General features: G+C 40.8%; 5 protein-coding genes and 1 non-coding gene across 10 annotated transcripts; 3 read left to right on the forward strand and 3 right to left on the reverse strand.

Annotated features, from left to right (window-relative positions):
- The first annotated feature begins 1,030 nt into the window (after nt 1-1,030).
- Nucleotides 1,031-28,512, forward strand: ACTL6A (actin like 6A). The gene is made up of 14 exons (XM_060099174.1): nt 1,031-1,220; nt 7,854-7,930; nt 8,094-8,268; nt 11,824-11,924; nt 13,756-13,853; nt 19,004-19,098; nt 19,387-19,493; nt 19,591-19,680; nt 20,851-20,912; nt 21,541-21,655; nt 21,806-21,886; nt 24,103-24,198; nt 26,681-26,767; nt 28,210-28,512. The coding sequence occupies exons 1-14, from the start codon at nt 1,196-1,198 to the stop codon at nt 28,288-28,290; spliced, it is 1,290 nt and encodes a 429-aa protein (XP_059955157.1). The 5' UTR covers nt 1,031-1,195; the 3' UTR covers nt 28,291-28,512.
- LOC132491034 (small nuclear ribonucleoprotein G-like) lies at nt 13,031-13,365 on the reverse strand. Its single transcript, XM_060099844.1, has one exon. The coding sequence runs from the start codon at nt 13,358-13,360 to the stop codon at nt 13,031-13,033; it is 330 nt and encodes a 109-aa protein (XP_059955827.1). The 5' UTR covers nt 13,361-13,365.
- Nucleotides 28,513-29,026: 514 nt separating the features above from the next.
- Nucleotides 29,027-52,744, reverse strand: MRPL47 (mitochondrial ribosomal protein L47). Of its 3 annotated transcripts, none has more exons than XM_060099175.1 (7): nt 52,620-52,744; nt 49,311-49,462; nt 48,698-48,758; nt 45,464-45,560; nt 33,479-33,609; nt 31,098-31,193; nt 29,027-29,239 (listed from the first exon to the last, which is right to left on the reverse strand). In XM_060099175.1, the coding sequence occupies exons 1-7, from the start codon at nt 52,742-52,744 to the stop codon at nt 29,116-29,118; spliced, it is 786 nt and encodes a 261-aa protein (XP_059955158.1). In that variant the 3' UTR covers nt 29,027-29,115. The 3 variants fall into 3 exon arrangements, with proteins under 3 accessions (XP_059955158.1, XP_059955159.1, XP_059955160.1); XM_060099176.1 differs by having other exon boundaries at nt 49,311-49,396; nt 52,620-52,739; XM_060099177.1 differs by lacking the exon at nt 49,311-49,462 and having other exon boundaries at nt 52,620-52,708.
- A 136-nt stretch (nt 52,745-52,880) lies between these two features.
- Nucleotides 52,881-68,940, forward strand: NDUFB5 (NADH:ubiquinone oxidoreductase subunit B5). Of its 2 annotated transcripts, XM_060100056.1 has the most exons (6): nt 52,886-53,038; nt 61,400-61,488; nt 62,781-62,847; nt 63,844-63,905; nt 64,970-65,076; nt 68,702-68,940. In XM_060100056.1, exons 1-6 carry the CDS (start codon nt 52,915-52,917, stop codon nt 68,820-68,822), a joined length of 570 nt encoding a protein of 189 aa, XP_059956039.1. In that variant the 5' UTR covers nt 52,886-52,914; the 3' UTR covers nt 68,823-68,940. The 2 variants fall into 2 exon arrangements, with proteins under 2 accessions (XP_059956041.1, XP_059956039.1); XM_060100058.1 differs by lacking the exon at nt 64,970-65,076 and having other exon boundaries at nt 52,881-53,038.
- Nucleotides 68,941-89,097: 20,157 nt separating this feature from the next.
- Nucleotides 89,098-212,562, forward strand: USP13 (ubiquitin specific peptidase 13). 2 transcript variants are annotated; one of them, XR_009532593.1, is made up of 22 exons: nt 89,098-89,301; nt 113,344-113,469; nt 119,889-119,949; nt 129,319-129,440; nt 134,755-134,897; nt 136,615-136,799; nt 146,414-146,508; nt 147,819-148,006; nt 154,646-154,717; nt 155,071-155,164; nt 164,038-164,163; nt 165,511-165,664; nt 167,865-168,039; nt 173,669-173,757; nt 176,146-176,268; nt 177,627-177,653; nt 181,017-181,160; nt 183,182-183,336; nt 184,871-185,024; nt 205,146-205,230; nt 207,624-207,786; nt 210,965-212,562. XR_009532593.1 is itself a non-coding variant. In XM_060099178.1 (21 exons), exons 1-21 carry the CDS (start codon nt 89,134-89,136, stop codon nt 207,715-207,717), a joined length of 2,580 nt encoding a protein of 859 aa, XP_059955161.1. In that variant the 5' UTR covers nt 89,098-89,133; the 3' UTR covers nt 207,718-212,562. The 2 variants fall into 2 exon arrangements, 1 of the variants encoding a protein (XP_059955161.1); XM_060099178.1 differs by having other exon boundaries at nt 207,624-212,562.
- On the reverse strand, nt 109,333-109,509 carry LOC132491492 (small nucleolar RNA SNORA81). The gene has a single exon (XR_009532705.1). It is a non-coding gene; the product is annotated as a small nucleolar RNA SNORA81 (small nucleolar RNA).
- Nucleotides 212,563-221,616: the final 9,054 nt, after the last annotated feature.

Below are 221,616 nucleotides of genomic sequence, written 5' to 3' on the forward strand. Positions count from 1 at the left end.
GTTAAGAACTACCTATATGTCTAGACTCTAGACAAACCAATTTAAGAATCGCTATCCAGGCGCATCCCGCGGGCAGCCAGACCCAACGCAGCCATAAATAAATAAATTTATTAAAAAAAAAAAAACCCAATGGCTCTCAACCCGCAAGGGTATACAACCGATCTAGGAGTTTTAGTTGCAGGGACATGATCATGATTTGGGCGTTTTTATAGATCAGGCTGCCTGCAGTGTGGCCAAGAGGCAAGCGACAAGCTGTTGCAGTAATCCAGGGGAGAGATAACGGTCATCTGGACTGGGCTGATAGACATAGGGGACTAAGAGCAGACCGTCCTGAGATGTATTTAGGACTAGGTGCTTGCTTGGATGAGGATTGATTACACTGCTTTATACCTGTCTCACAGGATAAAAGAAATTGATGACACTTAAAAAAATTTTTTTAAGTGCTACCTAAATTTAGCTGGGGTACTGAATCATCTCCTTCTTCTTTTAATTATTAATAACCTTTGTTAAAATTTCTGGGTCCTATTGCTTTGTACGATTCACTGGTGCCTCCTACCCCAAAGTGGAGCATAACATTTAATTTTTTCAACATAAGTTAGTTGAAAATACTTTTTCAGAAAAAAAAAAAAAAACCTTCATTCACTACAATCCAGAACCGTCGGAACTATTGCGTGGAGACACCTCAAATTCCAGATGTCTTCCAGAGGTTTACCTCGCTCTACCGGATTGCCACCGCGCCTCCGCGCCCAGCCGCACCCGCTAGGCCCGCCCCCGACTCTTGCCTTCGGCCTTCCTCCTCCCTCTCCTGCTCCCTCCGCCCCACTTTCCCGCCCACTAGGAAAGCCCCGCCCCCCCAGTTCCGCAACCCAACTCCTTCCCTCCTTCCGTCGCTTTCTCCTCTCCCCGCCCCCATGGCTGCCTTCGATTGGCTAAACTGGCTGTGCCGCGGCAGGGATGCAGCATAGCCTCATTCTGATTGACTGAAGGGTAGTCGGGCCTCTCGTGATTGGCTGATAAGGGGAGCCAGCAAGTGTGACTGCGCGCCGGGGTGTGTGGACGCCGCTTTGTTGCCTGAGGGGGGTAGCAGTGGAAGTTAAGGGAGTCGGGGACCAGCGCTTCTCCGGACCCGCAGTCGCGGCCGTTGCAGTCACTTCGCCGGGTGGCCTTTAGCGTAGGAGTCGCGTCGATAGCAGCCATGAGCGGCGGGGTGTACGGGGGAGGTGAGTGAGTGCGGCCGATGGAGAGAGCGCGCCTTTTTAGCGCGTGGGGTTTGTAACCGCCGCCCCCAGCCCTCCCCTCTCCTCCCCGGCGGCCCTTCCGGTCTCCCCATCTCGGGACCCCGGCCTCCCCGCCCCATCCCCGCCCCGCGCTCTGCCCGCCCCTGGAGCCCACCCGGCTCAGCGAGCGCCTCAGGCGCCCGGAGTCGCCGCCCCCTGTGGCCCCTGCCAGCTTCGGCCCGCGGAGGAGCCGGCTTTCGAGGGTGCGCGCCGCCCCGGGGTTGGGCGGGCAGCTCCTCTCGGGGGCCCGGCCCGGCGAGCCGCGGCTGGGGTGACCGGCCCCGGGGTCCCCTCTCTTACAGCCGGCTCTGTCGGCGTGTGTGCGCTCGCATGTTCTTAAACTTGGGAGGTCCTGGCAGTTCGCTGGCGTGGACGGAAGGTTTCCGCGGCGTCCCGGAGATGGCAGAGCGAGCACCGAGGAGTGGAACTGATTGAAGGAGTGGCGGTCACTCAGGACGCAGCCTCCTCTGCATCCGCGCCCCGCGCTCACTCTGCCTCACACCTTTCAGTGACTCTTGCCTATTTGTTGACTGTGGATGCTCCGGAGTTACCTGTGGGCGGGTCTGCTCCGGCTTAATTTAGGAACACATGGAATTGAAGGATGGTTACGGTTGTGTGGGCTGCGGTGTAGTGAACGATTACCACGGGCCTGGGGACTACACAGGCCGGGGTTAGAATATCAGGCTCACCATTTAGTAAGCTCATTGGCCTTGGGCAAGTTACTTAACTTTTCCCAACTTCAGGCTCCTCTTTTGTGGAATGATGGTTCCTACCCATTGGGGTGGTTGTGAAGGTAAGTGGGATAATGCTACACTTGCTGCTCAAAGTATGGTCCAAGGATGGGCAGCATCAGCATCACCTGCAAGCTCGTTAGAAATGCAGACTCTTAAGCCCCGCTCTAAATCTACTAAGTCAGAGCCTCCGTTTTTGCAAGATACCTAGATGAAGCACTGATGTGTATGATTCATGCTTTGTGTTGTGTTGGATGAGTTAGAGAAGAAAGAGGCAAACCCAAAGTGTTGCTTTCGTTATTGTTGCTTTCTGAAGCGGATGACATTTTATAGGTGGGAGAAGAAAATAAGGTTTTCAAAGTTTTTAGTAGTTTTGGAGTGAAGTTTGAGTCTCCACTCAGGTGACACGCTCGCTGACCCTCACCCTCTCCTTCTCCATATATGCTTTTGGTTTTGACTTCTCAAATGTGAGAGTCAGTAGTTTTCCAGTTTTACTTTGGAGAAAGCCTAGTGGATCTTCACGATTTACTTCTTCCCCATCAGAAGATGTAATCCTGACAGAAAGACTTGATCTATGTGCCTTTGCCTCATGGAGGCTGCTGACTCTTGCCTTTCAGGTTCACTGATCCAAGAACCTAAAGGCTGTCCACTGAGTATTTCCTTACAAGGCATTGTTTAATGTGACTAACGTAGAAATGGATACTAATAATGCCAACAGTAAACATTTATTGAGTGCATACTTTGTACCAAGAACTGTTCCAGAGGCTTTTCATGCATTGCGTTTAATACATGCATTAGGTCAGTTAATCCACAACAACCACTGGAGGTGGTACTACTTATCCCCATATTATTAAAGAAGAAAATGAGGTGTAGAAGAGGTTAACCAGCCCAGAGTTACATAACTTTCTATTAAGTGGGGAGCAGGAAAAGAAAAGGCATTTCAGTAAAACCCTTCCCCATAAAAAAAATTCAAAATAAAAAGATTTTGGTTGTTTCTCCATAAGCCATTTTTCAAGTGTGGAACCACAACATATTCATATATGGTTTAGGTATTCAGAATAAACATCCTGTTTCTCATTTGCTTATGTAGAGGAATATATCTTAAAGCCTATTTCACATATAAAGTATATAAAACTCATGAAAATAAGTGTATCATTTTGTGTTTCAGCTACTACTGTATGGCCAGTATTTATAGTGGGTCACATTTTCCAAAGGGTTTACTGTGAAAGGATTTCCAAATTCTGAGAATCAAGAGTCTTCTTCAAATTAAAATTCTACTATGTCCAGTTTACCACACTGATTAAGACAGGAAAATAACTGATTTGTTAGATTTTTCTTTTCACACAAAAAATTTTGAGTGCTTGCTGTGTGCAAAGTATAGCTTCTGCCTTCAAGAAGCTCGCAGTCTTGTAGGTGAGTCAGTCAAATAAATAGACACCATATTTAATTTATTTTTAGTTGTACATTCCACCCCAGACACACACACACACACACACACACACACACACACACACACACACACATTTAAAGAGCTGAAGTTGGAATATTATTGATGGTGTGGCAGAGCTTAATTGGCAGCATGTTTTTCTCCTAGTGGTGCGTGAACTAATGGTGCAACTAATAGTTTATAGTGTCTTATGGATGATAAATTCAGTGAAGTATGTTCAATAATGACAATATATAGAAGATACAAAGGTAGCACAGACAAAAAAGTTATTAACTCAATGTGGAAGAGTCAAGGGACTTTACAAAGGAGGTTATGAGAATGATGAAAGAAGAATAGAGAGGGACAGCATATGCAGAGTAGATGGTGTGTTTAGGAGACAACATAATCTTCAGTAATGGTAGTGTATGAGGTGGGAGGAGAGACTGCTGCCATATTATGCTAGGTCTTGAATATCACCTGGGTAGAATAATTTGAATTTTATCTTGGGATGATGGAAAACCACTGAATGATTCTCCCTTTTCTTTTCATTGAAGGATTTATGTACCAAGATGTTCAGTTACAGTTTTGAAAGATAACAGTGCAGCAGTTTGAAAGGTGGATTGAGACGGTAAAGATGGAAGCACAATACCTGTAGGGAGTTGTAATTCCTGGTTGAGATAAGAGCTTGACTCAAGGCAGTGGCAATGGTATTAAAGAAGAAGGGATTTGAGAAATATTTAGCAGAAATATTTGTCAGAACTTGATGAGGGGTATGAAATATGAAGGTGTTCAGGAAGATTTTTGCCTCTGATGACTGGAGCTACTAACTGTGATAAGCACAGCTGAGATTAAATTAGGCAGGATGGGGACAAGGAGACAGTGCTTCAGGTATGTTGAATTTGAGGTACCCATGGGACATCAGGTGGAAGCAATGTACAGTAAGAAGTTTGAGATCTGGATCTGGATGAAGGTGAGGGCTTGAGAGAGAGATTTGAGATTGGAAGTACCACTGTTTAGGTAGAAATTGAGGCTGTAAGAGTGGAGCAGTTTACCTAAGAAAGGGTAAGTTAGAGGAGGGGACTCCTGACATGGAGTCCTTGGCCTCCCTAAGGAGTCCATGGATATAACTAACTGAATTTTATTCTAATTAGTTTCTTTTATAGTCTATTTGAAAACATTCTAAGAAGACATTCATAAGTGTCCTAAGCTGTCTGTATTAGTTTGCTAGGGCTACCATAACAAAGTACCACAGACTGGGTGACTTAAACAACATAAATTAATTTTTTCACAGTTCTGGAGGCTAGAAGTCTGAGATCAGGTGTTGACAGGGTTTTCTTTGGAGGCCTTTCTGCTTGGCTTTCAATGGCTGTCTTCTCCCTGTGTCTTCACATGGTCTTCCCTCTGTACATATCTGTGTCCAAATTTCTTCTTCCTGTAAGGATATCAGTCATTGGATTAGGGCCCACCCTGATGATCTCATTTTAATTTAATCATCTCTTTAAAAACCTTATCTCCAAACACAGTCACATTCTAAGTTACTCCGGGTTAAGACTTCAACATGTGAATTTCAGCCTCGAACATTGTCAGAGGGGTCCATGGAACAGAAAAGGTTAAAAGCCCTGGTGCAAAGCAAAAGGCTGATCCTTGAGAACAGGAGTAGAAAATTTTGGTTAACCAAGCAATTAATTCATTTAGTTAGGATATTTCTTTACCCAACATTCTGGTTAATCAAAGTGTTAGAGTTTACCAATTCATGTCATTGGTATACAATACTTACTGTTTGTACCTGAGTTTACATGCTGTGGTGAAAACAAATGCAGTGTTCTGCTTTTAAGGACCTTTTCTTTCAGACAAAATAATTTGGATCAGAGATTGTATAGAGAAAAGTTGATTACTTTGGGAAATGTAACAAATACAGAAACTTCCTTTCAAACATAGGTGGCTCTTCATTTTATTTCAATAAAAATGAGATCACTATTCTGTAAGGACACCACCTCTCAACTGTGATAATTGTAGTGTAATAATTGATCTTTATTTTTTAAATTATTTTTTAAGTTTTTGAAATACTTTAAACATTAAAAAATAAAGTATATGTAAGTTTATATATGATATTTCTGTACTCATTACTGAGATTAAATAAATGTAATGTTTTGTCAAATTTGCCTCAGATATTTTACGAAATAAAATTGATATTGTTGAAATCAACAATATAGATAAAATCTATATTGTTGATATAGATTCCTCTTCTCTGCCTCCTTAGGGGTTACCAGTAACCTGAAGTTGGTGTGTAATATTCCCCAACCCTATGCATATTTTTATACTTTTATTAAGTGAGTGAATCCATAATGAATTAAGTAGTATCAAAATATCTATCAAAATATGTGCGCATAGTAACTAGCTTTTTAAACTAATTCTTTTGAGATTTATCCATGTTAATACATGTAGATGTAGGCCATTCATTTTTAACTGCTATGTAGTATTTCACTCTATGAATAAGCTGTAGTTTATTTTCCTACTGAGAGACCATTTAATCTTCCTACCTTTTCCTGTGGCACGCAGTGTGATGATAATAATAATAATGGCAGCTACCACTTATTGTGCTTATTATGTACCAGGTACTGTTCTAAGTGCTTCCATACTTCTAGCATCCTGAAAGATAGGGACTATTATGCACATTTTACATATGAGGAAAGTGAGGCAGAGAGGTTAGTAAATCACCTGAGGTCACATAGCCAGTGAACATTCTCTTACATGTCTCCTTGTGATATACGTGAGAGAGTTTCTCTAGAGAAGACATAAGTGTAATTTCTATGTATGCACATTTTCAACTTTAGTAGATATGACTAAATTGCCCATAGTGGTTGTATCAGTTTACAACTTTTTTTTTTCTGCGGCGCGTGAGCTTCTCTCTAGTTGTGGTGTGCGGCTTCCAGAGCGCGGGTTCCAGGGCTCTGTAGTTTGCGGCACGCAGGCTCTCCTCTAGTTGAAGCGCATGGGCTCAGTAGTTGTGACGCATGGGCTTAGTTGCCCCGCGGCATGTGGGGTCTTAGTTCCCTGATCAAGGGTTGAACCTGCATCCCCTGCATTGGAAGGTGGATTCTTTACCACTGGACCACCAGGGAAGTCCCAGTTTACAACTTTACTAGCAAATGTGTAAGAGCTCCTCTTTTTCTACATCTTTGACAATACTTGGTCTTATCAGCCTTACTAATTTTTGTCAATTTAATTGAGCTAAGTAGTATTTCTTTATTATTTTTAATGACTGAGTGAAAAAATCCTTCTTTGAAAAATCAGTGCCTAGAAAACCCAAGTGCTTTGTTTTAGGAGGCATGCTGTTTTGGGTGAAATATTTTTAAAGTGTAATTAGAGGCTTTTCTCTGAATTTGAATATGAAAAAAAATACTAGCTTTCTCTCTCAGTATTAAACTTTTATTATTAAACTTTATTAAACTTTTATTATTAAACTTTTATCTCCTACAAATCTGGAAATGTGCAAACTTTAATGATACCTTCATTTTAATGATTTTTACATGGCCTATATTATTATACCTTAAATTCTTATTCTTTAGGTTCCTTATTTTTCTTGGGGTTTTGCTAAGTTTCTTCCCTAATTGCATGAAATATCATGTTGATTAACATATGAAAAAAATGGTATACCTTAGTGCACTGGATAGCTTTCCTTTGCCCCTCCAGATCCACTTTCCACCCATTTCCACCCTCTCTGTGCCCTTAAAGACTGACCCTTGTAGACTGCATCAGTGGACTCTCTTGGCCTCTGGTTTGGCCAATGGTAGGGTAACTATACTTCCTGCTTTGTGCCTCTTGTCCTGGTACAATTATTAATAGGGGTTCCTATTATATTCAGTAGTGGCTCAGTTGGGTGAGAAATTATAAGATCACCCTAGCCAGTGGGGAGAGGGGTTGGCAAATGTTATTAGTCTGGTTCCTTTTCCTCAGGGTCAGCCAAGGCTGATTCCATCCCTTAACTAAAGATCACAGCTCCTGTCCGATGCCCTCCCAATACAAGTCTCTCTCTGGGTTCTGGTAACAGTTCCTTCCCTATGTTTCTTCAATTCTAAGTGTGGCAACAGATTTCTGTTATTACTAGTCCTAGGGTACCATACTGTCCTTTCTGGTTTTCCTATATTTTGCCTTTATATTTTTTGTATTTTTGTAAGTAGACCCTTTAATAGGTAAACTCTCCTTAAATTACCTAATTTTAGTGTACCACTTCTTTCCTGATTGAACCTCTACTGATATACTGTGTATGACGTTATATTTTAATTAAGTGAATCTTTAAGGTGTATTTAAAACTAGGTTCAAGCTAGTAATAATATGAATATAAGCACATTAAGTACTCTTTAATTTTCACATGATACTTGTAAGTCGTTAATGTTAATTATCTTTTCATCTTTTCAGATGAAGTTGGAGCCCTTGTTTTTGACATTGGATCCTATACTGTGAGAGCTGGGTATGCTGGTGAGGACTGTCCCAAGGTAAGTGGAATGGTAGAGCTAATTGGATACGCAAAAGCCATTCATGTAGAGTTAAATTCATGTGGAAATTCTGACTCAAATATGGTAAAAGACATTAGTTGGTGGCAATGACTTCTTGGTAAAAGCAGGTAAAATTTGTAAATAATGTTTTTGACTCTTACAGGTGGATTTCCCTACCGCTATTGGTATGGTGGTAGAAAGAGATGATGGAAGTACATTGATGGAAATAGATGGTGATAAAGGCAAACAAGGCGGTCCCACCTATTACATAGATACTAATGCCCTGCGTGTTCCGAGGGAGAATACAGAGGCCATTTCACCACTGAAAAATGGGATGGGTACGATGTTTTTTTCTGTGGATTTGATTCTAAATGTAGAGTATGCATAGTATATTTTAGATATAAACCAATGGCTTCTTAAAAGTTGAACATCAGCTATTTTTTTGTTGTTTTTATTCCATAAACTGATGTTACAGGCACTGAGAATACAAAGATGCATAAAACGTGTTTCTTTTCCTCAAGAAACTCATAGGTAGAGGAGATAGATGTGTGTATATGTGTGTGTGTGTATATATATACACACACACACATATATATAGGATAAGTGCTATAATATAACTATGTTTGATAAGCAGTGGGATTAGAGAGGGGAGGTATTTAACTCTATCATTGGGGGTCAGAGATGGTTTTCACAAAGGAGGTAACTTTTGTACTGAATCTTGACCACTGAATAAGAATTAGCCTGACTGACAAGGCTGGGTAAATTAGAGCAACCAGCATGTGTGAAGAGATGGTGTTGTGGAAGAAACTTCCATGTTTAGAAGTGTCATCAATTAAGTATGGCTGTAACAGTAGGTACATTACGGCCAATTGCAGGAAAGGTAGGCAGAGAGCAATCATAAAAGGGCTTGTAATGCCAGGAGTATATTAAGCTGGTAACTGAAAGGTAACTCCAGAGGAATTTAAACAGCATTTTATATATAAATGCTCATATATGCCAGCTGGAAAGATTAGTCTAACAGTCCTGTGTAGGCTGGATTGGAGGGAGATACTAGAGATAGGAAGATCAGTTAGGGAGGTGAGTCCAAATGAGAAATGAAGAGGGTTAAAATTTAATACTGATGGCCGAGATCCTGAGCTGGCTGTCAGAGATATCCAAGACAAATGGTACAAAGTGTTTAAAGAGTTGAGAAAGTTTCCTAGATTTTTGATTGGAGTCACTGAATGGGGGGTACCATGCATTGAGGTAGGAATAGCAGGGGAAGGAGCAAGTTTTATGGTCTTAAAAAGCAAGTGTAAGACCCAAGATCACTCTCAGGTCCAGTTATTCACTAGAAGGACTCACAGGACTCAGCATGTCAGTGTATTCACAGTTAAGTTTTATTGTGCTGAAAGAATACAAAGCAGAACTGACAGAGAAAAAAGGGGCATGTAGTGAAGTCCAGAGGAAACCAGTGCAAGCTTCCAAGAGCTTACAGTGAAGTCATAAAGGATGTGCTTAATCCCTCTAGTAACCAGGAACATGTGTGTGTGGTCTACTAGTAGAACTCATTAAAGACTCAGTACCCTACTTCACACTCACAGGATGGCTATATTATAAAGACAGACAATAGCAAGTGTGATGGGGATATAGAGAAACTGAAACCTCCATATCTATTTCTGGGAGAGAACAAAAAATGGTTCAGCAGCTTTGGAAAAGTTTGACAGTTTCTTAACAGGTTAAACATATATTCACCATATAATCCAAACAGTTCCACTTCTAGGTATCAACAAAAGAGAACTGAAAACATATGTCCACACAAATACATATATGCAAACGTTCATAGCAGCATTATCCATATTAGCTGAAAAGTGGAAATAGCCCAAGGTGCATCATTGGATGAATGGGTATACAAAATGTGGTATACCCATAAAATGAAGTACTATTTGGCAATAAAAAGAACAAAATACTGATATAAGCTAAAATATGGAAGAACCCCAAAAGCCTTATGCCAAATAGAGGAAATCAGATGCAAAACTCCACATAATGTATGGTTACTCTGATATGGAATGACCAGAGAAAGCTAATCTATACAGACAGAAAGTAAAGTAGTGGTTGCTTGGGGCTGTGGATGGAATGGGAAGTGACTGCAAAAGGGCATAAAGCTTCTTTTTGGGATGATGGAAATATTCTAAAATTAAATTGTAATAATATTCACACAACTTTGTAGATTTACAAAAGAAAATCATTTAATTGTACACTTAAAATGGATCCGTGTTATGGGAAATTATACCTCTATAGAGCTGTTAAAAAAAAAACTGGAAGAACATTTTTTGTTAGAAATATTTTATTTCTTATATTATCTTGATACTTGGAATAAATTAGTGTCTTTTGAATTCAGAAAAAAAAGAACTCGGTAACCGTGGTTTTTATTAGGGGCTGGTCATGTAGGTACTGTGTGCTTAACATGTTCCAAAACCCCAGACTCCCAGAAGGAAAGGTATTCCACATAAACCACACTGTATAAACAGTTTAGGCACAGTGAGCTATTCGTATTTGGGGAAAGTTTTTTTTTTTTGCGGTAGTGGGGCCTCTCAGTGTTGTGGCCTCTCCCGTTGCGGAGCACAGGCTCCGGACGCGCAGGCTCAGCAGCCATGGCTCACGGGCCCAGCCGCTCTGCGGCATGTGGGATCCTCCCGGACCGGGGCACGAACCTGTATCCCCTGCATCGGCAGGCGGACTCTCAACCACTGCGCCACCAGGGAAGCCCCTGGAGAAAGTTTTATATCAGTGTAGGGAACTGTTTACCAGACAAGTTCCTAGATGCCAGCCAAGGGTCAGCCTTGCAAGCAGGCCTTTCTCAGGTCTGCTAAGTTAGCTTTTTCTGCACAGCAAGTAGATGAGTTTATTAGTTCAAAGTGTTTGAATATAGGTGCTGATCTAATAAGCAGGTGAGAGAGATTTTAAGACATGGAGTTGATTTTTTTTTTTTACCAGAAAGAGTTTGGGATATGAGAAGAGGATTGAGGATAGGATTCCTTATGAAAATTTATTTCCATGTATTTAACCAATAGAGGTGCCTGTGAAGGAGAATGAGAAGGAACAGTTAGGGAAGTAGGAGAAATTCAGGAGAAGGCCAAGAGAAGAAAAAGTTCTAGAGTAAAGAAGTTGTGATTCTCATTGTTCTCAGCTGTGGCACTGAGCTTTACGCGAAGAAGGGGAAAGAGAAGTTAAAGCTACAGAGGAGGTCCATTGATCAAAAAACCCCCATCCCGAGAGGCCTATAGAAGTATGTTTACAAGGAATGACATTGATTTGTTGGACTGTGGCAGAAAAAGTTTGTAAACTGTTGAGTCAGTAGTGTTAGATAGTAATTTGGAGAGGTCAGATGAGATTACAAATGTGAAGTATCCACTGGATTTGCCTGTTAGAAGCTCATCAGCAACTTATGCGAGCAGTTTCAGTGGGATGTTTAGGTGGAAGGCAAATTGAAAACATACTATTCTCTAAATGTTTTTTAAGTCTTTACATCTTTTTTCATATAGATTGTACGCTTTTTAAATGTCAGCTGTAGATCATACAGTTCTTCTGTGTTTTCTCCTACCATTTGAATTGGGCCTCTAATAAGTACTTACTGAATAATATTTATTTGGTATTTTTCGTCTATTTGATACATTAATTACACCTGGGACAGGTCTAGGGGTTGTAACTGTTGGGGCTGGAGAAACCGTATCTAGAAGACAAAGATGATGTCTATATGAAGTGCTGTGTTACGAGGCAGAGCTGTAAAATAAGTAGGTTCTGTATATTACAGTATCAATATTAGTGCTAAACCATTAGACACAGTCTCTCAAAAGATGCTGTATTCACCTTCGATTAAGCATTATTTTCAAGGTATTAATCTTATATTTTAGTTGAAGATTGGGATAGTTTCCAGGCTATTTTGGATCATACCTACAAAATGCATGTCAAATCAGAAGCCAGCCTGCATCCTGTTCTCATGTCAGAAGCACCGGTGAGACAAACTTTTTCAAGTTTCTCTAGGTTGTTTATTTACTCATTTGAAGAGTGTTTCCTTTTTCTTTAAGAGACATAGAAATTCATATTTTGAATTTTGAAGATTAGGGAAAGTGAGATTCACTTATAAATACTCTTACAACTTTTATTTTTATTATTTCAATAATTAAAATACTCAAAGAACAATAATTAAAGCACCCTAGTGGGTTCTGGTGGTTATTTATCTGTTTTTTTCCGGGAATTTAACATTTGATTTCCTTGGGCTGCTTCCCATTTTGGTCAGTTGTCCCTTATCCCGCAAGGGCAGTGTATATCTGGTTTTATACTCAACCTTAAGAGTGACTAGATTCACTCTTTTTTTTTTTAATATAAATTTATTTATTTGGCTGCATTGGGTTTTCGTTGCTGCATGCGGGCTTTCTCTAGTTGCGGCGAGTGGGGGCTACTCTGTTGAGGTGTGCGGGCTTCTCATCGCAGTGGCTTCTCTTGTTGCGGAGCGCGGGCTCTAGGTTGCACGGGCTTCAGTAGTTGTGGCACACGGGCTCAGTAGTTGTGGCTCACGGGCTCTAGAATGCAGGCTCAGTAGTTGTGGTGCACGGGCTTAGTTGCTCTGCGGCATGTGGGATCTTCCCAGACCCAGTGTTCTAACCCGTGTTCCCTGCATTGGCAGGCGGGTTCTTAACCACTGTGCCACCAGCAAAGTTCCTAGATTCACTCTTAAGATTTAATAATACTTCATGTTTATAAGAATCCTGATATCCCTATACTTGAAAAGTCTAATTTCTAGAATTCATAGCAACAGACAATTTTACTTATTAAATAATAAGATTTATATTTAAAGTCAGTATTGAACTAGGGCTAGAAATTGCTAGACCAGAGTCTCTTGTGAAATACATTTGGTACAGAGTCAAAAGGGCCCAGAAGACTAGATAATGATTATAAATTATCAATATTTTGTTATTATTTTCTAAACTCTAGTTTCTTCTGAGTACCATCTACAAGTGGGAGAATTTGGTGGTTTAGAATGCATATTTAAGATTTTGATGACTAGATTCACTCTTCTTCTTTTTTTGACTATTACCAAAGTTTATTTAACAAAAAAGTTCAGTAAGAAAATGTACACGACCCAGTTTTCATCGTAGTAAAATGTGGAGAGGGGACATGTGGAAGCAGTTGATTTCTCTGTTGAAGACAACTGTTGTTCATAATTCGTTCCAAGGCTTCTAACATGATGGTACTATTTCCTCGTATTACCACCATTCCAGTATTGTTCTGTTGCCCACTAGTTGCTATCTCCACACATTCATCTATCACAAGATTCATAAAGAGATCAAATGCCCTTAATATTCCTTGGACAAGTCTGCCACCATTTAATTTCAATGATAACTTCTTGTCCATAAATTTCTTCAACTTGGGAGGGTGAGCTTTGCTCATGATGTCTACTCCATGAGCTCAAAGATGCCTCCAAACGTAATTCGAGTTGTCCCTCACGCTTAGATTCACTCTTAAGAGTTAAAAAAAAAGATTTAATAATACTTCGTTTATAAGAATCCAGATTTCCATATACTTTGAAATGTGTAATTTCTAGAATTCATAGCAGCAAACAATTTTACATATTAAATAATAAACTTTATATTTATTAAATTTATTACAAATACATAGAAATAAATGTTGTAAAGATATTATGAAGAAGATTTTCCATGGTATTTTACTCTATTATTAATGTTTTACATCTTTGTTAATGTAGTGCTGAAATGAATTTTGAGATAAATCAACACTTTAGTTTTTAAACAATAAATAATTTGTATCTCTTTTTCCCTCTTTTCAAGTGGAATACCAGAGCAAAGAGAGAGAAACTGACAGAGTTAATGTTTGAACACTACAACATCCCTGCATTCTTCCTTTGCAAAACTGCCGTTTTGACAGCGTATCCTTGAAAGAGTAATACCCAACTTCTCTTTAGGAGTAACTGTGGTGCTGCTAAAGGTGATGCCCTCAACAGGAAGACAGGAGCCACTTCTTGCTTGTTTGGAAGTTGAGGCATTTTTCTCCATTGCTTTTAGATATCTATCTTTTAGTATTCTTATTGGAACTGATGCATGTGAAAATGTGAGAGGGAGATAGGAAGGAAGCACTCAAATTCTTCTCATTCATTTAACAAGGTTTAACAAAAACAAAAGTTTTTGTTTTTAGCAGGGGAATGTGACGACAGGACAGTATTTAAGTCAGTTGACCTAGGTGAATTCAAAGATTGCCATTCCCTTCCTCTTCTCCAGTACCTTAGAAAAGTGGAAATTGGCTGTAAATTCATTTAAGATTTAATCACCAAATATTTTTTAAAAGCATATTAAGGGACAGACAAGGAAATATTATATCCTGATCTCAAAGAATAATATTCTTGTTGAAAACTAAATAACAGATTTAAATAGTACTTCAAAATAACATTGGCAAAAGTCATAAAGAAGTACATGATTAATTTGAATTTTTCAAATAACAATTGTAGTTCAGTCAAGTAATATTGTAGCTTGACAAGCCTTTGTAAAGAAAAGAGAATTTAGTTGCAGGATGTGGGGGAAAGAGACCTATATTTAGAGTTCAAGTTCCAGTGCTTATAAATTGATCTTGAATTAGGTACTTAAAATTTGAACTTCACTTTTTACTCATTTATCCGGTATACCTCCCTGGATTGCTGTAATATTCAAGCGAATTTTATATGTGTGAGAATCACTGTGGTGACTGTAATCTAACATTTGTCGTGGTGTGTCTTGGAGATGACTTTAGCACAAGTGTGGAAGTGGAAAGTGTAAGCGTTCTTCACAGTGACTTAGTTTAGAGTTGAAGGTTTATGTTCGGCTTCAGAACAAGTTGTAAAAATACGTTTAGATCAGACTGTAGAAGTCTTGCATGTTAGATTTTAAAAATGTGAACTTTAGACTCAAGAGAACCATTGCAGGTTTTGAGTAGAGGAAGGAGGGAGAGTATTAGCAGACCCATTGTGTGCATTATATCATTTAATTTTCATAATAATCCTGTCAGGAATCAGGGTCAAAGTAAGCAAACTGGTCCCAGTCCACAGCTTGAAAACAGCAGTTCTGAATTTGAACATAAGATCTGTTTGGCTGCTTCCTTACAAGGAGTGTGTAAACAGAATTGGTATTGTTTTAGTTTTTAACTTTTTATTATAGAAAATTTCTTACACAAAATAAGATAGAATATTATATTGAACCTCCATGTGCCCATCACCCAGGGTCAACAATTTTCAACACAGAGCTAAGTGGTATTAGCTATAACCACAGGCACTCCCCCTCCCACCATGGTTTTGAAGTAAATCCCAGACATTAAGCATGTATCTCTAAAAGATGTTACCATATGTCTCTTTTTTTAAAAAAGATATAACCACAATTTTTCTTTTTTAAAAAGCAGTTTAGGGGCCTCCCTGGTGGCGCAAGTGGTTGAGAGTCCGCCTGCCGATGCAGGGGATACGGGTTCGTGCCCCGGTCTGGGAGGATCCCATGTGCCGCGGAGCGGCTGGGCCCGTGAGCCATGGCCGCTGAGCCTGCGCGTCCGGAGCCTGCGCGTCCGGAGCCTGTGCTCCGCAACGGGGGAGGCCACAACAGTGAGAGGCCCGCATACCGCAAAAAAAAAAAAAAAAAAAAAAAAAAAAAGCAGTTTAATATATTTGAATCAGGACCCAAACAACAGGGATCATGCATTGTATTTTGTTCTATATGTCTGTTAGGTCTCTTATGGTCTGTAGATTGTACCCACCCTCCCCTTTATTTTCTCTTGTGATTTATTTGGTAAGGGAAGTAGATTGTCCTCTAGAATTCCTAACACTTCTGGCTTTTGCTGACTGCTGTTTTTTACTGTGTTCTTCTAGCCCAGAGGTTCTCGAACTTTTTATACCTAGAGCTTTTATTTATGCGGATCATATCTGGTAGTATTTGCCATATTAGAAATTAAGACAGAAACTTAAAAATTATATTTGCTTATTTTAAGTAAATTAATAAGCCCATTGTATGTTAATATAAATAAAATATTTTAATAAAAACTGTTTTCCAAAACCAAAAATATTAATGAGAAGAGAGGCTTTGTTTCACAATTTTTCAAATCTCGTTAACGTTGGACTTAATAGCAGAAGTTGGATTCTCTTATCATATTCAGTCTGTTGTGTATCACACATGACATAGCCTCTGGAAAAAAATTCTCTTGTACATTTATGAGAGAATGACAGTGAAAAGGGCAAATAACATCTGAGTATTATTCTAAAAATTGTTTTGACTTCTCAACCATGGCTTTGGGATTCCCTTACGCTTTTAAAAATTACTGAGGATGACGCAGAGCTTCTGTTTTTTGTAGGTTATAACTATCAATGTTACTGTTTGAGAATTTAAAACTAAGACTCCTTTTAACATTTTCTTATTAATTTAATTAAAAATAACAAAAATAGACATATTAACGTCAACAAAAATAACAGTTTTATGAAAAAGATAACTCTGTTTTCCAAAACAAAAATATTAGCGAGAAGAGTAGTATTGTTTTATCTGACTTAATTGATAGCTGGGCTCTCATATCTGCCAGCCTCAGGTTCTGTCCTCTTGACACCTCAATTTGCGAGGCAGGCTTCAGCCTTCTGCTGTCAGAGCTGCATACTGTTGGAGAATTCATTTATTTAAAAAGGTAGCAAAATCACAGAACTCATTGGTTCACCTCTGTTTTTCAAGAATGCATTGCCCTTCTGTTCTCTGCATTTTGTTGGTCCCCCTGCAGTCCTGCAGTTGAATAGTTCAGATGTCAACCAGAGATTTGGGTAGATTTTATACTCAGATTTTGGGTTTTATCCCTTCTGTGGTTCTCATTCTTCCAGAGTTTCTACCTTAAATGTCCAGCTTTTCTTCCAGCCCTGAACTCCTTTTTGTGTTCACTCAAGGTGGTAAAGTTGCGATTTTTCATCACTGCTTTCCTGAACCATAGCCATGGAGCTGGGAAGCACTTTTAGGCAAGGAAGCTGCAAACTTGCAGTTTTTACCCCCTCTGGGTTGCAGTTTCATGAGAATAAGTTTTGGCTGAGTTTTGACTACTTTTGAATACTTTCCAGTATCTTAAAATAATTTGTCCAGGTTTTATAATTGCCATCTTTAGGAGGGCTTACATACTTTTAGTCTGGTGTTACTGTATCACTTTGTACTAACAGAGATAAAATCAGTGTTTATGTATATAGATGACCAGAGATCAATGGAGTACCAGTAATAGCAAAGATAAATTACTAACCTATCTTTCTGGCCATTTATTCTCAGACCTCTTTCCTCTGATCGTTCCTGCCCATGCCTTAGTTCTTTGCCCTTTGCCCTTCATCTCTCTTGACATGTTCTTTCTGGTTTAACTATCTATTTCCTTGGCTTCAGGTACCAGTTATACACTGACAAATTCCACATCCATATCTGTATCCCAGATCTCTCTTGTGAGCTCCAGGCCCACGTCCAGCTGTCTACTAGAACTTTTTCTATTAGTTATCTGTTTAAGCACTTTATACTCAATATATCCAAAATTCTTCTCTCCCATCAAATTTATTCTTTCTCCTTTGTGTATTATCTTACTCGCAGTTGTTTAGACCAGAAATCTTTCTCATTAACCCTTCAAATTTTGTAGTTATCAAGACCTGTCTATTCTCCAGCCTCCCCCGGCCCCAATCCAAACCCTCAAATCCATTTATTTCTCTATCCACTGCCATTGCATTAGGTGCACCCCTTCCTCTTATCTTGCCCAGTCTTCACACTGCAGCTCTGATCATCTTTGTTAATTGCCAGTCTGCTGATTTAAGCCAGAATCATCTTCCACAGCCTTGCCTTTCTTCTCCTTTCAGGCCCCACTGAACTACGCTGCACTTCTCTGACCTCTTAACCATGCTCTCTTGCCTCCTGGCCTTCCCGCATGTTTCTCCTCTTCCCCATGTCCCCCTTCCCAGCTTACACTTGAATATCCCAGGGACCGGTTATATTCCTATATACTCTCCCATGGCATCTCAAACTGTTCTTTTTATAGCTTTATTGATCTCTGCTGCACTTATCAGGATATCCTTCAGGGCAGAGACGGTTTTGGTTCACCTCTTTGTGTCTTCTCTGTTTAAGGAGTGCTAGTGAGAGAATGACCTCCCTGCTGCCCTCCTTTATTGGGCACCAGACCTACCACTAGGCACATAATAGATGCTCAGTAAATATTTGAGGATCCAGTGAATGGCTCTACTCCTAAATGTCGGTTTATGATGTTCACGTGATGTAGGCCTTCTGCAGCACAGAGCTGTGGAAAATGGGGTAAGTGGAGTCTGCTGATATTCACTGGCTGTTGAATCTGCCTGGAATAGCTCTTCCTATTGAGTTGGGGGAGATGATGATAACCGCCACTCAGCTGCCAAACTGCTGAAATGGTTCTTCTTTAATCCTATCTGAGAATGGTTTTAGTTCTTATCTCAAATGTCACAGCCTCCCACTGTTCTTACCAAGTTTCTGTAGATTTTGTTAAATGCTTCTCAGTTTGTTGTAAGCCCTTTGATCTGTGCCAGGGACTTTGAATAATTGTGCTAATTTGGACCAGTTTAACAGATGTCTCTCTGGGATAAAGGTTTCTCTGACTTCCTCACACCACCATTCTGGAAGTCTTGCCTGTTGTCATTTGTTTTGAAACCAGAGTTATTATTTGACGCCAACTTTCATCCCTGTATTTATTTTATTTTATTTTATTTTATTTTTTTCTTTTTGCGGTATGCGGGCCTCTCACTGTTGTGGCCTCTCCCGTTGCGGAGCACAGGCTCCGGATGCGCAGGCCCAGCGGCCATGGCTCACGGGCCCAGCCACTCCGCGGCATATGGGATCCTCCCAGACCGGGGCATGAACCCGTATCCCCTGCATCGGCAGGCGGACTCTCAACCACTGCGCCACCAGGGAGGCCCCCTGTATTTATTTTAATGCATTTTAAGCCACAATGCACATGTTTTAAAAATGCCTTAATAAAACCTTCCCTTTACAATAAACATTATTTTAGGAACCTTGATACTTTCTTTTCCTTAATGCTTTAAACTAGATTTGCTAATGGTCGTTCTACTGGGCTTATCTTGGACAGTGGAGCCACTCATACCACTGCAATTCCAGTTCACGATGGCTATGTCCTTCAGCAAGGTAACTGTATTTAACCAGGGTGCACCGAGGACACAGATCATGAAATAAAGCAATGACTTGGACTATCAAAGTATATCAGTTTCCCAATCATGTCTTTAAGTGTTTTTTTTTTAAATCTTTAGTATATATTGTATATTTAAAACTGATGCATGGCTTCATTCATGCTTGGAGGGATAGTTCCGTTAATTCTGCTTGAAAACAATTAATCATGTATAAATACACAGAGGAAATTTGTCCCAGGGAGTTTGGATGGAATGCTTTCTTAGCCTTGTTTAATCTGTTTCATAGGCATTGTAAAATCCCCTCTTGCTGGAGACTTTATTACTATGCAGTGCAGAGAACTCTTCCAAGAAATGAATATAGAACTGATTCCTCCATATATGATTGCATCAAAAGTAAGTGATGAATGAATTTTATTTCTGGGATTTATCTCCACCTCCCCACCCCCATGTTGTGAACTCTGTTAACCTAGCACTTGCTCTTGGCACTCAGGAAGCTGTTCGTGAAGGATCTCCAGCAAACTGGAAAAGAAAAGAGAAGTTGCCACAGGTTACAAGGTCTTGGCACAATTACATGTGTAACGTAAGTAACCCTTATTCTCTTTACGAAAGCATTATAGGCTGTAAGTCTTTGACTAGAGTATGAGCACTTTATATTTTCAAACTTATATTTTTAATGATATTTTACAAACAAAATTAATAGCTTTTGGCGGAGTAGGGGGGTGCTTTTCATGCTTGTCAGATACCTCAACAAAATACTGTATATTCACTTGGATTACTGTGGTGAGACCTGAAAGGAGCTTTGAGATAAAAACAAGCATTATGCTATTCTGTACATTTTTTGACTAAGAAAATGGTTTTAGTGTATAGAGACCTGCTGGTGTGGCTCAGTTACGTTCTCTTTCCTCATATGAGTCAGCTATGTAAAAAAATGTGTTACTGTTCAAGCAAGGAGCCAACAAAAGGTTTTCTTTACTGAAAATCCATCTCTGAACATGACTTACTGACAGGGGAGAGGTTAGTAAAACAGCCTCTCGCACCACAATATACATTCATTTTTAACAGTAAAAGGATATGAAAGTCATCATTTACTATGGCAGGGATATGTCCTATTTGACAGTTTCTTACACCGAAGGATAAAGATTTTTTGTGGGTGTTTTGTACCAGGAAAAATTGTGAAGATGATTAATAATTGCACCTAGACCTTAAACAGGATTTTTCCTTAGCAGCTCAGAGATCCTATGTATTTCACTGCAAATTTTTTAACTGTTTTATACTATGTCAGTCATTAAAAATTCCATAAGATACAATATATATGCCTTTTATATATATTCAGCTAATGAAATCTTGCTTCTAAGCTTATTTTAAAGGGAAAAACAGTAAATCAACTATACGCCAATAAAAATTTTGAAGAAAAAAATTTTTTTAATGGGAAAACAGTGTTCTAAAACCAATTTTGTTATGCAGGACTGGGGTACAAGGGTTCCCACTTGTTTTTTATCTCATCATTTTTCCATAATGGTTGTAATTTAAATGTTATATAATTTAGCTTATGATGCGAGTATTTAGAATTGGGTTTCTTGATGCTCAGAGTCCTTACTGGGTAGATTTATACCCTTGAAATGAGTTAGCCATCCAGGAATGTGGTACAGTTTCATTAAGAAAAGTGTTTTTAAAATAATGTTACAGAAGTATAGACTGCAAAGGCAAATCTCAATAATCTTGTTTCTTATCCTTTTTTTAAAATCCATAGTGTGTTATCCAGGATTTTCAAGCCTCAGTACTTCAAGTATCAGATTCAACTTACGATGAACAGTATGTTTTCTTATTTTTTCTACAAGACTTAAAACTTAATAGCTTATTAAAACCTTCATACTAATCTTTTTAAAAAACTATATACTTAATATATAACTGAATCACTTTGCTGTACACCAGAAACTAACACAACACTGTAAATCAACTGTACTTCAATTAAAAAAAACTGTAGGGACTTCCCTGGTGGCACAGTGGTTAAGAATCCGCCTGCCAATGCAGAGGACACAGGTTTGAGCCCTGGTCCGGAAAGATCCCACATGCCGCGGAGCAACTAAGCCTGTGCGCCCTAGAGGCCGTGTTTTCCAACAAGAGAAGCCACTGCAATGAGAAGCCCGCGCACCGCAACGAAGACCCAATGCAGCCAAAAATTTAAAAAAAAAAAAAAAAAAATTTTTTTTTAACTGTGTACTTCATAAATGAGGAAAGAAATTGATTTGTTTAGTTTAAAAAATTGTAGAATATGCTTAACTGGTCTAAAGGTAAAAAGTTAAGAAATACTGAATAACATTTTAAAAGAAATAAGATATTATCACTCTGCTTTCTTATAAGTTGATGATTCCTTAGTAGTTTATAATTCTGAAAAGGATTGTTTTTGTCTTTTGTTTAATATTGTTTGATATGTTTTCAGAGTAGCCGCACAGATGCCAACTGTTCATTATGAATTCCCCAATGGCTACAATTGTGATTTTGGAGCAGAACGGTTAAAGATTCCTGAAGGATTATTTGACCCTTCCAATGTAAAGGTATAAAAGCTTATTTTTATAATTAGCCTGGTTTTTCCTTTAAAGATCTCTTGTAATTACAAAACCTAAATAAGACTGACTAAACTTTTTTGGATGTGCTTTATTGTTTGAAGGTCTTCTGTGTGACGACTCATTTCTATTTTGTTATAGGGGTTATCAGGAAATACAATGCTGGGCGTCAGTCATGTTGTCACTACAAGTGTTGGAATGTGCGATATTGATATCAGACCAGTAAGTGCCAGTCTCGTTTATGGCATAAAGGTATCTTTTAGGGCAATCTAGTGCTCCATTATTTATAATGGCCATCATTATTTAAGTTGGCAACTTTGGCCATTGACTTTGAAGTCCATTTTATAAAAATATGTTAAAAAAGTGAAGTTCTACTAGAAAAGGAAAAATGCAAAACTCTAGAGCTGTGTCCAGTGTGGTAGCTTTTGGCCACATGTGGCAGTTAAGTTAAAATAAACAAATTTAAATTTCAATTCTTCGGTTGCACTAGCCACATTGTAAATGTAGCTAGTCGCTGCTTTATGACAGTGCAGATAGATGTAGAACACTTCCATCATCACAGAAAGTTCTTTTGGACACTGCTGTTCCAGAGATTTCCTAAAACGTGACATACCAAGATATAGATTATTGGTGATTTTTAATGTACCTAGTACAGTTCTACTTTTTATTTTTCAGGAAGGTGTGGTTTAAGGTTTAAATTATGTAACTTTTACATGGAGTTTAGATATAAACTTCATATTTTTTTGTGCTTTGCCAAGCTGTTTGTTTCGTCAGTTTATTTCTTGCCAAGTTTTAAGGACTAACTCCATATTCCATACCATACTAATTATTAGATAGACTATATCTTATTTAAACATTAGATTTAATTTGTAGCCAACGTATTGCCTTGATTTTCTTTGAGTTAACTCATTTGCTTGGAGCATAGTGCTAATAGCTAAGGGTCTATAAAAAATCATGTTGTTCAAAAAAGACTTCCGGGTAGTTATGAAAAATGTTCTTTATTTCAACTAATTACCTGCCAGGGATGTGCTGCTTCTAGGATAATGGGGTTGTAAGTATGCAATTTTTTAGTATAAACTCAAGGGGAAGGCAGTTGATTTGAAGTACATTTACTGTAAGACATTGCTAACTTTGTTTTGTATTGAGTTTTCTCCTTTAAACTATTGTTGACTGCAGAGGAGATGCTTCTATATTCCATTTTCTCTTTCAAAAGTTAGATGATTTAGACATTTGGAATAAATTTTTAAAATATGAATTTATCGGGCCTCCCTGGTGGCGCAAGTGGTTGAGAGTCCGCCTGCCGATGCAGGGGATACGGGTTCGTGCCCCGGTCTGGGAGGATCCCATATGCCGCGGAGCGGCTGGGCCCGTGAGCCATGGCTGCTGAGCCTGCGCGTCCGGAGCCTGTGCTCCGCAACGGGGGAGGCCACAACAGTGAGAGGCCCGCATACCGCAAAAAAAAAAAAAAAAAAAAAAAAAAAAAAAAATATGAATTTATCCACTAAAAAAGCAGGCTGACATTTAACTTTCTGATGCATACATGCAGATTAGAGGTAAATATACTCCTTATTACTGTGAATTTATTTTTGGCGGGGGAGGCCTCAGCACGTGGATTTTGAAAAAGTTCATCTCTGCAAAAGAGAAAGGTAGCAGTCATTTTGGCCAGGACCACTGTCAGAGTATGCATTATCCACCATAATCATTAAACCTTGTCTAATTTTAAACATTGTAACTTCTAGATGTGCATTCTGAGATGATGTAATTATGAAATATACCTCTAATGAAATACTGGCAGCTGCCAGAAAATTATGATTGGATTGTAGAATAATTGCTTTAAGATAGTGATTCTTAAATTTTAATGCACAGTAGAATCATCTGGAGAGTTTTCTTTTTCTATAAATTTATTTATTTATTTATTTTTGGCCGTGTTGGGTCTTTGCTGCTGCGCGTGGGCTTTCTCTAGGTGCAGAGAGCAGGGGGTTACTCTTTGTTGCGGTGTGCAGGCTTCTCGTTGTGGAGCACAGGCTCTAGGCGTACGGGCTGCAGTAGTTGTGGCACACGGGTTTAGTTGCTCCGCAGCATGTGAAATCTTCCCAGACCAGGGCTCGAACCCGTGTCCCCTGCATTGGCAGGCGGATTCTTAACCCTGCATCACCAAGGAAGCCCTCATCTGGAGAGTTTTAAATAAACCAACAAAAACTTTTCCTGGACCCCATCCCCAGAGATTTTAATTGCCCCCAGGCATTGGTGTTTTAAAAGCTCCCTAATGAGTTGAATGTGCAGCCAGGATTGAGAACCACTAGATTAAACTACTAGGTCTATGTAGAAGTAAAAAATTCAAAAAGGGAAAATTGTACTGGAAGACATGGTTTTATTTGTAGTTGTGTTTAAAACTGTTGGAAACATTTGGAACTAATTTATTTTTGTTTTCATCCCAGGGTCTCTATGGCAGCGTTATAGTGGCAGGAGGAAACACGCTAATTCAGAGCTTTACTGACAGGTTGAATAGAGAACTCTCTCAAAAAACACCCCCGGTAAGTTTTGTGTGTTCTTTAGTGGTATTTTTCAGTCATATGTATCCTCACTGCTGGTGGAACTTTATATAGTTTGTTTTTCAGTAGGTTGATGGTATTTTGTGTCTGCCTGGTATGGTGTTAATACCCCTTATTAATCAAATTTTTCTAGATGACATCTATTAGTTACTCTTGTACTGTTTGAATCTCACTTTATTCATTGATTCCATACTTAAGTACCTATAGTCTGTTAGGCACTAAGGATAGAAAATATAGTCCCTTCCCACCAAGGGCTTAGTCAGTTAGGAGGAGTAGACATGCAGAAAATAAAAACTGTAATGTGCTAAGTGGTTCAGCATGTCATCAACCAGGCACTCTTAAGAACACTGAGGGGAAAGCACTTAATTCCCTAGGAGTGTCAAAGGAAAGCCTCATTAAGAAGCTGTTTGAATGAATAGGAGTTCAGCTGGTTGGCAGTTTATGAAAGGACATCTAGGTAGAGGGAATATCATGTGCAGAATATGAAGGGAAGATGGCATATTCCAATATTTTGAAGTAGTTGGCTTATAGTCTGTGTAGAAGTGGGGAGAGCTATATGGCTGGAAAGATGAGCACGATGGTATATTATGTCCTAGGGCTGCCGTAACAAAGTACCACAAACTGGATGGCTTAAAACAACAGAAATTTATTACCTCTCAGTTCTGGAAGCTAGAAGTCTGAAATCAACACGTCATTAGGGCCATGCTCTGAAACATACAGAAGAGAATTTTTCCTTCCCTCTTTCTAGCATCTCATGATTTGCCAGCAATCCTTGGCATTTCTTGGGTTGCAGTTATAGCACTTCAGTGTCTATCTCCATCGTCACGTGCCATTCTCCCCTTGTGGGTATGTCCTCTTAAATGAACTCTAGTTGTAATGGATTAAGGGTCCACCCTATATCTGCAGAGACTCTATTTCTGTATTAGGTCACATTCACAGGGACCAGGGATTATCAACATACCTCTTTGGAGGATACAGTTCAACCCACAGAGATAGGTGGTACCAGGTCATGTCACTTATTAATAGCAAACTTACAAGATAAAATTTGGCAGAGGACTGAAGAGCTTTTATGTTTTAAAAACATCCCTTGGTGCACTGTGGTAACTTTTAAAAGTATAGAAGAACCTGGTTTAGGGAGAAGGTAGTTTACGTGGTACATTAATAACAGAGTAGTAGTCATAGTCTTTAGATTTTTAAACTTCCATCAAGTAGTTTTTTGTAAGGTATTCTGCAATAAATATTACATTTTAAAAAACTTTATTAGAGATTACATAGGCCCTAACAGAATCTATAGAATCTATAGAATTTGTGTACTTGATAGCCTTTGGTTTCTCATATAAAGGACTGTTTTACATATGCCACATTTTTATATTTGTTATGTAAGTATTGATATAGGCACAAGATTGATACCTCCTTACATTCTTGGAGATATAGACTCATCTGGCATTTACCTTAATTATAGTACTAATCATTAGATTTCATAAAAGTCCCAGAATAATGAATATAGACTTGGGCTGTCCAAGGTCTGGTCAAGACCAGTTAGATACTATCCTTGTCTTTTAGGAGGCAATTAAAATTTAATGAAATCCATTGTAATAGGTATCAACCAGTTCCTCACCTACAAAACCCTGTATTCATCCCTCCTGCTCTCAGCACCCCTCCCTCCCATTCCACATACTCCACTCCTGCTACATACACAGTTATTTCACTGTGAAAAAGACACAAACTGTATGTTCATATATAGAATAATTGGTAAGTATCAACAATTTGAGAACTATCCCCAGAAGCAAATTCCTAGGTAGGGGGAAAATCTCTCCATACAGGAAGTGAGATAGGGATAGTGCTGAGCCATAAAACCATGTTTATTGAGAGAGTGTTCCAGCAGAACAGAAACACTAACTTGAAAGAAAGCAGTGTGAATAAACTTTCCTGAGATCTTATGTCTGTGTTTTGATTTGGATGGGGGCAGGGAGGAATAGGGGAGGGGTGAACTAAGACATGAGGGATGAACTAAGGAGGGATTTTGAAGGCCTAAAAAAGTAAGTTAGAAAGTTGAGGAGCACTACAGAAAGGGCAGCAGGTTGGGATAATAATTATACTTGGTGTTGGACAAAATGAAATAATATATGAAGCACTTAGCACAGTACCTGATTTATAGTGTTAAGTACTTATTTTGCTGTTTTAGGATTAAATTCTGAACGCCATGCTCTCTAGTATGCAGTTTTGTAAGGTTTATATAATTTATTTTCTTATTCAACTACACATTACAAGACATAATCAAAGTACTTTAAAATCCTATACAGTAGTCCAACCTATGCCTACTATTAATCTGGCTACTACAAAATAATCATGTGTAATTAGTGCTTGAACCAGAGCCACTAAAAAGTCATAACTTGAATTTCCTAAGTTGAGTCACTTGTTCTATTTGATCCTACTAATACTTATTCTTCCCTTTCTATTTTAGAGTATGCGGTTGAAACTGATTGCAAATAATACAACAGTGGAACGGAGGTTTAGTTCATGGATCGGTGGCTCCATTCTAGCTTCTTTGGTTAGTAGATAAACTACTTTGCAAAATAGTTGAAAATTCTTATTTAACTTAAATGTATCACTGAAAATACTAAATTTAGTAGAAAGACAAAATCCCCATGGATCACTTATCTTTGCATTTTTTAGCTATCAAATTAGTAGAGGACCTGATACCAGTTTTACATGTTCCAAAATGACAAAATGCCTCAATGCCTTATTAGTGGGTATTGTCAGCCTAATTACAGTTTCCCCTCTCACACAGAGACGGGCATCTGTTAATGTATCCTCGCCTCTTTTAACAATACTCCCATTGGCACTGGTCAGGACTTATCTGCAGCACATTTAAAATTAAATCATTCCGGGCTTCCCTGGTGGCACAGTGGTTGAGAGTCCACCTGCCGATGCAGGGGACACAGGTTCGTGCCCCAGTCTGGGAAGATCCCACATGCCGCAGAGCGGCTGGGCCCATGAGCCATGGCCGCTGAGCCTGCGCGTCCGGAGCCTGTGCTCCGCAACGGGAGAGGCCACAACAGTGAGAGGCCCGCGTACCACACAAAAAAAAAAAAAAAAAAAAAAATCATTCCTTCTTGGGTTCTGGTTGCTCCCTGGCCTGTTGGTGAGGTAGAGGAAGTCAGGAATTGGTTCTTGGGGCAAATGGTGAAGTCAATGGTGTTGGGGTTTGCATGCTGCTTGGACTGGTGTCTACTGTGGATCAGGAGGAAGTCGTTGTACTTACCTGCACCCTAAATTGGGAAGATTTCCCCTTCACCTCAGAGCAGCCAAATGTCACTAAGTACTTATGCTAAACATTTTAAAAAGCTATTAACTATTAAATTTTTGTAACTGTCCATTTATGTATTTCTGGTCTATGTTCTGTTTCTAGTCTTTCAATAGATCTTAGTTCAAAACTGGATACAATATATGAATCCACTTGAATAATCATAGGGAACGGATTTCTCCTGCTTACATGTCTTAGTAATGTAGTCCACGTTCCTTCCTCCTTTAGTCATTTTCCTCCTTTGACCTTCTGTTTATTTTGCATAGTGCGTGTGTACTGTCGTTTGTGTACTTGTAAAACTTTATCCTAGTTTGAGTTCTAAACGTTACCATTAATCAAATGCTAGAACATTTCATCACTGCTGTACTAGGATCAAGCCTTCCAACAATTTGTTGTTACCTTAATCAGTCCATCATAGCTAAACTCTTCATCTTCCTTTCCCAGCATTTTCTAAATCCTCATGACAGTATAGAAAGATTTAATATTCTATATAAACTTGGGCAAGACTAAGTAGCGTCTTTGCGTGTTCTGGAGGAGGGCAGAAAAAAGAAGGGTGTAATTTGAGTACTATTTGGGGAGGGGTTTAAGAGTTCTTCAAAAATTAGGAGTTGTGATAATGAAGATATTAAAAGAAAAAATTTTCTAATAGAAAGGTACATACGTAATTTTTTCTTTCCATTTCACAGGGCACCTTTCAGCAGATGTGGATTTCCAAACAAGAATATGAAGAAGGAGGGAAGCAGTGTGTAGAAAGGAAATGCCCTTGAGAAGAGTTCCCAAACGTCTACCTTCTTTGTCATCTTACGTTTCATAGCTTTAGTATACTCAGGAAAAGAACAACCATCTTTTGTAGAATGTTTATACATTTTTGCATATTTCAATTTCCACTTAAATTTTTTAAGGCTTTAACTGGCTCTGTAAATTAAAATAAGTTGGTGCTTTCCTTAAAATGCACTTATTCTTATTACAAGCATTTTATAATTTTGTATAAATGTCTATTTTCTCTAAATATTTTGCTTTCAGTAAAATGCTTTCCAACTCTGTTTATGGTAGAATTGCTTTTTATTGACTAGTAAAACTTACTGCCTATGTTTTTTACCTTAGGCTTTTAAAATTAAATAAAAACTACTAGCCACTCCAGAAATACTTTTTTTTTGGACTGCTGTGTTGTAACTTGCCACTTTAAGTACTAAATGTATTTATCATTATTTTGAATGGAAGTACTCACTGTTTATTAACAGTAGATTCCACAGCCCCTTTACATCTAGTAACAATCGTAGTAAAAAGGTTACCTGAATTCCAAACTTACCTTATTGCCTTTGCTATAGCAGTTGATATCACTTTCCCACTCTACGATACAGGCGATTAAAAGCCTGCTTAGATGTCAGAATTTATAAAATGGGAATTTAATCTGAACTTTATACCTGATTTTGACCACTTCCAGGTTTAGCATGCCATAATAACACTTAAAACAGTCGACAGTCATTTGACTAAAAACACAAGTTATTTATAAACCACTTAATATGTATTTACTTTTGTATACAGATTGTAATCCAAGAAAAACAAGATGGTAAATTAAGAGCTCAGATATCTTAGACAAGACTTGACTTCTGGGCTTCAGAAAGATGTGGAAACTTTTCCTGAAGAAACTTTGCTTTCTTGCTTGCTAAACTTCTCTTCCTTGCTTTGATGCGGGCTTGTTTCTCAGTTCTCAATCTAGGTAAATAAAAGCATAACAGCAATTTATACAAAACTATTTCCCTGTTACTCGGTACTGTCAATATATGTCCAAATCAGTCACTTAAAGGCCTCAATCATGCCCATCTCTGTATTAGGTGTGTAATGTATATTATTTAAACTTGAATAATCATTGTAAACCTACACAAGTCAAAGATAAACATGAAATCAAAGCATCTGTAACGCTACACCAATTCTCCTTCCTATTTCCTGACTGGAAAGGAAGAACAGACCTGTGAGCCTCTAACAGACTGGGCTTTCTCCTTTATTTTTAGAAATAATGTAGTTTTATTGAATACATTAGATATTTTAAAGAGATACATCCTGAGATGTTTAGGAATTCCCTAATTTCAAATAGCACTCAGTCCAACATCATTTCCCCACAACTGAGAATAAAGCCATGCTAAGAGATGACGCTTCGTGCTAGCTGGACTAGCCACTCTGGGTTTGCCTCTACCTATCAGCATCCCAGGGCATTAGGCCTTTGTGCCTCAGCTAAATTATGTTGACTTCTAAGGTCACTTTCGAATTATCAAAATTGCAAATGATAAATTCATGGATGCCTAGCCTCTACTAAAATTGAAATATAACAGTACAGTTAAGAGACAGGTACTGGGACTTCCCTGGTGGCACAGTGATTAAGAATCAGCCTGCCAATGCGGGGGACACGGGTTCGAACCCTGGTCCAGGAAGATCCCACATGCCGCGGAGCAACGAAGCCCATGTGCCACAACTACTGAGCCTGTGCTCTAGAGCCCACGAGCCACAACTACTGAAGCCCCCGCACCTAGAGCCCGTGCTCCGCAACGAGAAGCCACCGCAATAGGAAGCCTGTGCACCACAACGAAGAAGAGTAGGCCCTGCTTGCTGCAACTAGAGAAAGCCCGCGCAGCAATGAAGACCCAATGCAGCCATAAATAAATAAATTTATTTATTTATTTATTTAAAAAATTAAAAAAGAATTCTATATTCAGCAAAACTCATTCCAGAGTGAAGGTGAAATAAAGGCCTTTATATTTAAAAAAAAAAAAAAGGTACTGAATAACTACAATATGCCAGTGCTATGGGGGAGGTCACAGAAATTTGAGACAAGGGTTATATTTGGATAGAGAGAAAAATACATATACAAAATATATAAGCTACTTTATAAATTAAGTATAAAGTAAGACTAAACAAAGTTGAAATCAGATTACGCATTCTATTCATCAGTCTTCGCTCCAACTAAATTTTGGCCATTTAAAAAAATAAACCCATGTGAAAGAATAAAGTTTTGCTATTCTTAAGAATATCCAGAAGATTATGCTGCATACTCTGAAGGTAAGGCTAAAGGTAGTTTCAAAAACAATATATTTAAGGCCTGTAAAAGTGACACTGCATTCATAAATTCTCATACATTAAAGTCACATTATTTACAGCTTCACCTATTACGGTGAAGGGACAAAAGGATCAAATTGCACATTAGGTTTGGAGACAGCGAGGAGGAAAAGCCAGTGCAGTTAATTTCTTCAATTGCTTATTTCATTTCACCAAGCCCTGCAATAACATGAGCTCACATTCTATGCAGCTGAAGTATTTGGACCTTCCTTTTAACAATCCAAAAAGATTTAATCATCTACTTACACAGAACAGATTGATGAATAGAAAGACAAAACTTTTGAAAAGATATACATTAAAATGTTAACAGTAGCTATTTCTGGATGGTGAAACTACATAAGACTAATTTTTTTACCTGATTTTTCTAGTTTTTTGACAATGAACATGTATTAGTTATATAAAAGCTTAACACACGTCATCTGATGTAACGATACATTTTAGTACTAATGGTACTTGTGCTCACCTGACAAAACGTTCCACATAAGGCATTGCAAAGAATCGTTTTCTATTGTATCTTTTATTTAGGTACCAAGGTATAGGCCACTGCTTGAACTTGTGCCTGCCAAGAAAACAAAAGGTATCACTCTACAGAAAACATTTAATACATTTTCACTTTTTTACAGAGTTTTAGCCTTCTTTGAACTAAATATGTTTTCAATAAAATGAGATGTAATTGGCTTTTTAAAGATTTAAAAATTTTTATAGTTTAAATATGACACTTATGAATCCACTGCAAAATTGCAGATGTTAATATTTTGCAATGTTTGCTTCAGATCACTCTTTTAAATATATATATATATAAAAGTTTAAAGACACAGCTTAAGTTCTCTACTTTCACAATAACAATAGCTTCTAGCCATAAACTGGAGTGTATCATTACCAGATGTATTTTGTACTTTTACTACATATATATGTGTGTACTAATTTTATATATGTACACATACACATGTATACACACACATAATTTGAAACATTGATATTTACATGTATATGTTTTGTTTTTAAAATGTAAGTAAATTGCACCAACTGATATAGATATCTATTATCTATCTCAACATAACCTAAAAAAATCATAACGCTGAGTAGGAAAAAAGGAAATTGTGAATTCATACTGTAACATTTATTTGAAAATATTTCAATTAAAAAAGTAACAGGATTAATTTCAGGGCATATAACCAATCTTCTCTAAAAATCCATAATTAATCTATAATATCAGAAGCCTAAGTTCCAATCTCTTTGTAATTTTGGCATTTAGCATATAATTTGACAGGCAGTGCCACTGGAGCAATGCACCACACTGCTTTAAGCAGAATAGATAGAGGCACTGAATTCCCTCAGTTCATCAGGAATCCCCTCAGTTCGTCAGGATGATAGTCTACCACTATTTTTCAACAACCAAGGGAAAGACACATCCAAAAAGTATTCTCTGATATAACTGCCACATGATTTTTTGTCAGAAAAAAAAATTTAGATGTAATGTTTTGAAGAATCTCTGCATTTAAAAGGCTAATTTAAATATTTTAACATGCAACAGAAAATTAGGGAAAAGGCATTGGAATTATAATGTTTCATTTAATAAGCTACATTGGAAAGATGATGTAACTGCTTTTTTTTTTTTTCCTGGCCACGCAACATATGGGATCTTAGTTCCCAGACCAGGATTTGAACCGGAGCCCCCTGCATTGGAAGCGCTACATCTTAACCACTGAACCACCAGGCAAGTCCTGATATAACTGCTTTGTTCCCTACTTTGTTTAACTCCAGGAAAGTTAAAAAGCAAAAATTTTTAAACCTTAATGAGAATAGCACTCTTACGGATTCTAAAATTGACACACATTCTCTCCCGTATCCTCACCCCTTCCTAACTGGCCTCAATTGGATTAATCCCAATAAAGTTTAGTAGAAAATAAAATAGATCAAAGTTCTTAGGCAGGTGTTTTGGCAATTCCTCTCTTTTCTGTACTGGATTACACGGTTACAGACAACACAGCCACTCCCCTAAATGTGGCTCCAAGCAGCCCCATTACCGCAAACTCCATTAAAAGAATCTACCAAATGCATTAAGTGCTGTTTTGTAGTGTAATTTCAAGAGTACAGGGAAGGTCTCCAACCACCCAAAATGCCTTCCTCATCTTGCTGACTGATGACAAAAATTTTACTAAAGATGCTTCCTTTTGGTAGTTCAACCCAAATGCAAATAAACCCCTGGAAGAGAGAATATACTGGGTCTTCTCAATTACTTATACCTCAGTGTGAATGTTTACTATCACATCCTTTCCCAACGTCTGACAGGACTTTGGAACTGGACATAGGGGACAAGATGCCACAAAGGTGGAAAGATTTAATAAAAATAAACTGGTTTATTTTATTCAAAATTTGGTCTAGGGCCTATCCTAATGGCAATGGGAGCAAACTGAGACCGGTTCATGTGGCCTTATTCCTGGAGAACTTCTTTTTTAATAGTTCCAGGTTCTTAATGGGCAAAGAGGATAGGTGTGTCCTAAAATTAGCTTCATGGGATTTATAACCCTCTAAAATTACATGTGCATATGTAACTTTTTCCTGGGGGAAGGATCTATAACTTTCATCAAATTCTTAAAAGGTCATTTGATTCACATAAGATTAAGAACCACTATTATAAAGAACCTATAAATAACTGAATCATGGGAATGGGATGCCTGGCTACCAGATACAGCTACCTTCATTCATATCCTGAAGTTCAAAAGGGGTTTGGGGGCCTCTTTGCATATTACATACAGCTAATATATCTCATATTCTTAAAAGATGCTGGATGGGGAATGAGGCATGGGACTTCACTCTCATCTTAGAAGAGCCACTATGTACCAGATGATTCTTCCAAAGATATCTCTTCTCCAAGCACCAGGTCTAGCTTTTTCTTGACCAGTCTGAAGAAGTCTGAGGGCATCTTCCCTTTCCTGAACAACTTTATCTAATGCATCCATGGAATCTACTACCTGAGAAGAGAATAGAAAGATATAATTTCAACAATCACCACATGACAGAATTCCAAAGAAAGAAAACACATAATGACTATGCTACAGAAAACCTATGATGAATCTTTTTGTCAAAGAACCATTCTGTCAAATATTTCCTAAAAATCTTTCTGGCTGGGTATACATATACATAGGTGTCTGTAATATCACGTTTTGTAATTTTTTTAGTTTAGTTTCATTTAAATGAAAATCTATTCAGCTCAAATTTCCATATATTACTTTTGTTTGGAGTAGGATACACTTGCATAGATTCCTTTTGGAGACCCAATTTGACTCATCATTTTAAAACTCAATGAGCTATTAAGAAGTGATTAACAGCTGCTTTTCAAATATTAAAACCTATGTTTTGGCCTTAATTAATTAGTGTGTCCCTAACACTCAGATACAGAAATTTTGACCTACTTGGCAGCTGTTGCTATTATAGGGAATGGAATACCAACCTATCCTGATACTAATCTACAAAGATCCATCAAGACAGAAGAAGATACCATTAGAACTTCTATTTTTTATCTCTTTCTTTTAACATTTCTATTATGTTTGACATTGTACATAATAATATATTGGCTGAGCAATACATACTTATTCAAAAATAAATACTCATACATTGGGGATTGTAATGACAGGTGAGCTAAATTTTTTCATAATTCTAAATCCTGAGAGCCATTTTTAGGTAGTGATATATGTGTATTATCTTAAGCATCATAACAGATATGAAATACTGCATATACGTACTTGTTCCTTATAAGAAACCTAAAAAGGGGAGGGGTATTAGATTATAAAGATAATTCCCCAGGTAGCTGTGGAACCTAAGAGAGATGTGAAAGCCACATATTTAGATAAGCTACTTCATAACCTATATATGCAGCTCACACTCAGCACTTTTATGGCCTACTTGACTCAAAGCCACACTAAATCCTCACACTACATGAATTTCTACAAAATCCTTGAGAAATAAAAGATGGGTAAGAATGACAAATCCTATCTTGAAGACAGACAAACTTAGAAGAGTGAAGAGACTACACTGATGAGGGCCTAATACAAAGCTCTCTGACCCTTAGGAACTCAGTAAACCTGGCTGTTGACTGACTACATTAAAGAGTCTGCCCAAGGTCAGGGCTGAGGTTCCTAACTGAAATCTAATGTTAGCTCACAAAGATAGAAAATAAATGGCTACCAAGTCCACAGAGTTAACATCCAATTATTCATGTTCAAAGATAGAAAATAAATGGCTACCAAGTCCACAGAGTTAACATCCAATTATTCATGCTCATGCCAACAGATGAGAAAGAAAATCAAAAGTATCAATTAGATACACCCCATTCAAAAAAGCTAACTTCAAAGAGCTTTCTTTTCTAGTTTACAACTTTCCCAGAGCCAAAAGTGTCCTTACATAGTTCCGAAGCTTCAGCTTATATCTTAAATTGAGAATAATTCTTTTAAAACTTTTCTTGATAAATTTTCGTTAGTAGTATGTCACAAAGCACTGAGAAAACTGTATCTGAGGTTAAAAAATTATAATCACTTTCAGTTTAAAACTTTTACTATTTTAGATTCTACTAATTCAGAAAGTATAGTACATATATGATTTACTGGGCTGAAGTTCACCTCTGAAATATATTCTTTAAAGCAGGGAGAGGGGATAATCTATTATTGCAGTTTAAAAGTCTTATCAGAACAGCACCATTATAGCAAAAGCTTTTTCATCAAATAAACAATGTGCTACTTATAAACAGCCGATCCACCTAGAAGAGTCTCTAAAGCATAACTTTCCTTAAAAGAAGAGTTGCCAAATATACCTAAAAATAAAGTAACATTACTTTACAAATGTTTTGTAGCAATGAAAACATGTACCACCTAGATCTTAGTTTCTAAATATACCATTCTCCATTCAAAGGAATCAGGGTTCCTCTGTAAAACAGCTGATTCCAGGGTTGGGGCAGGAAAAGTACAAGATGAATCCAGAATATCTTGCTATTCCTCATCAAAGAATGATGAGGACATATAGGCAAGGAAAACACACTGGCCAAATCTAGAATGATGATATTAAAGGATTTTAACTCATTGAATAAAATTTGAATGCATGACTCAAGAAAGAAAAGGGAAAGGAAAGGAAGACATGGAGAAAAGGAAAAGCCCTTTCTTACAGAAGAAAGCTAACAAATAATGTAGAATGAACAATGAAATTAGAAAATCACCATTTAGCAAACATCACAGTAATAATCACTGACTGAGGCAAAAATCATCATCAATAGATGCTAAAACCAATGAGTCCAAGTTGGAGGGTTTAAAAGATATTTACATGATCTCAATGTAAAGAAAAATGTAGTTACTCTACAGTGGAGAAACCTGACACCAGGCTAACCAAATTACTAATGCTAACAAGTTCAGTAACAGAACAAATCAACATTGCATGCCTCTTCATATGATGCACTGTGAAGAATACAGCATCACTTCTATGATATTACTGCCAATCATCATGATTATCATGAGAAACATCACAAACCCAAATTGGCCCATCCTCTTCAACAGTGTCAATGTCATGAAACACAAAGAAAGACTGAGTAATCAGATCAAGGAGACTCAAGAGACAACACTGAAAACACACCAGCCAGGGTTTTTTTTTTGCTATAAAAGGACATGTTGGAATAACTAATGAAATTTCAGTAAGATCTGTAGATTATAGTATTGTATCAATGTTAATTTCCTGATTTTGAAAACTGTACAGTGGTTATATAAGGAAATATCCTTGGTTTTTTTGGCAATATACACTAAAGTAGTTACGGGTAAAGGGATAGCACATATATAACTTTCAAACAGCTGAGGAAAAATGTAGTTACGTGGAGAGGAGGCAAAGACGGATAAAGCAAATGTGGTAAAATACATAGGGAATTTGGGTGAAGGATGCCTCTTTGTATTTTTCTTGTAATTTTTCTGTCAGCCTAATGTTTTATCAAAATAAAGTTTTAAAACTCCAAAATATGATTAACTCAATGTTTATAAAAGCAGAATAACCTTCTCCATAATTAGGGTAAATAATTGAGATTTTATCCCACACCTTCTTTGACTCTCTGCAGGAATATCAGGTCCTAATGGTGGTGAGCAGTGTGGGGAAAGAAACCTGAAGCAGCTGAGGTAAGGTAGCAAGACTGAAGCCATTACAAAAAGCTGGGTTCCAATCTCACTGACTACTTACTATGAAACAGAAAAAAATCAATAAAGAGCTGACCCTGAAAGCACTCTATGAAAAAAAGAAACAATCTGATAAATCTAACTAAATAAAACATAAAACCTCTACATGGAAGAAATACCTTAAACATGTACAGCCATGAAAAAAATAATGGCAGATCTTCTGCACTTACTGATACGGAAAAATCTCCAAAATACACTAGTAGGTAGAAGACGCAAGTTTCAGAAGAGTATATACTGTATAACCATATTTGTGTAAATAAAAATAATCAGGCACATGCAGAGAAAAATTCTGATGAAATTCTGATGGATGAATAGGAAACACACAGGATTGATTACCTCTAGGAATGGAAATAAAGAACCCAAGTGATTTCTTTTTAATGATGAAGAAAATCTAACCTAAATAATAGTTGACCTTTTCACAGTAATGTGAACATACTTAATATTATTGAGCTACAGCAGGGGAATCAAGATGGCAGAGTAGGGGGAAGTAGAGCTCACCTCCCCCCCAAAAAACACATCAAAAATACATCTACATGTGGAACAATTCTCACAGAAAACTAACTGGAAACTGGCAGAAGATCTCCTACACAACCAATGCTGCACGAAAGATCTCCATGTAACCAGGTAGAACAGAAAAAAAGGGGCATCAGTTGAGGACCTGTGCCCCTGGGAAGGATCTGTAAGGAACAGAAGGTTCACATGGGCAGACCCTCACTCTAAGGAGGGAGTGGATCAACCCACAATCTGGGCACCCCCATCCCAGTCCTGGGGTCCTGCACGAGGAGACAAGCCCCCTTGCCTGGTGGGAAATCCGCTGAGACAGACAGAAGAGCTAGAGAAGCCTTGACTCTACTTGGGAGGAGTGCACGCATGCTGGCTTGCTAACAATTAGGTCTGAGAGAGCCTTGCACTGACAGCTGCTGTCTTGCTGTACTTCCCAATCTGAAACGGCTAATGCCCCGACCTCGCTCACTCCACACCATAGACTGGCAGGAGATCAGGGCAAAGATTCAGTCTACTGAGGCAGAGACAGACCAGGGTGCCTGGGATGTGATCTGGGCAGAGCCACAGAGACTATTATCAGTGCACACATGGGAGCAGTGTCTAGTCAGGCAGACAGTCAGAGGGCTCATTGGGCACTGGCCACAAGAATGCAAAGCAGCTAAGCACTGAATCTCAGGCAGACAGGCCCAGGGCAAGAGTACCCAGATAGGCCAGGCTTGGTGTCCCAGAGAGAGCACCCTGGTTCTGCCCTCTCTGTGCAGCTGAGCACTAGATCTGGGGAAGACAGGTCCTGGAGAAGTCTGTCACAGAGGCAGCCCAGATCTCAGGCTGTAGCACAGCCACCTCAATTCCTGCAGACACAATGCCCCAACCTCCACCCTACTCCACGCCACAGCCTTGCACTAGATCTGGAACAAACACAACACAGAAAGTGATAGGACCCTGGGATGCTTCCAAACAGAACCACACAGGTGGTGCACAGGTTTGCTGTGACCACAGGAGCCTCACTTGCTTCAGCAATCACCTCCTTTGGGCCAGGGCAACAGAGACTAATTGAACCTGACCCTCAGGCTTCTACTCCAACAACTGGGGAGCAGACCCCACCCCTGACTGGGCAGTGACAGCTACAGAGCCAAGAGGAAGCCCTGCCTCACATCCAGCCCAGACTCTAGACACCAGTCACAGCCCCTATCAAGGAAATAACGATGAGTACTCTTAAGAAGGACATGACTGGCATCCAAAACCAGCCCTCACACCAAAAATACTGGACACAGTCTACACAGGGACAATCCCACATAAAAACATCCCTTTAAGACCACAATAGATAACTGTTTTTCCTAAATTCAGAGACAGAGAAAGTTCAGTAAACCGAAAAAACAGAAGAACTGCTCCTAATTTAAAAAAACAAGAGAAATCCTCTGAAAGAACAAGTAATAAAATAGACCTCACCAGTCTACAGACCCTGAGTTCAAAATGGAAACAGTAAAAGCAGGGACTTCCCTGGTGGTGCAGTGGTTAAGAATCCACCTGCCAATGCAGGGGACACGGGTTCAATCCCCGGTCTGGGAAGATCCCACATGCCGTGGAGCAACTAAGCCCGTTGCTCACACACAACTTGTGCTCACCCACAACTCCTGAGCCTGCGCTCTAGAGCCCATGAGCCACAACTACTGAGCTCATGTGCCACAACTAATGAAGTCTGCACACCTACAGCCCATGCTCCACAAGAGAAGCCACTGTAATGAGAAGCCCATGGACTGTGATGAAGAGTAGCCCCTGCTCGCCCCAACTAGAGAAAGCCCATGAGCAGCAACAAAGACCCAACACAGCCAAAAATAAATAAATAAACACATAATTTTAAATAAATAAATAAATAAAAGCAGATAAAAATAATAAAAATAAAGATCACTATAACAAGGAACCAGAAGCTTTATAAAGATGAACCAATCAAAATTAGACAATTCAATTGCCAGTATGAAAACCAATCTAGAAGCAATGAATAGCACACTAAATGACACAGAAGGACAAATAAGTACTCTGGAAGACAGAATAATGGAAACTACCCAATCAAAATAGCAGACAGAAAGACAAATGAAAAAAATGAAAGCACCACAACAAAGAGTAGCCCCCACTCACTGCAACTAGAGAAAGCCCTCATGCAGCAACAAAGATCCAGTACAGCCAAAAATATTTTTTTAATTAAAAAATAAATAAATAAAAATAAATTTTAAAAAATGAAAGCAACAGATGAGATTTATGGGATACTATAAAGCACTCCAGCCTACACATAATAGGGATTCCAAAAGGAGAAGAGAGAGAGAGAGAGAGAGAGAGAGAGAAGGGGATCAAAAATGTATTTGAAGAAATTATGGCTGAAAACTTCCCAAACCCAAAGAAGGAAACAGATATCAAGGTACAGGAAGCATAGGGGGTCCCAAACAAGAGGAACCCAAACAGACTCACACCAAGACATATCATAATTAAAACAGCAAAAGGTAAAGATAAAGAGAAGATTCTAAAGGCAGCAAGAGAAAAACAAAAAGTCAGTTACAAGGGAACTCCCATAAAGCCAGAAGGGAGTAGCACAATATACTCAAGCCCTGAAAGGGGAAAATCCTGCAACCTAGGATACTCTACCCTGCAAGATTATCATTTAGAATAGAAAGAGAGAGAATATCTCAGACAAGCAAAAATTAAAAGAATTCAGCAATACTAAACTTACCCTAAAAGAAATATTGAAGGGTCTTCTCTAAATAGAAAAGAAGAAAGACTCTATAGGAAAGGGAAAATCACAGTAGGAGAGGCAAATATATAAAAGGACTGAAAATCATTTAAATAAGCCAGTACATAGATTAAAAAACAAAGAAATTTTGTAAAAGCAATGATAACTACAATTAACAGCAAAAGGATAAGCATGAAGATGTAAAACAGGACACCAAAATCACAACATGTTGGGGAGGGAAGAATAAAAATGTAGATCTTTTAGAATGTGTTTGAACTTGTATGATTATCAGATTAAAGCAACTAGATATAGTTATGGGTCAACATACCATACTTATGATATGGCAACCACATATCAAAAACCTACAATAGATTCACAAAAACAAAAAGAAAGGAACTCAAGGGAATTCCCTGGTGGTCCAGTGGTTAGGACTCTGTGCTTTCACTGCCAAGCGCACAGGTTCAATCCTTGGCTGGGGAGCTAAGAATCCTGCAAGCCATGCAGCATGGCAAACAAAAAAAAGGAACTCAAGCATACTACAAAAGAAAATAATCAAGCCACAAAAGGAAAAACAAAAAGAAGAAATTAACAAAGAAAAACTATAAAATAACCCCTGGAAAACAAAGATTAAAATGGAAAAAAGTACATACTAATAAATAATTACTTTAAATGTCAATGGACTAAATGCTCCAATCAAAAGACACAGATTGGCAGACTGGATTAAAAAACCAAGAACCTACAATATGCTGCCTGAGAGACTCACTTCACGGTGAAAGACATAGTCTGAAAATGAGGGGATCAAAAAAGATATTTCATGCAAATGGAAATGACAAGAAAGTGGGGTAGCAATACTCCTATCAGACAAAATAGACTTTAAAACAAAGGCCATAAAGAAAGACAAAGGACACTATATAATGATAAAAGGATCAATACAGAAGAGGATATTACACTCGTCAACATATATGCACCCAATATAGGAGCACCTAAATATATAAAATGAATACTAACAGATGTAAAGGGAGAAACGGACAATAATACAATAATTGCAGGAGACTTTAACACCCCACTGACATCAATGGACAGATCATCCAGATAGAAAATCAATAAGGTAACAGAGGTCCTAAATGACACAACAGACTAGTTGGACTTAATTGACATATGGGACACTACATTAAAAAAAAACAGAATACACATGCATTCAAGCATGCATGGAACATTCTCTAGGATAGACCACATACTAGGTCACAAAACAAGCCTCAACAAATTTAAGCAGATAGAAATTATCTCAAGCATCTTTTCTGACCATAATGGTATAAAACTAGAAATGCACCACAGTGAGAAAAATGGGAAAAGAACAAACACATGGAAACTAAAGAACATGCTACAAAAAAACCAATGGGTCAATAATGAAATCAAAGAAGGAATCAGAAAATACCTCAAGACAAAAGACAATAACCACCACTGGGATGCCACAAAAGCAGTTCTAAGAGGGAAGTTCATAGCAATACAGGCCTTCCTCCTGAAACAAGAAAAATCTCAAATAAACAACCTAAACTACCACCTAAAAGAATTAGAAAAAGAAGAACAAACAAAACCTAAAGTCTTCAGAAGGAAGGAAATAATAAAGATCAGAGAGGAAATAAAATAGAGATTAAGAAAAAACAATAGAAAAGATCAGTAAAACTAAGAGCTGGTTTTTTGAAAACATAAACAAAATTAACAAACCTTTAGCCAAGCTTACCCAGAAAAAAGGACCCAAATAAACAAAATAAGAAATGAAAGAGGAGAAATAACAACCAATATCACAGAAATACAAAAAATCATAAGAGAATACTATGAATAGTTGTATGTCAACAAATTGAAAAACCTAGAAGAAATGGACATGTTTCTAGAAACATACAGCCTACCAAAAGTGAGTTAAGAAGAAACAGATTATTTGAACAGATCATCACTAGAAGTGAAATAGAATATGTAATTTAAAAACTCCCTGCAAACAAGAGTCCAGGACCGACTGCTTCACTGGGGAATTCTATCAAACATACAAAGAACTTATACATTTATACCAAACCTTCTCAAACTATTCCAAAAGACTGAAGAGGTGGGAACACTCCCAAAGATATTCTATGAAGCCACCAGTAGCCTGATTGATACCAACACCAAAGACACTACAAAAAAAAAGAAAATTACAGGTCAACACCTTTGATAAATATAGACACAAAAAATTTCAATAAAATATCAGCAAACTAAATCCGGTAATACTTAAAAAGGATCATACACCATGATCACGTTGGATTCACTCCAGGGTCACAAGGATGGTTCAACATAGGCAAATCAATCAATGTGATACACCACATTAACAAAAGGAAAGACAAAAAGCACATGAGCAAGCATCTCAATAGATGCACAAAAAGCATTTGACAAAATGCAACATCCATTCATGTTAAAAGCTCTCACCAAAGTGGGTAGAGAGGGAACATATCTCAACATAATAAAAGCCCTTTATGACAAACCTACAGCCAACATAATACTAAAAGGTGAAAAGCTGAAAGCCTTCCTGCTAAATTCAGGAATAAAGATGCCCACTCTCACCACTTCTTTTCAATGTAGTACGTAGTATTGGATGTCCCAGCCTCAGCAATCAGAAAAGAAAAAGAAGTAAAAGGTATCCAAATTGGAAGGGAAGAAGTAACACTGTCACTATTTGCATATGACATGATACTCTATATAGAGAACTCTGAAGTCTCCACACAAGAATAAATGAATTCAGCAAGGTAACAGGATATAAAATTAATATACAGAAATCTGTTGCATTTTTTTACACTAACAATGAAATACCACAAAGAGAAAGTTAAAAAAAATTTTTTTAATTGTGTCAAAAAAAACAAAGCTTAGGAATAAACTTAACCAAGGTGAAAGACCTATACACTGAAAACTATAAAACACTGATAAAGGAAACTGAAGAGGATTCAAAGAAATGAAAAGATACCTTATGCCCTTGGATTGGAAGACATAATACTGTTAAAATAGCCATACTACCCAAAGCAATCTACAGATTTAACGCAACCCCTATCAAAATACTCATGATACTTTTCACAGAACTAGAACAAATAATCTTAAAATTTATATGGAACCACAAAAGACCCAGAATTACCAAAGCAATCCTGAGAAAAAGGAACAAAGCTGAAGGTACAACCCTTTCAAACTTCAGAACTATACTACAAAACTACAGTAATCCAAACACAGTGGCGTTGGCACAAAAACGGACATATAAATCAATGGAACAGAATAGAGTGTCCAAAAATAAACCCATGCACCTACAGTCAATTAATCTACGACTTCAGACTATACTACAAAACTACAGTTATCAAAACACTATGGTACTGGCACAAAAAGAGACAGATCCATGGAAGAGAACAGAGAGCCCAGAAATAAACCCACACACCTATGGTCAATTAATCTTAGATGAAGGAGGCAAGACTATACAATGGAGAAAAGAATCTCTTCAGCAAATGGTGTTGGGAAAGCTGGACAGCCACATGTAAATCAATAAATTAGAACACTCCCTTACGCCATATGAAAAAATAAACTCAAAATGGTTTAAAGGCCTAAATATAAGACATGATACCATAAAACTCCTAGAAGAGAACATAGGCAAAATGTTCTTAGACATAAATCATAGCAATATTTTCTTAGATCAGTCTCCCAAAGCAAAGGAAATAAAAACAAAAATAAACAAATGGGACATAATCAAAATGTAAACGCTTTTGCACAGCAAAGGAAACCATCAACAAAATGAAAAGACAACATATAGAACAGGAGAAAATATTTGTAAATGATGCGACTGACAAGAGGTTAATATCCAAAATACACAAACAGCTCATACAACTCAATATTGAAAAAACAAACAACCTAATCAAAAAATGGGCAGAAGACCTAAATAGACATTTCCCCAAAGACATACAGATGGCCAACAGCCACACAAAAAGATGCTCAACATCGTTAATTATTGAAGAAATGCATATCAAAACCAAATGAGATACCACCTCACACCGGTCAGAATGGCTATCATCAAAATGTCTACAAATAATAAATACTGGAGAAGGTGTGAAGAAAAGGGAACCCTTCTGCACTTTTGGTGGGAATGTAAATTGGTGCAGCCACTACAGAAAATTTTCCTTTAAAAACTAAAAATAGCGCTACCATATGATCCAGCAATCCCACTCCTTGGTATACTTCTGGAAAAAAGAAAAACTCGAATTTGGAAAGATACATGCACCCCAGTGTTCACAGCAGCACTATTTACAACAGCCGAGACATGGAAACAACTTAAGTGCCCATGAACAGACAAGTGGCTTAGGAAGATGTGACGTATATATACAAATACATATATATACACACACACATGTATATACATACATACATACACACACACACACAAGCACAATGGAATATTACTCAGACACAATAAAGAATGAAATACTACCATTTGCAGCAACATGGATGAACCTAGAGAATATTATACTTAGTGAAGTCAGACAGAGAAAGATCAATATCATGATATCGTTTATATGCTGAATCTAAAAAAAAAGATACAAATGAATCTATATACAAAACAGAAACAGACTCACAGACATAGAAAAAAAAACGTATGGTTACCAAAGAGAAGAGGGAGTGGGGGAAGGATAAATTAGGAATATGGAATTAACAGATAGAAACTACTATACATAAAATAGATAAGCAACAAGGATTTACTGCACAGCACAGGGAATTATGTTCAATATCTTGTAGTAACCCATATTGGAAAACAATCTGGAAAAAAATACATATATATAAAACTAAATCACTATGCTGTACACCTGAAACTAACACAATTTTATAAATTAACTATGCTTTAATTAAAAAACTGTACACTTAAAAATGGTTAAGATGATAAGTTTTGTTATGGGTTTTTTACATCAATTTTAAAAAAAAGCATTAAACAAATCTGACCTAGTTGGTGCAGAAGTAGCTAAACCAGAACTAGAAATGTAAAATAGTGCAGGTACTTTAGAAAACGGTTGGGCTGTTTCCTAAAATTTCAAACACAGATTTAGCAAACAACACAGCAGTTTTACTCCTAGGTATCTACCCAAGATAAATAAAAACATATGTCCACGCATATGCTGGGGGCTGTAGGTAGGAATGGGAGTGACAGCAGATGGGCATGAGATTTCTTTTTGGGGTGATGGAAATGTTCTAAATTAGACAGTAGTGATAGTTGCATAACTCTGTAAATTTCCTAAAAATCAAGCAGAAATAGAAAGAAAGAAATCTACTTGCCAAGAATTATAGGAACCATACACTCACGCCTTTTAGCTTTTATCCCACACTCAGCAGTCTCCAGCCTCCCACAAATCTCACCTTTTCTAACCGCTCCGGACTTGGCATTGGCAATCTCTGCCGCTTAGCCTCCTGTTCTAGAGTTAGAAGCATGTTTCTTTCTTTCAGGAGAACATACCTATATCAAAAAACAGAGCTTGTAATGCTATTCTGTGCTTATATTAATAAAATTGTGATTTTTTTGACATCAAAATTAATGATCTGTACTCAAAAGTCCTTTAGAATAATCCTTTATATAGAGCTATATCTATTCTTACTCATTTGTTCAATAAATTTTCCACGTGCCACATACTGCATTAAGTGCCAGAAGAGTTACAAAAAAGCATAAAACGTAGTCCCTACATTCCAAGTGGAGAGAGAAGATGGAAGATAAATAACACTTACTCAGTTCCTGTTATACACCAGGCAATGTGCTAAATAAGTACATTATATACATTTATTTCACTGAATTCTCACAACAATTCTGAAGTTGGAACTATCTACACATTCTAAATGAAGAAACTAAAGCTGAGACAAGTAAGGTTTGGGAGGCACATGGCTAATTCAAAATTCAAATCCTGAACTCCCTGGGTGGAAAACCCATTCTATTTTTAGCCCACTATGCTCCCTCCACAACTGAAATGTGGTGTGGTATACTCAGTGGTATAGACACCAACTACCAGGAGAATTAAGTGGGAGAGATGAGACATTCCTTCTGGCTAAGATGATCAACGAAAGCTTCATAGAGATGGGATATGTTAGGCTGGAAAGGAAACCAAAGCAAACACAATCAAATCACTGAAATCAAAACACTGAGGTGGTAAAGCTCAAGTGTGAGTGACTTTTGTGAATAAATAAGTTTGATTGAGAATCAGAGCTGGAAGAAAGGAAAGGAAATAAATGTGGAGGGCAAAGAAAATGAAACAAAGGAATTGGGGTACTTTTTGGTATGGAAGAAGACAATTTGGGGGGAAGGAATGGCAGAAGATAAATTACTTGGCTTTAGCCAGGATGAATATTAAAACTGCCTTAACTATCCCTTTATGAATAACCAACAGTAAACGTGCTTTAAAACAACGTATTTTTTTTTTTTTTTTTTTTTTTTTTTTTTTTTTTTTGCTGTACGCGGGCCTCTCACTGCTGTGGCCTCTCCCGTTGCGGAGCACAGGCTCCGGACACACAGGCCCCGCGGCCATGGCTCGCGGGCCCAGCCGCTCCGCGGCACGTGGGATCCTCCGGGATCGGGGCACGAACCCGCGTCCCCTGCATCGGCAGGCGGACTCCCAACCACTGCGCCACCAGGGAGGCCCTAAAACAACGTATTTTTTACCACGAATCTGTGCTGTTTTAAACATAACACTTCTGACACCAAATGAGGGGTTCTTCTGACAGTAACACGTTGTCTTTTCCAACTCCCTCACACTAACCACCTGAATTCCACAGATTCCACAGATTTAAGTGTTCAGTCCCACAAGAAAGACTGCCCCACACTTCAGATGCCAACAGCAATTTCCAGGCCTCCCACATACCTGACTGACCAGCTACAAACTGGGGGTTCCAACAACCCTGTCCATGGGTTTGATAATTTGATAGAATAGCTCACAGAATTCAGGAAAGCACTTTACTCTCTTACTGGTTTATTATAAAGGATACAACTCAGAAACAGCCAGATGGAAGAGATGCACAGGACAAGATATGGGGAAGGGGTGCAAAGTTTCCATGCCTTCTCAAGGCACACCACCCTCCCAGAACTTCCATGTACTTACCAACTTGGAAGCTCTCCAAACCTAGTTGTTTAGGGATTATTATGGAGGTGTCATTATGCAGGCACGATTGAGTAAATCACTGGCCACTGGTAACTGAACTCGATCTCTAGTCTCTCTCCCTCCCCAAAAGTGGGGGTGGTGGTGAGGCTGAATGCTCCAACCGCTAATCACACCTTGGCCTTTCTGGCAATCAGCCTCTGTCCTGAAGCTACACAACAATACCCCCCAGCCCCCACCGCCAAGAGCTGCCTGATTAGAAGACACTCATATCACTCAGGCAATTCCAAGGGATTTAGGAGCTGTGTGTTAAGCGATCAGAGACAAAGACAAAATATATATTTCTTATTGTATCACATAAATAAGCCTGTAATATTAGTGATTTTATAAGCATTTTACAGTTCTTTAATCTGCCATGAAAAATAACCCTTTAAATCAAGGGATAAAACGTTAAATGCCTACTACAGTGCCTGGACAAATAGTAATTATGAGTAAAGGGAGCATGGTGAAAGAACAAGATGGGTAAGAAGTGGTATGCACTGCTCCATTTAGACCAGCCAACTGTCACCATGTAAAAATGCAGGTTCAATGTTGCAACATCACAGGTCTGATTATTCAAGAGGAGCCAGAAATCCTTATTTTTGTGTGAAACTTCCCAATTTTTAAAACACAGTGCAGCCCAAACAAACATATCTCTGGGCTAAATATAGTCGATTAATGTGGGGGGGTGGGGGGGTAGGGGGGTCAAAAGATACAAATTCCCAGTTATAAAAGGAAAAAGTCATGGGGATGTTATGTACAGCAATGGTGACTATAGTCAATAATAGTGTACTGCATATTTGAAAGTACCTCAAAGAATGGATCTTGAAAATTCTCATCACAAGGAAAAAAACTTTTTGTAACTATGTATGGTGACAGATATTAACTGGACTTATTGTGATCATTTTACAATATATACAAATATTGAACCATTACATTGCACATCTGAAACTAATACAATGTTATGTCAATTATACTTCATTTATATATGTATATATACAATGCAAATCTGTCTTAAATCCTCTCAATTCTTTCTAATTTATCAGGAGAATCTGCCAGAAAAACCTACCCAAATTTCCAATTAAGTGCACCCTCCAATACTCTTCCTCAAAGCAAATTAGCTAAAGCTTCCAGACCATGCAAAAGGTAATAAAAAGGAAGAAGGCCTAAATGTGACCAACTCATCCCCATTTTCTTTTATTAGTTTTTTGAAATTCTTAGTATAAAAGTGGTAGTATGACTGGTAGCAGTTACAGTAAAATTTCTAAACTCCCAACTATTTAAGAACTCTGATACATCTGTCATAATGTAATTTAACCTCTGTAGTACTTATAAAAATTTTAATGATCTTATATATCACCAACAGTACTATAAATCACTTTACTTAATTTCTTACATCAGATAAAGTTTATACCTCATTATTATACTACAACTGCTTCAAACACTTAGATGTTAATGTACTCAGTATACTTACCAAAGTTTATGTAAATCTTCATTACTTTTGTTCCTTAATTGCTGACAGGTCCATGAAGCTCCTATTAAAATGATAAATTCATAGCATGAAATAATTTTCTAGCTACATGCCCTGTGGCAAATTACTTAACCTCTCTAAACCTGTTTCCTTATCTATAAAATGTGTAATAGCTTTATTATATTATAGTACAATATATAATTAGGATTTGTGATTAAATTAGATAACACATGAAAATATTAGTAATGTGACTGGCAATAGCATTCAAAAACTGTTAGTATAGAATGTACCTTCACAGTCTAATGTCAAAATACTTAATATCATTATAAATTATCAATTATCTCTAAAAAAATGAAATGTAAAACAAACCCCAAACCTCACTTTAGTTAATTTCAACCTACTCCTCTTCTAAACCTTTTGCCAACCTTCCAAGGAACAGTTAACTCTACTACAGTTAACTCTACTATTATACTGTCCTTCTAATCTTCTCTAATAGATATTCCCAAAGGAAATCAAAAAAGGAAACACTTAAGTAATTCCCAAACTGAATAAATAGTCCCAAAATGACAAGGGGTTCAATAAAATTATTTAATATAGGTCAACCCAAGTATCTCACCAGATTTCACTTTTTCTTCCCCCCAATTCTTTGGGTCATCAAAAAATTCTTCCAGTCCTCTCCTAGACAATGTGGTATGAAGTAATCTATACTGGTGAAAAGATGTGACATTTGGTGTATGCTTAGTCAACAGACTAAGAGAAAACCTGCAACTGAACATATATAAACAGGTGATTCAAGTTTCACAACATTTGGATTTTATAAGCAATAAACGGAATCATTTCCTCATCTACAGTGTCAAAAAACCAACTTGGGTTTTCTACCCAAGAAACGATAAACTCATAAAATGCTTTAGAAATTATTGTTAACATGCCATTATATATGTTGCTATCCTGCAACTTCAGAGCCAATATATTGACATAATTATATATATGTATTTTAAAGGTATTTTTAAAAATTTATTTATTTTTGATTGCATTGGGTCTTTGTTGCTGTGCACGGGCTTTCTCTAGTTGCGGTGAGCGGGGGCCACTCTTCGTTGCGGTGCACGGGCTTCCCATTGAGGTGGCCTCTCCTGTTGCAGAGCACGGGCTCCAGGTGCCCAGGCCTCAGGAGTTGTGGCTCGCGGGCTCTGGAGCGCAGGCCCAGCAGTTGTGGCACACGAACTTAGTTGCTCCACGGCATGTGGGATCTTCCCGGACCAAGGCTTGAACCCGTGTCCCCTGCCTTGGCAGGCGGATTCCCAACCACTGTGCCACCAGGGAAGCCCGACATAATTATATTTTAAGGTAACATTTTTAGGTCCTTCATATGCAGCTAGTGGGCATATAAGCAGATAAAAACATTCTGAACTTTAATTTTGCAACACATCAGAGACCCCAATGCTTCCTCCTTTAACCCAGTAATTCCACTGAATTTAGAAATTTCAAATTAAAGAAATTATCAGAGGGACTCCCCTGGTGGCACAGTGGTTAAGACTCCAAGCTCCCAATGCAGGGGGCCGGGGCCTGGGCCTGGGAACTAGATCCCACATGCATGCTGCAACTAAGAGTTCGCATGCCACAACCAAGGAGCCCACATGCTACAACTAAGGAGCCCTCGAGCCACAATTAAGGAGCCTGCCTGCCACAACTAAGACTTGATGCAACCAAATAAATAAAAAATAAATAAATTTTGTTTAAAAGACAAATTATCATAGATGGGAATTAATAAATCAAAGTGTCTATTGTGGTGATCATTTTGTAATGTATAAAAATATCGAATCACTATGTTGTACACCTGAAACTAATATAATATTGTAAGTCAATTATACTTTTAAAAAGTCTATTAAAGCATTATATATGATATCAAAAAGCTTATAATAATGTAAATGTGCAACTGGGGAATGGTTAAAAACATTATTGTGCATCTGTATGATAATCTACTATGCAGTAATCTAAAAGTCATGTTTATAAAGAATATTTAATGACCTGGGGAAATAACTTAAAATGCAATAATGAAGTGTATAACAAGTGTTGTATTCCTACCAAGAAAAATTTAACGTGAATCTAATCATGAGGAAACAATCAGACAAATCCAAATGAAGGAATATTCTAAAAAGGCTGACCTTATAAAAAATGTCAATATCATGAAAGAGAAAAAAGGAACCATTCTGGATTAAAGAAGACTAATGATACACGACAATTAACAGGATAAATGTTCATTGACTGGACTCTGAATTAAAAATTAAGAAAGAAAAAAAAAATTCCCCAGTGTGATCATTGTAGTATTGTGGTTAAGACAGTGTTCTTGTTTGTTCTTAGGAGATATATGCTGAAGTGTCATGATGTTTGCAATTCTGACATGCCTCAAATAGTTCAGAAAAATAAAGGCATGGATATAAGAAGTATAGAAAATGTGACAAAATGCTGAGGATTGGTTAACATAGGTGAAGAGTATACGGTTATTCTTTGTACTACTCTTACAACTTTCCTCTTGGCTTGAAATTTTTTAAAATAAAAAGTTGGAGAAACAAGGGTAGAACACAAAAATGCATATACGTAAATATTATCCTGATTTTATTTTAAAATTTCATGTACGTCTATATATTCAAAATTAAAAAGAATAGAAGAAAATCTGTTTATCTCTGAATGGTAAAACCATAGTTGATGTTTACTTTCTTCTTCAAAGCACTTTACTCTATTTTCCAAAGTGTCTGTAAATGAACAGATATTTATTCAACAGTAATGATAAAAATCCAAAAAATTTTTTTAAGGAAAAACGATGATGAGATGGAAGAGACGATTGATTCAAGTTTGTTACTTTTCCAGTTACAACCCCTGAACCTCTGCAAAAAAACAAAAAATCTGCTTATCTCTGAGGTTAATGTAAGTTTACTTTATCTGAGAGATGCCCAATAAATGTGCTGGATTCAAGAGCACATACATTACTTCCTTTAAAAAAAAAAAATGACAGGGCTTCCCTGGTGGCGCAGTGGTTGAGAATCTACCTGCTAATGCAGGGGACACGGGTTTGAGCTGGGAAGATCCCACATGCCGCGGAGCAACTAGGCCCGTGAGCCACAACTACTGAGCCTGCGCGTCTGGAGCCTGTGCTCAGCAACAAGAGAGGCCGCGATAGTGAGAGGCCCGCGCACCGCGATGAAGAGTGGCCCCCGCTTGCCACAACTAGAGAAAGCCCTCGCACAGAAACGAAGACCCAACACAGCCAAAAGTAAATAAATAATTTTTTTTAAAAATGACATACCCAACTACTTGTAAAATTTAACTCATTAAAAACAAACGCTAATAAAAGGGAGCAAACCGTACATCATAACGTCAAAAATGATCGATCTGTCCAGAAGATAAGCGGTCTTTCTAGAAATAATAACCAACACGTGTAGGATATTCTTTTATCACACCTGCAGGGCGGCTTTCCGTTCATTTGGCTACTTTCATTTATTCCCTCAACATTTACTGAACAATCTCTTTTTGACAGGCTCTGGGAGTACACCCTCCAACCCCTTTTTTAATCCATCCAAACCTGACACAGCCTTCAGTTCCACAGCCAAAAGCTCTTCAGTGAAGTTTTTCCCAACTCACCCAGCCGAACAGGATGCTTCCGTACCTCCAGGTTTAGTTCAACAAATACTGGTTTTCTAAAGACCCCACGAACTGCCTGGTCCACAGCAGGTGGCAACAAAATGTTTGAGGAAGATACGGAAATGTCGCAGGTGGGGGACTTCTCCAAGGTCACTCACTCCTCACGTAGGTGGGTTCGGGCCCAGCCATCCCAGGGGCCTTTCCATCCCTAAGCGTTTCTCAGCATCTCGGCAACCAAACAAGATCCAAAGTTGGAGAAGTGGACAGACCTACTCCTCACATCACTTACCTTGTGCTAGCAGGGGCCTGAGGACTTATTAACGACCTGGAAGCCTTCAGGGCCGCCGAGACTCTTCGGCAGAAAACAGCCAAACTGGCGGTAGCCATTTTTCCGCGTAAGTAAGCAAACCGCATTTCCGCCAATAATGATGTCACTTCCGGCGTCTCACGCCGACCGGATGACGAAAACAGGAATTGGCTTTGCCCTCACTCAACATGGCCACTTTCCGGCTTCGCTCTCGTTGAGAAATAGGCTCTCTCGGCTCCCGTTACGTTTGCCCGCTCTTCTCTTGCCCGTAGTAGCCATGGCAGCCATGAGTTTGTTACGGCGGGCTTCGGTCTCTGCAGTGGCCGCTCTGTCTGGCCGCCGCCTTGACACTAGACTTGTATTCGGGGGCTTCCTCACCCGTGACTTTCCGAAGACTGTCGGTGCGTACTGGCTTGGGGAGAAAGCGCTATCAAGAAACGCGGGAGGAGAGATGGAGGACTCTTCCCGGGTGACCTTGGTGGAATCCGGAGAGAGCTTGGAGAATTGAGGACTTGGGACTTGAGAGACGGAGCATGGGCTATGTGAGGAGGCTGGGGGTTTTCCTGGAGTAATCAGATCGATCGTGTTTAAGTAATTAATTAGAATTTGTGAGACGCTTTGTCATTCACCTATCCTGTTGGTGGTAATTTGCGGATGAAGCTGATGTTAGAAAGGCAAAGAGCTGAGACCCATGTCTCTCAGGCACCAAGATTCTTTGTATGTTCCACCTGCGCTACGTTTTAATCTCACAAGGTGGGAAGTCATGTTGCTGAGGAGCCCGCTGATGCTAAGTGGAGAGGCTCAGGGCTAACTTATCTGCTAGGCACAGTGTCTTCATGATACTTTTAGGTGTCCACGAAAATATTTTAATTTAAATTTCTTTTAAAATCAGAAGGAAAAGGGCTATAATGTTAATGCATATGTGATGCTGAATCCAGCCTGAATTGTATTCGTTTTATATCAATGGAATCATAAAATAATTATTTTTAATGTCTTCTTAGAGAGGAAGGGACCTATGAAGAAAAAGTTCCTAGGTCTTAGGAAAGTCAGTGCAGTCGTGGGAGGATGATTTGGAGCCTCTTGGAGACTGTGGGTTGAACTCTAGGGGAATGAATAATCATAATAGCAAAGCATCAAATGCTTTGTATTCAGTCTGCTTTATTCCCTTTTGGATTCTGCAAAGTGAGTACAGTGTTACCCCATTTTACAGATGAGGAAACTGTGACTCAATTATTACAAAAATAATGCACTACTGTATTAAGTTGAATAATAATAATAATGGGAGCTAACATTTATTGAGCACATATTATGTGCCGGGCACCATTCTAAGATATTAAAGGTATTCATTTAATCCTCTTGATCAAAAATATACTGTAAGCGATTTGTCCTATGCAATACAAGTAGATACAGAGGAAGTGAAATTTAAAGCCCAAAAGATTCTTCTCCAACTTAAAAGTATCTTTTTCTGTTTACTGCTCTTCTCCCAATTTAATTTGAATTATGTCACTTCACATGATGAGACATTATACACTGATGCCATGAGGGACTTGCTGGAAAAATGGAAAGGACCAGTGGCATTGAAGAAATTTCCGGCAGGAATTTGAACCTGTTACAAAACTACATGTGCTTACATTCTTTGATAAAGTTCCTTTGTAAGCCATTTCTGATTACAAATATCCTCTTCAAATACCCCCTCCCCCCATAGTACTTAATCATGCCTACCTGGAGATAAACTGAGGTAAAATTTCTCCCCTAGATCCCATTTATACACTATTCCCCATTCCTGGAGTTCTGGAAGGATCCTCGCAGGTAATCTACACCCTTTCCACTGGGAGCAGGAAAGGATATGATAGCTATAGTGAGGTTACTGTGTTTCAGCAGTGTACCTGCTTTCAAAGGTATTTCGCATGTGAAACAATCTATCACTGTGGAATGAAAGGTTGTAATCTGTTTTATATTATTGTTTATGTCTGCCTCTAGGAGAACGCAAGATCCAGCAGAGGAGAGAACCTTGACTGGTTTTGTTTTTTCTGGAGATAGACTGCATAGGTTTAAATCCTAGCTCCAGAGTTTAGTAACTCTGTGAGCTTGGGTCATCACATCTGGGAAGCTAAGTGGAAGGCACTTAATTGCTCCTAGACTGCATAGTTTTAAATCCTAGCTCCAGAGTTTAGTAACTCTGTGAGCTTGGGTCATCACATCTGGGAAGCTAAGTGGAAGGCACTTAATTGCTCCAAACCTGCATTTCTTCATCGTTAAAAAAGAGGATTTAGAAAGAAAAAAAAAGAGGATTTTATTACAAGTATGCTTATTTTCTGTTGACAGGGGAATAAAATAAAACTAATCTCTTTCCCACTGACAAGTATTTATAACCCTGAAATGTGTTTCTGCATAAGTTTGCATCTTTCTAGAAATGTCATTTTGAATGAACTTGTCTCTTACCGTAAGAACTGTTTTGTTTTGTTTTTAAAAAGAGGGTGATCATTTTAACTTACCTCAAAGGTAGTGGTAAAGAGTGAGTGGGAAAAATCTACAGCACTGGGCATTACCTTCTACAGGGCCCTGTGGTCTCACCTTTCTTAAACATCTAGTACTGTCATGTTATCATCAATCACTCTCAGTGAAAACCTTTCTCAGAAAATAAGCAGATAAAAGTATTCTGTTTAATTATTTACTAAACGTCAAACATCAAGGGATTCTAGAAATAAGCTTAAGTTCTCCCCTCAGCTGCAGAGAACTTTTATGTTGAAGGCTGATGTGCATATAATTATGGCTTTAAAGCCTGAGAAGAGTATTAAACAAAGTAGTGTGGACTTAATTCAGACATGGATGATGAGGCATGTTAACTGGATTCTAGGGATAGTTTTAACAGGTGCAATTGATGGAAAAATAAAGGATGTGTTTTCTGATATATCTGAATATGGGGCTCTTGGGGTAGGTAGGTGTTGAGAGAGAAGGTTAAAAAAGAGAAGTTAGGTCCTAATTAGGGGGGGGACTGAATACAAAGCCAAAGTATCTTAACGATTTTGTAGGCACCCGAGAGTATTTTAGCGCAAGAGCAGCATCAGGAGTATGTTTTAGGAAGATGGTTCTGAATATTAGATGGCTTATCAGGCATGATGATTACTTAAGCCACTGAGGTGAAAAGGTCTTGGAGAGAAATGGAAAGTTTGAATTTTAGAAACAAGAGGGCTTGACAACTGCTGAATGAGACACAGGAAGATGACTGAGATTTTTAGCCTGGGTAATTGAGTTGGTGGTGCCATTAACTGGGAATAGTCTGAGAATGAGGGAAAGAAAATGACCAATTTTGGGTGTTGTCTTGGAGACACAAAAAAATCTGATATTGGGCTTCCCTGGTGGCGCAGTGGTTGAGAGTCCGCCTGCTGATGCAGGGGACACGGGTTTGTGCCCCGGTCCGGGAAGATCCCACATGCTGCGGAGCGGCTGGGCCCGTGAGCCATGGCCGCTGAGCCTGCGCGTCCGGAGCCTGTGCTCCACAATGGGAGAGGCCACAACAGTGAGAGGCCCGCATACCACAAAAAAAAAAAAAAAAAATCTGATATTATCTGATCCTCACAAGTATCACAATTTTCCAAAGCATAACTTTCCTGAAGTTATTTGCATTAAAAAAAATTGGTTCATCCACCTCATTACAAATAGCTCAATTTCATTTCTTTTCATGGCTGAGTAATATTCCATTGTATATATGTGCCACATCTTCTTTATCCATTCATCCGATGATGGACACCTAGAGTCTGTCATACAGAGTGAAGTAAGTCAGAAAGAGAAAGACAAATACTGTATGCTGACACATATATATGGAATTTAAGAAAAAAAATGTCATGAAGAACATAGGGGTAAGACAGGAATAAAGACACAGACCTACTAGAGCATGGACTTGAGGATATGGGGAGGGGGAAGGGTAAGCTGTGACAAAGTGAAAGAGCGGCATGGACATATATACACTACCAAACGTAAGGTAGATAGCTAGTGGGAAGCAGCCGCATAGCACAGGGAGATCAGCTCGGTTCTTTGTGACCGCCTGGAGGGGTGGGATAGGGAGGGTGGGAGGGAGACGCAAAAGGGAGGGGATATGGGAACATATGTATATGTATAACTGATTAAATTTGTAAAATAAAAAAAAAATTGGTTAGTGAAACCTTAGTTCCACGTAATTACTGAGTACCTTATTTGAGACATTCCAGGCTGTAGAGAGTGGAGGAAAATGCCTATTTTTGTGGCGGAAGGATTGAGTTCCAGAAATCCTGGCAGTCACCTGGTTGTAAGCAATGTTCACTCTAATAATTTTAGATTGTAAGCAGATGGCCCTACTACAACAACAAATCATGAAGGCTCAGAATATTTGAAAAGAGTTTAGTGCTATGAAATATCCTTTAGAACAGTTAATTGTATAACAGTTACCTAACACATTTAATGGCATGAATAATTGTTGTTTAACAGTAGGGTAATTATATGTAAAGAAAGCAAGAAGTTCACATTACTAACTGTTTAATATTGCTAGAATGCAGCCAGCTCAAGCTTTCTTCCATAGTTTTTTTGTTTGTTACACTTTCCACATCTACTAATACTGTCATTTGTAATCAGTTGTCCCTAAAACCCCACATAGAGTTTAATCCTTACGTGTTTCTCTCTCTCTCTCTCTCTCTCTCTCTCTGTGTGTGTGTCTGTCTGTCCGTCTGATTGAAAGGGAAAGTTGGGAGTATACTGTCTCTTCTGAGAAGATTTATTTTCAGGGACTAAAGAAAGATCCCCTACCAGCATTAAATTTACTTAAGGGCTTCCCTGGTGGCGCAGTGGTTGAGAGTCCACCTGCCGATGCAGGGGACACGGGTTCGTGCCCTGGTCTGGGAAAATCCCATATGCCGCGGAGTGGCTGGACCCGTGAGCTGTGGCCGCTGAGCCTGCGCGTCCGGAGCCTGTGCTCCGCAGCGGGAGAGGCCACAGCAGTGAGAGGCCCGCATGACGGGAAAAAAAAAAAAATTAAGAAATGTAAATTCAACAATATTTATGGAGCTCCTACCATGTGGCAGACACTAAAGTGCACTGGAGATACACTACTGAATGATTCAGCTTAGTGCTTATTGTTCTAAAGGAAATAACCAAATGATATTAAGGAGAATAAGTGGGAGACCAGCTTTGGATAGAGTAGTCAGAGAAGACTTCTTTGAGGAGGTAACATTTGATCTTACCTCTGAAGGATGGGGTGAGGAGCTAGCCATTCAAAGAGCCGGAGGAAAAGCTTCCAAGCAAAGAGGAAGGTTAAGTGCAAAGGCCTGAAAGCAGGAAAGAGTTGTTGGTGTTGGAAGGAAACCATTGAGATTGATCAGTAGGAAAGGTAAGTCTTTTTATTCTAAGAGAGGCCATCTATTCAGATTCTTTGAGGGAAAGGACCTTAGAAATCTTCTAAGATTTCTGTAGTATGCTAATCCTTGTTACATTCCATTAGTGATACTCGAATAACCCCATAATGGGGACTGGGGAGGCAGTCCAATTTTATTTTCAACCACTAAAATTGTTAGAAACTTCTTCCTTGAATTAAGCCAAAAATTACTCTTTCGCACATCGATCCTAGTTCTTCCTTGCAGGTCAACACAGAATAGTGTAAGCCTCTGTCATTGGACAGCCTTCAGCTATTTAAAGACACTTCTCTGGTCTCTATCCTGACTTCTTTTTTGTAGGCCAGTCAGCTTCAGTTCTTTCAGTTTCAGTAGGTCAATTTCCAGGTTGTTTGCCATCCTGGTTGCTTAACTTAGGCCGTGCTCCAGATTGTCCCTCTAAAACAGTATACTCTGGGATGGACATACTTCCGCAGGTCTGGTGAGACATGGAGGTGGAGGGCTCCTGTTTTGACCCTGTATTTCTGGTACATCAGATTAAGATTGGATTACCTTTGGGATTTTTTTGGTAACCACATCCACATGACACCAATGACTTTTTCTTTTTTTTTCTTTTTTTTGGCCATGCCACACAGCTTGCGGGATCTCAATTCCCCGACCAGGGATTGAACCTGGGCCATGGCAGTGAAAGCCTGGAATCCTAACCACTAGGCCACCAGGGAACTCCCACCAGTGACTTTTCTTAAGTTTGTGAGCCACTAAACTTCTGGAGTGTTCAAGTAGGATTTTCCACTTACTATACTTAATCCTTTTAGATTCAGCCTTTTGTAAGTGTGTAGGAGGACTTTTGGGGAGATCCTATTTCATCACTGGTGTAGTAGCCACTCTTGTAGCAGTAAGTCTGTATCATCAGGAATACCATCTCCACCACACTCAGGCCATTCATAGAAATTGTGAGAGAGCCCTTTGGCAGGTTACTGCATTAAGTAATCAGCACCTTTTGGGTATAATCAATCAACCAATTACCCATTACAGATTTCTTCTAACTTGCTACTTCTCTCAGTTTATAATGTGCCTTCCTCATACCTCCCCGACTCCACCAGCCTGTCTAAAGAGGGGCTTTACTTCTGAGCCTTTTCTTTTCTGACACTACATCCTGTTTCTTTCGTTTGTTGTCCTTATAGACAGCAAAGACAACAAAGATTGTTGTCTTTTACAATATAGATTTGTAATTATATTAAATATTTTTTCCTCCCAGCAGAATCTAAATCCCTCTTATACTACAGACCTAGCATAAGACCTGTACATAGTAGGCACTTAAATATTTATTAAATTAATGAGTGGTTTGTACTGTTATCCAGCCCATTTTTTTCATCTAGTCCACAGAAATTTCTATTGTATCTTTCAAATGATTTGCAGAAATACATACTTACCTTGTCAAATTCTCTTGTTATTTTAGAAGCCTTAGTAGATGATTTATACTTAGTAAACTCGTGCCAGCTTCTAATTCTCTTGTGAATTAACCTTATAAATTCATTGCAGGCTGCTGCAGGTGGTATCAAAATTTAAGACAGTTCCTGCCTTCGAGACACTTATATTTCAGTGAGGGCAGTGAAAGCAAGTTTACACATCAGTAGAATATACAGCAGTTCAGAGGTAGGAGAGCTCTCATCTGGTTAGGAAGCATGTTGGTTTCTTGGAGGGTAAGATGTCACCTGGGCCTAAAGAATAGATCTCAGGAGAGGGGAGTTCATTCTTGCCATTTAAGCTTGAACAAAAGGATACAAATCTTTCTGACATCTATTATGATTAAAATTCCTTTAATGGGAAATTAGTTTTTTATTCAGCAATGACTCGTGGGAAATTCCCTTGAATGCGGTTACACAGCAGAAGCATAGTAACCCTCAGTTTCTCAGTAATGTTAGAGCCTTTCCTGCTTTTAGCAGAAAGGGCTTAGAGTGGCCACAGTGATCCTTCCAGACTTCCAAGAAAGGGAAATCGCGTAGAAAGCAGATCCAAGAGTGAGAGTTTTGCCTCAGTTTATCTTCAGCAAGGCTTGATTAAATACCGTCTGGGAGAGGATTTGAAGAGAAGGATATTTACAATAAGAAATGGCTTACGCATTTGCAGCAACACGGATGGACCTAGAGATTATCATACTAAGTGAAGTAAGTCATACAGAGAAACACAAATATTATATATCACTTATATGTGGAATCTAAAATATGATACAAATGAACTTATTTGCAAAAGAAAAACAGACTCATAGACATAGAAAACAAACTTATGGTTACCAAAAGGGAAAGCAAGGTGAGGGGGATAAATTAGGAGTTTGGGATTAGCAGATACAAACTCTATATATAAAATAAACAACAAGGTCCTACTGTATAGCAAAGGGACCTATATTCAGTATCTTATAATAAACTATGATGGAGAAGAATATGAAAAGGAATATATATATTTATAACTGAATCACTTTGCTGTACACCAGAAACAAACACAACATTGTAAATTATACCTCAACTAAAAAAAAAAAAGAAATGGCTTATAAAGGGATTTTATCAAGACATGTTAGAGTGTGTTCTTTTGAACAAGTTCAAATTCCTGCTAGAGAGATATTGAATGAATATCTTTCCATTTATTTTGCATCGAGTCCCTAATGTATATTGCCTCATCATATGAGGCAATTTAAATTAATTTCTTTTGCAGCATTAGCAAATATTTATTGCAGTGGTAAACAAAGGTACATAGCCCACCAAGAGTATCTGATCTCCCTGCCTGCTACTGAAACAAATTCAAATAATCATTTAGATATTTCTTCAATAAATATCAATATCTTGAATATTGATGAATAAAAATGATGAAAATATTGATGAATATGTTGAATAAAAATGAGGAGAGATATAGTTTAGAACAGTACATCAATCTCTGTTTAAAGATATCCTAGGGCCTCCCTGGTGGCGCAGTGGTTAAGAGTCCGCCTGCCGATGCAGGGGATACGGGTTCGTGCCCCGGTCTGGGAGGATCCCATATGCCGCGGAGCGGCTGGGCCCGTGAGCCATGGCCGCTGGGCCTGCGCATCCGGAGCCTGTGCTCCGCAACGGGAGAGGCCACAACAGTGAGAGGCCCGCATACCGCAAAAAGAAAAAAAAAAAAAAAAAAAAAAAAGATATCCTAGTCTTCCCTGCCTTTAGTACTCAAATAAAGAAGCATGTATTTTTTTATCTTAATCATATATATGTATATATGTATATATATATTTTGGCAGAGAAGGGATGCTTTATCTTAATTCATATTAAACATTTATGCATGTACGTTTTCTTATAGTCTGACTTTTATCTCAAAATATAACAGTATATCCATATAAACCTTGTATATAACAGGGTTATTTAATATTTCCAGCTCCTGTGCGACACAGTGGAGACCATGGGAAAAGACTGTTTATCATCAAGCCTTCTGGATTCTATGACAGACGTTTTTTGAAATTAATGGTGAGTTAAAACTTGTTGAACTAAACTCTTTACATATAAATAGGAAATTTTTTTCCTATTTAGAAAACATCTTTCATTTTATAAAAGATTTTTTTTGTAAATTCATATTCCTTTTCTCAAAAAAATGTTGAGATTGAGTAGTAAGGTCTGGTTTGTTACTGAATTTATTTTTTTATTTTTATTTTTGCGGTACGCGGGCCTCTCACTGTTGTGGCCTCTCCCGTTGCGGAGCACAGGCTCTGGACACGCAGGCTCAGCGGCCATGGCTCACGGGCCCAGCCGCTCCGCGGTATGTGGGATCCTCCCGGACCAGGGCATGAACCCACATGTGAGATCCTTCCGGACCGGGGCATGAACCCGCGTCCCCTGCATCGGCAGGCGGACTCTCAACCACTGAGCCACCAGGGAAGCCCCCTGAATTTATTTTTAAATTAGTGAACCTTTCCTTCTTGAAAAAAAGAATTCATGCATATTGGAGGTAAAAATTGAAACATTCCTTTCTTCTCAAGATTATGGTGTTTTGAAATCATCTGTGTTCCCTGACCAAAAGAAAAATCTATAAATTATAAAACTGAAAATGGATTCATTTGGGAATAATTATTTATATTACTAATATATTCTTTAAATTAACAAAGAACTCATTGAAGGACTTCTTTAAATATGTAACTCCATTATTTTGGGATATGATTTTTTTTTTCTTTGTTGTTTAGGAACTTTGATTTCATAGAGTAAAGCAGGGCATTGACTGCATGTTTGTATCTCAAGACTCTGTAAAGAAGAGTAGAGACTTAGAAGGTGGAAGACTGGACTCTGCCACTGTTCCTAAAGCTGTGACCCACTGGCTGCCCTCTAGACCTTCCCTTGCCTGTCCATTGTGCTTAATGCCCTTCTCCATCCCCATGGTTGAGCTCCTACTTTTCTTGTGATGACCAACTCAAACTCCAGAAATCGCCCTCATCTTCTTACACTTTTATTCTTAATATAAAAATTTCTTTTATGACATTGCTTTAACCAAAAATGAAAAATCACTTAAATATATATTGCATTATACTTGTACAATTAGTCTTTGCTTTCTTCTTTCATTTTTGACACTAAATATAGGCATCTAAAAGCTAGAGCAAAAGAAAATTACAGAAATAAATAATTTTATACAGCATCTCCAATTTGGCAAGTATATTTTATAAGAAATATAAGGAAATCATGTAATGAGGACAGTTTGAGTGTGAGGAAAGGAGTTAGGAAATGGTTATATGAAAACTTTTTTTTTTTTTTTTTTTTTTTAATCTTAACAGAGATTCTACATTTTGTTGACTGGGATTCCAGTAGCAATTGGCATAACTCTGGTGAATGTATTCATTGGTAAGTATCTCCCCCACCGACTAAATTAGTAAATTTTTAAAACCTGTGTACATTAATATAAAAAAGAAATTATGGATATTATAAGGGAAAGTTCTTCAAATAATAAAATAAACATAAGCATGAGAATTTATTTTAAAATAACCAAATCTTAATCTGCAATAGCACACAGTGGTTCTTTTTTTTTTTTTTTTTTTTTTTTTTGCTGTACGCGGGCCTCTCACTGCTGTGGCCTCTCCCGTTGCGGAGCACAGGCTCCGGACACACAGGCTCCGCGGCCATGGCTCGCGGGCCCAGCCGCTCCGCGGCATGTGGGATCTTCCGGGATCGGGGCACGAACCCGTGTCCCCTGCATCGGCAGGCGGACTCTCAACACAGTGGTTCTTTTTTTAACTTTTTGTTTTCTCCAAAAACCTTTAAGGTCACTGACTCTATAGGCCACATAAAAGGCTTGTCTTCTTCCTCTTTCTCATTTCCCAAAACCAGCTTTGAGAAGTCTGAATAAGGAAAATAGAAAGAGATAGAGGTGGAAAAGAGGCTGAGGGATGGAAGACATTTTTATCCATCCTGGAACATATAAAGTTATAATCTTCCAAAAAAGAATGGATTTGTGAATGATAGTAACTATTAGGTCTCCTGGGAAATTCTGCTCACAGTACTTCTAACATCTTGAATCCTAAATATTTTGTCTAGGACATTTAAGGAAAACCAGAGGAATAGTATGTCTTTTATTATATCTTGTTACACTATATAAAAACAAAATGAGAACCCTCATATAATGCCTATATACAATGCATTACACATAGAAGACATCTAAAAAATATCTAATGAATGATTTTCCACCAGCTTGAAGTGAATTTAAAATATTAGATATCTTCATTGCTACAAAACGAAAGGTTCTTTAAAACCACAAGAGGTTGGTTTCTTACTTAAATAGTGAAGAATTAACATTATAAACTCCTGATACTAAAGTTGAATATCACTGTTTTCTCTTATTAGGTGAAGCTGAGTTAGCAGAAATTCCAGAAGGCTATACCCCAGAACACTGGGAATATTTCAAGGTTGGTATAGGTCACTGAAAGTTATTTTCAGTTAGGTGTCTTGTCAATGTACTGGTTAATATCTTAATTTAGCAATTGTGGTATAGTTTTGTATTCAATTTTTTATGACAAGTAAATGATACATTTTGTGCTCACTTTTTATAAGTAAGTTTTGGTAATTTTCTGCATTGTTTTATTACCTTAAGCTTTATGGTTTCTTAAAGACTGACTCTGCACTGTGTTCTCAACCTAGAGAGTAACAGTCAATTTATCCTACGTTCTATGCCATAGGGAAAACTGTACTGATACTAATGCTAGCTGTCATTTATTGAACACCCACTGTGTAGCAGGCACTATGATAAGTGTTTTGAAAATATTATCTCATTCCATGTAAATGGTACTATTATTATTTCTGCTTTAGAGATGAGGAAGCTGAGGCTTAAAAGAGGTTAAGTGCTCTGTCTAAGGGCTAGGGTCAGTATTTGAACCCAGGCAGTCCTGACTCCAGAGCCTGTACTGTTAATTAGTCAAAAATTTTACCATACTGTCATGGCTACTAAAACCCAAAGTTAATTCTGTTACTTGTCTTTACAAGTGTTGTAGTGTGATGGCCTTGATTACAGTATATCTTATCATGTTTTATTATCTGAATGAATTATATTTTAGAAAAGAAATACTTCATTAATAAATCTTAAGGTAAGCCATATAATTAGTTTATCTTGGCTGACTAGTGGAAAGAGCGCCATTTTGAGATCACCAGACCCCGGGTTTGGCTCCAAAATCTGTCATACACTAAGATACTCGTAGTGTAATAGGAAAGAGCACAGGTTTTAGAGTCAGACAGACCTGGCCTGAGTGCAGATGCTGCAACCTAGTAACTGTACAACCTTGTGAAATTTGCTCATCTATAAATGAGGACAAAGGTAGTATCTACCGAACAAATTAAAATCACTTAAAAAATATATAAAGTGGTTGATACATAAAAGTGTTATTGATTTACCTGAGATGGTCATTTTAGGAGAATAATAAACTGGAAAAGCAAAGTACTTTTCAGACACTAATTTTAAACACATTTTCTCTTGTAGCATCCTATATCAAGATGGATTGCCCGAACTTTCTTTGATAGTCCTGAAAAGAATTATGAAAGAACAATGGCTATCCTTCAAATTGAAGCTGAAAAAGCTGAATTACGGTAAAAAAAAAGGGCGGGGGCAGGGGTTGGAGTGCAGGGAAGAAAATCCTTTCCTACAGTTGCAAACCACAGGAAGAAATTTAATAAAATTATTTCAACAGTGTAGGATGCTCTGTGTAAAAGGGTGAAGATGGAGAGAGAATTAGCCTGTTTAGAGAGGAGATTATGAGTTGGAGACTAGAAGGCTATTAGGAGATAATATCTGTCAGATTAGAAAGAATTCTTTTTAGAAATGTCCTGACTCTTTTAAGTGCAAGGTAGCCCTCTCCTTCCCCTCCCCCACCCAATTTCCTTTCTTCTTACACCCAGTGTCATCCTTAGAGGTGACTACTATTTAATGATCTCTTATATTTTATGCATTAAAAATATATTTTTTATATATCATTTACAAAATATATTAACACAAATGGAATCCTGTTATCAGCACTGTTCTGTGCCTTGTCTTCCTTTCATGTAAATATACAGTCATTCCTTGGTAACTGAGGAGGATTGGTTCCAGGACCTCCAGTAGATACCAGTCTGAGGATGCTCAAGTCCCTATATAAAATGGCATAGAACAGTTGGCCCTCTGAAGATAGATAGGGCCAACTGTATCTTGATCTTTCAGTAATAGCATATACTCTATTCTTTTTAATGGCTGAACTGGATGGATGTGCCTTAATTTCTTTAACCGGTGGGAGACCTATTGTTGGTACTTAGGCTCTTTCCAAGTTTTTTGATAATTATACATTGTGCTGTGGTGAATATCCTCATATATTTTTGCATATTTATTCAGTGTATCTGGAATATAAATTCCTAGCAGTGGCACTGATAAACCAAATGTTATGCTTTAAATTTTAGAAAGCTTTTGTCAAACACTTCTTTAAAAAGTTGTACCAGTGGTCTTTTCTGTCACCAATATAGGATAATTCTGTTTCTCCATACCTTTGCCAGTAAAGGAATTTATCAAACCTAAACATTTTTGCTGATAAGACAGTTGAAAAATGTTATCTCATCATTTCAATTTTGTATTTTTTGACAAAGTTGAGTATTTTTTGTTTACCTATTAGTTGTTTATATTTCTTTTTCATAAATTGCCCGTTTTCTATTAATTTGTGCATTGATTAAAATAGCCCCTTTTGCTTTTGTTGCAGATATGTTTTCCTAGCTTGTCATTTGTCTTCTGACAGTGTAGAATTTTTTTGCAACTTAGTGTTTTTATGTTTCAGATAAAAAAAATACAGTAGTAGCTAATATGTTTTTGAACACTTACTGTGTACTGATGCTTTAATTGCTTTTAATATATTTACTCATTTAATGATTGTCAAGCTTGTCAGTCTTTTTCTTTAGCTTCTGGAATTTTGTGTCATATATAGGTCTCTGATAATAATAAAATAAGTAAATACACAAGTCCAAAATTATTTTTTAATGTTCACTCATATTTTCTTTTTCTACTTTTAAATATGATCTTTTCTGAGATTTATTTTGGTGTTTAGAGTAAGGTTTACATACAATCAAAGGTACCCATTAAGATCAGTGGGTTTTGACAAAATATGTAACTGTAACCACCATCAAGGTCATTTTGATCACCTAGTTAGTCTCTTTCCTGTCCCTTCGGTCAATCCCCATCCCTTACTCTTGACCCCAGGCTACCATTGATCTGCTTTCCGTTCATTCTGCTTTAATTTTTTAGTTTACAAAAATTGCTATGATATTGAAAACTATTTAAATGATTAAATGATTAAATGAACGTATGATTGGCTTGTTTTGTAGATATGTAATTACATGTATGTGTAGTTACCATATAGAACTGTCATTAAGTATTTAAGAGCATGGAATAGCATTATGCCTCATACTTAGTTAGCTTTGGACATTTTTGAACTTCAGACATATACCTTTGATAAAACATCAGATTCCAGAATTTCTTAGACATATAACAATCCCAAACATTTTCAAAACAAAGCAAAGTAAAAATAAAAACAAAAACAGGGGACTTCTCTGGTGGTCCAGTGGGTCGGACTCCGTGCTACCAATGCAGGGGGCCTGGGTTCGGTCCCTGGTCGGGGAACTAGATCCCGCACACATGCCGCAACTGAGAGTCCGCATGCCGCAACTAAAAAGATCTCACACGCAGCAATGAAGATCCTGTGTGCTGCAACTAAGACCTGGAGCAGCCAAAATAAATAAATAAATAAATATTTTTTAAAAACTAAAACAGGACCCTGACTTTTACTCCTAAAAGAAAGATGCAAGTGTGAGAATGAAATGGGGAGTACCTACAGATTTTTTAAAATATATGTTTAGGTATTTGGAAAACTGAAGCTTAAAGGAAAGGTATAAAATAGAAAGGGACTGTCTTATGTAATTGATTCCCCCAGAGATAATTTATTTTTGGTGCTCCAGGATTTTTAATACTCTGTACATGTGTACATATACAGAGCAGAAATGATTTTCTCTGCTTTTTAATGAAATGGGAAGATGCCACACAGACTCTGTTTATACCTTGCTTTTTCAACCTAATGATATATCTGTCCTCTCCTTCCATGTTATTATATATAGATTTCCCTCATTCTTTTTAACAGGTGCATAGATTGTCCATTATATGGGTGAACAATAATTTATTTAACCAGTCCCCTGTGATGAATATTTTAATTACTTGCATTTTGGATAATTACATTATAAAGAGTAGAAAAGAAAAAGGATGATATTTAATCCTAAAAAAAAAGATAAATGTATTCTCTTATATACACTATCACAAAGGTATATTATCTGTCATGGATAGGGTTGGTAAACTGGTTAAGGTTAATAAAGTGAGTAATTTAACTGTGACAGATTTCCAGTTATAAAAAGTTAGTATGTAGTCTATAAAAATGGAAAGTAAAAGGCTTGATGGAAAAGGGATTATTCCAGGAATGTGTGGTAGTTTTGTGCAAAGGCTTGGCTGTGGAAGAAGGAAAGTATCTTTCTAGAACAGAGATTATTCCATTTGTGAAGAAGGATGAGGACAAACAAGTAGATCTTAGAGTCGGAGAATGTTTTCTTAATCCTGGTTTTTCTTTTTTCTTTTCTTTACAAATATTGATTGTCCAATGTTGACCAGGCTCAGTGTGATGCTGGTGGCTGGTATTAAGATACCACCTCTGCTCTCAAGAGGTTTTCTGTCCTTAATGGTGATGGGCAGCCAGTATAGACAGGGGATGTGAGCTCCTCCAGGAAGACTTGTTCCCTTTTAATTTCTAGCACTTGGCACAGTATGTGGTCATAATAGTAGGCGTTCTGTAAATGACTCTCCTAACATTTAAAAGGCAAGAAGACAGGAAATGCATTATCACTATTCAAGTGAAAGTGATCTGTCCAGACAGAGAACAGGGACAGGAGGAGAGAATTGATTATCAATTCAAGTGACGCTTGGGTGATTAAAAACAATATTCATTGGCTAACTACATAAGCAAGATAATAAAAGGCAAAATAAGTCCCAAATTTTGCTTATAGGTACATATCAGATATATGCATACACATGGATCTGTGGAGGGACATTATATTTTACATAAAAGCAAGACTCTCAAGTTGTTCTTTATGGAGATAATTCATTAACTGTATAATTGGAAACGCTGTAGTCATAACATCACCATTCTGTTTGTTACAGGTTAAAGGAGCTGGAAGTACGAAGTTTAATGCGTGCAAGAGGCGATGGTCCCTGGTATCAGTATCTGACCATTGATAAGACACTTATTGATCATTCTCCAAAAGCAACTCCTGACAACTAATATTTTATTTCTCTAAATACAAAGTATATTCTCTTTAAGCAAAACTAAATTACTAGATATATTCTGTATTTTTTCTGTGTGATGAATAAAAGATCCTATTCATTGCTCCATTTCTCAACATTGGTTCAGATTAAGGCTTTTTTGTGTGTGATTTCATTTTTTTCATTTTTTTTCCAGCTTTATTGAGGTGTCATTCACAAAGTTGTAAGATATTTAAAGTGTACATCATGATGATTTGATACACGTATGTATTGTGAAAGTCAGATTAAAGCTTTTGGTTTGGGGCTTTCAGCTTCCTCTTTTAAGAATGTTTAAGTATAATTTAAAAAAACTCAAAGAAATAGGAATTTGTGAACTCTAAAGGTGTAGCTTTGAAAGATTAATGTTTTATTTGTCTGATAAATGGAAGTTAGAGAAGTCTATGTTAAATATCAGGAAATATGTAGTTTATATACATGTGAGTATTGTAGATATGTGGATTATTCAAGGGCAACTCAGAATTTTAAATTATATAAATAATGAACCAATTATATAAAACATTAACACCTTAATAAACAATTTTTCAGTGAACAGATCTCAAAGTTTAATGTTTTCATGTTTTTTAACCATAAATCATTCTTTTAAAATGTATATACACACACGTTAATTTTTCTTAGATGCAATATCTCAGATTCCTTAGAGTCCTTTTCTGTAAACACTGGAGAAGTTCCACAAGGTAAAATGATTACTGTAAAGATTATGAAATGAGTAAAAGTTAAAATAATGACTGTCATCTATTAAGCATTTACTGTCTGCTGAGCACCGTGCTGAATAACTGCATTTATTCACATTATTTTCAAAACGACCTTATGAGGTCATTTTCTGCATTTTACGGATGAGAAATTGAGGCTAAGAAATTTTAAACACATGCTCAATATTTACAAAAATAAACAGTTATGCTTCAACTTCCAAAATAACCTTTTAGCTTCAAAATTTCATTATTCTCAGCGAATACCTTTTGAATGCCCTTGTGCCTTAAGGGCTCTAAACGCCCTTTACAATCCAGCCAACATCCTTTGGGGTGATGGCATTTTCTTATCTCCCCAGAAGAGGACTGCCTCGCCCAGCTGCTTCCAGATTTTGTTTTGAGGATTCCCTATGCAATTACCACCTCATAATGTTGCCAAAGTATTTGAGAGAAGGACATGCTGTCCCTGAACCCCTGCTTGCACGAACCATTTGGTTTTGTAGGAGAAGGGGAAGGAGAATGGAAGCAGATAGGTCTTGTCAGTGGTCATTGAAAATGATGCTACACCTATGTTCATTTACATTCAATATTGTTAGACTTCACACGTTATTTTTCAACACCAGTAGGTTTTACTTTATTTTCTCCTTTCTATTATTATATACAAAAACTTAACATAGAAAATGTGGAAAGTGTGGGACTTCCCTGTTGATGCAGTGGTTAAGAATATGCCTGCCAATGTAGGGGACACGGGTTCGAGCCCTGGTCCGGGAAGATCCCACATGCCACGGAGCAACTAAGCCCATGCACCACAACTACTGAGCCTGTGCTCTAGACACCATGAGCCACAACTAGTGAGCCCGCGTGCCACAACTACTGAAGCCTGCACGCATAGAGCCTGTGCTCCACAACAAGAGAAGCCACCGCAATGAGAAGCCCATGCACCGCAATGAAGAGTAGCCCCACTCGCCACAACTAGAGAAAGTCCACGCACAGCAACGAAGACCCGACACAGCCAAAAATAAATTTATAAAAATATATATATATGGAAAGTGTTACAAATACTGGAAACCCCACCAGCCATAAAGAAATCTGAGAAATTTCCTTTCTTTTTTTTTTTTTTTAGCATAGCTGGGATCATATATATATATAATGGAGAGGTTTTAAAAAAAAAGTTTGAAAGTGTTTCTTGGAGGGAAACGTTAATAAAACTACTGGGCACTAGGATGCATACCGGAGGTAAAGTGGTCATCACAGGACATGTTTCCCCCAGAGCAGACTCCTCAGCACAGATGATAGGCATTAAATCAGATTACATGTGCTGGGGAAGAACAGGGCACTGTAGCAACCTGTGGCATCCCGAGCTAGACTAAGGGTACATGGAATGATTGGAAGCTCATTCCATAGCATCTGGAACATAGCAAGCACTGAGTAAAGATCTATTGAGTTAATGATTCATGGATTTAACATGAATTTTGAGTCATCTTTAAATTATCTTTTTTCTTTTTCTGTAATTCTATAGGACCCTGCATGGTGTTCTATAAGGACATGGGATTGAACTGAGCAGACTTCAGACTAAATTCTGAGCTTGCCAAACACTATGACAATAATGACTACTATGTATTTGGTATCTGCTGCATGTGCCAGACATTACACATTAGGAACTTTATATTTAATCTTCCCTCTATCTCATATTGAGAAAACTCCTTCACTGCTTTAAGCCCTATCTCTAAAATGGGGATTATGCTCTTCATCCCACAGTACTATTGTGAGGATCACCGGGATGATGCATGTAAAGTGCCTGCTACACTGGTTAAGTAACAGGTGATAAAGTTCTCTCTGTCAACTAAAGATTGAGATGGTGCACTCCTTTTTCAAGAAAATTGCTAAATATCCTATACTATCTCTGCTTCAGGCCTGTTAACTTTAAAGAGTAATGGAATTATAGATAGACTACAGCCAATGGGCAATGTTTTTAAAACTAATTCCAGATCATGGAAAAGTCAAAGGTACCCAATTCTGCAATGTAAATTAACCATACTATTCTCATTAAAAACAAATACACTCTGCTGGAGATCACAAGGAGTTAGCAGAGATTGTTAGGGCTCAATATCTTTCCTTATGTAATTATTTCCAAATTGCAGTCCTTCTCGATTTCAACTGTCTATTTTTACTTCCACATATGATATATACTTAATATTTTCTTTAACTTGACCTTTTTAAACTTAAATTTTTAAAAAATGTTATATTATGACTATAAATAGAAAACAAGTCCTTTGCCATAATTAAAAGGCAATCACAGGTATAACTATGGATTATATTCTACCTAGATTTTTACCAAATGGAGACTTTCCTTTATGAAATCAAATGGAGAATTGAAAAGGCAATAACTTAGTCATGGTGTGATGCAGTATATCTTCCAGGTACATACCCACATTTTGGACATTTTTTGTATATTGCATTACATGGCAATACCATTGACATTGGAAAATATGAAAATAAATATCCTCTAAGGTATCAATTATAATTAACCTTAATAATTCACATTTTTGTTTTTCAAATCACTTATCATGACATTTAATTAGTTATCTAAAAGCATAGTAATTCAGCATTGCACATCAGAATTAACCACAGAGAGTTTGTTTTTGGAAGACATCTGAACAAAACCTACCTAGAGCCATGATCTCTTCTATTTTTAACCTACTAATCACATATCTAAGGAATTATCTTAAAGAAATAATGCACAAAAATGAAAAAGCCATATATACATTAAACTCTTAACCACAACATCATATACAATAATGAAAAAACATAAGCAATATGTACTTAATAGGCAAGTGGTTTGTTAATTACTAGTATATCACTTGATGGAATATTGTGTAGCCATTAAAAATAATTATGAAAACTATGTAGCAATGAGGGGAAATACCTATGTTACTTAAGACAGAGGTAGAGAAACTATTAGAGAAACCCCAAATATATCACAAATTAGATGGAAGTTTCTTTAACTTTGTAAAAGTCTCAGCTGGTATGGCAGCTCTCCTCCATGAATTCTCAGGATCCCAGTCTCTTTCTATCTTGTTGCTCTGCCATTCTCCGCATGCTGCTTCCATTGCATGGTTCAAGATGACTAACGTAGCTTCTGCTATCATGACTAAATCCCAGCCAATGGGAAGAGGGAAATAGAAGAGGGAAGCATGTTCTATCCATCTAAAACATGGAACTAGAAATCACATTCACTTCTGTTCCCATACCACTGGACACGACTTAGTCATAAGACCATACCCAGCCTCAAGAAATATGTCCAGCTAAAAAATTTTGGAGAAAGGATACTAAGGAAAAACTAGCAGTTTCTGCCAATCTTCTCTAGTGTTAAGTGAAACTAGCAGGATACAAAGTAACTGTACACTAAACATTAATTGTACAGTGGAGAAGTGAGACTTTGACCTGGTGATCAAAGCTAACATCACACACACACACACACACACACACACACACACACAATAATTTAACATTGGGACTTCCCTCGTGGCGCAGTGGTTAAGAATCTACCTGCCAATGCAGGGGACACAGGTTCAAGCCCTGGTCTAGGAAGATCCCACATGCTGTGGAGCAACTAAGCCTGCAAGCCACAACTACTGAGCCCGTGTGCCACAACTACTGAAGCCTGTGTACCTAGAACCCGTGCTCCACAACAAGAGAGGCCACCACAATGGAAAGCTCGTGCACCACAACGAAGAGTAGCCCCCACTCGCAGCAACTAGAGAAAGCCTGCACACAGCAACGAAGACCCAACGCAGCTAAAAAAAAAAAAAAAAAAAAAAATTTAACATTACATATGAGGGGACACATGGATATACCCTGAGAAGAACACAGCCTGTCCAGTATGCCAAACTCAGTCTAATTCAATCCAATCTCAAGGAAACATCAGATACACACACACAAGATGTAAACATTCCATTTTTTTAAAGGCTGGACTGTTTATTAAAGATGTGAATGTCATGAAAGACAAAGAAAGGCTGGGAAAATCTTCCATATAAAAAGAGGATAAACGACATGCAACTAAATGCAATACCTTCCACTGTACTGGAAGGGGGGGTATGTTATAAAGGGGAGGGTATGTTATAAAGGACCTTGTTAGATCAACTGACCAAGTTAGAGTACGGAAGGTGGATTAGATAAAAGTATTATTTCAGAGTGCATGTAAGAAGTTGATAACACTCTGCAGTTATAAAGAGAATATCCCTATTTTTAGGAAGTGGACACCTTTAGGGGTAGAAGATAGAAATATTTAGGGGTAAAGGTCGTGTATGTGATATGACACCTCTGGCTTACTCTCAAATCGTTCAGAAAAAATATCATTTCTATGTATGTGTGTGTGTATACATATACACATATATTCACATATGTATGTGTGTATGAATAGATATGCACACATATGTATGAGTCTATATGTATCTCTCTACATATACAGTAATTAGGTTCAGATATGTGTGTATATATACATCTATATACACGTGTGTGTGTGTGTGTGTGTGTGTGTGTTATGGGCGGAATTGTGCCCCCCACAAAAAATTCATATGTTGAAATTCCAACCCCCAGCATCTCAAACTCTGACTTTATTTGGATAATTGGTACTTTATTTGGAAATAGGATCTTTAAAGAGGTAATTAAGTTAAAATGAGATCATTAGATGGGCCCTAATTCAGTATGACTGGTCTTTTAACAGGAGATTAGAACAAAGGTATTTATAGAAGGAAGATCATGTGAAGACACAGGGGGAAAGATAGCCATCTACAAGCCAAGGAAAGAGGCCTCAGAAGAAACCAAACCTGCTGACACCTCGATTTTGGACTTCTGGACTCCGGAGTTGTGAGAAACTAAATTTTTGTTGTTTCAGTCACCCAGTCTACGTACTTCTATCTTCCTCCTTCTCCTCCTCCTTTTCCTTTAATTGTCCTTTACCTTCTTCTTCTCTAGTTAGTTTCATAGGACAAATTTTTGGAGAACTATTCATGTACTTAAACTGTTCTTACAAACTGCTTATATTTAATGGGGCTGTCAAAGTGACATTGGAAATAATACAACACAATTTAGATGAATGACGCCGTAAATATATGTCAGAAGTTTCATTAGAACATTTGACTTTCTTGTATACTTTGGAGCTTTCTCTTCATGTGGTCTCTTGTCGTGTCATCATTTCAAGAGAGTTTAGGAGATACATGAGGTTTGTTAAAAAAATTATTGTAGTGAAGTATAGTTGATTTACAATGTTGTGTTAATTTCTGCTGGACAGCAAAGTGATTCAAAGTTGTACATTCTTTTTCATATTCTTTTCCATTATGGTTTATCACAGGATACAGAATACAGTTCCCTGTGCTATACAGTAGGACCTCGTTGTTTATCCTCTTCATATATAATAGTTTGCATCTGCTAATCCCAAGCTCCCAATCCAACCCTCCCCCACTTCCACGCCCCCTTGGCAACCACAAGTCTGTTCTCTATGTCTGTGAGTCTGTTTCATAAATAAGTTCATTTGTGTCATATTTTAGAGTCCACATATAACTGAGGAGATATCTGAGTTTTTTTAAAAATAGAGGAGGCAATGAGAATGAGAAGAAAGTGAGGGAAAGTGCAATTTTTACAAGATTTTTTTCTTCCTACATAGAAAGGTTTTTTTTGTTTAAATCTTCCTACCATTTTACAAATGAAGAGACCAAAGTGTGGAGCAGTTAATTAATTCTCTCAGGTTATGTAACTAGGGATAGAGCTGGATAGCTATAGCTAAGAGTAACATTGGCCTTTTCTCTCCCAAATCAATGTCCTGTCAATTTTCACTTTACAAGTTCCCTCATGGAACATGATTTCCACTGCTTCTCCCTGACTTGGTCGTTGCTTGCTGCATGCATTTTTGCAATATCCCCAGCGGGTTCTTTTTGCCGGCAGCCATCTGCCTGCAGCCTATGCTACACTGGGCCACCAGCCTTATCTCCTTCAAAGGTCACCTTCACGTTCGTCACTTTCCTGCTCAACAGCCTTCAGTGACTCTCCACTGCCTGTAAGGAGGAAGCCCAAAGTCCTTGCCCCACTTCAAACTGCCTGCAGTGTCACATTCTTTTCAGTGATAAACTTTCTGGACACTTGATCCTTGCAAAACCAGTCTATTCTTTACATGTATTTTGTGCGCTCCCCCAGTATGCTAGTTGTTAATCTGTGTCATGCAGTTGATGGCTAATCATGTGTATGTTGTGGAATACTGCATCTTAGGTGGGCAAAAAGAAAATGTGTGGACTCACACATTTACCAAATATATTTTGGGCGTCTATAATATGTCAGGCGTGAGATGATGGGAGGTAGGAGTTAAGAAGACAACAGGTGGTTTGTGGACGAAAGTATAGTTCCTCGTTAAAAGAGAAGCAGAAAAGTAATTCAAGCTGTATCAGTTTCCTATGGCTGCTGTAACAAATCAACACAAACTTGGTGGCTTAAAATGGCAGAAATTTATTCTTTCATAGTTCTGGAAGCCAAGTCTGAAATCAATATCACTGAGCTGAAATCAAGGTGTGGGCAGGGCTGTTCTTCTGGAGGCTCCAGGAGAGAATCCATTCTTGCTTCTTCCAGTTTCTTGTGGCTGCCAGCATCCTTTGGCTTGTGATCACATCACTCCAACCTCTGCCTGTGTGGTCACATTGCCATTGCCTTTTCTGTGTGTGTCAAATCTCGTTCTGCCTCTCTTTTATAAGGACATTTGTGATTACATTTGGAGTCCACCCAGATAATCTAGGATAATTCTCAAGATACTTAATTTAATCACATATGCCAGACACAGATCTTTTTTTGCCACATGAGAGAATATTCACAGGTTCCAGGAATTAGGAGGTGAATATCTTTGGGGGGCCATTATTCAGCCTACTACTCAAGTCATGAGATCATAAAAGCTTTTAAGAGATTTTCACATAAGAGTGTTAAAAATAAAGCATACTTAATTACTTAGTACTAAATAATAAGAATTTTAAAAAATTGGTCTGTATTCTAATTTTCTAATGTAGTTGTATCATTTAGAAATTGTATTCAGCTACTTGTAACAGAGCATTTCCCACTACCTCTTTCAAAAACTGTGACTTAAACAGATACAAATTTATTTTTCTTTTATGAAGACCATTCAGAAGTAGAGAGCCCAGGGCTGACTAGTATGCAGCTCTAAGAAACATCAGGGACCCAGTAACTTCCCATCTTTATTCTCTACCAAACCTGGATTCCATCCTCACTTAAGGTCCAAGATGGCTGCTGGAGCTCCAGGCATTACATCCAGATCAGAATGACATCAGAAGGGCATAACACTTTCTCCTTACATCTTAATTTCTAAAATGTACTAGATGCACCTAGATGCAAAGTTGGAAAATTTAGTTTTTTACTTGAGAACATTACCCAATTTCATTTTCTTTTTTTTTAAATTTTTATTGGAGTATAGTTGATTTACAATGTTGTGTTAGTTTCAGGTGTACAGTAAAGTGAATCAGTTATACATATATGTATATCCACTCTTTTTTATTTTATTTTAAAAATTTTATTTATTTTTATTTACTTTATTTTATTTTATTGTCATTTTTTTGGCCACACAGTGCAGCTTGTGGTATCTTATTTCCCCAACCAGGGATCAAATCCCAGCCCTCAGCAATGAAAGCATGGAGTCCTAACCACTGGACCACCAGGGAATTCCCAATCCACTCTTTTTTAGATTCTTTTCCCATGTAAGTCATTACAAAGTATTGAGTAGAGTTCTCTGTGCTATATAGTAGGTCTCCCAATTTCTTTCTCTAAGAGAGAAGGAGGGATGGATATTGAAAATCAAAAACATTTTTTTTTGAGCAACTTCTATATGTAAAAGCACAGCTTAGATCAGGGAATGCAAAGATGTATTATGATGGTCTCTGCCCTCAAGTCACCTGAAATCTAGTCAGGGAGACAGAGTGGATAAATAAAAGATTTTCTAAAATACACTTATTATCTAATGAGTGACATAAGCAGTAAGTGTATGTGGTAGACTTTCTGAAAAATGTGGGGCAAATAGGATTTAGAAACATCAAATGAATGAGGGAGAATATTCTAACTGGGGTTCATCATGAACAAAAGTATAAAAGCACGAGTGTTCATGAAGTGATCAATGAATACTGAGAGAGCAATTTGGTTAGCTATGTGCATGGAGGAAAGCAGTTCCCTACAGTAACGTGCAGTCACTCACCGAAGAGGAAGGAAGGTATCAGGTTTGTGGATAATCATAGAAATAATAAGAATAGTTAACATGTTCCAGGAACTCTGTTAAATGCTTTACAAACATTTCACATCCTTGTAACAATTCTGCAAGATCAGTACAGTATTTATTTATTGAATTTTGTTCTGATCAGCATCCCTTATTTGCAGAATGATCCTTTCCAATCACAGGCATCGGCATATTCAGAGGCCCAACCAAGCAGGCTTTCTCCTAGAAATCTAGACCTTGAGTAGAGACGCATATGGATGGAATGAAATTGTTTCATTAACTGGTGGCAGCATTTGGAAAGAAGGTGCGTGAGTGGCTGCTACTGTGACCTTGGAGCTTTAGTTTCTGATAGTTCAGCCTAATTGTCAGTACCCGGAGTCAACCAGTACTTTTCCAAAACACCCCTCTTATCCCTTTATGTTGGTCAGAACTAGTTTCTATTGCTTATGACAGAAGAACTCCAACTTTTTCACTCTTAGAGAATGTGTTGCAAGCAATAAATGCTGGGGATACGAGGTGGGTATTTGGAATTGCTTTTCAGTTCAGAATTGGGTAGAAGGCAGTTAGATTTCCATTCAGATTTCAAGACAGAATATAGCAGGTTGTAGTACCCAGTGGTGAAATAGATCAATCAGGTGAACACTTGTATTGTGTGGGACTGTGTGTCCAGAGCCATAACGTTCTGGGAAAGGTGGCTGTCCTAGCCCTTGGGCAGTGGAAAATGTCACGGCTCTGTTTTAAAAGATGGATAATTGGATAATTTGTTGCAAGGAAAGGACATATTCAAAATTTTAAAGTCTTCAAGGAATAGGATGAATCTCAAAATATTTATGTGACTGTGATAAAATAATTACTTCCTGCTTGCAGCTGTAGAATGAGATCCCTGAAAATCAGATTCTACTGCTGAAAATGCTGTCTTCCTTACTTTAATGTCCAAGTACTGGCACAAGTGAGGAAAGAGTAAGGATTCCCATAATTGAAATAGAACAATCTAGGGGTATATAGGGGACTGGGAGTCCTAAATTCTGAAACCCTTCTGAACTCTTCCCCACACTCTTTCCTTCTTTCTTTTTCCCTTTCTTCTAAAAAAGCCATACTCCCTTTCAGGAGCAAGTTAGCATTTTTATCGTTGTCCAATGCTTTTGCATTTTCTACTGATAACCATTTTCCCTGATAACCCAACATGGTCTCCAAGAGTAAACTGTAGAATCAGAGTGGAAGAGTTCAGTAGTTATATTCCAGGATGTCACAGGTATCAACAAATTCTACAAAAATGGGGCAAATATCTGTGGGAATGGCTTTTGAGGATGTTTGACCAAGGAGGGCAAAACATGAATTTGAATCAGGCCAAATAGATCGATATGGATTTGCTCAGCAGACATTCTGTATAGAATGTATTAGCGTGGACACGGACCTAATGCAAACTTTGGTTGCCCAGCCCAAACCTGCACCAAATGCTGGCTCATGCTAAATGGTGACAAAGGGCTGGAAATTCCTTGGCATAGCATAGAGGAAGGGACTCAAGAGATAGAAATGCTGAATTGGATCTATCAAATGTCTCCAACAGGGCCCAGAATCTATTTTTTTATTTTATAAACTTATTTATTTTATTTTATTTATTTTTGGCTGCATTGGGTCTTCGTTGCTGTGCGTGGGCTGTCTCTAGTTGCGGCGAGTGGGGGCTACTCTTTGTTGTGGCGCGAGGGCTTCTCATTGCGGTGGCTTCTCTTTTTGTGGAGCATGGGCTCTAGGCACGCAGGCTTCAGTAGTTGTGGCACACAGACTCAGTAGTTGTGGCTCACGGACTCTAGAGTACAGGCTCAGGAGTTGTGGCACACGAGCTTAGTTGCTCCGCGGCATGTGGGATCTTCCCAGCCTAGGGCTCGAACCCGTGTCCCTTGCAATTAGTAATTTACTAATTTTCCAACCGGCTCTGAATGCCGCTCACAGGAGTTGCCCATGAAGTGGGCTTTCTGATCCCTGCGGGGCTGGAGGAGTCTGGGGTGGATTCCTCAGGTGGTAGTAATTCACTACCAGGAGTAAAGCCAGCATGGTTTTGATATGAAGCAGCAGTTCAAACGTGATTAACAGATCTTAGGGAATGGCTAATCCACAGACAACTCTGGCTACATTTTACCATGGGGTTCCCAGGAGTGTAAGCAGTGGATCTTCCACTAAGATATCATATCCCACCCTCCCCAACTGCACGTTTAGAGACCTCAATCAAGACACCTTGCTAGATAGTCAGGAGGAGTTAGTTGGCACTCCCAGAGCTCCTTGATTGGAGTGGAGGCTGGCTTCCTTAGGAAAGATGCTATAGTATTATCAAATATGCACATTCTGAACCTTCCTCCTGGCCTTCCCTGAAGCTGCTTCCCTAGTAACAGTGCCCTGGTGAATGGGAAATATCCAAACTTTTCAGACTATTGGAAGTTGGTTATGACTGAAACTATAACTTGCTGGAATGCCGTTCCCATCTGCTGGAGTGGAGGCTTATGGGAGCAGATGATATATGGAGTTCTGACTTACTTCACCTCACGGTAGGCCAGGTGGGACCCCGAGCTCATCCTGTGGCTGGTACTCCAGTCCCTGAAAGTATTACTGGAATGCATGACCTTAGCAAACTCTAGAATCTCCACATTGGCTCCCCGAACCGTGGAGTAAGAATTACCATAGGAGGAAGGACCAAGAGGATGCCACTGATGTTCCCCTTCCCTAACAAAACTGTAAATGTGAATCAAAGATGCACTTTGAGTGGAGCTGCAGGAATTCATGCCAGTATCAAAGATCAGGAAGACATAGACTTGGTGATTTCTGTCATACTCCCATTCTTTTCCCCATCATTTCCTACCATTTCTCCCGTTAGAATGGAGAATGATAGCGGACTGTGGTAAAGTTAACAAGGTGGTGATTTCAATTTGGTTGAGGTTCCAGAGATGATCTCCTTATGAAGCAAATTAATGTATCTTGTGGCCTTCAGTTTGCAGTTACTGATCTGGTTGTAGGCTTTTTCTCCATTCAGATAAACAGGTTTGCCATCACCTGAAGGATAAGAAGCACAACTTAATTCTCTCGCTTAGGGTCATGTCAATTCTGATTCTGGATCATAACGCACGGCCTGTAGGGATCTCGACCAGGGGTTGGCAAACGTTTTCTGTAAAGGGCCAGACAGTAAATACCTTGGATGTTAGTCCACGTGGTTTTGGTTGCATATACTCCACTTTGCCATTGGAGCGCCAAAACAGCCACAGACAATATGGAAGTGGATGAGTGTGGCTGGGTTCCAGCAACACTGTATTTACAAAAGCAAACTGCAGGCTGGATTTGTGCTGCAGTTTGCCAACTCCTGATCTTGACCATCAGCATCTATAGGACATAATGCTAGCCCTGCAGTGATGACAATGTGCAAACAGCAGCTGGAGAGCAGGAAGTGGCAAGTGCCCTGTGACAGGTGAGAGAGGGATTCTGAAAATACAGGGGTTTGCCATCCCAGTGAAATTCCAGAGGGGATTTTAATATTAATAATATAGAAATTTAGAAATACAGAAATAATATAGAAAAGTTCTTTATCTCAAGCTCCCTACCACTAAGAATGTGGCACTATATTTGGTAAATTTCTTTGGATTTTGGAGCCAGTCTGCATCATGTTTAGGTAACTCGCTTTGCCCATTTACGAGGAAACCAGAAGACCAGCCTGTGGCTCTATGGTTAATATGGTTTTTTTTTAAGTGTGTTCACACCAGGCTTGTCTACACCTGAGTGGAGGGCACATCTACCTGTGTGTGCATGGAAATGGTGGTGGGCATGAGTAGGGATGGTGTCAGATTGGCCAGAAAGGCAACTTGCCTGCCTACCTCGGTGAGTAACTTATGAGTCAGGCTCCTGGAAGGACTGTGGTATTACAGATTATGAAACCCAAAAAGGTGAACAGGGATCTCAGGTTTCCTCTTAAGAGGAATAACAGCTTACCTCACCTTGATGTTAAGAGCTCTTGGGACTTCCTTGGTGGTGCAGTGGTTAAGAATCTGCCTGCCAATGCAGGGGACATGGGTTCGAGCCCTGGTCTGGGAAGATCCCCCATGACGCGGAGCAACTAAGCCCGCCACAATTCCTGAGCCTGCGCTCTAGAGCCCGCGAGTCGCAACTACTGAAGGCCAACACCTAGAGCCTGTGCTCCGCAACGAGAGGCCACCGCAATGAGAAGCCTGCGCACTGCAACGAAGAGTAGCCCCCGCTCGTCGCAACTAGAGAGAAAGCCCCCGTGCAGCAATGAAGACCCAACGCAGCTAAAAACAAATAAATTAAAAAAATTAATAAGAATAAAAGGAGCTCTTCAAGGAGTTTGCTCATTCCAATCTGAACCACCCTTCTAGTTAAGCAGATTGTCTATAAACTTCTTAACAACAGAAGCTTGCTGAGTTTTATATGGTGGGTAGAGGGGACAAGCAAGTAAGAAGAGGACAGGCGGAAGAGAAAATTGACATAATCAAATGGTAATGTAAAAAGTTAGCATTTCCCTATTTACAAAAAGAAACAGAGACTTAATGCAAAGCATTTAGATAACATGGAAGAGGACAAAGAAAAAATAAACAAAAATAACTTTTTTCAGCCAGAGATAAATGCCACTAAAATGTAGGTTATTCCAATCTTTTTTCTATGCTATGACTATGTGTATGTGTGTGTATGTATTTAGACAGAATGATAGTGTATATGCTCATTTATAATCTGTTCTTGGTGTCTGCCTTACAGTTATCATTTTTACATGTCAATGAATATTCTTATACCACATGACTTTTGATTGGTACATAGAATTGCTTCAAACAGAAAATGCCTTAAGTTTCTTAACCAGTGACCTATTGTTTTATGTTTAATAACCAGTGCTTCTTGCAGAGGCTCTCTGCCAGGATAGAAAATTTTATGGATATGTCTCCATAACAAGCTGTCACCATATATGGCTTTACCAGATCACCGCACATAATTAGAGGACATCTGAGGTCCAGAGCTATTCTGTTAATTGAAATAATTAAGATATCTTTTTTTCTCTGTAGATTTCCCAAATTCCCCTTTTTGGCATTAGTCACAGTAACTAATATTCATGTCATGTTTTAATGTAACCTCTGGGAACATTTATGCAGCAATGAATTTTACCTAAAAGGCACAGAGCTGACTACAAAACATACCTATTACAATGTCACAGATGTGAGTCATTCATTTGGTAGGTACTTATTGAGTGCCTAAAATAAGCAGAGGACTCCATTCTGGGCAGGCAATACTCCGTAAACACTGAGCTGCCACGATGTGCAAGGATACTTAGGAATATAACTTCTTTCAAAGGATTTGCTTTCTAGGGGACAAGATATGGAACCAAGACTAATTAAATAAGAGTACAAAAGATGTTATAAGGCAGTATCTAATGATGAGTACAGGTAATGGGACTGTCATTTTTTAAAGATTGATTCCTCAGCATTGGAGCTGTCAGAAAAGGCTTCACGGAAGAAGTCTTGAAAGAACTGAGAAGATAGGAATGAGAGGGGAGAGCTTTCAGCCAAGGCTAGAAGACAAGTACATTTATCCTTGGGGTACAGTAAATAGAGCTCACATGAAGTGTAGGAGTGGGAGTAAAGACTGAAAAGAAGGGGTGCTAGATGGGAGAGGTCCCTGAATGGCAGGCCATGGGAGTCTGGGCTCCACCCTGAACATCATGGGAGGAGGCTTTTGAGCTGTAGGGTGACGTGGTGTCCTAACCACCTTGATGTGACAAAAGTCAGTTCTTCGTCTTAGGTCCTCTGAAATCTCTTTGGTAAGACTTTATTTATTTATTTTTGTCTGTGCCACATGGCTTTCAGGATCTTACTTCCTGGACCAGGGACTGAACCCGCGCCCTCAGCAATGAAAGCACGGAGTCCTAACCACTGGACCACCAGGGAATTCTCCAGTAAGACTTTAAATTTATGTCGGAAGTTAAAATTGTTTACCGATCATCACCTTATTCCCTCTCTTTGATCAAGATCCACATATGGAAACTGGCCCAATAGTAAAATAGTCATATATAGAATTTGCAAAATTAAGTTTAAAAATTCCAGTAATTGAACTAGAATTTTTCCATAAAATGGCATGATTAAGACATTATCTTAATTCAGTGAAGTTTCTCTTATTAGCCTTTGTGTGTTGATAAAATTTTACATTATTTAAAAAACGTAACATAATTGAAGACATTTTGAAAATAAAAACAAAATCCTATAACAAATTCTAAACATAACTATTTAAATTTTGTCTTTCCAGTCTTGTCAAAAATGCATGTTTATTTTTACCCAGTTGCAATAATAATGTATAAGTATTGTAAATATGTTACACTAACATACTACAAATGTATTAAAACAATTATTTTTAAGATTTATATAAACATCTTTGAATAGATGTACCCAATTTAATCATTCCTCCATGTTTAGATGGTGTCATTTTCCCCTGTTTTTCTTATTTTCCCCCTGTTTTGATTAGAACTTTCCATCTGGTGTGCCATTGACATTCTGGTATGCAGAGAAGGCATTCAGGTGTGATGAGATCTCTTTGATCCTTGGGAGGCCATGGGTGGGGCTTGCAGTGACTGGGGCCCCAGACTAGTAGCCCCAGGCTGCATGAAGCCATCCTTGACCAATTACTTCAGTGGGCTGTACAAATATTATCATTTTCAATGCATGCCATTGCATGAAAAAAGTTGGGATGTATCTTCATGGTGGTGCAGTAATTGTCTTCAACTTCTATTAATATTACTGGTTATTGTTTTTACAACTGAGTTATAATTACTTTTTTAAACGATACTTGCACATAATAAAGATGTTAATGGTACAGAAAAGTAAATAGTGGTAGTAAGTTCCTCTCTAACCTTAGGCACTGTGTTTCTCTCCACAGAGCCCAATTGTCATTAATTTCTTGTGTGTTCTTCCAGAGGCTTCCTAAGGCCAAATAAGCACCTATCTATCTACGATGTTGCATAAATTTACATGATATTGATATCAATGTCTAAATCTATAGCTATCTAGGGGCAACATTAAAAATATTTAGCACAGGTACAACCACCTGGAAGGCAGGCCCATGGTATACAGGATGTGCCAGAGCACCTATAGCACATCCTTGGCCTTGAATGTACGCTTTGCTTTTACACATTGATTTGCACTCAGCTCTCTTAATCTGGTACTATGATTTGGAGATTGTTCCACATCAGCATGTACAGGGTGCTTCATTCTTTCGACGGTACCGTATTTTAACCACTTCCTACAGATGGATTTTTAGGCTGTTCCCAGTTTTTTGTTACTATAAACAATGCTCCAATAAATATCCTTAAACAGTGTGAATTTATCTGTAGCATAAACGTATGGATAAAGAATTGCTGGGGAAAACATTATATGCATATAAAATTATGGTTGGTATTGTTAAATTTCCTTTCAAAGAAGTTTAACGTCTTTATTCCTATCAGCAACGTATGTGAGGGCCTATTTCCCAAACCTGGGCCAACTCAATATATATTTATTAGTCTGAAGGGTGGAAAAATAGTGTCTCAATTTAATTTACATTTAATTTAAAAATATTTAAAATCTTAAATTTTGAATGCTTCTGAATCAAGTTTTTCTCTGTAATTAGACAAGCAAGCTTCATCCATGAACCTGAAACAGGCACAAATAGTACTAGAAGGTGAGAAGCTGGTGAGGACAATAAAAAGCAAAAACTCCTTGCGAGTATCTGCTCAAGGATGAGGGTAGCATTGGTGTTTAATTTTTTGCTTTGTGTCTCTTCTTCTCCATTTCCAACAGATCGCATTAGAAAGTTGTGAGTTACATAGATGTGTGGTGTTTGAGCCTTGCTTGAGGTGTGGAAATTTAGAAGAGCAGGGCAAGAAAGGGCTCATTCGTCCTCCTCACATCAAATTCCAGGTGCCATCCTTTCTCCCTAGCAGAGCCAGCACATCTACAAAATCAGAGTGACAGAGAAATAATGGCAGAAAAAAAAAGGAATTTAAGTACTATTTGATCCGGGAGAAGCTTGCAGAAATCAGTGTTTTGTTGTTTTTTTTAATTGAAGTATAGTTGATTACAGTTTACAATCTCTGCTGTACAGCAAAGTGACTCAGTTATACACATATACACATTCTTTTTTAATTGAGATTTTTAAACAAAATATTTATTTATTTATTTATTTTTGGCGGCAGCAGGTCTTAGTTGCACAGGAGCTTTGTTGTGGCACGTGGGCTCATGGTTGTGGTGCTCGAGCTCTGTAGCTGCGGCACGAAGCTCTCTAGCTGTGGCTCACGTGCTCAGTAGTTGCGGTGTGAGGGCTTAGTTGCCCTTTGGCATGTGGGATCTTAGTTCCCTGACCAGGATCGAACCAGCACCCCCTGCATTGGAAGGTGGATTCTTTTTTTTTTTTTTTTTTTGCTGTACGCGGGCCTCTCACTGCTGTGGCCTCTCCCGTTGCGGAGCACAGGCTCTGGACACACAGGCTCCGCGGCCATGGCTCGCGGGCCCAGCCGCTCCGCGGCACGTGGGATCCTCCGGGATCGGGGCACGAACCCGTGTCCCCTGCATCGGCAGGCGGACTCTCAACCACTGCGCCACCAGGGAGGCCCTGGAAGGTGGATTCTTAACTGCTCTACCACCAGGGAAGTCCCTCATTCTTTTTTAAAAAATTCTTTTCCATTATGGTTTATCCTAGGAGATTGGATATAGTTCCCTGTGTTATTCAGTAGGACCTTGTTGTTCATCTATTCTAAATGTATTGGGTTGGCCAAAAAGTTCGTTTGGTTAGTGAATACATTGTTCAATAAAATTCTTGGTGAAAATCAAAAATGTGTCTTTTATTTTTACTAAAAACAGAGTGAACTTTTTGGCCAACCCAATAATAGTTTGCATCTACCAACCCCAAATTCCTAGTCCATCCCTCTCCCCGATCTCCCCCTTGGCAACCACAAGTCTGATCTCTATGTCTGTGAGTCTGTTTCTGTTTTGTAGATAGGTTCATTTGTGCCATATTTTAGGTTCCACATATAAGTGATACCATATGGTATTTCTCTTTCTCTTTCTGACTTACTTCACTTAGTATGATAATCTCTAGTTGCATCCACGTTGCTGCAAATGGCATCATTTTGTTCTTTTTTATGGCTGAGTAGTATTCCATTGTATATATGTACCACATCTTCTTTATTCATTCATCTGTCCATGGACATTTAGGTTGTTTTCATGTTTTGGCTATTGTGAGTAGTGCTGCTATGAACATAGGGGTGCATGTATCTTTTTTTTTTTTTCAGCTATACATATACGTATATCCCCATATCTCCTCCCTCTTGCGTCTCGCTCCCACCCTTCCTATCCCACCCTTCTAGGTGGTCACAAAGCACTGAGCTGATCTCCCTGTGCTATGTGGCTGCTTCCCACTAGCTATCTATTTTACGTTTGGTAATATATATATGTCCATGCCACTCTCTCACTTCGTCCCAGCTTACCCTTCCCACTCCCCGTGTCCTCAAGTCCATTCTCTATGTCTGCGTCTTTATTCCTCTCCTGCCCCTAGGTTCTTCAGAAGCTTTTTTTTTTTTAGATTCCTTATATATATTTTTTAGATTTCCATATACCCTGAGAAAACCATAATTCAAAGAGTCATGTAAATAGAGCTGCAGTGTTCATTGCAGCTCTATTTACAATAGCCAGGACATGGACGCAACCCAAATGTCCATCGACAGATGAATGGATAAAGAAGATGTGGCACATATATACAATGGAATACTACTCAGCCGTAAAAAGAAACGAAATTGAGTTATTTGTAGTGAGGTGGATGGACCTAGAGTCTGTCTTACAGAGTGAAGTAAGTCAGAAAGAGAAAAACAAATATCTTTTTGAACTATAGTTTTGTCTGGATATATATGCCCAGGAGTGGGATCACTGGATCACATGGTAATTCTATTTTTAGTTTTTTAAGGAACCTCCATACTGTTCTCCATAGTGGCTACACCAACTTACATTCCCACCATCAGTGTAGGAGGGTTCTCTTTCCTCCACACCCTCCCCAGCATTTGTTATTTGTAGACTTTTTAATAATGGCCATTCTGAGCAGTGTGAGGCGGTATCTCATTATAGTTTTGATTTGCACAGAAATCAGCATTTTGAGTTACTATTTTTCCATTTTATTAACTAGTAGGGATCACTGGTATCCTGCCCTTTAAGTTGGGTGTACTTAGGGAAGCTCAATGGAATTGAACCCGTATTTTAAGAGTTTTTTGGAGAAAATGAGAGTATGCTGTGAGGCATGCTCTGTTTTCAGATTATCAACCCCCCTTCTCCCCAACCTAACCCTGTTTATTATTTTGAGGAACTGGACGTTCAAAGGCAGGGAAGATGCATATGTGCACGTACGATCCCAAATCAGTCAGTTGAATGCTGAACGCGGAGACCTCGAATCTCGCAGAAGACTTTCCAAAGGTAGAGAAAAATATACCCCTCCCCAAATAATCTTGACACCCCTGCCCTATACGTAAGAAAAATCTGTATTATTGGAAAAATACACATCTATCCTTCCTGGATCCTACTCTGTTCTCTTTTAACGAGATTTAGATGTTAAAAAAGTGAGGAATGAGGCTTAGTGTGACTAACTCTGAAGTGCAAAGAACAAATTTAGATTTGGGCCCGACGTTAGGCTCTAGATTTGCACCTCAAGTTCCACCCCTACCCAATCAGGGGCAGTCCCCGCTGTTATCCTCAGATGTTTTAAAAGCAAGCGGCTTTTAAAACCTCAAATCCTGCTCTTTGTGTTGGTTGCCTCGGAGTTGCCCCTTCGCAGCCTAACAATTTACGGTAGAAAACACCGAGGTGGTGCCCCACGGAAGCACACTCTCGACTTCCGAGCCTGCGGCCCGGGGTCTCGCCCTCCGCCCCCGGCGCCGAGCCGGGCCACGGCGCAAGGCCCCTCTCTAGCTCCCCCTCCCCGCGCGCTGCGGCTGGCACTCCCCAGCGCCCCGCCTGACGCTGCAACTGGGCCGGCGATTCGCCATTGGGTTAAAAATAGCAGCGTCCCTTCCACCAGCCCGCCAGTACGCCCAGGGCCCCCGTGCCCGCTCCAGCCCCGCGGCCCGCTCTCCCCACCCTTCCCGGCTCGGCTCCCGTCGCCCGCGCAGCCCGCCGCCGCCGCCGCCGCCGCCGCCGCCGCCGCCGCCGCCGCCGCCGCCGCCGCCGCCGCCGCCGCCGCCGCCGCCGCCGCCGCCGCCGCCGCCGCCGCCGCCGCCGCCGCCGCCGCCGCCGCGGGCGGACCCAGCGCTCCGCTCCGCTTGGGTGCGCGCCGCGGCCATGCAGCGCCGGGGCGCCCTGTTCGGCATGCCGGGCGGCAGCGGCAACAGGAAGATGGCTGCAGGAGACATCGGCGAGCTGCTGGTGCCCCACATGCCCACGATCCGCGTGCCCCGGTCCGGGGACAGGGTCTACAAGAACGAGTGCGCCTTCTCCTACGACTCCCCCGTAAGTGAGGCTCGGCGGCGCCGGCGGCGCCTCGGGGGAGGGTCGCGGTGCGGGCTACCTGGGGCGGCCGCGAGCAGCCGAACTCGGCGGCACGTGAAGCGGCGGGAGAAGATGCGCAGTGGCAGACAGGGACCTCCTCGCCGGGCGCCAGAGTTGGCTCAGGGGCACTGCAGTTCAGCAAACACTTAGTGAGTGCCTACTGGGTGCCCGGCGCTGCATGCCCCAAGGCTGCTGAGGCCAAAGACTGGGCGGCCGCGGTGGCTTGCTCCGCCAGGCTTCTTAGGCTGCCAGGGCCCCAGTACCTAGAAGCTTGCCCAAAACCCCGCCACCGTTTGAAAGGCAGATCGAGTCGAAGAGTTCCCTGATCTTAACTGTACGTTGCAGATGGTTTGCGTCCTCTTTGGGGCGACAGCGGAGGGCGGGTAGGTGGACGAGATTGATTCCCCCCTTCTCTTTCCGGGACCGTTTGCTTTGCCCAGGAATTCCCACTCCTGGGCAGTTATGATTTACTCTCTGAGCTTTTCTCCCTCCACTTTAAATTTCTCCCTACTCCTTTTCTTTACGTCAGAATGTCAGAAGAAACCTTCGGGTGCTTCCACTTGGGCAGCAGAAATAGGGGGTCTGCTGGATTACTACGGTTTCCTTAAGCCTTTCCGCTTCCTCCTCTAAATGAGTCACTTTGAAATGCAATAGTATAAATTATTAGAAGTTCAGTCGCGAGTCGTGACCTCAGAGACTGGAGGGGGAAGTGAAGACGCATCACCTCCTTCCACCCAGGGCTGTTGGTGGTGCTTTTCACCAGGTTGTATGTGTAAGTGTGAGAAGGAAAAGGAGGGTGAATGTCCCTTTCGGGAGTCAAAATGGGCTTCAAAGTGACTCAGCTGTCTGGCGTTTATCATGTCTTTTTGAGGATCAGGTTATTTTTATCCACCCACTTTAGAGCTCATGTGTCACTGGGCAGATCTCAATGCAAAAGGGAGGTGCATGGATGGAGGGACTGAGGCAGGTTTCACAACAATAGTCTAACCCATTTTATTCATATTATGTATTGTTGGCGGAAAAAAAACCAACCAAATGAGCGGCACATGTTCCAAAGTATCCTTTATTATGTTGTGAGTTGATTTCAGCTGATTTCAAAGCCTTTTTGTTTTGTACACACTGAAGTCCCAGAATTAGTATCCTCTGTGATATTTAATTTTTCTTTTTTGTTAATTCCAGATCATTTGGGGGATAAAAATCTCATTTGTTCATTACTTATTTTTTTCTTTCAAAAAGGTCTGTGTAGAGTGGAATGAAATGGTTATATTTAATACTTAGCGTATTGTGATCGCACTATTTAATGTGACGGTCAGCAGTGTCATTAAATCCTGTTATCCACAAAGTATTTGAAAAGGCCATTTTCAGATTTTGTGTCTAGTGTTGGGTAGGTTTCCACTAATAGCTTTTAAAGCTGGAGAGGGATGACCCTAATTAATTTAAGCCACCTGCAGATTGTGAACTCCAGGAAGAAAGTAGCCTAATTGTTTTAGGATAACACATGTGAAGTGGGTAAAACTGCTTTTTCTATGTTTGATTTGGGTTACTCTTCAAATTCTTCTTACAAACTTTGTTATTGGAAGTCTTTGCCACATTATAGTGTAAGGCAGGTGTGAAAAAAAGCTTATTATTTTAATTCACTTCCACAAATAGTTATTGGGAGCTTACTGTGTGCCAAACAGTATTCTAGAAGCATCTTGTCCAGTGTAAACTGATGATTTCATTCATATCACAGTACTTCTTTGGTGAAGACTAGGCTTATTTACAATGCCCGTGAATCAGTATATTTCCTGTTTCAAGGGGGGAAGAGAAAGAAGGTTTTATAACAAGTTATATTAAAGCACAGTGCATGATCATTCCAGATCTTTCCCTATGGTCCTTAACACTTCATCATGAACCCCATAAAGGTTCTTGAGCACCTACTATGTGCCAACTCATACATGCATGGCTATAAGGACCATACAGAGCAAAATCCATTGGTGCCAAACACGGCAGACTTTAATCCACCAGTGCTATAGGACTGTGGTAGACAAAGGACCAAAACCATTTGAGTGGAAAAAATAGTCATCCTTGCATTTGATACTTTTGAAAATGGTCTTAGATAAAGATGCATAGAAATAAATATGAGGACAACATTCTAGCTCAAGTAACAGTTCTTCTGGGATGGGTGAGAATTGTTTTTTCACTTACCAATTTGGTTTCATCCCAGGCCCACCTTCTCACCTCGACCTGTAGGTTCACCTCTCCATAACTTGGTTCATCTTGCAAGATCTGTGATGGGACCTTCCTGGAGAATGGGGACTTTGTATCTTTGTATTCCCAGCAGCTGGTGCAGCATCTGGTATATATGCCAGGAACTCAATGAATGTGTATGAGATATACAAATTACCTGTGGTTACACGTTCTGAAAATGGTAAGGATACAACATATGGGAAACATTGGGAAAGGAATCATGTGGGGTTATCATGTAGAAAGTGGTGACTTTGTTGTGGGGGACAGATGTGAAAGAGAGAGCCAGACTGGCAGGGTTTGAATCCCAGCTCTGTCACCCAGCTGTGTAACTTCTCTGTGCCCCAGTTTCTCCATCTGTAAAATGGGGACAATCATAGAACCTACCTCATGGGGCTGTTTTGTGGATTAAATAAATTAATATGTAAAGTGTGCCTGGCCAATTAGTAATCACCATAGGAAGAAAAGGAAGAGATAAAAGAGAGTTAATCACATGTTGTAAGCCCAGGTGTTTGGTTGTCAGGGGTTATGTAGAAAGTTTGGTGTGGTTGAGTGGGGAAATTGGTTCATACTTCTGCTCACAAGCCTTCATGAACCACCATGTAAAATCTACTCTCATCTCCTTAGTTATTGAGCCCTTCCTTCATCTGAGTGTACCTTGTCCCACCTCTTCTCACTTTCTAGGTTGTCAGCTCTGGGGAGTCCAGTCTCTGGGTCTTCAGTGTGTTAAGGCTCATTTCCTTTCCTAGAACCACCTTCCTCTATTTGCCTTCTGCTTCAAACTTCATCCTTTCCTCTGAAGCCTGCATTACTTAGGGTCTGTGTCTTATAACACAGCAGTTATAGTTTGTCTTCTATAGTTTGCCATCATTTTATTTTCTTTTACCCATTTAACTTGTAGTTCTAAAACATCTACTTGGTACGAAGCATTAGGTAGGAGAGGAGCTGGGCCCCTCTGGTGCTAATTATGCCCCTCCCCACCTGTCTGAGAGTGGGGAGCTTACCTTATGCCCTGTCTCAGCTGGGGTCAACTGAAGACAAGGGCTTTGGTACAGTCTGTTTATTTTGGGAAACAAAATCCAGCGGGAAAGGCTTTGAGATTATCTATTTGTAGGAAATATGAAATTGTGATTTACAATAAGGAACATATATTTGGTCTTTGACCCTATTCCTGGCACAGAGCTCCTAAAACTTGGAATTTCCTAAGTGATAAGAGCCATGAAGGTGTCTTTTGTTATCCTTAAACAACCCACTTTCAACCACACCTAAGTTTGTGCTAGGGGCTTTTGGAAAGCTCCTAAGAATGGGCTGGTTGTCAGGGGAACCAATGATTAGAAGGTAGGAACTTTCAGCCCCTCCTCACCTCCTGGGTGGGGAGAGAACCAGAGATTGACATAATCAACAGTGGCCAATGATTTAGTCATTGTTGCCTATCTCATGAAGACAACAATAAAAATCCCTGAACTATGGGGTTTGGAGGGTGCTGGGAGGGCACAGGAACTCCACGCCCCATTCCCCATACCCTGCCCTGCGTATCTCTTCTTCTAATTGTTCACTGGTATCCTTTAACATCCTTTGTAATAAACTGATAATCCAGTAAGTAAGTTGTTTTTCTGAGTTCTGTGGGCCGCTCTAGCAAATTAATTGAACCTGTGGAGGGGGTGGAGGGAACCTACTATTTATAGTCAGTCCTTCAGAAGCACAGGTGATAACCTGGACTTGCAACTGGTGTATCAAGTAGGGGGGAGGGGGAGGCAGCCTTGTGGGACTGAGCCCTTAACCTGTGGAATGTGATGGTATCTCTAGGTAGTGTCAGAACTGAGTTAAATTGTGGGCTACTCAGTGTCTATGGAGAGATGGGACAATGGCTTCCTGAGAGATCCACCCCGCCCCTCACATTCGGTGACCAGAAGTGAAGTATTCTGTGAATAGAGGAGCAACACAGGAGTGTACTTCTGTCTTTCTGTCCTTCCTTCTACGAGTACTTATCAATCTGCCTGGTACTACCTCAGTAGTACTACTACTACTAATAATTATTATTAATAATTAATAATAATAATTATTAATTATTATTATTGCTAATAATAATAATGACAGCTAATATTTGTACAGAGCAGTGGTTCTCAAAGTGTGCTTCTTGGACCAGCAGTGCCAGCATGTCCTGAGAACCTGTTAGAAATGCAAATTCTTGGGTCCCATCCCAGACCCACTGAGACAGATACTCTGGGATGGGGTCTAGCTATCTGTATTTGAATAAGCTTTCTAGGTGATCCTGACCCATGCTAAAGTTTGAGAGCCAGTGATGGGGCACTTGCTAGTTGCCAGGCAGCATCCGAAGCATATATTTGTTCATATATTAACTCATGTAATCCTCACAACAACCTTGTGCTGTATATTATTATCATTTTGCAGATGAGGAAACTGAAGCACAAAAGTCACACAAACTGTAAGTGGTAGAGCTGAGATTTGAATCCAGGTTATCTGGCTCTAGAATCTCTGCTTTTTTGTTCTTTATTTGTACCAACTTAACCATGTTAATTGTACAGTTCAGTGCCATAAATAATTCGCATCGTGTGTAACCATCACCACCATCCATCTCCAGAACTTTTCTATCATCCCAAACTGAAATTCTATACCCATGAAGCAATAACTTCCCTTCCTCCCTACTTCCAGCCTATGGTAACCACTGTTCTGTTTTCTGTCTCTATGAATTTGCCTATTCTAGGTACCTCATATAAGTGGGATCACAGAGTATGTGTCCTTTTGTGTCTGGTTTATTTCGCTTAGTATATCTTCAAGAGCTTCATCCATGTTGCAGTATGTATCAGAATTTCCTTCCTCTTTTAGGCCAAATTATAGTCTATATTTTGTATAGACCACGTTTTCTTTATCCATTCATCTGTCAATGGACATTTGGGCTGTTTCTGCCTTTTGGCTATCATGAATAAAGCTGCTGTGATCAGTGGTGTACAAGTATCTGTTTGAGTCCCTGTAGGGATTGCTCTTTACTATTGTGCTGCGTATGCTGCCTTCTGGGCAGTGAGACTTGCTATCATGGTGTTTAGTTGTTTCCCAGGGGAAAAAATAATTTAATTTAGGGTCTATGTGGAAAAATCCTCCTCCTGATGGATAAACAGATATAAGATAGTAAAGCAAAATTTAGGAACTTACAGATTGTTTTTTTTTCTCTTGGAAGATATAAACTTAAACTAAGTCTAAGTGGTTTTACATATCAAAAGTTCCCTTTCAAAATCAACTAACTAAAAAGTTGTTTTACAGCAAAAATTCTCAACTTTTTTGGCTCCTTTATACTCAAATATTTTTGAGGACCCCAAAGAGCTTTTATGTGGTTTCTATCTATTGACATTTACCATATTAGAAATTAAGACAGAAAAACTTAAAAAACAACTTCCATTCCCTTAGCTTATTAGAGTGATGATGTCATTGGATGTCACGTAGACTCTGAAAAATGCTCATGAGAGCATGTGAGTGATAAAGGCAAATGAGTTCATTATGAAAATAGTTTTGACCTCCCAGATCACTTGAAGGGTCTTGGGGCATCACAGGGTTCCCAGACCATACTTTGAAAACCAAAGTTCTAGAGTTTAGGCAAGTACAACTGGTTACTCCAGTGACATACCCCACCTGCATTGAGGTTTTTGTGGGTTCACATTTTCACATTGTGGTGATTGAATAATTTATTGTTAATCTTAGCTCAACCATAATGTCATATTTCACACATACATTCTTCTTAAAGCAAATTAAAATTTAGAGAATTTGACTCCTTTTGAAAACAATTGCAACTACTTGGGCTCGAATTATTGGCTCTTTTAGAGATGAGAATTCTTTATTCTTTTGAATATCAACTTTACTGTAGGATCATCTGGCTGGGCTGTTTCTTTGGGGAACCTTACATTTTAGCATCCTGATTTTTTCCCTTTGATCATGGGTTAGGAGACTTCTGTCATCTCTTGCCTGGAAACTGAAGACCTGTCTGCCAGGACTCAGGGGAGCTGAGCAAAAGAGGATGAGGGTGGTCTCAGCATATGGGTATAGAATACCAGCTGGATAATATCTCTTGGTTCTCAACCCTATCCCTGTTTTGCTAAGCCTTCTCCCATGTTGCAGGAGCTGGGAACATGGACACTGCATTTCCCAGAGTCCTTTGATGGCATGATTCTGATTTTGGTTCTGCCAGAGAGATTTGGAAGGCGAAAGAGAAGGAGAAGCCACTATTGCTATTGCACAATTCACATTGCAGATGTGAGATTTTCAGTCAGCTTCTGAATGTCCTTCTGGGACTCAAAGACACATCAGTCATGGGGGAGCTGGGATCATCTGTTCAGTTGCTTGTGATGCTTGTGCATCCTGATTTCTTGAACTTGAGTGGTAGTTTCTCTGACCTTGGCTCTCAGCTCTTCCTATGATTCTGTAAGCCTCTAATTTCCTGTAGTAAATCTCTTCCTGCCTGAAATACCTAGAACAGTTTGTATTTTCTGACCTGTTCTGTACTGATACATGTACATTACACATACGTGTCTAGTTCTCCATGTATTATGGTACCCCTATTCTTAACTGAGCCCATTGTCCCACAGACCTGAATCCTTTGTTTTTACCTGCTTTAGAGAATAAATCAGTAGTTTGCTGGTGTGGAGGAGGGACTTGGGGTGCTGAGTAGTACCTACATAGATTTTCAACCTTTCCTCCTTATTTTAGCTCCTTTTTACCCCAATTTCAGAGTAACCTGGAGTTTTCTGGAGTCTTTTGGAAATTCTGGGGTGTAAATCAGATAGAACCTTGGCTTTTCCTCCTGCAGGGCTAGGATTCGGCTTTATCAGCTAATCTTAGTCTTTTTAGTGCTTACCCATCTACAGCACAGTTTCCAGGTTTGTGGTTTATATTTTAACAAAATCACTTAAGTGTTCTTTTATTTGGGTTTCAGAAAGGAGTGAAATTGACATATGTATGTAATCAGCCCTATGTACCCTAGAGTCCTGCTTTTCTAATCTAATAATCAAGAAGTCACTTGCTGTCTCTTTTTGGCAACAGTTAATTACCCTTTAAAGTTGTGTCATTTTTAGAGTCTGGGAATGTAAGAGATGATGCTGACCCTGTCAGGGAGCCTTTTGGGGAGAGTTTGTATTCTCAGCTCACGTTGAACCTGGACATCTGTGCATCTCTGAATTCTCTTTTCTCTCCACTACATTCTTCCTGTGGACTGGAGCTCAGTTCAAGGTGCTGCCGTTCATTTAGTGCCCCAGGCTGCGAGATGTACAATGCCATCCACTCTACCTCCCTCTCCCTCTCTCTTTTTAAACAGCTGTGTAAAATACAATAGAAAATTTACCATCTTAACCACTTTAAGTATACACGTCAGTGGTATTAAGTACATTCCCATTGTTGTGTGCAACCGTCACCACTGTCCATCTCTGGAACTTTTCATCTTGCACAACTGAAACTCTTTCCCAATTAAACGATAATTCCCCATTCCTCCTTCTTCCCAGCCCCTGGCAACCACCATCCTACTTTCTGTCTCTATGAATTTGACCGCTCTAGGTTCCTTATGTAAGTGAGATCATACAGAATTTATCCTTTTGTGACTGGCTTATTTCACTTACTTTGTTTTCAAGGTTCATCCATGTTGTAGCATGTGTCAGAATTTCCTTCCCTTTTAAAGCTGAATAATAGTCCATTGTATGTATACGCCACATTCTGTTTATCCATTCAGCTATCAGTGGACACTTGCGTGGCTTCCACCGTTTGGCTATTTGAATAACGCTGCTGTGGACATAGGTGTATCCCTGTCTCTATTACGTCACTTTCCATTAGTGACTGGGTTCCGGCTTGGTCTCTTCTCTCCTTCTCCACTGCCAGGGCTCAGGCCCTCATCACCTCTTGCCTGGATGGACTCTTGCAGAAGCCTCGTAACTGACCACCTTGCCTTCCTTTTATCTGTCACATTGCACTCCCAGTTGTTTCTCTAGAACATGGGTCTTATCCTGTCTTCCCTGCCTAGGAATTTTCAGTGGCACTGTTCAGACTTTTCTAACAGAGCAAACGAGTCAATTTACCACGTTGATCCAACTTTCCTTGCCAGTGTTGTCCCTTAGCACCTTTGTGTTCTTCAGATGCCCCATGCTTTCATCCCTCCATGCGTTGGCCTGTGCTTGGAATGGAATGCCCTCTCCCAACCCCTCACCCCCTGAAAACCCCACCGATCCTTAAAAACCAGCTCAGGTGTTCTCCTGGGGTCTTCCCCACACACCCCCAAGCTGCGTTAGAGAATTATTTTCCTGTGCTTTCAAAGCACTTTGTTCATCTCTATCGTGGTTGGGATACCGATTGTTGAAGACACAGAATAGCTGAGGTCTTAGAGAATTAAGGGTTGAAAGCTGTGCCGTTTGGGAACCTGTTCTAGTAAGGCTGTATCTTTTCTGTTTTTCTGTTTTTAAAAAAATCATGAGCATGCATTTTGGAATAAAAAATGTTATTAAAAATAACCAATGCCATATTTTTACTTTATCATATTGTCTGGAAAGTCGTAAGCTGGACCCTTGAAAAGCTAGGGAAATGTGTCTTGGGTAGTTGCTGAGTATTTTGTGTATTATGATTCTAGATGCCCCAGGATCTTGGTAGAAGTGATCACACATGATGCCCCTTGGGGAGGTGACAAGAGAGCTGGTGTCTGTGGGTGTCGCCCAGGCCTCTGTGCTGCCACTCATGATCAGCCCAGGACACCCGTTGTCCCCATGGGCAGGGCAGATGTGAACGAGAGCACCCATTTTTAGAGCTGGAACAGCAGGACAAGGCAATAATAAGAATTTTTTTTTTTAGCATGGAGGCAAAAGAATTTACTTAGGAACGTGACAGATGTCAAATCCTAGTTCATCACTTAGTAGCTATGTTAACTTGGGCAAGTTGCTTAATTTTTCTACACCTTAGTTACTAGTTAGTAATCAATTTGCATCAAATTTGGGATGGGAAATGTCACTGAGCTTGATGTTTGTGTGTTGATTGGTGTAATGTTTATATATTGAACATGATTATAATGATATTTTGTATATGATATAAATAATGATCTTCTGTGTTATCTCAACAACATTTACTCAATAACCCAGTTTTTACTGAGAGACAATGGTATTTGTAATATCTTGTTTCCTTATATACACTAATTTTATTTCTGGATGTTCTTTTTTTTTATAGTCACTATTTTTTTTATTAGTTTCTGCTTTATAACAAAGTGAATCAGTTATACATATACATCTGTTCCCATATCCCTTCCCTCTTGCGTCTCTCTTCCTCCCACCCTCCCTATCCCACCCCTCCAGGCGGTCACAAAGCACCGAGCTGATCTCCCTGTGCTATGTGGCTGCTTCCCACTATCTATCTACCTTACATTTGGTAGTGTATATATGTTCATGCCTCTCTCTCGCTTTGTCACATCTTACCCTTCCCCCTCCCCATATCCTCAAGTCCATTCTCAAGTAGGTCTGTGTCTTTATTCCTGTTTTACCCCTAGGTTCTTCATGACATTTTTTTTTCTTAAATTCCATATATATGTGTTAGCATACGGTATTTGTCTTTCTCTTTCTGACTTACTTCACTCTGTATGACAGACTCTAGGTGTCCATCATCGGATGAATGGATAAAGAAGATGTGGCACATATATACAATGGAATATTACTCAGCCATAAAAAGAAATGAAATTGAGCTATTTGTAATGAGGTGGATAGACCTAGAGTCTGTCATACAGAGTGAAATAATAAGAATTTAATGAATCTGAACGAGACTCCAGACTAGAGATGTTGCAGAATAGTATGTGCTTCCTGTAATAAGATTAACAATAAAACATTTTGTTTTGTGTTAATTAGCAAGTACTAATACTTATTTAGCACCTCTTATGCCCCCAGGACTGAGCTAGGTGCTATTGGGGACGTGTGAGTATTAGGAGAGAAACAGGACCACAGGAAAGGAGAGTATGATCTGGATCTCTCTATCATAGTGGAGTGTGAGCACCAATTTTGAGTGTCTATGATGAGTCAAATACTGTTCTAGGTACTTCTATATATAGCATCTCATTTAATTATAATTGTAACTGGTTATAAATGATAATTACTATGTTTTACAGAGAGGAAACTGGGAGTCAGGGAAGTTAGCTTGTTCAAAGACGTGTACAGACATCTCAGTTTGTGACAGAGATGGGACGTAAGCCCTGATATGTCATGAGGTTAGACCCTGAAGCACTTATAGGATATTTAAGTTTTGAACCGTGTGGCACTTGTAACGTGTGAATGGAGATTTCAGGCACAGGAGTAATCAGTAAAGTCTAGAAGAGTTATTGGCCTAGACAACTGGATGGGATCTGAAAGGTGGCATTTTGGAGGAGGGGAGACAAAGGTGTGGGGGTGTCACCAAGCTAGGCATGTAAATGAGAGCCTTCACTGGCTTATGGAAGAGAGGATTACTGGGGAGACTGGAAAGCAAGGCTGGCACTTCTGTGGGTTGTGAAGGAGATTGTCTGGATGAGATTAGACCGGATGAGTAGGCCAGTTAAGAGCAAGGGAACAGCATGAGGCCGTGGTTATTTGGTGTGGCTGTTCTGGAAGTGGAATGAGGAGTAGGTTGGGAGGTAGGGAGACCTCGAATCGGAATTCAACTAGGAGCCTCTTGTAATATCGGAGGGGGGCGCTTTCCTGAGGGTGATGGCAGTGGGGATAGAGATGGTGGGGTGTTGGGACTAAACTCGGTAGAGATTTCGATGAAAGATATGGCTCAACTTAGTCACAGAATATGCAGTGGGTGAGGAATGGGAGGAGTTAAAGATGACTTCACAGCCGGTACCCTGGGAGGTGGAGTGTATCAAGGTCATAGATGAGGAAGGTGAGGTGCCCACAGGGAAAACGGGGGACTGACTGGCTTGGAGCTCAGAGGTCAGGGTTCGGATTGCAGAGTTTGGCAGCCCCTAGTTTAGAGACCCTGGATTTGTGAGTAACCCTTCCTTTTGACGGGCCTCAGGACCCCACCTCTTTGCTCCTGGGATCTTTGCCCCCCAGGTTGTTGAGGAAGCAGAGACTGGCACAGGCCTCTTGCCCTCCCACCGATTGGCCCAAGTTCCAGAGAAACTCAGACAGGAGCCCGGGGCAGTATTTCCAGCCTGAGGCTTTGGAAGGAGCCTCAGTTGGTGTGGGCTCTCTCTCCAGACCCCCCAACCAGCAGAACGGGACCACTGATAGATCCAGTTTAGTGGCTGAAGTTGATGAGGGTGCGTGTACCGTGGAGGCTGCCAAACCCTACAGCTGCTTCCCTAGCGTGTGGGAGCCCTGCCCGGTGGGTCTTGCCACTGCTGTTGTCAGGGAGCTGCCTGGAAAGGCTAACTCCAAGGACTGTCCTGTCCTTTTTTCTTAAGACTTTTTTTGATGTGGACCATTTTTAAAGTCTTTTATTGAATTTGTTACAATACTGCTTCTGTTTCATGTTGTGGTTTTTTGGCCGCGAGGCATGTGGGATCTTATCTCCTAGACCTGGGATCGAACCCACAGCCTCTGCCTTGGAAGGCGAAGTCTTAACCACTGGACCACCAGGGAAGTCCCCTCCAGCTGTCCTTTTGAGTTCGGGGAGTGGAGCTCTCAGGGCCTGCTCCAGCTTCTCCCCTCCCTTGCAGGAAGGCCTGGCAGAGCATCTGGCCCAGGCTACTCACTTCAGTGGGGTGGCTCCCTTCTGCTTTCTTGGAATGATACAGCCTTGAAAAAAAGGAAGAAACTGCTCTTTTCCCCAGGCCCCTACAATGGCCTGTGCTAACTGCCAGCCGCCCACCTAGCTCCTGCCACCAAAACGACATCTGCTTCTCAGTTGAACCCGGTAGCACTTGGGGGACCAGACTGGCCTGGGTCCCGGTCTGCCCCCCTTCTTACTACTTCATAGCAGCAGGACTTCAGCAAGTGCCTTAATTTCACTGACTTTCTCTAAGCCTTGGTTTTCCCTTCTGTACTACCTACCTTGCAGGGTTTGTTGTACTCATGGCTGCCCGTGGAATACTACTTATTGCTATCCTTCTCTTTAGTGGGAGGTAGTGGGGGGGATCCCTCCGAGAAGAAGGTGAAATGGGAATTATACGGTCTTGGGGTTGCCATAGAGGGACGTCCTGTACTTGGTAATTCTTTGTGAGGCTCTGTCTGGTAGCAGAAGCCTTGGGCGTGGAGTGTTTGCTAGCCTCCTTTGCGGGGAGCTCTGTTCAGGGGTGTTATTCATACTCAACTTCAGCTCATACTGATGGACTTTTTATGGGTTAGCCTGGAAACCTAATCTTCATGTTTAATATAGTTTATCAGGGGAAATGAATCCTGAAGAAAGCTATCTATTCTTTTATTTTATTTTATTTTATTTTTTTTGCGGTACGCGGGCCTCTCACTGTTATGGCCTCTCCCGTTGCAGAGCACAGGCTCTGGACGCGCAGGCTCAGCGGCCATGGCTCACGGGCCCAGCCGTTCCGCGGCATGTGGGATCTTCCCGGACCGGGGCCCGAACCCGTGTCCCCTGCATCGGCAGGCAGACTCTCAACCAACGCGCCACCAGGGAAGCCCAAGCCATCTATTCTTAAAAATAATAAGAAAAGACTATAAGAGGTTTTTACCTTTGACAAGGTGGTTTCACAATTTTTTTTTTAGATGTAAGCTGGGAATTACTTAGATGGATTATAGCTTCAGTTCAGTGCTGCTGAAGATGCTTACCTCAGTGTCTTCATTCTCTGATGATTTTTATTTTGCCCATTTGTCCTCTGAGCATTGTAGTAGCTGCTCTTCCTCGTATCCTGCCCAAACCCTTCCCAGCTCTTCAGATGACAGCATCCTCATGGCTCCAAATACCCAGAGCAAGGATTTAGTTTCATACTTAGGAAAAAAGTTAATAAATGATGCCTCAGTGGAACAGTAAATTTATAGTGTGTCAAAACCTTGCTGCTTGGACTGTGCCTTTAGCCGTCTGGGACCAGGCTGTGCAGCTGTAAGGCGTAGGAGTTCCCTGCAGAGAGAACGTCAAAGTTGGAGCAAACTAGAAGAATCATGACTGCATTAACATGTCTATTTTTTCTTCACACTTCATGGCCACAAGCATGATTTATCAACATTTAGCAGAGGCTTACAGTCTCTTGGGATTATATGTGTTTGTTTTTTTTCTACTTAGCTGATTTGGACAAATTTATTTCTGTGGATTTGCTGTTGAAACCAAGGTTTTGGATTTTGCAAATGTTGTATTCTGGTAGTTCTGTTCTACTGGTGAGCTGTTTGAGTCTTTCCCACCCTTTTTTTTTTTTAAAATAAAATTATTTATTTTATTTTATTTATTTTATTTTTGCTTTGGGTCTTCATTGCTGTGCGCGGGCTTTCTCTAGTTGCGGCGAGTGGGGGCCACTCTGTTGCGGTGCACGGGCTTCTCATTGCAGTGGCTTCTCTTGTTGCAGAGCACGGGCTCTAGGCATGTGGGCTTCAGTAGTTGTGGCATGCAGGCTCAGTAGTTGTGGCGCACGGGCTTAGTTCTGCGGCCTGTGGGATCTTCCTGGACCGGGGAAGGAACCTGTGTCCCCTGCATCAGCAGGCGGACTCTCAACCACTGCGCCACCAGGGAAGCCCCCACCAGCCTATTTTTTGATAGTGATTTTTCTCTGTCACATTTCCCCTTTCTGTGGGTTGTGTGTTTGCTGCACTTGATCTGGAACTTTGTTTTACTTTCTTCTTTTTTTAAAATTTAATTTGATTTTTAAATTTATATTACTTATTTATTTATTTTGGCTGCACTGGGTCCCAGCTGCAGCACGTGGGATCTTCGTTGTGCATGTGGGATCTTTAGTTGCGGCATGCGGACTTCTTAGTTGTGGCCTGTGCACTATTAGTTGTGACATGCATGTGGGATCTAGTTCCCCGACCAGGGGTCGAACCCGGGCCCCCTGCATCGGGAGCGTGGAGTCCCAACCACTGGACCACCAGGAACGACCTCGTTTTACTTTCTGACTGCACATTTACTTCCCATCTGCGTGTACTTAATTTTTGTATTTTAAAACTGTGGTCTGTTTGTTTTGCTCTAGAAGCCAGATTGTACTGGAGAATCTGTGCTCCGGTCATTGGAATATTCATATGTACCGTTCAGATATGGAAGTATCTGAGAGGCTGGATTAATAGGCAGATGCTTGCTTGATGAAAGCAAGAGTCAAGCAGAGAGAGGTGGGCAGTCTTATGAAGTAATGAATCAAAGCAGTTAGGGGTTGACCTCGATTCTGCCGTTTCCCACACACTTCTACAGCTATTCTGTCTTCTATGCTTATGGGCTATACCCTAAAGTTATAGACTGAATCTACCCCAGTCTCCCCATCTCTGCCGCGAGCAACCCAGCCCCCACTCCCTCCTCTGCCACCCCCAGAGGCTAAGGTGCCGTCTTGCCTTGTTTAGACAGGGCTGTCTAAAGGACTTTCTGGGATGATGGAATTGTTCCATATCTGCACTGCCCAGTATGGTAACCCTAGCCACATGTGACTGTGTACTGAGCTCTTGAAATGTGGCCAGTGCGATGAAGAAACTGTTTTTTATTTAACCTAATTTAATTTAGATTGAAACATTCACATATGCCTAGTGGCTACTGTATTGGACAGCGTGGGTCTAGACTTTACAGTAGCCTTGAAACCATGTATTCTCTGGATCCTCTCCCCATAATTCCCTTCCTGTTGCCAGAGTGATCTTTTTTTAAAAAATAAATAAATTTATTTTTTTATTTTTGGCTGCATTGAGTCTTCGTTACTGCACGCAGGCTTTTCTTTAGTTGGGGCAAGCGGGGGCTACTCTTCGTTGTGGTGTGCGGGCTTCTCATTGCGGTGGCTTCCCTTGTTGCGGAGCACGGACTCTAGGCACACGGGCTTCAGTAGTTGTGGCTCGTGGGCTCTAAGCGCAGGCTCAGTAGTTGTGGCGCACGGGCTTAGTTGCTCCATGGCATGTGGGATCTTCCCGGACCAGGGCCGTAACCCGTGTCCCCTGCATTGGCAGGTGGATTCTTAACCACTGCGCCACAAGGGAAGTCCCAGAGTGATCTTTAAAAATGTAGATCAGATTGTGGCGCTTCTCATCTGGGAATCCTCCAGTGGTTTTGCATCCTGCTCTTCTCCTGTCTCTGCAGACCTCTCCTCCCTCTCCCTCAACTCCAGCACCCTGAGTTTCTTTGTCTTTTGAGGACATAGCCAGGCTTTTCCTGGAGTTGTGGCTTTTGTACATGCTTTTTCATCTAGAGAGGGTTCTCTTTCCACTGTGCTTGCCTGGTCCCTCATCCTGAGATCTCGCCCTCCCGGAGAGCCCCCCATGCTCCACCCCCATCACGCTGTTTCAAGACCCCAACTCCCTGGTCTCCACCCTCAGGCTCCTCTATCACTCTTATCTCTGCCAGAAATTATCTTTTATGTCTCTTTCTGTTTATTTTCTGTCTCTCCTTGCTAGGATGTAAATGTTATCAGGACACCAAGCTTGCTTGTCTCTCTCTCTGCTGAATAAACTTCCTGCCCCACATCCCCCCGCCCCCCTTCTCTTGCCCCCGGAGAAGGCATCACAGCCTCATTCTCTCTCATAGCTTCTTTCCCAGACTCCGCAGAGACCATCCCCGCCTGTAAACTTAGATGGCATCCGACTGGGGTAGTGTCCTTGATTAGCTTCATTTTTCTCAGTTGTAATCACATTCTTGTCTGCCTTCCTAATCACCTCTCTTTTACTTGTGTGTTCCCACGTTTCCTTAGCTACTCATTTCGAGATAATCTCTTAGTTATTTCAAACCACACTTTTACTTGGAGTAGCGAGAATATCCAGACCCTTAAAGCTGTGAAGTTGTGAAAGCCTAAGGAAAGCTTGGTTTAAGAAAAGGAAACATTTGAATGACTGCCTGTTCTATTCCACATATATTTTTGGATTCTAAATACTTTCAGTTAAGAAAAATATTGTTGTTTTTATTAATAAAAAGTGAATCCATGTTCCTAAAGAAAAATTAGAAAATGCCAAAAGACTATGTGAAGGAAAAAAAAAATCACACCTTATTTACCGATGCTGTTACGACATCCTGTGCCGTGGAGCGTGTGCGTGTTGTGTATATTACATCGTACACACTCTTTTGTTACTTGCTTTTTTCACTCAAAAATACTATGTACAGTTTTTCCTATTAGTAAATACTCATCCCAAGTCAATTTTAAATGGCTGAAGAAGTGTTATGTTTCATGGATGTACCGTAAATTACTAAGCAAATCTGTTCTTGAGCATGGGGGTTAGTTCTTTTCACTATTATAAGCAGTTATTTTAGTTCATTTCCTTTCTCTCCTTTTTTTTTTTTCTTTTTAAATAATCAGTGTTCTAGGAAATACTGCGTTCTTGTCCCTTTTGTCTCCCTTGTGCATGGGTGTGTGTGTCATGGATTTGTTGTGACTCCATCTACCTACATCATGTTTCTCTTTGAGGCAGTGACCACTTGTTTTCCACACTGTTCTGATGTTATACAAACAAGGGTTATGCAGGACACTGTTTCCTGAGTGCGCGGCTCACACAGGCTCCCTCTCCCTTCCTGTTTTCCAGCGGAGGCTGGTCTCCAAGAACACACTGTCGTAAACAAAGTTCTTCAAACACCTACTGATTGACAGTGTGGTGTATTTTTATTTAAAATGACTGTTCACTTGCTCCTCTGAAACATGTTATAACCTTGACCTTTATATTCGCCAGGGTTTTAATATTCTTTTAAATGGCAAGCAGTGTAAAACAAGGTGATTTTGTCCTTGATGTTACTTCTGAGTAGTATGCAGGGTCATCCAACATAAAGTAATAAGTGAATGGCTCTGTATCTCTTGTATCTGTATTGAAATGCATTGAAGACTGGGTTTAAACAATGCATGGGCTTCTAATGCTGCTCTTCTCTTTTAGGGATTTGATCGTGGGGTGGGAGAAGTTGACAGAGGGAATTGTTATGGAGCCTTTGAGAAGCCCTGAGTGGTATTTCTTGACTTCCTTCTAATTTCAGGTTTCTAAATCAAGTCTTGCATCTTGGTCACGTTTCTGTACAGTGCATCATGTAAATGATAATTAGAATCTTCTTTAGCTAAGACCATGCAGAGAAGCACACACTCGTCATTCTGGGCTGGGTGGCCTCTGGAAGTAGGAGCCAGATAGGGTCCATGGTGGGAAGGGGTTGTGGAGACAGCATTGCTGTCTTGAAGAACCATGTGAGGCTGGCTCTTGGTTATGGAAAGCAGGAGAGCTGGGACAGTGCATTTCTGGTGTCCATGTTGCTAAGAGCATGACTTTAGCCAAACAAACCTGAAAAGTGAGTATTCCTGCTGGTGCCTCAGTCTGTTTTTCTATGCCCGGCCATCGGTTTTCTTTTGATGATTCCCATTGTTTAGTTATGCCAAAGAGTTTAAATCGAGCCTGTGCTGCGCAGTGTATTTTAAATCCAGATCGGGAGGGCACTGAGGACCGGTTTGAGAGAGAGAGACTAAACTGTGTAACTAAACGACAGATAACTACAACAAATAACAAATAACAAAACTTGAAGTTCCATGTTTGTCCTGTCCTGCTCTGCACTGTTCAGGTACTGTTTTTGCAATTCAGTAATGAATGTGATACAATTTTCCTGCCCTCAAGGAGCAAATGCATGCATGGCTCAGCTTCTGAATGTGGTGGTCCCAAATGAAGGAAGCTTGGGTTTCTCACAGCTGCAGATTTCAATGAACAAGATGCTAACAGTTGTGAAATGCAAGTGGATTTGGTGTTAAGCACCATCAGTACAGGGGGGTGAGCAGAGGGATGTGGGAATCGGTCATGGGCAGAGGCTGGCAGGTTGATAGAGGGGTGTGGGACCTGGGCAGTGTCTGCAGATGTGCAGGCAGTGACATGTGCAGCTGATTTTGACATAGGCTGCTCTGAAGACTTGAGGCCTGTCCTGGTGTCCCTGGGGGTCCTTGAAGAGATGCTTTCCTGACAGTGAGACTCTCAGAACTGGGCAGTTCACCTAGCTCTAGAGCAGGGCTACTTGAAGTGTGGTCAGCTGACTGGTGCCATGAGATATAAGCACAAACATTGAGAGTAGGTGCTTAGAAATTTCTATAGCAACTTGACATTGAAGCCACATCCAAGTGCATCAGCAGTGGATTAGTTTGTTTGAACAGGATATAGACCCATTTGGGTTTTGTGGTGCTTACACATGTCAGTTCACACCTGGCTGGAGCTGAGAACTAGCCACGTGCAGTGGGACCACCAGGACCATGTATCTTTCCTTAATGAATAAAAGCAAAACAAAATACAAAACAAAACGAAACAACCTGGTCCTTCACGACAGTAGTATGAGAAACACCACTCTAGACCAAGCACAAAGGTAATGGGAAGCGAGGCTGAGGACCCCCAAGTCAAGAACTTAAATAAATATAAAACCGTTGATCTGTTCCAGTTTCACTTCAGGTTTTTGTCAGCGTACAGCCTCCCTTCCCCTCTCCCTTTTCTTCCTTGTCATCAGTATGTGTTCTTTTTCCATGAACATTATTTTTTGTATGTACATTATACACAATTCTATACATATTTTCTGTACGCAATTGCACAGAATTCATACATTTGTCATTTTAAATAATGTTACAGTATTTGTTGTGTTTATATATCTCAAGTTCTTAGTTCCTCTATTTGGGGCCATTGCTACTTTTTCCTATTATAAATAGTTCATTTGTGAATATTTTTGTACAAATTAGTTTTTTTTTCCCTCTGTCTTACTGTTGGGTTCCTGCCGTCATACTCAAAGGAGAAATACTGTGTCAAAGGTCATAGTTTTATTGCTCTCTAGAAGGGTGGAACCGATCTATATTGTAGGAGTAGATATACAGGTTTTCTCCATGGCTTCAGGCTGTGTAATATTAATACTTTTTGCTAGTTTAGTAGGTGAATAATTGCCTCGAGATTGTTTAATTGCTTACTTCAGGAGGTAGTTATGGTGATTTGATTTTAGTATATTCTTACAGTTAAAACTAAACGATCTTTAAAAAAACAACAGCGAGCTCTTACCAAGTTGAACCTGAATGTTGACATCTTGTATCAATAATTTTATCACTTTTTACATGGTTTGGATATAAGCTTTTCTTCATTATACTTTACATCTTTCCCCATTCTGTTATTGTTGGTTTTCTGTTTGTTTCCTTATATTTTGTAATGCAAAACTTGTTCTTTAGTGTTTACATTTTTATACTCAACTACTCCATCTCTTTTGATATTATATATTTTCTTGGCCAGAAATTATTTTCCCCTTCACAAGTAGGATAAATATGCTATTCTGCTCTTTTTTCTAGTTTTTTAGATGCTTTTCTCCTGGATCTATCTGGACCTCGTTATAGTGTTTGGTGTAAGATGTGGATCCAGATTAATTTTCTTCTATACTGCTGTGTAACTCTCCCAGTAACTTTTATTAGTGATTTCTACCCCCCCCCGCCTTATTTTTATGTATCTTGTGGTTTGACGTATATTAAGCAATTATCATAGAATGAATATATTTTTGGAATCTCCATTCTTATGCTACTGTTTGTTAAAAAAATTAACCCAGTATATGTGAATTTTATTGTAATCTATTTTAGTAAACAGTCTACCACTATTACTTGAAAAATGTATTAGTTTGTATTCTGCCCTCTTATTCTTTGAGCTACATTTCACTGTCAATTTGTACTGTTCTGTAACCTTCCTGGTTTCTTTTTTTAAAACATTTTTAAAATTTTTATTTTTTTCTAAGACATATCACACCAAATCTTAAGACAAAAGACACTGGATATTAAGAAAGAGGTGGTCCATCCCCATCTTTACCATCTAGTGCAGTTACTTTTCTTGTGTGTACTCTGCTAGCATTATTACAAAAACCAAGATGTGATCCTTGGTTTCTGCAGTTTTAGCAGTACTTATACAAGAAGGTCCTTCCTGATTTCTTGGCTGCACTATTGGCCACATGAAGGCAAGTGCTTTATAGTGCTTTCTGGGGCAGTGATTTTAGTGGGGGTGTGGGTGGTCTATGAGAGGATGAGGGTGAGGATTTGAAAACTCTTAAGAGTCAATTAGCTTAGCTCTGATCCCAGGCTATAAACCAGTCTCTGTGCTTTGGTCACAAAGGAATCTGGTTGAGATGTGTCAGCACAGACTTGTCATCATTAGGAGAGAAGCCACTCAGAGCACATGGCATGGAATATTGATTTTGTATGTGAAAGAAAGTGTCTTATAGGACCAATATTTAGACAATAATGAGGCAAGAGGGAAGAAAGTGTAGATCATTAGACTGGGGTGTTTTGTTCTATATGGGGTAGCTTTTAAAGGGTTTTTCTGTCTCAGTGTGTCTTGAATTTTTAGAACTTCTGGGAAGTCCCTTGGGCAGTGCTTACATCTCAGAGCCGCTAGAGAGGGGCATATGCTGTTTCTGAGGCCAGCCCATATGTGGGATGGAAGATGTCCCTGGATGTTTGTAATAGAATCCTTCGCGATGTGGGGTCATCTATGAGTGCCAAAGCATTTTTTTCTTTGATTATGGACTTTGTGACAGTATCAGGTGACTCCAGAGATTTGAGATTGAATGTTTGGCATGTTAAATTTTTATCAAATTCCCTAATAAGTAAAAAATTCTTGGCAATGAAATTAGCAAAGATTGTATGATTATTTTAGAGATTATATACTCTCGCATCATATAGCTATTCTATATTTTTCTTCAGAAAAATGCTATGCTTGAACGTTTTTCTTCTTCTGCTTGCTAATTTCTTGCTTCCCCCACTAGTTGCCTACTACATTTTCTGACAGATTAATATTTGTTATCGCCAGCCTGTATGGCTGTCAGGCTCACTTTTTTCTTCCTTCTGCTCTTCCCCCCAATTATAAAATAATTGTGATAATAGGAGATACAGGTAGCACACAGACCTTTTAGCTCGTAATAAATAATTATCGATGTTTATGTAATAATTTATAGCATGGAGGGTGTTTCAGCACCTTTGAACTTCACGAAACCTTGTGAAGTGGGAATTATTGCTAAAGCCATGTTTATTGAGGAAAATACTGAAGCTCAGAGACTATCTGACAACCTGTTTAGGCAACAGAGCTAAGTAGTGGCAGTTTAGGACCTCTGCTTACAAATCTCATATTTCCCCCATTGTATCTTCTGGTTTGAGTTCTTTTTGATCGAATTACATTTTGTTGGAAGAGAATGGAAGTGTTGTTCTTCTTTTATTTAAATCACACTGTGGGATGCTCAATTTAATGGGCTTAATGAATAGCTGACCGTTATAATAATGATGCAATATTTTTTTTTCTTAAGGATTATGACTATGCAAAAGAATGTTTATTTAAAAAATCTTTTGAAAATATTTATCTAATCTGTTGATCAGGTGAATGTAATGTGGTGCCCCTAGTTGAAGAACTTTTCTAATTTTATTCTAGTGATGTCATTTTTTTTTGGCTGCGTTGGGTCTTCGTTGCTGTGCGCGGGCTTTCTCTAGTTGCGGCGAGCAGGAGCTACTCTTCGTTGCGGTGCGCGGGCCTCTCATTGCGATGGCTCCTCTTGTTGCAGAGCATGGGCTCTAGGTGCACGGGCTTCAGTAGTTGTGGCTCACGGGCTTAGTTGCTCTGCGGTATGTGGGATCTTCCTGGACCAGGGCTCAAACCCGTGTCCCCTGCATTGGCAGGGGGATTCTTAACCACTGCACCACCAGGGAAGCCCCAGTTATAATGTTTTTGTTGCGACAAGGCTCCTTTATGTCTGGCTTATAAACCATAGATACGATGTTGGAAAATTTTATTTGAAATTTTAAAAAATAAACAATCTTGAGTTATTGGTACTTTAAAAATTATTTTTCATATATTTGTAATGAGCATCAGTGTCTGTTTTTGATACTGTAATTTGTGCTCTACTAAAATTCATTGTAAGGAATTTTGGTAGGTGTTTGTTGGCAAATTCTAACAGGTATTTAAAATTTTTGTTTTTTAAAGAATTATTTGGAGGGGTGAGACTAACAGGATCATAATAAAAATCCATTTCCATTGAGGAAAGGATGGCTAATTGTATAGACTAAGTTTATGGAGAAGCACATTAAGCAAAGTGAGAGAAAAGGAGAGAGGAAATTGGGATAGAAAAATATCTTATTTATTTATTTAGGCCATGTCTTGGGGCTTGTGGAATCTTAGTTCCCCGACCAGGGAGACTGGGGCTGGAACCTGGGCCCCCTGCGATGTAAATGTGAAGTCTTAACTACTGGACCACCAGGGAAGTCCTGAAAATCAAGTATTTTAAATGTGAACAATATCCTTGCCTGTTCATTGTAGCAGTATGTCTATAACTAAATAATATTTGAAGTATGGCAGAGAGGGATAAAAGAGAAATAGATTCAAGTTTAACTCTGACACTTCCAAGCTGTGTGAACTTGGGCAAGTGACTTATCCTTAGTTTTTTTTTAAACTATAAAATAGAAGTAATACTAGCAGCTTGCCGTATTGTTGGGATTAGAAATAATATGTGCAAAGCACCTGGCACATATCAGGCATGTAATAATGTGAGGACTTCATCTTTTATTATTTACTTATTATATTATTATTTATTTATTGAATTGTTATCATTTATTAATGGGTACCGTCAAATATCATGCATCACCAAAGGAAGGGAACAATATCTTTGAAGCATCCTGTCCTGCTAAAAGGATAGAAAGACTGTATGTTCTGGAGACTTGCAGTGACCAAGGAGGAAGAACAATGATGAACCATTGAACTGATGGTCGTTGCATAGAGAACAGACTTGTGGGTGCCAAGGGGGAGGGGTTGGGGGAGGGAAGGATTGGGAATTTGGGATTAGCAGATACAAACTATTATATATAGGATGGATAGACAACAAGGTCGTACTGTATAGCACAAGGAACTATAATCAATATCATGAAAAACCATAATGGAGAAGAATATGAAAAAGAATATATATATGTATAACTGAATCACTTTAAAAAAATAAATTTATTTATTTATTTATTTTTGGCTGCGTTGGGTCTTCGTTGCTGCATGTGGGCTTTCTTTAGTTGCGGAGTGGGGGCTACTCTTCATAGTGCATGGGCTGCTCATTGCGGTGGCTTCTCTTGTTGCGGAGCATGGGCTCTAGGCACGTGGGCTTCAGTAGTTGTGGCACACAGCCTTCAGTAGTTGTGGCACGCAGGCTTCAGTAGCTGTGGCTTGCATGCTCTAGAGCGTAGGCTCTGTAGTCGTGGCACACGGACTTAGTTGCTCTGCAGCATGTGGGATCTTCCCGGACCAGGGCTTGAACCCATGTCCCTTGCATTGGCAGGCTGATTCTTAACCACTGTGCTACCAGGGAAGCCCTGAATCACTTTGCTGTACAGCAGAAATTAACACAACATTGTAACTCAACTATACCTCAATAAAAGTAAAAAAAACACATTATTTTATGAAGTGACGGTCGTTGGATCAGTTGCCAACGTTCTTCTATCCGTGATTGTCCCTTACCCCAGTTTGTAGAGTCAGGCAGGCATGTTTATTTCCCAAGGCCTCTGAGTATCTCCCTGCCTGTGAGACTGTGCTCAGCTGTCTGGGAGCACCGGGAACCCAGGGTTGTGGCGGGAGCTGCCGCTGGGTGACTGTGAGCCCTCGGAGGTCACTGGAGATGACTGCGATGGCCAGACTTTGTGTTCATTGTTTGTCATCATTTGCCTTCCTTCCCCTTCCCTTTTTCTGTGTCTAGACTACTTGTCTAATGTAACCTGTCTCTTTCTTCTAGAATTCTGAAGGTGGACTCTATGTATGCATGAATACGTTTTTGGCCTTTGGAAGGGAGCATGTGGAAAGACATTTTCGAAAAACTGGACAGAGTGTCTACATGTACCTGAAGAGACACATGCGTGAGGTGAGGTGCACACTTTGGGAGAACTGGCCTTGACATCTTCCCCGTAACGTTGTCTTAGTGGGGTTCATCACATGGAGATTTTACTATGCCCACATAACTTCTCATTCTCTTGGATGATAGGAAACAAAACTAGCACCGTTGGCAGAAATTCATAGACTTCCCAAACCTTAACTTAACCAGTTTTATGTTTCTCTTCCTCTAAGCCTCTGATCGGAGTTGTTAAAAAAGATATGGGTTGCTGATGGAAAAAAAAATCAAGTCAGAAAGTACAGAAAATAATGCCTGAAACACTCATGGATAAAAAAATCAGAAATAAAAAAAAATACTTGGATATTTTTGCTTCAGATTTTTTTTTTTTTTTTTTTAGTGAGAGAAAGAGCTTTCCTAAAAGTTCAAGTCCCTTTTGGTCCCCTCCGTCCGCAGAAGTAACCTCTGTTGTGAATTTGCTGTTTCTCATTCCCATGCCTGTCATTATATTTTATTTAGTTGTGGGTATTCATGAACAATATATAGTATGACTTTTTGTGTTTTAAAGATATAGGTAAATACTATCATACTGCTACCTATAATTCTGCCTGGAGCTATCCCCTTCAACAGAATCTATCCATGTTTCAATGCATCCGGATGTACTTAATTCATTTCAATAGTTGTTTGGTGTTCCATCTTATGAGTACCTGGTCATTTATTATTCTGTTCTCCCATTGATGAAAACATTTAGATTGTTTCCTTTTTTTTTTTGCTTCTACAAACTATGTACCAATTAACTTTTTTTTTTTTTTGCGGTATGCGGGCCTCTCACTGTTGTGGCCTCCCCCGTTGCGGAGCACAGGCTCCGGACGCGCAGGCTCCGGACGCGCAGGCTCAGCGGCCATGGCTCACGGGCCCAGCCGCTCCACGGCATATGGGATCCTCCCAGACCGGGGCACGAACCCGTATCCCCTGCATCGGCAGGCGGACTCTCAACCACTTGCGCCACCAGGGAGGCCCAATTAACATTTTTATACATTTCTTTTGGGGGAACATGTGCAAGATTTCTTTCAGAAATGTATCTAGAAGTGGCAGTGTTGGCTCATGAGTGTGCTTACCTTCACTTTTACTGGATATTGCTAAATCCCTCCCTGGAGTGATTGCACCAGTGTACACTCCAATCTGCCATGATTATGAGTGTTTCCCCACACCCTCACCCGTGCTTGGTCAGACTTCTGATTTTTGCCAGTCAAATGGTTGTAAAGTGGCATCTAAATATTTGGCATTTCCTCCTGTGAGGGTTGAAGGTCTTTTCATCCGTTTATTAGCCAGTCTCCTTTTCTCTTCTCTGACTTGTATATTATATTTTTGACCTATTTCTCCATGGGTTTATCTTTTTCTTAAAAGTTTGATTAGTTCTTTTTACATTCTGGATACCAAAAATTTGTGTTATATACAAAATTTTCTTATGGTCTGTGGCTTGTCTTTTTACTTCATTTATGAATTATATTGTAGAACACAAGTTTTGAATGTTCATCTATTTAGATTTATTAACCTTTTATGAGTTGTGCTTTTTGTAGCTTTCTAAGAAATTGTTTCCCAACTCAAGGTCATAAAGACATTTCTTCTAATACTTTTTTTTAGAGGTGTCTCTCTGTGTGTGTGTGTGTGTGTGTGTGTGTGTGTGTGTGAGAGAGAGAGAGAGAGAGAGAGAGAAAGAGAGAGACTGAATGTTTTAATGTTTTAACATTTTAGGTCTTTAATTCATCTATAATATATTTTTATAATTGCGTCAAGTGTGGGAATCTGCTTCTTCCCCCCACCCCCCCGTATTGATGACCAGTTGTCCCACTATTACTGAAGGAGTGCAACCTTTTCCGATGATTTATAGTGACATTTAAAACAAATATTTTAACTTGCCATTCACACTTGGGTCTGCTTGGGGGTTCTCAGTTCTCTTCTGTTGCTCTTATTTGTCTGTCTCTGTGTTGGGGCCTCAAGTGTTGATATCTAGGAGTGCAAGCACTTTTTCCATGTTCATTTTTTTCCTAGAAATTTCCTGGATTTGGATGTTTATTTTTCTGTATGGATTTTGGAATCAGTTCATCTAGTTAAAAAAATCCTATTGAGATTTTGATAGCGATCACATTGAATTTGTAGACTGATCTATAGTCTATATCATTGTCTAAGCTCCGTGAGGGCAGGGAGTCTGGTCTGTTTTGTTCACCTCTGTGTCCTCAGCACTCAGTAGTGCCCAGCACATAGTAGGTGCTTCATAAATATTAACTGAATGACTGTTCAACATGGCATACCTATCTATTGATTCAGGTCTCTTTTATGTCTTTCAAAAATATTTTGTAATTTTCAGTAAAGGAGCTTTTATTTTTGTTAGATTTTTTTTAAGGTACCCTATAATTTTTGTAACTATTGTTACTGCTTTTTTATCTTTTCATGTATTTTAATTAGTTATTCATGTTGTTTGGAGATATTAATTTTCAAATATTGATTTTATATTTAGCAATACTGTTCAATTTTCACTTTAGTCCTAATAGTTTGTAGACTATCTTGGATCTTCTGTATAGTCAACGCTGATTTGAAGTTCATCTGATCTCTCACCCCAGCCTACCTAATATGTTCTCTGTTTAAGTTCTGGACAAAGGAGAGATCCCCAGATTGGACAGTGGGGAGAGTAGGAGGAAGAGGAGGAAGAAAGACCAGCAGGTCAGATAGGTTATAAACTGAATGATTAGCTTTACAGTAATCTAACGTTGGCCTAATACTATATGCTTTACATTCACTACTCCTGTTAGGTGGGACATAGCAATTCTGATAAAGTTTGCTTTGTATCATCTGTCTTAGTGTAAAGTGATGAAGTTTTAGGAAACTGAGGGAAAAAAAAAAAATGAAGCTGAGGCCCAGAGACTTGAAATAACTTGCTCAGGGTCGCAAAGCTAGTGGCAGAATTACAGAATGCAGTTAGCTCTGCCTCTGAAATTTTAAGTTAAATATTTCACTCTCTGACCACAGCCCTCTCTCATTTTAGCTCTTTCATTCATTTATTTCTGTTTTGATCTGTTTCCCGCTTCTCAGGATCCATGGCTTTAAACATTCTCCTGTCACCAGTACCCTCAACTGACCCTCCCCTTGTCTTGCCTCCTGCTGTCCTTCAGAACCCCAGCCAGTCCATCATCAGTCTCATCCTCTGCTTCCATGGATGCACCGCTAGGGATCCCACACACACTGCCATGGGGTTTGGGACCATGTCAGATTCCTGGCCTTCTCCCTTCTGCTGGGCCCTCTCCCTGCCCAGAAAATCTAGCCTGTTCCCCCTCCCACTCCAAACTTTGGATGCTTTCTGCAAGACTTTACCTGTCATTCTCAGAAAACGATCGGACTTGTCCTTTCCGGAGGAAACAGGGACCCCTGGACAGGAACTCCCGGAGCTCCTGCCTCGCCTCCTGGGAGCTCATCCACCGTGGTTCCACTTTTGTTTCCTCCCATCTCAACACACCTCACATGTTTCCACACATCTCAGAGAGAAGCTGTGTTCTTTCTGTCCTGGTGGTCCCTTTCCTCCTGCCTCGGAACCTTGGTTAACTCCACTCCCTCTTACACCTCCAATATCTCCCTCTTCTGGATTTCTTCTCCTACCTTAAAAAAGAGCACAACACAGAATTCTAATTTGAGTCCTCCTTCAGTCACCCCATCCTTCAATGAAAGCTTTAAAGCTTTTCTGTTTTCACCATCTTCACTACACCCTCTAGAATTCAAGATGGCTTGAATTCTAGAGACTTAGACCTCCTTTGGATTCTGCTTTCATTCCATGGCAGGTTGGTCACCAAGTCCAGTTATCTGGGCCTCCCAAACAGCTTGGAAGTCCATCCTGTCCTCTTCATCCCTCCCGTTCTTGTCTGAGTACTCATTGTGCCTTAAAAGGGCTAGTGCTGTAGCTTCCCGACTAATTTTCCTTCCTTCATACTTGCCACCTTCAATCCCACCCAGACTGCATGCTGCACCCAGAGCCATCTTTTCAAATGCATATACCTATGCATCTGTGGCACGCTGAAGCTTAAATCTCCTATGTCTTTCTCTTTGTTGCAGGATGAAGCCCAAACCCTTTTGCATGTGATTACAAGGCCTTCCATGATCTGACCCCTGGAACCTTTCTAACCCTCCCTCTTATTCCACCAGCTCTGTGCTCTAGACATAGCAAACCACTTCTCATTTCTGGAACACGTCATGATTTCAGGCCTCTGTTCGTGCTGCGTTCTTTTTGGGGGGATGCCCTACTTCTACCCACCATTCCTTTTTTTTTTTTTTTTTTTTTTTGGTGGTACGCGGGCCTCTCACTGTTGTGGCGTCTCCTGTTGTGGAGCACAGGCTCCGGATGCGCAGGTTCAGCAGCCATGGCTCACGGGCCCAGCTGCTCTGCGGCATGTGGGATCTTCCCTGACTGGGGCACGAACCTGTGTCCCTTGCATCGGCAGGCGGACGCTCAACCACTGCGCCACCAGGGAAGCCCCCCTCATTCCTTTTTTACCTGTTGTATTCCCTGTGGTCAGCGTATCCATATATCTATCCATCATCCACCCACCCATCCATTATCCATCCATCCATCCACCATCCATTCATCATCCATACATCCATCCATGCATCCATCCATGCATCCATCCATGCATCCATCCATCCAACCAACCAGCACATATTAACAGAGCAGCTGCTATATGCCAGGCCTGCTGCTCTTCTTACCTCACCAGCCCTGCCCATACCCTCCATCCCCAGAAGAACTACCATTTCTTCCTTATGATATGATCCTCACCTCTCTTAACACTCACCAGAATCCGTTCTGTGCTCTTTGTTTGCATCATGTTCCCCTCCTATTGCTGGTGAGCTCCTCAGGGGGTGGAGCATGTCTTCACTCACTTTGCAGCCTGAGCTCCAGCACAGAGCCTGACAGTCATGTCTGCTGACTGAGGAGTTCCAGTTTCTCAAACCCTGTCGATTTCTAGTGGTGACTGATGCAGGGACAGAGATGATGGTCTTTTGAAGGAAGACCTGGTAGTTGTGGGGTTTTTTTTCCTGAAAGGAAGTGGATCTAATCCGAATCTGAGGTGTGACTGTCTCATCTGGGGAGAGCCTCAGGGTCCAGCAGGTCTCCCTGCAGCTCCTCTTCCCCTTTCTCCCCTCACTGTCATGCAGGAGTGGAGGGGACATTGAGGTTGGAACAAGTGAAAGGGTGCCGTAAACTTCCATAGAGAGATTGCAAGTGACCTCCAGGATTGGTAAATGTGGATGGTTAAATATGCCTTTGGTGCAGGTTTTATCTCATCCTTTTTTGAGGCAGGTAAGTGGAGGGGAGAGGAACAGAGGCTTTGAGATCTTGGAGGAGATGGATTCTAAGAGCGGTGACACAAATGTGGTATTAGTATTTGGAGAGCCATGATTTTGAGCTAAAGGGTTCAATAATTTTGTATTCCTGAGATGTGAACTATAAACTTATAGTAGAAGCTGTAAAAACTTATTGTGAGAATCACAAAGATGAGTCCACTTTCAATGCGAAATAATAAAATGTGGGAAAGGAGATTTAAGACTGATAGGAGGGCAAACTAAAGAAGCAGCAGGACCTTGGTGCTGCGATAACATGTGGCTGCTTGAAAAGATGCTGGGGTTTGACCCACATTGCGGTGTGTTAGAAACGTGCTCTTTTCTAATAACAGGAAGAACACGCAGTGTGGAAATAAAGAGTTTTGGCCATTGAAACAAACATTTTAATAGTCCTATTTGAGAGTAAAATTTCTTGTGCAAGTATCAGAAGGGTAATGAATGACTTCTTTTGCATAACCACGTGGTAGACGTTTATTTCGTTGCTGCTAGGGACTTCCACCAGAGGTAGAGAATACACGGAGCTTAGGATGGCAAACAGCCATCAGCTGGGGCTCCAAAAATGTTTAGGGCAGTTAGATTGAGGCTTATTATGACCAGAATATCAGTGACTCTTTATTAATATTTATGAACTCTTTCAACAGTAGTAGTTGTGCACACCTAGGACCAAGCACAGGGGGCCCAGTGGGTAGCAGGGGAACAAGAGCCTCCCTCCTGGAGCTACCATTTCTCCAGAGTAGCTACAGTCAGGGCATGGGCTCCAGCCTCTTGGGAGCCTGTGCTGATTTGAAGTTGAAGTGTCCACTTCACCTTGACCCTGGTTTCACTTCCCTTTTCAGAGGTGCTTTCTTGATAATTTGGTGAAAACATAATCAGGTAGAACAGTAGCATTGCCCTTCACCTACCTTCATGGACCTGGGTCAAGTTCCTGTTTATCCTGGAATCTCTAGTCCAGGTTGAATATTTCCCCTTGCCCTTTTATAAAAACTAGGAACCTCTGAGATTTTACCCCCACCCCCAATCATCTGTTCTATAGGCTGAATTTTAACAATCTCTTGTTTTCTTTTCAGAAGGTAAGAGGGGCATCTGGTGGAGCTTTACCCAAAAGGAGGAATTCCAAGATTTTTTTAGGTAATGTAAATAGTTATCAGTAGTGTGCCTGGATTTTCTGTGTGTATGTATGTGCATGTGCATGCGCATGTTTGATTTGGAACAATAGGTTTTTTATTGCTCTATAATTTAAGGATGAGAGGAACCAATTTAACTCGAGGTGATCTGTCTCCACTTTGTGTTTACCTGGTGGTGAAGAATGTTTACAGCACTCTTGTTGGGTTAGTGATTTGAAGCAATTATGCTGATAGTGACTGGAGAGAAATTGTGGTTCTGTTTCTGGCCTTCTTTTTCACTGCCTTTAAAGAAGAGATAGTTTTTCTTTTTTTAATATTAGCCAAACTACAGACTTTATTTGTATTTCACTATTTTTTTCTGCTAATGAAATAGTATTTCACTATTTTTTTGGTGTTCCAGGATCCCATGTTGTATTTGGTTTTCATGTTTCTTTAATCCTGTCTAATCTGTGATAGTTCCTCAGACTTTTTTTGTCTTTAATAATTGTGACACTTTTTTTTTTTTTTGGTACGCGGGCCTCTCACTGTTGTGGCCTCTCCCATTGCGGAGCACAGGCTCCGGACGCGCAGGCCCAGTGGCCATGGCTCATGGGCCCAGCTGCTCCGTGGCATGTGGGATCCTCCTGGACTGGGGCATGAGCCCATATCCCCTGCATCGGTAGGCGGACTCTCAACCACTGCGCCACCAGGGGAGCCCAATAATTGTGACACTCTTGAAGAGTGCTGGCTAGTTGTTTTGTGGACTGTACCTCAATTTGGGTTTATCATGTTACTTCATGATAAGCCTGAGGAAGTGCATTTTTGGCAAGAATATCACACAGGTGATGGGCGCTTCTCAGGGCCTGATATCAGGGGGCACATGAAGCTGAGCTGTCTTCACACTGGTGATGTTAACCTTGATTGCTTGGTCAGGTAGTGTCTGCTGGGTTTCTCCACTATGAGATTACAGTATAATTAATAAATATTTTGGGAGTGATACTTGGAGACTATACTAATACTTGTTTTTCCTTAAAGTTTTGCCTACTAATTTTATCATCCATTAGTGGATCTTGCCTGTAACAGTGATCACTGTGGTGTTTGCTTAATAGTGCTTTTCTGTTTCCCTCATTCAGAAGAGCCAGTTTTGCTCATGCAAATACATACTGACTTCTATATCATGTACTCATGATCATATTTCTTTTTTATTTAATTAATTTTTATTGCCATATAGTTGCTCTACAATATTGTGTTAGTTTCTACTGTACAGCAAAGTGATCATATTTCATATTAAACTTCTGATATGGTTTTTCCAGGAGAAAAAGTGGTTTGATAATTTTTGACCAAGCAAGTTTATATCTCTAAATGCCTAGGATTATTGTTTGGAAGGAATTTCAAAATTGTTTGCATATTGTAATTTCATTTGGTAAAGAAAATTTATACACATATATACATATGTGTGTATGTATGTGTATCTTTATGTGTATACACATACATATGTGTATGTATCTGTATGTACATACATATACGTATATATATATATAACTGAGAGTCTAGTAGAGTCTGACAAAATGTCCTCCAAATTGTTAATAGTAACTCTTTCCTGGTGGTGAAATTGAGGTGATTTTAGTTTTCTTTTTTTGCTTATCTGTATTTAAATTACTTTTCTGTAATAAAAAGACACATTAATTATTTGACAAGCAAAGCCATTGGAAACAGTCTTGGAGCTGAGCTTCCTTCCCACTTGGATTCTCTGTTACCCTGCACTGGGCCCACCCTTGCTGTCTTCGCTCTTGATTTTCAGCCCATGGTTTTCTTTGTGAGGCTTATCTGCAGTTGGTTTTTCCACACAGGCCAATCTTTCCCACTACTTGTCATGGCTTTGGACCACAACCCAGATTAACCAACTAGACTCAGACCAGCTTAGAATGAGCTAGAAAGCTGAAATGATTGAGTGCATTCTGATGTTTTGGTTATAAGCCTTCTTGCTCCCTTCCACAACTAGAGATAATTGACTTCTTAATTAAATGACATTAGCATGGCATTCTTGAATGTGGAAATAATTGAATATTTTGACCTACATTGTTATTTTTCATTATTTTCTTTGGTTGAATAAAGAAGTTAGCTGACCTCTTATCCTTTAGCCTTTGTGTCTTTTTTTTTTTTTTTTTTTTTTTCCTTTTTTGCGGTATGCGGGCCTCTCACTGTTGTGGCCTCCCCCGTCGCGGAGCACAGGCTCCGGACGCGCAGGCTCCGGACGCGCAGGCTCAGCGGCCATGGCTCACGGGCCCAGCCGCTCCGCGGCACATGGGATCCTCCCAGACCGGGGCACGAACCCGCATCCCCTGCACTGGCAGGCGGACCCTCAACCACTTGCGCCACCAGGGAGGCCCTGTGTCTTTTTTTTAAAAAAATAAATTAGCTGCTTTTCTTTTCTTTTTTAACTAATTAATTTTTTGGCTATGTTAGGTTGCTGCCCTCAGGCTTTCTCTATTTGTGGAGAGCGGGGGCTACTCTTTGTTGCAGTGTGTGGGCTTCTCATTGTGGAGGCTTCTCTTGTTGCAGAGCATGGGCTCTAGGTGCACAGGCTTCAGTAGTTGTGGCATGCGGGCTCAGTAGTTGTTGCTCACGGGCTCTAGAGCGCAGGCTCAGTAGTTGCGGCTCACGGGCTTAGTTGCTCCACGGCATGTGGGATCTTCCCAGACCAGGGAATCAAACCCATGTCCCCTGCATTGGCAGGTGGATTCTTAACCACTGCGCCACCAGGGAAGTCCCTAACCTTTGTGTCTTTTACTCAAAAGACCCTGCCGTTTGATTTCTCTAGTGATCATACTGGTGGTAGCGGATATTGTCAAGTAATTGTTTTAAAAATTAATCCAAAGGTAAGCACTGAGGTTTTGTGCTTCATACTGTGTGGACCCCTCCATTGCTTCCTGGGAGAACTAGCCCACCCTTTCATTTCAGTTGGACTTTTTCTACAGGCTACTCTCTGTGTTCTCTCAACATTTCATGTCTTAGAAAGCCACAGGATCTGCCTAAAACTCACAGCCCAGCAAAAATGTTCTATTTGGACTGTACCACTTTTTAAAAAGTTTAAATTTGAATGCCATTGGCACTCTGGGGCTTGTCCTAGGCCCCAGTTCTCTCTATTGTTTTATATTCAGATGCATCACTAATTTATATTAGTAAGGATTAAGTTTTCCAAGCCCTGATTTATACCTCCTCGTAGCTCCCAGTAGCAGGCACTTTTCTCTTGCCACGCTGATCACAGCTCTGATTTCAAGGTGGTGTGGCCTGTAAATTAATTTCAGTGAAGGACTGTATTAGAACTACCCTGATTTATGTAATTGGAAATGTAAAATATTGGTGAATTTTAATAAGGTAGATGTTTATTTCTCTCATTTCATATAGAGGATGTTGGAAAGCAACAAATCCAGGCTGATGTGATGGCCTCATGTTCATCAGGATCTAAGTTCTTTCCATATTTCTACTTCACCTTCTATCCTGTCCTGTAATTTCTAACCTCATGGTCACTTCATGGTCCAAAAATGGCTACTGGGACTCCAGCCATCACATCCCCATTCTGGAAGGCAGGGAAGACAAAGGGGGAAAGGACAAAAAAAAAATCTAATCTCCCAGGGGATTCAACTTCTTTTTGTCAGCCTTCTCATAGATCCCCATGCAACACTTTAGTTTACACCTCTCTGGTCAGAACTTGGTCACATGGCTATGCCGTGTGCTGCACAGGAGGCTGGAAAGTAAAGTCTCTTAACTGAATAAAGTGTGTTACTAAGGAAGAAAGGGAGAATGAATACTGGGAGGCAGCTAGTCGCCTCTGCCACAGTTTCCTTCCCTAAAAGGAACATTGGGTTGTCTCTTCATGAAGAGGAGGAGAACTCTCTTGTAGCCTCTTTGTTTCTTTGACTACAAAGTACCTTTTCATTGCTATTGAAATGTAGTTATGATGACTCTTTATCCCCTTCACAAAACACATGCAGATGACTAATGCTTTTTCCTGGATAGAAGCTTTTTATCCCCTTTTACTTAATGACTTTGTGACTAATTCCTTTCCATTGGTTCAACAGTGATATTGAAACCATTGAGTCATTTAGTTATGACCTTCAATAAGGGAAACTGAGGCCATTAGCTGGTGCTGAATTGCTTACTCAAGTCTCCTGAGCCTCATTCCCCTGCATTCAAAGCACTCTTCCTCCTGATTACCTTGATAGTCATCTAAGTGAAACCCCAGTTAAGGGATCCTTCTCTCAGGTCTAGCTTTTGCTGGTAATGTTTTTTAGAATCAACAATGACAATTCTTGGTAATTTTTGAGTCATAGAAATTTTATGCTTCTTTTAGGATTTAGGATTTAAAAAATATTCTTTGAATACATAGCACATGGACAAAGCTTAAAACTGAAAAGTTATAAGAGCTTCCGCAATGAAAAGTAAGTTTTTCTCTCTCCCTTCCCTGTCTCCCAGCCACTTAGTTACTCTGCCCAGAGACAAATAATATTTTCTGCTTGTACATCCTTATATATGTTGCGTGTTCTTCCAGCAATAGTCTAGACGTATACCATGCTTTTAGACTTTTTTCCTGTAGGCCATGGGGAGCCATTAACACTTTGGCTCCCAAAACTGTCCTGAGGCACTCCAGGTTGCCTCAACTAACTCACCGGTAAATCACAGGATATTTTAGCTCTTCAAGGGAACACAGTGATGCTTGAACATTGCATGAGAGATTAGCTTGATGTAGTCTCGCTACTAGAGTATCCTATACTCCTTTCAGTGACTTCATCTCTTTGTGAAGCTATTTTTTTTAGTGGTTTCTGTGGTAAAAGGCAAGTACTATGTGAAAATAAATGTGGAATGGGAAAAAAAGGAGGCAGCGTCTAGTCTGATTCAAAGAGAAGTTCTGCAGTGCCTCACAGTTACACACGTCCCCTTAGTAAGGAATTACAGTTATTTAAGAGTGAAATAAAACATTCATTTCCTTTCAATTTATGTGTATTATCTTTTCAAATGGTTCCTAACTTATTAGAACATAAATACGTAATAAGTTGTTTGGACCGAACTACTACATAAAAAGAACTATCAGGCATTTCTTTTGGTTTAGGGCCAATTCTTGGTATTGTGCAAGAATTTCTGGGATGCTAAAGGGTGCTGTGAACTGGGAAAGTGTGGGTAGCTCTGCAATAATGTTTTTAAGCTAGAAAGGGACACTATTAGGCTGTCTTTGACAAAGATAATGATATGAAAGATTGTGAATTTTGGGAGTAGGCTGATAGAAAACTTACTGTTCTATGAGATGGAAGGAGAGAAGGGGGAATGGAAGGGAGTCTGGGATCTTCAAAGAAATACCCCAGGACTTGTGATGTGATTCTGGCCTAATCTCGTATGTTCTGTACATTAAAGCTACAAATGTGTGTAGTTGTGTAAAGACCTGCTAATAAATTTAATTAAAAATACCATATCTTTGGTATGTCATAAAAGTGTTAAATGTAAATTGATGACTAATAAGGACCTGCTGTATAAAAAAATAAATAAAATAAAATTCAAAAATTCAAAAAAAAGTGTTAAATGTTCACATTTTTATTGACTCCCCTACCGGCCCCCCCAACTTTCACAGACAGGAGTAAATGCATCAGTTCTTCCATGTCTGCAGACTGGGATGTTGAAGAGCTACTGCTAAACCTCAGAGAGCTTACATTCCACAATTTTGTCTTTAGCCTTGGCATTCATACTTGATGAAGAACAGGTTGAAAACAGAACATCTGTGGAAAGTTCCAGGAATGGGCCTGTTCAGATAACTCATCTGCGCTATAATTACCAGAAGTTTCAAGTAAACTCTATTTTTCTGTTTCCAACTGAAGTAGGTCATTAAGAACAGGGTCTGTGCTCAAGGAGCTGCCTCCGTACCTTCTCGTGAGGGCGAGCGGTTGGTCAGATTTCACGGCACTGGTGCAGCAGACTGTTCACCTCCAGCACATGAGTTAACACCAATACAGTCAGGCCGAGAGCACTCTGAGCCGGGCTTCACTGCCCTAGTTTGATTTAGGGATCCTTTCCTCCGCTGTGCTGCTTCATAGTTACTTCTTGGAATGGCTGTGGTCCCAGCCACTTCTCTCAAGTATCTGAGCAGATCAGTAAGTAGAGTTAAAGAAGCGGTATTTAAAAAACTTTTTTTTTATCTTTGAAAAAGGTCCCATCCAGGTATTGCCAGTTAATAGTCCCCGTGGAAAATAGCTGCTGGGAGAGGTTGGGGGTGCTCGTTCTGCTGGTCCCTAGGCTATGGTAACTCTGTAGTTTCCTCAGCTAGATGTTTTGGGGTGGTGAGACTCTAATTAGAGAAATTTGGAAATTGTAGATTTACATTTAGGATTGTGGGGTCATATATAGAGGCAGGAGAAACCTTAGCTTTGTCCCTTAGATTCAGAGTGTAGGTTACCTCTGCTGACTTTTCCCTAAATTGGATTAAGGTTTTTGGGAAAGATCATGGTCCCCTTCCATCCCAGTGAATTAAGAATAAAAATAAAAGTAAACTATAAGTGTAAGGAAGCCCAACAAAGCTCTGCCTTTTTGCATGACAGTAGTCTTGCTTTTTTAAACACACATCAGTTACCAATTAAAAAAATCAAAACCTGTAACAGCCCTTTGGATGTTCTTGCTTTGCTGTTGTCCTTAAACACGCTGGTATTCTTAACTTCCTAAAGTCTCCTTTCCCAGATGTTTACTGAGTGTGTGGTGTGTGCTGGGCCTTGTGTGGAGTCTAGGGATTTAGAAGGTGAATAAGTCCCAGTTCCTGCGCTTAGAGCTTACAGTCTAGAAGCATTTGAAGTTCATATCTTCTCCACACTCAGATCACATAGAAAATCCCCCATGATATCTGGTCCTCCTGAAACTGACTTCAGGATTGCTTTGGAGCTGGGCAACCAAAGGGAAGGGAGGTCACTTGTGCTTTTGTTAGTTGTCAGGAGCATAGAGAAGAGATGACAGTGATGACGAGGGTGATGGTAGGGGTGATGGCAGCTGCCTGTGGAGCCCCTAACACCTACCAGATCCTAACTAGGTACCTTAAAACCTTATCTTCTTTAATCCTCTCAACAATCTTAAGGGGTAGACAGTATTATCCATAGCCTACTCATGAGGAAAATGAACTTGGAAAGAACTTGCCCAGGCTTCCGTAGCTGGTCAATGTCAAGGTGGGATTTTTTTTTTTTTGGCCTTAGTTTATCATTGTTTTTGGCCAAGTAAGATTTGAATTAGCATTAAGTGCAGATGTTTTCTCTGGAAAAAAGACATTTAGATAATGTGTACACAAAACCAAACAATTTATACTTTGGTTACTTAAAATCATTATACACAATATAATAGAGAAAAATTTAAGAATAAAGTTCATCCATTCATTCTTTTCTTTTTTTTTTCTTTCTTTTGGCCGTGCTCCCCTGCTTGTGGGATCTTAGTTCCCTGACTAGGGATTGAACCCACGCCCTTGGCAGTGAAAGTGTGGAGTCCTAACCACTGGACCACCACGGAATTCCCCATTCATTAGTTTCATTTGTTCAGATTTCCTTCGAATTTTTGTCTATGAACATAACTACTACAAAGTTGTCTTTTCAGTGAAGGTGAATTTTGTATTTTTAGCATTAACATGGCGTAAACATTTCCATGTTTCTACATAGTCTAAAAAAATATCATTTAAGTAATATTCTAGTGGGTTCAACACCATTCCTTTTTTGTTTTTTTTAAAAAAGATTTGGCTGCGCCGGGTCTTAGTTGCGGCATGCAGGGTTTTTAGTTGTGGCATTCGAACTCTTGGTTGTGGCGTGTGGGATCTAGTTCCCTGACCAGGGATCAAACCTGGGCCCCTGCATTGGGAGTGTGGAGTCTTAGACACTAGACCACCAGGGAAGTCCCAACATCATTCTCATTGAACACTTAGGTTCTAATTTTTAAAAATTACAGGTACTGGGGGCATTCAGATTTTTATAACATAGAATGTCTGTCTTTGAGTCATTTTCTTTACATAAATGCCTGTAGTTACTTCTTAAACTCTTAGACTCTTCTTTAACATTGCTTTTTTGTCAAAATAACCTCTTATGGCTAACAATGTTGTTTGTTTATTTTGGCATTTCTGATTCTTATTATTTAGAGTCTTTTATCAAAATGTGTAGACTGCATTTTAGCTGTATCTCATTTTCCACTTAAAACTGCTCTCCCTTTGAGAATTTAAGAGCAGAACTGTACATAAAAAGATTCCAGGTTGAGGTATACAACAAGGTAGTAACAGAATCTAGATCCTTTGGTTCTCAGCTGGCTGCCTCATCTAGTAAAATAACTTTCTCCTGTTTATAGAGCCCATATTTGTGTACCTGTTTGTGTGTGGGTTTGTGTGTGTGTGTGTGTGTGTGTGTGAGAGAGAGAGAGAGAGAGAGAGAGAGAGAGAGAGAGAGAGTAGAAGATGGCTTGAGAGCCGTTTGTCACCATAGTTCCAAATGTCTAAATATACAAACATGATCTGGCATTCTGGTATCCATGTGAATGCAAGGCTGAAATGTCCATGTAAATATTGTGACAGGACATTTCCTTGAGCCTTTGCCTAACCTTTCCCAGAGATGAGCCAAGTAAAGAGGTGATGACTTGATAGATAACAGGCCAGACTTTCTTACTGAAAATTCTCTACCGCCTGAGGACAACAGGACCACTTATATTATGGGGTTTCCCCCTCTGGCTTACTAGGCAGTATTTCCACAACTCTTAGCAGGGAGGGAGAGGATGGGGGAGATAGAGACAGAGGGAGGGAAATTGAGATTTTATTTTAAAATAATTGTTACCATTTATTGACAACCTGTTATGTGCCAGGTCTCTTGTTTATAATTTCTTATTTATTCTCCTTATAAACTGTGTGAGATAAGTGTTATCTCCATTCTACAAATGAGGCCTGTGACTTGCGCAAAGAAACATTAAACTTTGGACCCGGAGTTGAACCTAGGTTTATCTATTCTCAAACCCATGTACTTTCTCTTGTTGTGTTGTAAGAAACATTCCAACCCATTCTTGTGAAATCAAGAGTCAGGTACCCGACAAATCATAATGACCAGGCTATTCCTTTAAACATCTCTAAGAATTGAACACCTAGCACAAATGTCTGTTTTAACTGTAAAGCCTTATGATATGACTTAGTCTTCTTTATGCATCTGTCCCTTGAAGATAAGTGTGTATAACTTAGGAAGGATGGAAGGCCTCCTCTTCCTGGCTTGGGGCAGATGGATGGCTGAATTGTAAATGCCGCGCCCTTGGTTTGTCAGCCCTGTGGATACCTGGCTTTCCCAGTGAGTGCTGCCTTGGTGTGGAATATTCTTTCTTCACTTCTTGTTCTTTGTTTTTGTTTTCTCCTCAGATCTAGATACTGATGACGATTTAAATAGCGACGATTATGAATATGAAGATGAAGCCAAACTTGTTATATTCCCAGACCACTATGAAATAGCACTACCAAATATTGAGGAGTTACCAGCCCTGGTCAGTGAGTGTGCACGGCTGCTAGCTAGATGCGCGTGACTCTCTGTGTCAGGTGTGTGTGCGTGTGCAGTGTGTGTGCGCTGGGCGGTGGGGAGGGCCGGGTGAATGAGAGAGGAGGGGAGGAAGGAGCAGGAACAGAAGCAGTTTGCTTCTCCTCCATGAAGAGGGCCTTGCAGGTTCCCTTTCAGTGACACTGGGCCATATACCCTCCGCTGCCTGTTACTTCCAGTGCTGTTTGGGCTTCACTGCTCACTGGCCGGCCTGCTCCAGGTGGGCTGGCTTCTTCCCACCTGTGAATCACAGTCTGGTGCTTAGATTTTCAAATTGTGCCCCCGAGATGTGCAGGGACTGCTGGAGAGGGGTTGCCTTCTGATCAGAGGGACGCCTAAAATTTTTATCTCTTCTGCATGTTGGCCTTCCAGGTAAAATTTTGTTTGGGAAACATAAAAGAATTCCACTGAGAAACAACAGCAACACGATTATGAAAATAACCCAATATTTACAAATCACAGGTCTCCAGGAGCTCTGTGATAATGTGTTCCTTTGAGGATGAAGACTGCTTTCTAGGTTTTAGAATTTAGGTTTCGTGGTGAGTTCTTTTCCCTTTCCTTCCCTTCTTTTTTGTGGAGCAACTTTTATCTTCCTGAACAACTTAAGGCTGGTGACGATGGTGTAAGGAAGTCAGGCTCCGTTTTACTTCGATTCTCGAATCCTGTGGGGACCCAGACCATTTTCCTGCTCTTCCCTCATTTCCTGTATTGTCTCCGCTGCTCCATCCTTTCCTATGTTCCCTTTTCTTTCTTTTCCTCTTTTCTACTTGGTTGCATCCTGACTTCTCAGAGCCTGGCTGCAGATAGCAGAGTTAGACATTCCAGTTCATTTTTTCCCGTCCTCAAGCTTTGCTAGAACCAAAGCCAGGTCTTTAGGTCCCTGATTCTTTCAGATGCTGTGTGACTCTGTCTACAGTCCCCTGCTCATGTGCCCCTGCCAAGAGGGGACATTTGTGCTTGGGATTCCCATGTCATTAGGGACCAGTTGCCACCATTCAGCCTCTTTTGCCTCTGATCTACTTTATACCTAAACATAAGACCATAGAAGTGAAAAATTTGTGTATTAAGCTATCATAGCTCTTTCCTCTAATTATTTGATATAGCATATCTTTTTTAGTACCAAATGCATATGTTTTAGCAATGTGTACAGAATTAAATTACCTCTGCTTTCTCCAATTCCCTGTGTCACTCATGTGGCTGTGATCAAGGACAAAATATATGATGGACAAAATGGTCTTACCCCGTGCCATTACTTGATATTATATACTAAAGCTTATATCTGTATACAACTGACAGTTCTCACTGCCCTTGTTTAATATAACTCTTGAGTCTGCTGTCAAAAAAGAAGAAGCACATTGTGAATGAATGTCATGAGAAATGATTTTTCTCTCACTCCCTTATGAAGAAAAAGTCATTATGTGAGAAAAGTTAATGAGAGCCTTTAAGTACTTTTCATTTTTCCTATATTTAGAATATAATCCTAAGTGTGAACACTTTTATAGAAAAGTGAAGTGTCATAGAAGTCCATATCCAGCAATATATATTATAATTTTTAATAGAGTCTTTTAGAATTAAGAAATACTTTAAGAATTAAAAAAAAGAATTGTTTGGAAGTTGAGGCGGGGAGATAGAAGGAAAAGCCTGATTTGTCTGATGGTAACTGGTAAGATTTATCTATATAACAGATGCTAGTTACTATAATTTCTTTTCATGCTTTTGCTATATTTTTGGTGTTTGATAATTCTCTTTTTCAGCTTTTAAATAACAAAAATTATTGAACTCACCCAACCAGGTGACTCTTCATCATCTCTTGAGTTTCTCAGCACAAAAAAAAGAAATGAGTTTCAAATAGGTACTCTGTAGATTCTACCAGAAAGTTAAACTACCTCTTAGTGTTATAGGGGTCACAGAGACATAGTGTTTGGGACTCTAAGGAACTCAGGCCTTGGTGTGCTTGTAATTGGTTAGCAACTAGCTCCCTGTGGGCAAAGCCCTGCATTGTAATGTTTGCTGATTTCCATGGTGTAAATACTCCCATTTCAGGCTAACATGTCACCGAATGCAGTGTTGGGAAGAAATGTGTAGTAGGACACCCTCCCATAGAGTTTCCACCGTTCTCATAATGTGGATGTAAGTGACCTCAAGAGCATATAGATTAGTTATTAAGATAGCGTAACACAACTAGGAAGTGAAGAGTTTCGAATATTTGTTACCTTTTAAAAATATATTTAATTGTGAGCTAATAGAATTTAATTTTTAATAATGGCTGTGTTTAACAACCCTCTTGTAGAATTTCTTAAAATTTAACAGGTCTGTAAGCCAGTTTGAGCCAATTCCAGAACACCCCTGTACTTGAGATAATTCACAGTATAATTATAGGATAGTGGATCCTGACCTTCATCTACGATCCATAAAAAGGGCCTCTAAGTGATTTTAGGTGGTATTCTGAAAACACTAGGTCAGTGTTTTATAACGTCCTAGATGATAAAGGAAATTTTGTTGAGTGTCACCAGGAAGGATATTCAAAGAAAAGAGAGAATATTATATTCTTATTATTATCACTGTGCATTGCAAACTAGAACACTTAAAAAAGACCTAATAGGGAGGAGAAGATTCAGAGGACAGGGAAGGGATCGAGGTAGTCAGTGAAACGACAAAGAGGTTGTAACAGACCAGACTGAAAAGATTAGGATGTGTAGCCAGAAGTGCTAAGGCAGCATGGCCCAAACCCATAAAATCAGGAAGGGGCTCATGGTGAACTCAGCCTTGTTTTCTAGGGGCATTAGTGGAAGGGCGTGGGAGATGAATTTTGATAATTGAAAGGAAAGGCTGCTTAAATAACATTTCTTGTGGGAGATGAATGGGAATATATATATATATTTTTCACGGTACGTGGGCCTCTCACTGCTGTGGCCTCTCCCGTTGTGGAGCACAGGCACTGGACACGCAGGCTCAGCGGCCATGGCTCACGGGCCCAGCCGCTCCGCGGCATGTGGGATCCTCCCGGACCGGGGCACGAAGCTGTGTCCCCTGCATCGGCAGGCGAACTCTTAACCACTGCGCCACCAGGGAAGCCCGAATGGGAATATTTTTAAAAAGGTTTAGAGAAGGGTAAGATAGGGGAAGGGGGAATTAAGAGGTACAAACTACTAGGTATAAAATAAATAAAATACAAGGATATAATGTACAGCACAGGGAATACAACCAATATTTTATAATAACTCTAAATGGAGTATAAGCTATAAAAATATCAGATTACTATGCTGTACACCTGAAACTAATATAACATTGTAAATCAAGTAACAAACTTCTATCAAATAAACACCTCCCCCCCGAAAAAAGAGGTTTAAATATATTTATGAATGCCTGATTAAGCTGTAATGGAGTATAAGGTTTTTGAGGGCAGGGACCTTTTCCTTTTCCTGACTGTGGGTAGCCCAGTGTAGTCAATTGGTAGTGTTTAGTTTAACCTTGGAGAGTTTTAAGCTGGAGAAGGATGGGATCTAATGTTCACAGCAGATCACTGGCTGCCAGGCAGAGAAGAGGAAGCAAGAGTGGGAGAAAGGAGATGGTAAGGAGGCTGCTGTGTGGCCATTCGGGTGAGCTGGGACGATGGCTGAACAAGGATGGGTATGGCTGAAATCAAGAAGAGGTAGACTGCAAATAGATTTTGGATGTAGTACTGATAGGAATTGCTCAGGGCCTGGGTGGGGGTGGGAGTGGGATGGCAGCTGAGGGAACTTCCTGCATTGTCTCTTTTTTTTCCTTGTAGCTTATTTTATTTTATTGCAGTATAGTTGCTTTACAATGTTCTGTTAGTTTCTGCTGTACAGCAAAGTGAATCAGTTATACGTGTATATATATATACACTCTTTTTTAGATTTCCTTCCCATTTAGGTCACCACAGAGCATGTTTCTTAATCCATTCTGGGGTCCGTTGTCAGTGCTACCCAGAGGAAGATATTCTGTATGAAGTTCAGCTAATTGTACAGGATGCTAGTGATGTAGAATACAGATTTTTGTTAAAAATTGTTTTTCAAACAATTCAATGGCTTTTATTATATTCAGAGTTGGGCATCCGTCACAACTATCTCATTTCCCTCTAGTCTCTGGCAATCACTAATGTACTTTCTGTCTCTGTGGATTTGCCTTTTCTGGACATTCCATACAAAAGGAATCATACAATACATGGTTCTTTGTGGGTGGCTTTTTTTTTACTTAGCATATATTTTCAAGATCCATCCATGTTGTAGCATGTATCACTACTTCATTCCTTTTTATTGCTGAATAACATTTCATTGTATCAAAGTACAATACTTTATCCATTTATGATTAATGGGCATTTGGGTCATTTCTACTTTTGGCTGTTATAAATAATGCTTCTATGAACATTTATATATAAGTTTTTGCGTGGATACGTGTTTCTATTTATCTTGGGTGTATACCTAGGACTGGAATTGCTGGGTCCTATGGTAACTCTGTTTAACCATTTGAGGACCTGCCAAATTATTTTCCAAAGTGGCTGCACCATTTTACATTCTCATCAGAATATGTTTTTAAAGAGAGTTAGAAATAGCTTATAGCATTAAGTAAGTAGAGAATGTGGCGAGAGGCATATATCCAGAATCAGTGGGGTTTGGGAGAAAGCAGAGAGTCCGCCCTCCCCTGTAGTCAGTTGGTGCCAAGCCAGACATCGCAGATTTGCTCATGATGTGGGCTGATCTGACACAGAGACATCCAGGCATGTCCCCATCCAGTGTCACATTTGCACTAGATTAAGAAATGGAGCCATGCCGCTTGCATTTCATTCAAGTGCTCTTGACCACATATCATTGTGTGATGAGTTGAGGATGTTGGTTGGGTGTATATTTGTTAAGAGTAAAACACACCACTTAGGTAAATCCTAGGCATTCCTGTTGCTAATTTCACCCTTGTAAGTTGTTCACCTTATACTTTTCACTCCACTTCCTAAGAGATAGCAATTGTTAAATCTGACTCTTATGCTTGGGTTTACAAACTGGATTTGGTTCTTTGCTATCTTGTGTCATTGTTACTATTGCAAACTCCAGGCCAGGATAAAACCTAGCTAGACCCAGGGTGAATGTGCTGGGGTCAGGAAACTAGCATCTTGCTCTCGTGGTAACTGAGCTATTTGAGTTTTCTTGAATTAAGCTGTATTTATTAATAAACTTTAAAATTCATTTTATAGAAGTTGCTGTTCTCTCAAACTGTTTTAATATATCACATCTGTATTTGTCTTACAGGTAACAATTGCTTGTGATGCAGTTCTCAGCTCAAAATCTCCATACAGAAAGCAGGACCCAGATACGTGGGAAAATGAATTGCCAGTGTCCAAGTATGCAAATAACCTAACCCAGTTAGACAACGGAGTCAGGATTCCTCCAAGGTGAGGGTCAGATAGCAAAATGGAACTTTTCCCCCCAAAACGGGCCAAAGGAATATTTATTTTTCTACCTCTTCACTGAATTAGCAATTATATATTTTCTTATCATATGCCTTTTATTAAAAATAAGCTTGGGACTTCCCTGGTGACACAGTGGTTAAGAATCTGCCTGCCAACGCAGGGGTCACAGGTTTGAGCCCCGGTCCGGGAAGATCCCACATGCTGTGGAGCAACTAAGCTCGTGCGTCACAGCTACTGAGCGTGTGCTCTAGAGCCCTCGAGCCACAACTGCTGAAGCCCGCGTGCCTAGAGCCCGTGCTCTGCAACAAGAGAAGCCACTGTGATGAGAAGCCCACGCACCTCAATGAAGAGTAGCCCCTGCTTGCTGCAACTAGAGGAAGCCCGCACACAGCAATGAAGACCTAACACAGCCAAAATTAATTAATTAATTAATTATTTAAAAAATTAATTAATTAAAAAACTCAAAACTTCTCTCTAGAATTATCTCTACATTTGTAGTACACGCTGACCATGGCCAGCCCCTGCCCTGGAGCCCATCCCCACCCTAAGGCCTCCGGTTGTGAGCACCTGCAGCTTCTCTGCCTGCCTGAGCCAGGTAGGCCAGTGCACCGGACAGTCAGAAACGCTGCAGAGCCGTGCTCCTTCCTGTGCTCCTGGAACAGCCCTCAGCCAGTGACTGTGGAGTGGAGGGATGAACACCCTAGATCCCTACGCTCAGGTGGGGTAACTGTCTCCTGGAGTTCCCCAGCTGGACCGAGCCCCAGTGGCCCATGGGGTCATCTGCTTGTTCACAGTCCCTGCACTGGCTTCCTGCCCTTTCAGTCTCTCTTCCCTCACTCCCCTAGGGTGCTTCCTGGGATAGCCTTCCAAACGAGCTGTTTGCATTCAAATCTTTGTCTCAGAGTCTGCTTCTGGGGCACCCAACTTACAAAGACGGACAATAGTCTTTGGTTGTCACATTTTGGCTGGAATGCTCTTTAGGCTCCTTTTGCACCTCCTGTGATCAGATGCCAGTGTGTTTCCAGAGGCAGGTGCTGGAGGGAAAGAGCAGGTAGATTAGGAATGTGTCCCTTCTGGTTGAACCCTGACTGTACTGCATTCCTGTTCTGTGTGGTCTTAGGGAAGGCATGGTACCTCGGGGCTTTTTCTCCCTTTGATGGTGGGGATGGTAATAATGCTGAAGTGTGTATATTAGAATTAAATGATAAAACTTCTGTAAAGCCCCTGGCACCTACCTGACATTCAACCTTCAGTTAAGTTGTTTTCCTTTCTACTTAATTTAGATTGTCAGTGTAGTAGAGTTTTGTTTAAACCAGTCTTACTGCTTGTGGCTAATGCTTTGGAACTTCAGATGTTTATACACATGGGATCTTTAATGTTTTAAGCTTACTCAGGCTCCACAGTCTCTCATGTAAGGAATTTTAAGGAAATGACCTTCCCTCCTACCCTCAGGTTCTGTGTCTTTTCTAAAGTAAAAGAACCATCTCGAAGGAGCTGGGAGGAGCTGGCCCCCATTTGGGAGGCAGGCAGCTTACTGAGTAGCCCTGCTGCTCTGGAATGGATCTCTGTTAGTCCGCTGACGGTCTCCTGTGACTGCCCCAACTGCCCCCAGCTTGAGACACTCCATTTTCTTAGATGTTAATTTTCTAATCACGCCCTGTACTCTGGCTGTGCTAACTGCTGTCTGATGATTTTACAGTGGTTGGAAGTGTGCCAGGTGTGACCTGCGAGAAAACCTCTGGTTGAATCTGACCGACGGCTCTGTGCTGTGTGGGAAGTGGTTCTTTGACAGCTCCGGGGGCAACGGGCATGCGCTGGAGCATTACAGAGACCTGGGCTACCCTCTAGCTGTGAAACTGGGAACCATCACTCCTGACGGGGCAGGTGAGTGTGCCTTTACCAACTTGGGAACTTACAGTGGCTCCCTCTTAGATTTAACCAGTGCCTTAATCTCTGGGGTTGGAGTGCATAACCTCTGGACTCAGCCCAGGTTCGAATCCTCATTCTGCGTCTTGTTAGCTGTGAGATCTTGGGTGAGTTTTCAAATCCTTCTAAGCTCAGGTTCCTCATCTTGAGGATAATCACAGTACCTCCCTCATAGGTTTGTTAAGGTGCATAAGCATTTAGCCCAGTGCACACCGTAAGGTCATGATAAAGGTTTGCTGCTTTTGTTAGTATCTTTCTGAATATCTCTTGGCTAAGAGGACAGATGCAGGAACCCGGACTTGTGAAGTGAGTGTGCATAATCAAACCCACCATTAGAATAGTAGGGGCAAGGCCTAGAATTCATTATGGGGATTAGTATCATTTTAGGTACAAATGGATTCATTATGGAGAAGATGGATTTTAAAGATACTGTGTGTTCAGAGCCCCTGACATCAGCAGGCAGTGACGGTGTCCAGTGCAGCAAAGGGTTAGAAGTCGTTCCTACTTGTACTGTCAGCTTCAGAACTGGTCTTCTTCGTGCTCTCACACTGTATGTTAGCTTTTGGCTATGTTTGTACAGTTAATTCCTTCTATCATTTGGTGAGGGAAAAGGGAAATTACATCAGGGTTAATAATGAGAAACTTAAATACTGAGCAGTGGCCATAAGAAGCCATCATCTCAGCATCACTGAAAACACTTATGAAACACAGACCTGCACCCACACCCAGGTCAGTTTCTCCATCTCTGCAGGTTTTAATCTTTATCTCTTCTTTAAGGTAAGATGATTTTTTTAGGAAAAATATAAAGACATTTGGCTTTTCTTCTCTGCTATCTTTCTCTGACTGAATTAGCCAGCTTCAAAGTTAATTAGTGAGGATGTTTTCACTGAATGTGGTACACTCTTTGTCATCCATGCCCTCTCCATCAAACTAGTTTCATTTATCTATTTTATAATTGAGGGCTGGCAGTTAGGTCATGTCAAGATTCTTTTGATTCACCTTTTGGGTAAACTTCCAAAGTTTAGTGGACTTCTTTTAACTCATTAGAGAAAAGTAGCTGCAAGAGTCTCAGGTGCTGGTGCCAGACATTTTCCCTTCAAATAAATAAACCGCTACACAGCCAGGTTGAATCCTAAGCCTTCCAGGATCTGAAGAGGAAATTCAGGACATGCAGTTGGATTCAGGGTTACAGCAAAGTGCTTACAGGTCATTGCTCTGTTGAATGACTGCTGTATATGGTAACCATCATTGTTCTTGTAAGGCCTATAAAGAGAAAGAAGAGTTTGTAATGTAGGCATTCTATTGGGTACAATTGGGATAATTCAGATGTTTCTACTTTTAGTGCTATCTTATGCTGAGCCTTTTTTAAAAATTGGAGTACAGTTGATTTACATACAGTGTTGTGTTAGTTTCAGGTATACAGCAAAATGATTCACTTATACATATGTATATTCTTTTTCAGATCCTTTTCTATTATAGGTTATTACAAGATATTGAATATAGTTCCCTGTGCTATATAGTATGTTCTTGTTGTTTATCTATTTTATATATAGTAGTGTGTATCTGTTAATCCCAAACTTCTAAATTATCCCCCTCCCTATTTTCCCTTTGGTAACCATAAGTTTGTTTTCTATGTCTATGAGTCTGTTTCTGTTTTGAAAATAAGTTCATTTGTATCATCTTTTTAGATTCCTCCTATAAGTGATGTCATATGATATTTGTCTTTCTCTGACTTACTTCACATAGTATGATAATCTCTAGATCAATCCATGTTACTGCAAATGGCAATATTTTATTCTTTTTCATGGCTGAGTAATATTATGTAGCGTTTGATAAGACCAGTTATCAGAAGTTCAGCTCTCAGAACATCCTGTTCAAGACAACAATTATTTGTATATGGGGATTTGTTCTAAAATTTTGCTTGAGCTATGTCTTTTTCATCTTTAAGTTCCAAACAAAATCTTATGCATGTAGGCATGGATACTTTGATTAAATGAACCAGCTGGTCTCTACGTACTTAAATAATTATATTCTATTTAAATGTATGCTAGTAGTAAAGGCAAGGATTAATTCTATTCTCTATGCATATATATTTTTTAAAAATATTTATTTATTTATTTATTTTTGGCTGTGTAGGATCTTAGTTGTAGCATGTGGGATCTTTCCTCGTGGTGTGTGGGCTTTTCTCTAGTTGTGGTGCACAGGCTCCAGAGCGCACGGGCTCAGTAGTTCTGGTGCGTGGGCTCAGTAGTTGTGGCTCGTGGACTCAGTAGTTGTGGTGCGCAAATTACTCTTCATGTAATTGAGAGTATTTGAATAAATACTCTTTTTTCAACCATGGAAAGCATAAAACACTGGCAAAAGCAATGTAGACTGTGCACCTGTGATGAGGGTTCTTAAACTCACTTAGCTGAGGCAATGTTCACTTTTTTTTTTAATGACTATTTTTTTTTTTTTTTTTTTTGCGGTATGCGGGCCTCTCACTGTTGTGGCCTCCCCCGTTGCGGAGCACAGGCTCCGGACGCGCAGGCTCAGCGGCCATGGCTCACGGGCCCAGCCGCTCCGCGGCATATGGGATCCTCCCAGACCGGGGCACGAACCCGTATCCCCTGCATCGGCAGGCGGACTCTCAACCACTTGCGCCACCAGGGAGGCCCTAATGACTATTTTTTTTAAATTATTTTTTTAAACTATTTTTTTGGCTGTGTTGGGTCTTTGTTGCTGTGCGTGGGCTTTCTCTAGTTGTGGCGAGTGGGAGCTACTCTTCGTTGCAGTATGTGGGCTTCTCATCGTGGTGGCTTCTTTCGTTGTGGAGCATGGGCTCTAGGCGTGCGGGCTTCAGTAGTTGCAGTGCATGGGTTCAGTAGTTGTGGCTCATGGGCTTAGTTGCTCCGTGGCATGTGGTATCTTCCTGGACCAGGGCTCGAACCAGTGTCCCCTGCATTGGCAGGCGGATTCTTAACCACTGCTCCACCAGGGAAGCCAATGTTCACTTTTTGACAATAGATCAGGATTTGATTCCGGCTTATCTTGTGCAGAGTTGGTTTTAATGCAAATAATTATTTTCAGTCTAATTATCATTACATATTAGTTTATGGGATGCATCAATTCTATTTTCATTTCTTTTAAATCTGTTTAATAGATTGCTAGTTGTAGCTTATTGTTTATTTAAAAGCCAAATAAGTTAATGAAAAAATGTATAAAGTTTCCATAAATGTCTGATGATGGGCCTTGTGGATGTTGAGGCCCAGGAGGGCAGGGTGCCCTCTGTCTGGGGGTGGGGTGGCCCCCTCCTGATGATGGTACCACTGGTGACGGTCCATTTTCCATACTTGCTAGGCTCACTGAGGCTAATTCAACTCACAAGAGACAAAGTGTTAAAGTCGGGGTGTTTAGTTTTTAGTTTCTAGTGAGAACCACAACCACCTGTAAGTGGGTTGTTTATGTCAACTCGACCAGTACGTTCCCTCCCTGTGGGAAGCTGAATTATATTTAGAATATTGCTTAGTGAACATGGAATCCAAACAGGTTGTGAACTCAGATATTTAATGGTTGTGTGATCCAATTGTCCTGGTTTCCTTCTCCCCAGTAAGGACATATCTGCTCAGTGAGAAACTCCTACTCATCTTGGGGTCTCAGCCTAGAATTAATTCTTCCAGGAAGCCTTGATCCCTCCAGCCTAGGCCATTGTGGTGGCTGGGTAATAAAAGTGGGCCCCATATCGAATTCCACTCTGGGTTCCATGGGTACAGCAGCAAACAAAATAAGAAACAGATCACCATACAAGCAAACAAAAAGCTTTCCTCTGTGGGAGGAGACATTCGTTTGGCAGAGCAAGGTTGAGGTTCTTGGTGGGAAAGGAATGAAGAGGGTTGGAGGCAAGAGAAGGTGTGTTTTTCTTTCATCATAGAAATTAGTTTACCTAAGAAGAATCCTCAAAGCCTTGGTGATTACAGGAGAGTCTTCCTGTAATGCCCATGGCAGCAGTGAAATTGCCTATCCCACTGGCCCCTGCACCAGCTCAGCAGCATCTGAAGGTGACTTTTTTTTTTTCTGTTTTCCATCCTTTATTGAAAGGTCCCACATCCTCAGAGACCCCAGGCAAACCAGATGCCAGACAGGTCCCCCAAATATAGCAGGAGGCCTGAAAGGGGAGAGGAATGACTTATGATCACACCACACCTCCCTGGAAACAGAAACCCATCACAGACGGACAGACAGACAGGGCCAGGACGGGGGAGACCTTACCTCCCTCTAGGTTCTCTCCCCTTTGCCCCTACTTGAAAAGAAAGTCAAACACCGACTACGTGGCACCCCAGCCCCCCACGCATCCTAGCAGCGTTTGTGCACACCCCACCCCCGACCCCCGCAAGGGGCAGCGCCGAGGCAGCTTCCCGTCGCTCTCCTTGACTTCGGTTCGCCCCTGGCAGCTCCGTGCCCTCTTCCTTCCTCCCTCAGCCTCCGGCCCAGTTACCCCTACATCTTCTATCACCTACTCGGACCTTCTCTCTGGTCTCTAGGGCCTCCTGCCCCAGGGCTTCTGGGGAAGCAGCATCTCCTCCCAGCGAGGGGCTCCGCCAGGCCCTCTCTGCCCAAGATGCGGGGCTCACACGGCCTCCCCACTCTCCTTGAGGTCAGGGGCTGAGCGCTGCCGTCTCAGCCGCGGGGGGCGTAGTGTATGGGGGGTAGCAGGGCCCTGGGGGCCTCTGGGCTGGGTATGGTTGGGGCTGCTGGGGATAATAGTTGTGCTTGCTGGGCTGGAAGTGCTGGGGTTCGGGCTGTGCAGAACCCCCTCCCCGGGATCGGCTCCCTCCGTCCAGGGAATTCCTGCGGGGACGGTGGGACCTGCGGGGACTTGGGGGCCTGCGGGCAGGGGTGGCCGGAGAGGGGGTGAGCTCCTCGGGGGGCGGGGGGGGGGCGCTGGGGACTTCCCGGCCCCCGCCCCCGGCCAGGACTCGCGGTGCTGGGGGTTGCTCTTGAAGGGGAAGCGTAACTTGCAGTCTTGAGGGGGCATGAATCGGTCGGGGGGGGTCTGCGCAGCCCCCCGCCCCGGCCACCGGAGCCCTGCAGTCCTTGCAGCCGCAGCTGCTCCTGCTTGAGCCAGAGAAGGCGCCCCCGACGGAAGGCGGGGTCCTCCTCCATCAGCCTCGACACCCGCTACCAGCTTGACAGGGGTGGCGAGGAGGGCCACGCGGGAGGTGCTCGGTCACGGGGGGCTTCCTGCTCCGCTGCCTCAGACCCTTGGGACTGGGCCCACGTGGCCTCACCGGCTTCTTCATTCTCATCCTCGTGATCCTGGATCAGGGGGATGACCCTCTCCATGCGAAGCATGCTGTCCCTCAGGGCCTGCAGCTTGCGGTCCTTGCTGCTGTTCTGCAGCTTCACCTCCTGCAGGATCCCCGTCAGCTTGTCGATGTGAGCCCGGAGGTCCTCCACCTCTGCGCCATGGGCTCCCTCCTCACTGCTGCCTGAAGGTGATTTTTCTTCTTTGGTCATCTTCACCCCTGACCTGGGTATCAGCTCAAGGATTTGGATCAAGGCATTGACTACTTCATTTTAGTTTTGACCTGGTTTGTGCCCCTCTGTGTGCCTCTGTGCTGCTCCACTGTGGCACTTTTCATGAGATCCTGTTGCTGTGTCTAATGGTGGTCACCTGGGCCGGCAGGGCCTGAGCGCCACGTTTGTTGTTTACTATTCTGTCTCATCTAGCATAGCCCCTCACACATAGTACGTGCTCAGTAAATATTTGTGTTGTAAACAGATGGAGGAAGACAGACACACTGATAAAGTTTTCTCCTCTGATTTACCTTTTTTTCTTTTTCTTCTTTTTTTCTATTTTATGGACATCTTTTTCCTCTTAATTGTTTTCCTTTCCTGACCACAGTCTAGGTTCTGTCTGGCCTGGCAGTTATACTGTCTAAGGTGATGGTATATACCTCTGCCCTCATTCATTTTGTGTTTGGGTTTCTAGATTAATAGCTGGAGCATTCTCTTATTTCTGTTCTTTTCCTGTCTGTGGCAGATGCTCTATAGGCATGCAAATATAAACTCATGGTGGAGAGATGCAGTTTGGGTGAATGGATCATACATACTCTGGAGAGATCCTTTCTTCTCTGGCTTGTGACTTGGTGTTTGACCAAGAGTTCTGGGTTTTTTGTTTTTTGTTTTTTCCCATTTGAGCTGTAATGGATGATAGAGCAGTGAAGCCAGCTTCTCTGGTTTCTTTAATCTTTCTAAACACCAGATCTTATTGAGGTTCATCTCTACCTCTCTCTCCTTCTGCTTTCCTGTGTGGGTATCTGAGGGCAGAATTTGGACTTCTGCCATTTTCTGGGGCTTAGGAAAGAGAGCCCAAAGTCACATGAGTAAACCATAGCCAAGAAGACACCTGTTGAGGTCCTTTATACTAAACCAGCATTCTTATAAGACTATTTGAAATAATAAAGTTTAAACTTGTGAGGACAGGGACCCTACTTGTCTTATTTAATATTAAATCCTCAGTATCTGTATATATTTGGTGTTCAGTAAATATTTTTTGAATACAGTGAATGAATCAATAAATGAATGAATGAGTGAGTGAGTGAATCCCTGTGGGTGAACAAGGATGACCAGTGGTACACTAGTCCTAATAGTATACCACCATATAGAAACATTTTAATCTTTGGCAATTACTTATAAAGCATTATTTTCAATCAAAATATAATAAATTTGGGGAAAAAAGAAAAGCAAAAAACCAAAAAGAAACCTTCCCATTCAGAGAAAAGAAATTATTACCATTTTTATGTAAATTCCTTACAGATTCTCAGTCTTTAAGTCTTAGTCTTAGACTTAGACTCAGTCTCAGTCTTAGTCTCCATTTCTATCCTCTAACCTTTTCCTTAGTTTTGGAACTTAATGCACATACTGTTTTCTAACATGCTTATCACATCAATGAGTTATTCATTCTCTAAACCTTTTCTTTTATCTTTTCCCTTCTGCGGGTCTCTCCATGCTCTCCATGGCTTAATTTGTCATTTAACTTAAATGAAACAATGACTGGTTTCCTTCTAAAGTAAACGTAGTTACTCATGAAACTCAGCTTCGACTATTCCTAGGAGGATCTTTCTGTGAGCTTCCTAACTGTGTGTCTTGGCTCCAAGCTTTTAAGTCAAGGAAGGGGTCAGCAGGGTAATACTTGTCAGGCAATGCTTACTTGCTACAATAGTTTCTGAGCTAAGACTTGACTTTGCTAAGCAGAAGTTGGAAATAAAGTGAATTTCCCAATGAAAAATGTGTAAGGATTTGCAGCCCCTGAGTCTATTTCAAATTTTTTTTCTATGACTACATGTCATTTTAAAATTCTTCATGATTGCCAAGTTTAAGGATCACAGTTCATTTTTAGATTTCTTGTGTGTTACTCACTAAACTGTTTTTGTTATTGGTGTAAGAAGTAACTGTTGTGTCTGACCAAATCATGTTATATTTTTGGAGCAGTTAATGACTGGAGATAGGAAATGTTAATTTCTCATTAGGCTGGAGCCTAATGGCTTAAGAACCATAGAGTTCTATGTGATTTTCACTTATTTCGAAATTCTAGACCCATGCCAATGGTGCATTTCTAGCAATCTTATTATTTTCTCTTGGAGCTCTGATAATTAGAGGCTTAGAGGCTTAAAGTCTTAAGTCTTCAAAACTATCTCACTAGTTAATAATAACCAAAGATAAGTGCCTGGGGAGTGTCATTTTCACCTCAGCCAATATTTGAGTGGTATTTTGGTGTCATGTGTCATAGATTAAAAATATTGTTGATGTATTTGTTTTAAGTTATTAGTTCAAAGATTTTTTTTTTTTGTATTTAAACATTTTGGAAATTTTTTCTTAATTGGGCTGGGGATTTTGTCTTTTGTTTTTGCTTTTGAGAGCACTGAATTATATTTAAAAAAGGAATATTGATGAAGGCTGCTATTCACAAGTTAAAATGGGCCCCTAAAGGAAGAGGAATAGAAGAGAAAGCTATACAATGTTTAATCTATTAATAATAGAAAGAGTGGCTTTTTTGGGGTGGCAGTGAGTCTCTGTGTTTCTGGGTTTGGGTCAGAGGGTCACCATTGTTTCTATATATATTACTTTTTGTTCTACTCCTGGTATTGTTCCAAAGAGCAAGAAACTCCTTGAACAGTCTATCTTTTACTGTCCTAAAGAATAATATCTTTATATCTATTTTCAGAGTTTGTTTTTCAAATTTAGAAGTGAAGAAGTTGTGGTTTTTGACTCTCTGTTCCTGTTAAGGGCCTAGGATGGTGCTTCACTGAGCCTCTTGGTCTCCTGAGAGATCTGAGGAAATAGTCTAGTGCAGAGGAAAAAGGACTGGGCCAGGAGTCAGAATACCTGGGTTCTGGGCCACTTGTGGGGTTTGAGGCAAATAATTTAACTTTTCTAACCCTCGTTTCCTTACCTGCAAAATGGGCCTGAAAATGTTTCCCTCTCCTGCATTGCACTGCCCTATGATGACAGATAAGGCAGCAGTTTGGATAGCTTTTGAAAACGCTAGGCGGTGCTTCTCAGACTTTGCTGTGCACGTGGAGATCTTGTTAAAATGCAGATTCTCATTCAGTAGGTTTGGGGTTGGGCCCGAGATTCTGCATTTCTCACAAGCTCCCAGGTAATGCTGCTGCTTTGAATCATACCACAAGAAGCCAGGTGCGGTCTAAAGCCTTATGTTGTCAGGGGGGATATTGAGGGTCCTGAGGAGAGAACCCTCCCCCGCCACCCCCAAACACACAGCTTCCCAACACTGGTGTGCCATGAGTGGGTTACGGACGAGGCCAACATGCTGATCCCTCAGGTCCTGGGGCGGGTGGAGCCTCCTGAGTTACCCCACTGTGCTAAATACATCATCATCTTCTTCTGTGTGCTGTAGGGTGGACGCATTTGGGAAGCACAGTAGTCTTCACAGATTCCCTCACCAGCTCTGTGAGGTGTGGACACTGAAGTAGGGAAGAGGGGATGAGGGGGCAGGTGGAGGTGGAGGGTCGTGAGGTGGTAGGTCTGGGACTACCAGAGACACTATAGAGGGTTCCACAGGCAGAATTTTGTTTTGTCCTGGACCTCACACTGCGGTCCAGCCATTTGGCAGCCCCAAGGGCCTGTGTGTTCTCTGTTCCTCACAGGTTCTCCCTGTGTGGGCAGACGGCGTGGCTGTTTCATCCATCACCCTTCCCTCCTCCCGAACTTATATCTATGCCACTGGGGGGTTCGGGTTAGAACAATCCGTGTTAGGCATTTGTATTTGTCTAATTTTAAATTATTTTAACTTTAGACACTGTTCTTTTTTTCTTGTTTCAGCAACCTTTTTAAAATTACTTTCTGAAATGTCAAAAGAATTGATATTATGGGTATATTTACAAAAATACCTATTTATTATGCTTATTTTTTATCATCTGTCTTCCCCCCAGTTGAAACTCACAAGAGATTTTTGTTTTGTTCATTGCTATATCCCAAGCCCAGGGCATAGTAGGAGCTCAGTAAATATGTGTTGATTATTGAATGACTTGATTACAGATCGCAGTGCTTATTTTCTCTTCACCTTCTAGATGTTTATTCTTTCCAAGAAGAGGAACCTGTTTTGGATCCTCATTTGGCCAAGCACTTAGCGCATTTTGGAATTGATATGCTTCATATGCATGGGGTAAGAAAGGTCTCCTTTTGTCTCTATTCCCACTTCGTGGGGAAACTGTTTGGTTTATTTATATATTCCTATCACACAGATCTTCATTTTATAGGTTTTAGGTTTTAATGTTTGCATTTACTTCTTGAACTTAATTAGCATTTTCTTTTGGTTATCAGCTTATATTTTTAATTTTTATTTTATAGTGAAAATGGCACCTCATCCAGTACCATTTTGTTTTAGTTGGAGTTTACTTGCAAAATTTCTGTCTCTTTTGATGGAGAGTTGCGTGAATCACTCTTTGTTCACTAAAGGGAGAAGGTACAGGGAGATGACCTTTAAAATAATCTGTGACCAACATCACTTTAATTAATTACAGGAAGGGAAGCAGAGCTCCTGGGGCAGGGGTGGAAAGAATAAGCCAACAGATTATTGTTGATGGAAACGCTTTGCCTCATTTCATATTGTGTTTTCAGGCTGGTATCGTGACTGTGTAATATTTGTCCCTATGAGGAGCTGGTTAACTGTGCGTGTTTTGCTTTAGCCCATGTCATCTCCCTCTCCTCATGTTCTCCTCTCTAACTCCTCTTTCTCACTCATGTCACTTTTTTTTTTTTGCGGTACACGGGCCTCTCACTGTTGTGGCCTCTCCCATTGAGGAGCACAGGCTCTGGACACGCAGGCTCAGCGGCCATGGCTCATGGGCCCAGCCGCTCCGCAGCATGCGGGATCTTCCCGGACCGGGGCATGAACCCGTGTCCCTTGCATCGGCAGGCGGACTCTCAACCACTGTGCCACCAGGGAAGCCCACTCATGTCACTTTTTAATTTGTTTTCTGTGCTCTTCTTTAAACTTCCCTCCCATGTCGAGCTTCTCCTGAACCCCATGGTTTTTATTCCACTTTCTTCTCCAACTGCCTTGCTTTTTGTTTGCCGTGTTGCATTGTATCTGCCCTTGAGATTATTCTACTTGCTTCTTTTTTTTGATTCCTATTTGTCTTCTTCCTCCTCCTATCTCCTTTCCTCCCAGTCTCTGACTCTTTTATTTTAAAATCTTTTAAATGTAGGTTTTTTTTAAATTGTGGAGAGATACAGCTAATGTAAAATTTACTGTTTTAACCATTTTTTAAGTGTACAGTTCTGTGGCATTAAGTTCATTTGTCTTGTGCAACCATCACCACGTCAGTCTTTTTTTAATGAGGTTGTTTATTTCTCTGTTTAACTGGGGAAGAAAGGCAGAAACATCTATTGCTGTTAGAAATAATTGGTGGGACATGATGTTTGAATGATAATCATTGTTAAAGTTGTATTTCTTCAATGACATTGCCCCAGACAGAGAATGGGCTCCAGGACAATGAAAGCAAGCCGCGGATCAGCGAGTGGGAGGTGATCCAGGAGACAGGGACGAAGCTGAAGCCCATGTACGGCCCCGGATACACGGGTCTCAAGAACCTGGGCAACAGTTGCTATCTCAGCTCTGTGATGCAGGCCATCTTCAGCATCCCGGAATTCCAGAGAGCGTAAGTGTCCCGTATAGACCAGGGTGCACAGCCTGCCCTGCATCCCCTCCGCGTCCAGTCAGGCAGTGTGTGCTGAGGAAGCCCTTCACCATCTGTGCTGTGACTTCCCTCATGAAGCTGGGTGAGAACACTTGTCAAGTGTTATGGGGATCAGGTGAGATAAGAAGAGCTTTGTAAACTGAAAAACCTCCTACAGGGATTTGTCATATTAATAATGGCTTCCATTTTTAGACCAATACCCTCTATGCCAAGAAAGTAATCATCATTAAGCTTCACAGCAAAACTGCCACATCTCTTCCTATAGATGTGCTAGGAGAGGTTAGGTTCGGTGATCTGGTTGGTCAGTGGTGAGTGAGTGGAGCTTCTAAGAAGATTTAAGCTTTTCTTTTTTTGCTACTCGAAATGTGGTTTGTAGATGGTGCCGGTCCTTGGACTGCTGGATGTGGATCCGAAATGAGACAGGTATGGAAATTGAGAGTGAGCATTCAGGAATTGTGGTAGGCCTTTGACGTTGCCATTTTTTATAAATGGCATTTCATTTTTTCAGCATAGTTGACCCTTGAACAACATGGGTGTGAACTGCATGGGTCCACTTATATGTGGATTTTTTCAATAAATACATACTACCATACTACAGGATCTGTGGTTGGTTGAAACCATGGATAAGGAGGAACTGCGAATGCAAAGGGCTGACTGTAAAGTTATACATGGAATTCCGATTGTGCCGAGGGTTGGTGCCCCTGACTGCCGTGCTGTTCAGGGGTCAACTATAATTTATTTTTATTGTCTTTTTTTTTTTTTTTTTTTTTTTTTTTTTGCGGTACGCGGGCCTCTCACTGTTGTGGCCTCTGCCGTTGCGGAGCACAGGCTCCGGACGCGCAGGCTCAGCGGCCATGGCTCACGGGCCCAGCCGCTCCGCGGCATGTGGGATCTTCCCGGACCAGGGCACGAACCCATGTCTGCTGCATCGGCAGGCGGACTCTCAACCACTGCGCCACCAGGGAAGCCCTTTATTGTATTTTTTTTTTTTTTTTTTTTTTTTTTTTTTGCAGTATGCGGGCCTCTCACTGTTGTGGCCTCCCCCGTCGCGGAGCACAGGCTCCGGACGCGCAGGCTCAGCGGCCATGGCTCACGGGCCCAGGCGCTCCGCGGCATATGGGATCCTCCCAGACCGGGGCACGAACCCGTATCCCCTGCATCGGCAGGCGGACTCTCAACCACTTGCGCCACCAGGGAGGCCCCCTTTATTGTATTTTTAAAGGTAGCATATATATGAGTTGAAATCAACAAACTAGCTGGCCCTTCACCACAAGTAATTGGGAGGCACTGATTTATGGTGCTTCCCAACTGTACATGTTTAGGCTGCCTGCTTCCTCCCTTGCTGAGGGGCAGAGGGACTGTGTCTCTGGCCCTTTTCTTCCTTCGACTGTGCTTAGGACAGGGAGCCACAGAGACTGGTAGCTGCAGCTCATGGGCAGCCACTGCCTCAGTTTAGGAAATAATCTCTAGTGTTTCCCAGAGCAGGTAGGATTTGACCTTGGTTCAAGTATGGAAGAGGACACACATGTGCTAAGACAGAATGACGGGAAGATAGCACACTAGGGACAGCACAGGGCAATTTTTAACCCACGTGGAGTTGAATGCTAATGATTTTAAAGGTAGTTAATAAAAGTATATCAGATGTCCTTTTCCTTCCTCTCTTGGTATTTGAAGTCTTACCTCTTCATACTGTTCCTGGCTTTGGAAATTTATGGTCAGTTTTCCATGTCAGGTTTTAATTTTTTCCATCCAGCCAATAAAGAGTGGGTTCTGCTCTGCTCAGCAGTGTGCTGGGTATGGGGGGTTCAGTGGTAATCAAAAGGACCTGGTGCCCAGCCCCAGTTGGGGAAACAGACATTAAATAAATGTAGACCGTCCCCAACTTATGATGATTCGACTTAAGATCTTTTGACTTCAAGATGGTACAAAAGTGATATGTGTTCAGTAGAAACTGTACCTCGAATTTTGAATTTTGCTCTTTTCCCGGGCTAGTGACAGGAGGTACATACCCTCCTGTGATGCTGGGCAGGACAGCAGCCATAGCAGGCAGGCACGCGACCCTGAGGGTAAACAACTGAGATGCTTACAACCATTCTGTACCCAGACAGCCTTTCTGTTTTCCACTTTCAGTACAGTATTCAATAAACTAGATTGGATAGTCAATGCTTTATTATCGAATAGACTTTGTGCTAGATGATTTTGCCCAACTGTAGGCTAATGTAAGTGTTCTGAGCATAGTTAAGGTGTGCTAGACTAAGCTTCAGTGTTTGATAGGTTAGGTATTGTAAATGCATTTTCAGTGTATGGTATCATCAACTTATGATGGGTTTATTGGGATGTAACCCCATCCTTTGCTGAGGAGTATCTGTAATCATAAGAACAACTGCATGGTTATAAATATGGTAAATTCCATGAAGGAAAAGGGAAGGAGGTGGTCAGGGAGGATCTCTTTGAAGAAGGGACACACAAAGGGATACTCACCTTGACTGATGTGCAGGGGGAGTGTAGATAGGGTTTTGGAGAAAAGGAGGAGCAAGTTTGAAGCTCTGAGATGCGAAAACCTTTTCAGAGATACGCATCATGCGTTGTATTATTTTTATAAATTCTTGCCCATGTCTCATAGCTGTATTATCATTTGATTTGGAAACAGTGTAGCTTCATCTTATCTGTCTCATGCTCCAAGATTTTTTTTTTAAACTATTGAGGGAAAGTCCTTATAGTAGGTGTTGTATAATTATTATTTCTTTTAAACTAGAATGGAAGACACATATTCTTTTGTTACAAAGCGCAACAAAAGTTTTAGTGCTTTACAGCCTACAGTTTTTGAAAATATTTTCTACACTTCAAAGTTTGATGAACAGTTAACTTTCTGAATTTTTTCTTCAATGAAAAAATGTACCTCAGGGCTTCCCTGGTGGCACAGTGGTTGAGAGTCCACCTGCCGATGCAGGGGACGCGGGTTCGTGCCCTGGTCCGGGAAGATCCCACATGCTGCGGAGTGGCTGGGCCCGTGAGCCATGGCCGCTGAGCCTGCGCGTCCGGAGCCTGTGCTCTGCAGCGGGAGAGGCCACAACAGTGAGAGGCCCGCGTACGGCAAAAAAAAAAAAAAATGTACCTCAAGTCTATAATTTGGAATTAAGATTTGAATCTCTCACCTGGTCTTGTTTCAAGGGTTGTAGAATTTTGTAGTATCTAACATTTTGTATTCTATTTCCTAAACATTTACTGTATATATTAGAACATGAGCAACTTATTTTTCATACTTGTCCTCGGTCTTTTGGTTCTTTTACCGAATATCACTGGGTTGAAGTACTTGCTCTTCAAACTCCTTTTTCCCCAGTGGGACTAACTCAGTGGAGTTACGTCCAGGACTGGTATCTCCATTTTGTAAGTAGAAAGAGTGACTCACAGAGAGATTAAATGACATATGCACAACCACAGTGTAATTCGGGAACATCAGCTGGACTCCTGGATACCCTGCCTGCCACTTGAACCCAGTTTACATTTCAAAATAATTCCAATGAGGAGCAAATCTAAATAAACTGGTGTACGAATTGAATGACAACGAAGATGGATTGTCAGATAGCAAAACTTTTTTGCTTTGAAAACCACTAGATTACAAATTGAAGCTATAAGTATTGATACTTTAAAAAATTATCCAGCATTACTGCTGCCTTTTAAATTTTTAAAAAATTTAAAAATTTTATTTATTTATTTTTTATTTTTGGTTGCGTTGGGTCTTCGTTGCTGCATGTGGGCCTTCTCTAGTTGCAGCGAACGGCGGCTACTCTTCGTTGCCGGTGCAGAAGCTTCTCATTGTGGTGGCTTCCCTTGTTGCGGAGCATGGGCTCTAGGCACGCGGGCTTCAGTATTTGTGGCTCGTGGGCTCTAGAGTGCAGGCTCAGTAGTTGTGACGCACGGGCTTAGTTGCTCCGCGGCATGTGGGATCTTCCCAGACCAGGGCTCAATCCTGTGTCCCCTGCATTGGCAGGTGGATTCTTAACTACTGCAGGGAAGCCCCTACTGCTGCCTTTTAATTTAATTTTGTGGTAATAGAGAATATTCCTCATTGATTAGAAAAGGAATATAAATTACTAGCAAAATGGACTTTTCTGACATCAAAGATTTACCCCCTTGAACTTTATTCTTCTCCATCAACCTTGCCGGAAAGCGTAAGCTTTTCACTAACGTTCATCTTACCAGTGGATTTTCTTTTGTCTTGTCAGGTTTTGAGATATGATAAAGACTGGATTGTAAGAGAGCTAATGTTTATAATGTTTATCGTGTTGTATATTAATTAAGGATTCTTCAGTACAACCTCTGACTCTGAATATAGTTTGGTTTATCTATTATTTGGCTTTTGGTCCACTGAAAATTTCTAAATGGAATTGTTCTAGTGATACAACCAAAAGCCATTTGAATGGGACTATTCCAGAGACGTGTGCTCTGTTAATTTTTATGTTGGTACATAACCTTGGATACAAATTCCGAGTTTGTAATCAGCAGGTGCCTAGAAGTTTCTAGTATTTCAGGGATCTAATTAGAGGTCATTACTAACTGTAGTGTATCATGGTTCTCTGCCAAGACTTTACTGCAGTAATGCCTGTTTTGTTGGGTCATTAGGTAGTCAGTTATGAAAATTGGTTGTGTGATTAAATGATATGAATATATTCATTCAACACATGTTTATCGAGTGTCTTTTACATGTTAGATGCTGTTCTAGTGCTGGAGATGCAGTCATTTAAAGTCTCTGCCTTCATGGAGATTATATTCTAGTATGTGATCTCTAGAAAGATAGATAATAAACAAGAACATAAATAAATTGTGTAGTTGCAAATAGTGATTCATGCCAAGAAGAAAGTTAGCCAGGCTCAGGTGATATGGAACATGAAAGGGAGCAAGGGTCCGTAGAGAGAGCATTCCAGGAAAGAGACAGCAGGATGGCATGACCCTGAAGCAGGAGCGAGCTTGGTGTGCCCTGGGCAGCAAGAAGGGGAAATGGCCGGGGCGTTGTGGTCTGGGAGAGAGGGGTGGGAATGAGGTCAAGCAGGCAGGGCAGGGTGCAGGAAGGGACAGGGAGAGGGATCTGCTTCTGGATGCTTCTTCCTAGAGCTGTCAGGCTCAGAGAGTCCAAGCCTCAAGAGGAAAGGTGAACAGCACAAAGCAGGGGATGTGAAATAGGAAATGAACTTAAGAAGTGAAAGAAATGATTGTGTGTTGACATATATATGGAATCTAAAAAAAAAAAAAGGTTCTGAAGAACCTAGGGGCAGGACAGGAATAAAGATGCAGATGTAGAGAATGGACTTGAGGACACGGGGAGGGGGAAGGGTAAGCTGGGACGAAGTGAGAGAGTGGCGTGGACTTACATATACTACCAAACATAAAATAGATAGCTAGTGGGAATCTGCCGCATAGCACAGGGAGATCAGCTCGGTGCTCTGTGACCGCCTTCAGGAGTGGGATAGGGAGGGTGGGAGGGAGACGCAAGAGGGAGGGGGTATGGGGATATATGTATACGTATAGCTGATTCACTACGTTATAAAGCAATTATACTCCAATAAAGATGTTAAAAAATTAAAACAAGTAATTCCCAATCTATGTATAATTATTTAAATGTAATGAATTCACTTATATGCTTTCTCTTTTGAAAAACATCCTTGTTCAATGAAAAAGATATTAGTTTATTCATCTACTTAATTTTGAAGATTGCTCTGTAGACAGACTGACAGATATGTACTACTGGAAACAACTAATACAGGAAAATATATTTTTGACATGTTTGGAGGAAAATTTAAAAAAAAAGAAATGATTGTGTGTTGAGATGAGAGATGGATGGTTACAGTTAGACTGCTCTGTCAGGTAAACTGGTCAGAAGGAGGGCTTGTGGGCTGCACAAGGGACTGTGGGTGGGGCAGGTACATCTGGCAGCGTGGTTCAGGGCACAGCTTGGGCGCCAGGCTGCCTGGGTCTACTCTGGGCTTCAGCACTCCCTCTTGGGTGATTTTGGAAGGCACCTAATGCATTTGCACCCTGATTTCTCATCTCTCAAATGAGGTAACGACAATAATTCCTTCCTCATATGGTTGTAATGAAGTCTTAATCAGGCAGTTTAGGAAACGCTTCAGAAACGGCGGTTGTTACTGCTGTCATTATTCATTTTGACACCACCAGAATAATTCCTCACCTTACCTTTCGTTTTTGGGAAGGTAGTTGAGATGGCGTAAGCCAGTGGTCCTTGACTCTGGCTACATGTTAGACTCACTTGGGGAACTTGTAAAAGATTCCAAATCCCAGGCCTCAACCTCAGGCAGTGAAATCAGAACATCTGGGGGTGGCTCTGGCTTTCCTATTTTTTCTAGAAACTCTTTAGGGGATTCTAACTTGTACCTGGGGTCGAGACCCATTGATAGAAGCATAAACATTTTAGGGAGGCCCATGAATATGACTGCAGAGGTAGGATCTCAGGAAAAAATTCTCATCAGGTGGATGATTTAGTGTTGACAGAAAGGCAAAAAGGTCGTAGCTAGGATGATAGCTTATTTTGGTTCTGTTCATCTCTCAGTTCCTATGTTTTGACTGTTGCTTTTCATTTTCTAGGTATGTAGGAAATCTGCCAAGAATATTTGACTACTCTCCTTTAGATCCAACACAAGATTTCAACACACAGATGTAAGTGCCCTGTTGTAATTTTTAAGTATCTGATATAGTGTTCATAGTGGTTTTCTCCGAGTTGCAGAATTAAAGGCAATTCTCTTCTTTATTGTCTGTATTTTTAAAAGTATTCTGAAATAAGCATGGGTTGCTTTTGTAAAAAGAAAAAAATCAGTAAAATTGTAAAGTACTGAGAAAAGTTGAAAATGGAATCAGTATCAAGCAGAATCAAACAGATAAGTTATTTGTGAGTAATTGAGATACAGTGTTCCACCTAAAAGCAGCTGTACTTATTGAAATTTGTAGGTAATTTTAATATCTCTGAGGGGAAACAACAATAACCTTTTTGTCTGTTTCTCCCTCCTGTCCAGGACTAAGTTAGGACATGGCCTTCTCTCAGGCCAGTATTCAAAACCTCCCATGAAATCCGAGCTCATTGAACAGGTGATGAAGGAGGAGCCCAAGGTATGTGTCTGGGTATTTGCCACACTGAAATGCTGGAAAGAGGAACCTTCTCAGCAAGAGCATGGATTTCTATGATTTGGCAAATGGTGGCCATCAATTTAACAAGCTGTCAAAATAGCTCTTTCATTTTAGGGTCTAGGGTGTCTGTCTGCTCTTAAAAATCGTGGTAAGGAATAGCCAGGGTTGGGGTTTCTGGTGGCATTTGCTTCATGGATTATATGTGATTACCATCATTAATGGTCTTTAGAAATAATATTATTCATAAAGTAGTGCTGGAATGGAAGGAATAAACGTATAAAAATATAAACATTTTCCCCTCGGTAACCCAATCTTGGCCCTTGTAGTGTTTGTGTTCTCCTAAGCCTCAACTCTGTTTGCTAGGGTTTCTCAAGAGGCTGGTTGTTACAAAAAACAACACACATACTCCTATCCCGCCCCTAGAGCTGAGGATTCTGAATTTCTGGGGAGGGCTGGGAAGTCCTCATTTTAACTAAGCTGCCAGGGAGTTTGTAAGCACACTTCAGTACAGGAAACTCAATTGGCCATTCAGTCACTATTACTTGACTCATTGAAAGATGTGCTTCATCTCTTAATAGCCAGACATCCATTTCCATGTGCCTGCAGGTTGGGCCACTGACCCCTCCCTGGGCTGCTTTGTTAACGCAACTCCAGATGGCGCCACTCGCAGCCTGGCCTCTTGGAGTGGTGCCCTTGGAGTTGTGCAGTGCGCAGCTTACACAGCTGTATCTGGCGGTCTTGGCTCCCACAGCGGCAGTCATCCTGGGTGGAATGCAGGCCCCGCTTCCCCAGCCCCTGCTCTGCCTCCAGGGTACCTTGGCTTGACTTAGTGGGCAAGTTCTTTCAGTTCTGTGTCTCAAGTGTGTGACCTCTGTGCTCCCAGCTTAAGTCAGTCATCCTTGACTAATGCCTGCAGACTGAGAGCAAGAATCGAAAGTGAATAAGTTCTTTTTCATCAGGAAGCCAATTAGTTGGGGAAATGGAGCAAACAGGAGAAGCGAGACTAGGAAGGGAACATACAGAGGCAGTGTCTGGGGGTGGGGAGAGGGAAGTGGGTTGTGATAGGGTGGAGAGGGATGTAGACATTCTGAGGGCCAGGCCTGGAGATCAGAGTGTCATGGCCAGGCAAACCTAAGTCCTCCAGTGGCATTGTTACCCAGCATTGCAACAATGAGTCCCTTATCCACGCCAGACAGGAAGACCCCCAGCTGGGATGCAGTTGAGGTGGTCTGGGCTATCAGGTTATCTAGGCTTCTTCTACCTCTGAGCTCCTGTGGAACTTTGAAGAGGTGATGGTGAAAAAACTTGGCCCCAAATGTTGTTTTTGATCACATTTATCCTGGGTGTTCATCCAGGCTGTCACTTCTTGGGCCACTCTCAGGGCAGAGGCCACCTGCCCTGGTGGAGGAGACGGAGACTAACTGGGACTCGGGAGCCTGGCTTCCTCTCCTGCCTTTGCAAGGGATCTGGAGACGGGGGCAAGCCCCGTAACCTTTCAGTCTCAACCATCAAATGGAAGATTGGTCTCGCTGGCAGTTGTGAATAGTGCAAGTGTGAAGGTCCCCTCTCTAATGTAAATAGAATCTGTGTACAGGACGGTTGTGCTTTTGGAATCTCCTCATTTGAGAAAATGCGAAATGAAAACTCATCAATTTAGCAGTGTTTGGAAGGAAAATTTAGTTTTAATATCACAATATCCTTTTACATTAGAAAAAAAGTAGTTCTTATATAAGTCATATTCTTTATTTAGTCTGTGAACAGCTGGGGACCCTAGTCCCCTCCCCACCATTAGATTAGCATGGTAGCCATGTGATCTCCAGGGGTCTGAGGCTTGCTCTGCCCTGTCTAGTTCAAGGTGTGAAACCCGGCAGCACTTGGACCATATCTGTCCTGCAGGTGTGTTTTGCTTGCACCTCCCCTCCTCCTCAGAATCTGACTTTCCAGCTTCTTTTAAACACTCAGAGCCTCTGGCAGTCCCAGGCCCGTGACAGCAGTGGCTGGAGCTGAGTAGCAGCCCTCCCTTCATACAGGACACACTGTCCCCAGCTGTCCCCAGTCCCTTTGTGATTCGTGACCTGGCTGGTACGCTGGGTATTTGGGTATGTGACCCTTGATCTAGATGATTTGTAAAGTCCTTTCCCTGCTCCGACATGCTAGGATCAATTGGGTCCCTTTAACATTCAGAATGAGCTTGAGTTGACCATATGATTTTCTTTGTGGCCCTGGAGGTGCCAGTTTCAAGCTGTTACTTGAACAGGCAAGTAATTCATTGTAAAATCTCCACTCCTCTTGACAGTGGAGAGAATTACTTTCTGCGGCATCAGGATTTTCACTGGCAGTTGGTTTCAGAGAAACCAATTTGTGCGAATCTTTCTTCTTTCAGGTCTCAGGAGCCCTTTGGTCAGGTGGTCTTGTCCTAGGTCTCTGGTGTTTGTGTCTTATCTTGTAGATGAGCCTGAAATGCTCCAGGAGATGAAAGAAGATGTGCTGAAGCAAAGAAGAGGATAGATTACAAAAGGAATGTGTGGTGGAGGGGAGAGAACACAGAGCCATGTGGCAGGAATGCTTTTTTACAGGGTCACCACCAGAGATACCAATAACTAGCATTACATAGCGCTTACGAAAGGCCAGGCCCTTCCTGTATGTTCACTGATGCAGAAATGGATGCACAGAATCCTAACCTAAACTTACAAAGCCAGGGAGTGGGAGAGCTGGGGTTTACACCAGGCAGTCTGGCCCTGAGTGTGTGCAGTATTGACCACTGCACTGTCCTGCTTCTCTAACAGTTGTTCCAGTACTTGTTTCAGGCTCCCAGTGCCTCGGTGTGTAGATGCTGGTAGGTGGATGACAAAAGGGGCTGCTTACATTAAAAAGAATGAAATGATGCCATTTGCAGCAACATGGATGGACCTAGAGATTGTCATACTGAGTGAAGTAAGTTAGACAGAGAAAGTGAAATATAGTATGATAATCTGCTTACATGCAGAATCTAAAAAAAAAAAATACAAATGAACTTATTTACAAAACGGGGGAAGGTTGTGGGGAAGGGATAGATTGGGAGTTTGTGATTGACATGTACACACTGCTATATGGATAACCAACAAGGACCTGCTGTGTAGCACAGGGAACACTGCTCAATATTATGTAACAACCTAAATGGGAAAAAAATTTGAAAAAGAATAGGTACATGTATATGTATAACGGAATCACTTTGCTGTACACCTGAAAGTAACACAACATTGTTAATCAACTATACTCCAATATAAAATAAAAAGTTAAAAAAAAGGGGGGGTTGCTTAAAGTTTGCGGAATTACCAGGTAGCCCAGTAACTTGGGCTACTCATATCTTGGGTCATTTCTAAAATATATACTTTTGGATATTAAGTTGCTCTGCTACAGACCAAGGTGAAATCTAGTTTTTTTGTATACATGCTTAATACACATTTCATCTATAAAAAGGTTTGCAATGTTTTTTGGGGGCACTGCCATTTCTGTATAAATTTGTTGAATTGATTTTTAAAATTAAATTGCATCTATAGTAGCTAAAACCTCCTCACTATAAAAGGACACTTTTTCTTCTTCAAAAAATAATATTCCTGATCTTTATGCATTCTAAGACAGTGCTTTCACACAATTTAATGCTGAATACTCCATAATTTGTTTCTCCTTCTGAAGATAGCACATTATTAACAATTCTGTATTCCGAACAAACTGTTTCTTAAGTGACAATTCATTTAATTTCCCATCTAACTAATCCTTGACACAGAATTGCTGGTCTCAGTTTTTGATCAACATGATATAACCAGGGTTCTACTTCCAGATGATGTAATTTTAGCTCCAAACATAAGAACTTTGTTTTCACTAACCTCCATTTTCCTACTTTGGGCAAATGTAACATTTCTAACTCATCTTTTGAAATACAAAAAATAGCTTGGGGGAATACCCTCTGTTCCTTTAGCTTAGGAGATTTGGGGTTTGGACGTGAGTTAGGAATTACTGGTCCAATGTTTGTGGTTTAAGGTTAAAAATTTAAATCAGCAGATGACATACACCTGTGTGCTGGGGACAGGCTGAGATGCATGTATTTTTTTTTCATTCCTGTGATCTTATAACATAAGCATCTGTACAACCGTTGCTCTAAAGTGACATAAAGTCTCAGTCTTGCTGCTTGTTTATTAATTAAAGCATTAGCCTCAGAGGAATATGAGTGGACACTGGCTGGCTGCCTTCTTGGTTGCAGTGTTAAACAGAAAGTTCTGTGTAAGCATTTGGGAAAGATTCTGATCAAGGTAGTCCTCTCTCCAATTTTAGCTGATCTGTTTTGCAGTTGCTGATGGAGAAAGTAAGTACAGCACCCTATAACTATGACAGGTTCCTTAGGTGGATGCTATTTAGGAGACTATCTGGGGCTCCATCTTATAAAGTTAGTTGTCAGGACTAGCCTTTGCTTCTGGGGTCCGAGGGGCAGCTCACAGCAAGAGCGAGAGCTTCCTGAAGGCAGGTCTTGATTCTTGGTCAGTTTGATCTCTCTAGTCTTGTTTGGTGATGGGCCCGTAGGGGACACTAGGTGATGAGACTGACCCAGTGCCAACCAGGAAACATGTTATTTCTTTGATTTACTTCTTTGGTTCTTGTTTATTTATTTTGGCGGTGCCTTATGGCTTGCAGGATCTTAGTTCCCTGACGAGGGATTGAACCGGGACCACAGCAGTGAAAGTGCTAAGTCTTAACCACTGGACTGACAGGGAATTCCTTTTGGTTCTTATTTAGGCTTTTTGGTTTCTTTTAAGTAACTGCCTTATTCTAGAGCCTGACCCTTTAAAAAATTATTTAAATATGCAAATATACACACATGTAGAGAGCAAAGTATAATGAGTCTCCATGTACCATCGTGTAGCTTCAGCAGTCACCCTTACTGCCAATCTGGTTTCATCAGTCCCTCCTGAACTCAATTTTTCCCTTCCCTCCTCCTTCCCTTCCTCTCCTTTCCCCACAGTATCTTGACACAAAATCTAAGCATCATCCTTTTCACCTGTAAATATTCAGTATGCACCTGTAACTAGAATACCTTCTTTTTTTTTAAACATTAATATCATGTTGAAAGTTGCTTAAAGCGTTACAACAAAATGTATCAGCCAATACCCAGCCCCTATACAGATTTTCCCCTGCAGTATCAAAGACATCTTTTCAGAGTCCCTCTCTTTTTGCAAGCGATTGATTTGTTGAAGGTGCTGGATCATTTGCCCCAGGATTGCTCTAATGATTGCTTCCTTGAGGTATTGTTTAGCTTGTGTTTCTTACAAGCTGGAAGTTAGATCTGGAAGCTTAATTAGATTCAGGCTCATTTTTTTTATAGCCTGATTTTCTATCAGACATGAAGCGAACATAGTAATAGTCGAACATGGGAATTAGTGAGACCTCCCCTCAGAAATCAGAGATAGAATAGGTGTGGGACGTGGGTGCAGGCGGAGGGGTCAGCTGATGGTTAGGTATTAAGTGTGGGGCGGCTGAGTTTGAGATAAATCCAACCCAGCTGTGAGGGCCAGGAGCTGGTCTGCCGTGAGATGTGGGGAGGGAGAGGCAACATCTCTCCGGTTAGGAAGCTTTTCAAATAACTTCTCAGTGACCATCAGTTCTCAAGCTATAGCTTGTCTGTTGCACCAGGGATTAAGCAAGGTCAGTTGAGGGAAAACAAAGAACTGAAATGGGCACCGAGAGAGAAGAAGCATGGGAGGGGAATGAATGAGGCTGGGCTGCAGTCCAAGTGCGGGGCTGAGTCTCTGGAGTTTTCACCAGGGTCTCCATTGAGACGTCTCCTCCCAGCTGTACAACCACATGGTGGCACAGAGCAGCAGCCAGCTTTTCAGAATTTGTTTTCAACAAGTTAGTAAACTTTTCCAAGCAGCTGCTTTGATGGGGACGGGCAGCCACCTCAAGTTCCACACACAGCTTGTAAGAATTAACACCAGCAGCAGCAGCAGGCAGTGAGTGTGTGCTTATGGGCGTGCCTAAGCCGAAATGCACAACACGAATAGATGTATTCCAAGTGGTGTCTCTGCACTGCCCAGAGTGGACATGTCATTGCTGGCCTGGCCTGTGATGTTGGCCCCAGGGGTGCGTGGGTTTGAAGAGGGCTTGCCCAGAATCCAGACAGACTGTCTACTCTTCTCAGCAACTGGTAAGAGGGACTCAGGGACATCACAGGTGAGAACTAGGCACATGTGTGCAACAAGCAGTATTAGGACACAAGAGAAAGAGAAAGACAGACGGATAAAGAGAGACTGTGATTGACTTTTCTAGTTGTATGATCCTGAGCCAGTTACTTAACTCCTCTTTGCCTCAGTTTCCTCATCTGTCAAGTGGAGAAAATAATAATAGTAATCACCTCATGAAGTTGGGTGATTTAAGTAAGATGCATGTATAAAGGGTTTGGAGCTATGCCTGGCACCTGGTAAATATTCATCCAGGCACATAGAATAGTGTCTGACATTTTACAACACTCGGTAAATTTCTATTGAATGAATAAGTGTTAGTCATTATGCAAATGTAAGGCATTATTTTTGCGTGTGTGTGTCGGCTGATACCATGTAGATATACATCGGCATTGTGATTGGAGAAAGTTACAAACTTTTACATTCCTTTCGGGAGGTGTATGTGTGGGTAGTTAAGCTGACCATCAGATATAAATTGGCCTTCACTTAGCCCTAGAAGCACATCTGAAGCCTCGTGAGTGAGTGAGTGTGTGTGTGTGTGTGTGTGTAAGCTGGTCATTTATGTACAGGTTCCAAGTCCTCAGATGCTGCCACTTTGGGGAGTTCTTCTCCCAGAGCTGTCAGCACTGTTTCAAGTCCTCTGCAGTGTTCCCTAACGTTTGTTATAGATACGTGTTGTCTCTCATCACACCCCCACCCCGCCGTTGTCTGTCAGCTCTTGGAGGGCAGAACCCCCGATGTGTTCTACACGAAGGAGGTGGTCGGGAAATGCTGGATGCCTAGGTCAGATATATTTTCAGCAGGACAGGAAAATTCACCTGAGTTTTATTAGAAACGTTGCTTAGAACACGTGTGTTGGAGAGATTTTATATGTAGAGCTGCCCTGTGGCGGCAGGGAGATAGCTGTTGGAGTTTTCCCATCACCTGTTGCATCTGACTGTGTGGTTGTGCACACCTCTCGTGGCCTCTAGACCCTGGGCATTGACCCTGGTGTCCAGATCTCAAAGAAGTGTGAGACAAGGCCTCTGCCTGCCAAGGACTGCAGTCAGGCTGAGGAGACGGGCCAGAGCGGGCTGAAAGTTAAAGGAAGTAGGGCTGTTGTGCTATGTGTTCAGTGATGGCCCAGATAGCAAGTTCTCTGGACTTCAGCGGAGGGGAAGGTGGCCTGGAAGCTGAGCATGTGGAGCTTTTGAGAAGTGGATGCACCTTTGCAGAGAGCACAGGAGTTACTTCTTCTGCTTGATTGGCGAGGGGGGGGGGGGTTGTCTCACTGAGACGTGCGGTGCTACAGCTGCCACTCTGGTTTTGCTGCCGAGAGCCTGGAATTGGGATCAGAGCCTGGAATTGGGATCAGAGCCTGGAATTGGGATCAGAACCTGGAGTTCATTCTGGTTCTGCTCTTTGCTGGCTGCATAATAATCGGGTCGTAAGACCGCTTTCAGTTGACAGACCTTTGTGGCACTTCTCTGCAGTCTCAGTTTCCTTAGCTTGCAAAATGAGGGTGATGGTAGTACCTTCTTCATAGGGTTACTGTGAGTATTAAACGAGGTGACAGGTAGCACCATTATTAGATGGAAACAGCTTTATCCTGAGCCCACCTCTGTCTTTAAAGGTGATGTGGGTCTTCCACTTCTCCTCTTCGGAGTACCCCAGGGAGAGTGCCTGGATTTCCTGCAGATGACCAGCATTAAAAAGCCCAGTTCACATTAAAGCCTGTTTAAAGCTCCTCCCGCTTCCAAGCTCAGGAGGCTTGGAAACCGGCAGTGTAGACGGGTCAGCGTCGGCATCCTCTGGTCTTTGTTTGTCCTTGCTCCACCTCTTTGCCTCCTCCCACCCCCTCTGGCCCCTCCAGAGCCAAGGATCAAGGGTTGGGGAGATTGGAGACAAGGCAGAGCCTTTCCCTGAGCTAGTGTGTTTGCTCCCTCTTGGCTGCCATGAGTCTTCTATCATGGCCGGCCTTTTTGTGGGGGCACAGATGCCCTCCACCCCTGCTTGTCCCCTCAGGGACCTCCACAGGGATCTTTTACCTGATGCCCTCCCCGATGACCTTTGTAACCCCCTCCCTCCCCCCTAGCTCCTGCCCGAGTCTGCTCAGCTGCCCTCCCATCATCTTATGCAGTGTCCTTTCTGGGGGAGCCTGGCTGCCTTCTGAGCTGTCCTTTTAGCCCCCGGGGAAGGTCACACATCCTCGTCAGCCAAAGTTGTCCTTGCTCTTCCCATCCTGGCAGCTGCAGGCAGCCTCCTTCCGCTTCTCCAGGTGAGGGCAAGCTCCTGGGAGCTCCATGAGCCCGGCAGCTCTGCAGTGGTTGCCTGGGGCGTTGCAGAGCCATTTCCTTTACTTTCTCTCCTGTTCCCTCATGGGCAGGGGGGACAGGAGATGCTGTAGACCTCTCCTCTCCTTTAACTTCCTTCAGAGGAAGTCAACAGGCAGAGCCCCATCCTGTTCTCATGTCAGGCTCATAGCACAGTGCCTGGTACATAATCAACATCCAGTGTATGCTGGCCGCTATCACTATTTAGCTAACGTGGGCTTCAGTTTTCTTATCTGAAATCGGGGCTAATGTTAATCCCCACTCTGCTTCCCGCTTAGTGTTGCTAATGTGTATGAAAGTATTGTGAGTTGGTTTTATTTTTGTTTTTTAGCCTCAACAGAATGGGATCTTACCACGCATGTTTAAGGCCTTTGTGAGCAAGAGCCACCCGGAATTCTCCTCCAACAGACAGCAGGATGCCCAGGAATTTTTCTTGCACCTGGTGAATCTAGTAGAGGTAAGTCAGTCTTCAGAAATGCTCAAAAAGGTTGTAAGAAGTGTGCCCACCCCTGCGTGCAGTCCCTGCTGGTGTGGCTGGAATGCCCCGCCCCTCCACTCCCCACCTAAATCTCTCTCTGGCCAGGCTCTTTCAGAGTCGGCGTCTTTGGGCCTTTCTCTGCTCGGATCGCTTGATATACTTGCCCCTCATGCCCGGCCTCCTGGGCACTTGTGGGACTCCCTGTTCTCCTCCTAATTTGAACGTGTTCTGGGAGTGTTTATCCACTATTTCATTTGCCTTTTTTGTTTTTTGTCTCTGTGAGAAGCTCCTTCAGAGTCCCATGTGGTATTTGGTGTCCTCCTGCCATCACTCTGAGATGGTCACTCGGCTCAGAGCAGAGTCGAATCACATTAATAAATGCTGTGGTTTGTTAAATGCCACTGAGACTTCATGATTAAAGGCTTTTTTCCCCTCTCTTAAAAAATAACTACGGGCCTCCCTGGTGGCGCAGTGGTTGAGAGTCCGCCTGCCGATGCAGGGGATACGGGTTCGTGCCCCGGTCTGGGAGGATCCCATATGCCGCGGAGCGGCTGAGCCCGTGAGCCATGGCCGCTGAGCCTGCGCGTCCGGAGCCTGCGCGTCCGGAGCCTGTGCTCCGCAGCGGGGGAGGCCACAACAGTGAGAGGCCCGCATACCGCAAAACAAACAAACAAACAAACAAAAAAACTACTTTTTTCCTGATGACGGATGTGTTCCTTGTGGAAACATAGGCACAAAGGAGAAAATCAGAACCTCCCGTGCCACCTGTTCCCACAAACAAGCAGTGCTAACATTTTGGTGTCTGACCCTCCCCCTTAGTCATTTTCCAGGTGCTCTCCATTTTCTACGTGTTGGTTTGTGAGCAGTGTTTTTCACTTAACCTGTTGTGAACGTTTTGCCACGTCATTACCTACTGGAATATAGCATGATTTCTTTTTTATTTCTGTATAATTTACATTAGTGCATTTATATAATATCATACATGGCTTAATTTTTCCAGGGCAGTCCTTGATTTTTTTTCCCCTTTCTCTTTAGTTGGGCTTCCACATCTCCTTTCTTCTAATTCTTTCCAGGTCAGTCCCTCTGACATGACTTTTAACGGCTGCATAATATTAATTCACATGATGAACTATATTTAACCAATCTCCCATTTTTGGACTTTAGGTAACTACCAGTCTTTTCCTGTACTCTGGTGAACTGGCATGCCCAGAGGGAGCGTTGAGTAACACCAGATCTTTACACCAGCTTTATATTTGATTCTGTGCGAATTTTTATTCATGGCTTAATATCCACAGATTTACTAACTTGTTATAATCCAACCTTCAGAGGAACCGCATTGGCTCAGAAAACCCAAGTGATGTTTTTCGGTTTTTGGTGGAAGAACGTATTCAGTGCTGTCAGACCCGAAAAGTCCGCTACACGGAGAGGGTGGATTACCTGATGCAGTTACCTGTGGCCATGGAGGCGGCAACCAACAAGGGTAACGTTCTAAAGTGGGAAATGAGCAGTGTGCTTCTTCACACATGAAAACCCTCAAGCCAGTGATACTACAGTTCAGTCTCTGCGAAGTCATATCAGGAGCACACCCAGCCCGGACAGTGTCTGGTTTGCATGTCTCTTTCCATCTTCTCCTCAGTCCCCATGTGACTTTCTTTTGACATTTTTGTGGAGGGCTTATGGAGGGAACCTACTTCAGTGCCTATAAATTTGACCAACTGGTTGGTTTAGAAGCAGCTTAATTTAGAGGAAATTATTTGTAATTTAATATTATCACACACAAGTTGTGTGGAAAGTCTGAGGGGAGTGATCAGAACTGCATGTTTTGATGTGAGACATTCAAGCAGAGAGAGGCCTCTTAAAAATAATGCAGCTTTGGCATCCGAGTAAGATGCCTGTTGTGGGAGATAAAGTGTGGCAGGGCTCTTTGTGGGGCGAGGCTCCTTGGAAGGGTCTCTGGACCTTGGAAGCAGGAGGAAGGTGGGGGGACCTCAGGGGAAGGTTCCTTCAGTCAGTCTGATCTGGTTCTTCCCAAGCAGAATAGATGAATGGTATTTCTTAGAATTAATGTCTTAGAAGCAGAAAAAGGAGAAATATCTGCTAGATTGCTTATTTCCTGTGAACTGGTCATTTTTGTAAGGTTTAACGACTCCCTGGATGGCATTTTTCCTTTTTTTTGTTTGTTTGTTTATTTGGGATGTAGTCATTTTATTGTGTTAATTGGAAAATGGTGATTATGATGATTTTTAAGATGAAATGATTTCCGTTTTCTATAAGCTCATGTAGCTTTTGACCAGTTTTTTAATTCTTACTCATTATACAAAGTAGAAATAGGGGTGGGGGGGTCTGTGGTTTGTTTCCTTTTTAGCACTAGGCTTAATTGCTGTCTCTTGCCTACCTTGGGGATACTAACATATTGTGCTCAGTTCTGTGATCCTAACTCAGAATTTATGAGTGGTAAATCTCCTTTTTTTTTTTCAGAAAGGAGACTTAAAATTTAGTCTCAGGAAATTGATTGCTGGGAACACCTAATGCTAGCATCCTAGATAGAAGTCCATCATAAACTGATTTTGGACTGGGGAATGAACTGTAAAAGCATATTCAGATGTGTTTAAGAAAACACAAAGGTATATCAGTGTGTCTAAAACCTGATAAATCAGAAGGGATTTTTTTTTTTTTTTTTTTTTTTTTTTTTTTTTTTTTGCGGTATGCGGGCCTCTCACTGTTGTGGCCTCCCCCGTTGCGGAGCACAGGCTCCGGACGCGCAGGCTCCGGACGCGCAGGCTCAGCGGCCATGGCTCACGGGCCCAGCCGCTCCGCGGCATATGGGATCCTCCCAGACCGGGGCACGAACCCGTATCCCCTGCATCGGCAGGCGGACTCTCAACCACTTGCGCCACCAGGGAGGCCCCAGAAGGGATTTTTTTTGTAACAAAAGAAATTCCCAGAAAGGTCCATTCGAAATCTATATAAAAATTTGACTTACAGGTAGTTTCCAAGAGCAGGTCTGTTGACTCTTGGGAAGTTCACAGTGCACTCACTTCTTTTTCCCTTGGTGTGTAACCATTTGAACAGGGATAGTGCAGAAAGACCTTCTAGGTTGGCCGCTCTGCTCTCTGCAGTGTCGGGTAACCCCAACACGAAGTTGTCTTGGCAGTGCTGGGTAGGATCATGGGCTGGGTGCCTTGGATAACTGCGGTCCTTATAGTTCATCCTGCTCTTTGGTCTGCACCCTCCATGACCTCTAATCATAGTGAAGGGCCGGGAAGAGGTGAGCCCTCGGGTTTCTTTCAGTGTGAAATTCTCTGGTGTGAAGACTTTGTGATTAGAGGGTGGTATTGGGATCAAACCAGCCTTGACCTCTGGACAAATGAAAGTCCAGGTTTGTGAATCACTTACAGCACATGCGTGGTCTGAACCTCTCACCTGGGCTGGAGTTCACAGTTCCCTCCCATCAGTCTCAAAGTGGAACAGGCAAAAAATTATGAATGACTCGATGCAGCCTGGCAGTGCCACTCTAAACAGGATTTCAGCAGGCTCCTCTGGTTCTGTGGAGGGCAGCAAGTAAGCAATCCTGCCCCACCCCAGAAACCTTCAACAAAGATGGTTCATTGTTCAAGGGGGTCTTTTTCATTTCACGAAATTAAGTGATTGCAAAGTCATTCATTTGCTCTTTTATTCAGATGAACTGATCGCCTATGAACTAACGAGAAGGGAAGCAGAAGCAAACAGAAGACCCCTTCCCGAGCTGGTTCGTGCCAAGATACCATTTAGTGCCTGCCTTCAGGCCTTTTCTGAACCAGAAAACGTTGATGATTTCTGGAGCAGCGCCCTACAAGCAAAGTCTGCGGGTGTGAAGTAAGTGTGTGTGCGCTTGTGTGGTGGCACTAGGATAAGGAGGGGGCCTTGAGAGGTGGGGACCGGGTTAGGGGAGGGTTGGGGGGCATTGTACGGGTCTGCATTGCTTGCTCATGTGTGGCAAGATGGGATTATGATTTACACAACACTAGTTGTTGTAGACCTCACTTGTGTGAGACCTGTCCAGTAAAACAGGCTTGTTGTAATCTGTATCATGTGCAAGGGAATGCTTTTTTTTTAAAGCCAGGTTGTAGTTTATCCTTTATAGGGAATTTGCATTTTCTTTTTTTTTTTTTTTTTTGTCGAGGGTATAGCTGAGAACCCTCCCCATCCATGGCAAGATGATATTAATGAAGAAGTTAGAAAAATACTTATGACAGTCAAGTATTTATACTCCACTGTGATAGATTTTTGATTCCAAAATGAAAGATTTGGCTTAGAACTTGGTGGCTGTGTACCTGCCTGGAGATCTGGGGTCTCAGGGCATCTCAAAGTGGACATCAGGGCTCCTGAGCATTGTTCCAATGAGCTGCCCAGGATGTGGTCAGGAGATGTTCTGTTTCTATATTGTGAGCCTTATTGTCAGGTACATTGAAAAAAAATTTTTTTTTCTCCACTTGACACCTTAATTGATTTTATACAGTCAAGTCTTTGCCCGCACACTTCATATAGTTGGAGAAAGAGTATTTACAGTGGCATAAAAAGGGGGAAGGTCTAAAAGTTAGGCTCTGGTAGTCTTACTACTTCTAGATATTCTTCAGCCATTTTTCTTCTAGGCTATGCCTGAGCTCTTGTTGATGTGAAGGTCAGGGAAGCATGGATGAGCTACTGCTGGCTATTTTTTATCACAACTTCAAGTAGCAGTCAAACCTGAATTACTTATTCTGTGTGACAGCCATCTCTCAGGATGCCTCTGTTTCAGATGACGACTTCATGTGTTAAACATGGGAAAACAAGAATTTATTTCAAGAGCTTAAAAACCATATTTTCTTACAATAATTTCCTTTAAAAAGTTTCTTCATATCTAAATGAGATTAATAATAGTTCAATTATCCGTAAATCATTGTGGGGTAAGTTTTCATCTGAGGACTGCTCAGTTTTGGAGTGTGTGTGTGCGCGCACGTGCGTGCGTGTGTTTGTGTGTGTCCTTGAAGATAACACTTGGTGAGCTGGCATGTTAAATGTTCGAGATTCACTTCACTACAATTGGACACATCTTTAGGCAGTTAGAAAGCTAAACACTATATTATATTGGTGGTGGAAACAACTTTTTTTTTTCTTGCAACTTTTTGAAATATATACAACATTGTGTGACTTTGTGTACAGCGTGTTGATTTTTATTGATTTGTTTTCCTAAATTTAATTATTCACAGTAGGCTGAAGATTCCTCAAACATCCTTTTCTCTTTGTGCTTTAATTCTGATACTGTATGGGGTGGAAGTGATCGGGGGCTTTCTAGGCTTAGAAAGCCCCCAGCATCACATGTGAGCTGCAGAGTGATCTTCATTGGCCAGTCCACTTGGTCACCCTTTTGTGCTCTTCAGTAAAGTGGTGGCGAGTCTTAGAAGTGGTGGCGAGTCTTCCCTAAGGCCCAGAGAGTATGTCACTCTCTGGACCTTAGGGAAGGAGCCTTCTCATCACTAGGAAAAGGCCCATCTTTAAAGTGGAGCTAGGAGGTGTTAGCTTTCCACAGAGACAGTTTCTGATCCCTGGGAGATCTGGATTCTTCTCCTGTGTCCACTTCCCAGCTTGTGTTCTATCCTGGGGCAAAGTCACCACCCAATTCCTTCTTACACCTGAGTGGAGGAATAGTGCATGCTGACTTGATTTTCTCCTCAAATGCTACAAAATATTTAGTTGTAGGCAGTGCTAACATAATTAACCTAGAATCCTTGAGGAGGGGTCTCTGCTTTCTCTAATCCTTAACAATAGATATTAAATTTTCTCTGTCTTTTGCATACACACATGCTCTTACGGTTAAATGCATATGAAAGAAAATTAATACTGGATGTATCACAATTGTTGATAATGGTCTTGTGGGAAAGGAAAAAACAATGTTTTACGGTAACAAAGCAACTACCATTATGGCACATTTATTATTCCCGGTTTTGTGCTAAGTGCTTCCCATCTGTTATCACTTAATCCTCTTAGTATTGCTACCAGGTAGGTGCATTATTCTCCCTATTTTACAGACGAGGAAATAAAAGAAGTAATTGGCCACTAAGTGGCAGACTTGGAATTCATTCAAGTTCAAAGCTTAAACTCTTAATCCTTGTGTTACACACTGCCCGCATATTTCTTATGGTGCTTGCTTATGTTTGTATCTTTATAATCCTTATATAGCCTTGTTTATTCCTTATTATACCTTATCATGTTTCAAATAATAGTTTTGGGGAAACCAGTTCAGTGGATTCCTAAAAGATCTTTTTTTCTTTCTTTTTCTTATTGCCAGTAGTATAGACATTATCTCCTTATTATGTTAATTCGGGGCCTTGAATTTTTCTTGTGTTAGACCCAGAGTCTGAAAGGCCAGGAAGAGGCAAAATATGTCCTCTTGGTAGATCTTGGGTCAGTATGGACCAGACATAAAGAGCCTTCCCTTAATTGGTCCTGAACAGTGTTCAGGAAGAATATTAGTGTTTGGAAATTTTATTCACCCAGCAAATATTATTGCTCATCTAGTATATTCTGGGCAATGAATTGAACAAGACCTAAGTCCTCCCCTCAAGCAGCTCATGGATTAAGGGTAAACAGAGAGATTTTGTCTTGACCTTTATCATTTACGAAGAGAAAAGCACGGTATAGGGTTCCAGAGCACAAGCTTTAGGTGGACTGGCAGCGTTGGAATCCTCAGCATAGAACTTATTGGTATGTGACCTTGGCCAAGTGACCTCACCTCCATAAGCCTCTTTCCTTATATGTAAACTGGGAATAATAATAGAACTTTCTTTATAGGGTTGAGGTGAGGATTAAGACAGACAAGCTACATAAAATGCTTTGTACAGTGTCTGGCGGAGTAAATATATACTGTTATTGTTATTACATTACTTTTATCTTTTTTTTTGCCTTGGATTGTACAATTTGACTGTGGTTGATTATCATGTTTTCAACATATTTAGTGGGAAGGATAGAATTGTATTTTTTTAGCGACCAGGTTTTCAATAAAATATTCAATTTCAGGGAGAGGGACAGTTTATATATATTTTTCTTAAGGCTTTCATAATGTTTTTGCCTGAATTGTAATAAGTGAACAATTGTTATATTTTAAATAATAATAGGTTGTCAATAGATAATGTATTGTTGTCAGGCACTTAGGACATAAAGTTCTAAGCACTTTATGTCCTAACTCAGTTCCCGTAACAATTCTTTGAGGTAAATTTGCTGTCTGTCTAGACCTTTTTGAATGATTTATATTCTAATGGTATTTATTAAATACATAACTTTTCAAGAAAAATTTTAATTCCAGGAATGATTTTAGGAATAAGAGGGTAAGTGGTGCATAATTTATAACTTTGCTGGATTTAACAAACTTGATGTCCCAAGCCTCTAATTAATGAATGCCAAGTATTCATTTTGAGATTGAACACATTTATATTGAGCCGTCACTACATGTGTGATTCAACTTAAGACCCTATAGAGGTTACAGAGATGAATAAGGAATGTTTACCTAATAGGGTAAATATAATGTGGGCACCATCTAACCTGCTTTCTGATACTCTTAGGTTGGTAGCTACCCATAGCAAAGTGATGTGTTAAACTATCCCTCGCCAGTCCCCCCAGCCGACCAGCCGAGTTTCCTCCACTGCCCCCCACCCCATGGTATTACCGGCTGATTCCTCACCCAGATACTGACTGAAGAGCAACTGCAAGAGTCTTTGGGCTCCTGAACCACAGTTTGGAAATCATTGATTTACTGATGAGTTTTGGTTGATTTCACTATTATATATTTTCCAGGTTTTAAGTGAATGTGGTAAGAGGAAGGGGTCAGAGAGGACATTTTTACAGTGGTTGAAAATACCAGATGGAGTTTCTTGGTTTTTGGTGAAACTGAGGATTCATCTATATTTAAGAATGATAATTTATTGATATTACTGATTCTCAGAAGATAGGAAAACCTAATTAGAAGTAATGTATAGTTTCTGGAGAGTGAGGCAGGCTAAAATAGTTCAGCTCCTGGTTTTTGAAGAACTCCCTTATATTATTGCCTGTACCCTTCTGCCCTCCTTGTGATGGAGAATTTGAGATCCAGAGAGGTTAAGTGACTTGCCTGGGGCAAAATACAGATCAGTGACAAACCAGGTCAGTGTCCAGGGCCTCGTGGATTCTAGCCCTTTCATGACAAAATAATCATGCTGATTCCTTAGATATACACAGCACAGTCTTGTGTGCCAGGTGGTTTCATGTCATTTCATGAACATTGCACAGCCCTGGAAGGTAGAAATTATTAATAAATCTATTTTGTAAATGTGAAGATGAAGCTGCAAAAAGGGTCAAATTTGGAGTGAATTAAGTAGCATCCAAGCCTTTTGACACTTTTTGGACAGTCCTCTGCCCCGAACCATGGCTTCTCTTGTACACTAGGGGGCAGCAATGCATTAGCGTTGTTTTCTGAATTCTGGGAAGATGCATGTCGCATAGAAGGCAGTGACTAGATTTGAAAAGTAGAGCTTGTAGGGAGCATGTTCTAGAATCTTTTATTTTAAAAGGTACCTATAGTATCTGTCTACAGCTGATTTTCTTTTTTCCATATACTTACTGTACCCACATGAACACTTAAATGGAAATGGTCGTTATAAACAAGATAATAAATGTGGAGAGAATGAGCTGGAACTGGGGCATGAATTTGGTGTATAAGTTTAATAGTTTGTGCATAAAATTGTCGAACTCACGTTCAGGCAATTAAGCATTCTTGAAAGTTTGAAATGAAACTTAAGACATTGACCATATATATTAATTTTTAAATTTAAGACCCAGATTTAGATATTTTAGATACCCCAGAATACATATATATATATATATGCACACACATATACACACACCTTTAGGATCCATGTGGCCATGGATTTTAGGTGCAGTAGTATTTTAATGAGGCCCTGGCATTTCCAATAGTCAGCCTCAACCAAATTTCCAATAAACCCTCCTTATGGCAACTCTGTGCTACCAGATAGAGACTCTTAGTTGGAGCAGGTTTGGTGTGTGTCAGAATTGCTCGGGGAGCTTTTTCAAACCTACACAAACACAATGCACAGGTGCCCACCCACACCTACAAATACATATATTAAATTCTAGCAAGGGTTTTAGAAGAAAACAAATGTTTATGGTTGAAAACCACATTTCAGAAATATAAAATGCCACAGCAAAGTAAAAGTAATAATTTTGCAACGTGCCCAAAATCATCCTCAGGGACAACGTTGCCCTCTGTTAAAACATTTTCTTCTTGTGAAAAGGCCAGGATGAACGGTGAGGTGGTGAGTGTGTGTCCACTCAGGTGTGTGTGCATGTTCCTCCTCTTCAGTGCAGGCACTGGAACTGCTGGGTGTGCCTCAGACACAGCTTTTGATGCTTCGTGAACTGTATTCATAATTCTTATTGCCTTGTTTCATTGATCTAATCCCCTTGTGTTTCCCAGAACATCTCGCTTTGCCTCATTCCCTGAATACTTGGTAGTGCAGATAAAGAAGTTCACTTTTGGTCTTGACTGGGTTCCCAAAAAATTTGGTAGGTATCTTTTGCATGCTTTTGCTTGAAACATCAAATTAGCTATTTAAAAAACATGGCATGTGAAAGAGCCCATGTGGCTGGCTGCCAGAAACAGTTTCATTTCATTCTTTTTCCATGATTCTCACTTTTCTCTTTTGAAAGATAAGAATATATGATAAGCACTGATAGTAAAAAAAAAAAAAAAAAAAAATTGCTACATGCTAACCCATCCCTCTAATACTGGGTTCTGGAATGACCAGATTCTAAGAGTGAAAACAGGAGCCTCATGTTATCAAACCATACTTCCCAAACTTTAACAGATCTTGGTAAAATGCAGGTACTGATTCAGCAGGTCTGGGGGTGGGGGAGCCCAGGGGTGCTTTATTCTAATACGTTCCCAGGTGATGCTGATGCTGCTAATGCTGCTGGTCCAAAAACCACGCTTGGAGGTGCAAGTAATTGAAAATAGACTCTCTTCTTAGCATCTCGCCTCTGCCTCTGAAGCAGGAAGGTGTGGTTATGACATTTGCTTAAGTCATACACATTTTGTTAATAATAACATGAGTATAGTCAGTTGTATTAAAAAGTCAAGAAAGGGACGTGACTTTGGCTGAAATGGGCTTTCTTCTTGCTAATCTTAAGGGCCCTTGACCATTGTTAGAGGTTAGCTTTCCAGACAATGCAGAGGAACATTTTCTCCATCATCTCGATCGAATATCAAGGTGTTCCTAGGCTGTCCTCAGGGCCGTGGAAGGATGTACAGTTTTACCCTCTGATTTCTCAAGCAAGTACCTCAGACTGTTTGCCAGTCTTTTAAAGTTTTTATGTTTTTGAGCACTTAAAAAACAACAATCAATCCCTATGCTGGTTAATTAAGCACTCATCTGCTCATCTGAAGGTGGTAAGTAAAAAGAATGTAAAGTCGAGGGAGTGATTTCCCAGAAACCTCTGGCACTAACAGTTTGCATAGCACTTGTTTCCATGCGGCATTATGCAGCGTGTGAGCCTGTAGCTTATCCTGCTCTTCCTGGTGGAATAATTTTGTGGGCAGGGAGGAGGGCAGAGGGCAGGCTGCTTGTCGCTGAGCCTTTCCTCCTTGGACCTGAGAGAGAAAACTGACTTCTAAAGACTTTGAACTGCTTTGGAAACAGTTTTCTTATTTTTCTTTGTCCTTCGAATATTGGTAAAGGATAAAAAACTCAGATTTCACAGTCTTGCTGAAATTAAAGCAGCCTCAAAGCTTTCTTTAATGAACCTGAAATTTTCTGTTGAGGAACAATTGTATTGATTTTGTTGGTCAGACATTGTGTTTGATTTTGCTGTCTGCTGAGATTTAAATTTTTTTTTAACTAAGCCTTTTCTTTGGGTGGTTGTTTTAAAATAGGATTTACATACCTAGCATCATAATTGGTTTTGAGGATAGTATTTTCAGGTTCTGTTTGCTAGCCCGAGAGACATGTCCTCCGCCAGCATTTGAACCCATTTTCCACTATGACCATATCTGAATGTGTGCAGTTATAAATCTCAACAGGTTCTTAGACTCTGATACATTTTGTATCTGAGTAAGTCAACACAATGACAACTGGGCTGAGAAGTTAAAAAAAAATGTTCCTCAAGACGAATACACTTGAGGTTCAATTAATTTCTTTAAAGCTTCATTCTTTACTACCTGAGGTAGAATAATCACAGTACCCATCATGATCTGAGAAAAGGCATAAACTACAGGTTGCAAACTCAGATGCCTACTAAGGACAGGGTGATAATGTAAATGAAAGAAGTAGGCTGGGTGTAAGAAACAGGTAGCGATAGCAGTCTTGGTCTTTCTTGGGTATTCCCATTTTGCATGAAGACGTGGATTAGGAAAACATTTCTCTGCCATAAGAATCAGAATAGCACAGATATGATGCTCAGGGTCGTGGGAGTGGTGGGTCTGTGACGGACGGGCACGGAGGGTACACGGTGCCCTAGAGTGGGAGCTAAAGATCAGCCCTAGGCGGTTGTTGCCGCGTGAGACTCTGCTACAGGTGTTTGTTTTTCAAAATGAGTTGGGAATCTGGACTTCTGAATTACATTTTCCAATTTAAAAATTGGAATTTGTTGCCAACATTTTAAAAACATCAAGCAGAAAATGTCTACAAGTGTTCTACGGGCTCCCAGTTTTCAACCTCTGGTTTCCCTCGTTTGTTCTTGTTCAGTGTGAAACCCTGCCTCTGTGTTTCCCCTGACTCTGCATTAAAATCTTATCAGTCTCAATGAGTCTGCTGGTCCCGTGATTTACTCCAGGGAACTGTAAAGCATCCCCTGGCTCTGCCTAGACACTTGTGCCTAGAGTTAATGGTGTTGGATTTAGGAGGTGATTGTGGGTATTTGGAGAGCCCAGTGAATATAATCTCTCTCGTTTTGCAGATGTTTCTATTGATATGCCAGACCTACTTGATATCAACCATCTCCGAGCCAGGGGGTTACAGCCAGGAGAGGAGGAACTTCCGGACATCAGCCCCCCCGTAGTTATTCCTGATGACTCAAAAGGTACCATCTTCTGCCAGGAGGACCTTCTCGACCCCTCCCCTCTCCTCTGCTGGCATAGTCCCTTTTCTTCCACCACTCCATTGTCCCTTGGTGCCTTCCTGTGTTGTAACCCACTGTGGACACACAGAAGTGAAGCCTGGCTGCAACTGTAAGCTTACAGTAGTCATGGGAAGGGGCACAGAGACCCATCGTGAGTGGTCGAAACGGGCCCGTGGAAATCACTGGCAGCAGAGGGCAGCAAAGCTCCAGAAAGTTTTTAGGTTATGTTGCCTCGGACTTTGCCTCCCTCCCCGCCTCCCTCTTTCCCCTAATGGGCCTGTGGGGAAGAGAAGGGGTGTGTTTTCAGTGGACTCTTCGTCTGGGGGAGCTGTGTCCTTCTTGGAGTACCTTTAGAGAACCGAAAAGGGAAATTCAACCACGTGTGTTGGTTTTAAAAATCTTACCCATGTCTCACCTCCCAGTCTTTGTCACTGCTTCATAGCAAGGGAGCGGTTTGAGTTTCTCTTACTCTCTGAACCTTAAAGTAGTCCTTGTTCAAAATACTTAACTTTTAAAGGGAAAAAGACATGCAAAAAATGATTGCCTTTGTGAGTCCAAAAGCAGCGTGGAGAAATCTTGGTTTCATTATTAGCTCAGTTATTCTGGTGAAATCACTTCCATTCTGGCTTTGCTTGCCCACCTGTTTACTGTTCACCTTCCTAATGAGTTAATTAGGTACATTAGCTAATAGTGCCAGATGGCTCGGGGCCCTGCCAACCACAGGATTTCCATCAGCTGAGCAGAGTATATTATTGGTGACCATGCTGGGGTAAGGTGAATCCAGGAGGAGCAAGCTAGGATTCAAAATCGGCACCTGTGTTACATTATTCTCTAAATTACAGAGGACAGAGAGCAGGGAAGGGGCCTGTAGGTGGGGCAGCCTGGGTTATGTGGGGTACAGGTGGTTCATTAAAGAGGTTCTAGAAGGAAGAGATCAGTCTTGAGTGTCAGAGAAATACAAGATGGTTTATTAGCATTGCTCCTGCTTTCTCTCATGTTCAGTAACAGAGTCCTTGGTTTGTAATTATACAGAGTTCTTAGAACTACAGGGAGAGAAATTATTTAGTTCAATAAGATGATAAGCAGAGCATCCTGTTTATCTGCTCTAAATGCCTGAAACCTGGTATTCTCCCTCCTTCCTGGAATGACTTTATGTCGTGCAGGCTGGGGTGGTCTGATGGGGGGACGGAGGGGCCGACAACAGTGTGGGATCTCAAGGGGGGACTGGTGAGCAAGTGCCCCGGATTAACTCTTTTTCTTTCTCCAGGACACTTTGCCATGGTTTGGTCTCACTTCCCTCCCTCTCCTTTAATTTCCAGATCGCCTGATGAACCAGTTGATAGACCGTATGTATCTTTTATGTTTTTTCTCAGTGTCCTACCGTTGTTACTGGTCTAACTCATTTATCTGTGGGATTCAGTAAAGGGGCATTGTTCTGTACCGGTGTCTGTGCAGTTTTTCCAGGTGGGCACAGTCCTTGGTCTGCAAGTTGAGGTAGTAGCTAATCTAAACCAGTGACATGGTGATTCGGTGGCCCTGTGGTTCAGGAGAGTGAACATTAGGGTGAGAGCGAAGCAGCCCTGAGCTGGAATCTCGGCTCTGCCATTTGTGACTGTGTGATCTAGAATCATTAACTTAACTTCTCTGAGCCTCAGTTTCCTCGTGTGTGAACGGGGGATAATGACGCCATTTCTTCCCTCTTCGGCCACGAGTAGGCCTCCTTCTGCAGTGATGGCACGGTGGCCTGTCACTTTTTCCACTCCTGCTTCTGGACACATAATGAAGGTACACCACTGACAGGACATGGTAGTATTAATTAATACTCTTAAGGGTGTTAGTTCCATCGGATTGTTTGTCAATTTTGTAGTCGTTTAGTTCTTTAATCCTGTGAGAGTTGATACTCTTGATTTTCTAAAGAACGTGAAAAAAATAAACTATTTATAGTGAATATTTAGATATTAATTAGCAGGAAGGAGGAGTGTGTAACACAAAATACTCTGAACCTTTTTGTCTACAAAGCCTTTCTGGAGACACTGTTGTTAATTTAGAAGTTCAAGTGTTTTACTTTGCAAACACTTTACATGATTGATCACATGGCTTAGACCTCCCTATTTGCTTTCTTGGGTCAATTTTGATTTGCTGATTGCTGGGAAAGGCTGTTAGGGTCAGCGAGCGTCATGGGCGAATGATTGCCTCTGTAAATAATCTGATTGTAATGATAACAATATTTTTGAATGGTTACCATGAGTTATGTTGAGTTTATTACTCCATAAATTCTTCCAACTGTATTTAACTGTACGATTAATACAAAGCCCAGATTCTTGTTTGAATGTCACGGTAAGAAGGGCAGAGTAGGTGACCTTTTATAGAGGATAAAACTGAGACCTAGGAAAGTTCAGAGACCCAAGAGCTAGGACCAGAGCCAGGGCTAGGCCTCAAGCATGCTTTTCATGTCACTCGACCTTTTCTGGAATGTGAGGAGTTTCGATGCCCCTGACCCTGCAGAGAGCCGGCCTCCAGGATCTTGCCCCAGGGGAGGTGATGGGTGGTTGGAACTGTGTCAGAGCCTGTCTGACAGTGAGCATTCAGCCATTTTTCCATTTCCCTCCTGATCTAAGCCTGCTGTCTTATTAGCAATAACCTATGTTCAGCAGGAGAAAACAGTATTATCTTGGGTTAATTTACATTTATATCCTACCTGTCTCAGATATTTAAAAGGAATAACTTTGATTATTTTTTTATTCCAAAGTGAAAAGATATGTAGAAATTATGGATTGGTGAAAACAGTCATCTCTGGTTTCATCTATAACCACTATTAACATTTGGCATCTGTCCGTCTACTGTTCTTTGCCTGTGCCTGGCTCATTGTATTTTCCCCAAAATGGAATTATACATTTTCAATTTAATATGCTATTATATACATGCATACATTTATTAAGCTGTATTACTTTAACTGCATTCTAGGGAACAGGGTCTTTTACAAGGTGTTGAAAAGTATTCTGTAGAAAGTTTCACAGGAGTCTTTTTTGTTGTTGTTACTAAAATTTTAAAATATTTTTAATATTTTATTTGACTGAAGTATAGTTGATTTACAGTGTGTTAGTTTCAGGTGTATAGCACAGTGATTCAGTTATACATATATATATCTATTCTTTTTTTAGATTCTTTTATAGGCTACTGTAAAATATTGAGTATAGTTCCCTGTATTATACAGTAGGCCCTTGTTGGTTATCTGTTTTATATATAGTAGTGTGTATGTGTTAATCCCAACCTACTGCAGGAGTCTTTATTATAGGACTTTAGAATTTTCACTACATTAATGCACACTGTGAATTTCTAGAGAGAATTGAGAATGCAGGTTTAAAAAACTTATTTGAGGGCTTCCCTGGTGGCGCAGTGGTTGAGAGTCCGCCTGCCGATGCAGGGGACACGGGTTCGTGCCCCTATCCCGGAAGATCCCACATGCCGCGGAGCGGCTGGGCCCGCGAGCCATGGCCGCGGAGCCTGTGTGTCCGGAGCCTGTGCTCCGCAACGGGAGAGGCCACAGCAGTGAGAGGCCCGCGTACAGCAAAAAAAAAAAAAAAAACTTATTTGACCATGGAAGTCCCTTGTTTTGTGGTTCAGTAATTACATCTCTCTTAGAACACTAGGATTCTCTAGAACACAGTTGGGGAATCACTGTTGTCCTACATCATTGCTTTCTTAAAATTTTATCTTGATAAGATGTTTTGTATATCCTCTTGAGAGAGAACTTTGGTAAATACATTTTCAGTACAATTTTTGTAGAACAGATGTCTCTGTTCTTCAGTTCTTCTACTGATTGCTGTCTTTGGCAGAGTTTTCAGTAGATTACAGACCTCAGGACATGGAAAACATAAGGGGTATGTTTTGTGCTCCTGTTCCCTCCCCACCTTTGGTATAATTTGAGAGCACTTTGTAGGTGTGTATGTGTACACACACACGGACATGCATACACACCCATGTACAAGTATACATATGCATACAAGCATGTGTATGTGTGCATACACATACAAATCTATATTTATGTCTGTGTATGGATAAACACACATCTCTCTACCAATATTTATATATTATTGTGAAAAGAAAGCAAAATATGTGTCTAAACTGAAGTTAGGTTTGTAAAGCAATCTTTTTTAATATCTTAAATGTATACAATTAACAAACACTTTCTTTCCTTCTATCATAACATTGGGCTCTCCATTTCTCAGAGCTGATTACATCCTTTGATTGCTAATATATCTAAAGGCCTGCTATAACCTTCTGTGAGATTTAAGGAATAGGCTTTTTGGCCTGTAGATAATGCTTTTCTCTTCAGATTTCAGCAGTCCATAGGAGAGGCTGCTGTAGTGGTCTTGAGAGTGATGTAAGAGACTGAAATGGTTCTGGGAATACACTAGATCTCCCCATAGGAAATTAGAGAGTTGTTTTTCAGTGCTTGGATTGTTCAGGTAATTACCATGGTTCCTATTTAGGTCAAAGATTAAAACTTAAAAAAAAAAAGATTAAAACTCAACTCAAATAGCTTAATATTTGGATGGCTTAAAACAAAACACAGTTAAACCACCATGTACATATTAAACAAAATAGCCCGTTCTTTGGGTAGCATGTGGATAAGGGGCGAAGAGAAGCTAAGACGAGAAGAAATAGGGTTGACTTTTTGACACCAGAATATCCTGTGTGCTCTGTAGCATCAGACATCGATGAGTCATCGGTGATGCAGCTGGCCGAGATGGGTTTCCCTCTGGAAGCATGTCGGAAGGCTGTGTATTTTACTGGAAATATGGGAGCCGAAGTGGCCTTCAACTGGATCATTGTTCACATGGAAGAGCCAGGTAGGTGGTCAGAAAATGGGATGGCTTTGGAATCTGATGTGATCCTCAGTGATGTTAAGCCTTGGTCCTACTGTGTCCTCTGGATGTGTCCCAGAAAATGACCTTTGAGCTCATAATCTGCTGCATGAGGCTGGGGGATGGTTATTTTGCCCATGTAGCAAAGTCACAATCTTTGTCTTTCTTCCTTTTTTAAATAATAGCTTTGTTGAGATTAATTCACCCTTTTAAATTGTATAATTCAGTAGCGAAAAGACCATTGGAAAGATATGGGATAAACTTCTAGCTAAGAGATGAGGAGGACTTGAGATAGAAAAATGTGCATGAAGAAATAGGGGCTGTTTAGTTAGCTTTTACTTTTATCCACTTTATTAAGCTATGATTCACATACCATATAATTTCCTCATTTAAAGTGTACATTTCAGTGTTTTTTTTAGTAGATTCGCAGAATTGTGCCACCATCACCAGTTAATTTCCAAAAAGAAATTCTGTACACAATAGCAGTCCCTTTCGCATTTCCCCTGCCCTCTCCAGCCCCCGACAATCACGAGTCTACTTTCCGGCTCTGTGGATTTGCCTATTTTGGATGTTTCATATAAATGTAATCATACAATATGAGATCTTTTGATTTTGGCTTCTATTGCTTAGCATAATGCTTTCAAGGTTCATCTGTGTTGTGGCATGTATTGCTACTCCATTCCTTTTTATGGCTGAATAGTAGTCTGTTGTATGGACGTACTATATTTTATTTATCCTTTCATCAGTTGGTAGACATTTGGGTTGTTTCCACTTTTTGGCTATTATGAATAATGCTGCTATAAACATTTTGTGTACAAATTTTTATGTGGACATGTTTTCATTTCTTTTGAGTGGAATTGCTGTGTCATATAGTAACTCCACATTTGACTTTCTTAGAAACCACCAAATTGTTTTCAACAGTGGCTGTACAACATTCCCGTCAGCAATGTATGAGGGTTCCAGTTTCTCCACATCCTCACCAACCCTCGTTGTTATTGTTTTTATTATACCCAATCCATTGGATGAGAAGTGGTATCTCATTGTCGTTTTGATTTGCATTTCCCTAATGACTAATGATGAACGTCTTTTCATATGCTTATTGACCATTTATGTATCTTTGAAGAAATGTCTCTTCAAATCCTTTGCCCTTTTTTTTTTTTGCGGTACGTGGGCCTCTCACTGCTGTGGCCTCTCCCGCCGCGGAGCACAGGCTCCGGACGCGCAGGCTCAGCGGCCATGGCCCACGGGCCCAGCCACTCCGCGGCACGTGGGATCTTCCCAGACCGGGGCACGAACCCGCGTCCCCTGCATCAGCAGGTGGACCCTCAACCACTGCGCCACCAGGGAAGCCCCCTTTGCCCATTTTTAATGAGATTATTTGTATTGTTGAATTCTAAGAGCTCTGGATACAGGTACCTTATCAGATATATGATTTGCAAATATTTTCTCCCATTGTGTGGGTTGTCTTTTCACTTTCTTGATGGTGTCCTTTGAAGCACAAAAGTTTTTAATTTTGATGAAGTCCAATTTGTTTTTTTGTCACTTGTACTTTTGATGTACCTAAGAAACCATTGCCTAACCCAAGGTCACAGAGATTTTCTCATATGCTTTCTTCTAAGAGTTCTGTAGTTTTAGCTCTGACATTTAGGCCAATGATCCATTTGGGGTTAATTTTTACATATGGTATAAGGTAGGGGTCCAACTTTATTTTTTTGCATGTGGATATGTAGTTGTCCCAGTACTATTTGTTGAAAAGACTGTCCGTTCCCCTTTGAGTGGTCTCGGTAGCCTTGTTGAAAATCAGTTGACCATAGGTATGCGGGTTTATATCTGAACTCTCAATTCTATTTGATTGGTCTGTTGATCTATATGTTTATCCTTATGCCAGTGCCAGACTGTCTTGATTATTTTAACTTTAGGTATTTTTTCTTCTTAGCTCTAAAATGTTGTTTATTTCAAGACCCCCCCAAAAAAGAAAAGGGCCTGAGTGTGATTATTTTCCCCAGATTTTGCCGAGCCGCTGACCATGCCGGGTTATGGAGGAGCAGCTTCTGCTGGAGCCTCTGCTGGACTGGATAACCAACCTCCGGAGGAAACTGTAGCTCTCATTACCTCCATGGGATTCCATCGAAATCAGGCTCTTCAGGCGCTACGAGCAACGGTAAGCCTGGGAGATGGTATGTGAACACCTTCTTCTTGTTGGAAGTAGTTTGTGTTTTGTCAGTAGCAACTGAAACTTTCCAATGTCCTTTGATCATTTTGAATCATGTCTGTCTCATGCTATACCCCACCATGCCCCACAAAGATTTATTCGTGTGTAGTATATGTAAAGCTAAAATAAATGATTGAGAGAATCATACAGAGATTTTAAGAATAAGGAGATATTTTAAGAAGGAGGGAGATAATACACTGGGGGCAAGTTGACCCAACTGAAAGAAACTCTGTATCATCTTGATGTTTATTAGCATGAGGTCAGAGACTTGACTTGGAGCTTGCTTGTGGCCTTAGAGCAAAGAGGGATGCTTGAGATTCTGTGTTCAAGAAGGCAGTTCTTTTGGAGAAATTGTGCTTTTCTGATCCCAAGACCTTGGAGCAATGTCTCTCAAAAGTCCTCATAGAGAAGTCTCCTTGGAATTCTCTGCTTTTGTTTCTCTCTACAGAGAAAGAAGGCTTTTCAGGTATTTGTGAAGTCCTGATATTATCAGGAAAGAGGGACCAGGAAACGGGAGGGTAGACGGAACCTTTCCTTTTGCGGTGCAGATATCTGTTTAGTATTGAGGGAGGAAAGTACTTTTTTTTTCACACCATAATCCATTTTTGAGTGAATATCTGCTCCTAATTCCTTCTTGCTTATCCTGACTGGTTGCCTGCTGAGGTCCCTTGCTGAGGTCACAGCGGCTCTCTCCTGGCTCCGGGCAGTGTAGCTGGAAAAATCTGTTTCCCTTTAAAATGCTTGAAATGTCTCAACCAGAGTTTGTTGTATGCGGGGTACTTGCTTATGCCCCAATTATTTTACTTGCCTGACTGTTTAATTGGAGATTCTAACTACATCTAAACAAATTCTTTAACTCAGCAAGTGATACCACAAAGGGAGAAGACAGAAATGTTTTTCTGATCCATTGATTTGAATTACATGGAGTTCAGTTTAAAACAATATAACGTAACTAACCAGCGTTGTCATCATTAATCAAGGCATCAATCTTGTCTCTACTGCAATTCAACCACTTTGCCAACATTTAGGAGAGGAGCTCTGACACAGTACTCATGTTGGCTTCCCTCTACCCTGCATGGTTATCTGCACAAAATACAGTTGGTAGAGAAGATAGCGTGTGCGGTTAGTGTGGCTTTGGAAAAGGCTGCACTGAAACAGATGCCTTTCTCTTTGGCATTTTGCCTCCCATCATTATAAGCATCAGCCCACAGAAATGCTGAGCTAAGACTGATACGGGCTTTGCAGAGCTGACCTGCCGCTGTGAGCTGTTTACCAGTGAATCCAGTTACAGACTTCAGTTGGGAGACTTACAGAATGACCACGGAAAGTGTGTTTCATATGCAGAGTCAGAGCTTACTCAGAGGCACTTAGGACTAATGAATTCAAGCCTCCTGTCCTATCTGCTTGACATCCTGGTTCAAATGGCCAGGATATAATGAGGCCCCGGGACTGCATACATTGTAAAAATGTTTTGTTTTATTAGAATAGTAACCTGGAAAGAGCACTGGATTGGATCTTTAGCCACCCTGAGTTTGAGGAGGACAGTGACTTTGTGATCGAGATGGAGAATAACGCCAATGCGAACATTATTTCTGAAGCCAAGCCTGAAGGACCTAGAGTCAAGGATGGATCTGGAAGTAAGTTCTTGACTTAGGGGTTGTCTGAGCAGTCGTGATTGTACATTCGGTTCGTGCCCTTCCCCCCCACTCCCGAATATTAAAACCTTTGCTATCATTTAAAAGTTAGCACAGATCCCAGCTTCTCATAAATGGTGCACTTGGCCACTTCGCATAGGCCAGGGTGATCTGAGGAAGTCTTGGGCAGACTCCGTCCTGTCACCTGGTAGTGTGTGTGCCTCAGTTTAGTGCCAGTTCTGACTTTGTCTATCATCTGAGGTGAAATTTCATCGTGGACCATGAACGTTTTTGTCCAAAAGACAGCATTTATTTTCGTGGTGATATTTTTGAAGAGTTGAAAAGCAGTCTTATGACCTTGACCCTGTTGTTGCTCATGATCATTTTCTGAAGGGCTGTCAGGATGGCAGGAAGAGGTGCCCTAGGCCCATGGGGAGCCTTCCATCAGCAAACACTTAACATATGTCACTCTGTGCCGACTAGGGCTCTAAGCACTTTACCTAGGCAATCATTTAGTCCTCACCACACCCATTTTACAGGTGAGAAAACAGAGGCATAGAAAGATTAGGTAACCTTGCCCAAGGTCACATAGCTCTTCAGAGGTGGAGCCAGAATTCAAAGTCAGCACTGTGATACCCTTCTTCTCGGGCTGTGCTTGCCTAAGGGGTCGGAGTCCGGCGGCCCTCAGCTCCTGTGGTCGGGTCCCAGCCTGCTTGGCTCTCAGTGTTATCTCCTCTGCAGCCCCAGACCTACAGCTCACGTGCCTGCTCTGGTACCACACCACCAGCCTGCTCATCCGTCCTCAACCGCCTTCCCCCTACTTCCAGGCCTTCGTCCAGGCTAACCCTTAGCTGCAAATTGCCCCTTCTTTCCCATCACGGCACACTAAAATCCTCATCGATATTCAGAACTTGGCCACAGATTCCATTTCTCTGGACCACTTTCCCAGGTTCTTGTCATAATTGGTCCCTCTCTACCTCACATGCTGGTAGTAATTATACCAATATTAACAATCCTTCCACTTGTGTCACGTTTCATCTTCACAGTAACCCTATGAGGTAGGTACCGTTATTATCTCCATGCCACAGATGAAGAAACTGAGGCAGAGAAGGCAAAGTAACTTGACAAGGTCACTGTGCTGGTGACAAGTAGAACCAGAATTCCAACCCAAGCAGCCTACCTGCAGAGCCTGTGCCTGTAGCCACTGTAACGTCGTGTTTGTTCTTCTGTTATTAGAGGTATCAGATTCATCTTGAGATAAAATTAGTTGGGTAAATACCTGTGTCTCCCAGCTGACTGGGAGCTCTTGGAGGACAGAGGCTATTTTACTTTTATAAAGCTTGTGGTGTCCAGTGCCTAGAAAGTACCAAGTAAATAATAATTGGTTTTAATTAAATTTACCATAACAGCATTTGCTCCTATAATCGTATGGCTGTAGCTCTACTCATGAATGGTCTTACCAGACCTAACACATATGTATTGATATAGCCCTAGAGACAGAGGGGGAGGGAAACTTTCTTCTTCTTTTATATAAAATAGGAATTTCTTCACTGAAGTTGTTTTAATCCAACTAGACTAGAAAAGGATGAGCTGTAGTTCTCCCGACTTCCACATTCATCTAAAGGGTCTTGCATTACTTTTCGGAAATCATTCGCTTGCTTGAAACATTAAAAGCTGTTATGGACCAGCATTATTCAATAATTCACGAGCAGGATTTATTATGTGTTACATGTCCATTGATTCACTCCTTCCTTGATTTTCAGTAATGGACTCTTCTTTAGGGCAGGTGAGTTCTTGCAGAAAGAATAAACCACAAGATGGGGCCGCTGTAAAGCTGCCAAGGTATTTGGCTGCAGAGGGAAGGAGAGTCTGATCATTAGGGTTTCCTGTCTTCTGATGGAGCTTGGAGGGACAAACCATTCTCTCAGAGATGGTCATTAATTATACAGAACAGCCACATCTTCTCCTCGGGCTTACTGAACTCCGAGTGACCTGCACATATTCCTGGTTTTTGAGTTGCACCCTTGAATAGGATGTCATGATGATGTTTTTGAGCACCCTTGAATTTAAAGGCACTCTGGGCCAAACTCTATGGCTTTACTCCTCATCGTTCCCAAATTTCGGCACTTATGGGTGAGGGTGGGGAAGGAGACAGTGATGCACTATGAGAAATCACATATGGGATTTGCAGAATCTAAGGGCAGTAGGAGGTGAAAAATTTAATTATGAAGAAAGCATAAACCACCCTAACTCACCAAATGCATTCTGCACTGGATTTTATAGAAGAACAGATGTTTTTAAAGTAACTTTTCCAGCAGTGTGTCTAGCCCATGGGAGGTAATCAGCAAGTGAATGATTGAATGAAGAATTAAATGAATGCCAGGTGGTAGTGGTCACAGGGATAGTTTTTTTAATTACCTCCACTAAGTACCATTTGGAGGAATTAGCAGTGTACTGTTGCATTCTATTCTGTTCCCTTTCACAGGAAAGGGAAAAGATGATTTCTTGTACTTTGCTGCATTAGCACCTGAACTCATATGTCGCTTTTTTTCCTTTTACAAAAATTAATATTTATGTTGTTTCTTTTTCTTATAATTAAAAGGATGTATAATAATTTTAGCAACTGGAGAAAATACAGATACAGGAAAAGAGGAAAACAAAAATTACAATCCTGCTTCCCAGTCATAACCCAGTCACTGTTAAATGTTTTGTGTATATTCTTTGGACCTTTCTTTGCAAATATATAAAAATGAATATAAAAATGTATATAAGAATATAGCATTCTATTCTATACATGCTATTTAAAAAATTTGAAGTATAGTTGATTTACAATATTATATTAGTTTCAGGTGTACAACATAGTGATTCAGTATTTTTATAGCTGACACTCCACTTATAGTTATTATAAAATAATGACTATATTTCCCTATTCTGTACAAGATATCCTTGTGGCGTATCTACTTTACACTATACGTGCTATTTTATAGCCTGCTCTTTCCGTAACTGTGGTGTACATTATGTAAATCTAGGTCATTGAACATATATTAATATTCCATTGTTTCATAATATATATACCTAATCTTAGGCTAGTTGTTGTTTAAATAAAAGATGATTTCAGAAAGAGTTTTAAATAATGGGGTTATTTGCACATTCGGAAGGTGATGGCAGTGATTTTTAAATAACACATTTCTTAAAGGATGAATGCAGTTCACAGAAGTACAACAAATGCCTCTTTCAATCTCTATCCAGGTAACAAACATTTGTTCAGCTTTTCAGTTTCTTTCATTTCTTCCCTCCTCCACCCCCTCCCTTCCTTTTTTCTCTATTAAAAATAATGCTGTAATGAACATTCTTGAGCTCTCCCTTATTATTTCTTTAGGGTAAGTTTCTGGAAGTGAAGTATTGGGGTCAAAACTGCGGGGTTTTTTGTTTTTTTGGGTTTTTTTTTTTTTTGCGGTACGCGGGCCTCTCACTGCTGTGGCCTCTCCCGTTGCGGAGCACAGGCTCCGGACGCGCAGGCTCAGCGGCCATGGCTCACGAGCCCAGCCGCTCCGCGGCATGTGGGATCTTCCCGGACCAGGACACGAACCCATGTCCCCTGCATCGGCAGGCGGATTCTCAACCACTGTGCCACCAAGGAAGCCCAAAACTGCATATTTTTAAGATGTGAATACAGATGATCCCATCACCAACCTCTCCACCCCCTGCCCCTCCCAAAACACAGCCCTGTGCTCCTGTTCCCTGTCCTTCCCAACAGTGCTGTTGGCCGAGCACTCTTCATGTGTTTTGTTGTTTTTCTTGTGTTAACTGCTTCCTCATTTCCTATGCCCATTTTCCCATTTTTATTGAGGTTTTTTAGTTTTTTTTAATTGATTTGTATGAGAGTTTCAAATACTGTAAATTAGTTTGGGAATACCCCGTAGCTTTACAATATTGAGTTTTTCTGGCCAGAAACACGTTACCCTTTTCCTTTGCTTCGTATCCCCCTTCTCCCACCCCTGCAGAGCTATATGGTTTTCTTTATAAACATCTTCTGCCTTTTTGGTTTAGTTCTCAGTTTTCAGTTCTCTTACATTTTCTGTGTTACTTATGAATAACATTTTTCCCCATTATATTTTCTCAATTGTTCCTACTGAATTTTGGAAAGTTCCTGGTCTTGTAATTGGCCATTCTCCAGGGACTTGATTAGAATTACATTAAATTCATAGGTTCCACTCCGGGAGATGTGTATTCTGTGTAGGTGAGTTGTTTGCATTCCCAAAACATTGTTTTTTACCTGTATTTTGGTTGGTGAATTGGCTTGGACATTTGACTTGGGGGTAATGAGGACAATTTAAAGGTTTAGGTGATTTCTATTTAGGAGCAAAATGGAGAGCCAAAACAGACAAACCAAGTAAAACCAACAACAGGGTTTTCAGGGTTCTTTTGTAAGTAGCAGGATTGCTGAGCCAAACTTGTCTAAGCAAAAAAGGGTGTCTTGTAATATAAAAGCTGGGAAGTCCCAGGAAGACTTGACTCTGGGCATGCCCTTGACTCCAGGACTCAAGCCCTTTTATATGAGTATATCTCTTGCCTCTGGGGTTGGTTCCAGTCTCAGACAGGCTCTCCCTCATGGCCACAAGATGGCTGCCAGTGCCTCCTACTACTGTATCTTTCCAGCAGAAAGAGTCGTGTCCCAGAGTTCTCAGCAGATGTTCTGGGAATGTGAGAGTCTGTCGTGTACCCTCCCCTGTTGTCATGTCTGAGCCGAGAAGGGAAGGGTTGGTCTCTCCAAAGCACTGGTTTGCGTGTGGGCCTAGACCGTGAGAATCAGCGTCACCTGAGAACTTGCTGGAGATGCAGATTCTTGGACCTCACCCAGGCCTACTGAATTAGGCCCTCCAGGGGCGGGCTAAGCGAGGTGTGGTTTAACAGACCCTCCAGGTGGTTCTAATTCAGCTTAAATTTGAGAACCACTATTTTAAGCAGCAAGATTAGGTTACTCTTACTTTAAAATGGAGGATCGTGGCCGCTGGGACATCACTCCACAAGGTTAATGCTGAAAATAATGACAAGGTAGGTGTTTGAATTGGAAAAACAGTGACTGGGATTAAAGAAGCACTTGTATCAGATTCTTCCTTTAGGGAATATGTAATTAAAAATTACTATTGCCATCTTTTTGAATGAGGAAGTAATGTCATTGCATGAAACTCTTTCATTTAAATGTTATCTACTTTGATTAAAAGGATTTGTGCTATTAACACTTGGTGAAAAAGTAGCTGTCCTTTATTGAATGTCTACTAAGTGCCAGGCATTTCCTCTACCGCTTTTCCCTGGCTCCTTACAGCAAGGTATTCGGATGAGAAAGTGGTAGCTGACAAATTTACTGAATTGCTTATGGTAGGACCACCTTGTAATTCAGGTCCGGCTGATTTTGAGGACTGCGTTTTCTCCTTTGCCCCCTATTGAGTCATCCTATTTCAAGTTTTCTAAATTGGAATGGAGGCAGGAGCCTGTTTTTCAGAAGGCTCTGTTTATTGTCACGTCCTACCTGTTTTAAGAGCTGCACTTAACTTTCTGTTGAGTTTTTAGAATTTTTAAGAAGTGGGAAATCAAGTCATCAGTCTGACCTATCTGGGCTTCTGCCATTTGCAAAATCATTTCTGTTTCTGTGTTGCACTTAATGAGCGTTTAATTTTTTTTTTTTTTAAAGAACTCACTGATTGCCAATGTAATTAAAATGTGATTAGTCTGTGATTACTCAGAACCTGCTCTGGCCCCTTCAGTCACATCGCTGTCATGGTGCAGACATCTCCTGCTGCAGCTGAGGATTTTCCAGGAAGGGGAGCAGAGAGACATTTCATTTACGTAGTGGTGGGGCTTCCTGAGGAATGCAGCCAGAATAGGATCTGGAGATCAGAGGCGCAGCGCCCAGGGAAGCCAAGCCCCAGGGGTCTGTTCGAAAGCAGTACACACTTACTTAATACATCTGGGCTCTCATTCTTTTTTTAAAAAATATTTTTATTTATTTATTTATGGCTGTGTTGGTTCTTCATTGCTGCCTGCGGGCTTTCTCTAGTGGTGAGCGGGGGCTACTCTTCATGTGGTGCATGGGCTTCTCATCGCTGTGGCTTCTCTTGCTGTGGAGCACGGGCTCCAGGCACGTGGGCTTCAGTAGTTGTGGCTCGCGGGTTCTAGAGCGCAGGCTCAGTAGTTGTGGCGCACGGGCTTAGTTGCTCCACGGCATGTGGGATCTTCCCGGACCAGGGCTCGAACCCCTGTCCCCTGTGTTGGCAGGTGGATTCTTAACCACTGCGCCACCCTGGAAGTCCTAGGGCTCTCATTCTTATCCCCCATGTCAGCACCTGTGCTTTTCAGTGGTGCTCTTGGAAGTTAAGAGGAAGACACTCTGGAGTAAACTAATTTACACTGAAGTATAGATGACTGAGAACTATTAAGCTTAGGGGGAAGTGTTTGGTATTTGTTGTTTTAGGCAGTACACAAATGAGAAGTCCAGGTAGATTGGTAATTTTGAGCTGGCCCGGGGCGGGGGAGGCAATTTGTAGAGCCTTTAAGATTCTGTCCACATTATCAGCTGCCTTAAGCTGTTACTGATTTACCCATATCCTCCTTGTTCCCTTTTTGGGAATTGAATAGTTTTCTAAAAGCTCCAAATCCACCCCCAACCCCCCCCCCTCCACGTCTTTTCTCAGAGAAGGAATGGGGGAAATCAAGCTGTTGGGGGTGGAGACTGTTTGCAGATATAGGGTGTTTGTGAGTCAAATGCTGGTCAATTGGGGATGACATTTTCCCTTCTGTTGTTAGGGGTGGGTTATGAAACACATTATTCAAGTTAGGAAGATTCAGTTGGAAAACTCAGTTTTGGTGTCTCACCAGAAGGCTGCAGAGCCCTGGGGTCTTGGTGGTGGTTTCGAGGAGTCTTTTGGTGTTTCTGTATTCTGAGCACTCTGTAGACTGACTAAATAACGTGTGATAGCCTTATGATAACCACTGCTTTTCAAATGGATGTAGATGCTATAATGGTTTATAAAACATAAATTAATTTAACTGCACTCCTGAATCTGGAGTTTGCTTTCGGTCATGATGTGTGGTTGAACTATAGTTTTCAAAAAGGTAAATGATGACTGTCACGTACATAAAAACTGAACACATACTACAGATTTTCTTTGACTCATTAATTAGGGAACCAGTTAGTTGTTATTACTGGTTCAAAAGCATCTGGAAAACTATTTAAAAGCTATTTAAAAGATATCTAAAGATAATTTGATGGCTGAGTTAGATATAAAACTAGCGTCTATCAGGATCATAACTCCTTGAAGTTACAGGTATTGACAGAAGAAAGATGCACAGCCTGAAAGTTTCAAGTGAAGTTTTCTGTGGGGAACTTACTGAGGACTGTAGCTCTGAAGAACTGCTCTGAAGAGGTAGAGAAGGAGCCAGGGTATATAGGAGTTTTTTGCTGGAAGAAAAACATGTAGTCGAACATTAAAAGATTACTGCTAATCACAAAGAAAAGACATCTCAAGTTAATGATTTTAGTACTTGCCTATGTAGGGGAAGATGCAAGAGTCTGGGCTCATTGAAATTATTCCTTAGATAGGCATCTTAACTGTCTATCTAAGACTAGTATCCAGAGCACAGAAAGCTTGCTGTTTTTCTCCATCCTGATTTCCCCTCAGGGTGCACCATGGTGGGGTAGCTGCAGTGGCTGATGCAGGCTTGATCTGTGTGGAGCTGGAATGGCAGACAGCATTCCTTTCCACAGCACCCCCTCTTGGTCATAAATTCGACCAAGGTTTGGAGGGCATTTGGTGACCAATTTGTCCCACGGTATTAGGAAATCTCATGCCTAGGTCAGATGAGGATTTTGTTGATAGGCCATTCAACATGCTATTTTTGGATCAGGCCCTGTTGATAACCTAAAATTCTCTGGATCATCTGTCTTACTACTTTATTACGATCCAGGAAATGTTTTCCCTTATTGGTTCTTTCCATATCTAGAGTTGTACTAGTACAGTTATTCTATATAGAGTTATATATGTGATCAGTTGCCTCAAGATGTTTAGCCACCATTAATTTTGTCAGGGGCCTGTTTACACGTCAGGTAATGCAAGAGACAACAATCTTTTTTTTTTTTAATTTTTAAAAAAGTTTATTTTTTTATTTTTGGCTGCATTGGGTCTTTGTTGCTGCACGCGGACTTTTCTCTAGCTGCAGTGAGCCGGGGCTACTCTTCGCTGTGGTTCGTGGGCTTCTCATTGGGTGGCTTCTCTTGTTGCAGAGCACGGGCTCTAGGCGTGCGGGCTTCAGTAGTTGTGGCACTCGGGCTCAGTAGTTGTGGCTCACGGGCTCTAGAGTGCAGGTTCGGTAGTTGTGGTGCACGGGCTTAGTTGCACCGCGGCATGTGGGATCTTCCCGGACCAGGGCTCGAACCCGTGTCCCCTGCACTGGCAGACGGATTCTCAACCACTGTGCCACCAGGGAAGTCCCTAGACAACAATCTTATGAAATAGAATATCCATAATATAGCTAGTAACATTAATAAGGTCATAGTACAGCAGAGAAATACAAAACATAAACAGTTTGAAACAACAAAGAGAGAACAAATTAAAACAATGATTAGCATAACTAGTTGTAATCTGGATTGCAGTAAGCCATCAAGTCCAGAGGAGCCAGCCGGAGAAGCCAAATCCTGGGGCGATCAGGTAGAAAAATATAATGTTTCATCTTTGTTTACAAAGGTAAACTTTATCAACATGTTGTATATCATAGTTAGCATAAGAGGAAAGTTTTTCTGGAAAACAAAGATTAAAAGCCACTAATATTTCAGACAAAAAGGCATAAAATTATAAATTATATTTATCATTCAGTTCCATGTGATTAATTCCTGTTGATCTAGATGAAGCCATCAGGTTTTCTATTAGTTTTGTAATTTCTTACCCAGTTTAGTAGTATGATCTAAAACTCATCAGAAACTTATATTTGTCAAAAAGTCCTTTTTATGGATCTTCTTGAAGATCTTCATTTTGTAAAAGCATCAGAGTAAAACAGTTATAACAGGGAAGAGCCACATCTGACTACATGTTGGATCTGTTTCTTTTACTTTAACCTTTGCTTTCCGCTGCTTTTGTTCACTAAAAGGATATTGTCTATACATAATGGCCTGCCTCGGGGAACCCTGCCCCTCTGCCTGAATGTTAAACCAAAGTGCCTTTGTTCAGTCAAACATCCGGACCCTCTCCACCTGTGGATGGCTACAAGAAAGAAGAAATGAACACATCCCCTCCCCAGGCTGGCCATTCCAGGTGATATTTGCAAGACTTATGGCCTTTTTACTTTACTTCCTCATCTCCTCCCCCTCTCTGTGCATCCAAACTGGCATCCAAACCCCGATAAGATGGTTATTTTGAGATTTTGGTCAAAATATTTAAAATATTGAGACTTCAGCCACCTTCTCGGTCTGCCAGCGTTCTGAATAACGTCATACTCCTTGCCTCAGCACCTTGTCTCCAGCTTATTGGCCTGTTGTGCAGCGAGCAGAGCGAGCTTGGACTCGGTAACAAGTTTGTTGGCTTGGCCAGGGGGCCTGGTCAGGGAACATTGGGGCAAGGCCCTGGCTGCTGCCAGGACCATTTGTCCTGAGGGTCTTCCCTTCAAAATTCCTTGAAGCGGTACCAGCTACCCCAGCACTTGGCAGTTGAAGCAGGAACCAACCCACTTCTGTGAGTCCACGGACTCGATTTTGTAGAGATTGGTAAGTCTACCCAATTTGGTAACCGGTTCGTTGGTTGTGGTCTTGATCTTGTTTTGGTTTTGTGTATCCTTTTGTGTCACGAGTTGGGGAAATCGAGTTTGTAGGGTAAGTCGCTCCAGCGTGCACACCCAGAACATATTCCCCTCTCAGTTTAGGCTTTTCCTTTACGGGATAAGCCAGTTTGTTTGATTGGGGTACCCTGTTGGAGGGGGGACTTGTTGTCAGACTCTACCTGATTTGGGACCAGTTCAGTAGGGAACTAGTTTGTTGGTTTTGTAGGGTAAGTCTACCCGATTTGGGAACTAATTTGTTAGTTTTGTAGGGTAAGTCCATCTGATTCGGGAACCGTTGGTTTTGGTCTTGGTTTTGTGTGCATCGATGCTAGAATTTGTTGGGGCCTTTTGTGTTGGAATTTGTTTGCGTCTTTTGAGTTTTGGTGTTATCAAACTTATAAAAAATGGGAAATACTCCAATCATCCCGAAGGAGAGCCCTTTGGGGCGTATATTAGATAAATGGGCTAAACATAGCCGTGAGCCTCTGACTAAGAAAGACACGATGTACCATTGTAATAGGATGTGGACCCAATATGTAGGATCAGAAGAGCGATGGCCCCTGAATGGCTCACTCAATTATTACAGGATCTCGCAGTTAGAAGTATTTTGCAAAAGAGCAGGCTGCACCGGCAGTTGTTCCAACTGCCCACCCCCCAGGCCGCCATGATATTCACTGCCTCCTGTTTCCCCTACCTGTGGGTATCAAATAGAAGTTCCTTTGTTAACCCTTGGAGCACAGGAGCCTGATTTAGTATCACCAGCTAAGACTCCACAGGGCACCCAATTTGGACTGGGAGCTGCTTCCGCAGCAGGGCAGTTTCCCTTGCGCTGACATCCTGTAAGAGGCCAGGGGGACTCCCTTGGACTTGAGGCATCAGATTCTAATTTCCCCGCAGGAGCCGCAGGTAACTTTGACAGTGGGGAGCAAGTTGACTGACTACCTTCCCTATTTATCTTAAGAGGCTTGTAAATATTTAATAAAGGGGAAACAAAGTCATCCTAGGAAAAACTTGCCTGTATCTTTGAGATGCAGATGTCCTATCTGCTCTTCTCAGGAACCCTTATCTCTGCCATCTTTTTAAAATGCAAACTTTGAAAAGACGGTAAAGTAATTTAGAAATTGACTTGTCAAGGCTAAATAAAAAACCTAAGTGTCTTTTCTATAAAAATTCAGCCATCTAGACAAGTGAGCTTGATTTGTTCCATCTGCCAGAAACCTAATTTTAATCCAACCTCTTTTTGTAAACTGATGGGTTTTACGTTGCTGTACCTGACTCAGGGCTGAAATTTTGAAATGAGAACTATGATGTCTCTGTGTGCTTGTGTCCTTGTATGTGTCTTTGTCTTTGGATAACATTGCTGAGGTTGACTTGTGGATGAGCTCTATTTAATTGGCTTAAAGAAAAGTAAGTGCTTATAAACCAAACAATTCTAAATACAAGAAAAATTAAGCTAAATGAGTTTCAGGTTCACGTGAACTGAGACATATTCAGTATTAATGTTTGTTGATCTAATTAATATAGACATGTCATTAGAGTCATAAGGTATAATACTTTTATTGTGCCTAGGTTTAATATAAGCTAAATAAAATCTTGTTATATCTGTTGCAAATTTGTCAGCAAGGAAAGTAACTTGATGTGAAGAAACTTTTAAGAAAATGCAAATGAGATAAGAGCTTTAGGTGAACTTTTAAAAATAATTATCTTTTAGGAATGTCTATCTAAAATTAATATCTCCAGATATTAGACAACTTGAAAGTTAGAATTGTGCTAAAATGAGTTAAGTGATGGAAGGTTTATGGAAAGTGGACCCCCAGAAAAGAGTTTTGTTCATGGTCAGGATTGACTAAGTTTAAAATAAGTTTGAGTAAATAAATTTTAAGAGTAAGCTGTTGCAAAACTTGAATGTGGCTTTTCTCTTTGTTAAGAAGACAAGGTTTCTTAAGATTTTGAACTGCCTTTGCTAACAGATTTTAAGTTTCTCTACCTTTTAAGTGATCTGTTCTATATTTGCCTTTGAAATCTTTTATTGTTACTTAGGTTAAGTGAATAACTATTGTTTCACAGTGACCTGTGATCCTATCTGTCTTAAACCCTTTTGACATTTTTTTGAGGAAACTTCCCAAATCAAATTATGAAGCTCCTTTGACCTCTAGCTAACTTTGGGATGCTTCAAAGGGCCCCTGAAACATCCCAAAGAGAGATATTAACTAATTAGGTTCACTTGGTATGTTGAATTACATGGGAAGTGTTGTCAAATAAGTAATAAATCTTATTGGGTTATATTGTATGGCAAATGATTCAGGTATTCTAGAGATTATATGGAGTTCCTAAAATTTGGTATGTCCTGGTAAAATGTTATCAGTCATAATTCTAGTTATTATCTGAAAGTGTTCCATGTCACAGCAGTAACCAAGTTACTTTGTCAATTGCATTGTAGTCAGATTTAAATGTGCCTTCTTAAGTCTTTCGTCATTATAGACAGTTATGGTTTCACTCTGAGGCCTTTGAAAAAATGCTTCCTCTTCAAGAAGATTTATAGAAAGGCGCTTTGGATAAATACAAGTTTCTGACTTTCAGACCATAGTGGTGAACTGGGTAAGAAATGAAGAATTCTAATGGGAAACCTGATGGCTTCATAAAGCTGTTAACAAGAAGGGTTTAGTTACATAAGACTGAGTAAACTGGTGAATATGGTTATAATTTTTATGGTTTCTGTCTGAAAAATGGTTTAAATCTGTGTTTTCCAGATGTAAGGAAAACCTTCCCCTTAAACTAGTTATGACTTGCAGTAATTTGGTAAATTATACCTTTGTAAGCCAATTGTTTGTGCTTTGTGTCTCCCTGCTACACTCTGTCAGTGTTACTAGCTGCATTACTTATATCCTGTCTATTTTTATAAGATTGTTGTCTCTTAAAGTACCCAGTACGTAACCAGGCCTCCAACAAAACTTATATGGCTAAACGTCTTGAGGAAATAGGTCACATTTATAACATAAAGTAATTGTAATAGTGTGATTCTAGGTATGGGAAGAAGCAACAAGGGAAAATGTCTCCTGGATCATATTTAGATAGAGGATCCAGAGAATCTTTAGTTATCAATAGGGCCTAATCCGAAAACTAGCATCTGGAGTGGCATATCAAGAATTTTCGCCTGATGTGGGATGAGCCTCCCAGTGCCGTGGGACAAATTTGGTCATGAAATGTCTCCCAATATTGGTCAAAATCCTGAGCAAGAGGAGAGGATCTGAGAAATGAAATATTTCCTGCCACATCAGTCATTAGTGATTGCAGCCCTCCAACGTGAGCCGTGAGCCCTGAGGAAACTCAGGGTATGAAAATATAGGATACAGGCCCCAGATAGCCGAGGTGCATATCAAGGGAGTGATTTCAGTGCATTTTCCCATCCATAGAAAAGGGCTAAATTCCTTAACTTGAGATGCTGCCTCCTGGGATTGAAGCCCTCAGAATTCCCGCTGAATAGATCATAACTCTCAACTTTTAGGTTGTGAATACTTTAAGACTACAGGAGTAAAGGAGACACTTTCCAGAGAGGAACAAAAGAAACAACGTTTGGAACACTGGCACTGATGACGAACACTCCCAGGAAGATCCATCCGACTTTGTCACCCGTTCTTCTACAAGATTGTGGAATGGACATTGACCGTGGGGAATTGTAACAGGGAAGAGCCAAACCTGACTACGTGTTGGATCTGTTTCTTTTACTTTAACCTTTGCTTTCCGCTGCTTTTGTTCACTAAAAGGATATTGTCTATATACATAATGGCCTGCCTCGGGGAACCCTGCCCCTCTGCCTGGATGTTAACCCAAAGTACCTTTGTTCAGTCAAACATCTGGACCCTCTCCACCTGTGGATGGCTACAAGAAAGAAGAAATGAACACATCCCCTCCCCAGGCTGGCCATTCCAGGCGATATTTGCAAAACGTATGGACTTTTTACGTTACTTCCTCATCTCCTCCCATTCTCTGTGCTATAAAAGAAACTGGCATCCAAACCCTGATAAGATGGTTATTTTGAGACTTTAGTCTGCTGTCTTCTCGGTCTGCGGGCTTTCTGAATGAAGTCGTATTCCTTGCCTCAGCACCGTGTCTCTGACTTACTGGCCTGTTGTGCAGTGAGCAGAGTGAGCTTGGACTCGGTAGCACAATGATAAAAGACTTAAAATGGCATGGTTAAACATAATATAATGCAACTGATAAGAAACTTGGTTATTTCTAGGACATACAACATTTTAAGATAATAACCAGAATTATGACTGGTAACATTATACCAGGATATACCAGATTTTTAGGAATTCCATATAATTTTTGGAATATCTATATTAATGACATTTACCCATATAATATAACCTAAGAAGGTTTATCACCACTTATCTGACAATGTTTCCCATGTAATTTAACATACCACGTAAGTCTAATAAGTTTAATACCTCTCTTTGGGTTGTTTCAAGGGCCCTTGGAAGCATCCCAAAGTTAGCTAGAGGTCAAAAGAATTTCATTTAGAATTTGACTTGGGAAATTTTGTCAAAGATAGCAAATGGTTTTAAAACACTTGGTCAAATAGGATCATAGGTCACTGTGAAACAATATCTATTCATTGAATCAAAGTGACAATAAAAGATTTTAAAGGCAAATACAGAAAGTTACAACAGATTACTTAACAGTTAAAGAAAGTTTACAGTCTGTTACAAAAAGCAGATCAGTGTTCCAAGAAAACTTTGGAGGGGGCATCTGCAGTGGCTGTTGGCTTGATCCTTGTAGAACTGAAATGGGAGGCAACATCCACACAGGTGGACCTCGTTTTATTGTGCTTCGCTTTGTTGTGCTTCAGAGACATTGTGTTTTTTACAAAGTGAAGGCTTATGGCAACGATGCATCAAGCAAGACTTGGCGCCATGTCTCCAACAGCATTTGCTCACTTAGTATCTCTGTGTCACACTTTGGTCATTCTCGCAATATTTCAGACCCTCCACCAGCAAAAAGATTACAACTTGGTGAAGGCTCAGATGCTGGTTAGCATTTTTTAGCTTTAAAATATTTTGAAATTAAGATATGTACATTGCTTTTTTAGACATAATGCTATTGCATACCTAAAAGGCTACAGTATAGTGTAAACATAGCTTTTATTTATATGCACTGGGAAACCAAAAAAATTCATGGGACTCGCTTTATTTCGTTATTTGCTTCATTGTAGTGGTCTGGAACAGAACTCACAATCTCTCTGAGGTATGTCTGTATATATTCCACTGGAGAGAATTTTTTGATATCTTTCCCAGACAAAAATCTACAACTTAACAAGTAACTTCACTAAGTTTGGAAGCTTTCTTTAATCAGTAGTAAGTAGTGAGATGAGCTAAGTTCATTCCCCTAGACCAGGGGCCAGCACATTTTTTCTCTGAAGGTCCAGATAGTAACTGTTTCAGGCTTCATGGGCCATACACTTGTCGTCTCATATTTCTGTCCTCCTCTTTTCCCCCCTGTCTTCTTGGCAGCACAAAAACAGGCTGTGAGCTGGATTTGGCCTCTGGGGCATCGTATGCCAGTTCCTACCCTAGACCATCCTTGGGTGGCCTTTCCTCCACATGATACAAAAGGGCATTCTGCCTACCCCTTCTACTTTCCAAGTTTGCATGTAATTTTTCTGACAGTGCTTTCTCAAAGAATAAAATCAAGTTCAATCCCTTATTATGTTGGGTGGAGGTGGTAAAATTTTGATGTTAAAAAATTCTTTGTATTAGAAAGGTTGTGAACATGTTCCTAAGTTCAGAAAAGGATGAGTTTTGTTGGGAGGGAAGTGGGGATGCTAGTTTCAGACAGTTTAATTCTGGCTCATTAGAGGGACTCCATTGGCTAAAGTGGTTTAGGCAGTTTTGTCCAGTTCTTCTGGGTACTTTGAAAGCTTCCCTGTTGAAAGTCTGTTAGCGCAAGTTCTTTTGCCCGACGCACAGTGAGACCAAACAAACCGAGACATCGGAGTTTGGAGCAGAGAAAGGTTTATCGCAGGGCCATGCAAGGGAACGGGTGGCTCATGCTCAAAAAAACCCCCGAGCTCCCCCAACAGGTTTCGGCAAAGCATTTTTAAAAGCCAGGTGAGGGAGGTGTGTCGCAGGTTATGTGATCAGCCCGTGCACAGTTCTCTGACTGGCTGATGGTGAGGCAACATGGAGGTGTCACAGGGGTTAATATTATCAACCCTCAGGCTCCAGTAGGCCTGGGGGCCATGTGCTCATGATCATCAAGTAGTGAACATCTGCCATTTGGTGCGGAGTTTTCACATCTATAAAACAACTCCGGAAATGTGCATAAAATACTGTTGTCTAGGTACAGAGAGTAGCTAAAGCAGAGGATATGGGGAGCGGTCTGTCCTGGGAAGGCCCCATAGGGTCCTCTTGCTTGGTTACAAGTCAACATTTTTGAACTGATTTACCTTGCTTAAAAATGCCTTTTCTATCTATATAAAAAGAGGTCTCTGTACTTTTTGAGAGTGTGGTGATGCTATTTTTGGAGGGAGACCTCTGGGAACTAGAAGAATCAGCAGTGGCTTCCCTGTCTGGTTTATTCACCTTGATTTCTCTTTGGAAACAAAGATAAACTGAGATTTCTTACCTGTTGAATTTTTGCAGATTTATCGAGATTCTCTTTTGCTGTTGGTTCCTAGCAGGAGGCCTTGAATAATGCATGGAGCGGTCACTTCTATTGATAAACACAGTTAATTTTAATTATAGGACTAAGATTTATGCTAATATTTTTTCTTTATTTTTATGATTTTGAGTATACACGTGAATTAATTGCTTTTAACTAAAGAGGGGAAAATGCCTTTGGGGGCTTAATGACATGTTTGGATGTGTTGAGTGTATGGATTTGTTCTTTTCTCTATGTCTGTCTATTTTGTTAATGTGTTGGCTTGTTGGTATCTGAGCAATGTTTCACTGAAATGACCCTGGCTTATGGTGAGAAGTGCTCATTAGATACTCTGTTCAGTTATTTAAGGCATTGTTTTGGGGGACAGTTTCTTGTGAGGGAAAAGCCTTCGTCGGAGGATCACATACTCTCTTCATTCCATGAAAATTCTAAGAGGGCAGCCACCTTGTGGGAGACCATCCCCATATCTCTCAAACTGAAGATTGGGAATTTGATATAAAATTATTCCTAAAGAGCTTTAAAAACCAACCAGGGTCTAGGAACCTGAAAAAGTCTCAGCCTACACTCTCTCTTGTTTACTAGGGTGGGGATGGGTTCTTAGTGATGGGGAGCACTGGGGAGGGCCGACAAGGGTAGTGTCCCTGGATCACTAAGTGCCAGGCAAAATGATTGTCATTCACAACAGTTTTTGCCTGGTTTCTCTTTCAAACCTGTTTTTTTTTTTTTTTTTTTTTTTTGGTGTGTGTGTTGGGGGGGTTGTCAGCTGATGTGATAGCTAGCGACAAAAACTTAGTTAATGATGGGAAAGGCAGTCCCCTCTGATTCATTTCTTTTTAAAATAATTATTTCACTAATTTATACCCCAATTTATACTTTGGTAGGGGGTTTATAAAAATGTATACAATATGAAAAGATAGAAAAACAAGTGAGGACATGGGGTGAAGGGAGCCATGCCTACTGCATGCTAAGCACTGTTCTCTGTGTCTGGAATATTCCAGTAAACACAACAGACAAATGAAATTTAAAAAATATATATTTGGTGAGTTTATAAAACTAAAAAAAAAAAAAAGAAGAATCCCCCCCAAAATCCCAAACAAACTTCTCATCCTTATGGAGCTATGTTCTAGCCTGGGATAAAAGGAAATAGACAGTAAGTAAATACACAAATAAGTATGTGATATGGTGTTATTTTGAGCTCCGTGGACAACAGTAAAACAAGGTTGGGGTGAGGGTGGGGTGGAAGGAAGGAGGAGTTGCTATTTATAAGGAAGGCCTCTCTGAGATGACATTTGATCTGAGACCTCGAGGAAGTGAGGAGTGGATCATGTGGCATCTGAAAGAAGAGTTTCAGATAGAGGGACCGTAGGTGTGGGGCTTGAAGCCCTCTCTGTCAGTGAGAGGAGTAGCCGGTGTGTTTGAGGAGAACCCAGGAGGCCGGAGGAGCTGGAGTGGAGGGGGAGAGTGGAAGGAGGTGGGGGGACCTCATAGGTCATTGTTAGAGTGAGATTTGCAGTCGTACTGAGAGTGGTCGGTAGGGGTAAGGGAGGAAGCAGGGAGCCCCGTTAGGAGGGGAGGCTATTGTAATAATACAGACAAGAGATGATGGTAACTTGGATTGGGGCTTACTAGTGGAGGTGGTAGGAAGTCGTTGGATTCTGCATATATTTTGAAGGCAATGCTGGATATATTTTTGAAGGATTTGCTGATGGATTGGATGTGTGTAAACAGTGGTAGAGAGGAGTCCAGATTTTGTCCTGAGTTACTGGGAGAATTGAGATGGATAAAGCTAAGGATAGAATGCTCAACAAACTGGGAATGAAAGGGAACTTCCTCAACCTGATAAATGGTACCTACCAAAAAACCATAGCTCACATCATGCTTCATGGTGAAGACTGAATGCTTTTCCCCTAAGAGCAGGAACAAGACAAGGATGTCCACTCTTGCCACTTCTATTTAACGTTGTGAAAGAGGTTCTAGCCATGGCAGTTAAGCAAGAAAAAGAAATAAAAGGCATCCAGATAAGCAAGGAAGAAGTAAAACTATTTCTGTTTGCAGATGACATGGTCTTGTGTATAGAAAATCCTAAGGAATCTACTTTAAAAACTATTAGAACTAATAAATGGATTCAGAAAGGTTGCAGGAAACAAGACCGATATACAAAATTCAATTGTAGTTCTGTACATTAGCAGTGAACATTCTGGAAATGAAATTAAGAACATAATTCCATTTAATGCCATGAGACTGGATGAGATCAACCAGAGAGGGAAGGGGTAGGGGAGGTGGCAGAGAGAGAGAGGATGAGAATGTACAGGGTGTGTGTGTGTGTGTGTGTGTGTGTGTGTGTGTGTGTGTGTGTGTGTGTGTGTGTGTGTGTGAGAGAGAGAGAGAGAGAGAGAGAGAGAGAGAGAGAGAAGATAGAGAGGGAAGAAAGGCTTGAGGTCAGAGCCCCAAGTCACCAATGTTTAAAAGTCAGGAGAAGAGGAGAAGCCAGTGAGGCACCTGGAAAACAAAAAGACAGTCATGTCCTGGGGGCAGGTGTTTGGGGAAGCAGGAGAGGTTGTCCATAGTATGTGATGCGCTGAAGGCTAAGATGAGGACTGGGGATTCACAGCTGAATATGTGGCTGAGCATTGGTGAACGGCAAGAGAGAGAAAGAATGAGAGAGGGAGGAGCGAGGAAGAGGGTCCGTCCAGAACCAGTACACTTGTAAAATACAACAGAACGTGAGTACCAAAAACAATGAATATGCAAGCCCATTTTTTTCCTTAATTAGATTCAACAGACATGAGTATTCCTCGCAAATTATTATAAGAGTCTGTAAACGCTAACTCAGTTTCTGTACCTGTCTCGTCGTAGTCTGTAGCAGTTGGCGGAGTTGCACTGGTGCCAGTCTGTGGAAGCCACTTTGCAGGTGTTGTGCAAGCCTAGGATTGGCTGGGGGGCGGTGGGTGGGGGAATGAGCTGAAATTCATTCACCGTGGATTTGGTACAGCATATGCTGTGCAAGATGACAGGAGATACTTGTTAGAGAATAAACATCCATCTTAAGCTCCAAGAGGCTATATATCTCCTTGTTCAGAAGGCGTGAAGCCTGAAATTTGGTCCCATAGAGGTTATAATCATGCGCCAGTCAGAAATCACATGACACATATTCTGAGCATTATCCCTTTCTATAAACGATAACACCTATCTGCTGTCTTCCTCCTAATCCTGACATTTGTGTGGTATTTTAGTCTGAATTGCTCATTTAAGCCTCATGCAACCTTGTGAAGTGGGTGGATTTTTCATTTCTGTGAAGAAATGGGCTCCGAGATGAAACAACTTCTCCACCCTCATGCCGCTTGGAAGTGATGGAGCTGGGACTACCTTTTTAGACCCATGAGCTTGCCACCAGACTGGGCTGTGGGGCTTTTAATCCCCTTTCAGATAGGAGCTTAAGGTCAGCTGTAAAGTTCATGTCCTGCTTTGTTATGAATTTGCAGGTTGAAGTTGCTCTCACTTTGGGTAGGTGGGTGTGTTCTCAGTAAGTAAATAGACTGTCTTTCATTCTAAACAGTTGCTGGATTACACTCTTGTTGGCTTTAAATTCTGGTCAGAAGTGCTATTGATTTCTAGAAATGCTGCCTTGTAACTGAGTTGTTTCCTCTTTCATAGTGTATGAATTATTTGCGTTCATCAGTCACATGGGGACATCTACAATGAGTGGACACTATGTTTGTCACATCAAAAAGGAAGGAAGGTGAGTCTTTTTGAGAAGGTAAAATAATATCTACATTTTATTGAGGACCTACTATGTACCAGGCACTCCACTAGGTGTTTCATATGTTATCTCATTTGGTTTTCATAATGGTCTTGTAGGGATAGACTCTTAAAGCCATTTTACACATCAGGGCACTAAGGCTCAGACAGGCTAAATAGCTTGACGTTTGCAACTGTGTCAGAGCTAGTATTCAGAGTCACTCTTCACTGTCATAGCAAGGGGACCTCCCAAAGTAAAGACGCATCCCACAGCGGAATGTGTGTCCATATTTGGAACCTCCCCAGGGCTGCCAGGTTTAGCCAACAAAACAAGAAAACCAGGATGCCCTATTATGTTTGAATTTCAGATAATGAATAACTTTTTAGTATAAATATGTCTCAGCTGTTGCATGGGACATACTTGTATTAAAAAAGTATTTGTTGTTGCCCTTGAAAATAAGATATAAGCTTGATTCTTTTTCTTTACCATTTCTTTAGTAAGGATTTGTATGTCATTTATTTTCATTTTATTTCTTTATGGGCATCCGTATGTACTTACATATATTTATATATTTAGTGTATTACAATCAATCATAATGCATTTTAATGGTTAAATTGTTCTAAATTTGGCCAGGGAGCTCCTTCAATTTTTCATCTGTGTCTTTTGACATGTCCCCAAATTAGTCTTTGAAAGCTTCCTTGCTTTTTAAGATATATCATATTTTTCTTGTAATTTCCCTGCCTTATATACAGAAATACTCACTTCTCTAACTGACCCTATATTCTATTAGTGAGGAATGGTGCTTAGTATCCAAGATTTGCTGTTTAGGGGTATTCATTGCTAATGGCCTTCTAGTAGACAGAGCTCAGATATTAAATTTTTTAGGACTATGTTTGTATTTATTTGTTTATTTAAAACATTGGATCCAAAACCTGACATGTTTTATGTATTTGCTTACCCTATAATAAACATTTAATAGCTTCAAAAAAAAAAAGTATTTGTTGCTTATGTGAGATTCAAACTTGACTGGGTATCCTGTGTTTGGTAACTCCAACACCCAGTGTTTGCCCTGTTGTACCCTTGGCTTCTTAAGAAATGTTAGGTGTGTGGTGAGCTAGGAATGAGACAGTTGTGGGGTGTAAGGCCGCTGCTCTCTTCAGAACCTTCTTCCAGGGCTGGATCCCCACGGGCCCCACTGGTTTCCCTTCCTTGAGTTCCCACTGAGTGGCCTGGCCTGTGGGTCAGCACCGCTGCTTGAGGCAGTGCTTGGGTCACATGGACCCTGGAGAAACACGTAACCTTGCCCTCTCCTGGTAGGACGCTGACCTCATACTGCAGGAGTGACCAGTTCCCAGTCAGGAATCCACTGTGTTCCTTTTTGGTGTGTCTTTTAGTCTTGTCTTCTCAACTTGATTAATAAAATAGTCGAGCACAGGATCTTGATTTATAGTGAATCCTTTTTATTACCAAGCATGATAGCTCTTTTAAAAATACTTTTCTTAAGAAAAATAGCTTAATTATAATTTTAAAAGCCATGAAATTCATTATAAGGAATTTGTAAAATACAAAAACATACAGAGAATGTGTTGTTTGGAAGCCTAGAGAGAACCATTGTCTGTATTTTGATACATTTCCCTTTGTTTTCACTGGGAGAGAGTATGTGTATGTCTGTATTTACAACTTTTCTAAAAGCTTAAAGTTTGTACACAGTACATACAATTTTGTAACCTGCTTTCTCCCACTTCATATTATATTGTGATTATTTTCTTACTTTACCAGATATTCTTCAAAGACATTTTAATAGTTGTATAATAGTTCACTGCATATCTATTTACTTCTGATTTTTAGCTAGTTTTATACCTAAGGCTGAAAAAAACACATACTTCTTTGACTGAAGTTCTGAGGCCATCTATGGATTTCTACAAGTGGAAATGTTTGGAGGCTCCTTAGGAACTACTTTTTTTTTTTTTTTTTTTTTTTTTGCGGTATGCGGGCCTCTCACTGTTGTGGCCTCCCCCGTTGCGGAGCACAGGCTCCGGACGCGCAGGCTCCGGATGCGCAGGCTCAGCGGCCATGGCTCACGGGCCCAGCCGCTCCGCGGCATATGGGATCCTCCCAGACCGGGGCACGAACCCGTATCCCCTGCATCGGCAGGCGGACTCTCAACCACTTGCGCCACCAGGGAGGCCCCGGAACTACTTTTTGATTGAACTTGAGAATAAAAAAGCAGTTGTAGTTTCCCACCAGCATTCTGTTTCTTTTTATACAACAGACTTGAGTTTGGTTTATCTTAAACCATCTTGATTATTTTAAGTATGGTGCAGTAACTTTCTCCTGCAAAGTTTCCTGGAACTGACTTAAATCCATCAAATGCTTCTGTCTTTTGTTTTCAGATGGGTGATCTACAATGACCACAAAGTTTGTGCCTCAGAAAGGCCCCCTAAAGACCTGGGCTACATGTACTTTTACCGCAGGATACCAAGCTAAACCTCAGACGTACAAATTGGCGAGAAGAAGCCATACACCTTTTTAATTTGCCAAAAAAAAAAAAAAAAAGTAAGAAGTTGGGACAGCCAGACATGGGGGAATACATGGGGTATTTATAGTTTATTTAAATAACATCATTTGACGCCTTCTGAAGTAGAACTGGGAGGAAATTTCTATTAGTGATGATACACTACTGTAGATAATTTTTCTTTTTATAAATGTTTAAGAAGAGGATGGTTAAAAAAAAAAGTATTCCTGTTGCTGGTGGGGGATCTGCCACTGGCACATCAAAAGCAGGAAGTGCCGCCAGTCCTCTGTTTTGCTTTGGGGGTCGGTGATAGTGGCCTCCAGAGGAACCAAGTAATGGGGCCAGCTGTGTCACCTACCTACCATAACCAAAAAGCCCACTTTCGTTTCATATCGAAAATCAGTAACTGGGCTGGGCTTTATTTGTGACTTAAGTTTTTTCATGACACACAATGATTTCTGACCTCTCCATGTAGAGTAGATTAGCACATCTACAATGAAAGATATTTTTAATTTAATCATATCAAAATTCATAATACGAGTGTGTGAATGTGTGTGAGAATGCGGCTGAGAGTGTGAGACCTTTATAGTCAACTAGAAAATCTGTGACAGGTTGGTTTTTAAAGGTTAAAATAGTTGGTAGGAAGCATAGCTGGAAAAAGCAAGTCAATATTTTAAAGAAACTCTAACTCAGGAACAGTTTAAAAAATTAGTTCCCCGCTTAGATTTTCAGGTGTAAAAAGGGCTGTTGTCCCTTTCAGTGCTGTCCAGAATTCATTTGGGTTTGTGACATTGGGTCGTATGAATGCAGATGCCCCCAGCAGCACAGTGTTGTTCTTTGCCAAAGGTAGATGAGTTCTGTTTCTCAGCAACCCTTCCCCCAAGGCATAGTCGTGTGTACTGTTAGTTAAAATAGCTGGTCTCTTCTTACCGTGACACATGACAACTCCCTGGAATCATGTTAAGTGCCCCAAATTTGTAATTTTCTCATCCCCCAGCTCTTTGCTTGCCTTCATTTCTATGTGTTCTGGGGTCAGAGTCTCATCTCTGCCCTTTGTTGGCTAATCACCTCCTGACTTGCCTTCACTGCTTATCTGCTGTGACCAACAACAGTGTGGTCTTCAGCAATTTAAGGGTTTCAGATGCAAAGAAACTTTATATGACATCATGAAAGACCATCGTTTCCATTTCGGTGTTTCAGCATTTTAGTTGCAACCTGGGATTAAATCAGAGTTTCAGATGTGATGAAAAAGTGGAACGATAGGGCTCTGTAATTTTCCTACTGCTCTGTACCAAATGCTAGGGTCTCTGGAATTTCTATTTCAGATTATTCAGTCAAATAAAAAAGGAATTATTGCTGTCTGCTTAATATGCATTTGATTGGTAGAAAGGATCTTCCTGGAGACTCTAGGAAAATAAAGTAGAACCAACTGGGTGAAATACAGCACAGAATTCCACAATTCTGTGAAGTCCGGAAGTTGGATTCTGACATGTGAGTTATGAACAATCAGGGTTCTGGTTATGATTGGTACCCTTTTCACAGGAGATGTGAGCAAGGGATGCAGAGCCCGAGGCCTGTGGCCCGTGGACCTGGGTGCAGCCCGTAGCTGGGCAAGTCCCTCATCTTTCCATATGTGCACAGTGGTGTGATGACCCCTGCCCTCTCTTTCCAACTGTGCTTTGAGGATCTGGTGAGATCTGATACGCTGACCCTTTGAAGAGCAGTGGGTGGTGTGCCCAGTGGGTGGGCCCTAGTAGAGCGTGCTTCCTCTCTTCTCTCCTCTGACGTTTTCTTCAGTTCGGGAACAAATGACATTGACAGAAGGAGGGAGCTCATGGGACAGTAACTCTCTACTAAACTGTGCCCACTGGTGTCACCTTTTCACATTGTCTTGGACACCCCAAAGCAGCCCTGCTCGGTGACACGAGTCCCTGATTCCTGCAGAAACCCCCATGCTAAGCAGCCTTACGGAGTCCCGTTTCCTTAGGGCTGAGTACCATAGAATAGTGACTCCAAACACACATCAAAAGTGACTTCTTTTCACCGCTATTACAAAGTGAAGGCCTTTTCTGGGGGTGGGAGGGGGATTGGGGCTTTGGACTGAAATGTGGACAAAGATGGCATGTGTATTTTGAGCAAATTAAAAAATTTTATAATAAAATTTTGCAAAGTGAATGGTGTAAAGTCAGTATATAAGATTACAGGCTACACATTACTTAATTCATTAAGCAGAAAAAGAAATTTAGCCCTTTTGATACCTAAACCTATCGAAAGAAAGTGGAATATGGCTGCCTTTTTTTTCGCCTCACAAGACAAAGGGCTATTTCTACAAGGCAAAATTTTGTATATGTGCTATTCTTTATTTCAGATTGAGAGTTGGGAAAACGAGCAAATATTGGTTTTCTTTCATGCTTATAAATGTTATTTGTATGTGTATCTTAATATATTCAAGGCAGGCTTCCCTGGAATCGAAGTGTGGAATATACTGCTTAATTTTACACATGTATGTAGATGAGATTATTTATGACTGAAAACTGGAATAATGTGTGTATTTTGTCAACTGATCATCAGCCTGTTAGGCGTCTTCTGTGTGAGTTGTGGTGGTGTAATTGTGAAAATTCTCACTGTGTGGGTGTATGTGTGAAAGAGAGCACTTTCTTCCTGTAAATATCTTTTGTTATCCATTTGTGCAAAATCCTGATGAGTGTGTCTTTGGAAAATACAGCGTATCAAAGTTTTTGTTTTGTCCGTTGATCTAAATGCCCACATAACTAACTAATCAGAAATCCAGTTTGGTTCAGATTGGGATTTTTTTTCAAGGGGAGAAAAAGTATGGAGGAAGGACTCTTAAAGAAGAGTTGTGTTTTAATGCCATTTTATGTCAACATGGCTTTAATGTTCTGAATTGACTTGCTGTTTTCTCCCACCTACAAGAGAATGTGCTTGCCATTGCCCCGTGTTCACCGTGGGCTGTAGGGCGTAGCTTGAGCCTGCCACTCCCGACATTGTTTTTTCCCCTTGACCTGAACTGGATGGAGCCTTGCCTGCAATTCATAGTGACAGCACCTGCGTTTGTAGCCCGACTCCACTTCTAAGTGGGATGGGGCCGAGTCGCTTTACCTCTCTAGGCCTTTTTCCTTAAAATGAGTGGGTTAGACCAGGTAAGCTCAGAAGTCCCTTTCTGCCCTAACATTCGGTTCTATTTTTATTTTCCTGCAGTTACTACCTTGGTCAGACATGTAAGACGCGAGGGATCACATAGAGGTTCGATGTTATGGTTCTGGTTTGTTACAGCTCTCGCACCCCACTTTAGAACCTGCCTCATTTTTAGTGTTTGCCACCCCAACTTCTAGTCCCAGTTTCTTGGGTAATTACTTTCTTTGGTGATTATCCCATTTTTTCCTCCCACTCCTGAAACTCTCCACTTCCCAGTCGGTAAGGTACTTTGTTACCATCTTCCTCAAAAATGAAAAATATATTTAAAACACCTCCTGTCCTGACAAACTTCAGAACTACCTTCTGCTAACTCTGTAAGCATTCTGGAGTATTATCTTACTCTAGTTGAGTTATAGCTATGATCCTCAAATAAGTCTTTCTACCACAGAAAGGATGTCTTTTCATCTGGTAGGCATCACTGTTGCTAAATGACATCATCCGTGTGGGCCGTCAGTGGGGAGATGGCCAGTGTTGGGGGCAGGAGAGGGGGATAGGATTAGATAAAATGTGATTCTATCCTTCACCTAAGGTCAAAAATCTTAGGTTACAGAACAAGATTCTGTACCCTTAAGTTGATGTGTAAGATGCCCACACAATGCCATGGAGATTCCCTATTCAGTAAATCATCCTGAAAGAGTTTGTGTCATAATTCTCTAGATCTGTGCTGTTCAGTACAGCTGTCCATGGCCACATGTGGCTAATGACCTCTGGAAATGTGGCTTGTGCACATTGAGGTTGTGCTGTGCACAGGAAATGCATGCCAGATTTGGAAGGCTTGGTACCAATAAAGGGGAATGTAAAATATTGCGTCAATATTTTATATTGATTATATGCCAAGATGACCATATTTTAGATACATCAAGTAAGATGATATTAAAGTTTCATTTATTCCTTTTGATCTTTTTTTAATGTGGCTACCAAACAAATTGAAATTAGACACGAGTTGTACTTCTGTTGGACAGTGGTCTCCAGACCAGGTGACGTGAGGAGGCAGTGAGGTGCCCTAGGTATGGAAGGGGATTCTGCGAAGCATCCAGACAGACAGAAGCAGCACAAACATTTTTTTTGGAGTTGGGAGCAATGTGAGACACAGAATACCTTCCAGAAAGCAGATTTTTCTGCATAAGAACCAATATATATATAAGACCCCAATTAAAAACCAAAAGCAAATGAGCCCAAACCCTGTTCCTTCAGCTTTGTCTAGAAGCTGCCAACTCTGCATTTATTTTTCAAGCATCTTCCAGGTGCCAAGATGTTAGCCACATGAGTGTGTTAGGCAGATTTGTTTCACTTTGGGCAACATTCTCTTGTGGTTTCCCCTCCCCCGGTATTGTTTTGTCTGTTCAGAGCTGGGTGTGTTGAAATACCATGCAAATCTGGCCGCTCCTCCTGGCCTCAGCTGAGGCTGATCCTGTGGCCCGCGCCTGTCTGCTTGGCAGATTTTGATGTTGGCGCCTGAAAGAGTTTGTGTTTATTTTGCACTAATCACAGTTGTAGTTTAAAATATCTCAAATGTTTTGGGAGACTATTTGCCTGTGATGGAAAGAGAGATGGATGATTTATTGCTTCAATTGTTTTAAAATTAAAAGCTATTCTCACAATCTGAGGTCCCTTTATGGCTCTCTTTTTTTTGTTTGTTTTCTTTTGCAAAATGCCATGTAAACCGATTCTTTCTTTTGCAGGTTCTTATCCATCAGTGGAACAGGTAACTTGAGACGGTGACTAATTTTATTTCTTTTCAGGGTTTCTTTGTGTGGCCCCGAGGCTGCCAGGTCCCATCGGTAGTGGAATATCATCGATGGCACCATGTTAGCTCTGTGAAGGAGGGAGGGGCAGGGCAGGGGGGAGTCTGCTGTCTTTCTCTACTGGGTGCCAAGTTGAATATTGGAATCAATTGTGAGACCTTTCTGTGGTTCCCTGGCTCTCAGTTTGCTGGTGGCTTCCTTAATGCAGGTATAAGCAGAGTCAGCACTAGTTGCATCAAGGGATTTCAGCATTTTTATGACATTGTGTTTCTAGGCTGTAATGAGTTTCCTATTGCTTCTGTAAACGAATTACCACAATTGAGTGGCTTAAAACAATACATTTATTAGGTCAGAGGTCTGGAAATGGGTCTCACAGGGCTAAAAGCAAGGTGTTGGCAGGGAAGCCGTAGGAGAAAATCCATTCCTTACTTCTTCCAGTTTCGGGAAGCTGTTCGCATTCCTTGGCTCATGACCTCCTGACATCATTGGCATCACCCCAGGGTCTGCTTCCATTGGCCTCTCCTTACTGGCTCTCCTGCCTCCTTCTTACAGAGACCCTCGGGATTACATTGGGTTCACCCAGATAGTCCAGAATAATCTTCCCATCTCAGGATCCTTAACTTAACCACAGCTGCAATGTTCCTTTTGGCATGTAAGGTGATTAGGATGTGGATGTCTTTGGGGGGGGTGCTTATTTTGCTTACCATATAGGCTAATTACTACTTAAAATATGTTTGTTCAGTGCTTAAAACTTTTAAAAGAATGAACCAATGTATTTTTAAAAATCCAAGTGAAATGACTGACATCAGTGTTGTGCCATCTGTTTCGGTGAAGGAATAAGAGGAGAAGGAAATGATGGGGGGATAGTGAGGGGTTGTTTACCATTCAGAGAATTGTAAACTTTTAGGCCAGTGTTTGCAAGCCAGCTGCTGTTTACATTCACTTGATGTATCCCATCGTGTCCAGTGGGAGAGTTTACCAGTGTGTGTATGTGCCGTTTGAACTCATGGTCCAGCTTTTCAAACGTCGTCAGTGGCAAACTTCAGTCACAGTGGAGAAACTTAACAGGAAAATGGTGAGTAATTCTCATCCCCATGCAAGCAGTTATTTAAAAATCTACTTTCATTGAGGTCGGGAGGCAGGGTGGGATGATGGCCAGGGTAGAAGCCTATAGACAAGTTCAAATCCTGTTCCCAACCCAGACTAGCTGTGTGACTTTGGTAAGCACTTAATATCCTGAGACTCAGTCTTCTCATCTGTTCAGTGGGCAGAATAAATACTTGTGATGAGTTATGTAAAGCATCTGAAAGTCTGGTGGACACAGGATATTTTTACTGTGGTATTTTATGTCATCATTTTAACCCATATAGCATTTTGACTCTCTGGAGGTTTTGACCCATTGTTTCAGTCTAAAAAAATTTTTTTTAAATAATTATACCAACATTGATGACTTTTTTTTTCAAAAGTATTTTTCTGGAGATAATTCCATTAAGCAAATTTATTTTGTTAATCTGTATAGCATGGTTCATCATTCAATAACTACTAAACATCTATGTGCTAGGCATTGTTTTTCTTAGATGTATCAGTAAACAAAGTAGATATGGGTCTCTGCCCTTGCTGAGTTAATTTTCTACCAGGGAGAGGCAGATACTAAACATAAGAAGTAAGTAAATGATATGTTAAAAGCTGTTGAGTTCTATGGAAAAAAGAAGATGTAGATCAGTGGTGGAGGTGCAGGTTGAGGTACGAAATCAGGTACTCAGGGGAGTGCCTGATCAGGGAAGACATCACTGGGAGGTGAGATTTGAAAGAAGACTTGAAGGAGGTGAAGGCGTCATCCAAACATGTTTAAGGGAAGGATATGCGTGGCAGAGGGACAAGCTGGAGCAGTAGCTCCGGAGTGGGAAAGTATCTGGTATGTCAGAGAAGCAGCAAGGGGACCAGTGTGGTTAGAAGGGAGGGAGGAGTGGGGGAGACTGGTGGGAGAGGAGGAGAGAGGGGGCCAGATCGTCTGAGCCCGGGAGGCATTGGAAGGGCTTGACTCTAGGGTGGAATGGGGAGCCATTACAGGGTTTTGAGCAGAGCAATGACCAAAGTTTCAGGGAGGTTGTTCTTTGTTTAGCTTAGATGACAGGAGGGCAAGGACAGGAGTAGGGGCTGCTGTGGTAAGCAGGGGGAGAGGGTGATGTTCAGAGGGATGGAGGGTAGCAGTGGGGGTAGCGCAGATGGGCAGATTCTGGATACATTTGAACGTAAGGCCAATAGAATCTCCTGATGGATAGGATGTGGGGTATGAGGGAATGAGAGTAGCTAAGGCTGCCCTTGAAGTTTTTGTTCTAAGCAATTGAAGAATGTAGTTGCAGTCAACTAAGGTAGGAGGGTGTGATGAGGTTAGGGGAAAGATGGTCAGGAGTCCGGTTTGGGGCATGCTGAGTTTGAAATGCCTGTTAGACCTCCGTGGCTGATGTTGAGTAGGAAGCAGGACATGTGCAACTCTGGACTTTGAGAAGTCTGGACTGTAGATATCAAATTGGGAGTGGTTGGTATCTAAGTGTTTTTTTTTGTTTTTTGGTACGCGGGCCTCTCACTGCTGTGGCCTCTCCCATTGAGGAGCACAGGCTCCGGACGCGCAGGCTCAGCGGCCATGGCTCACGGGCCCAGCCGCTCGGCGTCATGTGGGATCTTCCCGGATCGGGGCACGAACCTGTGTCCCCTGCATCGGCACGCGGACTCTCAACCACTGTGCCACCAGGGAAGCCCTCTAAGTGGTATTTAAAGCCCTGGGCGTGGGTGGGATCATCAGTGGAGGGAGACAGGAAATAGAAGAGGTCCAGGGACTGAGCCCTTCAACGTAAGTCAGGGAGAAGATGAGCCAGCAAAGGAGACTTGGGACGAGTAGTCACCACTGTGCACAGAAACCGAGAGAATGGTGCCTGGAAGTGGAAGCCAAGTGAAGAAAGCATCTTGCAGAGGTGAGCGTGACCAAATGTGATAGGTTAAGTAAGATGAGTTCACTGTGAGATTGATCCACTTGGAGTCATGTGTGGTCTCCATGGGAACAGTTTGGGAGGAGAGGCATTGCAGAAAATAAATGCAGACAACTCTTTGGGGAGTTTTGCTACAGAGGAAAGCAAAGAAAGTGGGGTGGTGACTGATAGGGGAAGTGGGTGGGGCTGAGAGAAGTTCTTCCTTTTAAATATGGGAAATAAGATGGTCAAACAGTACAGTGTGGAGGATGTAGGAGGGCGAGGGAAGAAGTGCTGATCTGCTGTTCTTGAACAGGCAAGAGGTGATGGAATCCGGTGCCAAAGGCAGAGCTGACTTCAGGCAGGGCCTGGAAGACCTGTGTGGGGATGGGAGGAAGGCAGAGACCCAGTGCAGATGCCACGGTTAGGAGACTGAGTGCCGTGAGTCTGGGAGTTCTTTCCTGCCATCGTTTTCTAGGAGAGTAGGAAGCAAGATGCCCGGTTAAGAGGGAGTGTGTGGGAGATGGGATTTGAGGCGAGAGAAGAAGAGTCACCCAGTTGAACTCTTCCCAAACTTTGACGTTTTCCTTTCTATTTTAATGAACTTACTTTGTTAACAATTCTGTAAATTTTATAAGGACAGCCTGTCATCAGTTTTTCAGTCCTCGTCAATTTTTCTCTATTATAACTTTTGCTATTGCAAATTCCCCTTTGCAGCCATTATTCCCACTGGGTCCAGCTTTACCAGGTCAAATTTTGCAAATCTAAATTTTGTCAAGACGATTTTGTTCTTCTTTATCAATTTTTAACCGATAGCAAATTTTACTATGAGCAGTGTTAGCCATTGTCTTGGAAATTTCTCTCAAGCCTACTGTTTCCCAGGTCAGTTTTTGCCGTTCTTTTAGTATTAAATGTGCTCTTTAGTCTGTTGTTAATCTCTAAGACCTTCTTTTCACCTGGCACAGTTTTTGCTGATTATGTTAATTATTTGCAGAAATATTAATTATGGACTGGATACAATTATCAGTAGAGCAAAGGCTTAGGACCTGGGTGCCCGCTGAAGTTAAAACGGCAAAATAGAAACACCCGGCCAAGGAATCCGGCACATGGTAGGTTTCAGTAAATGTTCGTTTCCTTTCTGTTTCCCTTTCAGAGAACTGGGCCTGGGAAGGCTGTACTGCCTGGATTCCACTTTTCTAAATTCAGTGGGCAAACTCAAGCAGGGCGCCTACTGAGAATCAGTAGTTTAGTTCCACAGGGCAAAATACTAAAATTAACCATGGGTGCCTAAAGTTCTGATTCCATAAGATGGTTACCAGGCGGCATTATTGGTTATGTGGTGTAAGTAAAGGAAAAATAACGTCAGTCCTCTGTGAGCCCTAAAGTGCTGGCTAGGTGAGGTATTACCTTAAGGCGCCCTGTAAGGAAATGTAAAGAACTATTCAGACCTTGGTCTGCTTTTGAATACACACACGGAGTGAAGCAGCTATTTGAGGAAGTTAATATTCATGTTTAAAAAGTGGCGGGGGCGGGCTTCCCTGGTGGCGCAGTGGTTGAGAGTCCGCCTGCCGATGCAGGGGACACGGGTTCGTGCCCCGGTCCGCGAGGATCCCACATGCCGCGGAGCGGCTGGGCCCGTGAGCCATGGCCGCTGAGCCTGCGCGTCTGGAGCCTGTGCTCCGCAACTGGAGAGGCCACAACAGTGAGAGGCCCGCGTACCGCAAAAAAAAAAAAAAAAAAAAAAAGTGGCGGGGCATAGGAGGCATAAAAAGGGTTTGAGTTATGCAAGAGGTGGGAAGAGGAGCCGCAGTTCACCACTAGGTAGACGGAACTTTACTGCACGTAGAGTAACAGTGAAACAGGAAAGAGGTACAGCTTGCTTTCACAGAGAAAAGAGAATCCCACCAAGGTTAAGTGCTGCCTCAGGTGGAAAGAGAGGGCAGTGAAGAGGGAGAGCTTGTCCCCAACTCCACTTGGCTGGCTTCTTGTCGTTCAAATCTCAGCCCAAATGTCAGGTAAGAGAAACCTTTCCTGACCACCTGTAGATGAAGGAGCCCCAGTCACTCTCATACGTTACTTGCCTTGTTCTTCTAGCACTTTGCATTGCAGCACGTGGCATTCTTATTTGTTAAAGTATTTGTTGAGCTCTCACAGAAATCTAAGCTCTTCAAGGGCTTGATTTGATTTAATTTCCACTGTCCTGCACTAGAACAGTACCTGTACTTAGTAGGTGCTCAAATATTTGACAAAAAAAAAAGACCCTAAAACAAGTATATTTTAATACTTTTATTCTAAAAAAAAATCACAAAATCCAATTTCAGGTTAAATAATATTTTAGTCTTCAAAAATTAACAAAGGAGGAAGATCTTTGTTTTGTATCTAAAAGTGCATTTCCTATTTCCAGATAACTTGTGCAAAATCATAGGTAGTGATAGTCAATAAAAGGACCTTTTAACCAGTAGTACAAATTGGATTCCATTTGACTTGAAGCAATTCTGATCCCCATATCCCATTTTGAAAGATTTCTGAAAAGACCTTGAAGCCACAGAGAAAGTTTATTTGGAAACATAGTTTAAAATTGCACAAATATACAGTTTAATAATGTGAAAAAGGGAAGGCATGCTTCCAATAGTAGTACAAAAATACTACCTTAATCTTGGTACTTTGCAAATTATAAGCCAATGGAGTAAATTAAACACATCAATATGATAAGAGGTTTTTATGGTAGTAATTTTATTTCAAAGAGCAACACAGGGAAATATTAAGATGAAATCTTAATACCCAACAGAGTTGTGCTATGATATATAATATTTCACTAAATACACAGGTACATTATCATGTAGTATGCCAATAACTTACGCTCCTGCTTCCACTGCCATTAATTTACTATAGGTCACTTAATTTGGATTGGTTTTAATTTAAAAACTCAATGTAAACATTTAAGGTTAAATTTTTTTGTTATCTACTTCAGCTTAAAAATGAAATCCCAAGATTTTCAACATTATTGAGCATGATAAAGAAGCATCATAGAAGAATTTGTCTCAAACAGTATTTTAGATTAGATATGCAATATTCATAGATATACAAAATATATAGAAATATCTTTTCTAAATAGTTAATAAATGCTTATTGTAGTTTGTAAAAAGTTTACTAAATTAATCAGGTTTATTTTCAACAAATGTAAACAAATTTGGGCAATGAAAATTGGGTTAGATGATACGGGGATGGGGAATTGAAAATACTTGGTAACATAATTGGTAAAATTTAGGTTTGCTATATTTCCTTTACTGCTAACACATTCAATCATGAACATATATCTCACGTGGCACAATTCTTTTGTGGTATTTTTGTATATCTCAGTGAAATACTCACTGAGTGTGTATATTCCTTAGTTCTTTTTGTGTCATACCATTTCCCTCTCCAAGAAATTCAAAGAAAAGACACACACACACAGACATTTTATTGGTGAGCAAAGAACTGCCTCATTCTTTTTTTTCATCTTAATATTATTTTGAGTGCAGGTTTCTAAAAGTGTCCCAATGAGCCTGTCAGGGTTTTGCTGTGACATTCTACAGTGCTACAAGAGTTCTCTCTTGGAGAGCAGTCCTAAGAAAACAGTTCTGAGATTGAGGATTGGGGCACTTGTTTCCAGAATGTTATTTTGGTATTTCTGCAGAGGGTACCAGTAGCGGAAACTTTATTCAAGGCAAAATGGAGAGTTATGTGAAATCTCACACTTTAGTTTTGTTTTTTTTCTCCTCTTAGCTGTTTAATGCCTCCACACAACGGTCTTGGCGGGGTGCTTGGGGGATTTTGTCTTGGAGCTCATCTGGATGTGTGTTGGGGTGTAGGGTACAAAGTGACAAAGCTGTCGCTAACTAAAGACACCCCCATTGTCTTACTGAGATTTCTGGTTTCCTTGTCCTTATTTTTTCTGGAAGCTGGGGCCACAGAAAAGGTCAGTGGGAGGACTTTAGAGTTGGTTCTGAGTGACCATGAAATCACCTCATCAACCCTGAATTTCAGTGCTTTTAGACGGATTGACCAAGTCCAGTTTCTCAAGGGATGTGGCCCAAGTAGCTCACTTACCATACAAATAGGGCCGTGTTGAGGACAGTGGTGTGACAGACACCCCACACACTATGTGACATTTGTGGAAATTAAGGCCCCATGTCCACTTTGCCTTATGATGGTTTTTCATGTACCTGACGTTACCTTAACCTCCCCACCTTATTTAGAATGTCAGCATTTCTAAATTAGAAAAGCTCGAAATGCACTATTCAGAATTTAGAACCCAAAACTGTGCTGAGGCAATCAACATGATTTTGTTCAGTAGCATTCAGACACGTGGATTTTGTTTCTATTTTGCATCTGTTGTGCCTCAACTGGTTTTTAAAAATCGTTTGGATGTCTAAAGATCTGGACTCCTCACAGGATTAGTTTGGCACGGGCTGCAACACTGCATAAACCAGCCATGTGAATCTCAAGGACAGGATATTTAAAAGCAAGTAGAAAAACTAGAACACAAAGTTCATGAACAAGTTCCTTGTTCAGAAGCAAGGAAATATAAGCTAACCTATGAGACTGACTTAATCATGCACTGGGTAAATTTACATTCAGTAAAGTTATTTTGCATGCTTTGGTTAATATCTGAGTAGGCAGATTTGCAAGTGCTAATGCATGCTTTATTTTGGTACGTGAGGTTATATGTTTCACTTTTTAAAAACTGCCTTTTTACAAACCTTATGCCAGAGTTCATCTACAAAAACCCTCTTAAAAATATATATAGATCTGTCTACTTCTTAGTTCAAAACAGTTTAATTTCAACCAGTTCTGTAAATACTGAAATGATAAGGAAATGGTGCAGTAAAATCTGGCGAGGGAATACATTTGAAATTATTTTACAAAGTTGAAATCATGCATTGCATGTGTAATAATTTCTAAAACAAACAGAAGGCCTCAAAAAGATGGCACACAAATTAAGCCTTCAGAGTACCCTGTTACTAGAATGCTTCTAGAAGCATTTCAAGAAATGAAACAACAACCACAACAACAGCTAACTTATTACAGTCCAATCAATTCAGGGACAAATGAGGAAGGGACACAAAACAACCATCTTGCTTTTTCTCTCTATTCCCAAGGAGCTCAAAGTTTATGGTACAGAGTTTGGGAGCTCCTGTTATAAGCAAGACTAGCTACAGTTGTATTCAAGTCTTGCTTGTATAGCACAAATATACTAGAAAGATTTATCTAATATTAATATCTAGACATGGTGCTAAGATTTAACATAATAGTTCCTTCAAAGAAAAGAATGAGGCAAGTGGCAGAAACCTCTGAAAGTGAGTGGGTACTGGACATTCCAACCCAGTTAAGTATCACAAATTTGCCATTCTAGTTGAAACACAGATCGACGGAGAAAGCACAGCTCATAGTTTTCTACTAACGTTTCCTGGTGAATAAGATCTGCCTTTCTTTCAAGGAGTCATGGGGAGTGAGCTTGGGAGAAAGCAAAGGAAATGATGACTCAATATGATTGGCCCAGTAAGTGGATGCCTTATTTCTCCTTTTCCCTAACCGTCCTCTGCCTCACTGTGAAGGTACAGGAGCACATGGAAATAGCTCACTAGACACAGTTATATTTTGAAATTCAGCAATGATCAATGGCCTTCTCTGCATTTTCATCCCATTGACTAGTGAAATTGGTCCTCAAAAGGTACGTTTATGAAATTGAGTGGTCATTCTAGTAAAGTATTACCATCCTCTAAGAGATCTTAGGCTATTTAATATTCAGTAACACAAGAAAAAGATACTCAACGTCTTCCCAGAATGCCCCAGAAGGTAACCCAAAACACCCTACCCTTTCAAATGGAAAGAATAATTTAAATGACAATTTCACACCATGAAGATAAGATGTCAGAAAACGGTGCTGCCTTAAAAAAATGTG

Source organism: Mesoplodon densirostris, chromosome 5, assembly GCF_025265405.1.
Source record: "Mesoplodon densirostris isolate mMesDen1 chromosome 5, mMesDen1 primary haplotype, whole genome shotgun sequence".
NCBI lineage: Eukaryota > Metazoa > Chordata > Mammalia > Artiodactyla > Ziphiidae > Mesoplodon > Mesoplodon densirostris.

Coding starts and splice junctions, on each gene's coding strand:
- NDUFB5 (XM_060100056.1), top strand. CDS start 52,915: ATGGCAGCCATGAGTTTGTTACGGCGGGCTTCGGTCTCTGCAGTGGCC. Junction 63,906..64,969: donor AACACTGGGAATATTTCAAG/GTTGGTATAGGT, acceptor TTTCTCTTGTAG/CATCCTATATCAAGATGGAT. Junction 65,077..68,701: donor GCTGAAAAAGCTGAATTACG/GTAAAAAAAAAG, acceptor TGTTTGTTACAG/GTTAAAGGAGCTGGAAGTAC.
- ACTL6A (XM_060099174.1), top strand. CDS start 1,196: ATGAGCGGCGGGGTGTACGGGGGAG. Junction 19,099..19,386: donor TGGCTATGTCCTTCAGCAAG/GTAACTGTATTT, acceptor TCTGTTTCATAG/GCATTGTAAAATCCCCTCTT. Junction 21,887..24,102: donor GCGATATTGATATCAGACCA/GTAAGTGCCAGT, acceptor TTTTCATCCCAG/GGTCTCTATGGCAGCGTTAT.
- MRPL47 (XM_060099175.1), bottom strand. CDS start 52,744: ATGCGGTTTGCTTACTTACGCGGAAAAATGGCTACCGCCAGTTTGGCT. Junction 33,610..45,463: donor GTCCGGAGCGGTTAGAAAAG/GTGAGATTTGTG, acceptor TTCTCTTCTCAG/GTAGTAGATTCCATGGATGC. Junction 29,240..31,097: donor TATGTGGAACGTTTTGTCAG/GTGAGCACAAGT, acceptor TTATTTACCTAG/ATTGAGAACTGAGAAACAAG.
- LOC132491034 (XM_060099844.1), bottom strand. CDS start 13,360: ATGAGCAAAGCTCACCCTCCCAAGTTGAAGAAATTTATGGACAAGAAG.
- USP13 (XM_060099178.1), top strand. CDS start 89,134: ATGCAGCGCCGGGGCGCCCTGTTCGGCATGCCGGGCGGCAGCGGCAAC. Junction 146,509..147,818: donor ATATGCTTCATATGCATGGG/GTAAGAAAGGTC, acceptor ACATTGCCCCAG/ACAGAGAATGGGCTCCAGGA. Junction 165,665..167,864: donor GGAGGCGGCAACCAACAAGG/GTAACGTTCTAA, acceptor TCTTTTATTCAG/ATGAACTGATCGCCTATGAA.